The sequence below is a fragment of the Plectrocnemia conspersa genome, unplaced genomic scaffold (genome assembly GCF_051122295.1).
Source record: "Plectrocnemia conspersa isolate PC_06_02 unplaced genomic scaffold, ASM5112229v1 ptg000003l, whole genome shotgun sequence".
Lineage (NCBI taxonomy): Eukaryota > Metazoa > Arthropoda > Insecta > Trichoptera > Polycentropodidae > Plectrocnemia > Plectrocnemia conspersa.
This window is the reverse complement of record NW_028277167.1, coordinates 20,122,513-20,366,305: the sequence shown is the minus strand read 5'-3', so window position 1 is coordinate 20,366,305 and position 243,793 is coordinate 20,122,513. Positions and strand designations below refer to the sequence as shown.

At 30.6% G+C, this 243,793-nt stretch overlaps 2 protein-coding genes and 1 long non-coding RNA gene across 5 annotated transcripts; 2 read left to right on the top strand and 1 right to left on the bottom strand.

The window, feature by feature from the left end:
• The first annotated feature begins 772 nt into the window (after positions 1–772).
• LOC148236892 (paired box protein Pax-6-like) lies at positions 773–94,618 on the top strand. 3 transcript variants are annotated; one of them, XM_088183060.1, is made up of 9 exons: positions 773–1,049; positions 30,779–31,034; positions 34,632–34,812; positions 51,278–51,506; positions 74,166–74,315; positions 77,391–77,473; positions 82,557–82,771; positions 84,829–85,007; positions 93,134–94,618. In XM_088183060.1, exons 1-9 carry the CDS (start codon positions 1,022–1,024, stop codon positions 93,220–93,222), a joined length of 1,410 nt encoding a protein of 469 aa, XP_088039186.1. In that variant the 5' UTR covers positions 773–1,021; the 3' UTR covers positions 93,223–94,618. The 3 variants fall into 3 exon arrangements, with proteins under 3 accessions (XP_088039186.1, XP_088039184.1, XP_088039185.1); XM_088183058.1 differs by having other exon boundaries at positions 895–1,049; positions 84,808–85,007; positions 93,134–94,552; XM_088183059.1 differs by lacking the exon at positions 773–1,049 and adding an exon at positions 14,975–15,118 and having other exon boundaries at positions 84,808–85,007; positions 93,134–94,552.
• Positions 93,004–96,047, bottom strand: LOC148236891 (uncharacterized). Its single transcript, XR_015809115.1, has 3 exons — positions 95,626–96,047; positions 95,118–95,383; positions 93,004–95,021 (listed from the first exon to the last, which is right to left on the bottom strand). It is a non-coding gene; the product is annotated as an uncharacterized LOC148236891 (long non-coding RNA).
• Positions 96,048–98,359: 2,312 nt separating this feature from the next.
• On the top strand, positions 98,360–182,497 carry LOC148236890 (uncharacterized). Its single transcript, XM_088183621.1, has 19 exons — positions 98,360–98,529; positions 106,392–106,472; positions 106,548–106,704; positions 110,178–110,323; positions 110,400–110,516; positions 118,118–118,344; positions 118,398–118,602; positions 118,964–121,157; positions 124,353–124,511; positions 124,573–125,052; positions 130,642–130,774; positions 170,135–170,424; positions 172,583–172,831; positions 173,229–173,457; positions 173,526–173,728; positions 178,784–179,119; positions 181,510–181,668; positions 181,748–181,882; positions 181,950–182,497. The coding sequence occupies exons 1-19, from the start codon at positions 98,426–98,428 to the stop codon at positions 182,337–182,339; spliced, it is 5,994 nt and encodes a 1,997-aa protein (XP_088039747.1). The 5' UTR covers positions 98,360–98,425; the 3' UTR covers positions 182,340–182,497.
• Positions 182,498–243,793: the final 61,296 nt, after the last annotated feature.

The window sequence follows — 243,793 nt, the reverse complement described above, 5'->3', positions numbered from 1 at the left end:
CCCTGAAAAGTCAAGACTAAAAAGAGCACGCCAAGTTCAATAAAATGGCAAGATTCAAATTTGTATTCTTACTACCAAATATTCATTTTGCAAATAACCAGAAATGTTAACAAATAACTAAGTTTTTTACACCACGATAACGCACCGGCTCAAATTCGTGAATTTATTGACCAAAAATGACACAGTCGTGATGGCGCAGCTACCATATCCAGCAGATATACCCCCTGTGATATTTTCATGTTTCCGCAAATTATGAAGAAATGTTTTACGACTGTACCAAATAATGCATTCCAAAAATGTTTGCCGGATAGGAAAAAACGCTGGCGTAAGTGACTTATATGTGACGAGTTTATTATTTTATTTTATTTGAAAAAAATATTTAAAAAAAAGAAATGTTTTATATCATTTTAAATGGGGGAGTATGTACAAGCACTGATTTGTAACAAACATTAAATATGTATCATATAAAACCAGCGTTATTGTTATTTGCGAAATTCCATAACGCAATAACCGCCGCGTCCGGAAAACGCACGTGAAGTAGAAGAAGAAGAAGAAGCAAGCGAAAAAAGACAATAATAAAACGCAGAGCGTATAGGCCGCCGCGGCAAACATCACACGCACAGCAGCTACGGGGAGGGCGAGCGAGCCGGAGCGGAGTGGGGGCGCCCGCCGTTCGGGGTGGGGGTCCGGTGGGCGGAGCGGCCGCCTGGGCCTGCCCTCGCCGCGTTCACCAGAGCATCTCAAACGCGCGTCCGTGGACCGACGCTCGCTAGTCGCTCACCGGCGTCTCGCGGCTCAACATCACGCGCCCACTCTGTTTTCGTTATTTCGGCTGCAAAACGTCAACGCGAACGAATATCCCGTGCTATGTCAGCCAAATGACTATATAGGATAAGCAGATTGACACACTCACTGACTATGCCGTCAGTGAAACGATCTTAGTGCGCGTTTCGATATAAAAGAAAAAAAAACAACTTGTGCGAACGGACGTTTATGTCACTCGTGTGCCTTCGCTAGAGGCATGTTGCAACTCATCGATCGCAGTAAAGGTGAGTAGGCTTTATTGAAAGCCCACTTTTGCTTCTTGTGATATATAGTGATAATAATAATGATGATATCATGCATGACTATAATCGAAATAAACATACAAATATAATTTAAAATGGGTCGCTTAGTGGCAGTGAATAAAATGAGATCAAGTGAATATTAGTGAATAAATAATTCAAATATTTTTAAATATCGCATATTACAAATAGTTCAAACAAAAATCATAAAATTATTTGATTATGAATTGTGTTGTTAATTTAAAAGTAGACCGTAAATTTGCTTTGTAATATTTTATTGTAAGAATGTGATATATTAAAATATATTTTTGTGCAATTGGCGCAAAATCAATTAATCAAGATTGCGCTTTTTAAAAAAAATCATTTGTATCATTGCAATAGGGTTTAAATTGCAAAATTTAGTGAGAAAACAATTATTTAAATGTAATGCATTTAATAGTATCCATTACTATGTTTTATATTGCAAATATATATAAATCTAATTAATAAAGATTACGCTATTATTTTTAAAATCAATTGTATAATAAAAACATAGTTAAATTACAAAAATTAATTATTTATATGTGACACATTTAAAAGTAGCCATAAATATTTTTTACATAACAAATTGCTCAAAATCTAATTAACAAAGATCACACTATTATTTAGAAAATAATTTGTAGGATAAAAATATTATCCAAATGTAAATGTAACGCACTTAAAAGTTTGGATAAATAGGTTTTACAATACAAATAGCTCAAAATGAAGTTAATAAAGATGACGCTATTATTTTGAAAATAATTTGTATGATTAAAACTGAGATGCAAAAGTTCGTGAAAAAATAATTATTTTAATGAAACGCATTTAAAAGTAGCTATAAATATGATTAAAGTGCAAATAGTTCAAAATCTAATTAATAAAACGTACACTATTATTTAAAAAAAAAACTTGTATGATAAAAACCGATTTAAATATAATTAAAATTGCAAAAGTTAGTGAAAAATTATTTAATAAAATGTAACGCATTTAAAAGTAGCCATAAACATGTTTTGCAATGCATATAGCTTAAGATGTAATCAAATAAGATTAAACTATTAATTTGTACAATTAAAACAATACAAATTTCAAATTTGTGAAAAAATAATAATTTGAATGAAACGCATTTAAAAAAAGCTATAAATATGATTCAAAGTGCAAATAACTCAAAATCTAATTAATAAAACATACGCTATTATTTAGAAAATAATTTAAATGATTATTACTGAAAGTAAATATTATTCAAATTGAAAAAGTCAGTAAAGAAATAATTATTAAAATGTAACGCATTTAAAAGTAGCTATAAATATGTTTTGCAATGCAAATAGCTTAAAATGTAATCAATTAAGATGACGTTATTATTTTGAAAATAATTTATTTTATTAAAACTGAGATGAAATATAGTCCAATTTGCAAAAGTTTGTAAAAAAATAATTATATAAATGTGACGCATTTAAAGGTAGCAATAAATATGTTTCAAAGTGCAAATAGCTCAAGATCTATTTAATAAAGATTACGCTATTATTTAAAAGATAACTTGAATATTAAAAGTGAAGGTGAAATATAGTCTCAATTGCAAAAATTAGTGAAAAATATATATTTAAATTTTCCGTATTTTGAAATAGCCATTAATATATATTACAGCGCTAATAGATTTATATTTAATTAATAAAGATTATAATATTATGTAGAAAATAATTTGTATGATAAGAACCGAAATGAAATATTATCCAAATTGAAAAAATAGTGATAAAATAATTATTTAAATATGATACATTTAAAAGTTGCTATAAAAAGTTTTATAGTACAAATAGCTCAGAATGTGATAAACAAAGATGACGCTATTATTTTAAAAATATTTTTTATAGTTAAAACTAAGATGAAATATAATCAAAATTGCAAAAGTAAGTAAAAAAATAATTATTTAAATGTGATGCTTTTAAATGTAGTCATACGTTGAAAATCATATTGAAACTGATTATTAAAAAAAAATATTTATAGCATGAAAATTAAAAATTGTAATTTTATAATATACCCGTATTATGCAAATAACAAGTATTAGTACTAACTGTCTCAGTACTACTTTTTAAATATAGCTTTGAGAATAAACACACATCTTAATGACTAAAATTAATTTGCTAAAAATGTAAATATTAATTTTCGAGGTTAGGCTTTTAAAAGTAGCACATAAGTATTATTTACAAATTTTTGAGTGAATTTGGATTAAAAATATAATATTAAAACAATATGTCACGTGTTTAGTGAAACTTATCATTTTATCAATTTCTTCCAAATTGCTTTTAAAAAATATTTTTATTTCATTGCAAATATATAAATATTTTTACTTTAAAAAAAATATTTGTTCACTTAAAGTTCATTTATTTTACATGATATAGGCTTGTTTTGAAAATGTATTGACATGATATATTTAATCATATAAATCTCCATTTAGGCACAAAAATACTTGATCTCATATTCTCAACATTTATATTATAAAACCCTATCAATTTTCATAGTAAGCTACTTTGCCGCTAAGCGTCTTATTTAAGAATAAATAATACAAATAGTGATTTGAGAATAAACACAAAAAAACGCGTATCTCGCGAGTCTTAAAATTAAAAGCGTGTCCACTGTCAAGGGTGTCTTTTTTCGGGTTAGCGTTTCGCTCTTAAAGGACAAAGGGCCTCTGTAACATGTAACAAAATAAAATATCTTATTTCACCTTACTAGGAATTCTTATTTATAAAAAAAGGAGTAAGATTCTCTTTGTTGGCGCACACCGACGCTTTTTATTATTAGTATATTAAATACAAAATAGAAAAAAAAATCACTTCAACCCTTCGTCAAACAAATATTAAAACATTAGATATCACATAATCCTTATTATGATTCGGTGCGTTTAAATATTTATATAGATATGGAATAAAATAATAATGTATTGGGAATGCCGACGGGTTTATTTTTTCGAGTAGTTAAAGTAGTATAATAAATATTCGAGTGTTTTCTTAGGGTGCAATCTATTGATTGAATGGCGAATAAAGACGCGGAGTTATTGGCGATTGGGGAGAAGAAATAAATAAATAGTAACAATGAGCTTTTACACGCTGGACCTATTTGTTAACACTAGTCGGCACTTCAGTGACTTTTGCAATACAACAATGAAACGGTGTCGCTATTCATTTTTATATTATGGGTGTCAATGGTGTTCAACACCTTAGAGCGACAATCGATGTGAATGCGATTTTTTTCGATCGTCATTATTGTTATTGTGACTATTATCAAGTTAAAAATGTGTCAAGAAATCAATAAATTAGGCTTTGTCAATAAGCGTATGGGGAGCTATTTTTATATTGTATAAAAAAGGACACTTATGATTTGTGCAACATGAAAAATTATTATACAAATTACTATTGAATCTATAAGTATTTTTGCTATTTCACAAAAATTATTATAAGAATCTTTTATGTAGTAATCAATTAATATTTTTTAATAGTATTGATATATTTATTTATAGATATCGTATTAATTATATTAATTAATATATTTATAAAAAATAAATATTTTGATATTAAATAAAATTTATTGTTATAATAAAAATAAATAAATAAAGTGCATCTATTTATGTAATATTAATAGTTAATCTTCACCATAAATATATATTTTTAAAACTATTTTTATTTACATAAGACTGATAATTTTCGATTACTGTTGCTTTATTTTTTTATAATTTATAATAACAATTATTTTTATTGCCTTTTTATATATTAAATATATTTTTTAATATATAAGTTGTAGCTTATTGATTAATACGCATCATTGCGCTTTTAAATATTATAAATCAGAATAATAAGTTAGTAAATAAATGTAATATTTAGTATTTTACCATATACATATATATAAATTTAATCTCAACTTCAAATCTTCTTCTATCTACTGATATTTTCCATAATTGAAATGCACAAGTCACAACTGATTCTTTCTTCACAATTATATGTTATTATAACATTCAATCGATGGCTTTTCCGAAATAGCCGACAAACAAACCCAACTCGAAAGCTCGCATTGAATCGCGACAATGGACCCAGACGGGTGTCAAATATTTTTCGCTTACCGAAATTCATCAAACGAGCGCTCATACTCACAAACACAGATGAGAATCATTGACACGGTTATTTTAGTCAATAGACTACATGGCGTTTGTCCGATAACATACCGTAGTAATGTATCGATTTGTACACCGAGAATTATATTGCGAAAAATTGGGAATCGGTCGTGTCGTGACAAATTAGGACTGACGGACTGCAAAATTTTTATAGACGTCCATATTAACGTTTAGACATTAATATTTGCGCAATTTATATTTATTTTCATATGAACGTTATTAATTAAAACTGACTATTATATGGAATGCTGAATTTGATTTAAATATAGATAAAGTTTCTGGTACACAATAATTACAAGTCTAAGATAAAACCTGTATGTGACAGGACAGAAGCGATTGTTAGGTAAAGTTGCAGTAAATTGCTCAATTCTTAGTAAAGCATAAAGAAAATATTATAATTATAAACTTTTAGTTTCAAGTGTTATTTAAAAAATAAATAAATAAAAATCTAATAATATATGTTTTATATATATAGCTAGCTTTTATTTAATTGATGCTAATAATAATATATTATATGCTTTTTCGTATCTAAAAGTAAAGAGAAAGCTTATCAAAAGTTATTATGGAATAATGTTCTTAAGAATTATTCATCGTTTATCATGTCAAACTTGTATTTGCCATTATTTTGCTGATCAATAAGCTTTTCTATGAAGCAGATCTTAAGACAAAACTATAGTTATCTTTGAATAGATGTATATATAATATTTAAATTATACTTTTAATTAATTACAATAAATGTATTCACATAAAATTTATACATTCACACGGTAGTAATTTTTTTAAGGAGTCCTTTGAGAAGTTTTCTTTAGCTGCAAGCATGTAGTCAACGTTTTTACTTCGTGAAAATATACAGTCGCACTGTAGAGCATATATAAAAAAGGATATAGCTACAAAGTAAAGTACGAACGGTATTTTGAGCGAACGAATATATACTTGCTGTTGTATAAACGTATATACAGGGTGTAGTTGTGTAATCCTTGAGTAGTGTATAAGTCGGCAACAAGCGTCGGTACAAACGACGCCACCGGCGTCCTGCCCCCTGGGCTCTCTGTCCTTTGTAAGGAGAATCGAGCTTTTGATAAGGCTTTTAAGATGTATATACCAGTCTGCGCAACCAGACGGGCTACTGTTGTTATTTTTGTAATCGGTTATAATTCGATATAAATATTTCAAGTTAAATAAATTTCAATATTTTTCCTTTTGGCTGAGCTTTTAAAGCACCTAATAAAATATGAATACATAAATAAATTTATAGTATACATCATAAATTCATTATATATAAATAGTCATACAATAGTCCACTGCTTAAAGAAACATCTTAAATACAACGAAAAGCTCACTTTCTCTATTTAAAATAAAGCTTAAAACTCATTTAACTTAATTTAATATTCATTTTAAACATAGGTGTAAGCATTTATTTATAATTATTTGCTAAAACACTTGATCTAATTTATGGGTTCATTGATATAATCCTTTTTTTTAATTTAGCTTCAATGTAATTACAAAAAAAATATTACCACTATTAAACAAGCGTTGTTTCCTTAGAGATAATCTAAATTTAGATGTACTTTAAGTAATATAATAATGCAGTTTCTAAGATATAGTAAACTTAATAAATTCATAAGTTTTATTTAACATTTAAATTTAATATTATAATTAGATGAAACTATATGTGCTGTAATATTTTTATCATATCTGATTTTTCGAATCCATTGATTTTAAGAATAGCTTTTCTGAATCACAGGTTTTTAAAGATTACTTGATGATTATTTTTTAATGTTCATTGTATAAACAATCTATTATATATAACAACTCTGATATGTTGTTTTAAGAAAGTCTATTTTAATATGATTAAAGTTATTTTGTGCCACATTTGTTGTAAGCCATATTTTATAATGTTTCCTTTTTATTTGAAGTTAAACTATATAATATGATTATACTGTAGCATATATAATATACAATTTCAATGTAACAGTTTTTTCATCGTACTAAGAATACATTCGGCATAGAAAAAATACGATTTTGATCACATGTCAAGTGTCTCTTTGAGTTCCTTTTGGACTTGTCCGTCACCGCAGCAGCGTCAATTATTATTATTATTATTCGCTTTTATCCGTCGGCTCCTTTCCAGCACTTCTGCACCTGTAGTGCGCGTCGTTTGCTCTGTGACTGATTAATTAAAGCGGCGCTTGTGAGCACCTAATAGCCATGGAAAATAAAAGAGGCAATGTTAGTCGTCGGTTGAAAAGTTATATAAAAGTAAACCCATTCATCGGTGCAAAGGGAATTGTGGTTGAGCCCTGGCACTCGACGCACCCTTCGACTGTCACATTGCGCCGACACTTTGAAGAAGTATAAGAAAAAAATATTTTTGATTTAAATTAATATTGAAACGTTATTTTTAATTAAGTATGTGTATTACATATAAATTTTAGTATTTATTTATGATCTGGAAACATAGTTTACAACTAAGAAAATAGTCCCATTTTGAAACAGTAAATGAATCGTCAATAACAAAAATCTTTGTGACTTACTTTGCATTAAAATAAAAGATCTTTAATCTCATCATTTTTATTAGGTCATAAATTAATATTTTGTTAGTTACGTTTTTTATACATAAAAAAATATTGTAGATGTCAGATTATCATATCATATGTATCAGATTAATAAAAGTAAAATTACATTATTTAATAATTTTAAGACCAGTACTAATTAGTAGGTCTGGTGAAATATTTATATATATTCTAATAGAACAACAGTTTTCTAAAACATCTTAAAAATTTACAATTTCTTAGCTTATAAATGAAAATGATAGGTGATAGTAACCTGAAAAAATAAATCTATAGTGATTACCTACTTATTTAAATAGAGCCCAACGTTGTATTGTTTCAGTATGGGGCAATACAAATATTACTCGCTTAATCGAAACGAAAAACCCGTTCGAGCATAAACACCATCTTGGTATAATATTTTTCAAGACCTCAATAAGAAAAATAAAAAAACTGTTACAAAAACGTCGCCAAAGGTCTTCGAGGAATCGACGCACGCGTTCTCTCTATAAATATTTTTTATTATACTAAAAAAAATCGTCGCACTAAAAGGGACATTTCTACTCGAGTGTCACTTTGAAAAAAAATCGTAAACGAAAATTTTCTTTTCATATCTTTTTGACGAGCGAAAGAATGTGCGCACATGTAAAGGTTATATTTATGCATATGTGTATATATGTGTGTGTGTGTTTGCACCCCTGTCGGGGGTAAGAATCAAACGTCAAAGGGGGTGAAGAGTTCATGGATTGGTGGAGGAATTCTGAGTCCTCGGCGATAGATCTTTTTTGCGTATACCTTGTTGCTATTGAAAGTTTCGCGAAAAGGGCTGAATCGAAGTACAATTTGCCAAGTCGGCATAATACTTTGAGCCGTCAAAGTGAAAGTAGCGACCGATACCGATACTTTATAATGAAATCTTAACAATGAATAATTTGCGAATCTGGGAGGTCTAAGTTGAATTATTTTCGATCGAGTCGCGGTCAATTTCTCGAACCATTTGCCAAAGTTTTTTGTCGTTGTTTTGATATCCACTCCGTGACCTCAAGACGCTGCTGCTGCTACTACTTTATTCAATTTATCAAGCGAAATGAAAAAAATGTGTTTTATTTCAGTTGGGTATAACGAGCCGAGCAACGCATCTTGAACCTAGCGACCTTTTGACAAGTTGCTTGAGTTTTTGAGCGATCCCTCCGTGAAACTTTTCCGGCGCTTCTCAAATAATATATAAAAATATAAATTAAATTATTTAATATTCACATTCACTACCACTAAATAGAACACAATTTTTTAAACACAATTTTATATTTAAAAACACGCAAAAGAAAATATCTAGAAGCTTTAGTCACATTGTTATATTATAAATATATTCTAATAATAGTAACTATTTTTTTATTCTATATTTATATTTATATTAAATACTATGTAGAACTAGATGGTCATTAAAGATAATAAAAAGTGATCAACTTTGACGATAAAACATTATACGGTTCACAAAATATTGCTGACGGTTTTGCGTAATATTTTCGTTCTGTTTACGAGGAATATTTTTCGCCTTCTGCTCAGTCGCTTCCTTCTTCTTGTTCTTGGTCTTCAAAGAAACGGCTATAACAAATTGGAAACAGGACGTTCTTCTGGACCTGACTTGATTCCTAAATTTTTTTTGAAGGGTTGCGAAGTCAGTCTCGTTGCTCCTCTAAAACGTATTTTTGATCTAATTCTCAAGAAATCATGATTTCCTGATCTATGGAAATGCACAAAAATCACCCCTATTCATAAAAAGTTTTTATTAAAAAAAAATCGGTTGCTCGGATGATTTAACTCGGTTATTCTCAAGTTATTTAAGCGATCGTAAACTGTTTGTAACCTATGGCGGCCGATTGTCAAAAGCATATTTCACCCTTTTGGGGTTTTCTCAAGGGTCCAACCCGGGCCCTCTGCTCTTTATGTTATTCATTAAAGACATAAATACGGCAGTTACAAATTCTTGTTTTCTTCTGTACGCATATGATTTAAAATTGTATAAATACAATCGATCTGTTGCAGACTTCTCTCTACACAGTAATTTAGACCGTTAACCGTCTGCCCTTTAGTGTCGGAAAGTGCCATACTGTCATTTTAATAAGATAAAAATATAAAAAAAAACTTTGAGATTATTGAAAAAACGAGGTTTAAGTTCGCAGATAGACAAATCTTAAGGCGTAACTCTGCGGAAAGACCCCATTGATTTTTGTAATCTGACAATTTCTACGCAGATCGGTTTCATCTTATCTGATTTTTAGTGTAGTGCATAGATAAGGCTAATTAGAGTAGTTGAGAACATGTTATTTATAAAGCTTCTAAGAAAGCATGCATATTTTCAAACATCTGTCACGAACCCACTTTTGTAAAACATTTAAAAATATTCTTACAAATTTAATTTTGAACAAAAAAAGACTCGATAAATCATTTTCTTCAAAAAATAATTCTCAAGTGGTAAACACAATTAACTAAGAAGTAAAACACTAGACTAGAATCTTTCTATGAATTGTTGTCAGATTTTATAAATTATAAATCATTACAGCCCAATTTATTTTAATTGTTCATTCATTAGATTAAAAAAATTTAGAAGAACCTAATGGATGATGATCGATCATCTATAATTATATTGTGATCACTAATACTGTTTCTTAGACGTAATAGAAATTAAAAAACAACGGAGAACATATGAGATTCAAAACTAGGTATTTTAGGTATTAATATATGCTTAATCTAATTATTTTACAGATTTATGTAACATAACATTTTTCTCCTACTGAATTATTTTTTATTGTTGTGAAACATTTGTATCTACATACCTAATTTTAAAAACAAATTTGGTGCAAAAACAACTTATTTTTCTCATAAAATATAATATATATTTGGTTCACATAGAAAAGTTCAATATTATTTCATTACTAGAACTATTTCTTCTAGTTGTTTTCGAGCAATATGTGTTTATGTGAAAAAGCTTAAGAAATTTATTTCATTTTCTTTTTCCTTTCACTCTATCAAACATTTCAAGAACCATTTGTTATAATAATATGTGTATAAATGTATGTACATTTGTGAGTGTATGGAATATTGCCTATACATATTATGTATAAAGACTATCAAAACTCATTGCTTAAATTTATAATTAATAAATAGCTCGTTTGATTAGACAATTTGCAATAAATTAATAAATTGTATTGGTTTTCAACAATTTTTCAATTATATATAAAAACAATAAGCAGAAAAAGTACGTTAATTAGTAATAGCATTCGTATGCTTCTGTTAGTTAAATAGCACAATAAACTTATTAATATTTTTTAAACCTTTTTTATGTGTAGGTTATAACCATTAATTCACAATTAACATCTTTCAATATAAGCTAAATATTATTTATTTGCTTTTTTCATATGCTTCATGTTAACATAAAATAATGCAAATTTAATTAAAGGATTTTTTAAATACAAATATATAGTGACATGTTTATTTAATTTAAAGTTATAAATCAGCTAATTAATATATAATTATATTGTTAACTCAAAGCGGTTAACGGTCACGCGAGTTAATACTTTCATTTTCTTACCTTGATAACTGGTACGGGCACCACAAACCTGATATTCCACACCATATAAATATCAAAATTACTTTTCTCTTTATAAGCTCAAATTATCACATACAACGAATACTTTTATTTTCTTATCAACATTACCAACGTTGATTTTTTTTCGCACAGAAAAAACAACCATATACACCACCACCAGTCCAAAGACTTATTGCCCTTGTGACGGCTGGTCACGATAATCCATTACGTTGAATTTGTTAGCGTTCGACGGATGTACAGTTACGTATTGTTTGTTTGATTTTGTCGTTAGACTGTCTTTGTCAGCCGCTGATTGGGCGTGATGAATGATGCCACCGCAAGCGCGTGAGAGCCACCATCCAAGAAGTGACCCCTGGTTCTCAACATGGGGCAGACTCGGTACGGTGTTCTGCGGTGACGTATGATTTATTTAGATTTGATGAAAATCAATCACTTGAGATGTAGTTTTTTGTCTGGCCGCGCATTGGAATCGCCTCCGTGTGGAATTGTATCATTTTCGGTGAATGATTCACACACTCGTGTTGCAACTTAATCAGGAGACTATCCATATACATTTTTTTTATGTCAATAATCAATACTAAAATTTTAATGTAAGCCATATTTTTTATATTTATATATATATACTATTATTTGGTGGCATAGTGCATTTTCGTGTTACATATAATCTGTATTTACTTTTGAGTATGTTAAAAAATTAATTAAAAAATAAATTGATCCCGAAATAAATTGTTTCTAAACTTTGTATCTCTCATTTCAACTATTACATCGCATATTTTCACACCACTTTAAAATCTAATCACACGTTTGCGCCACTAACAAAATCCGTGTTTTGGGGCAAATCGCGGGTTAGTCGGCCGCTATTAACAGCGTTTGCCATTGTAAACGCTCCCTAATTAAGGCAAATGAGAGAGAGTTCAAACAACTATCCACCGACCATATAATTAAGCTCGCGTGAGTCCCGGGACGGTTTCAAAGTCATATCGCACAACAACCGATGACTTGCAATTTCGCCCCTCAAAGAGCTTCGAAGGCTTTGTTGGCGCTTTTTTCTAGACGGCGGAACCGACTACCGATTGTCGATCGGGATAAAGCGAATAACTGGCATTCATACCGGATCTTTGGACCGATATCGGCCCAATTAACCGACTATCTGAGATGCGATCGGACCGCGGCTCCGTAGGTGGCGGGCAGGGGTCGCGCGTTTTGGTCGGCGAACTGCGAGTGGTCCGATTATCTCCGCGATTGTCCCGTTAACCTTTTCACTAATACTATTGTACGTATATTATTGTGCTAAATTATTTTTGTGATAAAGGGGAGAAGGGATGTCTTCAATGGTTCAAAAAGTTATAAAAAATCATGGGAAATATAATAGTAAATTTGTTAGCACATGTTAAAAAATATTAACAACTTAAAAATATTTATTTTTAACATATAGAACTTTTATATACAATATATAAGATGAGCGTTAAAAAGTTTCACAATTTTAACTCAAGAGCATGAAAAGGCTTTTTTGTAAATTTCAGTTTCTTGCAAACTTATTTCAAGTCACAGATTTAATTTATATAGCTCTTTGTTTATCAATATTTTTACTTTTAAAAATACTTGCTTTAGGTAAATTTTGTTAGAAATACTATCTTTTTATTTACGGTGTACTTAGTATGTATATTAGTATATATTATCAATGATTTAGTACCGAATGTTTTAAATAACAAATTTGTTACTTTCCGGTAGATGTACCGAAAAGTAAAAAAGATGTATAATATATAAACATTTTTGTAATTTTAATTTCATTTATATTCAATTAGATGAACCTAACATGAGGAATTGTGTCAGTAAAACCTACTAAAAAAATATATTAAAATTCATTAGTTCCGTTTAAAGCAGTATAATATAGCAGAATATTTAAAATAGCTGTTCTAATAAAAATAATATAAATTATTAGTTAGTAATCTATGCAGTTAATATTTTATATAATTAAAGTAGATTAATAACCATGTTACAGTTAATGTGTATTAGTTGTAAAAAAATATTTTATTATATGCTGTTCTTGACTGTCATTTGACAGGCGAAAAAAGTGTAAAGTAGTTTTCAACTGACAGTTGTAAACGCCAATTGTTAAATTTTGCGAATTTCGTTCCAAAAAATAGTTGTCAATGGCAAAATGTTCTGAGCGTGCGAGTACTGGAATAGTGAAATTTTAAACCAATTTTTTGATACATTTTAACTGGCCTAGTTAGTAAAATTATGTTTACACAAGTAAAAATATAATTTTACTGAAAAATACAGATTCACTGTAACGGTTGCTAAACATCCATTTGCTGTTCAAACCTGAACGACTTAATCAAATTTAACTTGACCAAATTAAAGTTTTTGAACTCTTACTAAATAAAGTTGGGTTCGATTACTTCGTTTAGATTAGGTTTGGACTTAATCAAAAAATGGACCTTTTGCAATTGTCAAATTGAGTTTCATATACGACATCTTAGAGTACAATAGATTTATTTAAATTTTACATTCCTTAGTAGAAATATATTTTGACCGAAGAAAACCGGTGAAAAAATAAATATATATTTTCTCTGTTTAGTGAAATCATATTCGGATATGATTTTATTGAAACAGTGAAAACATATTTATATACACACTCACTGTAAATTCTATATGTCAAAAGTTATTTCTATTTTTATATTATTTCATTCAAAAAATATGTTTTTTTTTTGTTGTATTTTTGAAGACTATTATGCGAATAATAATATGATAATTTAATATTTTATGCAGAAGCTTATTATTCTTGTATAAATTTTTAATTTTATTTTTTTAATTTATTTAACTGTTTTATTATATCAATGCTACACATGTTTTATTTTTGATATGCCTTTTCTACTAAAAACTGCTATGAGCCTAAATTAAATATAATACAAACTATACTTGTTACATTTAAAACAAAATAAAGTTTCATGCCTTAAAGTTTTATATTTCTGGTATATACCTACTATATTAATAAGGCTTGTTATTAAATGAAATTTAAAGAAATTAGGTTACATGTTTATATATTATATTATTTGATAATCAGTTTATATAGATATTTTCTATCACATAAAACTATTGCACAAAATAATGCTACAATAAATCATTGAACAATTTTTTGCTTTCGAAAGTAGTAGCCGAGAATCGATATAAATCATAATCAATGAAGACACGAGAATATATTTCAATTTAAAAATTCAAATCGATTCTCAACATTTCTTCAAAGCACCTGTGACTATTGTGTAACATAATATTTATATATAAATTCTATATAAAAAATATTATTCTCTTTTTGTTGCAGGTGCGGTTAACTCCGTGCGTACAACATAATAAAAACGCCGAACTTTTATTACAATTAAAATCAATTTAACGAAAAATAAATGTGATAATATTATTCAAATAATTAAAAAAGTGATAATTAGATTATAAATTGATATAAAACTAAGATAAAATTTGTGCAATTTCGGTCGATCGGCTTATAAGTAGTCCTGGGTTTGTCCTTCGCGTCGTTAGTTTTTGGTCCGGTCTGGTGTCCAGGGGTCCGAACCTCAGGGTCATTGGCGAGCAGGGGCGCTTGGCGCCCCCTGTCTGTGAGCCGCGCCCCCCGCAGCCACGCTCCTGGGCGGCGGCCTTGTGGGGGCGCCCCCGCGGGACCCCACCGCTCACGGGGACGCCTTCTGGAAGATGCCCCATAAAGGTATTGACGATAATTCATGCTTTAAATGCGCTTTTTGATAAACATTAGGTATGAGTGTAAGTAATAAATGAAAAGGTTAATAATAAATAAAAGTCTTTAAATATTTAATTAAATAATGTAGTTGCCTATTTAATCTTAAACGAAACATTACATCAAACTGTTGAGTTTAGCTAATATTTAAATAATTTATTCAAATTTTTCTGCAGTTTATGTTTCTTAAATTAAAATACATTTTTCTTAGCCAATACCTAATTTTAAAAACCAAAATAAATATTATAAAAATCGACACTGTTTTTAAAATACCAAAAAAGGTATTGGTAAGATGTCAAATATGATAGATGAAGCAATATTTCATAGCTATACTTGTTCAACATTTAGAAGATCAATCGTTCGATACATCAATAAATTTATTGATGTATCGCATGCTTTCGATAGAGTAGGACATAAAGGCTACTGCAAAATAAAACTGCCAATTGCTCGAGTCGTATTTTGGACGATTCAATCTTTTGTATTAGGAACTCCTTATTTATTCAGTTCTATCAAGAGTATCACAAGGTAACGTCTTTGGATCTATTTTACGTCTACTAACAACAAAAGAAACACTCATCGGAACATTTTCTGAAGATATTGGAGTAGTTATGGCATAAATTGAATCACTTACAACATACACTTATAAAAATTACCCAATGGGCAATATTTTGGAAAATAATAGCAACCTTTACTCTTTCTTTACGGTGTACAAATTTTTCAAGCAGAATAAGCAAAATATTTCGTATTAATTCAAGATTAATCTGGAAATATTATGTTAGAACAAAACGTATTCAATTTTTAAGTAAAACTATTTTATATGTTTTTTATATTGCTGCCATGTTCTGTCTATACCTATTAACTATTAACATGTGTATATTTTAATGCTACCCAATTTAATAATCAAACATGTGTTGATTTTAAAAGCTGTTATTAAAAGAGTTTTAAGTGGATATTTTTTTGGTTTTTGCATGGATTTTATGCTGGTTTTTTCCATTGCCATAAATATACATATTATATATTTCAGGGTTTCCCAAACTTTTTCAGCGACGGAACACTTGGCAAATCCGAAAATTTTGGCGGAAATTTTTAGGCTGGGTAATTCATAATAAAATAAAACATGTTATTAAAGAAATGTTATTAAATTTATTTAATAAACATAAAAATACAAATAAAGAAAACTCCTAATGACTGATGATTTTGGGTTCTTAAATAACATTTTTTTTATATCAGGCACAATTAGTTGTATTTTCATATCTGCCGTGGCGTGGAGTCTATTTCTGTATTTTGTTTTTGTTGCAATATACTTAAAAAATCCCACTTCGCATAAATACGTCGTGGAAAACGGAAGTAAACAAACCAGAGCTTGTTTTGACACCTTGGGAAACTCTTCAGTCAGACTCGCCCAGAAATCATTTAATGGCTGATATTTTTGTTTCAAATCAGAGTCATTAACTAAATTTTCATAATCCCTTAAGACCACTGGTTTTACTGTCACAGAAAATGGATTCCGAACCCAGGAATCGTCCTTACTAGTTTTCGAAAAATATTCCGAAAGAGTTATTTTCAAGTAATATAGGTGTTCTAAAAATACTTGTGAAACTTTTTTATCTACTTGAAAATTCAATTCATTTAAACATTCATATCCATGACAGGAATACAATCAAAGTTATTAGATTCAACCGATAAAATCTGAAATTGTAATTTTTTATCAAAAGATTCAATTTTATCTCTCATATTAAAAATTGTAATACTTTTTTCTTGTAATTATAAGTTAACATCATTTCACTTTGTAAAAATATCCGCCAGATATGCAGATGTATCAACCAAGAAGGATTTGTTAAAAAATGTATAAAATGATGTTGTAAATTATTTTGTGCTTTCAAGAAGACTAATAATTCATTTCGAAGTTCATAAAGTTTTAATTGTGCTTACATACTTCAGTATGTAATAAAAGTGCTTCATGTTCACTACCCATTTCATCGCACAAAATTTTAAATAATCTGGATTGAAGTGGTCTAGATTTTACATAGTTTATCATTTTCACGGCTACTTCATAATATTTTTTAAATTTGTGGAAATTTTTTTAGTCAACAGTGCATGCCTATGCAAAATACAGTGACCGCTATTAGCATATCTAGTCACATAAATAAACTTCGTATAACAAGCACTAATATCGTGTGATTAATTAACAAAAAAAAAATTGTTTAAATAGGATCAAATTTTAAAACTAAAAAAAACAACACCGACTTATAAAACTTTTCCCTCCAGATTTTATACACATCAATGTTGAATATTTAACACATATTTTCAAGCTTTTTTATCAGATTTATGAACAATTTTTATGTATTAGCAAGACTAACAATTTTTTTAATCTACTCTAAATTTTTGTGAAATATCTATTTAGGCTCCGCGGAACACCTATTTTGGATCCGCGGAACACCAGTGTTCCGCGGAACATAGTTTGGGAAACCATGATATATTTAATTGATTGTCGATACTTAAAATATTAAAAATCTCACATTAGTTGTTCTTGTATCAGTTCATATATATATTTAAAATAAAAGTTTATAGCATATATATATATATATATATATTTGCTAGTGCAAAGACCTTGAAAAAGCGTCTTGTCCCCTTCAAAAACATCGTATATCAAGAGCAATGAGCATCAGTGTCCATCGTCGAGTCCAAATAGTTTGGCAAAAGGGAACTTGGTCCACGGTTGACTTTTCATTCTGGTAGAGAGGCGTGATTTAGGCGCCGCATTCACCTCCGGGCGAAAGTACCGGCGCCGAGTTGGGTTTAAGTTTAAACCGCGTTTGAAACTAAGTTCAGGGCTGCCAAGAAGCCGGTTACTTGGCAACTAACTGCCGGAAGAGTTGGCTAATGTGTCCGTGCCTAACAGGGCTGAAGCATTATGCAATCAGTGTGCTTGGTGAAAATTCCGCGTCAGCTAAGAGCACAAAGGGTTAACGCTGTGTATTTCTGTATATGCGTACTTGACTATTGTTTTGACTCGATTACGATAAATGTTAACAGATCATTAATCACACCTTGAGTCAATCTTTACATTTAAATCTCTCTTGGATGTGTAATATTTCTTCAGGCATTTTTGCAATTAAAATTCTTTAGCAATATTTTATTGTTTACATATTAATTTAAGTATCACTCTGTAGAAAGACTTGGAAGTGAATTAGAATATAAATAATTACATTTGTTAAGGAAATTTTAACACATATGTGTGATAACTATTATTATTTCAAAAACATATATATATATTATAATATTATAACACACAATTCCTCACCTATTCTATCTCGAAGTTATTAAAAGATATTTTTTTATCTACCTTCATAACTTACTTTTTTTATTATAGAATTTTTTATTTAGTTTTTAAGTCTATAAATGATATAAATTTTATTTTATTCAGCGATTTACTTATTGTAACTTCAATTGTCATTTTTGTGAGCCGATGAACAAGTTTTTTGATTCTCACATCATTCCGTAACTTAATCTCATTGTAATCATTTCATAAAAATCAGATTTGGATATTTTTTGACATTGTTAATTAGTCCATTGATCGTTTAACGCTTATTTTTTTTCATGTTTTTCTTTTTTTTACCATAAAAGTCACTTTTTCCGATTTTAAACTTACAAGTTCATTAAGCTTTATATCTTTAGATATCTCATATAGTAAAATGTCTTTTAATTATTTTTCTCTTGTAATTAATTGCTTATTCTTGATTAGAGAAAAACTTCTATAGTTTAAAATGCTATCATGTAAATTATTGATACCTAAGCTATATTTTTTTCATGTCTACAGTTATCTTTGCCCTCCTCTACTGAAGAAGTCGTAATTATCTTAAAGTCGGTTGGGTGGATAGTCTGCCGAGTTTGGAGTTGTGTGTACAAAGAGGGCGTCTGTATTTATCCGCGAACAAGCGAGAGATGGCGCCGGGGTCCAGGGGGTGGTTTTCTTTGTTGACTTTGCGGGCTCTGGGCTCCAGCGATCGGGACCTTGTGTGCTTAAGCTCCGGACCCTTAACCCCGGGGCAGTTGCGGCGACTTGCTTTGTTGTACCTATTCAAATTTTCGGCCGAATTTCCAAGATTTAGACGAAACTTTACAGCAAAGGTAACATTAAAGATTACCTACGAGATTAAATTTAAATTTGATTCTTGCGTTAAACTCTAGGTAAAAACACCATGTGTTTCATACCAGATATATGGACGCAAACACGCTCGTGTGGATACAAACAGCAGTTTTGCGGATTAATCTCGGTTTTGCGCAAACCGCGGTTCATCCCCGGTAAACTTGATTATGACGACATGCGACCGAATAGGTTTCAATTCAATTTTATACATGTTATCAACGCATTCTATAATGGAATTTATACTTTACCACTTAAACTTCGGAACCTTATCTGTTGATGCTAATCTGTTTTACGGAGGACAACTAAATGCTTAAGTCTTTCATAATTCTATATTCCACTGAATTTGAGTCTAAAACAATTAATACCCTCGCTAATCGGCTCAAGTCGAGTGCTTTTTTTTCGTCGAACCCTCTGGAGATTTTGCGTAATTTTTTTTATAAATCACATATCTTTACGGCATTGTTAATTATCAAAATTAATATTAAATATTCTGAGAATTTTCAGATAACAGTCTTAAGAGGTGCACAATAAAGGAACAGGTAGAGCGGATTAAGGGGATTTGCATACAGATCGCGTTATGCAGAGTCGAAACTATTGAAAAGAAAAATCTCCATTAAAGTGGAGATCTTAATCTTCTTAGATGCTGTGGTTAACAATCTTTGAATGCATTTACACACATGTATATGTGTGGCAATTTTTTTCGTACCTCTTAGTCAAATATTTAAATAATTTACCCATACATTAAATTCTTTTTACTGCATATACTTTTATAGAAAATATATATTATATTAAATTGAATTCGAGTCATTTTAATTACAAAAATAACTAATTACTCAAAATAAAATATTTAATATTAAATAAAATTAAGTTTATATTTTGTTAATTTATTAGCTTTAAGCTTTACAGAAAGGACATATACTGTTTTATATATGTAATAGTAAGAACTTATATTTATAGATGATTTTCTTCTCATGTTATTTTCACTTATAAAATATTTAGAAAGTGCCTCAATGATAAGCTAAATGTAGCTCATAAGAGAACTATGCATAGCTAGATTAAAATATGTATTATATTATGAACATATGCCATGATTTTATTATTTCATTAAAATTGTTTGACAAACGCTGCTCATCGCAACATAATGCAGCATAATATGATACAATTTGATACATTACTTGCTAGGGGTGTAAAAAGCATTCAGCTATTGGACGGTTAAGCGAGTCCAGGTGTCGGATGATTCCTGTAGGGTTCATCCTTTTTCTACCCCATATGTCCTATGTTGGCATAGTACAGAGGCCATTATGGCTGCATTTACAGGGGGAAATGAAATTCCATTGGCAGATTCACGCACTAGATTTATTGCGGCTGTATTAAACGTATCTGTGTCTTTAATCTGGGGCCGGGATTTAACCAGGGGCGGGTTTTGGACTGAATGGCGATTGGTTCGATCAGATCATATCTGATCATTCTGCGACAGCGGTTAAATCGTCAGATGATGTATGCGAGCAATTTGCAAGCTGTGCAAGTTGAATGTCTAACTGTAAATATTATTTATATACAGTTTAAACAGCCTGCGATAATCTTTACAAATTTAGAAATACCGAAAGTTAATACTAACCAACATATGTTGATCTTCTGAATATGTTATAAAAAACATTTTATTATATAAAAAGCACATCAACAATAACCTTATGCTTACAAGAATCTGATTGGAACTCTCAGTAAAAAGTTGGATGTATTTAAAAGGAATAGCAATTTTACATTAACTAAGGGAGGCATTAATTTTAGCTTCTAACAAGTTGCCCTTCAACCAAAAATATCGCAGTTTTTCGATTGTTAATGACTAAATCATAACAGAACTAGCTTAAATAAAATATATAGGTAATTTTGTAGATTATGTTTTTTAACATAGTTTTAATACCATATATGTTTGTATGATTTATGAATATTATATTTAATAAAATAAGAACTTATGTTACATATTTTTTTTGTATTTTGGAATTTATATTAATTTTCCCAAGTTACTTGTTAAATATTTTCCTTTATCTTTTATTATTATGTTGTTGATAAATCAACGTTGCGTTTGCTTATCTTTAAATTGAATATCAATCTAAGCATATATTATAGTGTTTAAGGCAACTTTTAAAATTCCTTGTGTGTGGTGAGGTGGGCGTTAAAAGTATTTGTCGAGCAATTAAATTAGAAGCACAATTAATATGCAGATTTATCGTCAAGTGGCTGGCACTGCACTCGTCGCCGTAAGCCACACCAGTTGCATTGTGGTGAAAAATCACAAAGGAAGTCCTCGGCGGTTCAAAGGCGCTGGGGGCGTAGGGCTGCGCCCCTTTTCAAGGAACCTGCCCGACTGTGACGGCATTAATTGGTTCGCATTAATTGACAAAACTTAATGCTCTCGTGGGCACGTCGACATTTCGGCGCATACTACACACACTAATTAACGGATATACAGTGTGATAAAAAAATGTTGTGCCGATCGCAATCCGTGACAAAAAGTTACTATGAAAAGCGAATTTTTTATTTATTTTTAAATGAAATAATTAATAATATTCATTTAAATGTAGGAAATTATGATATAAGACATGGATTGGCGCATTTAAAAGTAGCACTTAGAATTAACTTTATCGTGGTATTGGGTTATGTTGAGATTTATGATTTTTTTGTAATATGGTTTGCTGTATAATTTATTTAATTTAATTATATTAAATTAAATATACTATTTTTTGATCGATATCCTCGATATTAAACAAAGTGATAAAATGATAGCAAAGATCATAGGTAGTTTAGTTTAAATTGACTAGCATTATATTTAGGTCAGTTGCTTAATATTCCTAGTATGTTTAAATCATTCTGATAAACATAAACTGAAAATCTAAATAAACTTTTTTGAAAATAAAAACAATGCTGCAAAATAACTAAATTAAGAAATTAAACGTAGATTAACTGATACAATTTTTGTTTAAAAATAAATCGGTGAGATCTTACCATTATCAAATTCCTAAGAATTAAATTAGAGTAAGACAATTTACACGCAAATCTTTATTATTGATTAAATGTATTTATCGGGTCAGTGATTTTATCTGCTTTTGATAATATTTTAAATAGAGGGGAAAATTTAAAAAAAAATTAAATGATCAGTTTAGATGCTAAGAAAATATTTGAAGGTCTGTTTTTATATTAATTTTTATATTTTCAAATTAATTGGTGGTTATATTTATTTTTATTGAATTTTGATATTTTAACAAAGAACTTTGCGGTAGTGTCTTTTCTCGAGAAATATTTCACGAAAATGTAAAATGAGGATTTCTTATTTCTCGATATTTTTTTAATATTTCTCAGGAAGTAAAATGTTTTTCTTTTAAAAAAGAAATTTATACAAATATTTAAAAATGGTTTTAAACCGCATAGACAATTAGACCATTAAATTCTCAGCTGCATTCAGATCAGATAATACGAGAAGGAGCAAATATTTACAAATATAACTAATGACAATATAAGTTATATGACCGACTTTATAAATTATGTAAAGCAAACATGTAGTTTTAACTTTCTTGAACATTTGCCGGTTAACAAAAAATTAGAAATGTGAGGATTAATAATTAAAAATGATTATATCAATAAGTCTTTACTAAGGATTTGTTCGTCAGTTATGTAAATGGTAATTTTATATATATCATTTGATTAGATATTGTTATTTTTTGCAAAATACAAGGAAAAATATTATGTGATTTAAAGTAACCGACAATTTACCATTCATTAAATATTTAAGTTAGAATTAAAATATTTTTTACATAAGAATTTGAAATAAAAAAAAATGTGATAATAATGTTTATATTTTAATTAATATCTATATTATCAATTAAATTCATAAATATTACATATATTTTGTTATAAATTTCTCAATTTTCAAGAAATAGAAAACATTGAGAAATATGAAACACTAGTTGCTACTATATTCGTATATATTCTATCATATATTAATATAGATTTAATATAATAAATTTAGTGTTAGTATTGTTGATATGACCGATAAATAGCTGCAATCAGAGCTCCAATTTTGATCGTTTACGTCAGAGTAGCTAACCATTTATAAATATTATCTGACTGTTTCATCCCAGAGTTACTGATTATTTTATTTATTGACATAATTAATTAAATTTATTAAATAAAAAAGTGCTATTAAAAGTATCTAAATTAAAAAATTTATAATTTTTAAATTACTACTAAAATATACCAAAACTTTAAACTGTACGAACTTATTGATTTTTATTAATTTTCTTTAACATAAATTTGATCAACTTTAATATAACTTAACTTTTGCTTAATCCTTATTTTATTATTATTTTATAAGATATATGAGTAACGAAATAGATTGAAGTTAAATTTACTGATAAAATTTTTAAATATAAAAATTGATTGGAAAAAAAATAGTTTGATTTAATTATTTGTATGATATTAAAAAAATATTAATTCATGTTAAATAAGTCATTAAAAGTTTACTAATACTTTTAAATAATATATAATTTTGATTTAAATATATAAAACTAAAAAAAAACTGAATTTCACTCTTTATTAATTATTCTTACGCTTCAAAACACACAGCAACGAGTAGTAAGTTAAATAAACGCGAATAAAATCAACATCCCGATTTCCTAACCACCGTGTAGCAGCGAGCCGCGCATTGTTAGCATAACGGCGCGGAAAAATAATGGAAAATTTTCCCCAACAACATTTTATTTGCGGACGGTTGACGCGAAAACTTCACACCTGAATCGCTGCCATTAAAAATCGCACTTGCACCCACAACGCGAGCCGCCGTTTGTTTTTTGATTGGGGGCGCGAAATTAATAAACGGCGAGCAATAAAAAAAATATATACTACACCTCTAACGAATATCGGTCCAATTTTGCTGATAATTTCCGAGCGAATCGTTAGCGTTAACTAACGATGTTTGAACGCGTTTTTTCCTCACAAATATATCTATGAATGTATGTTTTAAAAAGGGACTCTTTCCTCCAGGGGGTGTCTTTATGCGTGTTCCTCTGAGGGCGAGGGTGGTAACAGATGCCGCCAACTACCCGCCTACTATTTATTGGTGCATTTAATTGCTTGCTCGTCGTCCATCTAGATAATATTGCGGGTAAAAAGAGGCATTCAGAGGGTTGGACCGGTACAACAAAGCAAACGACCCTCTTTTTATTGTAGGCCAAACCGATTCTCGTCATGTGCGGTTAAGCACAATGCAGAGAAAATTTACTCGCGCCGAGATTATAATAATTGAGTGTTAAATATTCGATGTTCGAGCTGGGAGCGATTGCAGTTTAATTTGGTTTAGTGCGTATGAAATGTCAGGATTTAAAAAATGAAATCATATTACGCAATTATTTACTAAAATTGAGCTATTATTGTATAGAAATAACATTCAATTTAGCATCAACAAATAGAATCAAACATCATTTATAACCGAAAAATAGATTAAATTACAATTATATTTAAATAACCCCAAATGCAACTCTTAATCCTCAATTAAAGTTTTCTTTCTTTAAATCATTTTTCTACCCTTATAATATAATCATTAATTTAATAATACAATAGCTTCTCAAACAACCCTTAAAAATATTAATAGCAACCGAATCGATAATTGAGAGTTTCATATAAATACTTTCACGGACATTGAATGTTGCGTCGTGTTTACTCATTTTAATTACAAAGGGTAATATTTCTTTTAATAGCGCTGACGCTTGACAGTTCGATATGTTTTGTTCAGGATCTTTTGCAAAAATAAAAGTGTAAGATCAATATAACTACTTTTAAATTAAAAATGATCGCAATATTTCATACATAGTTTTAATTAGATTTCTCTTTTTAAGAGAGAAAATGTTTAAGAAAGTAAATAAATGCCAATAAATAAAAATCTCACATCTTCAACATAAAAAGTAGTTATTATAAAAGGTTAAAAAAAAATTGATACCTTCATTACATTGTAAAATAACAAAATATCCACCCATGCTAAAAATTGGTTAGCTCTAAATATTTTTTCCCATCCAATAAATATAATATAAAAAAGTAAAACCAAAAAATTGTTGTATTATTTAACTTTAATTAAATTAAAGAACACCGTTTTTGTCCTTCTTTTAAACCTAATAATTTTGAAATTAGACAATTTATATTTTAATCTAACTCATTTATATAAATTAAACTATAATATATTGTATAAAAATGTATAATATTTCGTAAAAAATAATATAGACCAAAAATCTGAGATTTTTCCTTTTAATACATAAAATCATCAAATTAAAATTAGATAAATGCCAATAAATTAATTTTATATATTAACATCTGCTCTGAAAATAAAAAGCAATTATTATAAAAGCTTTTCAATCAAATTTGACAGCTACATTTTAACAAAAAGCAATACTGCAAAATATTAAAAACGAAAATTCCACTTTTTTATGTCAAAAAATAGATAAACTGAAAATATTTTTTTTGTGTAAGAAATATAAGATGGACAAGTTAAAGCAAAAAGATGTTTAATTACTATTACTCAATTTTAAATAATTTAAAAATACACAGTTTTTCGTTCTTACTGTAAACTTGATAATTTATATTTTAATCTAGGTCATTTGTTGTATACAAACGAATCTATAGGAAATATATAAAAAAGATGTATATTATTTTGTAAAAAATAAGATAAAACCAAAAAATACATTTATAAAAACGAATATATATTTTTATTTATAATATAGTTTACACATACATCTTTTGTAATATATTATAAAAAAGTGTATCATGTTGTTCCATAACTTTTTGTGTTTTTGAGGTCGAAGTTAAATAAGTCAAAAAATAAAACGTTTAATTCTTCCAATCAATTATATTTTCTCTATCCTCTACAACTTTTTACATAGTAATCAATTTTTTGACCTTGAAAGTAGTGGTATTTAAATGTAAATTTTATATTATTTCCAACACCATAGATCGAATTTTAATTTTTTAATATTATTATACTAATTTAAATGTTAAAAGTATTTGAATAATAAATTCACTTAATATAATACGCAATAATTCTACATATAATAAAACCCAGTATATTATCTTGTAACAATAGTTCTAAGAAAACATTATAATAATTTTATAGCTAAAAATATTTAAATCCAAATATTTTTTATACTTATAATACAGTTCATCCCCTCATAACCTACTTATTTATGTAAGTTTTATTATAATGACACTCATAAATTGTTTTCAAACGATTATATTATGCTGCAAACATTTTCTTGTGCCAAACCTCACACATCCTTATGACGTTCCTTTGCCGCATAACCCTCCAAACTTACCATAATATATTCAGAACATATATGATGTTATTACCCGTCTTTAATAATGCGTCGTTCAGTCTTTTATACAAATCTATGTCTCTTTATAATTGTTTGTACATTAGGGAAAAATGGTGCAAAAGAGCTGACCGCTCGTTGTCATACAAAGGCTGCAATTATTTTAATCCGTCTTTGTCGTCGTTCCGATAGAAAGGTTTCAATGGGACACGGTGATTAGTCGATTCATATGGCGGTCTTTGGACAACCGGTCATTGGAGGAATGCAATTAGCCGCATTGATAAAAAAGCTCCCCTTGTGCTCTATAACGAAGTGCGCCATCAAAGCTTTCCCGACGGACTCGGCCCATTGCGCTGGCTTACAAGCTTAAAAAAGCTCAACTTTTCCGCAAGCTCTATCTGGATCGCTAGTTTGTCGTGTAAATTTTCCGGGTAAAAATTTCAAGGTCATTTTACTGTTGTTTTTGCTATACTTATTTTATGTAAAAACTTAAATTATGAAAGTTCTTTTATTTGCTTTGTATCCTTACAAATAAAACTTTCAGGTTTTATTTATTAACAATTCTATACAGAAGCTCTTATTAATTGTCACTTTTAAGCTTTCTTTCTATGCTTATACATCTCTAATGTATCTTGCTGAAATTAACATATTTATTATACTCTAGGGTTTTGTGTGGAGCACTATATAATACCACTACTTTTTTCTTACTGCGTTGATGTGAACGCAGCATTATGTTTCACTGATATTTTTCTTACAATTTTTATCGCATCTCACAAACGATCCTTCATATTTTCCTTGTCAGCTTTTTGACCCTTTTTCTTGGCTACTATCGAGCACGAATGCCCGGCGATTACGTCACTTTGTCACCGGGCAAAGTTGGCAGTTGGCAGCATCTCCGGCACATCCCGGAGGGCTTATCTGCGGGCCTCGCGATTTACATAAGCGTCGTGTGCGGCGGCAAGTTGTGCATTAAAACTAAGCGCGTGACCGGACTGAGAACAACCGCTACTTACCGCGCGCTTACCATAGACGACGCCAAACGACCTCTTAGCAAAGCGAGCGGAACTGCACCGGCAAGTAGCATGTTAAGCTCCGACGCTTTAGACGTGTTTCAGCTGGTATTTTGAACTTTACTTTAATACATTTTATATATTACCTAACATAAATACAATATCCTTATTTGAAAAATACTACCGTGCTGTATTTAATTGCAGCTACATACGCTGCGGCGCGCTCTATAGATAATGGTGCTCTCGTCGTTTTTTATATGAGAGATTTAAATCTAGCTTTTATATCCGACTTTTACAGTATTTTTATTCGTGTCTTTTAACACTTGCCAATTGACCATATTTTGAATACTTGACGAGAAATATTGCGACGTAAAACTGTCTATGAGAGAAGTGTCGATCTAGATATATTTTTTTATATGTAACGTTTATTTAAATATCTTTACAGACATACTAATAATATAAATATTATACATGTTACTGGTGCATTGTTTACAATGTGACGAAAAATAAAAACGTTTGTGATTATAGCTTAAGGGAAAAAATTAAGAACCTCTTATAATTTAAGCGAAATAAAGAGTAAAATAATTAAGTGATAATTTGTGTATATTTCATTGGAGAACTGAAATTATTGATATATTATCTTCAACCTTTAAAGCAATATGTGTTTTGCCATTTCATGCTTGTATTTAAATTAAGGGTTGTTTTTATCGTAGTCACCGACACACGAGATTAGTATGGTTTCGCGAAATATTTCTATAATATTTTCTGGTATGAAAATGACAGTGTTCTTTAATTGTTGGTATTTAAAGGCTTATATGATTTTTTAAATATTAGTTTGAAAGATGTATTATATATTATTTTTATAACTTTGATTCGAATGACTTGAAATTTACAAAAAATAATATTACTGGTGTTACTCCAATCTAATTAATTGTTTATAGATTAAAATTTATTTTTTTATAGTTAGCGCGCTTTTTCTATACATCGGTCTAAGAGCCACAATGGCGGCAAGTCCTTTAGGACAAAGTTCCAAAATATTTTTATTAAATATAAGGCCTAGATATTTAACGCTTGTTTTCCATTTTACGTTATTGCCCTCTTTACTTAAAATAAACAATGGCAGAGTCTACGTTTTGTGAAAATAATTGATTATTTTTTAATTCGGTTCACATTCATATTCGACCTCTCAAAATATTTATTTAAGTTTTCATTTTTATGATACATGAAAACTTTTAGGAAAAGCAAGATCATATATATTATTTAGAAAGGCTCATTTAAATGTTGTTCACGTTGAAATATTTAATTGTCGTTCTAAATTTCTGAAATATAGAAGAAAAAAATGTATATAATTATCGTCATCTATACAATGCATAATTTGATAAATCTAAAAATTACATAAATTTTAATTCCTAGCAATCTTCACTGTAAAAAAACTTGATTCGTGGCGTTCTTTTTCTCAATGTCGGGAGATTTCAGATTGTGAATGCAATAAATGTCACACATGTCTGTCAGTGTTAACATCCCGGGAAAGCTCCCTCTGTAGGTGGGTAGGCGTGAAAGCTCCTAAAAGGCCACTTGAAACGTATTGCACGTGGGCACACTCTACACGTGTATAGCTATGGCAATAACGTACATACACGTATACTTATAATGTTAAGAATAAAGTTAAATACAAATGTATTGCATTTAACGACGTTCTATGGAAATGTGAAAATAATTTTAATCAATTTATCTTTCAAAGAAAATTGTTGAGGGATGCAATTCGTTTGAGTTAAAATATGGATTATAGGCAAAAACATTTTAAATTAAATTTCAGATTGATATTATTAAATAAAAATAGATTATGTAAATGTATTTAGATGTCTTAATTAAAATTGAATTAGGCGTTTTGTATGTGATTTGTAATTAGCGTATGAATTTTAATACTATGAAGTATCAATTTAATTTAAAGTATCGAATAGGCGTCTATGATTTTATTAGTGTTTTTTTAATGATTATATAAAAAAAATCTATTAGCTGTACGAAAATTAAATTTTGTTTAAGCAGAATAATTACAATACATCGCTGGTTTTAACTGAATCATTCGATTTTTAGCACATTTTATATGTATAAGCTGAGTTATACGCTATAAATTAATAATAATATATTTTTATTATTGTTATAGTAGTATATAGTATTTAAATTATATTCAATTGCTGCTATTTAAATTTCGTTAAAAAAATAAAGAAAATGTTTTATTGTTATAGTCGGTTTTATCACATAACATTTTTATCCCACAAAGATTAAATTAATCAAAATGTAAATATATTTGATTGTTAAAATTATTTTCTTCTAGCACTATATTCGATTAATGATAAAATCGACTGTATTAATAAAAATATATATTTATACAAATAAGTAAGGAAAAGTTAATGATTTGAATTCAACACATGATTTTACTTTGAAATCAGGTATTAAAAAGTGTCATTTAGTTTAATTAGAGCAAAATAATGCATCACACTTCAACTCAAATATATATATTCTATCAAAATAGTTACAGGACTAGAGAATAATTAAGATTAACATTTTATTAAGAAAGATTTTCTTCACACCTTTAAATTAATTTAATATATTATTAACAATCATAATTACTGTATTTAAAAAAATCAAATGCACATTGTAGTTTTCTATAATCAGTAAAATTAAACTACTAATCATTTCTTATAATAATATTTAAAGGTGCAAAAATTACTAAAATCAGCGTGATTTTACATATAAATCTTTGTGGAAAAATCTTGTTGAAGAGTGTCAATCTAGCATTTTTTTAATTAGATATTTTATAGCAGTTGATTAAAAAATATAAATATTGAATCATTAACGTTTATCGAATTTATGTTATTGAATCTAATATAATAGAGACGCCTATTGTTTTTATTTATTTTTATGAATCATAAGTCTAATTTCATAGTGTATAATTCGTACATTAGTTTATACATTACATGACAAACAATGAAGGAACAATAACACTAATTTGATAAATTTTAATTAAAAAATAATTTAAATTATGTTTTAAAAACCATGGTTTGTTCCGTCACCGGTTTGCCTTGAGCGCGAATGATCGCGCCGCATGTGTTGGTTGCAGTCGGCCCACAATGGTGCCCCATGGTTGCAGAAGACGAGCTGATGCACAGCATGGGCGGCGGGGGCGGCCTATTCGGCTGCTCGGCTGCCGGACACAGCGGCATCAACCAGCTGGGAGGAGTGTACGTCAACGGGCGGCCGCTGCCCGACTCCACAAGGCAGAAGATCGTCGAGCTGGCGCATTCGGGAGCGAGGCCCTGCGACATCTCCAGGATACTGCAAGTCTCCAACGGCTGTGTCTCCAAGATTCTCGGCAGGTAAATTTGATATCGCTCTTAATTTTAAGCAGTTTGGTCTCAATCGAGATTTGGACAATAGTACGATTGCAACCTCACGTTCACCTCGCCGGATAAACTTTTCAATAAATATTGACATAGATCTTAGGCAAATTCTATGTTTGCCTGTGTCGTGCTTTTACTGCAATTATGATCAATTTATCTATGCTCAAGAATTATATTAAATGTCCTCTTCTCAGTTATTTGACACTAATTTTTAAACGATATTTCTCTCCTCTCGTAATCTTATCGACAAATAGTCTCTATATACAGTTAATTTAATTTGAAATTAAAATAGCTAAAAGTGATTTGTAAAATTATATATTTACATAAAATATTGTTTATAAACAAGCATCTGGTATATCGAAACTCTGGTTATCCTTAGAATATATTACTAGCTATGCTCACTCTTAATGACCATCCTAAAATTATAGGCGCACTTCTCCCAGTTAAAAATGTTTGTTTTATTAAATGCCATCCGTTTCAAATTTTGCTCAGTTGCACTTTAAGACCTTGAAAAAAGTCCACTGTCTCGCATACATCTTATCCTCCCCTAGTTGGATAAAATTTGCAACACCGTTTTTTCATATCTCGAAATATTAAAATCGCATTAACGTTGAGTAAGATAATATTTGTGTACTTTTTCTGAAGAATCACCTTCCGATCTGTTAATGTAAATATAATGTAATTTCGAACACAGATTTCTAAATCACATGATATTGTGATTCAGCCTATGTCAGATTTATTATGTCGTAGGTTTTCTGCATTAAGTCATTAAAGTAGCAATATGCTTGTTATTACACAAATATTTTTTAATACTATATCACATTGTCTCATTTTTATGTTGCAATAAAAAATTGAATCCATTTAATTTCAAACAAATTTAAAAACCACTGACTTATGTCATATATTATGTATCATAGATTTACTGCATTAATTCATGAAGTAGTAATATGGTTTATATTTTTAATTAATTTTAAATTTAAAGCCATATAATTTTTAACACAGATTTTAAAATCACATGATATCAGTCGTATGCAAGAGGTATGACTTATGTCAGATTTATTTTATCGGAGGCTTACTGTAAGTCATTAAGTACCAATATGGTTTATATTTTTTAAATAATTTAAATAATATAATATTAAAGCTTATTACCTCTTGCTTATGTTGCATTTATAATTTACAGCAATGTAATTTAAAAATTGAATGTTTGCTGCATTATGGTCTTTTAAGATGTATGGCCGTATTGGTACGGCCATAAACTCCACGCGTTTTCTTGATATTTTAACATGCTACGATTGTAATGGATTTAAAAATACAACACAAATATCTATTAATAACAGATAGAAATTATTAAAAACTTAAATTAATTTTTCGTATAGAAAAAATACGTAAAATATTCATAATTATCTGAAATATTAATTTAAAAAATACACAAATTAAAATCAGCGGTTCACAATATTTCATTGAGGGAAAATATATATTTTTCTAGTTGTATACTCTTATCAATACATTTTAATTTTTTTTTTACTTATACTCACACTTAGGATGTATGTATAAGTTTAAAAATTAATTCAGTAATCAAAAGGCTAAGTTTTAAACTAAAAAGATAATTGAAAGTACTCGTTTTTTAATTAGTGTTTCTTGCAGAAAGTCAATTGATAATTACAGTAATTATGTCAAAATCATATAAGTTTGTTTTAAATTATTTAAAACATTGGTATTGTAGTTTTACTTTGCTTAATCTATATTTTTTGTATTTCTTACTCGATTTTTATATTATATAGTATTTTTTTGATCACAACCGATAATAAATTCATAAAAAATCAAGCGGTATGCTTCTGTTTAATTATTGTTTGCTAGCATTCAACAGGTAGGCAATCGATTATTCCCGGTCAAAATACACTAAACAATGTGCAGCAGCCGCTGGGGTGCAAAAAAGAGCCAAAAAAATACACAACTAAAAAAAATAACCTGAGAAAGAACTGCCAAACAAGGATCGGTATTTAATGTGTGATTGTTGGGTAGGAGTCCCGCTGGGAATTGACATTTTGGGGCCGGAACGTCGGGGTTTTGATGTGTGTCAAAAGTCTCATGCTTTAATACAGATTTGAATATGAATAAATAATAATAAAATAAAAATGTTTGGGCTTTTCTGCATTAATTTTCGGACACTCGTGTAAAAATCAATCTGAAACGTACAGAAAATCTGTTGATACAATCCACAGAGCGTGATTCCGATCCGAAAAGATCAGATTTAATTAATTAGCTTTAAATTTCGTGCTCATGGAGCGAATCGAAAATAAAGAGTAGGATTTATTTAAAACGAATTGAAAATTTCATTTTATAAAACATCGCGACCGACTTTTAACGAAAAGGTAAACACCGTCTGCTTGGCGGCAGTTCTGGGACCCAGCAGGTGACCCCTAATGACCTCACCCCTCTGAGGTCTCCCGCCGAGAGGAACTTAACCGGCTCTTCAATTGCCGTACGAATATTTTGACTTCCAATTAGTCGGAAGTCTTGAGAAAATGATAAATCGACTCTATTGTGAAACGACCACCATTGTGCCAAGCACACGTGAGTCGTGCGAATATTTTTTTATTTTTTTATGAACCCCCGCTTTATAATATGTGTCTGATGAATTTCTTATAAAATTAATTAAAGACGATAAATATCAATTCAACCATTAGTATAAATCACATTAATGTAATAAATTCTGTAAAAATTAGCTTTTATTCTGATTCGACAATAAGAGCTTTTGCGAGTTTAATAATTAACCTTTAAAATTATTATAAAATGTACTTATTTTATTTTTTAACAAATCAAAACCTAACTTTTAAAATATTTATAATTAAGAATACCGCAGTTAGTTTTGAATACTATGATAAGATTTAAATATTAATATTGGCTTAATTTTACGTAAATAGAAATTAAAGCACTTTATAAAAATATTGAATATTTTAAAATATATAGATCGGCTGTACTTGTTAATAAAATAGATATAAAAAGATTGCGTCATATAATATAAAGCAATAGTAAATCGAGAAGTGTGCGAAATATTTAATATATAAAAATTCCATGAATAGATGATATATTATATGATAAAGGTTTTAAAAGTAAATGTCACGTTAAAATCTTGACACTATAAATTTTATTTTTCATTTTTTAAGAATGTATCTCGTTATTTATTTTTATCTTATATTGAGATTTCACTCATCAAAAACACTCGATACGCCTGAATATTCCCAGTAAATGGTTTAATTGTAATATATATAGTAATAGAAAATCGGCACAAAGGGAGCATTAAACGAATTCGCCCCCCGATCAAGGTGTACCTTCGGCGAGATGCCAAGATTGACGAGTTTTTTCCCAAGGACCCCTGCGGCTATTGCTGTTTGACACCGGAACAATGCCCCAAATGGGTACTTAATACAGTTGGCGCATTACAATACCTAAAGGGCGAACACATATCGAACAACCCATTGTTGTTACAGAAAGAAAGAGAAAATCTTAATGCGATGATTTTAGCGCGCCGCAAAATGTTCGATGGTATTTTAATTATTTCGTGTATTTCAGGTATTACGAAACAGGGTCGATCAAACCGAGAGCGATAGGCGGATCAAAGCCGAGGGTGGCCACAACTCCTGTCGTCAACAAAATAGCTGATTATAAAAGGGAATGTCCGAGTATCTTCGCCTGGGAAATTAGAGATCGCCTCCTCAGCGAAGCGGTGTGCAATAATGACAACATACCAAGCGTGAGTACCATTGTTTATTTTATAATTAATATATGTATACACAAATACAAATATACAAAAAACAAATTCCAATTCTGGAAAGACTTAATTCGATTTTTAAATTTGAAGATTAGAATTAGATAGTAGATTTTACGACCTTAATCTAATTCTGTATAAAATCCTTACAAACAAAAAGTGTCCATTCAAGTCACTAGTTTTGCTCAAAGATTTGGTTTAATATATAAATATATTTTACTGCAAACTATCTGTAATTATTAATCATTTTTTTATTTTACATATATAAATACATTTATTATACATTGTAGAAAAATTACCTCTTTTATTAATCGTAAAAGATACAATTTACTATATTAAAAATACGAATAACAGTAATACTAGAAATAGTTCATTATTGTTGATGTATTACAATACATAGTTTTATAAAATATGTTGGTTCAAACTGCAATACAAACCGATTATTTAATATAACTACACCTCACAGTATTCGACTATATTAACAGTAAGTATTAAAATAGTACATAGTGTAATTTAAAAAGTAGGTTCAAACTACAATATAATTTTTTTTAATGTAACTAAGCCTCACAGTTATCATTAAAATATAAAATCGACTATCAAATTTAATAACAGTAATTATTAAAATAGTTATCTCAATAATACATGAGCATATTTTTTGTATCGAATAAAAAAAATAAAGAGTATATTTTTATTAGAAATATTAAATTGATTATAAATAAACAAATTTAATAACAGTAATATTAAAAATGGTTATCTTAAAATAGTCTAATTTTTTCAAATAATTAAAATATAAAAGAGTCAATATTTTTATATATTTACTACACTACTTATTTTGATTTTAAAAGTAGATTCAAACTAAACTATAAACATAATAACTCTTCACAGTAATCGTTAAAATTTAAAAACCTAAGCTTAATTTTTGTATCAAATCAAAACAAAAGAGCTTATTTTTTAACAATAACAGTAACTTCAATCTACAATAAAAACAATAATTCTAAAAATGGTTAAATCTAAATATTAAGCTTAATTTTTGTATCGAATTAAAGTGCCTTTTTTTGAAATTTATAATACTAAATATTTAAATTTAAACATTATATTTAATATAACTACGCCTCACAGTAATCGATATTAAACATAATAACGTTAACTTAACTTAACGTTAACAAATATAGTAACGATAAAAATTGTTGTTTCGAAAGAATTTGCGCCTTATTTATATAACATTTTTTATATGTATTACAATACATGGCTCAAATTAAAATATCTGTTCTAAGTATTATATGATATGATACAAACAGACTGATTTAAATACACTTGTTTATTTGTGACTCTGGAGAATAATATTGTTGTATTTTTATAATACAGATAGTATATAATATAATATTATATATAAATATACTATTTATAAATATTCATATATTACACATTACAAATACATTGCATATTTATATTTTTTAAATGATAATTAAATAAATTTAACCTAATATTCATACAAAACTTTTTGTATATAAATGTGAGTTTCTTTTATTATTCTTAAAAATAGTTTATAAGTCAAAAAATCAAAACGTACAGTATTTAAAGTAGAAGAAGTGAAATTGTCTGTATAAAAATCATCACAAAAAAGCTTAGTATTTTTTTAATTACGATCAATCTATTGATGCTTTTAAAGAACAATAAAAATAATCATTACTTTTTTACCAATTTATATTTAACATAGTACTCAATTATAATTTTACTTACATATAATAGACAATGTCACAGTGAAATAATAATTTTTTTTAAAATGGTTTAAACCTTTATTATTTTTTGTATACATATATAATATTGTTGTATCTCATGAAATCCGACATAGATCTAATATAGATATATATTTATGTATTAAATATTTTAATGTTTATGCATATATATAATTTAGCAAATGAATTTTAAAGCATATAAAATTATTTTTATGTATTGTAACGTACTGGCTGATTTTGAAAACTAAAACAATATTATAATATTTTAAAAATTACATAAATATTATTGAGCATTGTCCTAATATTTAGAATTATTATTAATTATGTGTTGCTAATTAAAATTTAATTTTCATCCATTGTAAATATTGTAAACTTTTATTTAATATCAGCAGTAATTATAACCTAATTTTTCTTTCCAACTATACCACACAATGATTTTATATTATTCGATAAAAAATTATATTACTACAAATATGGTTTTTGCTATTAAATTTAATAAAAATAACATACAATTTTCTAGTTGAATTTGCAAATAATTTGATAATTTCATGGTTAGGTTTCCTAAAAATTGGATTTATTAAATCCATATTGACGTCACCAAACATGTCAACGTTGATCCCGAGAGTTAATAAAATATTTTCATACAGCTCACAGTTTGTATGCGAAAAGCATTATTCGCCATAAGGCACTCGAGAGTCGAACAATGGACACGGAGGCAATGGGGGCAACTCTCGAGGAAAAAATCTCGATTATTGCCATTGACAAGATTGCAAAAATATTTACCCTGGCCATTGTCGCAAAATAAACAGGACACTTGATAGCAATAACGCTAAACAAATTGCTGTTTCCCCATCTGCACAATGGGATGGTACCCGGGGTTTCTGCTATAGCTATAGAATGAGCTCAGATCCGAGTGTTCGATAGTTGTTGTACGAAGGGCGAATAATGGAATTTTTCTTTATATTGACATAAGCACCGGTCGACGGGTAATAAGGAGTGCCACCGCTCCTTATAAAACTGGGATTTCTGCACTATTATATTGGCAAAATTATATTTGAAATTCTTTCGCTTTGAGCGTAAGAATTGTATATTGCATCGTATTGATGTCAATATTATATGAACAGGGCAAACAAACATTTTTAATTTATCTAAAAAAAATATTATTAAACAATTATAGTTATTTATAAAAATATTACAAAAAGTTTCTTTCATTCAATTCTCACAAAGATTACATATAACTATCTAGAACAACATCTACTGAAATCTAATAGTTAAGAGATCGATATTATAAATGATTTACTCGTGTTATATCCACTTCAATGATAGATTTTTAATCATGTTTGAAACGAGGTTACACTATTTTTTTGTTGTCGTATGGCACAATGAGTGAAATCCCCGAAATCGTAATTTCGCAAGAATAAAATAAATTGGCAAACACAATGCGAGGGTAGGCGCTTTGTTAGGTAAGACGGCGAATCACAAAAAGGATCGGACAAGTATCGATTTCCTGTTAATAGAAAAATATATCGCATCTCGGGGATTGAAAAGGAAATTGTCTTTCGCCGCGCAGAAAAGATTTTGCTCTCTCTCGGCCGCAATATCGGGATATCTAATACAATAACTAAATATTATTTGCCCCTCCCGAAGACGACAAGACGATAAAGCAGGGCACCCTTGAGTGAAAATATGAAAAGGGATAAGGGCGAGGGTGTGAAGTGGCCGCCTTGATGATAAAAAATGTATACCGTAACATATGCTTGAATGCAATGAAATCGTTTAATATGAATAAAAAATAAGTATGATAAATTTGTATCATATTTCTAAATCTAAATTAAATATAATTAAATTACAATGGTTAATTACAGAGAGTAAAAATAATGTTTTAATGCGTATTTTTTAATTTAGAAATTAATCATATGTAGTTTTTCTTTGTTTTACAATAATAAGCAGTTATTATTATAATATACAGTTATAACTTATCGTTTTTTTAATATTTGTCTCAGTAAAATTGTTCATAATTTAATATTATTAAATATCACTTAATTTTGGGCTTTAAATTATAGTTAAGAATTTTTATTCTATATAAAGATTAAAATTATTTATTTAAAAATCATTACAATAAATTGCTATATTTTTATTATTATAACACTAAAGATATTTTGTTATTATTGCTATTGTAATAAGTTTTAATGTTTGCCGCGTAATATAGTTTAATTTTATATTAATAATTATATATTTAATATAAGACCAGTGGTCCCAATTTAAACCCCTATGGTACACCGTTACATATTATTTTCTCTTTTAAAAACGCATAATGTTTTTCAACTTTTTGCTTTATTTTTTTAAAATAATTAATAAACCATCTTAAAACTATTTCACTTATACCGACATTCTCTAATTTCTTCAATATTATTATTCTGTCTATTGTTTTGAAAGCACTCTTAAAATCCAAGAAACTGCTCCAATGAATATGTTTGTATCCTTGGCTAAGCCAATAATAATAAACTACAGTATCAGTAAAATGTTTTTCTATCAAAAATTGTATCAGTAAAATCTACATACAGCATACATCGATTAAGAAATCTATATAGATTACATTTTTGTAGAGATATCTATATTATACATATAAAAAATATCTTAAAACATAGAATGAAAAATTTAGCTATAAATTTTAATACATGTATTACTATTTATAATGATTTATTGTGGAAATACAATTATAATTTAAAATTAATCTGCTAAAAAATACTAGAAAAATAGTATAAAAATCATGGTTTTTAAATAAAACTTTTTTTTATTGTTGTTTCGCGATATTAAAAATTATTATTTATTTATTTATTCTATGAATATCACACAATGAGTAATTTTACGATTGCGACAAACTGCGTTTTATTATGTATAATTATTTTAATAAATTTGTAACGTGTTTGCCGTTCATTACAATTTTCTTTTATATTTCCAAACAACAGAACGATGGAATGAGGCTTGATTATGTATTATTTGAAAAGTATTTAATATCATATTTATTTCTCACTCGCACCCTTTAAAACTGGATATTCGATCGAGAGATAGACGTATTTTTCAGCGCGCTTCGGTGGGCCGTCTTACATTCGGACGACATCAATAAAAAAGCTATTTACAGATATACATCTATTTCTATCCATTTCCATTAGAATGTCAGAGGCACGAGGGAGATGGCAGTATCATGTATTTGCATCGCGTGTGTGTGCATTGAAAAGGTCTTGATAATGTCTGTCCATTACAGTGATGCAAAACATTTTGATAAAATAATTTCTTAACTTAAAAAAATATATGAAAACTAATTGAGACTAAAAATATTTTAAGTATTTTGCAAATAAAATAAATTAAAAAAAACATTCAGATGAAAAGCTTCTCTTCTCTGGCATTCATCTTCGTTTCATCGTCGTTGATAAATTGCGATAGTCGCAATGATTATCTACCGACCGACTCCCCATTCAATTTGAGAGAAAAAGACCCTCCACACTTTCACTTTGACATATCTCTTCCCAAAAAAATCCTCCTCGTAGTTCTATTTACTCTCCGCCTCTACGCACAATTGTGGAGGCTGCCGATGAAATTGGGAGGGGGGGGGTCAGTGATAGACAATTACGAGACGCGGTCTACTATCTAAAGTATGCTTCATTAAAATTTGGGTTTATAAACAGCAATTTAATAAAATTGAATACAAATCATTCGTTTAAAATAGGCACAAAGTTAATTTTTAAATTTCATTGTGGTAGTATAATATAAAATAAATAATCTTAGCACTTTTTTACAATTATTTTTATTTTTTTATAGCAATAATGGTTCATTAAATATCTTAAAAATAAATCTTGTTTTATAGCTTGATATTTAAATGGCTGCAGTGTCCATTTCAATAGTGCTATGACCTTGAATTATACATTTATGAAAATATATTAAAATGAAGATAATAGAAGTTATGACTATTAATCAGAAAGACTTGGTTTCGAATCCCATATGGACCTTAGGGTTTTTCAATTACTATCGTATCTGGGAGATCGGAATTAGTGATTATTATATAAGTATAATTCCAATCGATCATCACAGATTAGGTTTACCTAGATTTTTTTTAATCTTACTAATAAATATATTGATAAATAATTAAAATCGAGCTAAATTGTAGTAATTGAAAATTCTTTAATAATGAGCTACTTAAGCTCATAGTAATTACTTACTTATTCAACAACAAAAAAAGCTTTAAATTAATAATAAAAAATATATAAATAACGATAGTTTTTTAACATAAAACTTGCTTGTATATCTTAACCAAATCCATCTGTTATTATTATTTTTAAATATAGTTTTAAGTAAATATTTAATAGCAAGATATATACTAGTATAACTGAAATACATTAAATTACTATTTTGTGAGCTTTTCAAAGCATATGTATTACAATGTTGAAAAATAGATATAATAAAGTTGTATATATATGGTGTTTTTATATAATCGATAGGCGCATCGAAAAAATATCAGCTAAAGAAATAACACGCGTTTGCCCTTTCTACAAACATGCGTATTTAATGTTATTATATATTTTCATCTGAATTGAGTCATCAAAAAGCGTTTGCATACACAAATTTGTTCTGGAAATATTTGCTGTGGATCATTTTATCTTAGTATATTTTTTGTATATTTTTAAATATACATAAATTTTCTGATGTCCACTTTGTAAATCAAAGTGATAGTATCGATTCGGCAATCAGACTCCGCTCCGACATTTGATTCCCCTGTATCGGGGTGTACCTGCCTCTATTGTGTGTGACATGTCGTTGACAGGGAGTGCTTGAACCCTAAATTTATAGTGTTCATTATTAGCCCGCGGTATATACCCATTCAGTTCCGGTATTGATGTTGCGAATATACTCGTCTCGTGAGGCCACTCGTACCCCTATTGTGACCGGAATCGACAGCTTCCGCAAAAGAGACTTTAATACCACATTCAATGCTACTCAGCAAAATAGTAATAGAGAGATTAAATTTTCAATATATATACCAGTTACAAGACGCTAGATAATAAAAATTTAACAGCTGTTTATTGTTGTATTTTTTTAGTAAACGAATTGAGTATCCAATGGCTTAACATGGATCTGGAAGCCCCAGGAGTGCCAGCAAGTAGCCACATCGATTAAACCACAGGGTATACAATGTTGAACACCCCTGACCGCTATTCTGCATAATTATCCCAACCATCGATTCTCATCGTTAAACAAAACTTGTAAACACTCGACGCGAACAATAATAAATCGCAACCCTCTCTCACTTTTCAACAAGTCGGCAAAATAAAGTATCATAATCTGTCATACTCGACCATATGGAAGGGGTGGCGTGCGACGTGAGTTGGGAATCATATTAAGAAAACATGAGGACACAAATGGGTTTATTAACATCAATGACACACAATTTGCCGGCAAAAGTAAACATGTGCTCTGCAGAGGAGGTAAACACTCCGCATGACTGAGGGGGTTGCTCTCGTGGGGGAAGCGCTTAGAGGACCGAAGCTCATTAAACACAAAGTGATATGTGGATACACTGAAAGTGTCAATAATAAAGGTTATTAAGAGTTAATATTGTTTTACTCTACATAAAAAAATATAATACAGAAAGCATTTTTATTTGTAAAATAATTAATAAGTAAATGCTCGTTCCTGAGATGTTGTTCCATGTGAATCAATTCTTGATATACTATCACCAACTCAAAAACATATAGAATATATGTTTATTGAAGTATTGGATTAAATTATTAAAATATAAGACCTTTATCTATTATCTTCCACATACGCTCAAAATATTAAATTTATTCTCAGTTTATGAAAAGAAAAGATAATATATATATTGCTCATACAACTATGCACCTTTTAATAATATCAATTTACTTTCATTGCCCAAGGGTTGAAAGTTCACTGTTGTGCTATTGTCTCAAATGAATGAGAGTTAACATGTTGAAAAAACTCCACCTAAGACTAATGGTCTTACAGGGGGAGAGATGGGAACGGGAGAAAGAGAGTTCTTTTCATTTGGACCGATTCATGGTCGATTGATTCTTGATCTACGCGGTTCTGCGTAGTTAGTCCCTGGGACTGCGGGGTCACAAAAGACCCCCAAGGGAGGACCTGCCGTGCGAGCAATGTGCAACCGTAAAACCAGTGTTTCATAGAGTGCCACAATAAACATAAAGCTCACTTTAATGATGGGACATTTTTTTGGACGTTCGCCAAGTTTACTTTGATGTTTGACAGTAACAACGAAAAGTATCATTTTAAGGAGCAGTTAACTTGCGTCAATCAGATATTAAATGAATAAAATTTACAGTATATGTATTTTTATCAGATGATAATAATATTTATATATGAATAAGCGAGTATATATTTTACCGTAGTGCACTTTATGCCCTTCATTTTCATAAGTAAACATTAAACAATCGTTTTTTTTTCGTATAAGTAAACATTTTTCATAATGAAATCGCCCAACGTGCGAGTAAGGCAAATAGCTCCGAAGACTATACAGTCTTTATTCACAAAACTCACCAAAGCGTGCACTGCGATTGCGTAGACACGCCGGGGGTGGAAAAACCACCCCTCTCGCATCGAATAGGTCTTAAATCACCTAAAATTCTCCACCATATAGTTCGTCCACTTTCAGAGTGTAGCCTGGTTCGGGTTCGGTCATACGTGAAATGCCCTGCATGTGCGTACCGGGGGAAAACGAGTTTTTTATACCTCTCCTTTTATTAAAAATAAATAAAATAAAACTCCCTATAGCTATAATATATGGATAGTATAGAAGTGCATTTGTTTGCCCAACTTGTGCCGAAGGTGGCTGTCAGTACCAAAAGACTGCCACTTTTGCATCGAGCAGCTGGAACGCATCCAGAATATTTAATGCAAAGTCGTATTGCTACTTGCCCATTGGAGTGTACAAGCTCAAAAATAAATTAATTTACTATTTGTAGTTTGAAACTGTCATTTAAGATGTATAAAAGATACATTTTTTATTAGTATATCAAATAAATAAAATATGTTATAATACTTTATATGATTATTAGTATTATCGTAGTTACATATAATGTATTAAGCTAAAAACATAATAAGCTTTAACTGTTGGAATTTGATTCTACTGCTCGTTTAAAACATATTAAAATGGACTAATATAAGTTCAACATTTTAGCAAACCAGTCTAATAAAACATATTCTCATTTTTTTATCAAATGCTTAATAACCGTTATAATTAATTTTATAATTCAATAAAAAGTCAGGTTTTTTTATAAAAGGTTTAAATGTATTTATAATTTTTTTCTGCAAAAAAACAGCATGTGTAGTCAGGGCCGCCGAGAGAGAACCCGGACCCTGGGAAAACAATGATTCCGGGCCTCATGACAACAGTGTCATTTTAACATCGTAATATAATTTCTTAAATAAATAACAATCTTTTTTTGCTACAAATATATATATATATATATATAAATTAGCCACCGTTGCAACATATTTTCTGAAATCATATTTTATGCGAAATATTTTAATTAGGCAATAAAAACTATTAAAAATATCATACTCATGCTATTTACCTGATAATTAGTCGAGTTTTGTTCATAAATGTAGGTTGTACCATTTTACGAGGTAAATATTTAAGTTAGTCGAATTAGTTTTTTTTAAATTGCAAGATTTATTCACGACTGTGCAATTCTCTTAAACCAGTATCACACTGCAGATCAATAATCTCAAGTTGTAGCTCCGCCGGTACGCTATCAATATCTATTGAAATTGAATCGCGTACTATTGCCACTTGTCTAAATTTTTCGGAAGTTGCTAAATCTTCGTAAGATATCGTCACTAAAGCGTTGATAATTTCACCATATTTTTTAATTTTCATAATGTAAAAATATTGATTATTATACAAATATATTTCCAATAGAACATCACAGATTGTTTTTTTCTAGATGTTTCTAAGTCCAGTGTAGAATATTATTATACATAATAAAAAACTAAAATTGAGCTTAACTTGATTTGCGTTAACACAGTCAGTTCGAGAGCTATCCATTTCATCATTGTTCATAATCGATAAAGATACGGCAAGTTTGGGTTTACGCCTATTAGCTTTAAAGCACACGATACGGATATTAGTTTAATATACTTATCATTACTCCGATTGATTGTAAACGTAAACCCAAACTTGCCATTTCTTTCTCAATTATGAATAATTATGAAATGGATAGCTCTTGAACCGACTATGTTAACGCAAATATAGTATAGGTCGTTTATAGTGACATATATTGCTTGCAAGCTAAAAGATTAGTTTATAATTATTTAAATTGTTGTTATTAATTTACAGACTGAATTTAAAAATTTTTGTATAAAATTTAAAATTTAAAAATGTCATAAATTAAAGTACTGTTTTTTAAAAAACAATAGTTATTTCCAAACATAGTAATTTAAAAAAAAGCAAACTTCATAATGATCCTAATTTATTGTGCAATTTAGAAAGTTCATCAAATTTGTCAAATAATTTGTTCAAAATGTATAAAACAATTCTCACTAAGCGGCATAGGTAGCAATGTATATTTTTTAATATGTACAATTCATAAATCTGTCACTATTTATTAATGTTAAAGAGCCGTAGATTAGAGGCTGTATTAAATTAAGACGATTTTCGCGCTTGCTCGCTGCCAGATACTTCTAGTTATGCTACTAGATATGTCTGAAAGATATGCTTATTATTATTATTATTGTTTTATAAAGGTCAAATATTGAAGATCTTTCTTTGTATACGAATCATATTAAAACGTGAATAGTTAAGTAAAATCTTGTGACCAGAGAGACTGAGCAAAGGAAGCGATCACGTGAAAAGATTTAAACGTCTCTGCGTCCCCTAGAGGCGCTTCCCCATTATGTAGCTTTTGTATTATAGGAAATTTAAAAATCAAAAAGGCTTTCGCGTGAATTGGCGTGAAACTCAATTAGGTGCCCGCTGACTCGCGAACCGATGGGCCGGAATCATCGGCCGACGGGTAAATTTTAAATTATCCCTGGTTTGGCCTGACGTGATCGGGCGGCCTGATGAGGTGGCCGATTATGACGCTTCGTCAGATTAACAACCCGACAATGGGCAAGGAGAGCGTTACGCGAAACGTAACCGTATATACTACGGACACCGCGAATCGATTTTCACGCTCCGACGCCGGCGTCGAGGATCCGCGAATGAGACCTTCGCGGATAAAGGATAACTCGCGCAGAATACGGTACGGCTACGAAGTTCCGCAAGGAGCGATATTAGGACCATTTATATATATATATATATATATATATATATATATATATATATATATATAATCTTCATAGGTGATATAAACAAAACTATTGTTTGATTACACGTTTTGTTATATACTCACAATCTTAGACGTAAATATCAAAAAATAAATTATATATGTAAAGAGTATTTTTTGTGACATTTTTACATATTTATATAATATGACAGAGGAACGTATTCGACAGTTAGTTAATTTAAACGCATACCTCGCCTGCGAGGTATGTGTTTAAAATAATTGTTAGCGCCAAATGCGATCTTCATCACACCCCATGCCTTTATGATTGCAACGGCCCCCCATCCGACGGTCGCATCCCAAATTAAAATGTAAATCCGCATTGCGGTTAGAAAATTCATTCAGATTTCCCGCCAAATAATAGGGAAAAAACTCGGGGGGAGATGCAAAAAGTAAACGGGGGGGACAGAGAGAGAGAATGGAAAAAATGCGAATATTTTAATTTTCAAATTTGGAACGATTCAAACCCGTTCATCCGTATCACTGGTTCTTATTTTGGAGTCCCATTGTTGGACATGCACACAAACACACACACACATACGAGTGTGTGCCAACTTTTCAATTACACACTCGCTTTGGGATCCACAATCAAAACGTTGTTGTGGCAGATGAAATGTTTACGAATTCATTGTGAAAGATCTGATGATGTTACTCCATCAGATTATATTTAATTTTTAATTTAAAATAATTGAAGATCACTGTTTCTATTTATACCAAATTTATTTAAATATATAACTTGTAATACACACAATAATTTATAATTAATTATAAAGATGTCACCGAATCCTTGATTGAAAAGTCTAGTGGTTTAATACTTACTTTTAATTATTCATTATGTCTGATTTACATACCCAGTTAGTCTTATAAATAGTATATGTTTATATTTAATTTGTGACATAAGAGATCAATCATCGTTGAAATATAGCTTACAGTTCTTTAATTATAAAGTTTAAGTTAGAGCTATAAACTTACAAATGATAAGTACATAATTTAAAAATTGACTACTATTTTTATTAATTATATAAAAAAATATAGTAATAACTATATTTGAAAAGTACAAAAACAAATATACTGTAGTAGAATCATTACGTAATCTATATCAAATATATCAAGGTCTCGGCCACGTTTCATTAGAAAACTTTTATATTTTTTTATGAAGGAAAAGCATGATATAACTTATAAAAATATACTTTTAAATGTTTACTACAAATCAAATTGCTTTTTCTTTCTAATTACATTTTGATTATAAAAAATAACACGCACAAATCTATATAGCTAAATGTAAGTATATTAACCCATTTATCGTAAATAATATATTTGGCTCATGATCATATTTTATTAATTTTTGAGCAATACAAATATCTTTGTTTAAGAAGCACACTGAGCTTAGACTATAATCAATTCAGATATAATAACCAAAATAAATAAAAAATATGAACAATACATATGTACAATCAATATTTATTTTTTTAATAAATCTTCTGTTGTAACCTGACAGGCGTAAACCCAATGCGTTACAATGAGCAAATCTGTACCAACTGAGTAAGTCAATCAGACATAATGAATAACTACAAGTAAGTATTAACCAATAGACTGAAAATCTGAGAATCGATGACGTCTATATTATTAATTATACATTAATATGTGCTATACAATAGATGTTTTATTAAAATATAATTATTTTATTATTTTCACTAATATGTATAAAATATATATTTATAATCTGTGTGTGTTTTTATATGCATATAATGCTATAAATATCTTACGATTGCAATTAAATTGATTTTTTATATAAAAATATGCCTGTTAAAAAAGTTGAGAACCGCAGATTTTCCAACAGAATACGCATTATAGACGCGTGCTATTTAATCCACCGTGGTAAAGCAGGCGCCATTATTTGAAAATGGAATGTGAAATTGGCAGTTGAATTTGTTACGATCATCTTCCTGCCATGTTTTTCAACTCAGTTATAATTAACCAGCGGCACGCGTTCCGTATAAATAAAAAAATATTATAGAATATTTTTTCATCAAAGCATGTGTTCACATAACTTTTTTTGCATAAAGATAAACTCGAAGCGGTAACTTTGTTAGTCCACTGAAGAAGCCAACAATGGGACCCATCCATAGACGGAGACTCCATTCATAACATAACAAATACCATATTTTCGTTATAATAAAAGTGAAATGTGGTCATCGGAGCGTGTTCTCTATTATTGGATTATTTCGAGAGCAGATTTTACTAGTGTCCGAATATCAAAACCAATTTCAATAGATGTACTCATACTGTCAATAAATCCACATATACAATTTTTACTTCTAAATATGTCGTATTACAATGCGCTATCAAATGATTAAATCTTATATAAAATATAAAGATGATGGATTGCCTCCTTGATACGTCATGATTTAAAACTAACTAATAAATTATATCACTGAGTTATCGTTCACATTTTTATTATATAGTAAATCATGCTATAAAAACATATTATGCAATAGGTCTATTCGAAAAGTTTTTATTGTCATTTTAATATCCCGAACATAATAATGTTTTGCAAAATAGAAATCCAGACACAACACCTGGTTTATATCCCTATTGGGCGTATTGGTGATAAATTTTGATATTTTTTTCTGCAACTTAATAAACACTTCTTTTCGACACATTGACATGTTTTTATAGAATATGCTATCATCAATTCAATAAAATCGGAATGTTTGATTTTTTTGTTATTTTTATATTATTTTATAAATGTGTTAGAATCGTTTGGGTATACGAAGGGTTAAAAATGATTCGCTACAATAATGCTCCATCAGGCCTAAAGAGATATAGTCATAATCTTCCATTAGTGAAACATTAGGATTAAAGCGAAAAGCCTATTAGCTGCCGGCGTGCCGCTGGATTCGTATAGCAATGTGTACGCATATAACCATTTCGAATAATACCCGGGACAAGAGTCCTTGAAATTTCTATAAACAACTCTAGAACGAGTGTTTCAGATTCACGTTTTGCTGAAGATTACTCTCTCGCTTACTTAGTGCTTATACTACACCTGATGTGGCATACATCTATGAGTATCAATTTAACTATTAAGAGACAAGCATAGGTGGCAAAAACTAAATACAGAACTCAGAGGCGTTGGCATATTATAGGATTAAAAAAAGGATATGAAATTCCACTATTTTAAGATGCAATAAAAATAAATTTAAAAGACCTGGATTTGAATGCCATATGGACCCTTGTGTTTTTCTAATTTTATTGTGTCTTAATGATCGTAATTTGTGATTATTATTTATATAATAATAACTGTAATCGATCATCACATATTCAATTTTTCCAGACTTTTCTATTTTTAGGTAGAAAATCGTAATAAATAATTAAAAAATAAAATCGAGATAGGTCGTGCATAGTGACAATTTTAAACTTAAATTATAATTCATATACAATTTAATAATATATATATATATCGCTGATTTAAATGTACTGATTTTAGTCTGGTATTTTATTACTTAGTAATTGTTGATTGTGTTGGGCTAACGCCCATCATGTTATGTTGCAGCAAAATATTTACAATAAAAAAATTGTGCAAAAATAAATATTATACTTATTAACAAATTTTATTAAAAAAAATGGATTTTAGAGTTGGAGAATAATTATGACGTGGATATTGATTTTTACATCTGGTATTATAATATCCAAATGTAAAAATTAATTACAACTCATAAACTTGTATGTTTTTAATTAGTTAGTTAGTGTGTTACAAATGAGTTAAAAAATACAAATAAAAAGATCAATTGAAAATGTGCTAATTGATTTAAATCTACGATAATAAATATTTTTATGTTGTGGAATAAAAAATTCGTTAAAATTGCTGATTGGCAACATCAAAGTCTGTCCAAAAAGTACTTAAGCAGAAAAATTCTAAATTTTTAACTGTGGAATAAATGTTGAAATTTTTATTTAAAAATAATATGTAATTATCTTAATAAAAATCACTTCATAAATTCATTCTAAACAAATATAAAAAATATTTTAAATAAATGGTAATATTGTAAAGATATTCTTAAAAATAGTTTATCGAAAAGTATGACAGCATAACAAATTATATTTATTGTTCCTCCAAGAATAACTTCATTTTATAATCTGATTATAATTACCAGACTTTCCCTTAAAAATGTAATGTTGCCAAACTTGACGTTTTTTCGTTTTGTTTTAAATATACTAATATTAACTATTTATTCTTTAGAAATAAAACTATTATTTAAGATCTATGTTACTATGAAGCATTTGGGACGAATGAAATATTATTTTGTATAGAATGTGATTAAATTTTGTTTTAATAGTTTTATCTATATAAGATTTACATTACTGTTTATTTATTATAGTTGAAGTATTTTGCTAATGTAGAAGTCTATGACAAATTTTAAACTTATCTAATTTATTGACAGTAAAAGCTTTTTCCTTCTACGAAAAAATATTACTGCGTCGCTTTTAATAAAATTTGCAGTGACTTCCGAACCATCGAACCATCTTTTAATAATTTAAATTGTATTTAAAGTTTATCTACCACTTGATGGAAATTTTTATAGAAACATAAAATCGCTGTTTTATCAGTGAATAGAGCAGTTATACATATTGTTTATGTGTGATTTAATTGGGAAGTCGCTCGTAAATGTTGTATATAGGAAGTGTCCTAAACTTGAACATTAGGTAAATTAGTAATTTTTATATTTGATATTAAAATTAAAAAACGAGATTATTTTTTTAAGCAAAATTACTAAAAAAAATATATATTTACCTGGAAGTCATACAGAACCAAAAGCTGTAACGTCAATATATAGGTTATTTCATAGATTATGTTTTTTTTATAATTATATATTATCTATACTTGTAATGCGTGATTTATATTTGAATTAAAATTCTGATTTATCATCTTTAACTATATATTCTTAATCTCACGAATATCTATAGATAAATTTTTAGGCGATATATATTGAATACAACTATACACATAATACATATTCTTCGAATTGTTACTAGATGGCATATAATGTTCCAATAAAAAGACTATTCTTTCTTTTCTTCGTAATAGACAATTGAAAATTCATTATGTGGTAATAAATTCCCAAGTAAGCTTACTGCGTAGCTGTTACTGCTACATAGTCGATTTACCATTTAAGAAAATCACGTTACCTTAAGAAATATGAATAATTTTATTTAGTTTTAGATAATGAAAAGCAATAAATCAGAGTGATACTGTGTTGATTATGTAGTATATAAAATTTATAATAAAATTAGAAATAGTTATATATTTTTTATGTATATTTTATGTGTATTAAAAATATCTTCCGCCATCCCCAGGTATCATCAATAAACCGCGTATTAAGGAATTTGGCGTCACAAAAGGAGCAGCAGGCCAGCTCTGGGGGCGAAAGCGTCTACGACAAGCTGAGGATGTTCAACGGGCAAGCTGGGGGTTGGGCGTGGTATGGGGGTGCGCCCCCAGCGGCTCATCTCGCCCTTCCTCCGGCGCCGCAGCCCCCGGCCCCCCTGGCGGCGCCGCCCCCGCGGGAAGACCTCCACAAAAGAGGTAAAGGAACCAAATTACAATTATTTATCAAAAAATATGTATTTAATATAATTTTATTTATGGCATAATTTAAATTTAATAGACGATATACTTTCGGAAGAAACATATATTTATAATAATTTAATTATTTTTCAACATAATAAAATGAGAACTTATGCCAAGATAAAAAATGTTGAATAAGTATTAATTTATTCTTAGAATGGTGCAATTTATATCGTTATTTTTATAAAAAAGTGATAAAAGCTTATTGCAAAAGTTTAAGTCGTAGGAGAAAAAGTTATTTTTTGCATTTTATTAAATATTTATAACAGAAAATAAAATTATACAAAGTTAAAATGTTTTTAAAGATATCTACTACCATTATTCGTATCCGTATTACTATAAAAACACTATCAATCCTATCGTAACATACTTATTCATTCGTATATATTATAAGACAATATACATACAAATCTGAAATCTGAAAATATTATTAATATTTTAATTGTATAAGTCAAATTAAAATTAAGGTATACTTACAATTTCCAAGATTATCTTTAATGTATATGTGCCAGATATTTTAATGTTAAATTATTTACATTTCTTTCTCTTGCTTAACACCTTTTTTTTAATTTTACATATCTTGAGTATTTACATATCTTGAGTTAAACATAAAAATATATTATAGTTAAAAAATAAAGAATAAATGCAATTAATATTTGTATAACGTAATAGTGGTAAAAAATATAAATGCTTTTAATATTTTTAATTAAATATTTTCGTGAAAGTTTTAAATTTGCATATACTAGTTCGAGTGATTTAAAATTTATTATTAATCCCATAGTAATTTAAAATTCATTAAAAATACAAAAATGCAAAAAAAAATTATATGTTCAATTATTTATATTAATAAAAATAACTTGAGAAATATACTTAACATTAGTAAAAGCCATTATATTGAAGTTTTACATAATTTGAATACCATACTGTCTGATTTTATAAAATACAACAATATTATTCTCAATTATCAAATTCGGTGTAGTTGATTTTAAAATATATTTAAAAAAAAACAAATCATTATTTAGCAATTAATACACTTCTACGATTTTATAGGTAATAAGTTTGTAATTAAATTATTAATTAACAATGATTTTAATGAATAAATACTATTTATAAAAATAGATGCGTTCTAGTGATTCCCAGAAAATCCCGGGAATCTATGCTTTTGTTATCTTATCGGTAAAATCATAGGAAAAAACCTTATTGCTTTGTCTTAATATGTACAATAAGAATTTTATTTTATGATCGACCTCCAAGCCCAAATTGACTAGTAATAATACCATAGCAACCCTTGGATATTTTTAACTACCTCCTTAAAGGCTTTTGGATTAATTTTATGATTGTTTCTAAGATCACGTTTATATTTTACTGTGTGGTTAATAGTAATATAATTAAATATATATTTATGTAGTTCTTTTCTATCTTGGTAGTTTATACAGTGATTCTAAAGTCCGAAATTTTGCTAATAGGTAAAAATCGTATTTTAAAGTATACTAGATCTTTATTTTAATGTTTAATTATTTACATTTCTTTTAAATCTTTTCTAGCGTAGATATTATTTTTTTTTAATTTTACATATCTTTTTGTTGTTTCCATATAAACATATTGTAGCTAAAAATAAAGAAGAAATTAAATTATTAGTTGAATAACGTAATAGTGTTAAAAGTATAAATCATTTTTTAAAACTTTTAAATTTACATATACTAGTTAACGAAAAAATATTTTTGATAAATGACAGTATGTATGTGAAAAAGTTTACATATAAGTTATGCAAAAAACAATTAAAAACATTTTTTTTATATTTCTTTATTATTTATAACAACTAGAAAAATTTCAATTTTAATTATATATTCAATATAGCCATTGTAAAATTATATTTAAAAACTATTATCTTTACTTTACAAAAAAAGATTTTAGAAAAATTTATGTTCTTAGAGATAAATCAAATATATTTCTAACTTTCGTAGTAAATATTCTTGGCGTTGAAAATACTCCCTTGCTTTCCGTTGATGTTGACTTAATTGTGAGCAAAGATTTATATAAATGATTTAGATTGTGCGCTCGTTCTTCGGTTGGTTGCAAATCTTAAAATTCTGGTGGTTCAATAATTGTTTGTTTAATCCAATTCTCAACGTTATAATAATGAAATCGTAATATGTATTTCCTTCATGACTTTAGTATCCGATTCAGAACTATCTAAATTGGAATAAAGTTGTTGTAATGAGTCTTCCTCGTTATTCATACTTACATCTACAACATATTTTTTTATAATGAAATGTGCTACAATTAATTGTGTTTAAAATAATGACTATTCCTTAACATTTTTTATACACCGGATTCTCTGGTAATAGAAGTAAGGAATGAAGGACTCCAGCATTTTCTTGAATAACCAATAAAATTTCAATAATCATCGTTTATTTATTTTTATTCTTATAGTTCATTTTTTCAGCGGTTTTTAAATATACAATTTCTAAAAAAGCTTTTCGTATATTTTTAAAATATATAAAAAATGTTTAATTTATAAAAAAAAAATCCTATGCCATCATTTTAGTGTTTAGATATGGAGAAATATTATATTTTTATTGAAATATTATGAGCTCATAACTCACATACAAAGAGAATTTGGATACTCCATTCCGACATAAAATTAACCATGAGAGACGCGTTCATTGTGAATTGAAACAGTTTGAAATAAAAATGTGATTCTTAAAATAAACACATGTCTGTATTTAAATTTATTAGTCAAGATCATTACCTTCAATACCTTCGCAACCAACCTCGTTCTATTGAGCAATAAAATGGATAACTGTTAGTTTCTTGTTTGTCGATTAAATGAATAAAATTAATTTTCTGAAACTGGCATCATCTCTTTAATCGACTTTTATATTGATAAGCAGACATTCATTGTATGTTTCAAATAGCAATGCAAATAATAGCCAATCAGAAAGCTATAGAAATTTTATTTTAATTGAATAATGCATATGAAACATCTTACATGAATAGAAGCAGCTCCTCGTAACTATCGTTAAGACAACTTTAAATCTAGTGAGCTAGCTTAATGGCTCGTATCGGATATTGAAGTAAAAATTTTTTTTAAATATATAAGATAAAGTATCAGAAATGTAAAAAGTAGATTTACAACACAATAGCGTCTGTTTATGTACCAAAACGTTAACCAGCTTATTCGACAACAAACCTCACATCCACTACATATACAGAATCAACCGTCGAAAGTAGACAAACAGACAACATCACAACCGCCGTGTTATCCATCGGCTCGGGGCAATTTTCAGAGGCGTCGGAATAGTTGGCAAGCGGCACACGTTGGCGAAGGCTTTTACGCCACTTGGTGAGCCGCCACACGAACCTCGGACCTGAAAGAGCGAGCGAAGCGATCACGTGCGGGACCCCGGCTGAGCAAATATGGAGAAAACAGATTCTTTCGATGGACCGACAGACACGCGCTGAATAACGAACTGGGAACACCTAATAAGGACGCCCGAATACGTGGTGTGTAAAAGTGTAGTAAATGTTACGAATGAGGTTGTATTGCGTGGGTGCAGTGATTTTCATTCATGTCGGGTTGTGAAAGGCTAAATTAAAGCGAACAATGATGAAAATAGATGTGAGGTTCGCTCGAGGATATTATTACGTATACAAATATGTAGAATATACGCTTATGCGAAAATAAATCGTAGTAGAATTTCATATGCTAGGGTAAAATTTGGAAGTTAAATATAAATCGAATAAAATTATGGGTGCGGTTATGTTATACAATTATGTAGGTAGAGCGTATATGCAAAGTTAAACTATAAATAGATTTGTATGACTATCAGATAAATTAATTTTAGAATAGTTCTATAAAGTATTATTAAAATTGTTTTAAATAAAACATTTTCATATAAAAAGGTCAGGGGAAAAATGAAATAAGTTACATATTACTAACTGTTCGTGAGGGTGTTTTAAACCATGCCATTGTATCATTTCCGTAGTATATAACTAATATTACCTGTAGTATATAACTAATATTACATTTGAAACAAAACCAGCGTTAGCCCAAAGCACTGCAGCATATAACAATACTTTAGAGAAACAATGAAATACTGGAAATTTGAGACAAGTTTTAAGGGTTAATTGGTAATTATTCATAATATAAATTAAAAGCATATTTTTATTTGTTTACTAGTAAAGTTAAATTGTTACGAGTATAATTTATAAAGTACAAAGTTCAGATTCTTAACATTAATTTATGTAGGCGGTTTAAAAACAGTTTTTTTTTAAGATTGATTAAATTTAATGTTAGAACGTTACATAAAACTAAACATATATACACATAAGTTAAACACGCGATTATATCTTTCTGAATTAATTACCGAAGTAGCTGAAAGTTTGTTTTGCTGATAAATTACGGCAAACAAACCATTACACGGGTGATATGAAATACGATATAACGATAGTCCTACTCGTTCGGCAAAGGGACCGATTTATCACCGGAGTTTTATTTAAGCGTCGTTATAAATAATAATAAATGGCCGTAAAATTAACAATGTGCGTCGATTTATGAATGCCGAGGGTCGCCATATAAATTATCTCCGGCCTAGCATTAGCGATTTCCAAATCCATTTTCATGCGATGTGGGGGTGAGGCGGTGTGGCCATTTCTATTCAAATGGCGGCCTGTTTGTTTATCGCTAGTGCTAACACATCCCGAAAGATAAAATTTTCTTCCTCCTCCATTATCTCACTCGACTTTTCATCCACTTATTATTCTCTCCACAATTTCCCGGCGTTTCCTCCTCCGGAGCCGGGAATAAATCGGATTCTTCAGATTCGTGTTGTTTCGCCGCTCGGTCGGGAAAATACTTGGAAATGTCTCGCGCACGCGTCTCCTTCCCTTTGGGGGATGAAAGAAAATTTCCACGACAAACACATACCTTGTGAACATGTTTAATACATACGTTCGTGTGTGGGAATGTACCTACTGGAGCTGCATATCGAAACATCCAAGTTTGAGCATTAAGTGTCGTATTTTTTTTTTGGAATATTTACATATATAGTAGTTCCATATGTACACGTCTTTAAAAATATATATTAAAATCATTAATGAATAAATTTATCTATTTTTACTTCCAATCTATTTAGAGATTTATTATAATAATGTAAAAGAATTTTTATTATCTTTAAATTAGAATACAAATGTTATATGATAATAAAATTTACATATTTATTTACCAGAGTATAATTTAGAAAATACCAACTTTAATAAGCTCTTATTGTTATTTTAGAAAAATCGTAGGCAAACTTATGTTGTTTTATTTGAAAGAAATATTTTATTTGAAATAGAGAAATATAGACTCAAGGCAATGTCGATATTTTTTATTTAAATTAAATCCATTGTGACCTAACAGGTTACCCCAATGCGTCACACTGGTAAAAAATTATACATAGTATTATTACAATACATAAAAAAATGTAATAAAAGATAAAAAATAATACATAGTAAGCAATAAAAAATCATAATCTAAAAAAAATAAATGATACAAACCAGACCAGCTTCTCGTAACTGACATAAAACGTATTAATGAGCCGGATAGCAACAGCCATAGACAAGTGTTGACGACTTGGCTTTAACGAGCAACAAAAAAGGACGCGATCGCGATTCTCGAAGACGTTCCAGAACCCAAAACTGATTATCGAGAATAGTTTGTCAGCAAAACCCTTCAGCGGTTTGAAAAAATGCTTAGCGACATGCAACTCTCTGCTCAGAACTCAATGAATCATATCCCGACGCTCCTAAAATAAAGGTGCTGGAAAACAAGAACAAATAATAACCAAATATCTTTTTATTAAGGTATCTCAATAATTTTTTTGATTAAAAGAGAAAATATGATTATTCAGGGATTATAATTTATAGATCCCGATTCAAAATATTATGAAAAAAATGTCACGAATAACTAACGGATCATCAAAGTGAATTGCGTTGCTCATCACAAAACCAAAAATCTTGAAAGATTTTTGCAGTAGTCGTTTACGTGTAGAGAGAATCTCCACTTGCTCTCAAAAGTAATTCCAAAAACTTTCCTCATTATTTTTAGAATTTAATACGTCTATTTCCACGTTATGAAGAATTTTTCTATTAATACTTTACTTTTAGCCAAGATTGATCAAGAAATTGATCAAGTAATGATTTTGAGTAGACTAAAATGCTAAAGCCATTTCATTGATTACAGAATTCTCTAAAAAATACAATTATACGACCGTCGTTCGTTTTTAATATACTTTAATTCGGATGGAAAGATGCATTATCTTTTAACAATATTGTTTTCTGTGGAAAAACTTTATTTTTTAAATCATGTTTGATTTTTAAAACCCGCTTTTAAAGAAATCTACAAAAATCTTTTTATTTTGATTTGTTTTTCGGTTACATATGTATCATATATTTTTTTCATAAATTGCGCCCTTACGCTTTTTGTGGGGGCCGCTCGAAAAAATTGAGTATAAGGATAAACGAACAAACTAGCTAAATGACAATCATCCGTGAGATTAGGAAAATCTGAAAAACCCTAATCTATGATGATCTATCTGAACTATTATTGAAATAATCACTACTTTTCTTCCAGACACAAGGAGGATTAAAAAAGGTCCAAATGAACTATTTTTTACTTATGACTTGGGGAAGCGCAACACACATATGTATTTATGTATTTACATATAAGAAAAATCAAAAAATACATTTTCTTCACATAAAAGAGTACAAACACAGAGAGCGAGCGCGTCTGCTACAAACCGAATCGATTTGCGTGTTTGCGTTGTGCCGCGAATGAGCGCCGCTGATACGGAGGCTTTGCAGGCACCCCTTATCAGATTTTCTCTGTTCGGAGAAAAAGATTTTCCTTCTCCCCGGCTGGCAAGGAATTAAATTTGCGTCGTTGTGCAGACTCGAAAACGTGCGTGCGAACCCAAAGTGTACACTGCCTCCATCTGCGGCCAAAGCGGCTTACGACGACACCCTTTTGTGTGCTCACAGACGTCGATACTTCGATCTCATCCACATATTTATAATAAATTTGTCAGCCAAATACGTTTGAATAGTATAAACGTTTAATATTATGGGCAAAAACGTCGACACGGTATGTGGAACGCTTTGATTAAGAAATATACAAGCGCCATCATCAACCCCTTTCTGAATAAAATTTTGTGGAACAGTGAAACCAGATTCCAGATTCATCAGATGAGAATAAAAAATAGAAAATATTTAAATAAAATTATACGAACCGGACCAGCTCCTCGTAGATGACATTAAGCATATCAATGTGCAATGCAAGCGTTTTAAGTAGCCGAATGACTACAACCATAGGCGAGTCTGCTAGTACGGACGTCATGGCTCTAATGGGCATCAAAAGAGGAAGCGATCTTGATCGTGAACCCAAGACTGGAATTCTCCGAGAATAGTTTGCTTGTTGACAACTCCTCGATAATTTTCTACTAGTACTACATAGTGAATCGTATTCAAACGCTTTTAAAAGAAGCTGTTTTGATACAAAACAGATAATAAGTAAATATTCTCTAAATAAAAGAATCAAGATCATTTTCCGAACTTTTACGATTAAGAGTATATGATTATTCGGGAATTCCAAATTATAGATCCCGATTCAATAATACTATCATAGAGGACGCGAATAACTGACGAATCATCAAAGTGAATGAGTTCCTCATTACAAAACTGAGTATCATGAAAAATGTGTCGCAGATGTCGTTTATATGTAGAGAGAAACTCTCTTTGCTCTCAAAAGTGATTTCTAAGATCTTTAGTGTATGCTTCTCTTGCCAAAATATTTCCACTGAAATCGTAGGAATAATCTGATATCGAATGAGATCGAGAAAATAACAGAGAATAGAACTTTCAGACACTAAAGGGCAAACAGTTGATGGAAGCCCATTTCTATAGGGAATCTGTAGATAGAAGGAGTTCGCAACAGATCGAATGCATTTACACTATTATAAATCATCTGTATACATAAAAAAAATTGAATTTGTAACTGCTGTATTTATCATTCATAAATAACATTAAGAGCAGATGGCTAAGGTTGAACCCTTAAGGAACCCTTAAAAGGGATTATTAAAAAATATTCCTCATTCGTTAGATAATGTATGATTTAAGAAACGCATTTTTTCAAAATAACTATTTAAAAAAGTACATTCAAAAGTGCGAAATATTGAAGTTGCCTATCTTCAGCTATTATAATTATTTTGGCATGGTATTTTAAGTTTTAGGTTAGAAATTCCATGGGATTCTCAACCTAGGTATTTAACGCATTTACTCGATTCTAAAATATAAACTCTCAAATAAAGCGTTTGACATAGCACATCCATATTTTATTTAACGTAAGCTCTTATCACAGTAATAAATTTTCTTACGTACGCAAACGATAGTTAACGTAAAATTTTACGACGATGTCTCTTTTGGAATGCCTTAATACGCACTAGAATGCTGCAAGAACTCCGTTTATATCTCAGGATACTATTATACACAAACACACCCTTATACATATACATATAGAGAACGTTAGGTCCCACGAGGGATGTCCCGACGCCTGTTTCCATGGCAACAGTGATCTGTCAGGTGAGTATCGGCCTTTAAATCGCGTGCGTGAATAAATACGCATTCGGGACAATAAAAAATTAAAATATCCGATGCTCAAGAATATACACATACATACATGCCCAAGTATACACAGCGTTGGGGTGAAATTTTTTTGGTGGGCCGTTTACTTTTGCGTGTAAATAATGTATGCAAACTGTAAAAACATTTTCGCGTGTAATTTCTATTTATTCTTCCTAACCACCCTACCGCGGCCCTCCCCTCCCCTTACCCCGCCACCCCCAGAGAGCAGGGGTATATATTTACATTTTTCGCTTCGGCCTTGTGTGCCCAACAATGGATTGGAAATTGTTGGAAGGGGATCAAACAGTGTTATAGCGTGGCGGGAAATGAATACATTAAAAGGAATTAAGAGAGACTTGTTTTATTGGATATCGAAATTTTTGGTTTATTTATAATCCATTAGTTTAAAAAATAATTAATTTAAATATTATAATATACATAGAAAAAAAAAACTCTTTAATTAAGATACTTTCATAAAATATGTCTAATAGTGTATCAAAAATAATTAAAGGATAACTCTGATTTTAGTATTAATGTTAATTTTATAGAAACAGAAAACAGTATAAAGTTGAACAAAAAAGAGGTAATGAAAAACGCTTTAACCGATTTGAAACAAAAGCTTTTTACGATTTGATTCACTGCCATTTACTCTCGTGTTCTAAATCGTTTCAAATTGTTTGCGGAAGGTTTAAATCGATGAAGTTGTATGAACAAAAAGGACCCTCCATCACTCGAGAACCCATTGTTGCCGATCCATTCACACAAAATTTTGACTTCGTAATCAACGCTGTTGACGTATATATGTACGTATTGGATATACATACATGCTGTATTAAATCTTATTAAAATTATTTAATATCAACTTGAAAGCCTTTCAGCATCCACTAAATCTTTATGGCTGAATTTTCATACGTTGTGCAAACAGCTCAATCGTTAAGTGATTGAATTGGCCAGGTTCCGAGTAGAATCCTAACGAGTAACCTACGGATTAATGCAGCTCGCGCACTTGCTTTTGAAACTGTTTGAATAAAGTAGAAAACTATATTTAAAGTCTGAATATCCGATAAGTTCAATATAAAATGCGATTAGTTCTACATATCTTAATTTTTTTATAAAAAATATATGCGCGAAAGTTTTACAAATATAAATAAGGAATAAAACAATTTATAATTTGCTATACTATAATTAAGTACAAACTACTTATTAATACACGTAGTTTGTAATTACATGCTTACATTGTAGCTCTTTTATTTTGCAAAAGTTAATGTATAACATGCAATAGCATAATTCACTGATTTTGACACTTCACAAATATTCAGCGATCTTCTTGGTTAAAAATTAATTCTGTTGAAATTAAATAAATCGAGTATTTTTTATCTGATCTTTAAGTTCCATCTAGAGTCTCCAATTACTCGAACCATCAACTACTCGAGTATCGAATATTAACATTTTAAAATACTCGAGTACTCGAGTACTTACGAGTATTTACTAAATGTACCAAAATAGCTATTATTCAAATTCGTGCACATATAAATAAATAAATAAAATACTTAGTATGTTTATTTTTACAATTATTTTAACTTCACGAACATACTTTTTAAAAACAATAATGCAAAAAGTGTCTCGAATTTAATATTACTGCTAACCTTTGGTTTTATTATTCCTGTTATGGAAAAAACCCTTTCCGTTGCTGTTGATGTTGGTCTTATTGTCATTAACGCGTTGGATAAGGCTTCTAATTTATATCTGTTCGCTTTTTATAGATATAAAATTTTTTGAACTCTCTTTTTATGTTCTCTTCTTTCATTCCCTTCTCTGCTTTTCTCTTATTTCCTTCGACTATTGACAAAATAGTATTTTGTAATTCTTCTTGAATAGATTTTTTTTTTCTTAACAATATACAATATTCTACTCCTTCTGATTATTGCGAAGAATTTAAATCTATATCCTTCGAAGATGTATTTGGGTGAATCCCTTTCACTCTAGAGCTAAACGGTTTGCAAAGATCTGACTACTTTAAATGCCTTTAAAACATACAATTGTTTTGATATATATTTTAAGCTGAGGGATCAGTATAAACAATTGACAACACTTTACGCTACAACTGCATAGTCATAAAACCAAAGAAATTTTTTTGTTGATATTTCATATTGTTCATTGCCATAAATTAGATAAGTCGGGACTGTCGAACAGAAAACACAAAAGAAATTTCTCCGTCGTACCCACTAACATAGCCGACGACCGGAACTATGCAACTATGGAACTATGAAAAAATTATACCTGATAGTAACCGCTCTAACTCGGGACTTCGGGCATAAACGCCAAATAAAAGCAAGACGTTAACCTTTACCGGACCGAGTTAAAGTTATTTTTGTTTCTGAAATATTTAAAAAAAATTTAATTTCGAGTATTAATCGAGTAATTTTCAAAATACTCGATTATCAAGTACTTGAAAAATAGACAAAAATACTCGAGTATCGAGTACTCGATTACTCGAATTGGAGACTCTAGTTCCATCACAACTTTATTGCTCATTTCCATTAAATACAAAATTCTTCCAGAAACAGATTTAGCCCTTTGGTAATTTTTAATAGTTCACTAATAAAATTGTCAACTTCTTAAGTTCGCATTCATTTTTGATCATATCTAAATATACAGCAATGGTTAAAAATTGATTCTGTTTCTTATTTTATTGCTGTTTTTTTATAAAAAGGGTTTTCTTTTCTTTGGTCCTTAAGTTTCATCAGAACTTCGTTGTTCATTTTTATTAAAAACGAAATCCTCTTTTTTTAGATTCAGATTCAGTGTTTTGATAATTTCGACTAGTTTTCTAATAACATCGTCAATTTCTTTAGTTTTTATCTATTCTTGAGCATATTTAAATTTACAGCAATCTTCTTGGTTAAAATTTGCTTCTGCTGCTAATTTTATTGCAGTTTTTTTCTAAAAAAGAGTCTTATTTTCCCTGGTCATCAAACTTCATGACTCATTTCTATTTAAAACGAAATCCTCTTTTTTAGATGATTTGCTTCTTTGGTGATTTAAACTCGTTCGCTATTAACAATGTCAACTTCTTCAGTTTGCATCCACTCTGAATAATATTTAAATATAAAGCGATCTTTTTGGTTAAAAAAATATTCTGTTGCTCATTTTTTTATGTTTTTCTTAAAAAGGCAAAGAAATTAATTATCTGCTCTCTGATTCTCAAGTCTCATTACAACTTCGTTGCTTATTTCTATTAAAAACAAAATCCTTTTCTTTCAGATTTAGATTAAAAATCAGTTCTGTGGTCATTTTGACTAGTTTTTTAATAACATAGTCAACTTTTTCAGTTTTTATCTATTCTTGATCACATTTGAATTTACAGCCATCTTCATGGATAATTTTTTTCTGTTTCTCATTTTCTTGCAGCTATTCTTAAAAAGACTTTTCTGTTATCTGAACCTCAAACTCAATCATTTCAATTAGCTTGTTTCTTCAATTTGCATTCATTCTTGATCATATTTAAACAAACAACGATCTACTTTTTTATTTTCTAAAAAAATATATTTTTTTCGCTAGTCCTTCACTTTCATAAAAACTTCGTTGCTGATTTCTATTAAAAACTAAATCTTATTTTACTAAATTCAGGTTCAGTTCTTTGGTTATTTTGCCTATTTCGCTAATAGCATCATCAACCACTTCAGTTTACATACTATTTCTGAACAACTGAGGAGTGAGTTTATTTTATACGTTACTCAAAGCAGCATCGTATATATTTTACCAGCTTTATAAATGTTATTTTCTGTTCATCGATAGAACTGCTTACCTACTAGGTACATGTGGTCCGTAGATAATACTTTTTTTATTGTATATATTATACATTTATTCATTGTTTGAATAATGAAGATTGTATTAGAATAAAGTAATTTTATTTGCACGTGCTTTCATTATAATTACATGGCGGTACGTTATTAACTAACAATAAAATATTTTATGCTATGTTATTAGTTTTGCAATATTTTTTTACCTTCCGCATAAAATTATGACGAAACCAGTCCTCAACTTTTTTTTAGTGAGCCATATAAGAGTTTTGAAAATATTATTTAATGAAAAAATATTTTATTTTGCGATCCCCAAAAGTATTTTATATGTACAGCCTATTTTTAGATACTAGCATTTTCTTTGCTGACATATAAAAATGTAAAAATCACTTTATTTCTATATATAACGCCTGGATTCAAGTTCATCGAAGGCGATTCTTAAATTCAGTGTATAATTGTATAATTAACTATGTTTTTCTGGAGTTAATTTTGCTGTTGATTCAATGACATTTTAGTAACTAATAATCTGTTAACCATAAAACAATCAATTGTGATATTGAGTCATTTTAATGAATAAAAAAATCAATGTCTATGAAAAAAACATTATTTAAATATTAAGAGAATCGATCTGTACCAATAAAAAAAAATAAAACAGGTACCCAAAATAACATTTATGAGTACATTTAGTGTCCGTTAATACTTAATTTTCCAGTAGCGAAATATCATAAATTTGCGTGTGGAAATTTAACTTTCTCAACTTCGCTTGCAACAGTTTAGATCTCTAATATATTCCAAAATAAAATAATAGATCTAATCAGCATTGTGCCACAAACGGAAAACATTTGCTTTTGACGCACTATATAGAGAAGCAAAGATAGGGTTGAGCCTATATCGGTTGAGTGCCGGTGGGCAGAATCAACCCACAAGTGGGTGGCCATATTCTATTTATAAGCGCCGATGGCAGCGCTCCAAACGTGCTCATTTCCATATTTGTTGATAAAGCCTTCCACGCTGACGTGGAAACGTAACACGCCAGATTACGCGTGATTTTCATTCGCTTTTCCACGTGTCTGCATATTATTTATTATGTGTCGACATTATTCACAACTGCAAGGGAATACGTAATGACCCTGCAACCAGAACACGTGTTATAGCCGACAACAAGGTGATCGCAAAGTATATTTACGTGATAAAATAAAAATTAACACATAATTAACAGTAGATAAGGACAACGTCTTGACAGTTCTGCATTTCTCCTACAATACATAGGTAGTAACTTTAATCAAACATTTAATTATAATAAATAAATAACATAAGCATTTTTTCTTATTGTGAATTTTTAATAGGTAGAGAGTTATGATAAAGAAACGATTGAAAGACCTTTGAATGAACTCATTGAAGTTATTGAAGAAAATGACATTTTGATAGGCATTTAATTTTATGGTTTCAGGAAGTTTTATTTATAAAACTATTATAAAAAGAGCATCAAGGATTATAAGTCGATCATAAAGTATAATATAACGTTTTAATATTTTCTGGACCTTATAGAAAATGTTGTCAAGATTTCCCCCTATAGGAAAAAAAGCTCTTTCAACCAACAATCAATCGAACTTTTATTATTAAAATCGCATCTGTCTAGATGTAAAGATATCCACAATTACCAGATGAAAACCCTGATCGTTCGCTAATAGTAGCACTCGAACAACGCTTTGTGCACAATGAACGCATGCCATTCATAACGCACGTTCACTGTTTCAATTATTTCACTAAATTGCCCATTCTGTGCACGCGCTGTAACCGATAACCACTTCAGTGTGCGAGTACTCGGTTTTTAATTTGAAACACTTGAAAAGTCGAATCGTTTTGGCACCGGTGGGGTCGCATGTGTGCCTCCACTCAACTATTACATTTGAATATATGCCAAATTTAGCTAGTATTGAGTTCAATTCCCGCATCGGAATCTAATCTTGATTTATAATAAAAATTGCAAGCTACTATCTAGTGATTATACAATTGTTTAAACGCATATTTAGTCTCATAATATGCTGAATATTCAATCTTAAGCTTAATATTGATTACGGTTCGTATTTGCCTAGCTTTAGCCACCATTGTTTATTATCCAATCACACGGGCATATTCGTATGTATACCTATAGCACCGATCCTCTCTGGAGCTATGATCTGATCCTGGTCGTGGGTTGTATGTATTATATATACGTATGTGTCTGGCAGAGGGTACATTCCGGGGAATGCCCCACTAATGTATTGTCTACAGTGCGGTCAGTTTCCCGGTCTAGGTGTGCTGTTGGCAATTAGGTCCCAAGACACCGACCGCCCCTGGGGTCTGCAGCGGCGATAATGACCGGTGGGCACTGGCCGACGACATTTAATTGAGATTAGCGACGTGACTTTGTTCGAAATTAATCAATAAGACCGACCCTTACCTGCCCGGATGTCCCGAACGTGTTTGTCTTGCTTTATAAACACAAACAACAAACTATTGATAGCCTTTGCTGATATATTTTATATTTTATCTAAAGATAACTTTTTAATTAGAAAACACATTAAGTATGAAGCTACAGCATTCTGCTTAAAAATCTATAATAAATGCAGAAAATTCGTCAAAAACAATTGGTTGAAAAATTGCATTATAAATTATGAAAAATAAAGAAAAAAACACTAAAGATTGACGGAATGCAGCATCAGTATTCTTTTTTTCATTTAATATATCAGTTCCTGATTTATTATATCAGTATCTAATTGCAATCTAAATAACAAAAAGAGTCGTTCTGGTAAACCTTCCCCGTTATTGACATATATTTTTAGGAGCAATTTCGAAAATAATTTTCATTAGAAACATAGTCGGACTTTTGTATTAAATATATTAAAACAATAAGCTGTTTTTTTTTCTTTCTTCAATTTTTAGTTTCAGCTATGAAAACATTTTTAATGATAAAATTCTATTAATTTCAGATAAGTTTTTCAGTAGAAAATCAAAAAAAATCGGATAACGAAATGACACAAAACCCGGGAATTCCCGGATTGCCTCGACACATAATAACTTCGCGATAGTAATATTTTTTCGTTTTTTTTTCAACTTGCACATTTATTAAGCTCTTTTCAGTTTTTTTAGCTATTTTAAATGTTTGATTTTTAACGAATAACTTTTATGCAAGCTCTAGAACTGTTATCAGATCTAAGTAGATTAAGCTCCAACATTATTTGAATTTCATCTCGGTTATTATAATTAATAAATATTGAAAATATAAGAGCATCAGATGTTTATCATATTTTTATCATAATAACAAACTATATGGTTTAATTATATAATATAAAACATTATTATTCTCACATGTCATTATCTATTAAAATATTTTAAAATTTGGTTTTTAATAAAACATTAAATATCAGTTCATAAATATTTGGAATTATATTAAATTATTTGATATTCAATCAACTTGTAGTTACGTACTCTTCATTGGTTTTTGATGAATATAACAGATACTATATACACATATTTATTGAATATAAAACCATATCTAATCCTACCTTTTTGGCAATTATCCGATGATTCAACATTTGTTTTACATTAATACAGATTCATTAAGTAAAAAAATAATTTTTAAATTTGATAATTCTGAGTAATACAATCTATTAAAAAATGTATTTTAAATTTGTCAGAATTTGCTTAGGCATTCTTTTATACAGGAATTAAAATAAACTCTCTTTTATCAATAAAAGTTTTTCAGTTTCGCAGTAATTTATATAGGACAATAAAAAGCGGGTGCGATATAACACATAAGAACTTGCATATCAATAAAAAAATATATGATATGTCGATAAAGTTTGTGGACTACAGTTTTATATTATATTATAAAGTTGAGTTAATCATTTTGTAATAATATTTAAATAGGGGTGCACAAGTGAGGCATATAAAGCACTGCATTAAATCGAATTTCTTTGTATTCAAAGCGCGCATTTAACAGTTGTATCGTTAGTACTCTTTCGCCCCTTGGCAAGAGAAAAGTAATCCTCGAACTTAAATAAGGGCGCGTGTTGCATTACACGAAATTCTTCTGTGTGCCAAACATGTAAGGCTATTTTCATGCCCTCACCGTTCGGACAGAAAACAAACGCACAGAGAGAGCCAACCCTCGTTCGTCCCCTCGCCCGTTTACCAGAAGGGGACTAGTGGAAAAGCGCCATTCATTCGCCGCGCTTTACCACCGAAGGCATTGGTAGACAGGAAAGAAATGCCGATGGAAATTCCTGCCCCTTGCAAATCGTTCTTGGCAACTCGAACGCCGGGGGTGAGAATGGGCGTAGGATTCGCACACAGGGGTTGCACTGCGCATGTCCCCTGCAAAGCCTCCTCATTACATTATGTAATATTTCCCCAACCCTACCGTCATGGGGTAGAATTCGTTAGGTGGATGAAAATATTGTAGGTACGCAGGGGGTGGCGATGGCATGTAAGGCTCTCGGGGGTGGGTGTGTATGCCAGACACCCTCGGAGGCCGCGCACGAAAACAAAGGACTGTTTGTGGCATGCTTTTGTATTCGATGAAATTTATAATGACGTTGAAAAATATATCGTTCGTGTGATATCTGGTTTTGATACAATTTGTGTGTTTCGCAATCCAAATTTCAATCTCGTCCAATGTCGTGTACAGCGCGTTTGAACGTGTTCCAAACGCGTAACTATTATGAATACATTTTTTTTATTTAGGTAAATACCGGAAGCATTGCCTTACAGCTTAATTATGCCCATTAATCATTAAGAAAATTTTCATTCCATATAAAATATAGAATTAGATAAAACATGATTTCTTGGCAATTAGGTGTTGATCCGTTGATACCTATTTTATGTATTTAATCTGCTAAGCTAAAAAAACCTAAGCGAATCTTCTGCCCTATTTATAAATGAAAATATTTTATTACCAGTTGAAAGATGCTGTATTTAGACCTTACCATTACGAAATAGGCGTACTATATTTTAATTTGTTTAGTAATAATATGTCTAAATTTCCATGCAATAGTTAGTTAAATTTGATTTAAATATAGAATTTAATTTAGTTCTCAATTTAGACCACCTATTTTTTTTTTAGTATACGATTGCTCAAATTGAACAAGACAAATGTTCGAACTTTTCATTTTATGACCTGATAACTACATTTTAAAAGCATGTATCGTATTTTTAATTGGTAAAATTAAAATCCGTAGTTTTTACCATCAATCGTACTTAACGGTGCAATGTTTACAATATTAATTTATTTAACTTTAAATTAAATTTAATTAGTGGCATAATAGGTTGCCCCAACGCGTCACAATGGTAAAAAACAATACATAGTATTATTATAATAAAAGTAAGATAAAAAAGAATGCATAGAAAGAAAGAAAAAAAATCATATATAATATTAAAATTAAATTATTCGAACTGAACCAGCTCCTCGTTGCCGACATTAAACATATCAATATGCAACGCTAGCATATGATGGCAATAGCCATTTGCGTAATGCATAATGCAGTCGCCTACTCAAGAGTTCTTTGAGCATCTCAATCAAGTTATATATATACCATGTAATAAATATATATCTGATATGTTAAAAGTACTGAATATGTAAATTATGCCTGTATTAATTATTATGTATATTTTGACACTTTTCTCGTATTAATTATAAATAAAAATATAATTTATCTAATTCTAAATATTAATGAACTTCTAAAATTTAGGTTAAATTTGATAAAATGTATATAGAGCAATTATTAATATGGTTACTTCAAGGCGATATTCCAATTATTTTAAGAAGTTTACCAGAATATTCACTGTTCTGTTATGATTTATTAGTATTTGTTTTATTTTACTTTATATGTATATATATATATATGTATAAGCACACAGCAATATTGCATATCTCGTAGTATCAGAAGTCTTCAAATTTAATGTACAAAAAATAATAATCATTTAAACAAATATAAAAAATCATACTAATGTTGTTTAGTGTCACATATTTGATTTACCTTTATATTGTACAAGAGATGTGTACTCTTCAAGGCTTCAAAAAATGAAATTAATTTGCAATACATAAAAATAAAGAGGCAAAGCAGCGTTTTTCCTGTATTTGTCTTAACAAAAACTCGGTTCTTTTGTGATCTAATATAATATTGCAGGAAGGCGATCTTATAACCTTCGCCAAACAAGAAAGAGCGCTGCGCCCCCGCGAGCGACCCTAGCGCTAAAGGGCAAAAGGGAGGAAAATAAAAGTTGAAATGAAAAATAAAAAAAAAACGGAAAAGAAAAAGAAGGAACGACGAAGAAAGGGAAAAAAAGAGGCGCGCGAAAGGGACGCGCTAGCCGCGCATGAACAAGAGGAAAGGAGCCGCGGCGGAATGAAATAAAATGAAATAGAGAAAAAAATTGTGGAAAAAATAGCACAAAGGGAAGCTTGGTGGAGATAAAACGAAATTGGAGTTATCGGAGCGTGCACAACAGTTGTCGGACGGGCGTGGGTTGGGTCGTGTGTAACGAAAAGGGCCCCGGCCATTTTTCCGCAAGATTTTTCCGAAACAGAAAATCTTACTGTCTCGCATGACGACGACAACAACTCTCTATCTCCCTTGCTCTCTTCCCTTATTCGTACGCTGATTAAAAACGAACTGCATCGAGGGATGACGGACCCTATTCGAGCCATACACAAACCCTTTGGATGACTTCAAAGACCGGTCATGGCCAGGGCGCATCCACAAATATGCGCTCCAGAATTACAATAATTGAAACCTTTATTACTAAATTTTTTGGTAACACACAAATTATTGCGTGTTACTGAATTAATTTAAAAAATTTATAATATTAAAAATAATGATAAATGGTTAGTGGTTACATTATTTATCAACACCAATTTTTCCCAAATAATATTTCATCTGACATATCTGAATAAATAAACATCATTATTTTATCTAGATAGAAAAACACAAGATTTTTATGTAGACTTTGTGATTGAACTCACTGTTTTACATCAAAGATAAAATAACTTGATTTATATGTACATATATCACACGCATATTTCAACTTAATCATTATTTTTTCAATGCGATTCTATTTATAAAAATATTTTATGAAATTCATCGTTGTTTCCATAATCTTTTGCATTATTGCAATACTATTTTTATTATTTATATAAATACGCTTTAAATTTGTGATGTTTTAATATTTAAACAATTAAGTATTAGTAGCGATTGTTTGAGAATTATTACTCGAAAAAAAATTTGCCGATTTATTGAAAAATTTCATAGAGCCTTTTTATATAAAAAATTTAATTTGTACAAATATATTTAAATGTTTTAAAACCGCTGCACAAGAAAGAGTGGGTTCCTGCCAGATGTTTGAAACATAAATGCTTTCTTGGAAGCATCGGCATATTACGATGTATGAAGAATTGGAACGAATTTTTTTTTACCGAAAATTTACTAATAAAAATAAATTAATAGACAAGTATTATTAATTTTATATATTTTTATATTATTTATCAAAATCTAAATCTCATAAGTATAAAATATCGAGAAAACAAACTGCGCAGCTAGTTGATGCATCTATATAACCAAAAAGAACTGTCAATGAAAATCTTAATTTATAATAAATTATGATGTGAACTATATAAGTTATTTTCTTTTGCTAACATATGCATTTATGTTTATGGTCATTTTTTTATAGCTGGATTTGACGATTAGCTAAATACATTATTTTATTGCAAACTAATCTTGATCACGATTTTTTGCTACAATGACTACAATAATTTTTAAAAAATACGTGTTTATAGAGATGTTGCTTAACTGCTTACGAAGAATGCATACAAATAAATACTTCTGATTTAGAAAAATAAATAATGTTTACCAAATTTTAGACCATTTTTAATCTAAAATGGTAACTAGATGCTTATTTTAATTAAATTACGAAATATTACTTCAAAAAAAATTTAATGTTAAAACGAAAATAAATTAAGCTTTGACAGTATTGTCCCATCAATTTAGTTTTATACACTTGGTGAACATTTACTAAATTCTGTATAATCATAGTTTTAAAAAGACAGGCATAATTAAAACAAAAGTTATTAAGCTTTGCTAAGCTATTAAGCTTAGCAAAGCTTTACCTTTCTTTCCAATCTATAATGATTTGTTACTCACAAGTTTTTAAATATTTATTTTCAATTTTAGACTACAATTCTAGGGGTTCAGACTTTAATAACATATTTTTAAATAAACACATGATATTCTATATGATCTAGCCAGTTAATTAATCATCACGATATTCATCCGTGAGATTTGAAAAATCCAGGTAAACCTAATCTATGATAATCGATCAAAAGTATAATTATATAATAATCACTTAATACGATCTTCCAGATGTGATACAAATTTAAAAACACTAAGGTCTATAGTCAGCTACTTAAACCACTAGTCATACTGAATTTTATGATGATGAAAACGTGAACCATAAAAATATATATAAAAAAAAAAAATCAATGCATATAAATTGAGTTAAGAAATAAATGCATATAAGTTGAGTAAAAAAAAATGCAAACACATTTTTCAGTCAAAATAAAATTTTATATATTCTATGTAATAACTATTATTTTTTTACAACCGATCACTGAAAATACCTCAAAAATACCTATACTTTTTGCTGAAAAATTATGAACGTAAATAAACTGGTGTTTTTTACTATAAAAAGAACTGAGGGTCTTACTATTACAATATATTAATAAATTAAGATAAACCACGTATAATTTTGTCTTTTCTATATTCTAAGTTAAAAAATATGCAGGTTGACATGTAAGTTTATCGATACTATAATAGCACGGTACACAATATGTAACATTATGGATCACTACTAGATATTTATTTACCTTCCGTTGCAACATAACAGCGCCCAATGCATTACAATGGAGTACACACAAATCTACAGACAGCAGACTGAAATCACTATTTTATATATAAACTATTATTACAGCTTACATTGAATATATGTCACTATGCACATTCCAGCTCAATCATTCTTCAAATACTTATCATGATATTCATCCGCGAGATCACAAAAAATAGGATTACCTTATCTGTGATGATCAATCAGAATTATAATTGTATATTTATCACTAATTTTCATCTTCCAGAAACGATATAAATTAAAAAAACACTAGTCTTCATATAGATTTGAGTCCATCTTTCAGTCACTGGCTTATACCACGGGTTTATCGTAATGGTATTTTAAATTGATGTATTTATCTAAAGCAATATATATTATATTTCTAAATCAATGTGTGTTTATTTTATATTGGAGATATGTACATAGACTTAAGGCTATAAATTATTATTTAAAAGCCTGTCTATTTAATACATCTAAATATATTATTTATAAAAACATGCTACACTAAACATACTTACACATGTCACCGACGCACGAATTATACTAATTTATCTCTTCGGGGGATGTCAGATCAATCATTTAATACCAAGGGTAGGTACAATTACATTTAGGGTAGCACGCGCCGGGGAGGTTTGTCCATTGATTTTAATACAATATATTAGACCAATTCCGTTTACCGTCACTAAGTACGTTTATGTATTTAATACATCATTTAATCTGATGTATCTTCACCCCCCATATGAAATAAATACTTTTAAGTTATTTATCTAATTAAATATTAAATTATACATACATTGGTTGCTCTATTTCAGATATTATATATTGTATTTAATTATATATACATTGTGTTCATTCATGTCCTGGCATCTCCTCACTGCGCCAGTCAGTGCAAAACTAATGAATAATCCAATTTGTCTAGGCAAACGAAATTGTAGCATATCTGCTCTAAAGTGGATTAGAGACCGAGTTTTATTGCGCGGCGATCATTTGTTGCACAAAAGTTGCATTATTAAATTAGCAACGGGGGGATTTTCATTAGCAGTATCCAGGGGACAATCGGTATAACCCTCCCGGAGGATAGCATTTGTCGCGGACAAGAATCGTTTATATGGTCGGACGCTATTGATGTATGAACGGGGTGGTTCGAATCCGCCCTAATTGCGCCCCTAGCTGCCAAATTAGATCAATTTGAAATTTTAATCAATTTAATTTTTTTTTTTCTTATTTTTTACAGACCACCTTCATTCTGAGACCGGTTCGGATGGAAATAGCGAGCACGCATCGTCCGGAGATGAAGACTCGCAAATGAGGCTTAGGCTAAAAAGAAAATTGCAAAGGAATAGGACTTCATTCACGAATGAACAAATTGATAGCCTTGAAAAGGGTAAATAATATTTTTTTAATTATTAAATTCAAAATATTTTTGGAATGCGTTACGTGTGTGGGTTGTAAAGCGCGAGCGATAAATGTCGCTAACGTCTGCGCACGCTTGATCGCATTGATGCCTCGCGATGTCTTATTTATTTAAATTAATTTAATTAATTTACATTAAGTGAAATTAAAAACTACAATATATAAGTTATTGATAACAGAAATTTAAAAACTATATAATAAATAAAATATTAGTTATAAATATAATAATAAATATATTTATTTTATTTGCACAGAATTAAATGCACTTTTATCGATATTTAAATTTTCTGAAAAAACTTCGAATAACTAGACAAAATTATCTAATATTGAAAATAGTGATCATATCAGTCAACTTGATCTTCAGTGCAATTTTTATATATATACATAAATGATATTCCGTATGAACTGAAGTAGCTTATTATTCGATTTTTTTAATACCTATTATGTTCGACTTATCTCGATTTAAATCATTACGATATATTTCCATAATATTAGAAAAATCTGTGATGATTAATCAGAGTTATGATTATACAGTAATCACAAAATCCGATCTCCCAGAGATTTACATGGGATTCGAACTCAGATTTTTCAGTTAATAGACACTGACTTACACCGCTAATCTTTCGTGCCGGTTATCATAAAATCATTTGAATTGCAATTCAAATTAAAAAATATTAAAATTGCAAATTAAATTTAATATAATAATATTTTCTAATATTAAAATTGTATATGATAGCTTTCGAATAGATATAATTAAAATAAAATAACAATTTTATTGATAATAACTAAATAGTTTAATTGTGTGCTAAAGATATGTGCATTTAAGTAAATATTTCGTTACATAAAACAAATTCTTCATATGTAAATAATAATAAGGTAAATCTTCGAATTTTTTCTTCGGAAAAAGATTCGTTTCAGAGTTATTCATGTGGTGTTCACTGTCCTAACGAATCATTATTTACGCTTAATCTGTTCTACAATAATAATCAAATAATTCGTTTTATGGAACAATTATTTTATATATTGCTCATTTATATCATCCTCAATTTATTTATATGAAACTAAAGTGACCATGTGTAATTTATTTATTATATTTTTTATACATATATGGTATTCTTTATGAGCCGTAATAAAATATTTAAAAAAATCAACTAATACGTGAAACCCATCTTAAATAAAATTAATCATCACCATATTTATATGTGAGATTAAGATAATATAGGATTGATCGGAATTATAATTATATAAGTATCACTGATCCAATTTGACCTTCACGAGACATTCTTATATTCTTCTCGAGTAAATATTTGTTTATAAGACTAAGTTTATTATGTTTTTACAAAACACAATTTAGCAGCTCATCTAGAATATTTATTGTTCTTATTAAATAAAATCTATTTTAATAATATGAACTAAAAATGTGTATTTTGGAGCTCATAGAAATCATTTGTTACGTTTCTGAACATAGATAAAATTATTTGTGTATTTATGACCGAAAGTTGTAACGCATTGGGCTTACGCCTGTAAGGTTAGAACGGAAGATTAAATAATTTTTAAAAACAAGCCTTTAAAAATCCATAATTTTAAGCCTATTTCAAAATATATTAATTATGCATAACAACAAATTTGAATTAGACAGCTTTTCCACGCAAGAATCGCAGTCAGGTCTGTAGGCCTCATACGTCTGAGCGGCGTCTGCGATTCCGCACCCGCTAGAACGAGACGCCCTCTTCCGGTGGTAATGGAGGCTAATCCGGGGGCGCCTTTGTGCCGCTGGCGTCTAGCAGACACGCCATGGCTAAAGACCGTGCAAATCTTAGCGTTGTCTACGGGCGTCCATTGTAGCCACGCTAATGAATCGAAAATTGATTTAAAACCACTTAACGCGACGCCACTGCGCTCGGCGCGCGGCGATGCGGGTAAGGAACCGCACACACGTTAGGCGTTCGATAAGAATATAATGCATTCATTTTTTATTTGTCACATATAGGGATTCCAATCCCGGGCCAAAATTTTGATCCCGGGATTTCGGTATTGCAATTAGTCGATCCCGGGATCCCGGGACCAGTCCCGGGATAATTTTCATGTTATTTTATCGATAAAAATAATTTAAAATGAATAATACAATATATTTTTACATCTGTTTTTTATAACGTACAATGTATAAAGTACGTATAATTTTAGTCTTGGACTTAAAATAGAAAATAATTTAATAAAAATAAAAAAGGGAAGGTCTTATATATTTATTTGAGAAGAAAAAAATGAACTTTTGACAATGTATGTACATACTATGTACATTCATAGACACAATTAATTGAAAACATTATTTTGAATAAAACTCACGAAGTAACATCAAAGCATCAAGTGTTTTATCATTTAGCCTTGATCTGATTTTGGTTCCTAAGCAGGCTGCTGCTGAAAAAGCACGTTCAGACTCACAGCCTCAAAGATTCACAGATGACACGTGCAACTTGCGCAAGTTTGTACACGAAATATAACGATGTTGTCAATAATAATTCGATTGTGCTTGATAAATCAACCAATCCGAAAAATTCGGGATTATGTTTTATAATCCCGGGACTCATCGGGTATTGAAAATCGTCCGGGATCCCGGGATCCCGGGATTCGGGATCCCGGGATTGGAATCCCTAGTCACATATAACTGTGTTTTTGTGTTTCTCGTGTACAATAATTTGTTTAAATGTTATTATTATTGGTAGAAGGCTTTCGTTACAAATAAAAGCTAAGTATGGAAATAGTTTACATCTGTTTTAATAGCTATATACTATTACTATTTCTATACTTTAAATACGTGTACTCATACTTACATATAAATATAATTCGTAATATTATCATAAAGCAAAATAATATATTAATTAATGTTTAATTAGATTTCTACAACTGGATGTATGTTTCAAATTGCTTTGATTATAAGCAATTTGAAACATAGTCAAAAGTAAAAAGTCAATGAAAACCGATTTATTTTATATATAGTATAATATTGTTTTAACATATAATGTTATTTAACATTGAAATATTTGTGCAGAGTTCGAGAGGACGCATTATCCGGACGTGTTCGCGCGGGAGAGACTGGCCGAGAAGATTGGATTACCCGAGGCACGTATCCAGGTAAACCCTTATGAACACACACACCCACGGGAGAGGGTAAAAGCTTGAAAATTTTCACAAAACATCTTCAACTTATCTGGTACGTATTGAGCATAGGATTCCAGTAAGCTGTGCCATTTTTGGGTCACGCTCGTAAAAAAGTCGATAACATCAACCCCTAGAGGTATGTATAAGAAATATTATATAATGTCTCTGAGTTTGTACCAAATCTACTCTGCGGGTAAGTATGTATATTTAATTAAAATTTATTTTGGAAGCGTATTACTTTTATTAAGTATTTTTCCGAGCCGTTTTCCATTGAAAGCGTACCTGAAAAATTTCACTTAAGGTCAAACTTTTTGCTCGTCGACTTATAACATCGTTAGAGTTTTTCTTCCGAGAAACTTTTCACGGTGTCATTTCTGTCTTGAAAAAGGTCGCGCGCAAAAAAATCTACTCTGACAAAATGAAAATTTGCGTCGGACGCATTAGAAATATTCGGACTAGCAGCAGTACAATTTAGTACAGAGGTATGCGCTAGCAACGTTCACGTGAAAAGTGAGGATAAAAAGAATACAGCCGCAAGCATGAAAGGGATGTGCTTTTTGCTGAAAAATATAATACCCAGCGGTGAATAGAATCAAACCAAGGAAGCGGAAACCGTTTTAATGTAATGAGAAACTAACAAAACAAAACTTACCTCGCATGCAGCTCGAATAAAGCGAGGAGATAGATGGAGAAAAAAATGGCGCAGGGAAAAGCTGAAAAACAGCTCATCCCCATAACGAAATCACGGTCTGGTAAAGTTATTCATAAAATATAAGCGCATAAAAGTACCGAGCGCGCAGTTAGGGGTTTCGAAATATATGTATATCTATAAGCATAGTCTTTAATTTTTAGTTCTTTGACTTAAGAGTGGTAAAAGTCGGTTTCTTTTGCTTTAACTGTCCCACCCTATCGCGCGAGTTTAAATTATATTCCGCTAAAACATTTGTACAGACACTTTCAAAAGCATACATTATGAGTTCATCCCTCTCTCTTATGAAGGCTTTAATGGCGGTTTCTAAACATGCAGTATTACGCATTAAATATCTGCTCTTAAGCAAACGCTTCGCATTCAACCCAAAGTCAACATTATAGACCCCTCAAACGAATTCACGGTGGGTTGAAAGAGGGGTATCTCTTCATACTCAAAGCACATTGAAATTAATTTACTTTGCTACGATGATGGAAAATATTTTTTTATTACAATATTAACATAAAATTTAATGAAAACTTATGTAATACATACATATTTTAGAAATTGTATGCATAAGAGGACTTAACGCCGGTCGTAGTAAATAATGCGTAATGTCGAACGTATACGGGGTTTGTGTGTTTCGTTTACGCGCCATTAGCGGCGCGCGATGTATAGCTCTAGACATGGAACTTGTCCTATTGCAATAGTGTGAGTAAATATGTATACTAATCTGCACTGATTGGACCCTGTAAAATAATTTTTGACGTAAAGACTTTTTAGTGGACGGCGATAACATAGGGATGGTTTAGGATCAAGCGGTAGCGGCGAAATACTTTCCCTATCGCTCGCTCGCGTGTTAAGTGACTAGAGTGAGTGAGAGATAAGGCATTCGGACCGTATCCCCTTATCGCTCACACACTCTCGTCACTTAACACGCAAGCGAGCGAAAGGGAATGTATCTCACCATACGCGCCTGTTGGTGTTAGGTAGAATGGGTGTGAGTCAATAGGCAATTGGCACAGAGCAAAGCTGTCGTCTGTTGAGTACACGGTGTTTATCAAGTATTGAGATGTCGGAATACAGCAAATTAGGGCAAGGAAGAGCATTATCGGGACAAACTAAAGAAATGGCTTTAAACGTATATACATATTTTAAAAAGATGGACGATACTAGCAAATCGGTAATTATTGATAAAATGACAATAGATTCAGTAAAAAAACTAGTGGAAGAAAAAATAAATATCATAACTGCCAACGAATGGAGTAATGTCTGCCGAAATGCAACTCAAGGTTGTCATTCACGTATTTAATACATTTTAAAATCGTCATAATTTCTAAAGTATTTAATATAATTTAATAAAATTTTTAATTCTAAATTCCCCATATACATACCAAGTTTACAAATTCTAAAGATCCATGGAAGAACCATTGATATTAGCTTAGTAAAACTATCACAATGCGACAAGTAAGACAAAAAAAATCCCTTCCGCCAGCCACATGTCAATAAACCATCCCTATCCAGGTATAAAAAATGCTTTGAACATAATTGCAACAAAAAAACAGTCCATTGAAAATCTGACATAAATACGATCTGTTTCATTTAATATTTAAAAATAAATGCTACAAAAAAATAATATTAGAAAATAAATTAATAACAAAATGTAAGACATTCATCAAACACCCTGTGACTCACACACACGCAATCGGACAAGTTCTGAGTCTAGAGCTCTACGCGTTAAATTTATTTATTTGAAAGCAAATAATAATAAATTTGTTTTGCAAAAGCGCTAAACTAAATAATTGAAATGGTGCTCGCATCGCATGTAAATTTCAGCTCAAAAATTCTTAGAAGGACTGACAAACTTTCATTACTTACATTCTATTGTTAAAATATGCGACTTTTAATTGAGCTCTCTATTAATATCTTTGTATGTGCCTTTAAAATAATTACATATTATATACTTACATTTTTTATTAATTATAATTTCAATATTAAAATAGGTTTAGTTAAGTTCAAATTTTAATGCCTAAAAATATTTTTGTCTGCCTAATGTCATATTCATGTAATTAATTGTCATTAAAATACTTTAATGTTACCTACTTATAAAAAAATATGGCAAATCCAATTTTTAAAAATATCCTTAGCCTTCATGACCGATAGTAGTTATTTTTATTTATCCGAAAATTCGAATATATTTGTAAATTTATAAAAAATCGATAACAATAATAAATATAGGTTCATATACATATATGTTATAAAAAAGGCAATAAAAAGTATTAAGAGTATTTATTAATAAACTTTAAATTACTTTAAACTATACCAGTTACCGATAAGACAAAAAAGAATTAGCATTATTTGTATTGACTAGTCGTAGAAAAAGTCCACAGCTGCATAATATTAAATCAAAAATTAAATTATTATTTGATGGCAGAATGCAATTTTTTCAGTTATTTTCTCAGAAACTGTTATCATTAAAAGAACACGCAAATTTTTGTGGCACAGTACGATTTTTTAATATGTGTTTTGAGATGTCATTTTGTAAATACATTTATCGTCGAATAATTTTAGAAAAGCTGCTTATTCATTTCATAAAATAACAATTTTAAGAATGGTATAGCGTAGTCTGTAACGTCTAAGACTAGTAGCTCTGTAACTAACTAGTAACTTTATTTATAAAAATGCGCTAATATTAAAAAAAATCGGCTCCAGCTGTAGTGACATCTATTGATTATAAATTGTATAGCACATAATAATTTATAATTAATAATATAAATGTCACCGATTCCCAGACTTTTAGTCTAGAGGTTAATACTTTTTTGTATGTATAATTGACTTACTCAGTTGGTACAGATTTGTCCGTTGTAACGCATTAGGCTTACACATGTCAGATTACAACGGAAGATTTAATAAAAATAAATAATGTTGCTATAATTTTTGGAATATATATTTCCATATTAAATTGGGCTTTAAATCTGGGACTAGCGCCACCAGCTAGTAGTAGCTCGCAATCTTTGGCGATTTAAAAAAAATAAATTTTAAAATAATTTAATAATTCCCTTTAATCGACGCCCTAGCATTGGGTAGGTACCGTGCGTCGGGACGCATGTTCCCGTGGAGCGTTATTGATCTTGCCGGTTGTGCCGACAGACGGAAAACAACTGATGGTTCGTCCTTTTTACATCGCCCTTCCCGATCATCTCGCCGCTACGCCGTAGACGCTTCGCACAGTGAGCGCCGTAGACGTCTAACAAAATCGCACAACTCTACAAAATTTATTATAATCAATCTGACGACGTGTGCATGAGTTATACGCTCAGTTTTGGCCCGGAAAAACTGGAGACGCCATATTAATTTCGGCCATAAATCATGGACAAACTTTTTCTTTCTCCCCTTCCGGTCGCCAGTCGGCCTGACCCGGCTTCGGAAAAGTGCGTCGGGAAAATATGAAAATGGCGGAGGGTCCGAGCGTCGCGGCATTATGGGCCGTTTCCGGCCGGAACCGGAAGCACGTCCACGCCCTCTGTCATCGACCGCCCCAAACACGAGCCTCCTTCCGCTCCGGCCATTGTTGTTGACAAACCGTCCTTCATAATGTCAACGATTTTTTTCTCTCTCTTACCATGTCTTGCACATATTTTACTCCGACGCTCCATTTCGTTGACCCTTTTGTTGTGACGCCATTACTCATAAGGCTGCGTCGTTAATCTTGGCGGATTTACATGAGAGTATTTTTTTTCATCGTTCAGCGTCCAGTTATTATTATTCATATGGCGATGCGACCATTTTTCAAATCAAATTTCCCTCTTGCGAGATTCACGGGTCACTAATTTGTATTGTGACAATGATAAAGTAAGATTGCATGCAATGTTTGCTATCTATAAAATATATAAAAGCGAGAAAAGTTTCGCAAAACTAAAACCCCTCTTCGGCGTCTGATAATATATAAAATTTTATTACGGCCTCGATCGACTCACTTTGACGTTTTTATTTAGATTTATCGTATATTAACCAAGCATACATATACTACGCTCAATTGGTGAACTTGACTATTATTACAAAAAAAGTAAAGCATTAAAATATATTCATACATTCATATATAAAAAAACCGCAAACCATTAACTTGCCAACCTCTCAGGATAGACAAAAAAACTGTCTGGTAAAGTAGTCCAGATAAACTTTAAATGAAAAATCAACAAATAAATATCAAAACAGACTTTATAAAATTCGTCGAATGACGCGTGAGAATAATATTGTTGTATATTATAAAATCTGCAACGCAAATTTTCATTTTGATCAGTCTCGGCCGATTGATTCGAAAATCGATCGTTAAATACTGATGATAATTGTTTTTTCTTGTGTCCTCAGGTGTGGTTCAGCAACCGTCGGGCTAAGTGGCGTCGAGAGGAGAAACTGAGGACGCAGAGGCGCGGCGGCGCCGGTGGTGGCAGTGGCGCGGCCGAACAGGGCGGCGGGAGCCCCCCGGCGCCTCCGCCCCCGCCGAGGCTCAACCTCAACGCGGGCTTCAACTCGATGTACCCCTCCATACCACAGCCCATCGCCACCATGGCCGACTCCTACAGGTGAGAGACTAACTTATGCGACCGTGTCGTTCAAGCGTTCAAGGTTACGAGGCTGCGACACTCCCTGTGCAAGTTTAGTCTTCAAGCTTTCGTGTTATGTGGTTTCAAGTTTTTTTAAATAAATTAGAAAACTTTTGTTTGGTCATTAAGGGTTAGCATCCCCAAACTATGTAAAAGCTCGGTTATGTAGGCATAGCTATGAATGACATTATACCTTTTGACTTCATGCTTTTGTTTAATCAAAAGTCCAATGATTACTAATTCGCCCACGAGAGGAATAAAAATAGTACAACTTCAATTATTCTATTTAAATTCATATATGGCTATCTTTTACATTATCACGGTAATAGTGTTCACCCACTTATACATGAAACTTACAATTTACAAATCTTCTCCGCTCATCTTCAAAAGTGCTTACTGAATTTATAGCAGCATACATATTTATTTCTGATTGAATGTACGGTAAATTTTCTAAATACATAAATGCGCAGGGTTTTTTTTATAATATTTACCATTACATTTTTAAAAATGCTCACTTCTTAGAAGTGCAAAATTTACGTCAAAATCAATCAAATCTAAGCAGCGGAAACGCTTGGTGTCCAACTTTATTAAAACCCCATTTTTTAATAATTTATTTTCATCTGCTAGCATACGTGTTTTGAATGCTTTGCTCGTGCCACTGAAACATATTATTGACGACCAAAAAAGCATTCATCTCTCAAGACAATTCCTGTCACATTGAGTTATTTATAGTTATATCGAAAGCGCGACGATTTGGAAATTGTATTTCTTTGAAGTGAAAAAGCAAATCAATGAGACTTTGGGATAAACACATTTTCGCCTTGAAAAGTTGCCTCAATTGCATATGCGTGTAGTGCTTTTATAACCAGTTAATTCAAGTTTGTCCTATGTTATTTAGCTTGAATTAATGCAATCAAAGAATTCAACTCGATATACAATATCGACAGAGTAAAATTATCTAGCTAGAATTGACAAATACACTTAATTGACTTTTGTTGCCGTAAAAAATTACGTGCGTTTGGAAAGCCTTTTACTTTATCGTTATAACTTGAATAATATGAATTTGTAGCAGGATTTTTGCCACAAGTCTTTAGTAAGATAGACAGAATGTCAATCATACATAGTATAGAATATTTGTTGGAAATACTATTTTTCATATAATATTATTAAATTTTGCTAGCTAGACATATTATGGCGATTCATAATTTTAAATATTTAAATTATTACTTTATTATTTAAAACATTGCAATTTATTTTTGGAAGAGTATCATAACAATAATATACGATGCTTATTTTGCCGTTAAAATTATACTCAATTATATAAATAAATACATATTTGGGATATTATTGCCACGTAAATTACTTATTACATATATTTTTGTTCAACGTGAATCTTAATTACCGTTTACCATAAAGATGCAACGGCATAAGGCAAAGATCTTTTTCACCGTTTCAATTTGCATAGAATACCCGCCGTTCCCCGACAATAAAAAGTAAAAGAAGAAAATTCCTTTTGTAAAAGTCGATTCGCTGAATTGTTCGGCGTATGGAGCGGTCCTTAAACATTCCCCAAGTCCGGGCGAACTAAGGCAAGATTAATTAAATAATTGACTAATGGTCCGGAAAACGGAGAGGAAGTTGTTTTAGTTACCTGAGCGAGAGGGAGAAAAAGGGGAAAAATGAGAAAGAAAGCGCGAGCTGGATAAGGACGGTAGCTACCATAAAACAATGAAGACAACTTTCAAACACATTACGACCGTTTTCATTGCCGTGTAAATACACGAATGGAAGACAAGTTGAAAAATAATCCTACTATAATTTGAGAGTGGAAGTTAGACTTTTTTTCCTAAATGGCAACATTATACATAATTTATTAGCTATACTGAGATTAAATATATCGGGAGTCGCATGACCTCTTATAATTTCTGTGAAATATTCTACTTTTGCTATTTATTTTTAAAACTTGTTTGAATAGTAACAGAGCTCTTATTTGCCTGTTCAATTATTAATATAAGTGTGTATGCTTTTGCTTGCAGCTCTATGTCAGGTGGGTTGAGCTCTAGCTGTTTACAGCAGAGGGACGGAGGATACCCTTACATGTTTCCGGACGCCCTTCATCCCTTGGGAGGATACGGCCCTAGAACGCCAGCACATCAGCAGCCTTTGAATCCTCATGCTTCCTATGGATCAGGCACCACATCGTCAGCGAGTACCGGTAAGGAAAACATATTGTAAACACTACTAATACATATAGATACTGGAAATACAATAAATGACAAATTCCACAAATATAGAAATTCATCTTTATTTTTACAAAATATAATAAATTACATTTTTCTGACTAGTATTTTTTTCTCGAAAAATCAGCTGATTTATAAAAAATTTTCATAGAGACTTCTTCGTACGAATTTTTTAAAATGTTTTACATCTGCTGAATTTTTTTATGTATACAACTGCACAAGAAAAGCTGCGTCCCTGCAAGACGTTTAAAAATATGCATGCTTTCTTAAAATATTTTAATAGAGGTCGGAAGTATCTGAACAACATAAAATTGTTTACGATTTTCTCAATTACTCTAATCGACTTATCTTTGTTTTGGTAAACTAAGAACTACAATAACAAGCAAAAAAAACCGACAGATTACAAAAATGTAAGGGAACTTTCCACAAAGCTACTCCATGAAATTTGCCTGCCGGTGAATTTAAATCTCGTTTTAAAAATAATCGAAAGTAGTTTTTCATCTTTATCTTGCTATAAATATCAAAAATGTAAAGTAGCAACAGTTGTTATTGACAACTCTCTCTACGATTCAGGTATAACTACGGAAGCCAGAAATTTCTTCGCAACTCGATCAATTGAAGTAGATCGATCCGTTCTGATCCTTTCATTATTCGCGTCCATTTTAACAAATCATCGTGTATTATCTTAAACTATGATCAAGATCTCTGTTCATCAATATTATAAAGATATCTACAATAAATTATTAGTCTCAGACAATTTGGCCTAACATATGCGATTTTTTTTTTTTTTTTTGAAAAAGTGATTATTTAGATTTTTTAAATAAGTTATGCTATACACATGTATGTGTTTAAAGAATTTGAGGTAATAAAAGCAATCATATTTAGCTATTATTATAAAACAAATTTTTCATTTTTATTTACTTAGAAAAATAAAAGATAAATTTGATGTAAAAAAACACCCGACCATACATTTTTAGTTTATAGCAGAAAAGAAAATATATTGCATTATTTTCCAATGAAAATTTTTTTTTTAAAAAAACGCAAATTTTTCATATGTTTTTTTATTTAAATATAATTATCGAGACTCACTTATTGCTAATATTTAACACCCATGTTTAGTGAAGCAAATTCCGTAGACTATTTGGGTAAAAATATGTTTGAATGGAGACAAAAATGTACAAATAGTATAAAGAATTTTGTGTATACAATACCTACTCAATACACTACTTGTTTTCATTATCATAAAAAAGGGCCGGCAGGCCGCAACGGCGCGGTCATTTCTCCGTTGCATTACATAATTATTGGGAATTACTAGGTAACGTTAGACTTGCCCGAGATAAAGCAAATGTATTTCTTTTATTTTGACACGTCGCGCATATCGTACAAGAAAATCGATTTAAAAAAAATATTTTTGCTACTACCGGTATTTCTTTTTTTAATTACAAGTAGTACCAAATGTTAATTTTTACCCCAATACTGGTATTATAAATGTCAATAACAGATTTTTCTGCATTAAATTTTTTATATTTTTAACAAGATAAAGATTGAAAACCACTTCGAATTACTGAAAAAACGAAATTTAAGTTCACCGACAGGTAAATTTAATGGCGTAATCTGTGTAAAACCCCGATATATTTTTGCAATCTGCTGATTCCCATGCAGAACCGTTTCTTCTGATCCTATTATTAATGTTCTTTTTTGCCATTCAAATACTTCCTAATAAAAGGTTCCAAGAAAACATTCATATTTTCAAACATCTGGCGTGGACCCACTTTTTCTGAAGACTTAGTTGTAAAACATTTAAAAATATTAAAACTAATTTGATTTAAAAAAATAAATAAGAATTATGGATTTAGTATTTTTCTCGAGAAATTCTCGATAATAAGCATTAAACTAGTTTTAATTTTAGTATAAAAATATATTTAATATCTAGCTATATATTACATTTGCACACACATCCGCGTGTATTGTAAAGTCGCTTTTGCGTTAATGTATTCAGAGAGAGAGATTGAAAACGGTGACCGCGCGCCGTGTGGAAATTCAGAGCACACATGAAATATTTTTTCTCCGTGGCAAATGGGAAATGTCACTTCCATGCCTATTTTTCACAGCCGCGCCACTTCCTCCCCACGCCAGCGAATTGAAATAATAAAAAACGAGTTCGTACGAAAAATAATCTCGTCCTGTTTTGGCGCGTTGACCGGGAACAATCTCATTTTCCAGACTACGTGATCGCGTGACTGGAAAACTGCTGACTCTTTTTTGAGGTGGAATACTTGTTCTGTCATATTTGCAATTAGTTATGATTTTTTAATAATATGAATAACCTGTATATGTGCATAAAATATGCCTTCATTATCATTAGCTATACACCCTTGGTGAACCTTAGCCTTTCCACTTTGATCTGTCTATACGAGGGGATTTCAAAGAGTTAGTTGAACTTAATAGAAAGGTAATGATAAGGGTAGTATTTTATTTATTTCTTCACGTAATTACTCTTTTCAAAACATTTTACCTAAATATGTTTGAGTACTATTATGTATGTGTTTTTGTATGTATGATTTGTTAATCTCTTGAAAATATAATTATTCTTTGGCTATTTACTTATTAGTCTAGAAACAAATAGAAGTTTAAGTCGGTTAAATTTAATGAATTGAAAGCCAAAAGAATATATTTTAGTGATCGTTTGTATCGATGAATAAGCCGAAATTTCTAGTCTTTTTCAATAATGTCAGTTTGTAACTTGTTAAAAAAGGCATGTTGCGTATTATTTATTTTCAAACTAATCCATTTTTTTGGTCCACTGATTTTACTGTGATTGGTAATGACTAATAAGTAATCAAAACTTGACACAAACAATTCTTTATTACGCTACATCAAAATTTCGTGCGCATATTAGGTCTAATGTTTACTTAAAATTGAATAAACACAACACAATTTCACGAAACTTCAATCGCGGATCACTCAAAATTTCTGCATTAACTGATTGATGTTTCGCCTTTTCTTAATCATTCAGCAGTTTAATATCATTCACGTCATTCAAAAATAAAAATTTAATGTTCACATAATGCTTCAATTGATCTATTTTAAAAAATATCAAAAATAAACCAAAATTGCCACTACATAAAAAAATACGTTTAACTTTCCAAAAGTCTATATGTCACTTCAACGAACTTTTTTGAACCCTCTCGTAGCTTACGTGTATAGCTGACTTGGGTCATCCGATTTTTCTTCGCCCGTCGATTTCGTCTATGTAGCTTTTTCGGGTTGATCTATCCACTTCTATACATTACACGTGACTAGTTATTATATGCTGGATGATATTTAGGTTTCCAAATAGGTGACATAGTAATTTTTTGTATTAAATTTTCTAACGTAAAAATGTTTTCTATATCAATATTTATCTTATCCTCTTTAACATTCTCGATGTTGAATATTTTATTAAACCGAAAAGTATGTAAAATATTTGCTTATTTTATTTTAAATGCCATTACATTTCTTGGTAAATAAATCAGTAAATATAATAATAACATTACTTAATGCATACTACTACAATATTTTTTCTTAAGAGTCAGTGAACAAATACAAATGTCAGCATAAGTCTCGTGATCACTTAGAACAATGCTGAATTAAATAAAACAGATAAAACATTTTATTTTAAATAAATAAAACACATCGAGCAAAGCAAGGATTATAATAAATAAATCATTTATAACTATAACAATAACTTTGTTATAATCTAACTTAGGTAAAAAAATTGAAAACCAGTTTTAAATTGATTCTCTGTCCAATTTTAGTGATAATCATGACTTTTTATATTTAAAATCTCACAACGATTTTTGTGTTTTAAAAATAATATTTTCGACAACCGTACCTTTAGAGAAAGAAATCAATACTTTCCTGTATACTTACACGTACCGGGACATCTTTCGCGGCGTTCGACTAGTTACAGGGCAGAGATTTAAGAGCACGTGAAGATCACTTGTTGAACGATAAAATTGCGCATTGACTACAAATTATCATACTCTTTGAACAATCAGCAGAGAATATAATAACTTAAACTGTACCTATTGCTTTAAACTTATTTGTAAATTATATTTTCTTCCTTCTTATTTAACGTTGAAGCAGTCTCCTCGAACTTCCTGAGCCAGGATTTTATTAAATTAACACTCAGATATAAATTTACACTGTGTAATCAGTAGTAAGTGCGAAACAGACGCCGAACAATCACATTAAAATCGCTGTTTTTGTAAAACTATTTTACGCAGAACGTCCGTTGCTCCCCCGTGAAGCAATTCATTGCGACTAAATTTCCAAGGACTAAACATCCGCGCGCCACTCCTTCGCGCGGTTCCCGCTCAGAAACGATTTAAAAAAAGCAAAAATAAGCTTATTTAACGTGAACTTACAACTGTTTCGTTTACAATAATAATACCAGTACATATATTGAAATATCTTTGGGTTCAAAACAACCCTGTATCTTTCTCGTGGTAATTCTTAAAAACCTATTAGTACGTAAGAGTGCTGATAATAGTAATTCCGAATCACTTTGGAAAAAATTTCATTACCTGAGAAATTGAACAATTAATTAGTGAAGTATCTAAAAAGTTGCACTACGGTGCTCAATATTTATTTGTATTTTAAAAAAAATTGCAATTTATTATATTTACAATTTTTACGATCAATTTCTTTCTCGCCCTAATCAGAAAAAAAACTTTTTTTTAAATAATCATTTATTTTTTATTAGTTTTAACGATTTTTTTGCAACAACAAAATCAGTTACTGTCAAACTGTGGATCGCATATGTATAAAATAAAAACAATTTATGTTTAAAAAAGGTTGGGAGTCATTTAGAACGGGTTAAATACTAGCGACAAAACTTTCAAAGAGCATTAAGATAAGTTAGGGACTGATGAATGTGCTTAAGAAGGCCGTCAGATGGTGTCGGAATGTTAGTAATAAAAACATACTTCAAATATTTTTATTATCCAAGATACAAAAGAGCTCGATTATTTTGAACTATTCTATGATATTTGTGACAACTTTAGCTTAATGGCCTAATAAATACGTTACAATAGTAAGAGCAAAATAGTATGAACATTTTCTTTTAAAAAATAATTTATTGAGACAAATGCACGATAAATTAAACCCTGCATTTTTTAATGAAGCTTAATCCCATTATTTTGTTATTTTAATAATATTTACATATAATAAAACTGTTTTAAAAGTCAGTGTAGCTTTTTATAATTTTAATTGGGAGAGGAATTTTATGTTTGAAAATTCCTGCACAAAGGTATAAGCTATTAAAAAGATATTTATATATTTCGTTTCATGATTTACAATTTCACGGAACCAGACAGTTCTCAAAGAATACAAAATAAATATTCTGAAGTAAAACGTATGATGTTTTCGACGATAGCTACTAGGAGCTGGTTCAATTATTGTGGTTTTATACACATCTTTCTTAGATGTCCGCCAATAATATATATTCTTATTTTTTAATAAATTTTAAGCAATGTTTTTTGTATATAATATAATACATACACTTTACACATATATTATGAATAAATGTATTTATTAGTAAAATCTGAAAGATGAGTCGTTATTTTAACAAGAACTGAGAGCCACTGATTCAAGTGTATCGTAAATGCATACATAAGTTTTCAAACATTGTTTAACCTCAACCCTCAATGACCATAAAGGTAATATGACCCATTTGTCGAGAACCATTGAAATATTAGATTTTCAAAACAGCTTTTCAAGCGTGGAAAATCTGCTTATCGTTATAATATGTAATGCTACCTCAGATTATAATTTATTTAATACTACTTAAGAATAATACGCTATTTTTGGAATAAAATTAAAAATAAAATAATAATAATAATTCGGCACCCTTCAGCGCCGTTATTTTTGAATAAAATTAAAGGAACAATGCAAATTCATCCACGAAAGGGTGTTAACGTCACCGTTGTCCGAAACAAAAACGTGAACGCCATATTTTTTTCAGTCTCGCATCCCACACTTGAGCAAGGGTGGGGGGTTGGGTGGCGCGCGCGTATTTCAATTAATCTTGCCGGAAAAAAGCGTCACGCATGAAAATTAATTTTCCCCTTGCGGTTTTTTATTGTTTTAATATGGAAATCTGGAAAATGTTTTCGCGTTCGAAACATAAATTAAGCGACGCCTTTTCATTCCACACACATACACGCAATAATAATAATAATACAAAATAAGGACGTGTATCATCACGCCTCGCGCCCCCGGCGAGGATTAACTGTCACACGTTGCCGCCCGCTTTTGTGTATGCAAATTTCGCTTTATTATTATGTACATTAATTTAATTCGGATTTTTACGGTGAAAAAATCGGGCGCGCACGTCGGCAAAATAAGGCTCTTCGTTTTGTGTGCGTACGGTAAAAATAAACAGGCTTTAGAAGCCGACAATGGCGCTTTGGAAACGAATTATTTTTTTTGTTAGTTTTCCATTAATTTTCCCTTTTTTATAAAATAAATTGTCGATTAGATTAGGTGTAGGCGACATTCCTTTAATTTTATTTACAGCGGTTAATAAAATTAAATGTATTTTTTTAGATAGTTATATTGTTTCGAACGGCAATGCACTTTTTTATATATGTTTATTTTCATATTTTAGATAGAATTCATAGCTTCTAACAATATTTTTCTTTACAATTTATATATTTTAGTATTATATCATTTAAATGGGAAAACCTTTCAGAATTTGAATAAGAATAAACTATACAAATAGAACCACTGAAATGTTGCTTCTGCCTTTAAAGCAATACATATGCTTCAGCATGATTGTCTTTTAAATTATTAGCGCAGCTTTATTTTGGTAGACTTGCAGCTTAGAAAAAATACTTTATGAATTACTTTCTGCAACGAATATTTTTCTGAAGATTCACATTAGATTAATGCACAAACAATTCGTTTTATTGAACAAAGTATTTATTTAAATGCACATATCTTTCAAAAAAGAATTCCCTGTTAAATAGCATTCTTTTCTAATGCATCATACTGTCCTATATATAAACAAAATTAATTTGTATACTCAAATATTTAAAAAAAAACATGATAAATGTTATCAGTGTATACTTAAAAGTACAATTTATAACGAATTACATTTTAATTTTTAATTGTTGCTATTTCATAGAACGCACGACTTTTTGTCAATGATGATAAATCATTTGTCTTTAAAGTGAGAATATTAAGAATCATTAACGAGTGGTGGGAGTATAGGAGATCAAGCCTCAGGTGTTAAATTTGCCTACTTTAATTTTAGTGATATTTCCAATTTCTTCTAGTATACTTTAAATTTAAACAGTAGTGTCTGTAAGGAGGGTGAAATTAAATTTATTTTTACAAAAATATTTTAACTTTTATTTACTTTTGTTGCAATAATAATAATTATCATGCAATAAATAATATTAAATTATTATTAATTAACTATAAATTACCGACAACGATGATATATTACCTAGTTATAGATAATCATAACATTTCACTAAAATGATCAAATGAATCTGCCTTAATTGTTTATCTTAAAATCATTTAAGTATATAATAAACGATAATGCTCAGTTTATTTTAAGAATAAATGGTCAATCGCTTTTTGACGAACAGTAACTTTATTATTACTTACAATACTATTATTTTTTGTATAACTATGCGATTTTTCTATAAATATATTTGATATTCCTTTCATTTAATATCTAGAAATGTATATTAATTATTTTAAAATACCAACGTTCAGTAAAATATAACAAACCATTAAATTGAAAAACATAACATTTAATATAAAAAGCAGACCGTTTAATATAACTACTGTTCATTTAACAAATGGCCCTTTATTAAAACTACTTGACGGTTAAATTAAATTACTGACCGAAATCGAATAAAATTACTGAGCCAATAAAATAAATAAATAGTATGTCAAATCAATGCTTCTGTATTCGTGCAGTTCAATAGTATTTATTCAATAAACCGTTTATAGTATATCCAGTTATAAATATTAAATCCAATATTTTTACAACGCTTTTTGTCTCTGAAATTTTATAAGAAATCATTCCTTTTCTCATCTACAGGTGTCATCTCAGCAGGTGTATCGGTTCCTGTCCAAATCCCGTCTCAAGGACCAGACCTCACGTCAAATTACTGGCCGAGACTCCAGTGATCTCAGCTTTTCGGGTTTCCTCACAGGCTACTAATGCCTCAGGACAACCCGACCGGCCACGACTCGGCACCCGGAGAAATCGCACACAACTACTCCCTGAGCAGCGACACCATACCGCATCCGCTCGCAATGAACATGAGCGCGTCCACAACCGCAGACGCGATGGCACAAAATGTCTGAAAAGTTAAACATGAAAAAAACGAGAGCTTTGTTCTATTAAATTAAGAAACGTGCTTCAAAACAAGTGTGATTGTTAACTATATAAAAAGTATACAGAACGGCGATACAAAAAAAACATTGAAACAAATTTTCATCGATTGAATTGTGAATATTATAATAATATAAGATTTTAACGTTTGTTTAGATGCATTCGGTGATATTTAATTTTGTGTGAAAAAAGTGTTAGATAACAAATTGTGCCAAATATTGTCGATTGGATAACACATTTTAATTTAATTACGAAATGTACAGATAAAGTCAGTCTTACAATACAAACACCACAATGTGTTATACAATTAAATATTGGTATTGTAATATATTAGGTAATTGTGCGAATCGAATATTTTTAATATAATAATGAGGTATGAGACATGTACAAATTATATATAACTGAACGTTAAAATTAATAAATAAATAAATGATAAAAAACAGATATAAATTATATATTGTTCTAAAAACATCTTTTATAAAAACTTTGCAGTATTAAAAATATCATTTGAATAGATCTGCCGTCACATACCTTCCACTAATAATAAATCACAAAATAATTTGTACATTTGCTTCCACGTTAAATCATATTGTCATTTGCACAAAGAAAGGTTCACATTACACATTTCAATACTCATTTAGCAGATCACTCTTAGTTATAATAATTTACAATTTTGTTGTTAGTCATTTTTTAACGTTGCCATCTCAGAACGAATAGGTACAAACTGAATATATTTTAAATAAGTATCGCATAAAATATACAATAATCTGATTTTAGTACATAGTGAAAAAGAATCAAAGCCAAAACTGTTCATCTGTAAAATACATATAATTTAAATGTTGTGATCGATGTAAATTTAATTTGATATATTAATTAATCCCGATCTAAATTGCTGTGATTATTATTTAATGCGAATAGTGGTCTCGAAATGATTCTAACGCAAATTATCATTAGTAGTTATGGACATGTACGAAAGATTTAAAACGGTCACATTGTTTTAATACAAAAAATACATGCATATTTTTCACGACTACCTGTTTTATTGAATCGGAATTGATTTGTAAAAAAGAAATAATTTTAATAATTCCAAATAAAAAAAATGTTACTATATGTATTAATTCCATGTGTAATACTATATTAAGCGATATCATAAGTTATTAATAAAAATAAAGAAATATTATTGATTCATCATATTGTTTCATTACTTGCTGTGTAATTATGCAAATTTTCAATTTCATCGCCGCATCGAGTTATTGTGGTAAAAATAATATTTTCACACATGAATGGCATTACACATGTCAGTCCAGAGGGGGTAACACTTGCCATTCATGTGCATCGGGGCAAATTTAAACCCCCCTTTTTCTATTGCACAAAGGGGATTAAATAAGTACATCGTATATATATATATAATATATATTTCCCTTCCCACTTGAGCATTGAATAGCATAACATTTCTGCACAATACGTTTAGTATGGGCGGTGAATACTTTTAATCTTGTTTCGACATCGGTGAAATATGCAATGCTAATCAACTTATATGATTATAAATGAGATGTACTCCTTTAACACATTTCAGTACATCGGCTCAGTCCTAAAATTATAATAACAAAAATATTAATCATTTTTAATGGTAATTCTGAGAAAGTAATGTAATTGTTATGGTGGAAGTATGCATAATTAGTAATACATTCTTAGAACAACTAGAGTTCCTTCCATCAATTCCTCTTAAAATTCATTAGGGTGAATTTTTTAGATTATTATTGTACTATAGTCTCCGTACTCCAGTGTAGTAAATATATTTTCCTAGATACTTGACATGATTATTTAATGTTCTTCAGTTTTCATCATCCAGTTATTAATGCATTATTATAGAATATGATCCGTTAGGGTAAAAAAATCAGGTCCTATAAAATCCGTTATTATTATTTTATTTCACATATAGAGATACAGCATCTGAAAAAGATTTAAGAACACAATTTTAAGTAATAATACTTTAGAAGAAAATATCCTAAGCTGATCTAAAAAATTAGGTATATTTCGTTTGATTTTTTTTTATTTAAAATATCGAATCATTTTGCTCTAGAAATAATATTAACGGTAAATCAATTTAACTAATAAAGTTGTTAATATTTTTCTGATTATATTTTCAGAAAAGATCGAAATAATAGCATATGTTTTTAAAATAATTATTATACTCATAATAAAAATATAGGGCTATTGACGAATGTCTAAATATCTCGTAACTATGTTTGTCAATAAACATGTTTTTGCCTTTGTATCTTCATATCCTAAGTGAAATATAATAGAGGTTAGTATTAGCATATTTTAATCATGGTTAGAGAAAGTGCGTTGAAATTGTACAGTAATCGGTAGCATTTTAATCGAAATATTTGTAAATGTGAGGTTATGTTGAATTTGTACTTTTGTCCATAATGATAAGAATAACAATGTATAATAAATATGATAAGGTAAGTATAAATAGCTATAATGAATCGCTATAGATCGCATGAAGTGTATAATGATGGGGGAATGACACAATGAACGCGACAAACGATACGCCACAGAACAGCTGTGCGCTAGGCGTCAACGTAATGAGAGTGCTGCCAGCGTAGAAAACATCACCCGCATAAAATTCACATTTACTATTTAAAACAAATTAACTTGATTTAAAATTTTATTATTAAAAAAAATACACTTTCTCACTTTCTTTTATAATTTTATTTAAAAATAAATTATATATACGAATAAATAAATATCTTACATTTTCAGCACTTTTATGCAAGCTTTTCGTTGGATTTATGATTTTAAAACCACTACTTTATGTATTGCCATAAAATAAAGAAACATCCGATTAAGCAATTTCTGGGGAATTTGATGGATACTGAAAAACTTCCCAATCTCTCCAATGAATTTTCTTGTGAGGTTTTCAACGCGCCGATATGGTCGATTTTGATAAATTGTAAGAGATCTTTTCTTTTTAGTTTCTAGTATACTACTATTTCCATACCCCACCAAACATTTCACTGTTTTGCGAGAAAAAAAATTGTTTGACGCTCAAATTAGCTTGCTGATCTTTATTTACCCATTTTTTATTTTTTCGTGTTCATATCCAGGTATCATTTTTCATCATATGTAACGATAAACACTTTCACTGCTATGCTGTTTTTTAAAATTTTAGCATGCATAAATAAAATTATAATCACAAATTATGTATAAAAATGTTTCATTCCATTTACGTATTGCCTCAATAGTAAATTTTAAAATAATTTATGTTTTCAAGCATTCAAACGTCAACAACGAGTGTCGTTAGCATTTATTTGCTGCTAACATTAACAGCGATATATTATCAGTTAGCAATCAAAGAAAAATAGTCAATGCTGAGCGATACTAATCCGATTTAATTACAAAATAAAATTATGTTAATTTTAAAGTTTTTTTTAAAAAAGAAGGCATTTATAACAACACTCGCATTTTAGTATACATCGTTTAATGAAAAAAATGCTTGTTGGCAAGTTCGAATTTTCGTGTTTTTTTATCCGCGATTTTATTTATTACCAATTTTTTATACACATACTTGTCAAGATACAATTTTATTCTAACAAAAATCAAACAAACTTAAAGCGGGCAACTGAATATAAAAAAATAATTAATTGTTTTGTTTTTTTTTTTAATAAAAATCATTTTTCATTAAATCAATATTTTTTAATTTAATGAATATTCCAACTCCAAATTAGCTGTAATTTTTATAATATAATGCCTATAATTTATTCCGGTAAATCAAGTTTTTATTCAAGATATTTATAAATTCATTTACTTTTTATTTGAAAATTAACTGCATCGGGTGGCTTTCTTAACTTTAAAAGTAAGCAGCTAAGAATAAATTGAAAATCTCTTAATAATAAAAAATATGTCACGCTATAATCAAATGTATGCCGTTTGACTGTAGCTTAGTAAAAAAATTGGTCGACAGTGTAAAAGTGTAAAAGTATTCATACTCTAGATCAGGGGCTCCCAACTTTTTTGTATCCTAGAGCGCATTTTACAATATCGGTAGGGCGGCGGGCACCACCTGACTCGTCAAAGATTCCTTTTTTGCCACTTACAGGACCTATAATCGGAAAAAAGTTGGCGATCTCGGCTGATTTCAGTTGTAGTTTCGGTTCGGACAACTTTGAGAGAGTGTAGTAGAGGCATAACAAATAATTAAAGATAATTAAAATTTTTAATTAGTGTTTGTGAAAAAAAATCTATTGCGGTCGAATAGTGGCGGGCACACACAAATCGGTCCGCGGGCGCCATGGCGCCCGCGGCACGGGGTTGGGAACCCCTGCTCTAGATACTAAATATTTACAATAGATACGCGTAGATAGTAGATACATTAAATCCCATTATCGTAATTTAAACGAAGTTATGTCTTTGTCTCCCGATTTTAACCTATAAGCGATGTGAAACAAATATTCTTGTTTCCCGCATACTAGGTTGTGAGTAAAAATTAAAAATAATTACATTATCATTGATTTAGCCCATTGAAAATCAACCGATAAAAATTTTATTATATATGTTTACATAATTGTAAAAAAATAATAAAAAAAAATATTGCAAAATTGTTTTTCTTTGTTGATAGTAAGAAAGTAAATTATTTTGTAGGATTTCTAAAATGTATCAATATTTTATTTTGCCATAATAATACAAGTTGGAATTTTGAACTACTGGTAAAATGTAGAAGAGCAGACATATAAAAAAGGCAAAGTCTAAAATTTTATACGAATAAAGTCGTCTCGACTTAAATTGTTGCGTTGCTCAAATTTATTTGTGTGTAAATATTTATTTGATTTTTAAATAGCGTTTCAGGTGTGTTCGCGAACATTCGCGCTCGCGTTTTCGTAGGTGTGGGTGTGGCAGCTCGTGTGCGCGCGCTGCGTTGGCAGCAGTGCGCGAAATGGCGGCGCCGATCGATGTCGGTGTCGGCGCCGAGGGGCGCTAAACGCGAGTCCGATGGGGCGCGAGGCCGAGCTGCTGGAGGCTGCCCGCGCCGGCCACTACCACCTGGCCGAGAAGATCCTTGCGCACAGAGCGAAGCTCTCAGGCCCTTTGGCCAGGTATGTACTGTATCATTATCTCTACTTTTTCACCTCGCCTTCATCTTTCTTTCTTCACGTTTCTCCATATGCTAAATAATACACCAGAATTCATCAATTTGACCGTTAATTTTAGACCGTCGCGTCCTTATCGTCCTTATCTATGAGCGAAAACACACCTTCGTTTTGACATATCCACCTTTTTACGTTCGCAGCCAACTTCGCGTCGCGCGTATTGACCACGTTCGTCTGGTCCTAATGTTTATTTTTGTGACCCACATTTTTAAATAAAAAATAATTATATCAAATGTTACTAAACAAAACATCAAAACAACTAATGTACATATTTCAAAATCATATATATTACTATTCGTATTGCAATTCACGCCCTTATGCACCATAGACATAAGGTTCATTTTTGTACGAAGCAAACTTGAGCTTTCTCTAAATCTAAACGTTTCACGTCAGGTCCTAATGTTTATTTTTGTGACCCACTTATTTTCAATTGAAAATGAAAAAATGAAAATGTTTTAATCTGTATCCCAATTAACGCCTTTATACACCTTCGATGCAAGGTTCATCACTCGAAACATTTCACGTCCGTTGAATATTCACTTGGATAAAAAACGATCATTTTTTAATGCTAATTTTATTGTTTATTGTTATATACTTGGTATACAACGTATTTTTTGCGGTCGTATTCGCGGAAACGTGAGTTAAATATTTGGTGAAGTCAAATATACGAGGAAAATTGACATGTATATTTTAAAATATGTGAGCGGATTGGAGTATTAAGATAAGCTTTAATAGTTTTTATTGTGTGATACCGATTATAAAAAAACGCCCACCCGTATTCACGAGATCGGCCCTCAATGTTTGCTCGAAACAAAACAGCTGATCGATATTGTAATCAGCTGTCAAAAGAAATAACCACTTATTTTGGTCGTAATTAGTTGCGTTTCATGTTTTTATTCCAGCATTTTATTTATAATCGTTTTTATATTCAACCTTTGGCAAAAATATGTTTTACATTTTGATTTATTTTTGTTTTTATTTTATACAATAGCCGATTTTATTACGACTAATTACAACCAGGAGATGAAAGTGGAAAAAAATGTCTTGGAAGGTTTTTTTTATTAAAAATTAAATCAGCCGTGATGAACAAATCGATCGAACATTTCACGCCTGCACCACTTCGCATTTCAAAATGGAATAAATACCAAGATCTTTTATGAACTTCACAAAAAATATCAATAATTATTTTGGAATTCAAAATCATGTTAATTGACTTTCTTGTCGAAAGTGAGCTAAATTTATTAAACTATGTTTAGTGTGCTTTCAAATTTGTATGAAGGACATGATACTCGTACTTATCTATAGCAGCCAAATATATTATTTACGACAAGTAGTAATTATTTATATGCGAGGTAAGAACAATTATTTTGTAACAATCGATCGAACGTCTTCACGTTTGCACCACTTCGTGTTTCAAAACAAAGTAAATACGAAAATGTATCATGAACTGTTACTACAATTTAGTTTAAAAGATTATGCAAATATGGTTTAATTAGCAATAAACCATGCTTAAGGTAATTGTCTTTTACAAAATGATCATATTTGTTATGGTAGTGTTGTAAACAATCTATTGCTGCATTATTTATTTTGTACCTGGAAATAATAAATACACTTCGAGTCTTTATTTAGCCAAATATGTCACAAATATGGTATTAACTAATATATATTTTGAAACGATCTCCTTATTTGTGTCTCTAGATCAGTGGTTCTTAACCTTTTCAAAGTCACGGTGCACTTTTGATCATGGGAAAAAGTGGCGGTGCACCAGAATTAAAAGGTCGAAAAAAATATGCGGACATAATTTTTATTACATATTTAAAAAAAATAATAGTTACATACAAAATTACATACAAATTTTTTACATATTTTTTAAAATTAAATAAAAAAGTTAAGTATTGAAAATAAATTTAGTTAGTTAAGTTTGCCCTAGAACCAATTTTTAAAAACGTGTTTTATTAAAAATATTTGTATTAATATTTAAAGGTGCTCTTTGTGTGGCAAATCTAAGTGGTGCATTTTCCCCCCTTTGCTTACCCAAAATGACGTTCCTGCTTAACATAATGGAATTTATATGATTGATCAAAAATTAATTAATGTGATACCTGAGCTTGTTGGCTTTTGCAGATATCAGAAGATTAGGTCGAATATTTTATGTAGTTACCCTGAATTCTTCGTTTAAATTTTTTTCTGTCTTTCTCGTTTTTTAGTTTTCATATTAGTTGTTGTTGAGAAACCAAGCTCACACAAATATGATGATGAAAACTGTAACAAAATTTTCAATGCCTTCATGTAAAGAACTGAATATTCCTCTTGGACAGTAATCCAAAAATTCTTTATAGTTATTTCTGAAAATTTAATTTTTAGAGTACGATTAGTCGACAATGAGACTAATTTGATGATTTCGTATCCGGTCATAATTTTCTACATTTAAGAATGAAAAATAATGTGTAATCTTTTCTTCCAATAAAGTAAAATGTTCTATTATTGCGGAAATAACTCCCTTGGGGATGTTTTCGTTAAGTGAAGGAAACATATCTACTTTTTTTTCTATTATTCGATTTTTCGAAAGAGTTATTTTTTTCCTAAATCCTGTCAATTTGTCAATGGATGTCATGAGTTTTTCATTTTTTCCTTGAATGCTTGTGTTAACGTTACTTAAGTAATTAAAAATATCTGCTAAATATGCCACTTTAGCATACCAATCATTATTCTGAAGACATTTTACAAAGTCATCTATACCTTTATTTCGAAAAAAAGATTACCAATTCATTCTTAAGTTCTATGAATCGGCATAAAACTTTACCCTTAGATAACCACCTGACTTCAGTGTGAAAAAGCAAACACTCGTACATAGCTTCCATATAAATGCAAAGTTTTTTAAACATACGTGTTGATTTTATAAAATTCCCTATATTTACAACTTGATCTAGTACAGGTTTTAGTGCTGCTGGTAATGTTTCCAAACTAAAGATTCTCTATGTAAAAAACAGTGCGTAAATATAATATTAGGTTTTCTTGTCTTTGCAATGGTTACTAATCCTTTAAATGAGCCTACCATTGAAGGAGCACCATCCATACAATTTCCTACACATAACTCCCATGATATTTTAAATTGTTCTAAATATGAATAAATAAGATCAAACACATCTTGTCCTGTCGTATGCTCGGTAAGTTCTTTGCAGCATAGATATTGCTTCACTATTTTGTTTTTATTTATGAAACGAACGAATCCTAGTATTTGTGCCTTACCACTAATGTCAGTAGATTCGTCGACTTGTAAAACAAAATATCGCTTGAAAAGTTTATCGTTAACTGTTTTCTCAGTATCATCCAACATATTTAATTATTATTTTTTATTGTATCGTTTGAAAGAAGAATTTTCATAATTTCTTTTTTGCTTCATCACCAAACATAATTTTTCCTATTTCACAATATGCAGGTAAAATTAGAGACTCTGCTTATAGTATGTGGTTTTAATTGTACAGCAATCAATTCAGCAATCTTTTATAAAGCCAGTTGTGCCTTATCGGAAATTTTAACAGTTTTTTCAAAATATTTTGCATGCTTAACAATCTTTTGAAGTAATCTTTACTTTTTGATGCAAGATCGGCGTTCTTCGTAGTGAAGTGGCGATTTAACTTGTCAGTATACATCGCGCTATTGGACAGTTTTTCTCCACATACAACACATAGTGGAATGTGATATCCTTCCTCAGTGATGCTAGTAAAACTGAATCGTAAATATTCTTCAGAATACTGTCCATTATTTTTTTTTATTTTACTGGATATATTTTCTTTTGTATGAGACGTATGATGTCTAGTAACATCGTCACTACTTCTTCCACTTGTACTCCCAGTGTCATTAATATTTTGGTCTGATTCACAATTTCGTTTGGTAATAAATTTATCCATTGTGGGGTATCACGACTATAATAAAATACAAATTGATTGAAACATTAAGATTTTACTATTTAGCGGATTTTTTGTTTTTACCAATTTTCTCGCGGTGCACTTGCAATAAGCTCGCGGTGCACTGGTGCACCGCGGTGCACCGGTTAAGAACCACTGCTCTAGATGATAAACATATTTCGAGTCCCTTTTTTATTACTTAACATCTCGTTACCATATGTCAATCTTCCTTCGCACATTCGTCAATCCCTAACCTATCGCAAATAAGTCGCCGTATTCGATGCGTCAAAACAATATAAAACCTATATAATTTACTAGCGAAAAGAATATATTTTTTTAAAATACGGAGAACACAACATAGAACGGTTGTAACGAAAAAATAAAACTATAATAAAAATAATTAGAATCGATATAAGAAGATGATCATTTTGTAAAAAAAATCAGCGATTTTCATTGTCAGTGACCATTGCCTGAAATACCTGGGTATGAATCTCATATGGATCTTATTGTTTTTCGATGTATATCGTTTCTGGTTGCTTGGAATTAATTATTATTAAATATTTATAATTCCGGTCGATCATCACAGATTAGGTTTTCTTGATTTTCCTAATGTCACGGATGAATGATTAATTAAAATCGAGCTAAGTCGTATATATTATGTATTAGACATTCTAATAATGAGCTACTTAACATATATGTATGTATAAATGATATGACTAAATTATAATAACATTGATTATAAAAAACGAGATAATTTTGGGAAAATGTTGCAGTCGAAACCAGCGTTTTTTTTTTATATAAATCGAGTTATCTTATTTGGCAGAACTCGTATTTTACAGTATAATTAACGATGTTACGAAAATGGAAATTGAACTTATAATTAGTATGCTAATTCACAATTTAATTAATGATGTTATGAAAACGAAAATTATGCATATAATAATAATTTTGTTTATTTACGATTTTATTATCATTTTCTTATCAATTGACAAAAAACGAATCATTTACGATTGTTTAACGATTTAATGATAGTGATTATTCATATCAATTGGCAAACTTGTTTCAATGTATGACTATTAATTTTTTAATCAGTACGATAAAAAAAAATTTGTTCGCGAGTAAAATATTGAATGTGTTTGTATTATTTATTTTTTCTGTTAAAGTTGACATTACCTGTTACATTTATTTAATAATGAATTATTTACTATAATGAATTATTTAATTTAATAATTATTTAATTTAATAATTAATTATTTAAAATAATTAATTATTTACAAGAAAGCTGTAAGGGTACTAGGGAATGGGTTGATAATTTTTTTCGTTATACTATTGTAGAAAATCCTGTTAAAAACGATAATCAGACAACAGAACACTTGACTAGGACCTCAAAAAACCGTCCAAAAAATGTTTTTTTTAAGGGCTGTATATGAACATTTTGAACTTGTTCAAATTGTGTATTATTTGTTAGTGTCAGTTCCCTTGCAGCAATGGTAAAATTTATTTATTATAAGGTTACATATAATATATATATTTTTTCATATTATTTATTTCGGAAATGTATATTATTGGAGTGTACTAGTTTCCTATTTTGTCTTTACGCAAAAAAGTAGTATTGCTGGATTGGTTAAATTTTAGGATAAGAAGTCTTATACGAACGTGGAATTCCGACATTCATCTGCGAAATTAAGAAAATTTACGTACCTAGTCCTAAAACGAGGTGGTTTATCTGAATTATATAAATTAATTATTATTATTATTATGATTTGCTCCGTATCAAGATCTAACCTTCATGGCGAGGCGTAGATAGAATTCCGAATGAGATGTGGATTTCAGGCGTTGATGTGGGTTGAAGCACAATTTTCTGACTTAATAATTATTAACGTAAAGGGCTTTCAACGAGTCTATTTTTTATTTAATGTTAATGATATATGTTTTTTAAAAGTATTTCTGTATTATACACTTAGACCTCGCTATACATATGCACGTACTATTAACATATTATGGTTTTTAGGTGTTTAGTTACTTGTTATCCCTCTGGTAACAAAGCTTGAAAGTTCCCAACCCATTAACGCGAGCGATGTGCGAATTATTAATTAGCAAATTCGATAGAATTAAAAGCGTCTCATACACACACCTTTATTTCGCGTGCGATAACGGCGAAAAGTACATACCGCGAATATATTATTATTACACGGAGCAGCCGTCGTCCACTTTGCTGAAATTGCGCCATAATTCAACCGTTTTCGACGCGAGCAAATGGATCAATTTACTGACCGAGCGAGGCGAGTCAGTGACGAATCTTTCCGAGTTATCTCCAGTTACTGGATAGCGTACATGCGATTCGAAACCTCCGGTAATCCCTTCGCTTTTGGGTCATGCACGTATAGTCCTCGTTATTTAGAAAATAATATTTTTGCACACCAACAAAGAGAAATATATGATATTGATAGTTGGAGAAATTTACGTAATGGGTAACAGCACTCAAGATTACGAATTAAATATGTCATTTTTTATATCTTCTTCGTTGTTTCCCAAAGTATTGATGTTTTTATTATTATTAATTTTTTTAATGTAACCTCTGGTTCTGTGTTTGTGTGTCGATCTTGCAGAAAAGTTGTACATATAGTCGAATATGATAGAAACGTTATTGGTTGAAGTTACGTAGAAGTGGCAGGGGTAGGAATCATACTCACGTGCAAAAGTCGCATGGGATGTAATGCTTAAGACCCAATCCTAAAATTCATTTTAATGGTTTATAATAGATAATATTTCTAAATTTAACAATATATTAAGCCTCTTGCCATATTGAGTGGTTAAAGGTTGGCTTGTGTCTAAGATGGTAATAGTCTTGGATTCCATACATAATCACCAGACATAAATTTTATAAAATATTGTGGTGTATGTTGAAGAATAATAATTTATCGTATTCTAGCCAAAAAGGCTATACTTAATACCAAAATATTAAAAAAACCTTAATCTTTTTTTAATTATTTTTGTATTGATGTAACGCATTTATCTTGCGCACTATTTTCCCCAAAGATTTATGTACTAATTGTACATACGCATATCATATAGAATGGGAATGTATAAAAGTAGATAATATGTGATGAGTTCGTTGAATAGATAGATAGCCCAAGACAGAGGATGTAAATAATATTTCTCATAAACAAATAAATTACAAGAATTGAAACAATGAATTTGTACAGGAAAATCATTTAAATTTTATTTTGTGTGGTCCTTTAAGTTCCGTTTAGATTACCAACATTCGCGTTTCATATGCGTCATGTGTGTGCAAAGTTCAAAACTTGCCGTGAAAGTGGAATTCCTGCAATGCATGTTTAATTACCTCAAGAATTTAGTGATTTGTCTCAGTTTCTGTTAACACAATCGTGCGAATACTTCCTTTTAATTAGCAAATCGGAATATAACTTATTCAATGGTTCGAGATAAAGATGTTTACAACTTGATTTCTGATATTAATGGCATTAGTAAATACATTACAGCAAGTCAGACATAACATTACGAAGTAGTTTTCAACATACCTCATATGAGAAACAGGAGCCAACCGATGCCAATTATAAGCTCAGACGTGATTTTATTTACTTTCATAGTCATGTTCGTGTTATCTAGATTTGTATTGCTGCATGAACAGACGTTCAGCTTATCAGCAGACGGCAGGTTTAGAGGAGAATTGAATTAATACTATTGCAATATGATCGATTGTCGCTTGCAGTCTAGTTGAGACTACTTTTTGATATCTTATTTTGCATCCAATCTGATTGAGGTTTTCCCCAGGTGTGTATATATAAAAAGAGAAAGATCGTTAGTCATGGCAAATATCCTGATCTTTCATTTTCATTATCACGTGACAGTTGAGCTAAATCGTTATCATTTTTGCAGTTTGAGGCGTGGACCCGGCGCCAATGTGCAAGACAGCAGTGGTTACACACCGTTGCATCACGCCGCCCTAAATGGACACAAGTGAGCACACTCGCATAAATTTCATTAAGGTCAATTTTTGGAGAGAGAAAATACGACTAATTAACCGTTTTACAGGGATATAGTACAGTTGTTGTTGTCGTACGACGCCTCGCCCAACATCCTAGACACCAAAGGTTCGTCGCCCCTACACCTGGCCGCGTGGGCTGGACACACGGGCATCGTGAAGCTCCTTTTGACGCACGGGCCCGCTCTGACCAACGTTAATTTGACGGTAAGATTTATTATTCATTTTCATTTAAATTTTTGGATTCTCATGCGGCGACCTCACGACCACCTCTGTCGTCAGAATTCTTAACTTTTAAATTTATCATACGTATTATTTGTGCTGGAGTTTTATTTAAGGGTTAAATTTATGATTACACGAGATTAGTCAGTTAGTGTGGTCTTGCGAAATATTTTTATAGTATTTTCTGGTATGAAAATGTTCGCTTGTTTGTATTTGAAGGTTGATATGAAGTTTTTTGTTAGTATATAAATGTGTATTATATATCATTTTTAATGACTTGTAGTTTTGAAAAAAAAAACAGTATTACTGGTGTAACTCCACACCGGACAGGCATATACAATTGTTTGTATATCAAGATTTATTTTTATGTAATAAGCCTGCTCATATTATTAAATATTGGTCTACGGCCCGTTATGGCTGCAAGCCCTTTAGAGAAAAATCCATAATGTGTGTATTAAATTTAAGCTTGGAATCCAGGTATTAGCCTAGGTATTTAACGCTAGGTTTCCATTTTACATTACTGCACTGTTTACTTTATAGTTTAAAGTTGGTCTATGTACCGCAAATATAATTGACTGCTTTATTCTGGTTGATTTTAATTTTCCACTTCTCGAAATATTTATTCAAGTTTTTAAAAGATTTCTGTAATTTATTCGCGATTGATTTAAAACCGTAAGCGTTTGTTAAAATAACTATCGTCAGCGTACATAGATAAACACGTACTTTTTTTAATTTTTGGATATTGTTAGTATTCAAGATTTAGAGAAACGGCGTTAGCAAACTTCCCCGAGGAAATCCAGCTGGAATTTTTACGCGGTGTTGAGTGATGTGACTTTTGCGGAAGTCAAACTGTTTGTTAATAATAACTTTATTTCTTAGGGATTCTTTTAAACGTATGTCTTTTTTTAAATATTTTATGAAATGACGATAGTTAATCAAAATTGTAGAATCGTTATCGGATAGATTTTAGCGGTTTTCCAAATGGTTGGGAATTACCCAAAAAAAACGTTAAGTAATATTTAATTCAGTGGGTTGAGAGAAACGGCGGATACTGCGATCTTTGCTGTTCTGAAGTTGAGTCGATCTCCTTTTGTCCAGATTGGAGAGTTCTTGAAGATCAGATGCTCCAAATGACAGTTCAATGTTGAATGTCTCAGAGAAGTTTTAAGACGAAGTGTCTGAGAGGAAGTAATTGCTGGTTTCCCTCGTTTCTGTAATTATATCCATTGTTTCCTCCAATGAAAATTTTGTTGTCCTGATTGACAGAAGGGTGGCAAGTTTTTTTTAAAACAAATAGCTGATAAACAAATTACAAATGGCAGTTTTAAGGTTAAGCCTGAATGCACGCGTTATCTTTTTTCAATCCTTTCTGATTTATTGCGTGTACCTTGTGATTAAAGCTGTTAAAAGGTTTCCCACGCTAGTGTCCCATTTTACGAAGAAACCTATTTTTCCTAGACAATTAAATTTTTTTATCACGTGCCGAATTAGCCTTTTTCATGATTAAATAGCATTAATTAATCCCTATAATTGTGAATAGGAGAGTGGTTCAATTGATGAACTCGACAGATTATATATTAGGGAAATTATCTCAGGTAACATGTCCGCATTAACATATGAAGTTGCGAAGTTTTAACTTAATCTCCCTCCCCTATATCTAACGTCTCAATTAATTTATTAATTTATAAATATATGCGCAGGTCTACCAGTTAAAAATGTTTAGTTTCATCTTTCCCTTTTGATAAACTTCCTCGTGTATTCAATGGAAAAATATCCATATTCTTTAAATAAAAAACTTTAAATTTCTAATAATAACGGAAATTTTGTGGATTAAAAAGAAATACAATATAACATTAATCGACGTTGAACGGTAAATAATTTACCAAAACCTATCTTCATAATTATCTCGTCGAGATTAATAATCAATAACGCTCTAATGGATTTGAGAATAATTAAAAAATAAACAGTGATGGTGTAATCATTGTGGCATTCTAGAGTATATAAAGTACTATTTAAAATCTCGTTACGTCATCGGAAAACCTGAAATTGATAAATGTATTTGTTAACTTTATCAAAAGTCTTCTAGAAATCTATTCGATGTTAACATATTGGTAATAAGCATTCGATTTTATACGAGTACTTTTTATTTATTTGAAAAAATGCTATAATAAATTAGGTAGTGAAATTTTTGCTTCTTTTCAAAGAAAATCGTAGGACGCGCAATGAGAAAATGTTCATGATTGTTTATTTGTTTTCATTCATTAGGACACGGTTTCAGAGCACGTTATTTAGGGACGTTATTGTTGGCGGAGTGAGTTTTGGTGTCGGCAAATTTCTGGCTGACCCACTAAGGGTCTTTTGTTTTGCTTGACGACCCAAGATCAACTATCCGGTGTGACTCACAACTGTTGCTTGCACCTGAGTTTCTCGGAAGCACTCTGAAACGCATGAAAAGCCAAATATTTTAATTTTCTGATTTCTTATTTATTTCGAAAAACAGTTTTAATGTGATTCCAAAAAACGTTCTTGTTTTGTGAACAGTCGCCATAGGATTTTTTTTTGTGTATATTTTTGTTTCTCTTACATCGCTGAATGGCTGCCGATAATAGCCGGCGGTAGTTCTTTTCAATTTTGTTCATGATCATAATTACAAGTTTTAATTCTGAACAATATATTACGCATACAAATTACCATTAATAATATTAATGCCTTTTAATTGAAAATAATGTGATTATATATTGGTCCTTTTAAATATTTTATTCAACTATAAGTTAACTTTCAAATCTTTTCACAACAATTTCGGATAATATTTAATCATAAATTTGTCAGTTTTATTGTCGACCACCTAATGGTATTATCTAATATACTTTTGTATATAAAACGCTGTTCGATCTTTATATCTTAGACTACATATATTTATTACACAGAAAGTGCAGCATTGACGAATTTTATAGCCATCGCTGAATAGGCAATCCGACAGATAGGTCGTAATACGAAACTGACGTGGTGCTATTTTTTTTCGTAACCAGGAACGTCTTCATAATAAATTTAAATAATCAGACAGTAATGCTCTATCGTAAAATAACCTAATAACCATAAAGGAGACTCGGGCCACGGTTACTTACATTTGTATGTAGATACTGCTACGGTTACCTGGGTACCGTATCTCGATAGATTCAGATTGTGCACAGAATACGTGCATAAGTGCACAGATTCCGGGTACGTGAGATATTCTCGGATGTTATAGCATCGATTGTATTACACGGCCTTTGGATAGCATACATAATTATTACTTTATTAATACACGTGTATATAAAAAAAATTGGTATTTTTTTATATAGGAATGCGTTCCGGCATCTACATTCCAATAAATCGTGAGCTTTTGATGGACCCTGACTGAAAATAGATCAGGGCTTTTACTTCTGGTGATTAAATATATTTTTTCTGTTTCAAATCAGACCAGAGATAATGAGTCGGCTCTGCATTGCGCTGCTCAATATGGTCATACAGCCGTGGTTTCCATGTTATTACAACATGGAGCTGATCCTAACGTCAGGAGCGTCAGGGACGAGACCGCCCTAGATTTGGCATCACAATATGGAAGGTACGCTTCTAAATAGAAATATATTTTCGTCAATTTTTAAACTTCTCATCATGTTGTTTTTTTTTTGCTTTATTAGATTGGAGACTGTTGAGTTGTTGGTGAGGACGCATCCTGAGTTGCTGGAGCCTTACCGTTATTCCAGGGGCATGTTCAATCACACGCCGCTTCACAGAGCCAGCAAAAATGGACACAAGTAAGTCAGATATCCAATTATCGCATAATATTATTTTGATAGAACCAAGCTGGTTAAAATCGCGTGTGAACACAAAACTGAGGAGCAAATTAGGCATTGTGTTCTAATGGTATTGAGCAACGATACGAGCTTTAAGTGCTAAGTATGATTTTTATGCGCATTTATCTGGCAACTGTTGCAATAGAACAATAGTTTCGCGTATCCTTAGTGTCATTGTGTATTATTTCGAGTCTTATACCCGCACTTCACTCTCCGAAAGTTGTCCTAGTGGAAGTTCGACCGAAGTCGGTCAAGGTCGCAGTTTTTCGAATAGCGTTCGCACACACAGCCGGGAATTTCATACGCGTGCACGCTTCTCAACCTCGCGTATTATAACTACGTGCGTGTTTTAAACACAAAAAAAATTAAAGCCAAATGGAGAAAAAGGAGATGGTGGATGATTGCAATGCACCGGAATAGATCAATGTTAGTAAATAAGACATTTTATGTTGAATCGAGGCTTCACTGTCACTAATAAATAATAAACAGGAAACGTTCAAGTGTGCAACTAATGAATAATTTCTATTATTTTTTAAGGAAAAGTATGGAAAGTCAATTTGCTGAATTGAGATTTTATATACAATATATAGCTTAGGTCTTTCTCTTTATGATACATGCAAAATTGACTGCGGATTTTTGCGGTTTTTAACACATTGCATACCTTAAAAATGTATTATTCTTAAAAATGGGACGGGGCTTAGTCGCGAAAGTTACGACCTAAAAATTTGTTCAGAATCACCAAATATACACATATTTAAAAAAAAACCGATACCGGGTATGATAAAATGCTAGTCAAATACTTTTTCTTAATATAAAACAGCAAATTTGTGACATATACAATTTTTTTTTTTACGCTACGCGGCTAAATTTTTTTATTACGCTACGCACGGCCGTTAAACACGGAATTCCTCTTCCTCGGGCCTACAATTAAAGAAATGTTAACGTCAAATTTAAAATACAGTTTTGTAATGATTGTAATTTTTTAATAATATGGTTACCGTGGTAAAATCAGTAAACGTCAAATTGTGGATCGCGTACTAATGAAATAAAATAAAAATTTGTTTGGAATGACTAAATATATACATATTTAAAAAAACGATACCGAGTATGATAAAATGCTAGTCAAATACTTTTTCCTAATAAAAAACAGCAAATTTGTGACATATACAATTTTTTTTTTTACGCTACGCGGCGAAATTCGCACGACCGTTCAACACGGAATTCCTATTCCTCGGGCCTACAATTAAAGAAATACTTTAAATAATTGTATTTTTTAGCACTTATAATATTATATATTTGACTAAGAGCACTTATGGAATCAACTAAAGTGGAGAAATAATTTTGGCCGTCCAGATCGGGCAAAAATACCAAACAGTGGCGCGATCGTGAAGACGCCTATATTAAAATTGAATCGTTCTATCTCAGTTTGCGATAAACCATCTCTATCTCTCTCTCTCGTCACGCGAGAGAGCGAAAGGGAAAGTATCTCGCCGCTCGCGCTCGAAGCGTTTTCGGGTATGACTTTCGGAAAGCGAGGGAATTTTCGGAGGCGACGAAGTCGGCGGCCTCGACCAAATTTACCCCCAGTTTACCTCCCGTTCGCGGTGACCTCGGAGAACTTGCGAGAGATTTTAGCGCGGGGACAACCGAGCTCGACCGAAGTAAGCCCGAATTTTCACATTATATTTCCCGTCCTTGGCCAACTGTCGCCTACTTTCGGAGAGTGAAGTGGAAGCATTATCGTTTGCATGCATAAGTAATTTGTTCGCTTTGTGAATATTTAGGCCTTTGGACATTGCCTAAAAATAGAGAATTGGTGTTGTCCGTTGTGGAATATTTTGCTTTAAATTTGTTTTTAATAAGTGTGTCGAAAGATTCACTAGATAACCACACTAAGTTAGGCTACTAAACATAAGGCATGCGGAATATTGAATATATTCGTCTTTATTTTTCGTACCATAAACGTAAAATTCAGCTTTATTTTTACTATAATATCTGCCTGTAATTGGATGGTGGACTGGTCATAAATTTTACTTTTTCGTTCAAGTGTTTTATTACATATTTTGTGAAATTTATTTTTTGTTACTTTAAATAGACCATTATCAAAATCACTAGTCTCAGATTATAGTAAAAACAACACCATATCGAGTTCGCCGTTTCATATATTATGACGATAGATATCTAATAACCATATTTTCAAAATAATCGAAATATGTATGGAAATTCAATAAAAAATATGTTCTAAGCTAATAATGATAAAAACATAAATACTTGATTATTTGTCTAGTTATTAAAGTTAAAGCGAATTTATTTTGCAATCATGTTATAAAGCCGGTTAAAAATATATTTCTATATAAGTTTTTTATAGTCGAAAAACTGTTACGTTCTTGCAACATTAATCATACCAGCAATCGTTCTTAACTAAAATAACCTAGATGAGAGATGATCATCCGTTAAATTGGTCAAAAGCCCAGTTAGTAACTCATAAGTTCAAATACAAAATCACCAGAAATTTACATATTTATTTATTTATTATTTATTTTATTAATTTATTTAGCTTAATAGCTAATCTTTACATCTAACAAATTTAGTAAACATATATAAAAATATATAAAAAATACATAACAGAAAGAAAAAATAAAAATATACAATAATAAAGTCTTAATATTATAATTTATTTCTATATTTACGAAGGTGTTTTTTTATTCCATTTATGAAACCCGTTATATTTTTGCTGTTTCGGATTTCTCTTGGAAGACTATTATATAAATCAAAACCTCCGTACATAATTCCCCTAGCCGTACTCGTTTTCTTATACTTAATTATCTTTAAATTTTCTTTATTTCTAGTATTATATTTATGTACATCTTTATTTCTTATTAAATACTTATTAAAATATTCTGGTAACATATTATTTTCTAACTTATATATAAATACTAAAACATTCATACTCAATATTTCTTGAACATTCAACCATTCTAATCTATCAATCATACTTTTACAATTAGTTAATCTATTTTTATTTAAGATTACTCTCATTGCCCTATTTTGTAATTTTTGCAACATTTGTTTATCTAATTTATTTAACATATTTAATAGTGTTGCACAATAATTAAAATGGGGCAATATTATACTATTGTAAATTATTTTTTTTGTTTTTACACTTAATATATTTCTTAATCTAGATAATAAACCTATTTTTCTACTAATTTTTTTAATATGTAATTACAATGTTCTTTAAAATTTAATTTTGTATCGACAATTACTCCTAAATATTTTATATTATCCACTATTTCTATACTAGAGTTATTTATTACTATTTTGGTACTATTATCTAACACATTTTTATAATTAATAAACATATATTTAGTTTTATTCTCATTTAATTTAAGTACATTATTCTTTAACCATATTTCTAATATACTTAATTCATTATTTAAATTATTTACAATTTCTTTAATGTTATCACCTATGCAATACATTAATGTGTCATCCGCAAATAGATGAATTTTGCATTTTTTCACGTTACTAACTATATCATTAATATACAAAACAAATAACAATGGTCCCAATTTAGACCCTTGTGGTACTCCATAAGACACTAATTTCTCTTCAGAATACACATTATTTATTTTAACTTTTTGTTTTCTTTTATATAAGTAATTATTTTTTACTTATATAAAAGAAAAATATTATACATACATAGGTATTTTTGGAATACATGTACATCAAAGTTTCTAAACTAAATTCAGGTGTACAAATGATTTTTCGTCGTGATAAAAAAAAATGTTTTTACTGCATAGTTTCACGCGGAACTAACTATTTTCCGTTTCCTGTTGATGCTTGAGTATATTGAGAGTATCAATCTTCATCTCTAGAAATAACCTTGTCAAGAATTACTAGCGCATATTTTATAGTAATCTGTGCTAATTGAACTGAAATTTTAATTCAAGGCTGTGTATCGTCTTTCGAGTTTATTTTTTGTCCGAGGTCACGTCTGTGATGCGTTTACGGGCGGGCGTATATGATAGGCAGTATTTCAATTCTAAATCATTGTTATTAATCCAGCGAGCTGCTCGCCTCTCGCGCGAATTATTATCCCCAGCATCTGCTGCTGCGGTCCGGCCGAGCGAGATCTGTTGTTATAATCGGTTCAATTCAATACCGTGTGTATTGACCCGTTGACCCGTCACGGCCTCACCTGCGGGCGTTTCGACCGTTATTACCATTGCAGATTTAATTACAGTCCAGTCTTTGTCGACGCGTATGCAAATGACTCCAGGCTAAACCAATCTAACTGCACAATTATTGTTATATACTACACTTGCTCACAGCGTCTGGAAGATTTCGCTCATCTGGGCCGCTATTTCCTAGTTAGCGTAACTGGGACGACGATCCGGATAGATATTTTTCTCTTCTCGACGATGGACACTTCCGTTCTATACATTATGTACATAATGCTTCCTCCACACTCTCTGGAAGTAGGCCATGGTTGGGCAAGGACGGAAAATATAATGTGTTAATTCGGGGCTACTAACTGCCCGCTCTAATGTCTCGGCGACCTCGACCGTATTCGGTAGACCTTTGGTTCGGTAACTTCCAGAGAGTGTAGAGGAAGCATTACAGTGGTCTCCAAAGTGAGTACACGAGTACACACTTTTAAATATTTTTCATTAAACACTACATAAATTAGGATTTCGTAGCAATTAATTGTATGTAAATATGTATGCGTATATGTTACAGCGAAGTTGTATAACAAGTGAAAATATATTTTAACCTGCATTTCAGTGCAATCGTATCGGATTACATTTCCACCAGTGGATATTTTTACTAGTGAAAATATAATTTCATAGGAAAATTGACAGGCGTAAAATGTTCACTTTTGTGCTTTTCTTGCTTTTAAAGAAACATGTTTATTTCGTTTAAAATATTTTTAAAATATTCAATCTGAATTATTGAAGTCAACTAATTATCAAAATAGTGATTATTTTCTATAAAATGTTTTTTATTTTATTTTTCCAAGAAAGAACTATTAACCTTACTTATAGATCACCACTACCCTGATCAATTTTGTCTCAAAAAATGGTTGTAGGGTCACCTGTTAAGGCCAAAATGTTCAAACCCAAACTTAACATAAACGAATTAACCAAACCCAACATGCCCTAATGAAAGTTCTAAAACTAAGTATAGCTTTATAATTTCCATTAAATCAAGTTGGGTTTAGTTAACTCGTTTAGATTAGGTTTGGGTTTGAACAGCAAATAGACATTTCACAACTGTCAAATTGAGTTTCAAAGATAGATAGTACGGCGACACATTTTCTATTAAGGCCAAAACATTCCGAGCGTGCGTGCAACATTACAGTTTCACTGATATTGCCTAGTGAAATTATATTTCTACAAGTAAAAATACTATTTTCTGAAAAATACACATTTACTGTAACATACAATATGAAGAAATCCATCAATAAATGTTTCATCAAGAAATTACAAAATATATTGATATTATGATTTCCTTAAACATTTTTGAAAAAATGTAATGATTTAAAATAGTAAAAAAGAAAGGTGAGTGTTTATGATCATTACTAAATTGCGTGCGACAGGTGGGCGGAATATTGCTCACGTGGATATCACAAGGCAATGTATCACATAAAAATTGGTCACAAATGGATCGCTCACAAGGTTTATTACTCATACGAATATTGCTCACACGATTTAATGAGAGGTCAGTTTTTTAAAAAAAAATTAATTTCAGTACACGTTCATTACGTACAAATTATTGAGACATTCATGAAGGGTTGACGAATTTTAGAAATTTTAATTACAAAAAAGCTACAAAAATTATTAAATAATTTAGGATTTGTTTTTGATTGAATTATTTCCAGCTATTTAAAATATTTTGGATTGTATATGTCTATGGATACGTTTTTTATATATTATTTTGTATGTATATATTTTATTTTAAAATAATTTAATATATGTATTTACAATTTTTTTTCTTTACGATATCTTGAAACGTTTGCTCTTATAGCTTATATACGCTGGCCGAGATATGGGAGTTGGTTTTGCTATTCCTACTCTCGACCCCTGAGCCAATGTGATGATTTAGGGAGTAGAAACAGATTGTTATTGTCTGTCACCTTTCTATAATAACACAATTTGAACAGCTATAGATTCTGCAACGTTGTCACAGGACACTTGCAAATTCTACCGATTGTGAGCTCTTTTTAATATAATTCAGCATTTCTTTGTATTTGTAAAACACCAAATGGCCATTTCTTTATATTTTATCTATTTGGGGGCGTATTTAACTAATGCTTTTCAATGAGGACGGAATAGCCCAGTCTGAAACTGTGATATGGGTATTCCGTCGTCATTTAAATGAGGAGTTCCTCATATTTCACAGCAGTATTTCATTGGTCCGCTTACGCCGGGCAAAGTTGTCAAATACGTTTTAACTTCTTTATTGTTATTCTGACATTCGCAGCGCACGGACGTCTTAAAAATGGTTATCGCTATACATACGTAAATGTTAACGATTCATAAATTATTGCTTTTGATAGCTTATAACATTCACTATTTCAAGATAAAAAAATATAGTAACATTTATAATTTCTCTAATTTTTTTTTAAATACAGAAAGGAGTAATAAGTATATCGAACGTATAGCCGCATGTTTTATTTTAGAGCAAATTGGTGGGGCGCGCACCCAAAGTTGCCATCTCTTTTTTACTTATAAATAATGACGAAATTGATAGACCTCAAAGTGACCCTGTTAAAAGAAACGGATTATAGTAACTCTGAGGTTGCAGGTTCAAGTCCCGGCAGCGGCATTCGAATTTTTATTTATATTATGAAATGCGCTATTATAAAAAAAAATTAAATTATATTTCACATAATAATCTATGATTATAATGTAGATGTCACTGATTCCCATACTTTTAGTCTGGTGGTGTTAATACTTACTTGTAGGTATTCATTATATCTGATTGGCATGTCATGTTACAAAGGAAGATTTAAAAATAAATAAATAAAAATAGCAATATCCAATAGACAGTCGTGAGGAATTGCTCGGCAAGTCGCGAATACTAATAACAATTTGATTTGTTAACGCTTTTATTGCGAATAGTTAAGTTCTTGCTCAACGGATGGCCCTGACAAATAATATTTCGTCATATTATAGAAGTTTGTGTTGCTTATTTCACATATTTTTCATAATACTATTTACATAAATATATAATTATCTAGATATTTATACTTATACGATATATTTATTTTTCTATTTTTGAAAACGTGATCAAAAAAGTTTTAGGGATCACTGGTATATTATTATATTATTCATCCCGCTCCTATGTGTGTACTATATGCGTACCAAAGGGTTAGTTTATAGAGGTCGAATTCCTGTTATGAAAATATTTTGCCTGCGGTCGTTTAGTTTGCGTCGTGTAATATTTACACAGCCGTAGGATGGGTCGTAGTCGTGTTTGGTACACCGATCACGCGACACTATTCTTATCTCTACGGCGTTCGATAACTATTTATTTACTATATATTTTTTTGACAGGGCCGTGGTCGTGGTGCTATTGAAAGCCGGTCATAACGTCAACGCTTGCACTGCCTCCGGAACGGCTCTTCACGAAGCGGCATTGTGCGGAAAACTCAACGTAGCTCATGCGCTTCTGACGCGAGGGGCCGATCCTCGCGTTCGAGATCGTGCCGGCGACACCGTGCTCGATGCCTTAGCTAGGTTCCCCGCTCATGTCACGCACGAGATCGTCACGCTAATCAACAGTGAGTCTCAAAATTCCCACGCTCATCTAGACGAGATTTATTGTCTCGCTCAGCGTCTCTTCCGATTCCAGAGTTCCGACTGCAGAACGGCTTCGAGAGCGACCAAGAAGACCTCCCCAGGATACCCGTTCAGCAGCACGACGGCCTGAACAGTCCCTACGACAACGTGCACCCCTCCAACCACGCCAACAACCGCCACGTGTGGGAGAGGCGAGAAGAAGACGAGCGGAGGGTTTCGGGCACCTCGGCCATATCCATGTAATTCCATCCAGCGTTTAATTAACCGCGAAAGAGTGTCGCACCGTGCGTTAATTGCTGTCGGTCGCGCTTCCGTTTCGCGTTTGAAGCTGTGTTAATTAAAGAAGACTTTGAGCGCCGCAAGATGACAAACTTGCGAATAAAAGTTTACGCAAGAGCCGCGATGTCATAATTCTCGCCTAACGAGCGCGGGGTGGATGTCAAAGGGTTAACGCTTGCATCTTCTCGTTTTAATCTCGGCTCTTAATTGCTGCCACCTTAATATTAATCCGACTACGTGTCTAACGGCCGCGCTTACGTAAACTTTGACGTCGTTGCAGCTTTATTTTATTGCGTTTTATTCATGTTGATTCGCTTACAGGAATCCCCAATTAAGCCTCATCCCTGGGTCTCCCAAACAATTTACCAAGCCCAGACCTTCTAGTTACATGCTTTTGCTTGCTTCCAAATGCTTTGGTATCAAATCGAAACATAAATCCATCGCCGATTATGGGACGTCTACGCCGTTTTATGGCAGAAAGATAACCGATTCGAATGAATCAGATAATGCCGCTGGCACGACAGCGGGGCTAAGCAAATTTTTCGGGAAAAGCCGCCAAAAGCAAGACGCATTTGAAAAGGACGGCAAAAGAATAGTGAAACATAGGAAAAGGCGCGTTTCTAAAATAACTCATTCTCTTCCAGATATATTCGAGGATTCTGAATCTACATCGCTCAGTTCGAACTCATTCAACTCGATCGTGTCAATATCGAATTCGATATACATCGCATCTGAATTGAATAGAAATAGTAAATCTCCGGAAGAATCTGAAGTTGTCAAAACGTCTCAAAGCGAACAGTGTCTAGTTAGTGCCGTTAATCGTTTGGCTTTGGAACAGTCGACGTCGAACAATCAAAATATTGAAAAGAACCCTGCTTTGCGTCTCTCCCAATCCATAAGAACGCTAAGAAATTGGACGTCGGGAAATGCCTACAAAAATACCGAGCCGGTGTATGTCGAGGAGAATTTCACGTCAACGGTCGTAAACAGCAATAATACAACGCCGAACAATCTAAGCTATGCCCATTTGGATTTTTCGTTGGAAATGTCAAAAAAATGTCAAGTCGCAATAGACGACTCCGATTACGAACCGTACGATTTTAAAGCCAACGTTAAAACGCGCGAGGACAATGTTTTCAAACCGATCGAAGTCTGCAACGCGGGTAATTTAATGAAGGAAGACAATGTAAACGACCGTAAAGATATTTTTACCGAGGAAAACGAGATAAAACCGACGCCGGCCCCGCGTAAAATAAATATCGGATTTGACGACACAGACTCGGTCACAAGTAGCACGACACGCTCCTGCAGTTTCAAGGTAGAAGATATGGGATCGGAATGCGACTCTTGGGCGCTCGAGTCTCTCCCTTCGGACATGGAAACGTACGAGGAGCTATCGAAAATTTATTCCAACATGACCAACACGAGCGGAGCTTCTGTTCGCTCCGGTTTCGAATCGGCCAACTACAATTCTATCAATAGTTACGTTACAGAGAGCGATCGATCCAGAATAAGCGAGAGAGTTTATCTGCCGATGGACGGCATTTTATTATTCTCCAAAGATTATATACAGTCTCAGCCGATGATAAGTCGGGCGGCGGCTGTTTCTACTCTCCGTCAGGTGCGAGACGAAGACGATCCCGTTTACCAAAACGTGGTGCTTGCGCAAGATATAACTAGTGGCGAAATCAAATCGCCTATGTGCGAACCGCTGCCGACGAGTAATCTATATCACAGCAGAGGAAGCGGGGACTGCATCTACGAAAGTCCATTCAAGAACGATTATATTTACGTTCTCAATCGAGACTCGCGTTGTAACTTCGACGTTTATCCGTTTCTCAGAGTACCTCGCAATACAGTACTATCCGCCGATTTCGATTCTAGGAATATATGTTTTTGCGGCGGGCGCGAAGAAAATGTTTACGCCAACGTGGACAGCGAAATGTTCACGTGCTCTGACGCCGAATGCAAGCTCCACAACGCGAAGTGTAAAATGCTGAAAGTGAAATATTCACCGCTCACTCAGTCCGTATCATTTCCCGACATGTATTGCATTTCAGACGCCCATAAAATCAGACACGACTCGCTTCCATCAGCATTTGTGCCGTGCAACAAGCGCGAATCGTCAGCATCATCCCTCAGTTTCCATTCATTGTCCGATGACTATTCATACGTTGAAATGAAACCTAGAAATGTTTCGCCCGTGTGTTGTCCTTTGCTTGAGGGTGGTCGGTCATTGTGTGTTCGCAGCGGGTCGGATGGCGGTCACTATCCTTACTCCAAATCCTCGGCGATGGAGGGTAGCTATCACTCGGAGGAGCTATCCTCGAGCTATCAGTCGGGCAAGAACAGGGAGCCGGACCAGCTGAGCATTTCGTCCACCACGTCCAGCACCGGAGGTCCGAGTCCGAGGGAGCGCCAGCGGTGCGGCACCAACGAGTCCTCGGTGAGCGGACAGGGGATCTACATGTCTGGGTATCACGCGCACAGTCCAGGCTCCAACACCAAAGTTTCGGTGAGTTAAATAAATTATGTTAATATTTTTAGCGTAACTCCGATTGGGAATATCTGGTCTAAGATTCATTACATAAAACTTAATGTCCTCAAAAGCGTTAAACTATTAAACCTGATAAAACATATGCTTAGAGTAGGGCTTATACAAATTCAACTAAGACAATTATAGCGCTTTTGACACAAATTCAATATTTTTACTTAAATAGATGTTCCAATTATTAGGTAATCTCGAAATAAATGTCAATTTTAATGAAACAAAAAAATTACTTAAATGTTTTTTTTATTTTATTTCAGTGATTTAAACTATTTTTTTTAAAGATATAACCTTTTCCTACCTCTCGGTTATTTTTTAATTCCATTAGCATAACGTGCAGGAGGCTTTGATTCAAATTATTCAGATAGCCCCCTTTTTAGATCGTCTGCATTTAAGTATTTTGTCCGTTTAGAAAGTGTTGCATCGGTCGAAATAAATGGTGGTCAGAAGGAGCAAGGTCTGGATAATAAAACGGATGATATAAAACCTTCCATATAAATTCCTTCATTTCACCAAGAATCAATTTCGCCACATAGACTTTTTTCTTCCTCAATTCCTGATCATAATATAAACTTCCTATTGTAATACACTTTCCTACCATACACACAAAATAACTTTTTTTAAAGTGAGTTGGGCTTCGTGGTAGTTTTTGCTACTTGACTTGCCTACTGTCTTCTACGACGACTGTTATCAAATGATCTAGAAATGGCGATTCTACTGATAAATAGTTTAAGTAAGATTTGCTTCCATTCCTGCAGCCTGGACATCATCGTGTGTGTTTGCTGGTCTCCTATGCCTTAATTTCTCGTTCGAAATTGTTTAAACCATCTTTGACATTTACGAATATCTAATGAATCACCTACTACTTCATTTTTTGTGCCTGTAGTCGCCGATTTTTTAAGAAATTCAAATAACATGAAATTTTTTCTACAATTTTTTTTAATATCGCAATGTATCTTGATGTGCATCAACACAGAAATAATAAAAATACGTACTCATGTATCAATTGTTAAAACTTAAATTTAAAAAATCGACATTCGTTTCGGGATTACTTATTTATATACGACATCTATAAAGTTGCATCATCGAGGTAAATAGCTCGAGGATGAGTTTCCAGAAAATCACTATAAAATATTAAGTTAATCAAGTATATAAAACTTTGATGTAAACCGAGTGTACATGTCATATTAGTACGTAAATAAAATTATCATATTATGGATAATCCTCCACGTTACACTTTCATATTAAATTATACAATTACAATGAGAAAATAATTATCGAACACCAAAATCAGGTATTAAATCACCTATACAGTTAAACGTGTTGTCTGTCAGATTTTTTGTTTTACAAGAGAGTGATATTTGTATACGAGGTTTTCAATTTAATTTCTCAATGTTTTTATAATAATTGCTATGTCCAATGTATTTACTCGTTTTCAGCATTTACGTCACAATAATTGTATCGACTTTGACTATTATTATAATTATTATTTCGTAATAATATTCGTGTATTTCCAATTTTAAATCATTCATTTTTACATGTACACCAATTGTACATCACCGGAGGAAGCGGTAATTTTGCACCGTAAGGGAAAGGTTGTTGAAATTTAACAGCACGTTCGACAATATGAATATTTCTTATATTTTACTAGTGAATTTAAAAACTTTACAATTACATAATAGTTGAATGAGTGTCATAGTATCGTTCACTTTTTTATTGTATTTTACATGCAAATCGTAATACGTAATATTTTTCTCACTGATGTACAACTTGAACTTTAATTTTGAACACGCGGAATTTTATCAGGCCCGAAACTGTCTTGCTTCGACTGTTCCACTTTATGTTAATGAATCTCCCCCATCCGCCCCTGATTTTTTTAACAGTATCACCTTTACGTTTTTGGCGATATTTACGCGTCATAATTTCCGAGCGTTCCCCCCAAAAATAGTGTTTATGTAGCCAACGACCGGGTTTGGCGCGGCACCAAGCCGATTATGACGTCGGATAACCCACGCTACAGTTGAGAAAAACAGTTTAGTACTAACGCATTGCCTATATTATTTTAGACCACTCCTCAGTTCGAGACTCGCGATCCGAGAAGCGGGACTCTTCGTCTTTCGCGGCGTGCGTGCTAAACTATAGTCCTACTATAAATTTGTATATATCAACATAGTTGTGTGTTGTCATGCTGTAGTGTGTTCAGTGATAATAATTGAGCTCAACAATAGCAGGCATCGGGTTAGTTTCCACGGTGTTGATATTGCACAATGCTGCACGATCTTAATTGGTTCTTTCTTGGTATTCTTCGGAAAACGGAAGAATACAATCGCGGGAAATGCAATTGAAATTTAACTGTTTTACAAAATTAAAAACAATTTATTTAACTGTAAAACTATTTGAAAATATAATAAAATATCGATATGTTGATTTAATAATAGTCATAAAAGGCGTCGAGAGAATTTTATTTGCATGGAAGTGTATATTGAAACGATATTAAGGATCTTAGGATCTAATAGATAGTTTTAAACTACAAAGTTAAACATGTAACGCGTCCTTTTTTATCTGTGTTTCTCTGTTTTATCTCTTAAAATATACGAAGTTAAGAAAAGCAGTAACTTTTTCACGTGTTAATTTTTTATTTCGATACAAAAATTATAAAATTGGTCTCAAATCGGAATGAAATATTATTAATTCCTACAAAATATAAAGGCATCAAGAATATTTGCATTTTAACAGATTCTACTCAACTCCTCAATATTCAAAAACCTTCATTGAAATAAACATTGAAATTATAAATCTAACCAGTGCTTCCCGATTTGTTAATAATAAGTTATATAAAGAACTTCGTTTATTATTATTTTCCGGTGTCACTAAACCGATAAAATGGCTCTAGATTTTTTACGCGTTTCTACATCGTTAATCAAATTTTAATGGCATATCCTCAGTTCGCTTTCTGTACCTATATGTAATAGCTTATGTAACCGATGCCATTAAATTGTAAATAAAACGTTAATTAACGCCAAAGCCATTAGTGTCTAAATTTACCTTTTAACTCATCGTCATTTCGATTTTCGTCGCTCCTTCGCCGCGATCCACTTCTATACACACATTTTGACGTCACTTTTTTTATTGATTTTTTTCTCTTTTTCTGGAATTTTGCAGCCAACGCCCCCGAAGAAGCCGCCCCGCCGTAACTTGTCGGTGTCACCAACCCATTTACTACCCCCGGGCATCGTTGCAGACAGCATAGCGTCTGCAGAACGCTCACATCACTTAGTCAGAACCGGGCAGACCAGGAGTCAGGACGATCTGGATGATTTGGTATGTATTTACATTATATTTTTAGAAATATTTATTTTATATTAACGATTTATTTTTGAAGGGTCCTGGAAGCAAACATTCCGGATTGCGGCACGGTCGATCCGTAGACCAGTACGTGGAGAACAAATCTCCGAGAACGAAGCCAGTGCCTCAACCCAGGCCTTCGCTGGCACACCTCCAATCCAGGCGCGACCAGCCCGTCGCCATTTCCGCCATGTACGAAAACGTGGTGATCAAAGAACAGAACCCTCGCAGAAAGTTACGAAGGAATCACCAGTACGAAAACTCTGGTCCTAAGGAGAATCAAAAGTATTCCTCACAAGAGCGATCGTCTCTGGAGAGTCTTTTAGACGATGTCAGTTCGTATCATACCGGCACTCCGAGTGATGGTGAAAACGTCGGTTATAGGAATGACAGATCAGCTCAACTAACACCCTTATCACCGACTCATTATAACCAGCCACCAACCCCTGATCATCCACCACCATCGGCCAAGCAAGCCGAAATGAGCATCCACGAGAGGATAAGACCACTAAGCCAGGTCAGTACGTAACGCCAGTCGAACGCTTGGTGCTTGAGCCAACCTGCTCATGGAAAGCTCTGTTGTGTTTTTTTTTAAACATGTGATGGTCTGACAGACATGAATGCATCGAATGCGCAGTAAATAAAATAATAATAAAAAATAGATGTAACTTATGTTATTTTTTTACATTCACACAAGTGCATTATTGACTCATTCCAATTATTGTTAGAATGTTTATAAGAGTATTATTACTTGTTAAAAATCATAATTATAGCTCACAAGCATTTTAATTGTATATTTTTGTAATTATTAATTTATAAATGTAATTATTTTTTTCAAAAAAAAATCCCACCAAATATAGAGAAACTATTATTATTTGTAAATTTTGTAATGTACATATTTAAACTATTTGCACATTTATAGTATATGTAGCACATTATAAATATTTTTGTATATATTTTTCATATGAACCTCTTCATTTGTACACATAAAATTTGAATTTTGATCTCAAAATTGATGTATTTTTTAATTACACATATCTACTTATTTTCTTTCAAATTTTGTTTATGATTGTGGCATTTTAATGCTTGCATAGCAGATTTTTCCTAAAAATTGTTATAAATTTTTCAATTGAAAAATCTGCAGTTAGCATGATTTATATTATTGTTTGATCTTGTAGTCTGCATATACTACTTAATATTTAATTTATTGTTTTCTATGTATTTACACGCATGTTATTTTGCATTGAGTCAACCTAAAATGCATAACTTATCCTATTCTATTTGATTTTTAAAAATGTTTTATTTTTTTGTGTATTATATTTTATTTTATAAAATAGTTACCAGTACTTGCATCATTAAATTTGTTTAAAAATTTCGATAATGTTTTTATTTTATTTTCTTCTTTATTTTTATATTGGTACTTTATTGTTAGACAGTATGTAATATATTCACAATTATTTTTTTATTAAATTTAAATTAATTATTGAATTATATGTTTGTTAAAAAACTATACAGTCTAATAATGAAGTACCTTATTTATCAATGTACATATAAATATATATATATATATCCCTAGACCTCTCTCTTATATTCCGTGAATTGCCTCTATTATATTCCATTAAATATGTTTTATATTTTTAATAGAGATCTGAATTTAATAACTTCTCCTAAGTGTGGCGCAAAAGTCGTGAAAGTGTTAAATAATTATTACTTTTCCAATATTCTTTCAAAATAATGAAATTATTTTTAACTACCTCGCATAAATTGATAGCCATTTTTTCAGCCTCACAAAGTTAGATTCATTTATGTATGTCAGAATATTTGGTGGTAATGGTCGTATCTCAATTCAAATATTATTTTTCAGCTGTTTAATAATTCTACGTTTGTTTATATAATAAACAGTTTTTCTAATATTAAATAAAATAATCCAGCAAACGAGAAAGACAGGAGTAGTAAACCACCTTCCACCATACGTACCTGGCCATTGAGGCGCTTTGCGTGAACAGATTAGCTCGACTTCCTACCTGGTCTATCGATTCAATTGCGGTAGGTGAAATTAAAGCGTCTTTTGGCATTGCTTTTGCCTAAAAACCCTTCAAAGTACAATGGTGGCTCAAACAGTGTAAGCAATGAACCCGTCCTATTGGAACCACATTTATAGTGTCAGCAAAAGCTGGTCATTAAATGTTTCGCCCATGTCGCAATAACGCTCAGCGACTGTTCTAGAGAGTGTGACTTTTCTGTGACTTTTCCCCTCCTGTATTATAATTGTATGCCTTAAATCAGTCTTAACAAACAAAAAGCTGATTTAAGGCATACAATTAGTAAAGAATGACATACAAAAGCAACATTTGTATGTCATTCGCTTTTCACAAAAGGTGCTTTTTAATTCCCGCGTAGCTTTTTGTGGCGTGTGTCAGTCATAAATATAATTACGAAATCTTAACGAGTAATCCAGATTTTATATGAGCTATACAAACTAATAGTGAATCAAATGTAAGGGTCAGATTAGCGGACTGAAATGAAAATATTTGCAGTATAATTTAGGTTATGGCATTACACCATGTTTTTTCTCAAATCAGTGGACAAAACCTAATGCACGCAGTATTTACGTGATCGCTGAAAATAGTGCTAACTAAGAACAAAGAGAATAATTTAGACAGTAATTTAAAATGATTGAAATTATAAAAAACACGTTGTCAGGCAAGGCTTATAATAAATAAAACATAACTACAATAATAGTGAAAAAGGAAACATGACAATACACCGAGAAAAAAAATTGTCCTGTGTCTTTACATATGCCGGTTTCTCTCCCACAGCAACCGACCAATCACAGGGCCGAAATTTAAGGCACTTGATGATCATGCGCTTTTCAATATTATTGGAAACTGAGTAGACACGTGTTTGACTTTTTACAAAAAATAAATTGAGTTGAACGCGCAGCGAGAATTTTTTGAATTTTTAATGTAATTATATATGAATTCGGGCGGACGACAGAATAACAATTTAGTGTTAGACTTGTCTATTATTTATACCGTGCATTTTGGCTGTGAGTATCGATGGTTTATCTTAACCCTACTTTATAACGCGTTGACTTGAGTTTTATTTTCGGTAACCACCAATTGGATTAACCAATCGTTTTTAATTAATCTCAATGTGCGAACTCTATCTACCAGTGGCCTTCGTTAGTCATTGGCGTCCATCAAGTGCGATTAATTCGTCCAATTTACACAAACGATGACATATTTTAGATACCGAAATAGAACTCATCCTTACTGCATTCAAAATCATATTTACATTATAATTATTGATTTATTCAATTCCCATGCGGTTTTGTGAGTGTTAATGATATTTTTTACCGAGCGATTAGTCACATTTTCTTTGGCCACATTTCAGTTATATCTTATCGCTCGAGAGAGCCGCACATGCTTTGTGCGAAAATAAATTTCTCGTGCCAATATTAAAGTGTCAACAATAATAATAATAATTCATTAAAAAAGGTGTTAAAACGATTATGAAGTGTTTTAAATAAACGTGTTTTGCAAGGTGTGATTTAGGTAATTATGCAAATTGTGTGTTTGAGTGACTGAATATGTTGACGATCACTGACGCCAAGTGTCGGCATGTGCATATTGCATGTTTTTTTATTATCATCACAATTTAATGGCGCCTGGCGTGTTTTCGAATGCATTACGGCTAGGGAGTAAAATTTATTTACAGTACCGCATTGGATGATGATTTTAAAATATTATTTGAATTATTTCATACTAAACTGATCCTAATTATTAATATATATTGTATATAGTACACAAATTCTACTTGAGTTCATGAATGAATGAAATAACAGTGATTTGTCATCGTTGAGCTTCTTGGAAATACTCGATCAAAAGGCAAACATTAATCAGAGTGTGACGTCACGATGTAATGTTTGTAACCGTATTTAGTAAGGAGATGTGACGTCACATTGCCATACAAGAACTTACTGATACAAAATTGATCTTTACTATAGTAAGATATGAAACAAATATCGATTACAATTTACAATAAGATTTTTACTTCAAATAAATAATAGCTAATAGTTATTTTTTATTCCGATAATTTTCTGAAAACACTGATTTTTTTAAATTGCAATTCAAATCTTCCACTGTACCTTGGCATATGTTGGCCTTATGTCTTACAGCGGGTTAACATAAGCCACACCTACAAGTAAGTGTAACCCTTTGTATAATATACGGGTCAGATTTCGAATTTGTAATAATTTCGTCAACATAACGACTAGAATTTTAATGGAATTAACCCATTTTCAAATATATAAAAATAGGGATAAAACCTTCTTATACTAAAAATGTGCCATTTTATTATCTCTGTGTGGATGTTATACGAATTAAAACAATAAAAAAATCATTAAAATCGGAATAGAGTAGTCCATACGGTCTTGACTGGTAACCCAGAGGTCTCGGGTACGAGCCACAACAGAAAACTTAAATTTTTATTTATAAAATGCATCTCAAGCTAAAAAGTGAAATAATTTCAATATATTATAATACACGTAATATTTTATATTTAATTATATATATGTCACTGATTCCCAAACTGAAAACTTACTTGCAGGTAATCCTTATGTTTGATTGGCTTACCCAGTTGACACAGATTTACTCCATTGTAACGCATTTGGCTTACGTCTGTCAAGCTATAACGAAAGAGAAAAGTTGAGTAAATATTAACGACAACAGATAAGCATAAATGAACGAAAACTTCGCAGTACAAAAATGTTTCGTCCACATCTCCCGCTTTTAACCGATAAGTGTTAATAACAGCGGGAGTCTCCCGCATACAGTGTTAAGATATCCTACTAAAATCAAAGCCTTGAATTCGATTACTACATGTTATTAATTGTTAACTATTATTATAGCTAATAATATGGCTGGGGTCGGTTTTTATTTATAGCGTACTACAATAAATACAAAATTAAAATTCATGATTTTGGATTATTTTATCTGGTTCCCATGATAGATTTGGATCGATTTTATGCGTTTTATAGCAAAATTTTGTGTTTTTAACAATAAAAATAATGTTTTTTTATAGTTTTTTTTTGTAAACTAGTAATATGCTTAGTAAGTTTGAATTTTTATTATTTTTACAGATAATTGTGGCTGATTATTTCACTAAGATTAAACTTGATTACACTCATCCCTCGATTATCGCGGTAGATACGTTCCAGGAAATATGGCATAAATCGAGGCAAAGAACGAAATTTGCAATAAAACGATCAAATAGTATTCACGTGTACTTTTTAGCGTTTATTTAATTTATAAAGTAAACGAGAAAAATCTTCAGCGACACGCTTGCATACCAAAAAGCAATTCAGGACACACTGCATAGGCAGTGGGAGAGGTTCCAGATACAATATGTGGAAGTTAGCCATTAACCCATGCATTTGTACGTCATCGCGCTACACGTGAAAACCAAATATGTTTGTTTTAAAGTATTTCAAAAAAACGTAAAAATGAAACTGCGTAAAATGAGTACTGCGTAAATCGATGGATAAGTGTACAATTATTTGCCACAATGCTTTAATAACTATATTTGCATAAAAAATAAAAACTGTCCATAGTTGTTTCTCAGAATATTAATTTTATTTCTTCCATGATAGCCTTATATTGTACTAGTAAAAAAATAAATATAAATTAAATTACATTATTTTTAACCCTAAAATATGCGTGAATATACTGATCACGCGAAAATGCGTGAACGGACCGTAACGTGTTGATACAAAAATCTCAAGCATTCGCTTAATTATAACTCATCCAATACGCCACTGAGAAATTAAATTTTCTTTATTCAATCCCTGTCATGTTTTCGTTGATGTAAAAAATATTCACATACATTTGTAACGTTTTATATACAGCGGCGCTAGTACGTGTCACTTTAATTAATTTCGATTTTAATTACGCGTGGGATTCAGACATGTGGTTTTTCATTTGCGCTATGAAGAAGAAGACTTTCATGCGAAAGCCCACGTCCATTTGGGCTGACAGATTTATGCCGCTGGCATAAAGGCAGCAAATGAATCTGATGCTATTGTGTATTTCTCGTTGGCATTTAGGAGTACAAAAGGATGTCCAGAGACATGGAGACCGAGATCGACCCGAGACTCTTGGCCAGGTCTTCTTCGCCGGCCAGCAGTGCCAGCACTGATCACTGCGTGGAAGAATACGTGGCAGAAGTGCCATTCGCTGGTAAGTCATTTTATATTTATTATAACAGTGGTTTTCCGTTGTCTTTTATGCAATGAAATACTGTATTAGAATATTTAAGATAATATTATTAAGTTGAACAATGAATCGTTCTTGTCAATATATTGAATAAGCAAACGCACTCAGAAAATTGCGAGCAGTTATTTTAATTTATTGATTTATTTAAAACAAGCACGTTTTATTAAATTTGTTTTATATACTTGTATTTACAACTCATTATATTTAGCTCACTTACCCATTTTAAAACATTTAAGTATTTTTGGAATAAATTGGTAAATATTTACAAAATTTGGAAACTATTTTCAATACTTTATGTATTAATCAAACACGAAAAAGAGAAGAGGAAAATGCACATATTCTTAGCGTGTATATATTGCTACTACCGGTTTCACCAAATCTAGACATTGTATTGGTTACCAACTTTTGACCAAATTAATTCAAGTTTAACCCAGATGGTAGTCACGTATTGGTTTCTCGTCTTCTACAGGTAGATATATTCAAATATAGATCATTGTAACCTGTGTAGACTTTTAATATACATATTGTTTGACTACGATTAAGGATAATTGTGAGGATGATTTATTGATATTATTACGATTTACAGATAATCATATTCTTGTTAGTGGTAATAGTCAGGATTATGAACTCGTAAGTTTGATTATATAATACAGCAAGGTCCAGGTTCAACACTCGTTGGAGTATTTCCACTTTTTTTATTTCACCGCAGACAAAATTGCATCGGGTTAAAGCACTCCCGAGTGAGGTCGGAGCTTGGGCTCGGGGCTATATTTTTTTGCATACCCTTAAAAAATGGTAGTCGAAGCGCGTTTGATTTATGTCCTAAAAAACCAACCCAGCGATAACGCATTGATTTGTTGCGAATTAACGCGGCGCAGTATCATCATTGTTGTTAAAAATTTAAAACGCCGTTCATAAGCTCGGAGCGATAACCTATAATTTAACGCCGTTGCGGAAAATTTCGACCCACGCGAAAAAGCCCCAAAAAGGCGTTGCGAATCATCTCTATATCGATATATTAGACCTTCGCGTTCATATTAATAACGTATGATCAAAAAGTTGTGAGTGTATAGAATTGCTAGCATGTAGCCATAATTGATTATTAGATCATTTTGGTTATAAGATAATTATTGGTTGTTGATATTGACATGCTTTAAAAAATATAGTTGAACATATTAATAAATGTTCAACTATATTTTTAATCTAATAATAACTTAAAAACTTTTTTTCAAATAATAAATATAAGAAGTTTTTTCTGTTTTGTTGAAAAAATATGCAATTAATAAAAATGTTATATTTGCATTAGGTGCGTACGGGAGATACATTCCCTTTCGCTCGCTCGCGTGCTAAGTGACGAAAGTGAGTGAGAAGTGGGCGTGCGGAACGCATGTAACGCACGCCCTTATCTCTTTTGTATATAACATTATTTTGTCTCTGTTAGCTAATTTGGTATAAATTTTCTGGAATTGAAAAAACATACTTTTCTAAAAATAAGAGAAAGTAAAATTTGACAGTTAAAAAAATATTATACGTATTTTATTTCTGCTAGCACGGTAAAGATTTTAAGCGAAATTAACAAACACACTACTAAAACTTTATATTTCTGTCCAGATAATATTATTTGTATGAGATTTTAAATGAGTATCATTTTATTTCATTTGAGTTAAAATATTACTTAATAATAAAGAGGCATAGTATTTTTTTTAAATACGTTTAAGAATATATTCGTTCGTACATATTTTGCATTCTAAAATATTTAACATGCCATCTTCATACTCAAATATTTGTACGACACATGTTCTTGTGATAAAAATGTCAAAGGACACTGGAAGACCAGTTATACTTGTATTCTTAATGTTTTTTTTATATATGCATATTTAAATTTATTTTTCCATGCATTGGTATTTTCCCATGTGCTTAAAAACTGTTAATTGTTTACCTATTATATTTTTTCTTCTTTCTTATATGCCGAATATGTAACTTGTTTTGTGGCAGTATTAGTTTCCATGTCGCAGCGACCCAACGCGACTTGTGGCTTCTTTGAATCTTTAAAATGAAGTAATTAGACATTCTAGATTTATTTGCTTTTTTGAAATATTTAATCAGGTTCTTTCACTTACAGCGCTTTTTAATGATTATTTACTATTGATCAGTCTTGTGAGATTGAAGCTGATATGAAATGATAATATCTGCGAAGGAATTTAACCCATACCAGAAACAAATCGTATCGTAACAGTTTATATGATAATTTGTGATTGATTTAATTTGTGTATGAATACCATAGAATTTAATTATTATAAACCATAGTTAAAGTTAGGGTGCAATTTAGTATTTGTCTTTCCAATAATATAATTTATAATGATCGCTCCAGAAGTTTTTCGATCGCACATTCGTAATATCGAAACTGGATTTTAAACGCAACCTTACACGTCTTCCAAGAAGGTCGCGTCGTACGAAACGTTGATTATGAACCCGAGCGAATTTGTCAGCGATTTTTTTAAAACCATAAAAGGAAAGCGCGTACGCCACAAAACGCATTTCAATCTCAGCTGAAAGCCATAAAAAAAGCTCTCGCGTGGCTATGACACGCGAGTTTTTCACCATGATGCCGTTTGTACCTATATTTGCCTCGAATATTGAATCCCTCATGTGTCCAGCGCTGCGTAAGCTGAAAGCATGACTGGTCTGGCTTGACACGCTTCACCGGTCATCATGGCTGGACCGTAAAAAATAGCGCTGCGATTTCCCGGGATGCAAAAAAAAATGCTTTTTAAATATTGGCCTTGTTGGGTGGATGTAGGCGAGTATTCCGCGTTCGAAAAGTCATAATGAAAAGGGTTGTAAAAAATTAATATCGAAAAATCAAACACACGTTTTCTACGTTTGAGGCATATGGGATACGAAAATGTTTCATGTGAGAATTTAAAATTATTTAAATGGTTGAAAATATAATTACTACTATGAATGTTTATAGTTTTATTATATATAAAATACAACAATATTTTAATTATTATACAATGATATCAAAATAGAAAGCCACACATTGTAACACAATACCTGGTGCTAGCTTTGCTATTTAACTTTTATTTTTTAACTTGAACACGTGATATCATTTTAATAAGGAAAATGTGAAATCATTGCAATGTAATGTATTATAATGAGTAATGACCTCACGGTTTAATGAAATTTGTAGTAAAATTACTTTAAAAATGCGGTTTAACTTAATCATTTTACATTAGCATTCTTATGGGGGGTATAATTTAAATAATTTCGAATCTTTGAATAAATTATTAACTGGGCAAATTTAAAAAATATTGTAGATGAGTTTTACTAAAACGTAACTATTAGGTTTTTAGGATTTAGGTACAAGTACTATTAATAATATATTAAGTTGCATATACAAACCACAATTAATTTTAATTTAATTTGTTACCTTTTACAACATAAATAACGTACAGATAAATACAAACCATATAACCACAATATTTTTTAACGTTTAATTATTTATTTGTCATATACATATATGACAAATAAATAATTAAACGGTGTGATTAAAATATATTAATAACTTAATGCGGTTTAGTACTACCTTTTTTCTTTCAAGGGTGCTGTCACCTTTTATAAATATCGGTGTTTTGTTCTTGTCACTTAATTTTATAATGTGTGATTTATATTTAAATTTTTTTTTGTGAAAATTAAGATTTTGAGACCCTTTTTAATGATTACTATTTTAGAGATAATAGATTTTCATAGCATCATCCGAATTATTGGAGCAATAATTTAAGTTAGCTAATGTAATGCCACCAAAGTAACTAATAGTATCAGTAAGAATCTCTAATTTTAAAAGGAAGTATTTAATGGTAATATATTAAAGAAAAATATTCAATCAACAAGCGAGCTTCGGCCGATATTTGTATATTATTTTAAAAGGAAAATGTAGATTCTGTTGCAAGATCGAACGATAGTTTAAACGGTAACCGTGACATCCTACCGATACGCTAGTATAGCTACATAACTCGTATTATATCAAACCAACGAATAGTAAGTTTTTTATATTCAAATTTAAAAAGTAATACTCGAAAATATTGTTGGGACTATGCTTATCATGATTATGAAGTTCTAAACCGGGGCAGCTAAAAAAGTCACCTCAAGACATTTTCGTCAATAATGTTTAGTGGGAGCTAAACAAAATGTCATCTCGGAAATTTTTGTTCGTAAGCTTTTGCGTACTCTTTCTCTGAACTTCAATCAACCGGGATCCTGGAAGGCGATTTCAATTCCGGGACAATACCGGTCAATCCGGAAGTGTTGGCAACCCTAGTTGAAACCCATATTAATAATTTGTTGTATTTTATAAAAGGTTATTATTATCTACTATCAATATATTTTTTTAATTTTTAATAAACGTATGTATATTAAAATAATGATTAAATTGATTAAGCTTACTTGTAAATCATTAATAAAATACTTTAAAGTGATATCCATTAACCTGTGTGTTCCTAGACTTTATATTGGTGCTAATAAAACACAGAATAATCCAGAATCAAATGAAATTGTCCGAGAATACCAGGACACGTAGCTAGTACTGAACCACCCACAGTTAGACATCCATAACACAGTTAACTAAGCGATTGAGAAAATTGTAACGCAATTTTCGTTTATCTTAATAATTTATGTAGTCGTCCCATAATTGATAATCGGCTAGTATCTCCAGTACGACATAATCTAATCTATAATATCAATATAATTTATTAAATCAGATTATAATGTATGTATACTTTATTTTACTCCTATTTATAGTTAAACCAAAACTCGATTAATTCGCATGCGAACTGGAATATTCTTGTTATATATATTATATGAATTCAATTTCGAATACAATGCAAGTCTCCTTTATTTTGAAATCTGGAACGAAGTCCCTCTTATTTGATTTTCTGTTCCAGATTTTGGCTCCGATCCAACGTTGAGCTGGTCGTGGATTGTTTTCAGGTTGGCTACATTTAGACCTGTTTTTAACTTGTACAAGAACAGAAATATCCGATCTGCTACGGCACCAATTAAAATTCAATTCCAGCATTTAACTTTCAAGCTTTTAAAAAATCTCCATTGCCTTGTTATCTCATTTCAAACGACGGATGTATCCTATTAATGACAAGAACTTCAGACATGTTAGAATTTAAAATAAAATCAATATCTTGTTAGGAAACTATGTAGCTCGCCGCAAAGAAGTCAGATCAAAGCTCACGCTTATGAAGCTCATAAATATTATGGTTATCGATGAGTGTTCGTTTGAGTACTTATGCCTAATTATTTTTAAACATCCAAGCATAGACTAACGGTCTAAAACAAGATTATTTGTGTACATTAAATACGGAAGAACTGCACCTGAATTTTTTACCTAAAATCACAACAAAGCATCTCTCGCGTGGATGGGATGTTTAAACAGTACTCCTGACCACACGCATGTCATATTCGGAAAAAAATATAACCCAGCTGTGTAAATACACTACCTCACTCTAAAAGTTTGTGTCAACATATAGTTTTCATTTTTCGTTGTTCTGGCATAAATTGGTTGTTTATTTCTAATCACACTGTGTTACGGGCTGGGCACGTCTCGTACGAATTGTTCCCATTCAATGCTAATAGGAAACGCTATATAACGCGTTGGTCCATTCTGCTATTATTATTTATGTACAATTTATCGGCACGAGCTGTGAATAATTAACAGCTCGTTGCGCAACGGCGACTTATTACAATGGTAAAAGAAGTACGTGAAAGAATTGATTTTGGCTTAAATTTTGTTGTAGTAGGAAAAATATAAGTTGAAAGTCATTAACCTAGTATTTATGTCTATGAAACCCTAAAAATGTAAGAGGCTTTTTACTATTTTTATAATATTTTTGGTTCTGTTTTTGTTTTTTCTTCTTCTTCTTGTAAATTGATAGTCCGTCGCTTCCTAAATGATGTTCCGCAGAAACTAAAAGCAATAAAGATAGCTGTATGGCTGTAAAGTGAAGTTGTTTCGCATCACAATGTGCTGTTCTTAGTCAATATAAAGCAATAGCACCTAATAAATAGTATTGATATTGGTTTATGGCGCTTTTAACACTTAATAAGGTCTATTTCAAGAAAAGCCTTACATATTAAAAAATATCACTTGATCTCGCTAGACAAATACTATCAAAAATATTTTTGGGTTTCTATTATATTGTATAAAATATAAAAAAAAGGTTCTTAATGATTTTGAGGCCAAATAAATCTGACTTTGCAGTCAAATAGCTGGTAAAAGTTTATTTTATAAACATACATACATAAATTACCACATATGTATACAGAGAAATTAAAATGCCGCTATCAGGTTGTGGAGTTTAAATGGCAGATGATGGAAGTCAAAGAAAGTCGGTTTAAGCTGGCGTGTCAAGTTGTATTATTGTCTGTTGTGATTTCAGTAGAACAGCTAGGATCTGTCGTGATGTTTTCTTGATGTTCTCTAGATGATCCGCTGTTGTCTTTCGTGTCGATGAGTCTCATAGTTCAACTCTGCTGTTGTGACTTCGTGGCGTTTTTTCTCCCATGTGACCAAGTGTCACATCTTTTATAATTCTGGTTCGAGACAGATCTGTCAAATCGTAAAAGATGTTTGCGAGGTAATTACATCATTTTGTACACAGCTCCGAATGTGCGCCTTTAAAGAAACGCTCCAGATGGTCACTCTGGCGATCGATAACCAGGCGTCGAAGAACAATAGTAATGTGCGCAGGGTAGAATACATTGTCTAGCGCGTGTCCTTTTCAAACAAAAAGTAGTTTTTCTGTTGTACTTATAGGTTATTAACGTCTTGAGACGATCCGTGCAATAGTATCAATTATTAAATAAATTATTTGGCCACGAAATCTCTCTTTCATTGTGTTATGAATATACTGTCTGTAGCCGTACTTTCAAAACGGGTTCATATTTTTTTCGTTTCTTTCAATGGCCGTTAGGGTCTTTAATTTGTAACAAGTTGTGCAGGTTATTGAAACACACACAGCTCCATGAGTAAATTTTTTTGAAAAATGTTTAAATAAGTTAGCCATATATGTAGGTCTTATTTGTTACTCTAATAAACAATCTCGTCTTAAAACGTGTCAGACAAAATTAAATATGCTTGCGCTTTCTTGATCAAATGCATGTTATTGTAGTTTCGGTGGTGCAAAATTATTTAATAGTATAATGCTGTGGTATCCACTCAACAAGATAAGTTGTTATTATGTGCTACGGAGTAAACACAATCAACACGAAATTAAAGTTTGTAAATCAATGACTTTATTGATTATAAACCATTTTTAGAGCTTGAAATAAATAGATTTTTTCAGATTATTTTTGTCGAACTGATACGTACTCTCGTCGTGGTCGCTTTCGCCACTGCTACGTTAGGCAGTGTTGTTAGCGTATCACTTAGCTCGAAGCTAACCAAATAAATCGACCCCCACATATATATCCATGAGATTAGGACAATTTAATATTTGATGAATGCTCGGAATTATATTTAAATAATATTCACTAATTCCGATTTCCCAGATACGATTTAAATTGGAAAACACTGGAGCTTATATGGAATTCGAAACAGGTCTTTCGGTTATTAGGCATCGACTTATTTATCGTGTTTAAAAATAAAAGGTTGCTTTGACCTATAAGTTCGCAGCAGAGAATCCTATAAAATAGCATATCGAGTTTTATTTAGAAAGTCAAACAGGAACACAATTATAATAGATTATCCTCACAATTACTTATTACTTAATCTATTCCAATTTTTATATGAATAAATGTTTGTATTCATAAACTAAGCTTCCTGTCTCTCCATTATAAACCTTTTACGAGCATTTATTATATTCTAATTAAGCGTTTTTACTACAAAAGGCCAGACAACAATGCCAGCTACGTCATGGCATTTTGATTTACTTCTCAGATCTCGTCTCGAGATTGTGGCCTCTTCCTTTGTGTCGTACTTCGAGTCTCACTTTTGACCCCCTCGTATCCTAACTACCGTCTTTGGTCCTTAACACCACATAAATCACTTCGGTGCAAAACACTTCCATGGTATTTGATTATTAATAAATCATAATTGACGTGTATTAAATGATTGTTTATGGTGAGGTGAACTTGTGTTTGAAAGGTTTAAAAATAATTCCTTTGTAAATGTTGCTATTTGAAATATGTGCGAGATTTTTATTCTGAATTGTAACAGCTGAATTCCATACGAATGGTAAAGAATGCTTGTGAGGATTTTTTAACACAAACATTTGAAAAAGGTAGTGAAATGCTTGACAAAGCATTTTAGTTATTTGCGAGTTTTGAGGTGTTTCAGATTTAACGAATTTTTGTGCGATTTATGTGCTAGGTGAGTAAAATTATTGGATTCCCTGAATAAAAAATGTTTGATCTTGGATGTCAGATAATAGGATAGGGACGTAATTTCAGTGGTTCAAATGAGCTATCATGTTTTCCGTATATACATCTCTGCTTACGATGATCTAATTCGATCAGGAACGCTTTACCTGTTGTGTGTGCACATGAGACGAGGGACATGTTTAATTTTAGAATCGACGATATCGTAAATTGGTTGAATAATTCAAGTTCAACGTTTGTGTTTATGTAACGTGCCAGTGGCGGCACGTGAGACGCCTCGGGCGACCAGCTTCGTGGCTTAAACTCGGTTTCGGCGGATTTAGCCGTTTGTGGGTCAGGCCTAATCGAATTAGGGCCCGCAAGCCAAACGCGGTCCTTTGTCGTTTCTTAGGATGCTTCAATGGCAGCATTGTAATTAAATTAAATGCTTTATAAAATTACTGAAATCTTACAAAACCCTTCAAATTTTGTATACCTCTGGTAGATGTGCGAAAAATGCATGTAGATATTTTTGATTTTAGTAGAAATAATCTCGGGTTAGTGCGGTAAAATATTACTTGACGTGATTTTGCAAGTAAATTGTAAGTTCAGCGATAGTGTTCGAATGAGAGACGAAATTTAAATGGTCATTTTTTAGAATACGGCTATCTTTAAAACTGTACGTTCTTTCATTATTTCTGATGTTGGTATTCTATTGTACATAGTTCCTTTTGCTAATGCCGCTAAAACGGCGTTGTTTTTGAAAAAACAAAAATCTGCAACAAGACTATTATGGTTTCAACATATTTGTATGAAATATGTGTGTAAATATTATGTAAAAAAGGACATCAAAAAGGACGCATTCGGAAATATTGTCATGGTAGTTAGTTTTTTAATTGATATATAACTGAAAAATTCTCACAATGCGACAAAATTAACTTCGACAATCAGTAAAGCTGCAGTTTTTCTGAAATATTGAATAAGTAAAATTTGTCGATTGTTAAGAAAGCTGTACAATAAATTTGAACGTAGAATTCTGATTAAGTGCTAAAGAGAACTGGGAACAATCGTGTATTCAGGCTAATGACTTAAGTAGGAGATAAATATTTTGTAGCCTTCCTACTACGATGAACACGGCATTTATTTTAAGACTTTTAAAAAGTGAAATTAGAGAAAATGTAATACGAAAAAAGCGCAAACAATTCTTACTTAAAAAAGTAATAAAATCGTGCCGATCATAATGTGAACGATCGGTTAAAAGCCATTAACTGCAACGCAATTTTAAAGAAGGCGGCCTTTCATTACTACTTAGCCCTTTGAACGCGGAAAGCGACTAAAGTCGCCCTATTGATTTTTTTTATCTCTTTACGCAAAAATCAGTATAAAAAATGCTTTTCAAGAAAAAACTTTTTTTTGTGAATAAACATAAAATATCATTTTAAATGAATAAAAATTAAAAAATCAGAACATTTAAACACAGTATTAAGGTAAAATTTGCATTTTTCAAAAAAAAACACAATAAAATATTATTTTTGATAACGCGTTCAAAGGGTTAATGGCTTATCTTTTGAATAGAATAATTTTAGTTCGTTTGAAACTTCTTTGATACTTCCAATGGCTGTAATCATGTTTAAAATTGTCGGTTTTTGGTAGTTTTTGGAAAATCTATGCATAATTATTTTCTTTTAGAAAATGGTGTAATTACACATTAGTGCTTTATGCAATTATTTTAGTTCGTTCCGTTACGGGTCCTTGATTCTATTCCTATATCCCTTGACCAGTCACTACTAAAAATGTAATTTAGTGCCGAATACATAAACTTATTTATTTCGTGTCTATATACCACTTTTCCATACACCCTATACATATCAAAAAATCTAGCATAGAAGACAAATAAAAAGTAAAATCTAAAATAATAGCATATCTCGAAGATAAGGTTTCAATTCTAAAAATAGCGCAAATATTGGGGTTTAGTGGTTCTGCTATTCGAAAATTTATTAAAAAATATCGTGAAACAAGGATTCTAGACATTAAAATTAGTTGCTAATAGTTGTAATAAAAATCATTATAACTTAAGGAAAAATTACAGAAACCTAATACAAAGTAAAATATAAAAAATGTAGTAAAATATGTATTTTATGATGCTGTTGTAATTTAGTTATAACCTAGATTTTTATCTGTATTTATAAAAAATATTTGAAACTTCTAATAACTGAAGATTAGTAAATTATTTTGCAGAGAATATGCATTTACTTTTTTTAAATATGGCGGAAGAAGCATTTGGATAATCTGAGCTGGGCACTAAAAAAGATCCTCTAAAAAAATATTTGTTACCTGTTCTGACTATAAAAAGGTCATTCAAAACAAATTTTGATATAAAAAGTTAGCGTAATTTAGACAAGGGACCAAAATTCCGAACGGATTTGGTGTCTGGCAACCTATGTATTATATATATTATACATATGACCTATATTGATACGATACAATGAAATCGAATCGGATATTTTAATTTTAAGAAATAACCACTGCATAAATATATTTAGTAACACAATACAATTTAGTAATACAATACGACTATTGTATGGTTAAAAAAATATTATCACACAAAAATCATTTCCTTTTAAGTTATCTTAATTTTTAGTTATGCATATCTAGAAACAAGATAATGTTTGCGTTAATTTAACAATCTATATTATTATCTCTTTACAAACCTAAGCTTTGTGAGCCCCTTTAAGTTAAACGACCGTTTTATTATATCTCTCATCAATTGAGATAAAAGCCTAACTGGTCGTCGTTATCTCATATCTGCGCAAATAGGTTTATCCGTTTTGTTATTGTCGATTGTCTCATTTTTCCCAAATAAAAATTCAACAAAAACGCTATACAAACTCGCAGGTCTGTGTTTCGGATGTTTGATCTGTATCACGCACACAATACGAGTTCATCAGCATAATCTCAACAGGAAAAAGTTTCGTAAAAAAGATTCGTTCAGGCAGAACACTACATGAAAGCAATAGTACTTTGGCAGCTTGGCTAAGACTGGATTAGTCAGTCAGGACATGAAAGAGTCAGGCGTAATGAATGCAACGTCTGCTCGTAACTTATGAGCCCGGTAATATCATAGGACACAGGGTTGGCTAACCATAATTGCCCTTGAGGGTTTTTTAATTGATCATAAATATGCTCAAACGGTTGTGCATTGTTGAAATATAAATCATTTTTTAACATTATTTGAACCTTCAAGTGAACGGCCACCCGGAATATGAATTGAAACATATATTATAATATATTCAGTCACAATTATAGCGACAAAAAAATATCGCCTAATATTAATTCTTTTAGTTCACAATTAAAAGTAATGTTCATTATATTACTAGTAAGTTTGACCTCTGTTCTGAATGGATTCATTTTAAGTGACTCTTTCCTGTTCCCATGTGTTTGATATGCATTATACTGCAGGGATTCAATGCCAGTGTTTGTCTATTTTTAATATATAGTATTATATTAAATAATTATTATTTCATATTCCATTATTAGACATATTAGTAATGACTTTCACTTTCCTAAAAAAATAAATTTAAGTTATAAATAAATAAAATAAAATTACACAAAAGCATACAATTGCATTGCTTTTTATAAGTCAAAGAAAGTAAAAAAATATACTTAAAATTGGTTTATTGTTGGAATAATAACTAATGCACATATACACAATTATTGACATAAGAAAAAATTCAGGCAAACATATTCGGTTGCATTCTTAACATTTGCAGCATTTGGCGATTTACGTAAAAAAATAGTTGGAAATCAAACATAATATTTTTGAAACTGATCTGCGTTTCGTTTCCAATTCTTTTACCCCTGATTACAAAAACATATTATTTTGCACACGTATGTAAATTGTTTGTTGTAATTTCTTACGTAAAATTATATATTATTAAAAACCAATCATAATAAAAAAATATTTATTTTTTTAATAGTGAAGTGACTTTTGCCCTTCTTTGGAAATATTTAATTCGTATAAATCGAAGTAGCTTATAGTTAGTCAAAAGTGAATTAACTGCAATTTTTATATTTATTTTAATTATCAGCGGTCATTTAAATAAATTAATAATTATTACATTGCAAATTCACCTGTACAATTTGACATGGCAAATACATTAAAATAGGTAACAAGTACTTAAAAATTGTGTGTTTGATTTCAACTTAATAAAAATAATATAGAAAAAAAACTTAAGATAGTTTTGTGTCCCTGGGTAATAGGCACATTTCGAGTCCCTTGTTATTACTTATTATCACATCCCGTCACCATCTATTGGCCTTCTTACATATGCTTATCAATTCCTAACTTACCTTAAACGTATTATGAAGTTTTGCTGCTAATATTTGGTCTCTCTCGTTTTTATGATTTATTTATTGATTATTGTTAAATAATAATGATTATTTTATTAAATAATATATCGTACTGTAATTAATATAATAAACACCCAAATCCGCATATAACGAATTAAATTAATCACAAGTTAAATAATACACAATTTAATATAATATATAATAATGTGTGCTATTTTTTATTACAAATATGACCATTGTGACTTTACATGTTTTCCCAATGCGTCATGATAGCTATATACAAACAATACTTTCACTATTAAATATTTTTAAATAAAATTAAAATAATTATGACGCACACTCATTTTTCCGGCTCTTCATTGTTGTCGTAAGCTCCTTGAGAAGTTCGATGGCTTCTGCAAAAGATGCGTTATCGAGCGCTGAGGTCTTGGTTAATATGGATATAGTAATGGACGCGATCGCGACTCACTAGGGCACTCTATAGCTCACAGCTGAAAACTATGCTTTGTGTCCTACGCTACGCCGATAATGCAATGAATCCCAACGCTCTTAGTTAGAAGGATACAAATACGGATAAGACATGTACTTATTCTTGTAAAGATATCTTTGAATTCCCTTCAACATGTAGTATTTCGCTTTTTTGGGATTTCAGACAATAGAGCCGTTTGAATTTAACCAAAAAAAATGTAAACTCAACACAAAATATGTGCTTTTCCATATTATATTGATCAGTATTTAATGCTCTGCAGTTCATAGAGAACGTTTATGTAAAATTTATTTATTGATTATTTAAAATAAAATGTTTATATATCTCTACATATTAATGTATGTATATTAATAATAAATTACTTAAAAACACAATATGCTTCAAAATCGAACTAGTGGATGACTATTTTTATAATGTACAACAATATTTTAGTTTTAAATAATTATGCAACAATTCCATAATTATGATCTATTAGTTTTAAAAATATTTTTAAACTCAAAATTTACACTTAAAAAGCATATTTTATTATTAAAACTTCTTAGGCATTAAACTATTAATATAGTGGGTTTTTCGCGAGAAAGATATGGCGAGAAAATTCCTTTCCGAGTGTAATACATATAGAATTTTTTGTTTATTTGATTTTTGTGTACTATAAATTGACGAAAATACACTACTGTAATTAAAGAATTTCAATATACTCCAAAAACTTACTAATTGCGACAGCAATGGCTCCTGAACTCTGACTTTTTGTATGATATTTCAAGATGCCTACCATTTAACCATGCTGCTGCATATGAATATTATAAAATACAATCACGTTCTTGTGATTCGATTCCGAAAAATCAATACACACGATTAAAATGATAATTTTAATTACTATTCAAATTCAAACTGCGTTTCTTGCATAATGCATAAAGCGTCAGCGATTCTCAAAACAATATTTTACGTGACTCGTCGATTTCCTCAAAAAATAAAAATAATTTAATCAGTTGTGGATATCGCTAGCGACTGCCTTAAAAACTTGCTGGGTCACCAAGATACTTGGTTTTCAAATTTTGGGTCTTTGGTAAAAAAGTTTGGATATCGTTGATTTAAACCACTATTATTAATGAAAGTATCATCGGATCTCTTGAGCGGACACAAAGGCGTCTTTTTGAAGAAAGTGTTGAGCCGAGTCACACGATACTTTTATGAACTCTCATCATTTCATCTCGAAGGACCCACCGCAAGCGACCACAACGCAGAAGTATCGGTTACGCCGACAAAAAAGGTTGACTGCCGCTGGCTGGCTGGCTCACGTGAAGCTTCGCTCACGCCTGAGCGAACCTCAGTATTATCTGGTCAGCTGGTTGTGCTGCACGCGGAGGTTGGTGTTGACGTCTTCGGACGTCGAAGATCGTTGACATTCAGAACGAACAGTAGTGATCAAGTGAACCGTCTGCCAAATCTCGTGATAGATCAAAATACCATCTTCATCAGTGGTGAACATGAATTTTATGTCGCGATATTGACATTCCCGCCAACGAAAGCGACCCTTCCCGTGTAATTCTCGATTATTGAATAAGACTTTACAACAATGGTATTCAATAACGATCCTTTGAACCTACTGTTGTAAACGCACCATCAGCACAGGTCAATAGTTCAAATTCTTCCACATTCAGTACCACGCTGTATTGTAGACCGAAAATAGTTTTCCATAACATGTACTTCGTGACGATCGAGTTATTATTTGACATAAATGCACATGATCTTTGTGTGCTCTAATGTCTTTAGCAGATCGTGTGCTAATTTACAAGTGTTTCTAATACATATTTGGCATGTTCTCGTTTCTTGGACGTCAAATCGATTGTTATTTATCTCATCTCAAAGGCCTTGTATGTAGACTTCATGCTCATGTTTATAATCATACTTTAATACATATGTATATTTTTATATTATAAGCAAGCGTTCTGAGAATAATTTCTTGGACAATGTTTGAGTCAAAAGATAAAAGTACCTGCTGTGCCCAAGGATTATGCACCGGTGCGTTTATTTACCTGTAGATTGAAAGATTGAAAGTGGCGGGCGGATACAATTTCTAAAGAAATTGTTTTTCTGGCGTTTCTCAAACTGTGTGAATTTTCAATTGCTAATTATCGGGCGATATACATTCGTATATTAAGATACGATTTATGCATATTGAATGCTTCCGGTTTCTATGTAAATTTTTGAAAGTCAATCTTTCTTTGTTTCCATTGTTTATTTTGAGAAGCTTTGAATACACTGCAGTTTCTATTCTATTGTATTGTTGTTTCAATATTACTATTGTGATCTGTTGATATTTCTGACAACCTCAGCACGGTCGAAATATACTGTTGTGTTAAATGACAACACTCACAGATTGTTATTATAATTTCACTACGCAATAAAAAAGAATAAAGCTAGCATTATCTTGAGGTACTCATATCATATATTTATTGAATATATCTGTCGTAACTGTGAGTTTAATATATATTAAATAAAATAAGTATTTATTTCAAAGCTGATTTCTTACTCACAACTTTTATGAATAGATTGCCGAAAATAAAATAAAAAAGCTAACGTGATAGACCGAAAGAGACTAATACCTGAAAGACATGGGTTCGAATCCCATATGTACTTTACTAGGAGATCGGAATCAGTGATTATAATATAATTATAATTTCGATCAATTAACACAGATTATGTTTTCCTAGCTTTTTCTTATCTCACGTATTTACTTGTCTTACTACATAATTGTTCAATTTAAAGGGCGAATTTAAAACTGTGATTTATTTGGATCTTTGAAATACAGTAATAGATAGATATTTTAAATGTATTTGCTTTCTTCCAATCTGTTCGCTAATAAATAATTTTAGATATCTTGTAAATTTTTTCTCATTTACAAAGTTTTTTCGTGATTATTTTCTATTTTGGAGATGATAACTATCATTATTTACTTATGATATTCAAATAGTTGAAAATAACGTATGTTTTGAAATACTATTAATGCCCGAAAGACATAGGTTCTAATCCAAAATGGACCTTGATTATTTTATTTTCAATCGCATCTGGAAAATCGGAATTAGTGGTTATTTTATAAATATATTTTCGATCGATAACAGCATATTATTTTATTTTTTAGTTTTTCCTAATCTCACAGATTTATTTTCTGATTAGTAATTAAAATAAAGTGGTGCGTAGTGACATATATATTTATTATAAGCTGTAATTATAGTTATCACAACTTACTTATAGGTGTTGTTATGTTTACACCGTTGTAACGCATTGGGCTAACGTCTGTCATATTAAAATTAAAGATTTACAATCAATACATCATAGTTATTATTGTATTATTAGGTATTTTTTTGTAAATGCAGGGTAGTTTAATCATAAGAAGATTTTTAGATACATTACTCTTGATTTATACGATTCTCATTACCACGGTTCCAAAATATCTTGAAATGTACTCCTATCTCGTTTCATTGTATACTGTTCATTTTATCTCCAAGAATCCGAGTTTATCACGGTCGCAGCGTCGCGATGGTTATTTGTCTCCTATCTCACGACAGTCAATCCTGTCGCTTGACAGCTTCCGTTTCGTATCTCAACTATGGCCGCGTTATCCTGAGCATGTTCAAAAATACACTTGGTGTGTTTTAATTAGCGATTCGGTTTCGTCACCGGGTGAGCGGTTAAACCACGTGGTGCTGTTGTTGCACGTGCAATATAACCCAACCAGTTTCGAGAAGATTGATTGTGCAGCATCCCGCGAGATTAATCGAGAATCGCTTCTTGGCGTTTCCCAACGAGACGTGATTCAATTCGTCACGCTTCCACAAAATGCGTCACAATTTCCAAGAAGACCGAATGTGAAACGCTTTATCAAGCTAGATGATCCTTGAGATAAAACGTGTTCGTTCGTTGCACTTTTTTGTATGCACCATTTGAACCTTGAACTCTGTTACGGATTTGGGACTTGACTTCCTGTCCCAGCCATATGGTTCGACTCTCATCCCCCGTTTTGCTAAAATTACATGAAACAACAGCTAAGTAAATAATTTTAACCATAACATTGTATTGACGTTAACACGTTTTTTTTATATTAAATTCATAAATGCTTATCATGTTTGTTTGGATCGATAAAGATAAACTATCAAAATATCGCTAGTTAGCCTTGATGTTGATAAACATACACATACGTATATGTTTTATTAAACTAGCTATTAAAACAGCAGATTTAACAGAAAAACTAGCGGTACCTGATTTGCCGTGAAGTGATACCCAATCTTTTGAAATAAATGCAAATTTATGATACATATTTGAACCCATACAATTATTTAATATTATCATATCAGCCTGGTGTTATTGCATTTATTGCTTCCTCATAGTTATTGATTAGTCAGGTCATAATAAAAAAAATACTCTTTTTAAAGTGAATTTATACTTACGTATATATTAGATGAATGATTGAGAAGCATTGGTATGGCAATTTTCTGGTTTTAGCAATGCCAGGAAGTGGAAGAGATTAGCGATGATTCTAATTTATTTTTTATATTAGCGAAGGGTCGTTTTCGCATCATCAATGAGTGTCTCTCAAACTGTATTATAATATAAAAACCATTTGTGTTTTATTATTATAATGTTTACCGGTTTTATATTATTTTATCTGATGAGCAGGTTTTGTGACTCGATTTTAAAATTAGTGTCAAAAGTGAAAATGTGCTATCATACATTCGAAGTGTTCTAAAGTGGGTTTGATTCGATATACACAAAATTTTGGAAATGGCTCCAGAGCACGGAACACAAATGGGTGAGTATCTTTTTTATAATGTAATTTATCCTAAAGTCTTGTTCCTTGAAAGAGGATATGACACCTTCGAATGAACGACAGCTTTGTTATTCAAATGCATCTAATTTAAAACCAACCGAAACTTTATATATGTATGTATGTATATAACCGGATTGGTTTTGTGCTTCTACAAATCAACGTTAACGGACGGCCCGTCACTATGCATTATTCAAAACTGCATTTCGTGTTTTACTATTTGGAGTTTTTACACAAGGCGACTTTGAGAGATTTAGTGACTTGGCCCAACACGCAATGGTACAGTTGAAACCCTTGTACATAACAGATATCGATTGTGGGAGTTTATTTATTTGGTGTTGATTAAGCGTGAGGTTTTATCGTTTGGATTGGTTCTAAACGGTTAAATTCTTAGTATTGAATTGTTATTGCCAAATTCTGATTGCATATTGAAAATGGCTACAACAGTTAGTAAAGCGTGATAGATAACGATAGCTATGTATGTATGTATCTATATATAAATAAACAGCAGTTTTGTCAAGTAGTAATCTTAAGTACTATCCAACTTTGATAGTCGATATTTTCCCTAGATATTTAAAAAAAATTCAAGATAATAAATCTCCTATTAAATTTATAGAATTTTTAAATTTAGTGACTGTGTTTTTATTGATTGAAATTATATTCTAAATATCGCTTGGTTTAAGTGAACTGTCCCTATCTACCGATACCACGCTACCTCCTTTAGTTTATGCGAGTACGGCGACCAAACACATTATCGTAGTCAAAACATATGGTTCTAATTTATTATATTTCTGAAGTAGTATTACTCAATAATTCTTTGAGCTAACATCTCATATGTAACAGCAGTACGTTTATAACAATAATAATATATGTGAATTAACTCATTATTAGAGAATTTTTATACCAAATTTGATTTTAACTAAGCATCACGTTATTCATGAATAATATTAAGAAAAGATCGATTGAAATTATAATTATATATTTCGACGAAGTTTGTCATGGGTTATAAGTTTAAAATATCATACCTCGATTGCTCAGATATTTCAACTCTATTATTGGATTGCAGATCGTTACTTATGATTTCATCCATTCGGGGGTACTCTTCTCGTTATTAATTAAAAATTAAAGTCTTCATTCGATCTGTCGAAAACTTTTTCTCTATGCAGAGTGATTCTCTATGAAGATGGGTTTTCGTAAACTGTCATCTAGTGTCGGAAAATGCATTTTCCGATCTCGTTCACCATCAAAATATGCTAAAGATATAAGTGGAAACATTTTTAATAGAGAAACTTCCACTTAATATCATGGAATCACTTTTGAGAGCAAGTAGAGTACACGTCTCTAAACAAATCTTCCAAGAACGCATTTCACTTTGACGATACATCAGTTATTCGTGCCCTTTATTGCACTTTAGTTCATAACATTTAATTTTGGGGATCTAAGTACTTCCTCTCGTACGAAAATGCTTAGAAAAGGCCATTTAGATATCTTTATAAGAGGATATTTGGTAATTATCCAGTCTTGTATTCCAGCGCCCTTTTTAAAGAGCTTTGGTGTACGATTCGTTTTTACTAATAAATGGCGCTTTTGACAATTAAACTATTATCGAGGAATTCTAGTTTTAGATTCCAGAACGTCTTCGAGAATCACGATCGCGTCCTCTTTTTATTGACGTTAGAGCCAAGACGTCTGACTCGTTAACTCGGCTATGACTGTCGCTATCCAGCCAGTATTGCACATTGAACTGCATATATTCATTCCAATATTTTATGACTTTATATTCTATGCACTATTATGCACAACAGCTAAAGAATTTGGCGAATTAATAATTTTTGAAAAATAATTGTCAAGTGAAACAGTTAGTGGAAAAATTGCTTAATCGTAATGAAATAAAATAACAAAGTAGCTACTAAAAAAATAAATTAGCCATAAAAACGAAGAGAGACTGAATTATTCAGTTGCAAAATCATACCTTGAATTTGCAAAAGTCTATTACTGTTATAAAATATAATAACTGGTTATCCTAACGAAATTGTATTTATTATTTATTAAATATGATTGTTTTTTAACAACAATTTTAATTACTAAACCTGTTTTGTTGATACAAAAAAAAACTCAAGCAAAAACTATAACATTTTATAATATTCTAAATTATGTTTTTTTCACATACCCAACCATAATAATCATCATCATTCATATATATTATTCATTAGATCTGCTGACGATCGTCAGAACTATAATTCCTTCGTATAAAACATATTTTAATAGAAACTTTTTCACATAAAAAAATAAACGCACAAAAGAATCGATTCACCACATTGATTGCTTGCATTGTGCGAAACGAATATAAAATTGGTTTCACATGCACCGTTTCCATTAGTGTTTATACAGCCGCTTTGTTAGTTTTGCAAATGTTTGAGATTCTCTTGCGGTCAAATTGCGCTGAATGGACCGTGTCTTGATTAAATGCGTAATTACATCCACATTTTTTCAATTGCGACATATATGTCTTAAATTCGATCCGCCGCAACAGTATGATTGATTATCAAAGTTTTGACGTTGATAAATATACGCACATTTGTTACGAAAGATTACGGTAGTACCTAGTATTAATTTCGTCGGTATCCTGTGAGTCAAGATGATCAGTATGTGTCAATGTCAGCTTCACCCGACCTTTCTTGCCCTCAAGTGGCCGTTGCTCAACAAACAGATCACGGTTTTGGAGATTACGTACATTGCGCCATTGTACGTCGAATTTATTTTTGGCTCTCGAGGGGAGTATGTGTCCTATACTAATGGGATCAGTGATTTTTTCCCTTCATTAGCTAGGCCTAGGATCACGTTCGGGCCACAAATTGTTGACAAAGTCAACAGTGTTCGGATCCTGCGACCTAGGATGTGATCCTTTTTGCCTGTCTTTGATCTCAGACTGTGTGTAACTGTTGACGTGTTAAATGGCGTCGCGTTTATCCCACGTTGAAGATTGATGACCCTTTTTCAAGCTCCAAAGACAAAGTCTTTTACGTATTGGTAGACACACTGTGGGATTTCGTAACTTGGGTTTTTCACTTAGATTTATGCGCTCTCAACTGATGTACGATTATTATGTGTGTGGCGTTTTCACTTTACGCGTTCGATTCCGGGTATCGGCTTGTCTGCGTGGATTAAGTGGAAAGTTTGAGGTTGATGGGTTGCGAAAGATTGAGGAATACTTTTTTTAATTAAAAATATTCGTGGGTAAAACATCAGCGGTAAAGTATCACTCAACTGACAGGTCAGGTAGTACCCTCCCGTCATTTTCGCTGATGCTAGTTCACGGGACGGGTAAAATCTACCATCTTTGACATGTGATGCTAAACGACGGTCTATGTAATATATATCCGCAAAAACTAAAGCATATTATATTGCCATCTATTAAATTAATATATGTACCATATTAAAAAAATATTACCATTATATTATTTATTTCCCTTGAGTAGAGATCAAAGCTTTTTTATACATAAACGAATGACAAGTACACGTATTTTTTCCTCCTTTTTTAAATTGATTTGTTTATATAAGCGGCTGACAAAGTCTAAATTAATGATATTAAATTTCATTGTAAATATATTTTTAAATAAACGTAAAATACGGTTTAGATGTAAATTGATTAGGTTTTAATTTTATTTTTATGCAATTTTAATATCAAAACTATTAATTAAATAACTTTAACCGATGTACCAATAAGTCGAAACTATTGATCATTTTTTTATTTTGTCTTTCAATTCTATTGCCCAATTTTAACTTTGCATTGCGCAAAATTCACGCAAAACTGCCCGTTTTCATACATCAGGCGGCGATTAAGCGATTCATTTTTAGATCATAATATAAACTTCTCTTATTTAGTGTGTAATGATGATATGTTATGTGATATAACATATCATTATTGCACACTAAATACGGTTTATGTGGTATAAAATATGTTAGTAATCTATACATTTTTCAATTATATACATATATGATTGGAAAATTCTTAAAATCATGCATTATTTTTTTAATTGAAGGAAAATATACGAGAGATTTATAGTTTTAGGGTTTTTTTGGAATTAATTGATTTTCGTAGGGACGCGAATTCTCATGCCTGCTCTTTTCGGCACCCAGCGCTCGCATAGATTTTGATATCTTAATTTTTTTGTTAACCGTTTTATTAAGAGCTACTTATTCATATAGTTAATTGACGGTAAACAATTTTTTTTTAAATCTCATCAGTGATTCTTAATATTTTACTTTTCATCTTCGTCCCTTAAATTTATTTAATCACATTTTGCCTATTCATAATATCATTGCCATAAACAGAAACAAGTTGCCGATGAATTTCAGCAGCAGTTTCTCCTTTCGCACAGAAGAATCGGATGACTGAACGAACTTCGCTCTTGACGGAATTAAGAAATGACGAAGCCATTTTAAACACACTGCGATCACAAGGTAAAAAGAGATGAAAAGATTAGTTACACTTTTTAAATATTTTGATTTCACTTTATTCAATTATATTATTTATATATACGCATCTCGTACCTCTCTCTTTTCTGTTGTAACATGTTTAGCCATTACTATAAGTTAAACACAATAAACACCTAAAATTAAGTAGTGAGACACAAGACTGAAATCAAATCAGTGATATATATTTTATAATTATAAACTATTATTACAGCTTACAATTAATAGATGCACAACTTAGCACGATTTTAGATTTTAATTATTCATGACGATATTCATCCGTAAGATAAGGAAAATCTAAGAAAATCTAACATATTAGTCACTAACGTATACCACTGATATATTGTGCTGGGTTTTTTATATGTGGCAACACATTGGAGAGAAGTGCGAGAGAAAGAGAACACTTTGATTTTGCGAGTAATCACACGCTTTTTATATACTTTCTTAGTTTGCTTCTTGCCATTTTAGTTTACCCGGTTCAATTCTGGCAAATGTAACGTACATATTTATTAGGAAAAGGAGCAGACGTGAACGTCACGGTCTTTATTAAAACAGGTTTGCTGTGTTACAATATGGTCAATTCCATAACAAATATTTATAGGAAAAATGTTGTTGAGACTTCTTAACCTTTTGGTTGCTGAACTTCAATAATTCGGCTTTTGCCACTGTGGTACAAAATATCAGATTCAACGTCATTAAAAACATGTTTTATGAATTGTAGGTTATTTGGTTAATGATAATATATTTTTTCCGAAGAATTTTTGATTTTGAAGCCGAAGAAGTGCGACTTTGCAGTCAAAAAGATGCCAAAAAAACTAGTAACAGATTATTCTATAAACATATACATATAAAGTAACCACATATATAAAAAAAGTAAACGCTGCTATAACACTGGAGTTAAAATGAGTCTGTTGGCATATCAAGTTGTATTATTGTCGGCTGTGATTTCGATAAAGCAGCTGAGATCTGCCGTAATATGTTCTCATGATGCTCTCAGAATGGTCCGCTGATGTCTCTCGTGTTTCTGCTGTTGTAATTCCTTAGCATTTCTCCTGATATGACTAAGTGTCATTTCTTTTATAACGCTAGATCAAGACAACTCTAACAAATTGTAAATATTTCCATATTCACTCGAAATGTGTTCAAATGGCAACTTCGAAGAACAATAGGAATGTGAGTAGGGTAGAATGTCCTTTTCAAACAGAGTAGTTTTTCGTCGTTTTAACGTTTCCGAACAAATGTGCTGTTAGGTGGTCTGTGCAATATTTTTAATAAATAACGCAATTATTTGGTCACATTTTTTTTAATTTTTGTTTATTACATAATTAAATTTGGTCACATGTTCTCTCTTCCATTGTTATGTAAACCCTCTTTGACGCGAGTTGATTTATTTTATTTTAGTTTGTTTGAATGGTCGTTAAAGTTACTTCTAAATGATTACAAATTATGCAGGTGGTTGAAACCCCCACACATTTTTTTTTATTATGTAATACATCGATTTTCCCAACAATCCCAAAACGCTTGGCAAACAAAGGGTTAAATTTAAAAGTAGTACGATATCATGATTCATCAAATCATTACAAATTACTATATTTCTATTATATTATTTATTTGTATTGTATTGATACATTTATACTTGCATTACTCAGTTTTTAAATAGACTTTGTTTTTCACAATCTATATTTACGACACATTAACATTAAAGATTAAATAATAATCTCTTGATAGTATTTCAATATTCTATACCAGAAACTCACAGCTTAATAATAAATATTGTCTGAACATGTACGATTAAAATATGAGCAAAAATGTTAAGAATCGTAAATATGATAAATACAAAGTTCAAACACATTAACGTTTTATTTTAGCATTGAACACAAAAATGATAAAATATGCTTATTCACAATTCATATAAATAAAATATTTTGCTAAATTCAGCAAGAAGTTAATAAAAAGGCATTCATTGCGAAATTAAAAACCTTGTAGTATAAATTTGCAAAGAAAATAAAAAGGTCATATTAATCAATATTATTTCTGTTTTATTGTTATAATAATAACCATAAATAAGTGAATTGATTCACAATTTTCCTATACATACTTTCGAATGTTTCTTTTTATTTTTTATTTATACATCATGTGCGTAACATCTACATACATGTCTTTTTAAGATACGGATGCTGCTGAGTGATACAAGCAACCACGTGCTGAACATCTTGTAGTACAACCACACAATCAGCTACTATTTTTTTACTACACAAGAAACATTCTTCTCCGTCATACGATATTGAAACGAACTGTTTGTTTTTCATTGAAATAATATTTGAACGATAAATAGTTGGATAAATTATTCAGATGTAGCCGCGGGGTATCTATAAAATGTATATATTAAAATTGAGGTGTCCTCAATTGGAGTAGTATAATTTCTTAATCTCCGCTCTTGAGGGTTTAGCGTCTTTGTTCGAAGATTCTTAATGCCCACGCTAATACTATATTTAGTAAGGATGACGTATTATTTTTTAAAAAGGGTCAAAAACCCTCACGGTTACGAATAGGAATCTATGTATCCAGAGTTGGTATTCAGGAAGCGCACATACAGTTAGCCGGTTGCCAAATCCTTTGATGAAAATTTATAACCTTGTCACGATTGATCAACACCCGAATAATTTATCGTGAATGTTTATAAACAAACAATAAAGACACCTGGGTGTTGAATCTCACATTCGTTGGGCTTTATGCCTCCATATATCTGTTTAATAGTGACTGTGTTTAAAGACTACTAAAATATTGATGCTCGCTCTTGTGGTTTCTCTCTTGGGTAAACAATGCTCTGGCACGCGGTTAAGTATTAATATTCAATGGTCTTTACGTGACGCTTTTTTTCGAATTCGTTATTGAATACTTCTTTCTTTTCTTCTTGTAACATTGAACTCTGTAATCATATGCGCAACAGGGTGTGTAGTAAATCGATTGCCACACGACGTTAGCGTGTCGTAAATATTACATTGAAATGCGTTTCGAAAGGTAAATACGAGCAGGGAACGTAAAATGATACACATTTGTGACAGGAATAATTGCCTGCTTGCTATGTAGACAGAGATCGTTGGCGCTTACAGTTAAATAGCCTACACAAGATAACCAGAGAAATTATATATATGGATTTAACGACAAATAATTTATGCGGTTATGAAATTTCTAAACAAGATCTTAAACATAAAATATAATTTCCTTTTTGCAATAAAAATTTATTCTGTAATCAACAATCGTTTAAACATATTATGTACTACTATTCTAATAGTAACAATTAAAGGTATTCTAATTCCAAATCAATAATTACACAACTAATGTAAAACATATACAGAAAGTATATAAAAATCTTATCCGGTATTTACATATTTATTTTTAAATATGTTACAATATAATTTATTTATACTAGTATAAATAAAATTTCACTAACTCAGTCAGTTAAAATGATTTGCAATTTCACTGCTCAGGATCAGTAAAACAGTATTTGTTCATAAACGAATGGCCTGATTCGCGTATTTCCACATGATCAGATATTCACAGATTTGTGACGTAAAATCGTTTAAAATTTAATATTAATCAAAAACTATAATTAGTTTTAGAACTTCTGTTTGGTCAAGTTGGGTTTGGTAAATTCGTTTAGGTTAGGTTTGGGTTTAAACATCAAATGAATGTTTTGCTACTGGCAAATTGAGGTTCATAGAAATTTTAGAGCGGCATATAATTTTACTATCGCTTGTCAGTTAAATTATACGTTCGCTAGTATAAATATATATTTTCGCTACTAGAAATAATCTAGCGGAAAAAATGTATTCAGAACCAAAAACTAATATAAAAAATGGTGAAATATATTCGGAGCTGGAAATAAATAGAACCTAAACGAATTAACTTAATGCAAAGTTCAAAAACTTAATTAGCTTAAGAACTTTCATTAGGCAAAGTTGGGTTTGGTTAATTCGTATATATTATGTTTAATCAGTAAATGGATGTTTCGCATCTCTCAAATAGAGTTTCATAGACATTTATATTTTCGCTAATAAAAATAAATTTAAATCTGTTGGTGAAATTGTATTGGGATATGATTTCACTAAAACGCCAGGGAAAATATAACTGGTAATACTCATTCACTGTGATATATGTGAGAGATCAATCCTAATTTCATATTCTTCAATGATTCTATGAACGAATACGATATAGTATAGAATATATAATAACATTGTAAATGGTATATTTTCTTAAGAAACTTGATATCAATTACTATTAAATGATCAACACCAGTTATTAAATAACATAATATTCATCCTATTGGTTTCAAATTCCATGGTTTAATCGTCCATATCAGGTTTTAAACGTTCACGTTTTCATTGAAGAGCTCCATTTGTATGCACTAAAAAGCAGTGGTTTTATAAATTTAACCCATTCAAAAGATCGCCTATTCATTTGAATACCAGATTGAATGCAATCAAATGGACCGGAGAATGAGTTGATAGCAACGATGCAGTCACCTGCTCGACGGAATTCTTTTAACACTGAAATTAGATTGGAAACGGAAGCATTTTTACATGCAGTGATTCAAGATAAGCATCCTGTTAATTCATCACACTCGCGTGTATATATTTTTATATACATACACATGCACTTTTCCTTTATCAAAAGTAATCTTAAAACTAGTTTGCATACGAATACATTTTAAAACTATAATACATAGTGATTCGTAATAGATCTTTCACCTTTTTTATACGCTTACAGTTAAAAATTAACTTGACGATAACAATCAGAAGTCGCGCACTGATGGCAAATGTGCGATAGCCCAATCGTGAAATTACTGCGTTGATACAACAGTTGTGCTATTTTTCTGTTTAAAATGCGTTGAAGACTGTTAATCGCATGTTATTAAACAAACTCCTGAGTCGAATCACTTTAATGTGTTTTTCGAGGTGGTCGGTTTTAATTTTAACGGAAGAAGTCAGTTGGCATTATTGTACCAAAAATGTTCTTCCCACCTGCATTTCGAGAATTGTAGGTGTACAAAGGACTGAGAGAGAGAAGAGATGAGGATGTTTTATGGCGTACTAAATTTTAATCCTCCGAATGTAATCTCGGGAGAGTGAGGTTCTTGGCCCCTTTTTTACGTGTTATATGGAGATTTAACCGAGGTCTCAGTGGACAAATGTCAGTAACGGTTCTTTGGACAATTCTAAAAGATACTGCATCCCTATAAATACAATACGTGTATAGTCACTTGAGCTATAAATTAATTATATTATTTTTAAATAATCAGAAATATATATTTTTTAATTAGATCTGATCTACTATTTATTAGGTCCCTAAATCTTGTCATAGTCATAGATAATACATATAATTTGTCATGGTGAATGATTTGTATAATATGTACATGTGTACATTTGTGTACTACATATTTAATTTTGACTCATAGTCATGCACACATAAATAACACGTGCGCTTAAAAACGCATGTATTCTTATAGCAAAAATCAAAGTTCGAATGTGTCATTGTCTTTTTTACATAATAAAATGTTGTCGCCAATAAATATTGCATAGTTATAAAATTTAATCAAAATATGTCTTATTGAATTTTTCTAATTTGAACTTAAAAATGTGCCATTATGAGTTAATTTATTTTACCTCGTATGCTAAATTGTTAGAATCTATGTAATTCATAACTAATAAATGTCGGATCAGCATTCGAAAAAATAGCAAAATAATATATCGCGTAGAAAGTAAACATTAAAATTTATTAAATACCTTAGGCAATGTCAGAATAAATTATTTTTATGAGTAACTTAATTTACATGACCGCTAGGTGTATTTGGTACCTTTATTTATTGGCAATTATTGCCACTCTTACTCAACCAAGGTTGATTTACTGATTTATTTATTTACTTATACTAATCTAGGGTATCGGTTAAAATATTGATTTATGAATATGTATTACTTTACATATAGTTATATAGAGTTAATGGAAATCACATTATTAACATGGTCAGGAAACAGCCCAATTGAAAATTTATAGGCAATAATAAAAGAACAATTTAGAAAAAAACGATTAAAAAATTTAGCCGAGCTGAAAAAACATATTATGGAAGTGTGGAAAAAGGAGATCGATCTTAAAATAATTAAAAATCTGTATTTATCGATGCTAGGCAGAATAGAGAATTTATTAGAAATCAAGGTGAAATTACGTCAAAATAATTCTGATAAGATGCTATAAAAGTGTTTTATTTAAAAGCTTTTAATTTTTATAATTAATAAATAAATGTCCTCCATATTGCTTTTTATGAATAGAACCATAAAAAAGGTCGCGCGCACGTGTTGAGTTGGAGGCTCGCCATTGTGCATTCGCTTGGACGACGAAAAAATACACTTTTCCCAGAATTGACGCAATTATACATTCCTAATTTTACAATACCCGTATTTTTTTTTAACATTATTTAATTTGTATAAGTATTATTACCTATTATAAATTCTAAAACTTTATAATTTTATATTATTCTTGGTCGTATTTTTTTTTGATTTTGATGCCTAAGGGGTGTAACTTTGCAACCAAATAGACGCCAGAAAGGCTGGTAATAGTTTATTTTATAAACATTTATGAATTTCCATGTGTATAGAAAAATTAATATACCGGTATTTGGCGGTGGAGTTGATATGGCAGGTCATGTAAGTCAGAGTTTTCTCTGGTGTTTCGAGTTGTATTATTTGCACTGCGATTTCTGTGGATTCTCGTGATCTTGTAACCCCGTAACGTCCTTTTCAGTGTGAGAAAGTATCACCTCTTTTATAATGCCAGATCGATACTGCTCTAGCGAATCGCAGATGAGGACGTTTGCGAGCCAATTGCATCGCTTCTTAGACACACCATGCAAATGTGCTCACGCCTTAATAGAAACTTAATTCACTCCGGCGATCGGTAAACAAAGAGTCGAAGAACAATAGTAGTGTGTGCAGGGTAGAATATATTGTCTAGTGTGTGCGTCCTTTCATGATAAAAAGTAGTACTTTTACTTATGGGTGATTAACGTCTCGAGACGGATGTGCTATTAGGTGATTAGTGCAATATTTTAAATTAATAACACAATTATTTGCTTATGAGATCTCTCTTCCATTGTTGTAAATATACTGTGTGGTTCTATTTTCTCTCTCTTTGTTTGTTCAAAATAATCGTAAGAATGACTTCAAAATTATAACAGATTATGCATTTGGCTGAAACCTCTCACACTTTATTTAAGTATTTATCCAAATTTCGTTAATTGCAGTAGAATATTTAAATTTTTATAAAAACTAAAAACAGAGCTAAAATACTAGGTAGTTATTTCTTGTTTTCGATGTACCGCTGTATTATCTATAGCCCAATCGTTCCCTTTTTCGTTTTGCAAAATTTATCTTTATATCTTTATTATTTATCGCCATAACAACTAATAGCCGATAAACAAAATAATGAAGAAAAACTTTGTAATTGACGAAATTCTATTATTACTCATATTTTCAAGTTAATATTGTGCAGACTTTACTAATGGCTGTTATTATTAGCTTTAAATTTGCCTTTATAACAAACGCTTTTCAATGATTGATAGAATGGTTTAGTCTAGAAGTCTTCAATCAGAGTTGTGTGAAAATCTTCTGAAAAATACCACATTTTGCAATGATAAAATGAATATACTTTTCAATAAAAAAATAGATTAAAAGTCGTTGACGAGCAACTGTTAATTTTAACAACCCTCTTCAATTGTCTTTTAAGTTTTTATTACTTAATTTTAAATGACATTGTTAGCTTATAGAATTTCAAAGGCTGCGATAAATGAAAGATTTCACTTTTCAGCAGTAATTTAATTAAACTGTACAATAGTGGGCAGTAAGAAAGGTCAGTCAGAATGATCAGACAACGAGGATGTCAGTGGCATGCCACGCACCGACAATCGGATACAATCGGCCACAATAGGACGTGCCGCCATGGACAATATCCACATTTGTCGAAAAAGTCAGGTCCGGATTTCACTTCCTGTCCGAGTCGAATGACAAGTGCACCACGGAATTAAGTGTGCCGGATGGGTGTTACCGATCAATTTATCGTCGACCATTGTTGTCGGTCGCAGAATAGAGTCATTAATGGGAACAAGTTGTTTTTGCGCCGGCAAACTCGAATGCGGCCCTGTGCGAGATGCGCGACAATTGAACCGCCAAGGTCGGCACGGATCGGTAAAATAATTTCGATGACAACTTTCAATGTACAGATCTATTTTTAAATCAATGCTTTACAGATAATTTAAACTTTTTTTACGTTAATGATTATAACTTTAATTTTAATGTTTTTAAACACGTATACAAAATGCTGGGGTTTTAATGTAAAATGCATGGCATTTCATGAACTAATTCATACTTTTAATTGTATGTCTGTAAGACATAGACTTCTAGCCCATAAGTAGCGGGTTCGAACCACGACAGCAGACTCGAATTTTTATTCATAAAAATGCACTATTATTAAAATTCGGTCTCAGCTATCTATATGCGTTAAAATACACATAATATTTAATATTTATTTATATACATAGATGTCATCAATTCCCAGACTGAAAAGTCTGTTGGTTAATATTTACTTTTAGGTATTCATTATGTCTCATCGACTTACCCAGTACATATTGATTTACCTCGTTGTAACGCATTGGGCTTACGCTTGTCAGGTTACAACGAAAAATTAAAAAAAAATATGGAAAGGTTACACATAATTTTTTTTGTATTGAAAGTAATTTTAATACATATTTTCCTTTTCATATCCTAACAGATATGATTCACAGAGATTCCGTAGAATTTTTTTTATTTGTAAACATTTTTACACGTTAAATTGTTTATCTTTACTTTTCGAACTTTAGTTTCTTGCTTGTGAACACGCTTGAAATGGTGTGCGAGATCGCACATTATTATGTGCAATAAAAAATATTATTCCTTGTATGTAATTAAATTCAATTGGTAATTATTAGTCTGAAATTGCGTGAGAACAATATTGTTGTATGTTCTAAAATCATTATGTTATACACATACGATACTTTCAATGTTAAAATATTTTTTTTTAATGTTTATGTTAAGATATATTTATAAAAAAATAGCGGCGAATACATTTAACAATAAAATGAACATTAAATTGCTTCATTAAATAAAGATATTGTCTAGTATCACTACAAGAACACACATTTTATTTTAATTATAAAACAGTCAAGTACTTAATCGTTTTTTACAAGTATCTAATCCTTTGTTACACATGTTCATATGTATTTACTTTTATGAAATATTTTATCTATATTTGTCGTTTGACGTAATACTACCAATCAATTTCTCAGTATTTGGTCTAGTCTCATACTCGCAGCGCTAGGTAGATCATTTCTTATTAAAACATCTAAAGTCCAATCATTGCCATTTCTACTGTACTAATAACGATACATTTGGAGATAGCGAATGGTAATAAATTGGTCGCCAACATTTGTAACAATCTTTATATGATGTTCTCTCCTTGAGCATTGTGGCGGCGGTGACGTCACCTCGTTGACAGATTTGTCATTCTGGATTTTATGGCTACACGGTGTTTGAAAACGCACTGACTCGTTTTTTACGCCCGGTTAATTATGGCTTTGATTGCGAGACGCTTCGCGAAATTTGATTTATATGCATATTATGAATTAAAAAAAATATTTGTTGTGAGCTATTATACAAAATAAAATTTACAGTCAATTTAACTATTAGTTGCTAGGTATTGTAATGAAAAATTATACATATCCGTTAAACCGATTCAACCAATTTTTCTACCGCTTTGCTACCACTCGTCAATTGTAATAGAGTGCTGGTATAGCTCACAAGTGTACAAGTTAGCAAACAAACACTCACAGTATATTGAAGTTAGTTTTAATTTACATATTTTGAGGCAATCATGTAAAAATCTAGATTCTTTCCATATCTGAAAATTTCTTTTGTGTCATATTGTTTGATTTAATATTCAACTTATGGTTTTGATGTACATATATAAAAAAACTAAGCTAATCTCACTTTAAATTTAAAACAAATTACAAGTAAACTAACATTTGAGTTAAACAAAATTATTATATTTATATATGCTAATATTTTTTTGTTTAATTATGATTTTGTAAATCAAAATAACATCCATTTACAGAAATGCTATTTTACCATTCATTTAAAAATTAACAAATCCCTTGTGTATTATAATTTAAAATTTTAGAGGTTGTCAATCGTCAAAAGTTTTTATAATATCACTCTGATTATGCTCAACAACTGAAATATGGTGATAATCTCTAGGAGTCTGTTTACTAACATCTAATGTGCTATTGTATTATTCATGGTTTCAATTTTCCTAGAATATGATTTTAGTGTAATAGCTTCGCTTATTTTAAAAAACGATCAATGATTAATTCAGCCAGAATACACCATACTGTCACTATTTTTTTTGTTTGAAAACTCGGTAGCTTCTTTGCTGTCTAATTAGTGTCCTGGTCTCTTCTGGTTGTTGTAGAGAATTCATATCTCATCGCAGGTAATGATTTTATTCAATAGCGGTTACCTATTATTATAACAAAAGAAAAACTTCGAAACGTTTGCGTTTTACCTTACGTTCATTTCGTGCGGTACCCATATTTTTTTCATCTTTTCTATGGCATCCAGATGTCATAAAATCGTTGCAATATTATTTTGTGTCCAAACATTTTTTTGGATTAGTTTTTACAGAGTTTCTCAATCATTTTTCATCAACAGCAGATAAATGTCTTTCATGGGGCTCATTTTTAAATTTAATATCGCAAGTAAGAAATTTATCCACAGTAACCACTTTAACAACACGTTAATTGATATTTCTTTACATATAAATTTAAACTACAAAAAATGAAATGAAAATGAAAATCTGCTACTTGATACAAAACATTTTAATATGTTGTTGTGTTCAAACTTAACTGCGGTTTTTGACACCCATTTATGTATGTATATATTTGTGAAAAACCACAACAGTGGTTCACTATCGTAAAATATATAGTTGATATTTGAGAAAGCATTAATTACACTCGTTTATCTATCTTTCTTTTAATATTAAACTGTTTTGAAATCAACAAATAAATATAAAACTAGCAATAGTTTACTTATTATCTGTATCACCCAAGATAAGTTTAAGTTTCGTTAAAAATAATTGTATCGATATGTGCATTTAACTCATACGCGCACATAAAGAAGACAGCCATAATAATTCGCTCTTAAATTGGCGCCAGTTCGATTTATTTCCGTATTGGAGCATATTTACTAAATTTATCATATCGATGTTAGAAAGAATTATAATACAATATAAAAAGCAATAAATCAAAATAATTGCGGATGTACAAACATTTAACTTCCTTATGTATATATAATAGAAAGAAGAGAAATATATGTGGCCATAAAAATTGCAAATAATATTTATAACATCTCTTGTATAATTGGATAATATAAGGCATCAAATATTAACCCTTTGATTGCCGAAATTTGATATATTGACTTTTTCTACTTAAGCGAAAATTGCTGGATCTGACGTCATAAGTAAAGAAAGAGTGTGATTAATTTTTGACGGGCTATAGAGTATTACATTTGTATGTATATTGTACATACATGGTTATTTTAATGTCATTTGTATTAAAAATAAGCTTTTTAAATCAATGGTTCCAAAGTTTGAAATATACGTTATATTTGTGTACTCTTTTTTCTGAGAAACCACTTTCCTGTCTATGTAAAATATGTAATTATAACAAAATTGTATCTCTTAATTCGCTCAACGCCGGAATTGTTATAGTCTTAAAATGATTATTAAATCTGCATAAAAGAGTTGTTGAATTTAAATGCTTTTGAGAACTTTGATCCTTTGAATTCCATTGTGAATGTTTCTAATGAACTATTTCTCGACAATCTTGCTTTGAATACTATTGCATAATGTTTTACGTCAATACAAGGTGCATTCATTATCTCTTTTGATTGAGTATCACACCTGTTTGCTTTACTACGTCCTTCGAATCGATTATTAATTATTCAATTAACTGCGCATGTTCAAAAAATTCCTTTCGCACAGCACCTCCATAAATTATTACAAATCGACAATAAGAAGAGTCAAAATCCGGTTTTCGTTACGTGACGCGAATCCGTTTAACGTCTATTTGTACGCATTACTATCGCGTGTAATTAACGAAAACGGTTGATTAACGATCGTATTAATTTGTATCTGTCCAGTTGTTAAGCAACTTTGTGACCGCACTGTGGAATTCATTGCGAGCGCATTCGATCGGAATCGAACAAGCATCAGAGTTAGTTTTGTCTCGTTTGTACGACCGATCGCATACTAAATTCATTTTTAATATATTTCATATTCGTCTATGTGTGTAATATAAATTATATTATAATACAACAACAAAAGATAACAACATTTTAACTGCGATAAACCGCTTAACTAATGAGGTATTTCGAATTATCAGCAGTCGAATGGACGCACGTAAACACACTGGTTGATTTTAAAATTGTGTAATACATAAAGGACAAGAACATTGTGCAAAAGAGTTGAATCATCCATAAAATGCATTCTTGTAAAAACTTTATGACTAAAATTCTCGGAGACTCAGATAAGATGCTCATAGTTAATCCCGAAAAGAATAGTAATGAACTTCAGTGTGAACGTGACATTTGTCGGACGACAACGTTTGTCGAATGACAATATTCGAACGCCGAAATTGACGTTATCTTATCAGTGTTTGCGATTTTTCGCCAGTGATACTTTCAAATGAATTCATGGGCAATTGCAGTTCTTTTCAACACTGTGAGTATTACACACATGACACAAGTTGTAGTCATCTTTAGGTAAAGAAATGTGTGCCATTTCCTAGAGCAGCATCGTTTAAATATTACGTCACTTTAATAATGCAATATTTTCCCTATTAACCGCCCAATATTGCTTTTGCGGTTTGTTTTATAATTTCATAAGATGACCGCAATTGAATCCGGTTAAATTTTTATTCAAGTTAATTTCGATAAATCTAAGAAGAGAACGTTTGTGTGATTAGTAAGTCATTATTGACCTATATAAAGTTCAATATGATCTACAGTTTTAGTAAAATTATAGTAAAAAAATTCATTTTTATCTCATACATAATATTAAAACTACGAGTTATTGTACTTTTCAAATATATTTTCAAGATAATAATAACTGCATTCAATATCCACCAATGTCACGTTAACTGATAAAATATTTACTGTCTTTCGAAGGCCATTAAAAAAACGTGCAAGTGTTAATAAGTTTTATTGACATTGTATTATTAAGTTTAAGCTACACCTCATGTGTTTTTTACTTCAATAAATGTTTAGTGTATTAAAATAATGAGTTTGCTTAAAAATGAACCCTGTTATATTAGATTAAGTAAAATAATGTGTCATTCAGGGTATAGATTTCGTGGTCTAAAGGGAGTGCTGGAATTTCATTTATTACTACCTTCTTTGCTTATTAATACCACACCCAAAAATCAATGATTAGGTAGATTCAATGGAATTTTGTATTTATGTATGTGCTTTTGGGTCACCAATTATAAAAAATAAGAACTGAGAGCTAACATACATGGAATCACTCATACTGACATGAAAAGGATGTTAAGCCATATATTTATTTACTGTACGTCTTTCGTTGTAATATGACATGCGTTACAACCGTGTAAACACAATCAACAACTACAATAAATATTGACTATTATTACGGTTTACAATTAATATATGTTACTATATATAACCTAGCTCGTTTAGATTTTTATTATTCATCATTAAAATTAGAAAAACCTAATCTGTGTTCGGATATCAGTAACTAAGTTTTCCATTGGTCTATCGTAGTGGTTACCTAAAAACATGTACATATGTTACTCAATTGTAATATCCCAGTCTCTTCGAAAACCTTGATATCAAACTACAAATACGTATACATCGTATGTATTCTAAATTTTACTCTAATGACCACTCAGAAATAATGATGTATCTCAATTGTCATTTTATTGTGACAATTTAATTGTATCCGTTTAGAGGCAATTGTTCGTTTCGAACGCATTTACTTTATAAACCGCAAATATGCACTGTATAATAAATGCATATGCACTCGTACGTAATTGTTCTGAAATTGCTTCAAAACAGTCCATTGTTGTAGTACTCAAATCGCCCAAGGTTAATTTAGCCCGTTTGACGCCCATCGATTCGTTTTACATCTCCATAAGCATAACAATACTAAAGACAATGGATTGGCATTCTGGGAAAACGTAAACCATCAAAGGAATTCGATGCAGATTGCTTTTTTAACCTTATCTTTGTTCGATTCTAGAGCTTAAACTAGTAAAATTGTTTGGGATGCAGTAAAACTAAAAGATATTAACATATTATAATTATATTTAATATTAATTTGCATTTAAATTAGATAGAATCATAAAAGCAATATCCATACAATGCTTTCAAATTGTTGCGATTACCGTCAATGAATAAAATAACAACGACATTAACATTTAAACTGTCCGTTCAACTCATTCAGTTAAAATCGAACAACTGTGATTAAATCGCAATTATTAAACACGCAACGCGTATTTCAATTATTTTTTTATGAAATATAATCTATGTAACAATTTAATGTCTCGAATATAATCTTCATAAAAAAATCTATGCTTTTTTATATATATAATAGGGATAATATTCAAGGCTTATCGTGTCAAAATTACGTTAATTACTACTTTGTTAAACAATTCCGCACAATTCGTTTTAATGTTTGTATGGGAACAAAGTTTCAGTATCGCGTTATAATAACAGTCGTAAAAAATCTGACAGTTCCCACGTATCGCCAACGTATTAGGCCAAACCAGTGTGTATTAAAAAATAAACAAATAAAAAAGCCTAACGTATATGGGTCGACCTATCCGCCTTCGCAATTACTGCGATTTATACAAGTGTACATTATATACATAATTATTATTACAATATCGAGGCTGATGGTATTGTTCTGATTTTACACATTTATCAATTAGTGTGTAGTTTTACGATGACATAATTTTAAATTTATGGTGATTAGAGTTTTACGAGTTTTGTTGTTTTTTTTTTATATTACAGGCGTATAACTAGATGTGTGTCAATTTGCATATTTTTAGCTGCTCTATAATTATCTGTTTTTTCCTCTAAATCACTCATCTAAATTTATTTGGTGCGAACGTGTAATTTGCCTTTTGAATAGCAAATTTTTAATTTGATTTTAATTGAAAATATAATTTAATCATTAGTAAAATAATTGATATTTTAATTGTAGAAAAAAATACATTTTTAACTTAACACTCTTGGAAGTAGTTTTTAAAAAAAAGTTATTTATAATAAATTTTAATCTCTATTATAAACATTTTTTACCTTTCTTTTTCTTTTTTCTATAAGATTTTTTTACGAAATAATATTTTTTTTTATTTTAATCTATTTTATATTATTTTTAACCTACTTTTTTCTTATGATTTTTTAACAAAGTTTCTACAAATTTATTATTTTTTAAATAGCCGTAATTTTGAAATAAAAATTATGGATTAAGCTGACTAACAAACTTAGCCGGGATATTTACAAGAACTAGTTTTAAACCAAGTTTCATGATAGTATGATTAAAAACAAAGACAGTTATCGTATCAATTTTTGTTATATTCCACATAAACTACATTTTTTTTTATTTTTCATTATAGTTCAATTTCTAATTTTAATCGTATTTTACTTTTTAACTTTTTTCTAAATTTTTTTTGACAGAGCTACAATTTTTTATATATTTAAAAAAATGGCGGATTAAACTATATACATATAACGTCAATCAACTCATTCTAAAAATAGATAAGATTTTCAGAATAAGTTTTATGATGTTATATTAACACTAAGACAGTTATCGCTTGCTCCTCAAAATCAAAAACCCATAAATGACAAAAATGTAAAAAAATAACCTTTTTTTATTTAGTTAATTTATATTTTTAAACGTTTTTTACCTCATTACATTTTCTCTAATATTGTTTAAGTTTGAGTTTTAAAGTGGGTTTTTTAATTTAATTTTTTGAATAGTGGCTGGCGAATTTAAATGAGGTTTGGTATTTTACTTTATAAATACATAACACATATTAGTGAAATCTATATAAATGTGTGATTTTTACGGGTGTATTTAAAAGTATTCCTACAATTAAAATTAATTGTTATTTTTTATATATTCTTTATTGTATAACATTTGATTAGGATGTCAACTATTGACACATCATAATCTTCCACAAAATACCATTATGTATTAAAGTAGCTTTTTAAAAATACATTCTTCAAAGGTCGCATTTAAATTAGCTTTCCTTAGAAGCGTATTTTTGGACTTTGCGTTTGTCATTGTACGCTCAGAGTTCTTTCAGCACAAAAAGTCTTTTCATCAATCTGTCCGGTGATCTTTTATTTATTTTTTATGTACATTTTTATTCCTCTCTACGTGTTTGTCGCGCGAACAATAAGCACTTTTAAGAACCTGAGTGCGGTCGTTCAGGTGAAGTGTTTGTCTCTTGGGAAATCGTGGACTTTTGTTTAGAGAAGCACTGCTAACTGTAGTACGCATACAACATTAGGCAATAAAGCGCACTGTAACAATGAACGTTTCAAAACGCTTCACCAGCTCAATGGGGATCAACGATCTTCGATTCAATGCCTCTTTGATTTGCAGCCAAGTGATGAAATTGGTTGATTTGAATCTCTTTTTGTTGTTGTTGCAGGTCTCTTCAAGGGATCCACGACCACTTTGGACGGCATCGGCGTCAGGCCGGTGCCGGCTGAGAGACCCAAATCTTTGCGCAAGTTGAAGACTGTTTATGACAACGGGGCGCAGGGTTTAGGTTCCGGGGTCGTCGCTAGAAAAGACATACAACCAGGGACCAGAATAGATCCGGACGTGGACCCTTGGCAGTACAGGCAAAATGAAGAGAAAGAACAGATCATCAGTAATCCTCCTTCGGTAACGAGCATTGATAAACCACTCTCGTTATTGAGTCCATTTGATGAACAGGTATGTATATATATTAAGCATATACATGAAATTGATATTTTATAGTGCATTATTAAAACAATTGAAATAAATATGCAATTTAAAAAAAAACAATTTCATGACAATTTAATATTAGGTTGATGCAGAAATTTTAACGTATTTCTTTAAGAATTAATTTTTTATTTTTTTTTTGTCACAAAGCACGCTCCATAACACTTTTTAATTGCAGAAATTCCCAAAATCACTCATTTCTTTAGTTACCATTATGAAACTGTTGACTTTCTCAATGACTGGTATTGAATTTTATTTTTTAAATAAATATGGATAACCTTTAATTTTAAGTTTGTTTTAAAATAATATTTTTTGGCATACGTATTTATACTTGCTGCAATCCATTGCTGATAGCCCACATAAACAGTATCTAAATGAGTCTTTTCGGCAGCGGAAATAATTAAAATTAAACTTCCACGTATTAACGTCTTCATAACTTAACAAATATATTTGAATAATCGAATGTTTTTCATTTACTATTCGATATTCGAAAAGCTAAAAATAACAAATATGTATTTGGAAAATCTAGATACAATTTACTTTCGTGTTTAATTCTTCCTACTTTTATTAATGGTTTAGTTTGATTACGATACATATAAACAATACTTCTATATAAAGCATAAACAATACGTTTATTTAAATTCGTCATAAAAACTACAATAGTCACACAATCTAAAAATAAAAACTGAAGAACAACAATAATAATCTAATCCTTAATAGATTATTTAACTATAGATAAAATATATAAATGGTTGAAGTTATGTTGGTTTTGCAATGCATGGTAAACAAATACACGGATTTTCTAATATTTCTTTAGTAGGTCAGTAGAATTTCATGGTACAGCTGTTTGTGCTCTTTAAAGATCATTTAAGTTTTAAATTTTATTTTATTTCTTAGTACTTTTACTCTAGATGTCTTTATAGATTATTATTCTACCTCAGCTGTCCAAATTTGTTTTGCTTATCTGCAGTGTCAAATTTTGAGCATCATATTAAAAGTAGCCGTCCAATTTTTTTTCAATATTTATCTAAAACATGTTTTTAATGCAATGACTGTAATAAAATAATTTATAAGTTAAAAGGACCTGTATAGTTAATTTAAAAATAATTGTAAAATATTGATAGATCTGTTCTCAGATTTTAAATTCAAACTCACTACATAATGTTGTTTTTGCTGTAAATTAGGAGAAGAATAGTTAGATTTTACAATTCGGCACAATAGGCTAATTAAGTTTTTACATTGAAATTATATTTTTGTTAGTGTTAATTTGTTGTAGAATACCAATCTTATTATGTCATTAATTAATTCAAAAAGTAATCGCATTTTGTGTTAAACTTAATCGAAAGCACTGATCCATCAAATTTAATTGATGAGAAATCTAAACGCCGTACCTTTAAAACCATTCCATTGTGATCCATATGCTTTATTACGTATAATTGGTTGACTATTTTATTGTACATCTTTATAGTGTTTTAATGCAGTGTGACATTAATTATAATAAGTTTTGCTCTTATATCACACATAATATTAATAAAAAAAACTAAAAATTTAAAATTGATTTTAGATCATAAACTCTTTTAATGTTTTTTTAACAAGTAAATTTTATTACAGTTTATTTTAAACATCAATGTAAAAAGTGCTCGTATTTTGTTTTGAACTTAATCAAATGTATTGATTCATTGAATTTTTAGAAGGCAATTAATGAGAAACCAAAACGCCATACCATTTAAACACCACGAATGATTGGTTGGCTATTATGGTATACATTTTAACGCAGTAGAACATTAATTATGAACTTCAACATGCTATAATATATTTTCAAAGGCCACACAGTCCTTGGTTTTGCAGTCAGTGAAAAATCTATAAATCTGAATTTTTATACAACTATGAAAACGTCCTGTTATTAATTGTTTTTAATAAATTCATAATGTAAAACATTCACAGAAGGCAAAAAATATCTTCTTACCATTTGCTGCATAGATTTAATTTATTAAAAGTGATAAGAAAGCGCCCTATAGTATAAAAACATGTTATACATGTTAATGTGTTAGCGTCATAAAAATACGTGATAATTATTGCATCAACCTATTACATCAATAGCATACATAATACTTATATTAATTTACAGGAGGAATGGAATAAGATAAACGAAATCATGGCGTCGTTCGGCTCTAAGTTGGTCAGAGAGAGCGTTTTCGCAGAAGAATTAGAACAAGAATTCAAGTCTAGACTAGGCGCTAGGTTTAGTTGCTCAGAGACTTCGTTAAGTCCTTGTCTTCCTGCTGGACCTTCAATCCTGAGTTGGCTTGCGAGTTTGGGTTTGCAGCACTTGGAGTCGAATTTCGTCAACAATGGATACGATCATTTAGATTTCATTGTAAGTTAATTTTACTCGATTATCCTTTATCAAAGTGGGCGTTGAACGATACTAAATTTGGTTTTAAATTTCATATCTGAGGATTCAGTTCTGTGACCTCGTTTAAACATTCGAGGTTATCGTCACACTATTATTACCATTTAATCATTTACGCATTTCTAATAAAGACCATTACGAATGCGCCTTGTAACACTAAGATAACAAAGTTCGCTCAAAACCTAGTTATTTCGTGTTATTGTAAATTCGGCTTTCGTTCAGAATAGACATGTATTCTTTCGTAAGGTTCAAATATAATTCGTTCAAGAAAGCGGTTTCAAGGACTACCAAATCATGCGTGGTATGATTATAGAATCGATCTTTGCAGTTCAAGGCCTATATTGTGAGTTTATTGTTTTAGAACGGCGTTATAGAAGATAACGATTTAGCCGAGATGGCAATAGAAGAACCGGAGAAAACTAAAGTTTTAGAGTCTTGCAAATCGTTACCGTTGAAAATCGATGAAATAGTATCGGTTACAACAGGAAATAATCATAATAACAATATAAATAACCATAGCAATAATAACAATAGCGATAAGGAAAGCGAAGAAGATCCGGAGGCTGTAAATAAATGGTTAACATCAATAGGTAAGACGGATAATTTAAAATATTTTTTTTGTGGTTTAAGTTTCCTAATGGAATTTTCGTGTTCATAGGTTTGGAATGTTATCAAGATACGTTTAGAAGACATTTGTATACGGACATGGAAAGGGTACGTAGGATATGGGAAGTGGAGCTGACTGCTGTTTTAGAAATACAAAAAGTTGGACATAGAAGAAGGATATTGGCGTCTGTCGCAGGGAGACAAAATGGACCAATCAATAATATAGAAGATATTAAAGCTGATCTCAATACTTTGGTATGTATTTGTTTTTGTATATTTTTTAATATAATGCCATGCTATGTAATATCAAAAAGAGTTCATTGCATTCAGATTCAGACACACTTACTTATATATAAAACATCATAGATTATAATCCATAAAACTATTTTTAACACAATTAACTATAAGTACAGCATTTACATTGCTGCGAGATCAGATTTTTATTTAGGATTTGGCATGTAAAACAAGTTTATATAATTACATGTTCACATTAAAGCAGCTTCATTGAAATAATATCTGTCGCTGTAGTCTTTAGAATTTAAATATCAGACTACTATTTGGTTAACAGTAAAATCGATAATATCTAATAAAGATTACCAAATTCTTTTACATTGCTTATATAGTACATTTTCAGTGGTTGTCAAACTATAACAAACAACCTAGACATCTTCGGATATTTTTTTATATTTAATCTCTTGCATATTATTTGTAAAACTGTTTGCAACAGCCTTACTTTTATGCAATACCTAATACGAATATCTAATTTAAGTTATAAGTTGGGAATTCTGGTTTCATTTCTCGAATAATAAAAATTCTCATTTAAAAATTAGATTTTTTCAAGAATTAATAAATATTTTAATTAATTAAAATATATGTAATAAATAGTATGTGATTATCAAGCGCGTACGGTGAGATATATTCCCTTTCGCTCGCTCGGGTGTTGAGTGACGAGAGTGAGTGAGAGATAAGGGCGTGCGTTACATCCGTTCCGCACGGCCACTTCATCGGCCACGCATCTTAAAAATGATAATTCTCGATTTGTCATTTTTCTCGAAAAATATTTTCGTAAGAAAGTATCCATTGACCTCAATTTCTTCTTCTACTTTCGCTCTTCTTCTGCCAGCACATAAAAATGTCTTGAATGTATCAGCTCGTGACATTGCGACATAATATTGATCATAAGAAAAAAACATAGTAATTTCTGACACATTGAGCGAGTTTTTTGTCACTGAATAATTATTATGGCGTATTGGAAATTTAAGTGGTTTAAACTAAAAAAGTAAATTAATATGAGTACGTAAAGAAACACATGATTCTCTATAAATGTGCCAGTTATGATTGTTTTCTTAATCTTAAATATGTGTCGAATGTGTCGAACAACTAACTGCTTTCCAATGCATAGTTTCGATGAATTCAAACTCTTTGTCATCATAATAGGGCTACCACCTTTGAGAAATATATGTATAATTATGTATAAATCAGTAAAATGATCCATTTAATCTTATATTGCTCTTTTTTTGAGCCACTCGTTCCCAAAAAATATTTATCAACACCAAAATAATAAGAAATATGTGTTTAAAATGTCGATCCCTCACTATCGTGAGGTATCGCAGCTAGCGAGTGTGTGCATACCGGACGCTCAATATTTTGGGTTTTAAACTTTATTTTGAAGCTCTTCTCAATATATTGAATTATAAATGATTATGCTAATTTCTCAATAATAATTATCTTGCACAATCCGATTCAATATATCACCGTTGACGTATGTACATAGATGCATTCTTAACTTAGCAATTATCTTCTCCCCTGACAAACCCGCCCCGCTGCACTACAGATTAATCCGCCCATAACTTTGTCGATGGTAATTAGCGATGTTGGTTAGTGAATTACGTCAAGTGGCGGCGCACAAAGCGAGTCGTACCAGTGCAATAATAATTAACGTCGCCGGCGTGCTTTTTTGCGGCTTTTCACACGTGCAAAGTGGAGCGTCATTCATTGACGATGAAATAACTAGCGGTGACGTCGCACACTTGGTCGCCTTTTGTTTTCAAAAGCGTCATCGTTATTGAAATCGTGATACGTTCCACCTCTGGAAGCTTTGCATGCATGCCGCAAATTTGTCACACTCGATAATTAGGCACGATGCTACGACTCTGCCTGTGCCAATGCCTATCGCGGAACGAAGCCGGTGGAATATGTTCAAAATTACTTTTTCATTTGCCAATTTGTGTGATTAGCGTTGGTTTGGTGTTTTTGAAACCTGAAAAAATTAGACAAATGACAAAATAAATCGAGTTACCATGAAAAATTAATTTGTGCATACCCATAACACCAATATCATACGAGGTATATTCGGAGTCTAGAAAATGTTTTTAAAGCGTTTAATTTTAGAGCTAATTTATAATACGGGTACTATAAACATTGATGCATTTAGTGAGCCACGAAACTAATCTATTAACGTCATAGACGTATCGCGTTTGCTCTAATTTTCAGCATCTAACGCGTGCAAAGTTTTCGATCTTACGACACTTTTATAATGTTAATCGATCCTTAAATGCCTATCAAAACGATATCGTCTTCTTATAGTTTTGGTTCATTACCATAAACAGAAACAAGTTGACAATTAATTTCAACATCTGTTTCTTTTTTACACAAAAACGGATCAAAGATCGATATTTAAATCATCCCTTATATATCTTATTTTTTATTCTTTAATTGTTTTGTGATGCAATAGTTTCTCGCTGGTTTGCCCGAACGCGAGTATCACTCGCGACAGCCCTGGTAGGAGGTCTTGCCTAGCCTCAATCCACGCAGCGTAGTGAAGTGAAATGACAACTCTAGCATAAACATGTTTCTAAACGAGTAAAAAAATGCTTCTAGATTTAATATTTTGTTTAACCTGAAAATCAAAGCCGTGATTTTTTTAATGGTCTTTGCATTTGGGCTGCTATTCTAATTTTCCTGACTATTGGGACTATCCTAAAAACTTTATCTTTATCCATGAAAATTGGTCATCTGTGTTACAAATATGTCACCATGAATCGTGAAAATATGCGTTTTTATTAGTCTTTTCCATTAAGAATCTCTGTTGTTTTAAAGTCCTGTCAACACACTGCCTTATATATTGTATAATATTAATGTTACATATATAAAAATAATTATATTATTTGTTTTTATATTGATTGTAAATATATACCGCCAGATTTTATTAAATATAACAATATTTTTAAGTAGTTCGAATAGTAGTTAATTATTATTTATCTTGAATAAATAAGTACTATGAATTAAAAGCGAACCAACCTGAAATCAACAAAATGTTAGTTTTATGTTTTTATTTAGAATATAATATATTGTATCGAAAAAAGTATCAAAGCATATCTAATTGAAACTTATTATTAATGAAATATACAAAATTACATTACCTAACAAATTACAAATATCACATCTGTTATGTAGATATATGTTACAGTGAATGTGTATTTTTAGTGTGCACATTTTCACTAGTATAAATATAGTTTCACCAACGGTTTCAGTAAATTCATATCCGAACACATTTTTATAGGCTATGTAATTCTATTAGCAAAGATAAATTTTTACTGACGGTGCTAGCGAAATTATATGCTGCTCTATGAAACTCAATTTGATAGTTGCGAAACGTCCATTTGCTGTTCAACCCCAAACTAATGAAAGTGTAAAAATATATAGTTAGATCTAGATTTAGTTAGGTTTGGGTTTGAATAGTTAATGGACGTTTCACAAATGTAACATAAGCGTGTATTTTTCAGTGAATTCTTTTTTTACTAGTATAAATTTTATCTCACTATTGCTTCATTGATATCATATCCGAGTACATTTTTATCGATAGAAATACATATATTTCTATTAGTGATAATATAATTTATCTGATAGGCACTAGTGGAATTATATGCAGCTTTAAAATGTCTATGAAACTCAATTTGACAGTTGCAAAACGTACATTTTCTGTTCAAACCCAAACTAACTTAAACGAATTAATGAATGCTTAAAAATTAAAATTTGGTTAAGAAATTTCTTATGTCAAGTAAGGTTAGGTTTGGGTTTGAACAGCTGATGGACGTTTCGCAATTGTTACAGTGAATGTATTTATTTCACTAGACAATGTCAGTGAAACTGTATTGTTATTTACTATTTTTTTATACAAAATGTGATTGGGGCACAGGATTTAATAATTGAGAAAAGTACCACTTATATCGCTTTTTACACTTTTTACGCATATCAAATAACAGATATATCACTTGTCAGATAAATTATATTTTCACTAGTAGAAATATATATCTATCGGTGAAAATATATTCTGATATGATTTTACTGTAATTGAAATGCCAATTAAAATATGTCGTCATTGGTATTATACATTACCTGTAACATATTTATCATAAAATGTTCTAAATAGTTAATTTAAATACATATTTAAGAAATATTTATTAACAACTAACTTAACAAATATTAAAACGCAATTACACAAAAAGTAAAAAAAAAACATAATATTAGATATATTTATATATTATATATAGATAGAATTAAATATAAGCTGCATACTTCCAGCACTTGAATTACTCGTTTCCTTTCGAAAAAATGGTTTTGAAATTCTCGTAATAGTCATGTACTTGCATAATAAATTTAGTTAATGCTAGATTGAGTTCAAATACCGTCTGAGTGAATATTTTTTTAAAACGGTCCAATATACTGTTATTTAAAGACAATTTGTATTTTTGAAGTTGTTCGCAGAAAAATAGTTATTCTTTCGTAGCACTTAATTTTAATGTACAATATATATTATATAAGGAAAATCTTAATAGATATTTAGGGTTCATTTGTGCGTATTTTGCTGAGGTATGCAATGGAAAGCAGTTGAATATGCATATTTGAAATTTATCAAAGTGATAAATATAAATTTATTTTCCTCATGGTACAAAAAGCTCGCACAACACACGTGGGGGTAGTTGAATTTCAGCTTTCATTTCGCAACTTTTAATAGACACTCGTCATTCCGAGCGCCACTGCACATGGGGGATGCACTCTATATGCGAAATGAAAAATGCAACAGCGCGTCGCGAGCTTTCATGCCACAAAATAGGCTTTTCTACCGTCGTAGAAAAAGGGAGCTTTCACGTTGGAAAACGCTCGAGAGGCGTCTTTTTGTGCGCGACTCTAGCTTTGTCGAGGGTTTCGAGTGCTAATGAAAAAAGAAAAATAGGCACGCGCGAGTTGATCATCCACTTCTTCATTCTTTATAATTGTATGATATATAATATGCCCCTTTCACAACAGGAGAGGAACATACAAACGCTGAAGGCTGAAATCAAAGAGAAGCTACCAGACACGCCAAAGGCCACCAACTACGTAAACCACAGTCAGAACGAGGGCAAGAATCAAACGGTACCTGTGCCTCCCACAACGAATCTGACTACGCCGGCTCCCGGCGGGGAGACTTTGAAAAGGAGTCACAAAAAGAATCGTCCTCCGCCTCCTCCTCCTCTGACTCGTCCTGATCTCGAAATCAGGGCTCCTTCAGCGCTGCTGGTTGGAGTACCTGAAACTTTGCGCACTCAGTGGAGACACGCTCCACTGGTCCTGGTGACGGGATCAGTCATGTACGTTGCTAATGTGAGTATATATTTATATTATTATTAAGTATTTTAAGAAGACGTCTACTGTAATTGGCACACAATTTACTATCAACTTCAATTTTTTTAAATACAAAAAAAAAAATGTTAATTAATAATACATTAATTACGCATCTGTTAATTTCATTGTGATTCTTTTCTTATTAATTATTATAGCTATTATCTTTATGACTTACAAAGATAATATCGTAAAATAATCGACTATTTAAGTAAGCAAAGTTTTAACGAAAAAACAGTGTTGTTTTTTAATTAAATTCAAAGTTTTAATAAGTAAAAATCAAAATATTTTTTGCGCGATCAAATAATCTGTACTTTGAGTAAAATAACGTAACTTTAGTCTTAGAACTCAATCAACTTCAGCGCATTGATATTTTCGAGGAAAATAGCGATAAAAATAATATACATAACCCACTTCGTTTAATTATTTGTTGAGACCTTAACATTTAAACTTCTTTTAGCACAACCAATATTAGTTTTAGAGAAAATGTTTAAAATACTTCATTCTTGTTGCACGGATAAATAAGCAAACTAGTTAACTTCACGAAAAATTTATCTTTACAAAGCAAATTAAACATATTATTATATTTGAGAAAAGTTTTGGAAATAATAAAAAAATAAATGTTTTTTCACAAGCAACAAATTTTCGTTTAATGGCCAAATAAGCTGCATCATTTTAATATTTTTTTTTCGAAGAAAAAGCCTTGAAATTTTTTGTTTACAAAATATTAGTTTACAAAAAAAATATCTAAATTACTCAATAATATTCACATAAGATTAATTGGGCAAGTTAAGCGCATTAATATGTTTGAGTGAATTTTGACGAAATAAGCAGCATCATTTTCTTTAAAAAGGATTTGACTTGATTTAATTTTTAGGCTTGTTTATTTTATCACAAGACTATTTAGTTTATAATTGACATTTGTACAACAATTTGATATACATGCCCGTGTCTGAAAATTCAGTCGTCTCCAAGACGGTTGAACACCAACGTTGACGTGAAGAGAGAAGCGGTTGCTTTTTTAATATTCTCCGCCTATGTTGATGATTGGCGTCGCTCCACATGCTTTCGAGTTTATACGAGCTCTTGTTTGTCTAAGTTGGAAGTTTTTGATATAATTATCAGAGTTTCAAACGGAAGTTATAGATTTAGGTGCTGTGTATCTGTTATTTATATACTTTGTCAGCCTGGGGGAGGTTTCGTGATTGCTCACTTCTCACTGCTACTCAGGGCTATAATTGGATTTGTTCATTTCCATCACTTTTATATTGCCGATCAATAAATATTTTGAACAAGTTTCTGTCCATACAATTAGCCAATCACTTAAAATTTATTACTAATAGTCGTTAAATGCACATTGCAATTGTCGTACAATGATCTAGAAATGCGTCTGCTGTGTCATAAAATTTATGGCGCTTTTAATGCGTAAGAACTTTGGTTCAATTTCATTGATAGCTTTGGTTAAATATTCAATAAAAGCATTGTATTTTTTTTTGATAAATATAATCTTACAATCAAATTAACAACATTATTTTTTTCAGAAAAAAAAGGTTTTTTTTGGGCGACTAAATATGTTAAATAAAACATAAAAATAATGTAGTACAATATAATGTTGATTTGTTATTATTAGATAACGAACATTACATCCGTTGAAAAATAAATAGAATTATAACTAAGTAGACAATAAACAATGTATGTAACTTATGGGTTAATCTAACCGAGAATATAGTTATAATATTCTTTGGTTGCCGAGCTTTTTGATCATAGTATGTAAATATCGATGTTTTACATAATAATAAAAAAATATGTTTGAACAATGTTAATATCCTACATTTTATTAAAAATGTAACTGATTGTTTATGATATATTATGATGACATCAGATTCAATATTTTTCGCCTAAGTAGCAAAAGCCAAATTATCAAATTTCAGCAATCAAAGGGTTAAAAGTTCACCTGCTTGGAGAAATACTAGTGAACATGTTAGCACGCTTCGGTTAAGATGACGCGATGACACATATGCGTATAACTATTTATATGTATAATATTTAAAGTATTAAATCTACTTTTTATGTGTACTATTATTTTTTTTAAGTATTGATTATTTATGCTGTCCGTTTCTTGCTCTAGACGTCTAGACTTGACATATATTTGCCTTTTTTCTGCATCTTTATATTCCTAGAATTGTAAAATAAATATTTTTCTTGCAAACGTAGTAAAACTATGTTAATATAATATAAAATATTTGTCTATAAAATGTCGATATAAAAATGCAGATCTCACGCAATAATTAAAGCAGCGTTATATTGTTCTTATTTGATTTTTATCATTATTTAGAATATTTAATTAATTTAAAAAATGGTTGTTATTACAGTACCTAGGATCTACGATAATAAAAGAATTAAGAGGCAAAGAATCGACGCAAAAATCGATCCAAAAATTGAAAAAGTCAACGAACGAACCGCGAGCGTTGCCCGATATTATTTTATCCATATCTTATAGGGGTGTCAAGTTCCTAAATACAATAACTAGGGTATGTATTATAAATTGTATGGTTTAAAAAAATATACATGTATTTTATATAATATAATTATATTTAATCAAAATTTTAGGATCTAGTTTGCGAGCACGAAATTCGCAACATTCACCTGGCTTGCCAAGACGCAGACGATCTCACGCATTTCGCATACATTACCAAAGACGTATCAAAGACTCATTACTGTCATGTTTTTTGTGTCGCAACTATGGTACGTATTCCATTGTATTTTTTGCCATTATCTATTTTTCTATTATTCATAATAATTTAATTTTCAGGACCAAGCGACGGAGGTGATTCTCACGCTCGGCCAAGCGTTCGAAGTGGCTTATCAGATGGCGTTGAGAGATTCGGCCATGAAGAGCGCCAACAATACCCTTCAACCATCTCAAGTCCGTTCTCAATCATCCAACCAGATATCTCAGCAGGCCAAGACTCCGACCCACGAGAAGCCGGTACCAAACAATGCCAAAGACAGACCAAACCAGGTCCACGGGAGATCTCACTCGGTAACTGAGATCAAGTTGAACGGACATCAGTTGAAAGTGGCACCTATCTCGGTGTCGATATCCAACGAAGACTTCCAAGCGTCCAGAAACGGCGATGTTCAAAAGAGTCCAAGGACGCCGTCTGGAAAGGCGCCAATAGCTCTGGCGGAAGAACTATGAAAAATCGTGATTCAATAGATAGTACAGCGCTTCAAAATCGTTTTCTTTTTACATTAATCGCCGATTTTATATACGTATACATGTAAAATAACTAGAGACGGGCAAATTGCAAAGACACGCACATGTCAGTCTCTAATAATAACAGATGCACAAAACTGTTTTTGTAGTTTCGTATTTTTGACAATCTTTATACACACATTTATAGCGGGTTTATACAGATTAATTGGTAACGGTTATTATAATGTACACTTATACAATCTTCTATTTGAATCGTTGTTTAATATAAGGGAGCTTATTAATATTGGATGCTCATTGACATCCGACTTCCGTAATTTTTTCTATAATGTATGAATTATATTATTATAAGAGAAAAATATTAGAACCTTATACTATAACAACGTTGAAATTTTAAAGCTTTTCAAAAGTGCATATTTGCAAGGAATTTTTAATTTAAATCTATTCTATAATAATAAATAATATATATATATACAAATAACGTTAATTGGAATATTCTATATGATTAAAAATTAAAATTTAATGACCCAATATGATCGTATGTTATTATAGTGATTTTTAATGTTTTTATAAAATATCAAACAATACCGTCTTAATGCAATATTATATAAAAAATATGCTTTTTTGGAAGGACTGTATTTTTTTTATACGCACTAAGTTTAGATAATTTTTATATATCAATTATTTTAGGCAACTATCTTATTGTATATGTAAGTTAATTTATATTTTAATTTAAAATTTTAAACAAGCCTACTCCAATATGTTAATTTATATGACAAGGTTCGTGATTTAAGGTTACTAGTCCATTATTAATTTATATCATTATTTAATTTGTTATACTTTTCGCGTTTGTTGCAATTTTGAAGAACAAAACCATAAAAAAATCGCACAAATAGTTTTGATTGTCAAAAAAAATTGGTGTGCCAATAAGTTTTGCCAAAAATTAACAAAAAACGATATGTTTATATCGAAAAAAATTAAGCGTTGTGATTTCACGTGACATAAAAAAGTTTAGGTGAAATAAAAATAATTTTGAGATGAATAAAAAAATTGCACGACTGATTACTTTTTCACATTAGTTTGTAAATCGCTTTATTGTTATAATGCATTTAAACCTTTCGTGATATGATATAAAACGAAATATTCAATACAACCAATTAAACCAAATAAAACAGGGTTTACCTAAATCCCTTTACACTTATGATTGACTCGTCGATTAATAAAACCGCGAAATCACTCATATACCTTAATCAAATCACTGCCGATTCTTAATGTACGTGTAAATATCTAAATAGACGCGTTAATAATAGATTTTGTATTATATACTCAAATATTTAGATAAATTTTATTATTGATTTATCACATTGTGATCTGGTATTATTTTTCGTTTGAGAAATTTTATACATATATGCGTTGAAATGGCACTTTTTGATACATATGATATTCGTAGAATACGTGTTATAATTATTATTAATAAAATTTGAGAGAGCGATTGGAAAAGATTATGAATATATGTACAAGATAAGGGTGTATAATTCGATTTTATGAATATACGAAAAAAGGCATAAGTTGTTTTTCATACTTAGGCTTGTAAGTTGAACTGACCTCAAAATGCATAATTATTCGTTAGATATAAATGGAAAATATTTATATGTATAAATAGAAAAATAGGCTTTCCTCGCGTGAAAGAGTATATAAATCAATAAAATATTGTATTGCAAGGAAAACGACATAGAGCCATTTGTCTACCACTGGCTAGGCTCTTCATGCATATATTCAATAGGTAGACATTGTGACTATTAGGTGATAATTATTTATTTCCTTTTTGCATATCCAGAATGTACCTATTAAAATATATAAATTTAAAGTTATAGCAACAGAAATATATTGTCATTTATGATATAAAAATATATATACATATATATTGAAACGTGTGATGTAATTTATTGATCAGAATCGAACACCATTTTATTTCTCGATGATATGTGATGTTTTCAAAGTATTAGATCTTTTTAAAATAATTTTATTGCATTGATGGAAGAAGAGTATATTTATATTTATTATTCACATGTGAGAATTTTTTTCTAGTTCATAGAAGAAGACAGAATGCTATGAATATCCTTAGGCAAATGGTGCAGATATATAAAATAATTTTTATCATGAAAAAAGGCTCAAAGCCTCACATGTTCGCTTTTAAAATATTGTTTTTGTAGATGTGCGACGTTTGATATGTATATTCATATTATTATATATTGAGGCTTTTATGTATTGTTTTCGGGTCAGCATTTACTAAGAATTGAAAATTCACTTTGTTTTGCATGTGCATATTGATTTGCCGGCGACTGACCCAAAAATAATTGATTGTTCAATGTTACGTTGCTTATTATGTAATAAGGAGATTGTTCCAGGTTTTACGAACCCTGATAATGCTCATTTGTTTTGTACGATGTACCGAACGGAGAGGAAATTATGTAAATAAATAAACGATAATAAAAAAAATGAAAATGTTATTAAACGAAAGTTTGAGTTTCATTACTATATATATGACCTCTTTCCCGGAAGTTGTCGTCTTGTGTCCGTGGAGTGGCCGCCCTGTGGAAATCTGCACCCCTAAAACGATCGCATGCTGTTTCGCAAATAAGCTCCGGTTCCACCCCCCTATTTGCCGTGAGTGTTTCGGGGGATGGATGAATTGAAAGAGACTACACGTCCCTCGTTCGACCCCTAATTAATTATATGGGGATGATTATCCAAATTGGACCCTTCACTTTTGAGGAAGATAAAAATGTTTGATACGGGACAAGTGGTGCTATCTGTACGCGGACCCTCGCAATATTACACGACGGTTGAATATTGCCCACTTTTGTCCAACTATCAATTGACATTATGCAATCGAAAAATACACATACCATTAAACATTTTATTTTATTAAATTTTACAACAAACACCAAAAACAAGTTTAAATTCATAATATATATATAAAAATATATTTATTTTTTTATTTACTTACGCTTAGCAAAATAATATTATATTATATATTTTAATTTTAAAATAGGAAGATCTTTTAAAATTAAAATTTATAAGAAAATATTTTATAAAGAAATTTTATTTTTCACGCCATTTTAAATGCATATGTATATGTACATATATAAAGTCAGTTTTATACGAATTCGTAGTTTAATTCATCGTGACTCTTTCGATCACTTTTATATGTTATTGAAGTTACAGTACATCCATGAAGTTATATGTTATTGAAGTTGCAGTACATCCAAATTTGCGATAACGTGCTTTTCCATCAAAGGGATTAAAAAAATAGCGCAGTTTTATAATCCAACCTCTTTACTGTTTCATCGATGAAGTAGACGCCTTTCATTCCGGAATATAAGAAGCACCTCCAAAGCACGGTGGCTGGAATTAAATTTAAACCCATATACTTTTGATAAACGAATTTATTTGCTCTATATCGATATGCAACTGCATACATTTCCTTTCTTAAGCTTATCCACATTTACTTATTTATAAAATGTTTGTAGTGAGGGGATTTTAATTGCTTGTATCATTTGTTACAATTCGGAGGTCATTCAAACAATCATTTAAGCAAATAAAAAGAGAAATCAAAGATAGACTACAGTAAGCTGGAAGAGAGATTTCGTGAACACAAATGAAGAGCGTTAATAATTGGGAATGTTGCACGGACCAGTTAATAGTAAGCATCGCAGAAAAAAATACTCTTTATGTAAAAAAGACGCTGCGCATATTACTATTGTATTTCGAGTCTTTGGTTACCGATCGACGGAGTAAGCATCTTGATTGTATATCCTAAGGCGTTAACACATTTAAAGGGTGTGTTTAGGAAGCGATGCATATTGCTCGTAAAAATCCTTATTTTCAATACCTCAGAGTTGTCTCGAACGAACATTATAAAAGATATGACACTTGGTCACATTGAGAAAGAGGGCAGAGGAGACTCAATACGAGAGACATACATAATTTTTTACAAAATCTGAGTTTTAATTAGGTTAGTAATTACTCAAAAACACACCCCTAAATTAATGATAAAATGTTCCGAGAAATCTTACCAAGGATTACGGATAATTGCTGTGTTTTTATAAACATACAAAAACTATGAAATAATAAACACTACATTTAAATATCGCTTCTATTAATATATTTAATGATTATTAATTTAAATAATCCATCATAAATTAAAAAATATGGTATATTTGGTATAAACATAAAAAAATAATGTAAATATACATAACATTTTTGTTCTGTTGGATTCTGAAAAAATGGATCTGATTGATTTCCACTGAAATTGGGAAAAGTAAAAAGTTATATTTATGAACTTTTTCACTGTGACTGTTTTAACAGGATTATTTTGTTAGTCCAACATTTTTACAATAAGCAAACTTTTATGTGTTTTCAATATATACAGAAAAACGCGTCCAATATCTATTCGATCGAACCGAATAGTACCGTGTGTGTATGTGCCGTGAGTCACATTTAAATATGAAAAGTTATCGTGGGTTCGGTTCGAAAATAATTGGTTGTGTTGGGATGCAGCAGCAGAGGGCCGCCAGACGCGTTAGCCACACTCGAGTGGTCACCACCCTTGCTGCTAAGGCGAATCGTATTATATATTATATGGCGTGGGGCTCCGTTATGGACGCTTACCCTTATTTTGGATGCTGTGGATGTAGAAATCTAAGCAGATGGATCCGTCCGCCGGCGCGGAGGGAAAACGGGGGAAAGCGTCGGAAAAATCGGAGTCGACGCTAAGATCGAAACCGTGTTATAAGTAATATCTGTGGAAATGTATAAGAACCGAATTACTGAAATGTATTTTATTTCGTTGAAAAGTTTCAAGCTCGCTTATAAAAGCTATATAAAAACAGTAGCAAATCACCTTCAAACATTCAATTTTTTTATACAGCAGTAAAAGTAAGGAGTCAAATATGACATGAACTTGATTTCAACATCTTAAGAATAATGATTATCTCGAAATAAAATCACAATATATTGAAGTAATACGCTTATATGTATGTACATAAATATATAATACATAACTACTACTCTAATAGAGTGTTTTGATGAACCATCGCGATTATATTGCTGGTCAATGTAAATGTGAGATCAATATGTACATTTTAATATGGTAATTATAAGCTTATCAATTAACACTCAAGCTCATACTTATGGGCTTAAATTTTAACTGATTAACTCTATAATTGTTGTGTTTATAGGAATTAAAAAACACTGTTCAAGTACGTCTAGATGTATTTGTAATGATTAACTGTTTTGCTTAAAAACTATAATATTGGAATAGAAAGGGTTATTGTACAGATTTTACAATAATTATTTAGCTTCTTTAGTCTATTAAGAAGCAATTGATTTTTAAAAAATCACTTGTCTTGTATTGATATGTAGTCCAAAAATGGTACACAAAATAAATGTATTACTTCATAATAACATATAGAGCATATTTATTTATTGTTTTACGTGTTTTTGCAGTAATTTTTATAATAATATTCTATCTACTCTGATAAGCTGCAAATAAAGTTGTTTATAAAAATAGCAAGTCTAAAAAAGAATGGTAGTAATTTATATATATTTCGTCTTTAAAAGTCCACCTTTTTTTGTAAGCTTCGTTAGCTAAGCTGTGTATAATTTTTAGGTTTATAAAGATAGTTTAGATTTAATTATTATAAAATTAAAGTTTTTTATTTATTATTATAGCAATAAAAATTAAAATAATATTTTATTGCTTCCTACACTTTTTTATTGTACATTAAAATAATGCATATAATATAAATACAAATAAAACTATTTGTATAATATAAAAAAATAAAATGCATATATAAAACTATTATTTTTAATTGCTTCGGATACATTCATGTTTTGAATGATCGTAAAATTTTAACTATCGCATTAAAATAGAGCGTTCTTCTTAAGATTTAGTACATAATAAATATATTTTATATTTGTCACAAATAATTTATACGCATTGTGTGTTCTTTGTTTGATAAAGATTTAGTAGAAGTATGTTTCGCAAAATATCGATATACAAGTCAGCAACTATTTCGTACTGTAAGGTGTTAATAATAATATACCACTTCACATCTGAGCTGAGCATACTCCAACGTATAATGCCGCTCCCACTTCCATTAATTAAATTCTGTCATCAAGTGTAAAGCAATTATGTTTGTTCTATTAAAACTCGGAAAGTAACATTTGCGAAGTGGTGACTGTTTGCCAAACAATATAACGACGTTTCTTGGAACTGAATCTTAAACTGCTTTCCAGCATTTCTTTTTCGAGAAAGATATAATAACATGATTAAAGACACGATAAAATATATATACATCTTAAGTTTATTACAAGTGCTTCAAAAAAAAAAAAAAAACACATTATTTTATCAGGTGCCAGAGCTCTATGCATGAATTCTCATTTCTCAAAAATTTTCTTAGAAACTTTTTTTGTTATAAATTAAATTTGTATGAATATTTTTGCATGTTTTACAACTGCAGTTTTTTATACTGCTGCATAAAAAAGGGCGGGTCCGTGCAAGTTATTTGAAAATATGCATGTTTTTTTCATGAAGCTTTTATAGAGATCTTAGGTATTTTAAAGTTAAAAATTGTTTACGATTTTATAATAATCAGCCTTATATTTTCTTTGATAATCAAAGAACTACAATAATGATGGGTTTAAAAAAATTGACAGATTGCAAAAATGTATGGGGGCTTTCACAGATTTACGCCATAAAATTTGCCTGTCGGTAAACTTAAATCTCGTTCATTTAATAAAAGCATCACCAGTTATAAACAAGTTAGAGTTTTCTCTAAAATTCAGATATAAATACGGGAACCTAAAATTTATCGATGTAGGTCGATCCGTCTAGGTCCTTAGATTATTTGCGTCAATTATAACAAGTCATCATCCATTTGTATTTTATTTTCTTCAACGAACATCCATTTCAGTTAAAAAAATATAAATAAAAAAACAATAATATACTAGATCATTATAATCACATACAATAGATTACATATATTTTTTTATATATGAAAATTTCTCGAAAATTCTTGAAAAAAATCGATAGGTGAAAATGAAAATTCCCATTTATCGAAAAATGAAAAACAGAGTTCATTCCACATCCATTTTTACATTACATCGTACCTATCGCCGAATACATCTTGTGTTTGGTAAGCTCGTTGAGAAGTTGGATGGTTTGTGCAAGAGGAGCGCATTCAAGCGCTTACGTCTTGGCTGCAACGGGCAAGGATATGGGACGCGATCGTGGCTCTCTATGCCACTCTAAAACTCATCGCCGAACATTGGTGGGTTGTTGACACCGTTCCTTAGCTACTTTAAAAAGTATTTTATTTGCCAAACACTACTCCGAGAATGCAATGAATTGTATCTCAATACTCCTAGCAAAAGCATATTAGGGTAAAAATACGGATAAGACACGTAGATCTCAGAAATTTTCTTTGTAGTACTTTATTTACTTGGATTCCAGACAATAGAACCATATTCAAAGACACTACGAAGTGTTCCGCATAACAAAGCCGAGTATCTTCGACGCATTATTACACAATTAACGCATAATGGGCATTCAACATGCAACAGTAACTAACTATTGTTTTCTTTATGTTTATCATGTCAAATCGTCTCATTATTAGGTACCTTAATTTTGAGGTCAGTGATCGATCCTTTGCATTGAGTTTATATATTTATGAGTTTTTATAATGAACAGATCGATGATTGCTTTTGTCTAGAACCTTATATATTGAAGCTTCCTAAATCCAAACTAGTACGTCTTACAAACTTCACGCTAAGCTTAAACAATCAATCTCCGACTGAATGTGCATATTGTTTTATTGACAATAGTATTTACTAATAAAAGGATTTTAAAATAATTTGATGGTTAAGCAAATGCGATTTACTATATTGAAAAAAATAGAAATACTGCACCCCTATATAATCGCAACAGTTTAATTATCACATAACAATATCAACACATACACACGCATATAAAGCGATTATGATTCATATTTGTCGTCGATCTGCGTTCAAGTGCATCAAGTGGTGCACATACTTGGGAGGCAAACGAGCGAAAATTGCTATTTACACTTAAGCGTGCATACACATGACATCAAACTGTTACACAACACGATTGGTTTTCGAGAGCACTCACATTCCGGAACGCGTTCACCACATGTCGTGATCCCATTTCGAGATTGTTTAAACATTTTATCGGCTAGGTGGAAAACGAATTTTTCAGCGGTCGGCGTCGGTGGCATCAATCTGCTAATAGGAAATTTGCTTGTGAAATGAACTGAGAATATATTATCACCAGATGGCTTGATGGGAAATTGAAGTTCCGTAACCGGCACACATGTGCGCCATTTTCCGGGAAAACGGAGGCGGGGTGTAGCGCAGGGAGTGTGTAATAAACGCGGCGAGAGCGGAGAATTTTCCGAGAATTTTCACATATTTACATTCGAAGGTATTGTATCAGATTATTTGATATTTTAAATAAACATATATTAAATCAAATTATTGTTAATAAGTAATATATTTTATTTTATATTAGATTTGTTTTTATATGATAAAATATATTGAATTACATTTTTAAGTACTAGATATAATATGGATGGTTATATAACAACATTTTTGCAAATTATTCACAAATATAATAATAATATTGCAAAAAATATTACATTCGTTTTTAATCAGATTATTTTGATATTTTTTATTAATATTTATCGCCAGATTTTTATTCTTAAAAAATATGTTCATGTTTGTATGTCGAACATGTAAATTTGTTCTGCTTTTTCAATTGTGATATAAAATAATAGTTTTCTATATACTTAGTCTAATATAAGAGTCTTGTAAATCTTTAGTTTAATACAATAAATGTCAAACCTCGCACTCAAAGTCATATTTTCACAACACTCGTGATTTATGTCTATGAAAGCCTTTAGGGAGCGTTGTTAAAGTCGCATTAGAAAAGTCACCTTTTGATAAATGATCACCGCTCGTATAAGAGCCGGTAGTTAAATATAACGTTTAACATTTTTAAGTGCTTAAATTTGCTTCGTCACTCTGCGAAAACTATTAATTCGAAAGAGAATCGAAGGGTTGGCCGCCCCAGAACCAGCTAGAGCGCTTCTACCACGCCTAAGTGTTCTCCAACTAAAATATTTGCTAACACGTTTATAATTCGATTTGTATGCAAATTTTCTTATTTCGCCGTCCGATGGAAGCTGATGATAAAACACGACAAGAAGGGGTGAGAAAGTTTTTGGAAAGATGTCAAAGATTTCGCTGAAAATCACGCGAGAATCTCAATTAAGAAATTTAATTGAGTTAAGAAAAATTTCACCAGTCACTTTTTATCATAAGAAATAATAATAATAAAGTATGAATTGTCAAAATAGCATTGTATCGAAAATTTATTAAGAAAAGCTCCATTGTACAGATATCCTCCGCTTCTTGCGAGGAGGCTTAAATCTTCTCAGCTTTTCATCGCTTACCACAAACGTCGCACAATGCGAAATGAAATCTGAAATATATCCTTTTGTTGTCCATAAAGTACGATAAGGGTAAAAACGTTGACTTCGAGATTTGTACGTAAGCTTTCGTAACGTGACAAAAATGTTATATAAGCGATATTTTATTAAAATTAAATAAATTTAATACTTTTCTTTATGGTATGTATATAATACGTATACGAACGTGTGCTTTTGAGTCACGTTTTTTCGGTAGCTTTTATCAGCTTTTAATCTCGAACATAAGGAGGAAGAAAAAATAATTTACATTCTGTCAGTCAATGTCGAAAGGCAGCACTTTGTTTTCTTGTCATTCAATCACAAACTGTCCGAAACTTGAGGGAGAAAAAATTGCGAACAATCACGATGTTTTTTTTATTTTATTTTACAAAATAAATATATACATATAGTACATATTTTTATAACTTAGTTTAATAATTTAACTTTCTCGCTTTAATTGCGATTAATATTAAAATAACTGCTTAATGCAAAATTAGACCTATCTATCTTGTTTTCGAGTAAAATACTTTCACATTTTTTAATTCTCCCCATTTAATGTTATCAGCCCTCTTGGCAGCAGAAAAACATAGTGATTGATGAAAGCCAAACTTCGAGGGGGATGTGTCTTTGATTTAAGTAGTTTATCTTAAATAAAAAAATAATCGATATACTTATGTTAACATTCGTTAATGATATGTAATTTAGTTTTTTTAATTTATTAAAACACTACAAAGGAAAAGTGGCGACGGAGACATCTATGGCTGAATAGATATATTAAATTATTAATATTATTTATAGTCATTAAAGTGTCTCATTTCAAATTCACTAGTAATTTTATTTATATTTTTATAATTTATTCCATATTAAAAACTATTTTTTAAGCAATATAACAAAACTACTTTTTTCCCACTACAACCAATTAAGTAAAAATTCTCATGAGCCTTAGATTATGTAAAAAAAAATAGATCAATTAAAAAAATCATATACAGTTACTATTACTTGCAAAGTTTTTTAGCAACAATAAGTATTTGTTTATTAATTTAAAACATTTTTATTTAAAATACGCGTGACGTGACAAAATAGATTACTCAGTATCAGTCGTTGTAAAGTTGTGCTTACAATGTGTGCTTAATATATCTGTATTAATTTTAATTTCGTCAAGCGCAGGGTTCAGTGTTAAAAGAAAAAGTGTTGAACTTCATCGATCTTATTTATAGCAATGAAATTAAGTACATAAAAATTTAAAGTAATTTATAATAAAAAATGTCGTATTTTTCCTTGAAAAATACGAAAAAAATCATTTTGACAGGTGTTTCTAAATCGACTTTATTAGCAATATCCTGAACTGTTTTTATGAATCATTTGAGAATCTTCGCTTATGGGGTGCTAAAAAAATAGCAGGCGAAAAACTGAAAAAAATTTAATTAATACGCTTTTTACTGAAACTGTAATTATCTTACGATATTTCATTGATTGGCTCAATGTACTATCAAATCATTAATTGAAACACAGACTGCCTTATATGAATTATTAGGGTGGATGCAACTTGAAAAAACTTTCAACAATATGTAATATAAATACCTCAATGATCTACACTTAATTAATAATGTACAATTACTTAATCCTCCTGCATGATTTTACCTAGAGAACGTCCAAACCAGGGTGTATAATCAGAGCACAATATAGACGATCATAATTGTACAAGAGGAGACAATGGGCCCAATCTATCCGAGGCAATCGCATCCAATTCCTCCTCGGGTCCGACCCAGCATCCCCTTCTCTCCGCATCTCGGGGGTCGGCTAACTGCCTCCCAGGCATCCGCTGTTCTCATTTTATTCCCGGCCTCTATCTTGATTTTTTGCCCGCAAAACGGAAGGATTCCCTTGCACGCTAAATTAACCTTTCTCAAATTACGCCATCGCTACATTCTATGTTTACATACGACGAAATTTTTATATGTACTCCAACTTATTGTGCTCGCTTTTCGTGGTCGTTATTCAAATTGCGCCTGACTTTATTCAGAACGAGGGATGATAATAAAAAATATCTGTGTAATATTCATCAGTGTAATGCTTTGCTTTTTCAGTGTAATAAGCAATCATTTTGCCATTAGGATATATATTAATAAATTAAATATGAATGCATTCCATTCATAAGCTGTGTTACATATTGAATTAATTCGACTATTATGGGATTAAAAGTATAATATTATTTATTTTTCTATGGAATTCAAAACTTTCAGTTAAAAAAATATCACATTTGGATAAAAAATATCCAAAAATAGGATTAATTGTTTAAGTGAAATGTAAATGCTATTTAATAGTAGAGCAATTTTTCACGAAAAGTTGTTAAATAATTTATTGTTATAAACCTCTTACTAAAAACTCTGTCTTAAGTCTTTAATGGTCGAATATTCATGGAGAATATTCGACCATATGGATTTAGTCTATTCATTAAATGCTTTTGGATTATTCATTCGCATTAAACTATCTACTTATTCGAATACATTAAATCATTATAAACAACATAAACATGCTAACCTGAGACTACATGCAATATTTCAGTTATCACTGCTCTAAATCTACATACACATTTATCTTTCGTGTACACACTTGTTACACTGAAAATATTGTTTCTCTTTTGGTTGTCGCAGCAAATCCGTGCGGCAAAAGCACAATCAGTGATATTTACAGTCGACTTCTTCGGTTTGCCAGTGTCGGAGGTGTCAACGAGACCTGGTTGCTCAAGATAACCGACAAATCCCTTAACTCCACCCTTTGCACGGAGCGTGAAGCGTCAGTAATTTGGCGTTTGCACCCCCGCGCACCCTTTGGCATTCGCAACCGGCGACCGCGCCATTTTGTAAATATGAAAACGCGCGGAAATTCTTGAGCGACTCGAGAATTTAATCATTTTATCCCACCGAACGTCTTACGCCCCCATTCTTGTATAAATCTTACGTGTATATATAATATGTACATATACAATTTAATATATTTAAATACAATTTAAATTATACTAGCATAATATTAAAATATCGTTGCCATCGGAAAAATAATATTTTAGTGACTTTTCATACATTTTATTTACTTGGTAATATAAATGTTATTAAATAATAACAATAAGCCTTTCCATCCAAATATTCATCGATTATGACCAAATCCTCAACTCCAGATGTCGAAAATCAACACCAAACTTGAACAAATCCTTCACCGCGTTAAACTGTCGGTTGTAAACATTTTTCTTATCTGCGTTTTCTTGTCCTTCTTCGAAAGAAATGTTTTAATTTTTGGCAAAAACTTTCTTTTTTACTTCACCAATCTTTATAAATTAGAAGATTTGCTTATTTTTTTTTTAAACACCACGCATTCCTTGACCCAATGTTAATTAAATGCATTTATACAGTTAAAAAATCAATTGCTTGCTCAAGTAGCCCTTTCTCTTGATTAGTGTAATTTTAAAAGCCAACATGATGTAATAAAGAACTAAATGTAACCGGTCGAGTATCACAAATTTACAAAAAAAAATAGAAGCAGAAACACATATTTCAATGGTTCCAGTTCTCTAGAGAAATATATTATAAGTAGTTCTTAACCATTTTTTATTCAAAGATTGTTATTTATTATTGTGCTAAATTTTACTACAACTGAATTAATTATTTTAAATTAAAACAGTTCTATGTATTTTATTTATTTAATCACGGGTTTATCGTTTTTGAACTGAAAAAACGAGTGTTGTTAAATAAGGTAATGAAACTTAACTAAGGATATCTGTAATTGAAACTAGTGAAAATTTTTTAAGCGATCAATCTAGTCGATTAAAATAGTTCGTCTAATTGTATTTAAAGATCTTCGAATAATAAATCAGAGGAACGTCTATAAAAAGGTGATTCTGAAGTAATTATTTGATTCTTGTTGCATGATTAAACATATTTTTATAATAATTTATGAAGAAACAGCGTGATTGCAATACCGATATTACCGAGAGCGAATCAGGGCCCTGGGAAAACAATGATTCCGGGCCTCATGACAAAAATGACATTTTATTTATTTTTTAACATTGTTATATAATTTATTGAATAAATAATAATAGGTACAAGCTAACTTTTTCTATGCTATTAATAAATATAAAAATTAGCCACGGTTGCGACAAATTTTCTGAAACCATATATAATGCGAAATATTTTAATTAGGCATTAAGAATTATTAAAAATATCAAATCATAATATTTACTTGATAATTATTCGTGTTTCTTTGCTGTTCAGTGTTGCCATATAGTAAATTTCTGGTTAAGGTCAAAAGCAATAGAATCCTGCCATCGCGGTGAAAACGCTCAAGCGTTTATATTAGGACTTTTTATAACAATATTACGAGTGAGAAGTTACCGATCGTTCCCACTGCAACAGCACCGACACATTTTAATATGCGTACGTTTTATTAGTTAAAAGCGATATCTCCATAGCTTAGAAGCATAAAATAATGCTTATTGTTATTTGTTATACTATAATATTTACATGAAGATTCATAGCTTAAATTTAATATATGTTACTTTAAGCATGAGTAGAAATAAATAAGTTTACGAGTGATGTTTAGAGATAATTTGATCAATAAGATTTAGTTGGAATTGCAAAAAAATCTACAAGCCACAAATTTGTAGTAAACGTTGAAAGAAATAATAATATTCTATATATAGAAACAATAATTGCCTGGTTATTCGAATTTTTGTGTTGCTAATCAATAAATATGGTGAACATACGAGTGGTATTCAGATTATTTTTTTGGCATTTTTTTTATTACCAATTAATTAAAATAATAATAATAATAATGCCAATATCATCATTTAGCATATCAGTTTTTTTCTCGGTAATACTGGTATTAAAAATCCCGGTAGTATTGCAATCCTTAAATACTACCTTTTGCACCTCACTAGCAGAATATTTATCCTTCCTAAAAGTGAAAATTTCAGAATAATATGCCTTTAAGAAGTAGGTAGTATATACATATGTATATCTATACTATTCAATCAAAAGCATTCTTTGGAATATTGAGATTATTTTAAATACATGTCAAACGATGAAAAATATTTTTTTGGTTAATTCTAAAACAATTTTCGATTACTACTAATTTTATTGTATATTCATATTTCAATAAATGCTTAATTTTCTTTAATTTATTACTAACAAAAAAATACAATATTAGTACGTGTATTTTTTTGAGCTTTTATAATCAGTAGGTCAAAATACAAACGTAAAAGGTTAAACTTTACTATAATTATAACTCCATACCATAGCTCATTATGACCTGAACAATATTCTCACCATAGCAGCAATTTAAGATTTCCACCTCTACCAAACTGACTGTAACTCACCTTTAAACGACTTTCAAGACATTAATTCAGATTCCAGCCTCGTTTTGGCATACGACCCACAGACGAAAGTCTGTTTCTCTTCGTCACCTCGCTCATAAGGTGGCGGCATCGTGCGGCGCGCTGCAGAAGCACACAGGCTGGCAGGAAGGGAGCGAGGAGCCCACTAACCCGTGAACTAAAGTTTTCCTCACGGTTAACTGGTCCACGAAATTCGGGTTTTCAGGCATGGAACGTTTCAGCGGCCCCGCTGGTCTCCGGACCGGTTTACATTTGGTTGGATGGACGATGAATGCTCTCTCATGCAGCTGCTCTTCGTTGGAATCAGACCTATATAAGGCAAGAGGATATCACTTGCCTGGGTCAGTTCTGGTCTGATCATGGACAGTGTCGCGTCTTCGAAGGTCAAACTGCATAAGACTGAATCAATTCACTGAGTCGTTAGACTCGCTCCACTGAGCATCGTAGTGATAATAGTGCTGTTTCAAGTGTGCGAAGATGGATCTAATATACGTCCAACAATCATCAGTGATTTTTCAAGTTCATCAGCCTCATTAATACGGATCTGATTGATGTTAATTTGCGACGAAGGTATCTATGCAAATGCTCAAGACGTTCTCGCTGATTAAGACTCGTGGTGTTTACAGTGACTTTGAAGATTATCCGGCGAACGGGCAACGTAAATACGGCTACGTTACTAGCGCCAAGGCCTTTATATATGTGCACCATAAATCCGGTCTCTGTTACTTCCGGTGCAGCGCACGCGTGACACCTAGCGGCGGATAAGGAAACCGTATCTGAATCCCGGACTGAATCGTTTCACCAATTATGCACTGAGTTATATGTACCACCCCTGAATATTTTAAGTCCAGCCCTGTCTGCGGAATACACCGCAGAGGTTTGCATTACTATATAGTAGGATAACATTAATAATAATTAAATTTATTTGAAAATTATTTTTGTTGTAACTATAGCAATAATTTTTTTACATAACTGATGAACTTAATTTATTATTAAGTGGTGTAGTTTGGTTATTACTACAAACTAGAACCGACTATATTAATGTTTAAGTTTGTGTCTGGTATAGAGTAATCAATTGCTTAGTATGTGCAAACTTTCGAGTTCAAACCCCGTGGAGACTAAAATAATAAAATACGGATGTATGTGACACAGATAGATAGATATCATATTTAAGTGAAATTTGATCGATACAGCATACTCTTAAGTATTTCATTTACGCTTGTAATATACATATAATTTTTTTAGTATATCATATTTAATTATTTTTAATAAAATCTGGATATATGCGTTTAGAGAATTACTGTGTTAATACATATTATTATATATAGAGTATATTGTAGCGATTAAGACAATACTATTTTCAATTATTTTTGAAATATAATGCCAGATAAAATTAAACCATCTGCATCTTCAGATCTGATATATTTTATTTATTGATGCTCTGTATGAAAACCTCATTATGCATAATTTTTAATTATTATTTAAATCCAGGTTGCTAGAGACATCTGTCGATTTGATTAAACTGTATATTAATGTTATTGAATTTTATAAAAAATTCTGGATACTTACCGATTTTTTTCATTGTAACGTACTTGTTTTATGTATTATAAAAAATATTTTTATCAATATAATAAATAATATAATGCTATTGTAATTAGCATTTAGCTCCCCCACACATCCAGGCCTGCTGAAAGGGGGAGGGACTATTTCCCGGGGCCCGTTCTCCTTGAGAATATTTGTATAAAAAATTGAAAAACAACCTCAAATAATAAATATGAACTAAACTACAGTTGTTCGAGATGTATGTACTGATGTATTTCAAGTAAAAGTTCCTTCAGCTCTTTTTATACATACGATAAATAAAAGAAGCGGAACATTGCCTTCAAAAACACCCATTTTCTAGGCAGTACTTTTACAATAAACATTATTATTCAAAGGAACAGATTGTAGTTTTTTGACGCGGCTCCGATTGTGTTAAAATTTGCTTGCAAATTATTGTTGACTTCATGGCTTTTTGATCGTTAAAAAATATTAGGAAATATTCAAAGAATGTAAATTAGTAGCAGTAAATATAGGTATTTGATCTGAATTTTCAAATCGAATACCTAAAGAAATCTACAATAGAATCAGCTAAATAAATTTAATGTTTTTATAGATTGTATTATTAGTAATTTAACAACTGGATTTAATGCAGCAAAATAAATAAATAATACATTCAGTTTCACGTGGTTATTTATAAAAGAAAATTTAGAAATAATAGTCTCGAATCAATCCAGAAAATATTATTTACAATATGTCATATCAGTAAAATCATATTGAAATACATTTTCACTAGTAGATATATATTTTTAACAGTGAAAATATAAATTATCTGGCAGCTGCTTTAAACTTGTATATATATATTGAAATATATATTTACGTACTTATCATTATTTATTTACATTTGATGTATAAATGTTACAGTGAATGTGTATTTTTTGGTAAAGTTATATTTTCATTAGTAAAGTCCAAATACATTTTCACCATTAGATATATGTTTCTAATAGCGAAAATATAATTTAATTGATAGGCGCTAATATGCTGCTCTAAAATGTCTTTGAAGCTCAATTACACAGTTGCAAAACGTCCATTTACCGTTTAAACCCAAACCTAACATAATAATAGTTCTCAAAGTAATTATAGTATTTTATTAGGTCAAGTCCAAAATACAAACTAAGGCAACTTTTCTCTCACAGAAAAATAAGCGAAAGAATAAGTACAGACAGACATCGCATCTCACATATTGCTTCATAGTTTGTCTGCATTTCGATATTACACTATGATTTAAAAATATGATAGCTATCCTTACCGATATTGGTATGGACTTCTAATATAAGAATTATTATATTATGCAATAGTAATTTACAGCTATTATTTATATTATGCAATAGTAATTTACAGAAAGTTTTTCTTGTATATTGGTTTAGCTTGAGATAGCTATAAAATATAACATATGTCATCCTTAACTAAAAACAACAATATATGAAAAACTTTTATGTTTTTTCCCCTCTATATATACTATAACGAATAGCTATTTATTATTATCTGTGAAAGCCTTGCATAATAATAATGCAAATTCGCTTTTAAATACAATGGCAAAATAATGCAAATTCTTCGACGTTCATTTGGAAAACGCTGGTCTGTGAAAATAGTTACCAAGAACGAGACAATTGTATCCGCCAAGATTTAACATGACAGAACAATGAAGGAGGAACCCTTTGTGCTGCAAGAAAAGGGACTTAAATAATATTGAATCTGCGGATTCTCTCGGCATTGTTTCAAGATTTTGCAGGAAATTAGATTTAAATCGCTTACATACTGCTGCAGAGAGCGAGTGAAATTTTGACTGGATGGATTAATTATAAAATAAAATAAAAACGTCGCGGTCTGGTCTAGTAGGGGGTGCACCTGTTTTAATTTCGCTAAACTCTTATGAATATATATCTTATATATAATATATACTCGGTGCTCTGTGTAGCATAAATGAGAACACTGGTGCGACGCTCGAAGGGGCAGATGGAGGAAAAACGAGCTAAAAAATGTATGGTGAAAAAAGAGGAGATGCAGAAAACAGAAATGGCGAGATTATCAGTCTGCCCTATCCTACGGGAAGACAAGCCGGTGGGAGATTTGGGGTTGGAGATGTCGGTGGGGTGGTCCGACGGGTGGAGAGATTTCGACAGTGGCGACAGGAAGTCGAAGTAATATTAAACTACAATTTAAGAAAGTTCTGCGCCGTACTACTACTACCTAGGTCGACAACGTTGCAAAAGTTTTCACAATTGAATTTATTACGCGATTGGTGGTGGTATAAAAAGCAATTTGGACAGAATTTATTCGAATCCAGACAAAACCTGTAAGGGGACCGGAAAGTAATAACTTTTTATTTTGCACAGCAACACATATTTATTAATAATCATTTTAATGTATACTCTTTATGGATTTGATTTACAAATGTATTTTTTCTAAACAAATATCAATTTATATTTAAATGAATATTAAACTAAAGCAAAAAAATGACCTAAACTAAGAAAACAGTGACTATTTTTAGTATATAATTTCACTCAAAAAGTTTTTTTATACAAATAACTAGTTAATGTTGTCTTGATTTATTATTAAAAAAAATATCATTTGCGATATACTTTTTTTAGAATTATTTACATATGCCAACAGATCTAGTAGTGTTTTAAATGATCTAATTGTGGCATTGCGACATAAAATTGACTGAATGAATGAGTGAAGCATTTATTTCTTAAAACATTTCTTATCATAATAAGTGATTGTTTTTGTGGCTTATTTATTGTCATAGCAATACCAATGTGAAATGTAAAATGAAGCCACACATGTATGAGAAATGGTAATAAATAATAAAAATAAAGTGCTTATTTGTATCAATACAAATTAATTAAATATGTAATTATTTATTATATTTTTTGCTTAATGAAAATGCCTTAATAAAGATAAATTTGTAAAAATATTTACTAATATTCGTACAAATTTAATTTTTACAAAATAAGTATCTATGAAATATCTCATTCTCTAAAAAAGCATTTTTTTTTGAAAAAAAACCCTAAATACACTAAAAAGAGTTTGTTAGAAGTTTTTTATTATATATAAGTGAAATTTTTGGCATGTCTCAGCTCAATTAATTTTATAAAAATTTGATTTTCAGTCCGTAATGAAGTGATTGTTTGTTCGTATGTTTAAATGTTTTACACTCACTGCATTGTGCCTATACCGCTTCATAAAAAAGGATGGGTCCGTACAAGATGTCCGAAAATAAACATGCTTTCTTTCAGAAGTCAGAATTATTTGTATGCCAAAAAAATGTTAACGGTTATCTCAACTACTCTAATCGGCCTTCTCTTTGCTTTGGTAATGTGAGAACTACACTATTAATCAGATAAGAATGTATGTAAATATGTAAATAATTATCCACTTTAACAAGTCATCATCCAATAGTTTTTTATCTTCAACGATCACCCGGTTCTCTATTATTATAATTATAAATTATATATTACAATTTTTTATGAGAATTCTTGAAAAAATATATTTCAAAAATATGTGACTCACGTATAAAACGGATCTCAAATTCTCTCGTGAATCATACGAAATCTTTTTTCGGGCCACATATAATATATTTTACTCATTTACTTGTGGCCACTATACTCTTTTTTCGGTCCGATTGTTTGACATGTATGTTTTACATTAACTCAAATTTTTAATCCGATTTTCTCCGTAAGTATATTGAATGTGCTTTAGACCTTTCTTGTAATTTATTTTTGATTTATTTCTAAAATATTATCGTAAAAAATAGTTATTATTATACGTAGGCGAATCGGATATGGCAAGTAGGTACGTTTTTGGTCCTCACAATGCATATTCCGTTGGCGATATTTTCTGCGCCGCTGGCGCCACCCAGCGATCTATTAGAAAAGTTCATCCGAGCGTGCTGGGCCCACGTGGAGCGCCAGGAACCTTTTTGTATTATTGCAGCCAGCGACCGCCGGTTATAAATTCCCGCTACCAATCTTGGAATGCCCAGATTTTACCTTGATTTATCTGAGCCGAGCCCGAATTCCACGATTTGCGGCTAAAGTCGGCGCGGTCGATATTTTTGTGCAAAAATGTTATCTCTAATGCGGAATAGAAAAGCTTTTGCACTAACATATACATATATGTATATTTAAAAAATAAGAAATTGGTTATAAATATAATATATATTTTTTCTTTCCTTGTCCTTCATTATTTAAAAAGGATCGTGACTCTCAATTACTTGACTGGATATCATGACGATTTTCTCCAACAAAAAACATTACTTGATAATTTATTTATTTTTAATATTATTAGAGACAGATATAATAAATATAGAATAACTTATGTCTAGTAAAAACTGCTTTTTAATTACATAAATCCACAGTTAGTTATTCTTTTAAGTATACTGTCTATATTTAGCTGTAAGAAAATTTGTTAAAAACTTCTTATTGACAATGTTATCATTATTTTTTCTAATCCTTCCGATATTTCTGTTAGTCAGTAGCTTATATTAGAGCAGAGGTTGACAATTTTTTTTTGTAAAGAGCCAGATCGTTACTATTTTAGGTTTGGCTGGCCAAGAAACAAAATTAAAGTAAGCTTAAAAAACGTCTGTTCATCTAAATTTTCAAACGCAGTGTTAGTTTTATATATGGGTACTGTTTTCTATGTACTTTAAAGTTATATACTTATGTTAAGATATTATCTGCAGAAGAGGCAAGTTTTCAAAGCCATTTAATATTCGGTTTTTTCGTTAAGAAAAATTTTAATCACTCCTCTTATTGCAAAAAAATCTTAAGAAAAACTATAGTTTGACTGAGCCATTGAACTGCTGTATGTAAGAACAAGTAAGAATATTCGACTTCCAGTTCTGATAAAAAAGAGTCATGAAACTGATGACAGTTAAGTTCACGAGAGCGAATAAAGTTCATCGCTGATACAATTGATTCTATAACATCCGATAAATTGAGATGTTTCCCACAAAGTATCTGCTTATGAATCATACAATGAATAATCAATGGCATTTTCACAACTCTCATATTGTTTTTAACTAAGCCTTTATTCATTCTGCGTATATTTTTAACATTATCAAACGTGATACATTTTAATCGATATTATTTCAGAATATACTTTGAACGATTTATTAAAAATATTTTAGTCTGTATTTCTTCCATTTAGACTATTCAAAAAAGTTTGTAACATAGCATTTAAGGTTTTTTAACCTTAAGGGTGTGGACTTCGCAGGCAAAAAGACGCCGGTGGAGCTGGTAATAATTTATTAGTTAAATTTACATATTGAAATAAACTATGATGGGCGAGATTGTCATTCAACTCATTATTTTGTGCATTTTCAAAACCTATTATATAACCTCATACTAAAATTAAAATCATTAGTTATACCGTTAATAATTTCAGTAGGTATAAATATCGCAGTTATTACGCAACAATTATTTAAAAATATTTCATAATTTGATATAAAATTTTTATATTATTATTATTTATTTATTTTATTAATTTATTTTACATCTAACAAATTTAGTAAAGATATATAAAAATATATAAAAAATACATAACAGAAAGAAAAAATAAAAATATACAATAATAAAGTCTTAATATTATAATTTATTTCTATATGTACGAAGGTGTTTTTTTATTCTATTTATGAAACCCGTTATATTTTTGCTGTTTCGGATTTCTCTTGGAAGACTATTATATAAATCAAAACCTCCGTACATAATTCCCCTAGCCGTACTCGTTTTCTTATACTTAATTATCTTTAAATTTTCTCTATTTCTAGTATTATATTTATGTACATCTTTATTTCTTATTAAATACTTATTAAAATATTTTGGTAACATATTATTTTCTAACTTATATATAAATACTAAAACATTCATACTCAATATTTCTTGAACATTTAATTAATCAATTAAATGTTCAAGAAATATTGACAATTAGTTAATCAATTTTTATTTAAGATTACTCTCATTGCCCTATTTTGTAATTTTTGCAACATTTGTTTATCTAATTTATTTAACATATTTAATAGTGTTGCACAATAATTAAAATGGGGCAATATTATACTATTGTAAATTATTTTTTTTGTATTTATACTTAATATATTTCTTAATCTAGATAATAAACCTATTTTTCTACTAACTTTTTTAATATGTAATTACAATGTTCTTTAAAATTTAATTTTGTATCAACAATTACTCCTAAATATTTTATATTATCTACTATTTCTATACTAGAGTTATTTATTACTATTTTGCTACTATTATCTAACATATTTTTATAATTAATAAACATACATTTAGTTTTATTCTCATTTAATTTAAGTACATTATTCTTTAACTATATTTCTAATATACTTAATTCATTATTTAAATTATTTACAATTTCTTTAATGTTATCACCTACGCAATACATTAATGTGTCATCCGCAAATAGATGAATTTTACATTTTTTCACGTTATTAACTATATCATTAATATACAAAACAAATAACAATGGTCCCAATTTAGACCCTTGTGGTACTTCATAAGACACTAATTTCTCTTCAGAATATACATTATTTATTTTAACTTTTTGTTTTCTTTTATATAAGTAATTATTAAACCATCTTAAAACTATATCACTTATACCTATACTCTCCAATTTCTTTAACATTATTTTTCTGTCTATTGTTATGGGCATATTATTTTTAAAATAAAATATATTTGATCGTATTCGTATCGGGAAGCACGCGTACCTTTAAACTAGGCAACAATTATATGCTTAAAATTTACATGTGCCGTCTATCGTCGTCTATTCTGTATAAAACATATTTTTAGAGTAAATCATTTATGACTTTCGAGTTTTAATCCTCTCATGTCACATTTTGTCTACTTCACATATGTACATTTGACACATACACGGGGTCATATATCTGACGACAGTAAAGTTGAAGTGCTTCCCCGCTTTCCCGGCGGTGTGAGGCGCATGTCTGCAAGTGCTCACACATGTGCGAATGATTGTGATTTTCACGGGCCGGTGGAGGTTCGCCGGCCCTAATATGTTTTCATAGATAATGATGTTTGCCGAGTGCAGGGACTGACTGCATATGCGAGCACTGCCAGGCGCACCCTGATTCGATCATAGCGCCAAGGGAGCGGAAATGTCCGAGCAAATATTCATTTGCCATGGACATGGCATACGTGCTAGTAGCGACTTTGCAAACACCGCGTTATGAATTTTCATGTTTTTTTCCACCTATTCTCTATATATGTATGTGTTTTTCAATTTTGCATTTTTGAGTTTTTTAGAGCAATTTCCCGGCTCGGACGCCTGACAGGGAGGCTGCTGCACTGGACCGAAAGGGCGTCGGTTTTAGGTCGTTGCTGTGATGGACGTTTTTTTATATACACTGATATTACTTAGCTTTGGGAAATGGGAGGTTTTTTAAATCACGTCTTTTATTGCTCTCATTTCTTTGTTTCACACGATCAAGTCGAATACTACGCAGCGGTGGTCAAGACAAGATCCAAAGATGATGATCCCAACATCGGATTTATTTCGAATAAAATTTGAAAAAATCATAAAATTAAACAATTGGTATATTTGAGTAATACAGGTAGTCGGTTTTCTATCATTATACCCGAGTGCTGAAAACCATTAAAACGATCCTCTTCATAGAATTAGGCATTAGCGAAAGTGCATTTTTGGTAAAACCTACGATGTGAATGGTTCATTTTTTATCATTATGGATCATGAAACACGTGCATCATATTATCTCAAATATCATTACTGTATAAGTACATGATGAACTTTCGTATTTATTTTTCATTTTAACGGCGTCTGTCTATCTTATATTTTGCTATATATATGTGTGTCATTTGTTAAATAATGAGACACTTCTCAAAAATAAATCGTCTTTGAGTTAAAATAAAATTCACTGCGTCTCATTATTTTATGTAAACTACATACAATAAAAATACAAGAATTTACTTAAAAAAAATAAATCATATTTGTCAAAAACCAAGCGTTCAATTAAAACATATTTTATTTTACTGAAAAAAAATTCGTCTACGGCGCATTTTTTTAATATAATGTAAAAAAAACATTTTATTTTATATATAAATCTACAAACATACTAAGTTTTGCTCCAATCTGTTAAAAGCTAAAATGACGTCCCTTATTAAAAAGTATGTAAAATATTAAAATAACCATTTTTCTTTTGCCGCCCTCACTAATCTGTAATTCGCACAGAATTGTGTTATGCGTATTTTATTCAATTAAAAAAGTATTACGTTTGTAAAAGTAATTTATGATTAAATAAAATAATTAATATTAACAAAGAATTATATTTTAATTAAATAATATTTCAAAGGCAATGTATTATTTTTAAATTAAATATTATTTTAAAGGGAGAAAAAAATTACGAATATATTCGAATATTCCAATTGAAAGCTCTAGTTCTAATGCCATATGAACCTTATCATTTTTTTAATTTTTATCGATTTTTGGATTAGGTTAGGTTTTCTTAGATTTTCTCACACTTTTAATCTCCTATTTATAGATATGAAATATCTAACGTGATAAATATTTTAAATTAAATCTAGCTAGGTTGTGTTTATTGTCATTTATTGATTATAAGGTGTAATAATATTTTTAAATTAATAAAATATATGTCACTGATTTACATACTTAGTCAGGTGTCTCACTACTTTGTTGTTGTTAATTTGTTAATTGTACTACGCATTGCTCTAACGTCTGTTATATTGCACCATAAGATTAACAATAAATAAACACATTAAGTAAGATCTGCTTTTAAATTTACCTTAAGCTTTCATTGTACTATTATAGAGGTAATGAATTTATTTATTTAATAACTGTTTAATATTTATCGTTGCACCTTGATAGGCTTTAGTCCAATACAATAAAAATTTAGTGAGTAAGTAAGTAAGTAGTGAAACACCAAACTGTAAATCAGTGATTAATTATAAGCTAAAATTACAGCTTATAATCAAGAGCTGTCACTATGCACGAGCTAGCTCGACCTAGTTCTAATTATCGCGGATTAGGAAAATCTAGGAAAAGTTGTAAGTAGTGAGACAAAAGATCAGTCTGTAAATCAGTGCTATCTATTTATGAATTATTACAATATTTATCTATTCTTGTATTTACAATAAATAAATTTCAGATCTTAGACTTTGAAATATGATATATTGGATAGTTTTTGCGCTATAGTAGATACATTTGCAAAGCGTTAAAACATAATTTTCATTTATTATTTGGTATATTTTTAAATTTAAGAGTTAAAAAATCTATTATTCAAAAAATTATTTTAACAAAAATAATTAAATTTTATATGTTAAAAAAATATAGAAAATTGTAATTTTAGATTATAAAATGTTTTTATATTATCATAACTTATAAAAGCCTAAACAGTTTTAAACAATGCCACATCTGGGATCACTAATTGCTACTTCGGGTATTCTTCGAGGTTTTAATTTCGGTTCATTATAGTTAATTATTTTTATTAACTCCTTGAACCCTGAACTACTATGTACTTTTTGACAAAGAAAGAATATTTTACTAAAAAAAGCAATTTTAATATAAAAATTTTTTTTTAGTTTTTAACAGTTTTCAGATTCAACTTGAATGCAAAAGAAAATATAACACCTAGCATATTTTGCTCATGTACACGATATTCTTACATATTGGAAAATTAAATCATTTGCTAAGTATACACCCAGATTTTTCCTTGCAGGCTGGAAAACTATGGGTTTCAAAGGGTTAATGATATTTATAAAGTTACCAACAATACAAAATTCTTACATCTTAGCCTCAAATCATTACTATTATACGGATGATTAAAAAATCAGATGGCTGTGCTATTGGAGAGTTATCCAATACTTCTGTCCTTTAATTTTTTTATACATACCTGATATTCTCTATGAGCTTAAATAGCTCATTATTAGAATTTTTTTAATACCTTATATTAACGATTTAGTTTGAAATCAATTAATCTTCACGATATTCACCCGTAAGATTAAAAGCATCTAGGAATACCTAATCTGTGATAATCAATCGGAATTATACTTATTTAATAATCACTGATAGAAAATTAAAAAAACATTTGGGTTCATATTGGATTTGCACCTAAGTTTTTCCGGTAGTAGTCACTGACTTAAACTACTCATCTTATCATACTGGTTCTTGTGCGTGGTAATTCATACAATATTAGGGAAAGCAAGCGGATTGTGTAGTTTTCTTACCAGCAGCTTGAAACATAGCTTTGTTAAGTATACTTGTTGATGCGACTCAATGAAATCATATTCCAGTACATATTGTAAACATTTTGATGGATAAAAATGGATATTTATATTACTTCGTGTATAGGTATCCGAAAAAAATGTGGACTTTTTCTATTAGAAGTTACTAGACCAGAAAAGCTTGCTTAAGAGTACTGCGCACTCGATAATACACAATGCATACAGTGCCCTCGAGCTCCTTAGCAAGATAAATTTCAATGTTTTAGAGACTGCATTGCATACGTTTTATATATTCTATATCTATATTCAAATAGGTTACCACTTATATACGATAAAGCATATTGGTAAAAATTAAGCTATGTTTTTATTATAGAATGGTAATCTATTAGGGAATGATTTTCAACATTGAAGTTATTCACAACCCGCAATGTAATATATTTAAAAAGTACTTAAAGGTAATTTTTTTGCCACAAGAAATATGGCAAATTAAAATTCTCATTTTTCATAATTTTCAGAAGTTCAGAAAATAGTTTTTTTTTTGTTAAATATATTAGCAATTAGCTTGTATCAGCTGTAAAGATATTTTACTTTTACATAGTTTTTTTTTCAACATTGTTAGTATAATTATAATTTCGCAATAATACATTACTAAGCATTCCATTATGTCGCAAAAACAATTATAATAATACATATTTACTCTATGAATACATATGCGCCGCTTTGGTGCCGCGGCTGAATATTAAATTGCGAAAGCTACGCCGTAGCAAACATAAAGTCACGTACGTAGCGCGGCGTAGCCCAGGTACGGCAGGCGGCGGCAATTACGCCCGAGTATTTTCCAAGTATAATTAACTCTGACCACCGGGTACAATGCGAGGCGGTCCAGTTACATCTCCGCTTTGCTAAATTAATTACATGTGACACACGCGCTACAAGTCATGTGCAACGCCATGTGTGACCGCGCGTCGCGTCGTCGACATGTCATAAATTCAATTTGCGTTACACGGATCGCTTTGCTGGAGCGTGACGCGATTACTGAGTATGGTGGAAATTTAAGAAAAAAATGGCGTAATATATATTTTTTGATGGTCGCGACCCGGCGGTTGTGTGCCGCTGGAGTAATTACCATGCGTTGATGTGATGGCGTCATTCAAAGAAGATGTTAGGGCAGTCGAGCGTGGACCGACCTGCTTTAACCGAGGTTCACGGTTCATATCCCGTTCGGCTGAAGGCATTCAGGACCAGTTTCCTGGTTTTAGAGACTTTAGGTATTGGTGAATCGATTTAGCTGATTCGAGTATGTATTGCGATTTTAGATGCAACTCACCTCAAATATTGTAATATATAATAAGATCGATTACGTAATATGAACGTGAACGTATGTAAGTAATATGTTATTGTAAGAAAGATTTTTTTACAATAAATAACAAATAAATAATAGGCTTTGTCAACAATTTTGAATAAAAATATCTTTTAATGGCACAGATTCGCCAGATACAACTATTATGTTGAACATTCCCATGTGTTATTTTAAATAACGTAAAAGTATACCGATAACAAATGTTAAATACAATAGTCATCAAGTCATCTACATATTCACCATTATAAAACTGCAACTTTTTCTATTGAAATTAAATAATAATATAATTATAGCCTAATCATTAATACACTAACTTTTTATTGTAAATTACTATATAACGATATTTTACTCCTTACAATCGAACATCGCAAAAATAGCAAGTTTTAATCATAAAACTGCGTCTCGCAAAATTTTTACAGCTCCATTGTTACTTTAAGTAACACTTAAAAATGTCTAAATTCATTATTTTGTTGGCGAGCTGACACTGATGCCACATATTTTATTGCCATTTCTTTATAGCGCTGATGTACTGAACTGAAGAATTTATCTCATTGGATAATAATAGAACAATAAAAAAATAGTTATTTTAGGATTTTGACATCTGAAATTTCAGTGCTTGCTATATGTTAATTTAATATAAATGATATACATAGTCAATTTAAGAGTTAACTGTAGATAATATTAGAAAAAAAATTTTAAGTCAATACCATCAGAGACATTTTCAAAAAAAAATATTTTTTTTGAAGCTTGTTGTTTAATAAGATAATTAATAAATAAATTTCTCTATATTTAATAATGTGCATCTCGTATCAGATTTATGCAGGTCCGCACCCGCAAACCGATTTGCATTCAACCTGTGCCGTCTTTTCGTTGCGAACCCAACAATGGGCGAAATCGGCAGATTTGATTTGAACACATCCGTGAGAGGGTTGTTCGGTGGCTTTGGCCATTATAGCTTCGAATCGTGCCGCTATTGACGAATATATACATACACACAGAGAGGCCTCGTAGAGGTACTACGAGTCTACGAATAGATGCGGAGATGCAGCCACACACACACACACACAGAGGGGAAATTCCATTCGGAGCCAGCGCTGTGGAAGCATTTCCAAACCAGCGCATTGCATTGGATTGCATGGAAATGCCTACGCCTTTATGTGTGTGCGCTACGGCTGCGTAGCAATATGCATTCCGACAGCCTCTACGCCGCTTGCCTCTCTGCACAGGGCACTGCATTTACCTTGATAACTTGGCTGTGGTACGTGACGTCTGCATAGAACAACCCACCGAAATGGGGTTGTCGCAACGAGACGTGCCGGATTACATTGGCGAAATGCGATTTGGGCTTAAATCTCGTGGCTTAAGGGATATGGAAAGATTTTATAATTGAAATCGTGTATGAATCATATTAAATTTATCGATTAAATATATTATTATAGATGTTTGTGTAATTCGTAATAGACGTTTATGTAATATGACATGACTGATAATTCTAGAAATAAATACAATCATTGTTTAATGATTTATCTAGTATTTTTCAATAATTTATCTGTGAACATTCAAGATCTATCCGTATAAATCATAGATCTTAAGAATTTGTGTATCATATTTTATGATTTCAAAATAATATGTATTGGCTATACTACTTCAATCTTTAGAAAGCCTATTACTTTATATATTTATATAATATTTTTTTGATGTAATTGTATGCTTTTTTTATTGTAATATTAATACATTTGTTCGGCAGAAATCTCATTAAAAAATGTAATGCATCTATTTTTTACATTAAATATATTTGCTATAGCAAATACCCAAAATACTCAATGAAAGAAAATTATTTACTTAACACAAAACTTTCTCTTTTAAATAATAGTTATATTTTGCCTTAAAATTTCATTTCAAAATTACTCTGCAATCGTTACATTTTTCTCGGCAATAAAATTAAAAAAAATTGCCTACATTGCCAACATGATATAAAATGAAATTTCGCCAACATCGCCTAAATCATTTTATTATTCGTAACATTAAGTATTTTTTTCATAACTGATATAAAAAATATGTGTTTTTTAATTTATGTAATACAAAATTATACTAATGTTAGGTAACATAAATAGATTAATAATTATAATAATAATAATTGCAATTTATCCCTATAAGTTTGCATAACACACTGCGTTGCGATTTTCAATTTTGAGAACGTCCTTATGAATCTGCTTCAAAGTATATACGCATAAATAATTATTTGGAGCAATGAATATTGTTATTGAGATATATGTGTCAATAAATCTGTATGTTTATATTTAATTTAATTAATTATCATATTATTAACTGTTTTGCATCACAATTGGATAAGGTGTACCTGCATATTGTAGGCCGTACGGGTAAGTGATGAAGAGCCGGACCACCGTCCCTCTATTAATATACTGCAGGACACAATCCAATCATAATCTATAGATTGCGTTTCAAAGATTGGCTCGAGAACACGTACAATAGCAATATCAATTATATAATAAATAAAACATTATCAATAAAATAATCTCATTAAATTAAAGTCGTAAATCGTATAGTTAAAACTTTATAATTTAAACATTTTTTTAAAATATATTTTAACGCTACAGTGATACTATTTATTTGGTATAAAGTTAATAATATGTTCTCATACTTTAAAGTAGTTTTATTAAGTTTTTCCTCAGTGAAATGTGGTCAAGCCCCTATGTGACCACAACTCGCGCTGGCTTGCATTCATATTATCCTGAGTAATTCCATACGTGGCTATCGAAGCCTGACTAAAGTGGATGCTCTACAGCCCTACGCGGAACCTCCACCTACGCCACATAAATTTTTCCACAATAATCTTTCACTATATTGTTTCTTTGATGTAAAATCAACGGGTTGACCACGCGCAACCGATGCGTAAACTATAAATTGGACCCGGTCGCTTCTCAATAAATTTCACTCTGACCCCAATTCAATTTTATTTAATCAAATCTATCAAAGTGAAGCTTCTTTATTTTATTTTGTGCGTATCGAATGTGTTTTGGTGTCATCGATGCTTTTTTCGTAAGTGTCTATTTATCAAAGGATAAAATATATCGGCGTGAAGGATGTGTGTTATTTTTTTCGCACACTCTCCAGTTCGAACACCATATTTTTACTGGATTCAGTAATGCGTCATCTCACCCCCTTATCTGTCAGTTTTTCTATCGCCCCTCACCTCGCGTTAACAATGCTCCCGACATTGAAGCCAACCCTTACGCCATAAAATATGCAAATGATGGCGATTTGCATAATATTTTCTAGACGTCTTCGCCGAAGTCAGGTGTTGACTAACTTTTATAAAGTCGCACAATTTTGCTAGAATAAATCTAATATATTAGAGCAATATATCAAGAAAATGGTTAAAACTTAACAGTTAATAGAAAAATATCAAACACATTACTCATTTCAGTGACAATCAATAAAATGATACTAATATATAATAATATTGCCTAAAAATAATACAAACGGAATTTAAGTAGAAAAATATTTTTTTAATTAAAAGAAGTTGAGGCATATGTAGAAAACTTAAATAAATAGCTTAAGAAGTGAAAAATTAAAATAATCAAAATAAAACTGCAAAATTATTATATTTACAAAACGTAAACAAGCTTTGCTATCATCTCTCTAAGATGAAAAGGGTAGTACTGAAGCATATAAGTGTCTTTAAATACCTGGAGTTCAAGCAAAAAGTCAACACTCGTTATAAAGGGCTTGCTACCATTGCGGCCTTTATATCGATATTAATTAGAAAGAGCGCGCTTATCACAAAAAAATCTTTATATATACAAACAATGTATCAGACCCATCTTAATATATACTTGATCGTAAATAGTACTTAACACCGGTAATACGGATTATTCTAAATTTCTAAGGTTATCCAAAATTTAACTATAAAAATAATATATATATAATGCACATTTTCATGCTAATCTTAAAAGCCTTCAAAGAACATTTTATTTTTTAAGACAAAAAATACCATAAAAATATTTCGCATAATCAAACTAATGCACTAGTAGAACAAAATTTCAAAGTACACATTACTTTAGAGGCAGAAGTATACATTTATATGGTTTAAGATCATATACAGAATAAACTTGAGTTATCACGTCAACCATTGTTTTTTCTTTCACTTATAATCTAAAAAGTGTCTTTCCTCTTTAATTGTAACTATCAAAGTTTTTCATTATATTTTAGCAAATATCAATATTGTGAACATAAAATGTTAAGTATATTATAATATGTTTGTAAAATTAATTATCGTATTGAAATAAACGTTTTATATATAAAAAAGTACAGTCGTTTTTTTCAACTTTATGCGAAAAATAATATTATGTTTTGATGTTTTTTTATGGAATATTTTAATTATATGTATAATTACATACTGCGGTGATTCATTTATAATAAAGTATATACGCAGATTAATTAGCTTGATGTAAGTTAATCTCTTTCAATATTCGCTCTTAAGATTAGTGAAGTTTTTGATATTACCATTATATAATTAATCGAAATTGTAATTTAATGACTAACCGATGAACAGTTTTAGATTCATATTTAAGTAAAAGTTTTTAAACGTATTACAAAAACAGTTTTCATTGCATAATGGTTTTCTGTATACGATATTGATTTTATCCCATCTCTGCTATTAATTGTTTATCGTTCTTAATTATAGATAATTTTGCAGGCAATCTTCGCACGTTATTTTCTTAAAGAATAAGTTTTCTTACAAAAGAAAAACTCATGTTTGTATTACGAAAGATGTGTGTAAACCACTGGAGAAGAATCTCACAAGAAGGGATGAGCAACCCCCTCCATTTTGCCCGGTGGGCGTGTCTTTCTATTCGCTCGGACGCACATTGGCTGACGAAACCACGCCCACATGGAAATACTGTGTCACTTTCATATCTGCTCTATTTGGATATAAATATATCACGTTTACATTATATATGAACATATTCTAAAATAATAAAAAAAATATATAAATATATATTAGCATGAAAATATTTCGTTTACTTTTTATATTTTTAATAACGAAAAAATAATATTCAGTAAATATTATAAAGGTATTTTTTCTATAAGATTGAGCACGTCGTACAATATTCGAGCCTAATATTTGAAAATACCTGATAGGGTTGTAAGAGGTTTCATTCCATACGCACGTGCCAGATATTCCCAATCCATTGTCACCATCAAATACCCTACATTTTCCACACGAGCGCACTCCAACGCAATTTTCCGATAAACACGACATTTGCATTAATCAAAAACATGCATTTCTGTTTTAGATGTAGCACGTGCAGACGCGATACATCTCTGGTACCACTTGCAGCCACCGACAGCAAGTCAAAGGGCAATCAGTCAAAGGGGAACGAAAACCGACGAAAATACACAATAATACCGACCACCCTCGTGCAAATACATACCGAGCAGAGACGGGGTTAGCTTTCACCTGTGCACGTGCTGGAAAAAAATGTAACAACCCTTTGTGAGGCAATAGATTGGCTTTAGACGCCCTTTCCAGCCACGCGGCAAATCGCTGACCTGTTAGGTAACTATGCCTATTAAAATCAGATAAAATTAGTGAGTTAATAATTATTTTATTAAATATTAATATTAAATAGAAACATGTGTAATTCTCGCGTAAATGACTTATCTTTATATGTTGTAGAAGCGGGTTTTCTTAGGTGCTCGCTAAATCTGATAAAGAAGATTCAAATTGGATTTTTAAGCGTTTCTGGGGGTTGTTCGGGAAGATTCTGCAAAGCTTTGTGAGTCAGTGCATCGGGAGGGTGCGAATGTGTGGATATGGTTTTTCAAGGGGCGCCCTCTATCGGAAATACAATGTAATAATATGAGAATATTGACAGTGTGGCTCAAAAGATTTATTATTTTATACTATATATTAAATATTTTTTAAACGTGTGACCAAACAAACTTAGTACTCAAAATATGATAATTTTATTAACATAATATGTAAAGTAAAGATACATATTTCATTTATAATTAGTTTATCTATACCATCTTGAAAAAATTAAAATTAAGAAAATTTTATCGAAAAATTAACATAAAAGAGCTTTAGTTTATAAAGAAATAGAAAATTTGCTTCTAAATGAAGTTAATGAATAAAAAAAACATTTAAAAAGCTGCTGGAGTGCTATCTTAATATTATATTTTTTCTCTTTAAAAGTCCACATAATGGTAATTTTCTTAAATTACTTAAACTGGTAAATAAATATGATCCTATAATAGTGGAGCATATTTTTAAAGTTCGAGCTGTATAACAAGACAACAGGAGAATGCGGGTTCATTATTTTTTAACGAGTATTCTCGTATCGTATTAAACTTTTTTATAATGCGGATTGTATGTTAAAAACACGACTATTGAGAAAGTAAAGAATTATTAAAGAAATTATTGACATGGAATTTCTAAGCCGAACACAGCGATTGTGCTTCAAATTTAATAAAATTTGTCTATGAGTGAAGCACGAGATGAAAGAATATGTAGTGTTTTTAAAATAGTTCAAAATTTTCTACAATTGACAATGAGTCAAAAGCAACTAACTAAACTGGAATGACTATTCTGAATTTTCTAATGGAAAAGTGCGCAAACTTCTGTGAAATAATTAAATGTTTAATTACAATGTCTTTGTCACATTTTTAAAAAAAATTGAAGAGCCTCTAAAATATTAGTTGCTCTGGGCTTTGCATTTTTTTGAAAATCCCTGAATGAATCACTGTAAAATACATTTTTTTAAAAAAGCGCTATGGTTTTTATAAGCTTCGAACCCAGGTCTTTCGGTTATTAGTCACGGTCTTATACTAGTGCTCTTCAAAGATTTAAGCTTTTAAGCTAAAAAGTTATTTCGAAAAAAAAGTATGTATTTCGTAGCCAGTGGGAATTCTTATTTTCACTTTTTGAATTTTTCTAAAAATACTAATGGGAATACGTTTTCTAAATATTATTTGCAAATTTTGTCTAGCTTCATTCATGCGATTGTCGAAAACGTAAATATATACTTTATCAGCTGAACACAAGATAAGATTTTAAATGGTGGATGTAGCATTGTTTCAACTAAGGATTTTAACGATTTATTTCAGTTCTACAGGCGCTTTTAAATACACTATAATACATTTATATTTTAAAGGAAATTGTATTTCATCCCTTATTTTACATATTCTCACGATGCCGAATAGATGTAAAATTTTTAGAGGTATTTGACAATTATTTATTTGTTCCCAATATATGGCTGATAAAATTGTATTTAAATATCTCGATCTACATGGAAAATGCAATGAAGTATTTATTTTTAGTTCAAGATACATCATATATATTATAGTATAACTTACGATGATGAACAAAAAAATATGGATGTTTTAACTTGTTTTGCAATAAAATATTTATTTTTGTAATATGTAAATAAAGAAAATCAACCAGAAACTATTTTAACAAGTATCAATAGAAAATATAGAACCCAGTTTTTTCCAATAATTTCAACGTTTTTTTAATTATTATCTCTTAATTTAAACATATATTATTGACTCATTAGCATTATAAATTAAAGTAATTAAAAAACAAGTTTTACCTAAAAGGGTTGATTAGGTAGTATTTAAAATAAAATAGTACAGTATTCAAAATAAAATATACACTTTACTTAGGAACAAAAACTTTGTGTTTAATCAAGAAAAATGTTTTGAAACTTTTTTTTGCTCTTAATTATTTTTAAAGTCGTTAGTATCTATATAAATCTATAAATTATTTACATAAAAAATGTCAAACTATTATTTAGTAATTTATAAAGTACCATAGCAAAAAAGCAGTCTGTAAAAATAAAATTATATAATTTACAAAGTACAAAATTAATAAAACTGAGAAATAATTTAAGTGCTGAATTTAATTTGTCGGTATTTAAGTTTGATTTAAGGCAAATATTTTATTAAACTGTCAATATCCACTTTGTAAAATGTAATAATAGTTAATGGCAAGTTATTATAGTATGTGCACAAATTTGTGCGTTTTATCAATTTAAATTTATAAAAAAAACACACAAAATTAACTGCTCATATACTTTATGGTATAAATTTAGCTCGTTAATTAAAGCTGTCATTTACATCATAATAAGTAAAAATATATATTCTCCTCACCATCTTCTTTGCGTTTTAAAGTAATAAATACATTACGCTTTTTATTTTTATAACGTACATTCCTAACTTATCTTAAAAGTCATTCAAAGATATATCTCCAATATTTAGTACTAAATTTATCTAGATTTATTTAAAGTAGTTACATTTGTGCACAAGTGTATCGAGGCATATGTTTATATTAAAGTTCAATTTAATAAATAAAAATATACGCTATCAAAATATTTCGTTTTATTTCATCTCAACTTTCTAAAATTGCTGTGTCAAAGTTTCTCAAGGCCATCCCCGAACTTATCTTCCTAATCCACCCCCTTCTCATCTGCCTCCTTTCTCTCATATTAGATAATTTTGACACATGCTGTTGCACAAGTCCAAAAAGGCTCACTCACACACACATCACGCATAGGGTGCCTAGAGAGGATTTCACACTGACTTGCCTAACTTCTCACGCGTTCATAACGCGACACAGGGCGCGTTCGAATTCCGCACACCTACCACCCCATCGTGGGGCGACAGACCAAACTACCACTTGTAGCGACACGCTATATACCAGACACGTCACAAGTCATGGCTAAAAATTAAACCGATTCAATACGCTACAAGCACGGATCGCAAGGACCGTTTTGCTGTGAAGTGATAGAGAACATCACCATAATGTCTAATTCGGCGTGATGCTCACTTATTAGCATCGAATGAGTCATATTGTAGTCGCCAAGACAACACGATGATCCTTGAGAATTATTGAGACTAATTAAATGAGTAATTTTTAAATAAAATAAAATATCATTTAATGTGAAGGAAAGAGTTCTAGACGGAGACAGGACGTTTGCCAGGACGTTCATATGAGACAATTCCAGGATGTTTGCTCTTGCGAGTGGCTGGCGGCGACCTCAAGACAAGTTTAAGTTTATATGAGATCTTGGGGCGTGTGTAAACCACAATATATACGATATATGTACATGCATTAAAGTTTCTTATACAACGGTTTAAATTAAATATTTAAGAATCAAGGTGTGGGGTATTTTTAATATTTCAAAATGCGTTACTATAGAGGGAAGCATCTAAACTTATTAGGTTTTAATTAAATTGTTGAATAGCACATTAATTAAATATACTTATATAATATAGTAAAATGTTTATTTGAAATGAAAACTTAACATTTTTTATGATTATGTTACTGGTGGTCCTTAAAATTTTTAAGCAAGCGGCCTCTGAAATATATTTTATAGCAGGTGAAATAAATTACTTTCGTAGTCAAACATGGCAGATGATTAGGTGCATTATCAACTAACAATAATATATTAAACAGTAGGTTATTATATTTGTATAATTTCTCTTATGCATTAAATGATGACGAAGTCAGTCTTTGCGTTTGATCTATTATGTATAAAATAGGTAGCAATGTTTATAATATATCTATTAAGTCTCTTGAATTTTCGCTGTGGTGTATTAAAAGTAGTTTTATTTTGTAATCTCTGGAAATATTTTCACCAAGTAGAAGTCTATAATATAAGCCTATCCTTAGATACTCTAAAACCTCTTTTTTTCAAGCTTTGCTATGGTGTCAGAAACTCTAAATACTATTTTATGTAATTACATGTGCAACAAACAAATACTAAGTCATACGAAACATCGAGATTTTTTACAATGAATTAAGGTAAGCACATTTTTTTTTATTTATGACAGTAATTGAAATTTAAAAACAATATCGATAATAGTCGAAAAATAACCAATTGATAAATAAATGTTAAATAACTTATTAATTGTATATATTTAATCTGAAAAAATAGTATCATTGTATTATTAGAAAAATAGAGTTATTGAAGTTTAACATTATTTACACAATAGTACAGATCTTTTTCTATGTGATCTATAATTTATTGCATAAATTTTTTTAGATATTCATGGAGGGTCCCCACATTAATTAATTCAACTTCTACAATGAATACAAAACATAAAAAGGTCACAGTACTTAATTCCGCCTAAAATTCACAATCTTCTTTTTTACACAATGTGAATAATGCGCGCGTCTAATTTATTTATTATTTATCCCAAGTCGTTGTCTTCTCTCCCTTCGCTCCTTCGTTCAGCGAAAGCTGGGGATATTAAAAATCGGGGATTGGATGGGGACAACGGGATAGATCGTCCCCGGGATTAAAAATCAACCACGCGAGAAAACATCCCTGAATGTACGAACGTAGGCTCGATGCGACCCTGGTGGGTGGGCGCAAAAAAGAATGTGTGGTCTATGGACCACTATCGGGGTTTACTAGAGAGCAATTTGTTTTCAGCCCAATAGATGGGTAAGGTTTGAACTTTATGTGTTTAATTAAAAATGTGGGTTAAGTAATTTAAACGTGGCTTTTAACGTTCAAGCGAATTTTAAAGCACTTAATATAAGTATTAGCAAATTTTTGACGCAACATTTTAATCCGCTTTGACTTGACTTATCATGTCATATGCGTGTGCAATTTTTTGACGGCGGATTTTACGCAAGAGCGGATACATCATTGATAGAATTATTCAATTATCAGTCGATACGCACACAGGCGTGACAATCAGTGATACAAATTTGAATTTATGCGAGTATGTTTGAGCAAAATGTTAGCATATCCCTTGCGTCACTAATGGCGAATGCGGGATTAACTTAAGTCCTGTGTAATCCAGTTATTCGCAACGCATGCTGCACCACACAATTTCATACTAGCAATATCAATAATATTTTTTAAATCAATGGAATATAATTGAATGCTAAAATATAATTTAATTAATATATTTACATACAATGGATTCAAGTTGTATACCTATGTAATCAATGGAATCGCAAATGGGACTTAGCTCCATGACATAAAAAAATACTTTAAAATAAAAAGTTTGGCACGTATTCCATTTTATATCGTAGTATCATTTGTTAGAATTTGCACACGAAGATTTGTATTCTCCCCAAAATAGGGTTGGGCCACCTCACCGTGTCGCTAATTAGAAAACTTGATGTAAAAGCTCCTTAACAGGATTAGCCACTCGTACAGCGATGGCCTTTATTACATTTTCTCATTTCATAGACTTGCTTTGTTAACGACATTACATCGCAAAAGCGGCAAGAGGTCAGGACTCTTGTTGTTTGAACAGACGACTCTCGTCATATGAATGTATCTGCATACATAAAATACGAGCTGGGTATAATTTAATTTTATGCTCTGCATTAATTGAGACGTTTCGGATTAAATGAAATTATATACTGTTATACTTTGTATATGTGTGTGTGGATGGTAAAGTGGTGAGCTTTCTATTAAAGCGACCCTTCTTTTCCTATACAATAATTACCGACAATAGCCATGAAATCAATGGCTGACAATAGAAAATAGATAATGTCGAAGAAAAGCGGGAAATCCTGTTCTTATAATGGGAGCCGGAAGAAAACTGGGGGAGGGACGTTATGCCGGATGCAGCGAGGAAAACAATGAGATGATATTGAAAGGAGGGATAGTGATACACTCGATGGGGGACTCGTGGCTATATTTAATAGATGTTATATTATTATGGTGATAATAATAATAATTTGACGCGTGCATAAAGCAATATCTGATAACAATTAATTAATATCCTTTAATTTTTTTTAACATAAATGTGTTTAGTGAAATTGTGTCTTTACATATGTACTCACATACATCAAGAACTTTGAAGTCTTCTTTATGATTGAATATTTTTTTTAAATTTATGCCATATAGTGAGATATTACCGGATTGATCAGAGAGCATCACGAGAACAAGACAGAAACAATTCTACCCACTAGCAAAGACTGACGTCCAAGTGTCGTATTCGTGTTTCGACACTATTTATATACATAGTGTGGTAAATTATACATATTCAATAAATTATTATCAATTTTTCCGAAATCTATTTGCCTGCAAAGTCACACCCTTTCAATCTTAATACCCAAATGTGGTGACTCCGACGCGATAAAAAAAGCAAAAGTGGTGACTCCGACGTGATTTAAAACACAAAAATATATATTTTATTTTAAAATGAAATCTATTTATTATTAATAAATATAGTAATATTAATATCAGTGCTATAAATATTTTTCATATTTTTTTTTCTATTTCTCAAAGAGTCAATTAAGTCGTTCAAGAATATTTTCATTATAATCAGATTGAATTGTAAAAGTCCCTTTGTAAGTATCACAAATATATTTAATTTATTACCACTCATATTCCATATGAATTTATTAGTACCATTTCATATGGCAATAATAATCATCGCTCTTGTCTCCTACCATTGCGTTAGCATATTTTAGTGCGAAAACACATACGAGCATTAGCACTACGAGTAAACATTTTTCCATAGCTGCGACAACAAAGCGTGTTGGGGTGACATAATTTAAAACGTCATATTTCATTGTTATACACCCCGGATAACAACAATCAACGGCGTCATTGTCGCCCTTTCGGGGGCGAAGCGAAAGAGTGTGTTCATTCCTTGCGCAAATATAAATATTTATTATGGGCACTCGGCGACATTTGTCAATTTGAATGACAATGAATGACTGCTGCAACGGCTCCGTTCATGTTTTACATTGTGCTGTGCAAATAAATCGTTTTAATTTGCCTCTATTATATTTTGATAGATCTCTTTAACGGTTAGTCATGAAGCACTAAATTACTAATAGAGAATTTTCAATACCTAGTTCATTTTAAATTAACCCAAATATAAGTAATTCAAACACTACAACTTAATCGTGTTGTTAGATTAGTACAATAATTCTGAATATTAATTGATTTCTATGTATTAAAGAGTGACTTTAAACCAGAAAATTAAAGATTCATATCTCAGTAAAAATGCAAATTAAATAGTTTAATTAAGTTATGTAAAAACATCCGAATGAAACAATTTTTTATTAACAATAAAATCTCGATAATGACGACGATAAAGCCATCATGTGTCGCAATTCCCACCCATGTTAATCCGGTCCATTGTCGAACAAGCCCTTCGGCGACACCGATACGTATCCCTTACGCCCAAAATAATAATTCATATTTCATTACAGGGCTCGAAGGCATTATGGCGGAGTGTGCGCGCGTTTTTAACACCCCCGTTTAAATCGTTTGCCACTTTATTTTTATACACCCACCCCAACCCCCGGACGGCGGACAAAGGGCCCGCTTTATTAGCGCAAAGCCGAATATGAATTTATGATTCGTTATTCCGTTTTAATGAAGTGGTTGACGGCTCTTTTTTTCCTGTCCCGTTTTTCAACACCGAATCAATTTGCATCGATGGAAAAAATAACACGTTAACGTGTAACGTAACGTTGATTGCGTTAATTTACCGCTTGGTGCGGACGGACGCATAAATTATTACGGATAAAGGGTTGTTTTCATGGTTTTTATTGCAGTTTATGCATACATAAGTGTTCTGATACTGTCGTGGTTTAATGCGATGCTTTTTATGGTACAATGAAAAATTAAGCCAAAAATGATTGTATAATAATTAACTAAAATACCGATTTCACTATTTTTTTTACAAATATGACAGTATGCATATTGGATAAATTAAAAACTAATTTAGTAGTATTCTAAAATCGTTTTTGTTTATGTAAAATTTTAGGTTTATACACGCCTTTAATATTTGTTAATTTATAAAAATAAATATATAAAAATTCAGGATATTAACTCGCAGCTGACAATCATGCTGGATTGCTATATTTTAAACACACTATTTATAAAGTTGGATTAGATTAGAGTTGACATTGCTTTAAAAACAATAAAAGACTAATGTTCTTAAAAAGTAATTCTAATTTTAAAATACTATTTAAAAATAGTTTTTGGAATTCTAAAATGTTTCCCAATTAAAATATTATTTAAAACCCTCAATATATATTTGTGATATCAAAGCATTTTAATGACTAGATGAAAGAAGCATTCGAAGTGTTAAAGTGAAAATCTATCATGGTATTGTATAAGAAAATATGTACGAATCCATTAAATTAAATTAAATTAAATTAAATAAAATCCATATATATGTTTTACATATCTGAAAGCCATATATGCTTTTTAGATCTCTTAGTCTAAAACTTGTTTAAATAAATAATATTTTTTTATATTTCGATGTAGTAAAATTTTAAATAGCAACCCCGCCGTGACTGCAACAAAACGGGGATATAAAACGCCCATTGGTTACGCACTCGTTGCCGTTTTTCGCACGCGATTTTGCTCCTATACAAAAACGCCCCTGTATAATATTTTTAAAAGAAAAATGTGAATAAGACAAACGATGACGGCGCAACAATGCACTTTTTGATATAATTCGTCACGTGCATGGAGACACGGTGTCAAATCGATTATATCGGATACTTGAATCAGACATCATTAAATTGGCTGTAATTTATTATACAGAGGATCATAAAGATTATAAAGAATCAGTCAAAAAACTTTTTGATTAAAGTAAAATAAATGTCTTTAAAACATATTAAATATTGTCTTATTGTATAATATTTAAAATTTTGACAAGATATTTTTTCTTTCTTCACATTAAAAAAATTCTTTTTTATTTCCATGTTATAATTAAATATCGATAAAGCTCATTTTTTAGACATTGCTTTTCTTGAAATATCTCTCTTTAATACTTTATGCGCAAACAAAAATTGCACACACGAAAATTCCAGACAGGGAAACTTCTGTGCAGAATAATGTATTTATATAATATTATTAAATTAAAATAATATTAACATCTGTTTTATCGACATTTATGAATTTATAAATATTATTTTTTATACTTATCAGAATACTTGTTTGAAATATTTGTTGTGCGCAATTTTTTTAGCGCAATTTTTACCAAACCGTTGTAAATATCCATATTTTTTATTTAACTTAAATTTAAATTTTTTATTATTCCCTATTTTCAGTCACACTTTTTTTTTCTTTGTACGAGTTCAAACTGAAACACAACGTTGCGCATGCTACAATAAATATCAATTTTGGATTTAGTGAGAGTACTATTAGTCAGAGAACTTTGAGGTTCTGGTTTGAGAAATTTCGTAATGGTGATATTTTTTTTTAAAAACAGGGCTTTGAACTGGAACTGAACCTAAAACCAAAAAACCGAAAAAACCGTTTTTTTTCGGAACAAAAACAGGAGTCAAAAAAATTGATAAATATTTAGAAGAAATTATAATTTTTAAAGAAAGCAATTTCAATTACAAATCATCTAGTGAAACATAAGATTTCAAACATAAGATGACAAGGTAGTCGATATAGAGGACTTTTTAGAAATAAAAATTTGCAACAGAGACACATAGATTTCCTATTTCTACAGATGTGAACATTGAATTCATATTAAATAATTTTAACCATGTACAAAGATTAAACCAAAAAAAAAACATATTGTAGAATTTTGCGAGGAAAATAAAAATACATCTTTATTTATACATAATCGCAATGGTGGTCTTAGGAGCTCTAGCAACACAAGTTAGTTAGTACTCTGGGTTAAAGTTTATTTTGCGAATCAATCGAAACATTTTAAATGAAAATAAATTAATAATTAGAAGAAACTTTAATATTTTTTAATAATAAATAAATATTGTACCTAAGAATATACGAATTTGCTTTTTTTACATATGTTTCGTTGAATAAATCAAATATTATATTACTTATCGTTTTAATTATTATAATTATATGTTCTAATTATTATAATGGTTAATTACTTACTAATTATTATTTTTTATGTTATATTCTTGTATTAATTAATATAGTTTTCTTATAAACAATAGAAGAAAGAAAATGTTTTAAAATATGGTGGAAAATATTTTTTTAATACAAATAAAAACATTTAAAAAATAAATACTTGGAGCTGAATCAAAAACCGTAGCGAAAAAATGCTTTGTTTAAAAATGCACTCTGCAGAAGTTGACGAAGAAAACTTGAGTATAACATTGATTAAGCTTAGCAAAAAACAAATGTTTGGACACTCGTTGCAGACTATAAGCTTTCTTCAGTAACTGCTTACGATAACAGGATGCCGTGAAAAAGGTAAATAAATAAATGGACAAATGTTTACCGCACGAACTGATCTAAAATCATAATCAACCATGTTTTGAAGTATTAGAATTATTATTATTTATTATTTGTTTTTTAGGGAAATTAAAATCATATATAGAAAATCAACCATAATACATTTGATGTTTTTAAACAGATTTGGAACGATATTTCTTTATTTTAATGTGAGATCTAGTACTTATTACTATTTTAAAATTAAATGAATTTTCATTCCTCACACCCTACAGACTTTTCCTTTACATATATGATCTTTTTTAATAACAAGTGATATCAGAAAAGCCTTAGTTGACTTTTAAAGATACTGTTTTAGTATCTTCAAAGTTGACTTAAATTTATGTTGTAATGTATCTATGTATAATGACTGTTTAATAATATACAAGTACCGTGTTTGCATTAAATTTATAGCTTTGGAGTCTATAAGTATGTATATATTTTTTTATGTACCCCCACTTGGACGTTGATCTCTTTTGGAGATACAAAGGGTATCCTCATTGGCCGTGATTGCCGGACGGTATCAAATGCGGTATCGCGTGTCCTTAATGGTGTCCGTGGGGGTTGGGTGGGTCGCGTGGCTCCGGCGCCAATGGTGCGCGACTAATGGCCGATTAAAACCCACTTTGGGTAATAAAAGACACGGCTCCGGGCAACGACTGATCGATTTATCACTTCTGGACGCGGACAGCGGAAAAAAGGAAGCACCAGAGTAAACGATGTTAAAAGGACGGCCACAATTTATTGGTGTCATTGCGGGCGACGCTCCATTTGGTCTGATCACCGGGCTGGAGATGACAATGGAACAAAAAAAATTGTACACACGACATTACATAATGTTTATACTTTTTAATCAGTACGAGAGATTAGACTATACTATGAATTGGTAATCAATTGAAATAAAGTGATTTTCCATCAACATTCTAAGCAAAGCTATCATTGCTCCTACATCTAGTCACGGACTAATACTTCAGGGGGAACTTAAAACTTTCAAATGTATAAATGAATCATTATTTGTAATTTTTTGTAGTTTATTATCTATTTTTGTTGCTGCTATCAAAAAATAACCAAGAAATTTGATGAGATAAAAGATAATATGACAAAAAGACAGCATGAGTGCATGAATGGAAATTGCTTTTTTACTGTCGATTTTAATGATAAAATTAATTATTTCTGTTTTCACCTTTTTGATTCCGATTTCTCTCTCAATATAAATAATCTTAATTAATTACCCTTTTAATTAAGTGATGCGATAATATAAAAACATTTGTATTAACTTATTTCGTATATATCTGACGTAAATAATTTGTTTTGTAAGCAACATGTCGTGTTAATAACACATCAGCGTTTAAGCGAAACTCTTGAGAAGCAATAATACAATAAGCGAAACAAGATCATTGAGTAATCCCTTGATAACTTCCAGGAGACACACACGTATAAACAAGATCAAATTAAAAGGAACAGGATGAGCCGAAGGCGCTTACGCTGTTTTAGTAGCGAGTTATGCAGCAGTTTGTAGCGTACGTGGCAATATTAGAAATTTGATTATTCTCGCGGAATCAAATGCCTGCCTGCGCCGGTGGTATGTCGCGCGGAAAATTGTCGCCGATGAGAGCAATTATTGCGAACGAAGCTCCGCGGAAAATTTGCCACACGTGGAAATGGCGCTGAGTCTCCGATCGCTCGCGTGGTGGATGGGGGAGGTGGCTGGAAACCGCTGTCATGTCTGTTTCGTACACGTGTACCGAACGACGTCAAGGTAGCATATTCCGTTTGATGTGTACATACAGATAGGTTCGAACATCTGAACATACAAAATCATTAATATGCATGTATAGCTGTAGCATAAGCTGCATACATATGTTTAACACGAATCACCAGATGCAGATTTATGTCAATCTATAATATAATAATAACACTATCAGAAGATTTTTTGTAATTACTATTCTTTTCATATCCGATTCAAGAAACCTCTATCAAAAATCTAGGGACTGATTTTTGATCAAATCAAATTTGAATTGCTAACTTGACGGCCAGCTACACTAATGTGATTAATCTTGACTCTTCCGCATTTGACTCTGCCGCCCGACACTGACACCTGATTTATACCTATATAAAAGTATACATTTATTGAATATTCAATAAAAATATATAAGTAAATATTTTATTATGTGGTGCCTCTGGTAAGATTTTCGTCGTGCACGATGTATAAATATCGAATCAAACAGTAAATCCCTACGCTCAAGGGGTCCGAACCGCGGAATAATTCTTCTCGGGGATTTTTCCTGTTCAGTTTTAACGGCATTGACCGCTCGTATGTAACAAGCATCCGAGGATTTATGCCGTAATATATGGCCGTTGTTACTCAGTACCCAGGAACATTGAAAATCGTCCCTACCATAAACATTTTACGCTTCGAAAAATCGAAAAAAAATTGAAAATAAAAAAGGGATGTAAAAGGGTAGCGGGATCTACCCCGTACCCGTGTCACTGCGTTATATATGTTGTACTACTATGGGGGTGCGTAAGGGGATCGAACCTGTGAGCGCTCGACGTCTTATCTGAAATTGTATGTGAAACACATAAATGCAATAAATTCAAGCTACATGATACTAACTTATGTGGCTGTGGGGAGCAAGTAAAATAAGTATTTTTTCTCAGATATTATTTGACTAGTTGTTTCACCTGGTTTTCCTCAATTTTATTTAATATACTGTTGTCATTATAAACTTTAATTAATTAATTTTATGAATTGTCTAGTATATAATAATGTTATTTTTTTTGTTTTTACTGGTTTCACTCTGCTCAGTATTGGAAGCCAAGATCATTTTCCCCATAAAAATGATTCCGAGATCTAAATTTTGTAGCGTTCTTGATTATGGCTCTATTGTCTGAAATCTAAGTGATTTGAAATACTTATTGTTGTTAGAGATAATTAAAAAAAATATCTTAGATATCTCTACGAGAGTACGGGACGTATCCGTATTTGTATCCCAGTGCCTATTTTTCATGTGAATGTTGAGATCCAATTCATTGCATTCTCGGTGTAGCGTTTTTCAACTTACTAAGATGCGATATTGACAACCCGGCAATGCTTGGCAACTTTCGGCTGCGATATTTAGAGTGCCCCCAGAGAATCGCGATCGCGTCCCTTATTCTTTACCGTTGAGGCCAGGACTTGAGGCTTCTCCTCTTGCACGAGCTATTCAGCTTTATATGTGTTTTTGCTATAGCTACGAGGAGCTGGAAAAAATATATTTTAGATTAAATATATTTTTTATTATAAATAATGCAATCATGATTTATAATAAAAAATAAAATATTAAATAAAATAAAATTTAAATATAGTGTTATACTAAATGATAAAAACGGTTTAAATTACTTTACTTAAGATCGCAAAAGTAGTTAGTTTTCTGATCCAAGTATATTTTTCTTTAAATAAAATCATGAAATATTAATATATTTCTATAATTAAAAACGTATTTCTTATGCTAGTTATTGATTTTGATAATCAATTTATTGTGGTAAATTTTTACTTGTTAAAAAATTAACGATGATAACATTATGGTAGTACTTAATTTTTCTGTATTTATTATTGCTGTCTTCCTACATTATATATTTAAATTAAATCATCGTTGTTTTATAACATAATAATCTTTTATGAATATACTATTAAAATATTTGTAACATACACATGTGTTTTTACATAGAAATATTAATTTTGTTAATAAATTTAGCCTAAATAGCATTAAACATATATATTTATATTTTTGCGTTTACTATATTAACAATCACTTTGATTACGATGGTAACAACAACAAAATGGTTATATGTTATATAGAACTAATCAGTTGGGAATATAAAGCTTTTAGTTTAGTTTAAAACAACTGCACTTAGGGTAAAATAAAAAAATATATTACACATATCATTACATTTTCGCATCGCTCACTCTTACGACGCTCGTACATATAATATTTCTATCGTTTTAGATATTTTTATCTTTCCGTTACACGCAGTCTATACCGCGTGTGTTTTCTATGGTAATGCGGATAAAATATGAACATTTATACATTATCCCACACACCGTATAATGGAGGCCATATACAACCCCGCATGAAAAGAATACGCCACAACAGAATCGGACTGGGCACCTCTGCGCCCTTTATTTCATTAACGGAACACAATGCATTATGTGGTGGAAAATTAAATTAAAATAAAAAAAGTTTCGTACGAATTAATTGCTGCGACCTTTGACCGCAGAGACCAGATTGAAATAAAAATGGGAACCTTTTGGGGACGCTCTGAAAGCGCTCCGGGGGGTCACTTAATGTTCAGGTTTCATTGGAATGAATGTGGATTTTATTGTATATATCGTTTGTGTGTACGTCCCTTTGTAGTTAATACAGTTTTTGGAATGAATGTATAATTTGATAATCTTGGTGGTACGCATGAAAGGTTGCCGTAACGCATTGTAGAAGTTGTTACCCAAGGGACTGCATTCGATTCCTAAATCAAAGCTAAACGAATTTAATAAATATGACTTTATATATTTAAAAATATTCTTTAAAACTGATTACTCTAATAATTGAAACTTATGAAATGAAGATTTTTAGAACTCTAATATATAGCATACTCATAACGCAGAATCTTATCATTTTATTGGAAGTACAGCAGCATATAGCATTATAAAACATGTTCAAAATATATATGGGGTTACTATATATTATGCCACATATAAAATATTAATCTCAGTGAGAGTTAATTTGATTTTTATTTGATCTCATTATATGAAACGTGGGGTAGGACCACCCCATGGCATTCGTTGGGTACTATATAAATTAGTACACAAACACACACACCAAGCTGTATTTAAATATTCGTGTTTTATTGGCAAAATTCAAAGAACTCGTCGTTCCCTCGAAACAAAAACAGCAATCAGATTTCCTTTAATGGCATTCACCATCGGCCCAAATTGAATCAAACTCCAGAATGGAATTATATTGCAATCTGAGCAATGGAATTATCGTTGCGGTCTGTTATTTGCGGGGTCGGCCCTTGTATTTACAACCTGACCTAAATGGGTAGCCGAGGGTGGAATCACTCGGGATACACCCTGTATCACGTAGTAGTTTTTATTGAAATAGTAATATGGCATATATAAATACTTTCAAAATAGCGTTGATTTGAATTGAATAAAAATAAACCACATAGTATTTAGATATGAATCATAGTTTACGTCCATAAAGACTGATTTTAATAGTTTTTTACAACACAAATCCGTCTTGCAGATCAGATTAAACTAAACCATACAGGCACTTCTTCTTTTTGTCAAGATGATAAGTATATATTTAATAAATTCACACTTGAAATAAATTAATTTTGTTAATAGTATGTACATATGTTTAGCCAAGCTTCGACTGCGGTTTCCAAGTTTAGTACACCGTGGGTCGCGTATTGACGTCGCAAGTCAACCGTGCTGGTAATTGGATTCCGATAAATCACGACGATTTGTTATAATTGAATATTGTGGATGTTCCGCGGCGGGGGGTGGTTCGCGGGACCACCCCCTGCAGATCGTCGCACGCATCGATTCCTCGACAAATTGTTTTATAACCTGATTACGCTTTGCGCAACGTTGGATATTGCCATTTGTGAATAATGCACAACTCCTTCAACTTCGTAGCATCTGTACCGCGAATCCATTTGCATATTGATACGGAAGTATTGCACGAAAAACGCAATTAAAACTCGTAAAACTCATCAAAAAAATTGTCGTAAATTTGTATAGGTTTTAATTAAATATAATTTTAAATTTAAGCCTCCCAATTCACGATAAAGTATTTTAATAATTAATTTATCGTGATTTCTTCAATTTTTTCAGTTGAATTACACTTAAAATATGTGTACCATTTCATATGAATTTTATCTGTTTTATGTAGTTATCGCCGAAAACATCATTGTGTTTGGCTTGCTCGTTGGAAACATGCTTACCCCCATTGTAACGCATTAGGCTTACGCCTTTCAGATCACAATGAATGATATAAAAATTTAAACTAAAAATTAAAATATATTTTTTTGTTAAGCTAAAAAACAGCCATTTTTTAATTTTAACAATATATAGATTAAATATTTTTATATTAATTAATTATGGTTGTTTACAACTAATTGATTTCAAAGTTGGGTTAAAGATATTTTTGCTAATTTTTTAATGATTATAAAAACGTAATATTTTAAATATCACATATATTTTTAAAGTAAATATTGTACATAAAAGTAAAACATTTGAAAACAATGTATACTTAAAAATATGTATTACACTTAAAAATAAAATCATGATATATAATTTGGTAGTTAAACTGCTGATGAACATATGCTTGCTGGGTGCGGAGTAGCACAAAAAACGGTAAAAATAATATATGATAATTTTTCTTATACTACCCTTTAAAAATAAATCTTTACATTTTATTGCAACCTATTAAAGAACACAGCTATAATGATACTCAAAATAATATAAAATTTAAGTATAAAATAAAATGACATAATAAATCTTGCTTTAAAGACATAAATCAACATTTTAATAGCTTAAATGGTTATTGATTTGATATGTATATTATAATAATGTATTTTTTATTAATTTAACTTTTATTTTGGTCAACAATAAAATAGCGATTTTTTTATTAACATTAAATTTATAGTCATAAAACGCTAAAAAAATTGAAGTTTTTTAGAAATTATACAAGGTTAATAATGTTGTTAAAAAATTACAATGTACAAAAATGTATTATCGCTATTGAAATGATGTTTTATATTTAGGTTACGCAAATATGCTTTATATTCTGAATAGTGCCGCAATATAAATATCAAGTTAATCTATGAAATCAGATCAATAATCTATACCCAACATACTATATTGGTATCAAAATGAACACTTAATGTTTTTGTAATCTAAGATAAAATTGTATAATTATATATTTTAATACATCGCAAAGTTTGATATTCGCTTTCCAAACAAACACGAGTAATATTAAAATATGTTTATGTGAAATGATTTGAATTTGACTATTCTGCGAGTTCGCCACTCCCGTTCACAAAGATCTGCTTTACGGATGGAGGTTTTATGTTTATAATAATACATTTCAGCATCCAATTTTTTGCTTTAACATCCGTCAAAATTAATTGCAAATCGGTAAAAAGCGAACGCTGTGTGTGAATAAAGAGGAACGATGCGTCCAAAAGGAGATAACCGGCGGTCCCTAGTGGAGCCACGTGCCGATTGTTTCGGGATTAAGTTGTCACAACCAGCCCCTGGGGGGTCCGCGAGCGGGTCTTTTAATTATAATGTAAAAATTTAGGGTCAGTATCAACACGCACGCGAAAAACTAGATAACGATCTCGACGTCATTTGCACATCTTCGCGATCAGCAGATCTCTGGCACATGTCAATCAATGGATTGGATCGAAATTTTTTGAGGGTTTTAAATTATTATATCTGTATGTTTAAATAAATAAAAAATTAAAGTAATATATGTATTTGATAATATGTGGAATACTGTTGAGAATTTGTAGGTCATTAGGAAAATAAATTTTGTTGACAAAGGGGTAAAGTAAAAATCATTGTTGATGCCATTTCACATGACACAACAGTATAATGGCGTTATTAAAATAATAATTTGACATGTCAATTGCAATGAAATATTGTAATGCGATATTATGATTTTGCGCAATCGAGCTGATGACACTTTGAAAACCGGCATAAATTTTATTTTTAAATATTGTTTTTAATTTGATTAAATTCAGCTTGGTATACTTATATGACTAAAATCTATCTACGTTTATGTATTTTATAAATATTATTTTACTTGAATAGACTTGATAGATTTCATAGTAGGCTTATATATTAATATACTTAAAACGATCTCAAAACAAGTATACGTTAAATGAATACTTAAACATTTGCAAATTTATCTGTATTTTTAAGATTTATAAATTTTTGATTTTTTTTTATATTCAATATATTTTAATATTAAAACTACATATGGTTAATTTATTTTATATCGGCCTGCATCTCATAAAATGTTAGTAATTATCAAAGGGTTTGTTTTTATATTAAATGATTAGTTACATTTTCAGTAAAAGTTTATATTTTAATATATAACTATATGCAATAAAATGACTTTGTAAAGTTGTTTTAGGCAAAAAACAAACACGTATGTACAGTCCTTTTGTATGTGTGTATCTAAGAAATATTTTTTGTATTGACGATATGACAGGTTAATATCCGAAATCAGAGCTTTATTAACGGTTTATGACATATACAATTAATAAATGTCTTAATAATATTATTTCTCGAGTATGTATTTTAATAAATATTTTTTATCAGAAAGAAAAAAAATAAGCCGGCATTGAGCCTGTGAACATAGCAATCTTTATTTGTTGATCACATCTGAAATTTACTATTCTGTTCCATGAAAGCCGTCGCCAAAAAGTCGTAATAAATTTTTATTTAACATTTGATTATCGGTGTTTATAGACATTATCTAGTTAAAAATGTTATAAGAATAATTATAATACCAACAGAGGATGTTTTGAAAAACTGATAAGACATTTTCTTATTAAGTAAAAATATCGATTTATTGGATTAAATTTAAGTTAATTGCTACATTGAACTCGGTACTTAAAAATTCAAATGTGTACCTTATTTTTTTATATAATATTAAAAATATTTTTTTGTCCGGAAAATTCAGTGTCCGGAAGGATCGTGTCCGCTAAATTCGTGCCCGGAATAATCATCGAACCATAAATACTACTTTTCCATTTACTTAAAATTAATATTTACGCCGGTTTGTCGGTTCGAAAAACGGTTATCCACCAACCGACCGGTCCTGCGAAATCTGTCACCGTCTTTATTGGTCACGTGCGCGTGCGCATGCGCAAAAAAGTCATAACGCGCCGGCCACGTGACCGGAACGTGCGCCGGACGGCGTTCGCCCGCCGACACTTCGACCATTATGCGAATATTTTTTATCCGCCCTCAAATAAAAATAATGTAGTAATAGTATGTAACAAAGTCGTCATTTTTCGCGCGACCATCAAGCTTTTTATCGTTCCATTGTCGCCGCGCAGAGCTTTTATTGTTGTCGCATTATATAATTCATAATATGACATGGAACATTGCCGTTTATGATATTATATGTTGTATATTATGATGAGAAAGCTGTTATGATTAAACGTTATTTATATTGAATAATTGTCATACTAATATTAGATAAATCTAAATGAAAGTATCAAGAATCAACCTAAGTTTAATAATTAAAATATATATCTTATGTACGATTATTTTTGTTACCATGTTATGACGAACGGCAAAAAGACACTAGATAAACATAAATGCATATCATATTTTATTGACCGATGTTGCCGCCTAATTGAGGAAGTCGAAGGTGTCAGGACGCATCCGTTGGCGTCGGCGTATCGACATCAACTGCTTGAAGGTGGTGTAGCTGAAGGTTTTAAGCTAAAAGTGATGGACTATAGTTGGAAAAGTAGACATTAAACTAAATTAGCGTATGGTCGTAGGTTCAAGGAATAATATCCGCTGAATTTTTGGGTGGATTTGTGAGCGATTAATCACTGGCCACTTTGCGTCTGCCTTATGGTTCTTTAATGAACTTATAAATTAATTTTGAACGCTTCAGACTATATTACCTTTTATAAGGCCATGGACTTAAATGAATATTTATATGAAAAGACTATATAAACGACATTAGGTAACATATTTTGGATTTATATAAGAAGTTCATAAACTAGGGTAAATTTGCAATAAAAAATATTCATTAAAAAAATATCATAAAACACTTTATTATCTAGAACCTTTGAATTAAGAAAGAAACATAACTTAACTCGGGTGCCGTGTCACATTTAAAAATATCCATAATTTTGTGATATTTGTGGATATAGTGAAAAAGGCTTATATTTTTTATATATTTATTTATTAATAAAGCGAAAAAAGCCTTCATTAAATTAAACGCCGAGAAAAGGGTATTATAAAAATGTAAGTAAAGCCATCGCTAGATTTTTCAGTGTGTCCGGTAATCCTTGTAAGCTTAAGTTTAGTTCATTCATATGAACAGAAAGATCTGTAAAAAACAGCAATATGTTGATCCACTTATGATCATTAAGTTTGCCAGATTTTAGTCCTCAAAATATACATTAATTTCTTCAAAGCACTTAACAAATCGCTCAAGTACTTTTTATCGAGTTTGCCATTTTACATGATTAAACATCAGCAGTGCACTGTAGACTGTAGGTTGAATCAACTTACTGTAAAAGTTTGAAAATTTCTCTCTTGTGAAGGTCTCAAGCAGCAATTAAATTCACTATATTTGTTACAACTGATACTAAATAATTTAATTGTGTGAATTTTACCTTGGCATACAATACTTCCTGAATAATGCAATGAAACAAATTTACATTTATTTAAAAATGATGTATATAAATAAAGTATAGAGGCAATTTTATACCAAATTAATTAAAATCCATTATTCACGGTGAACCAAATCATCCCTTATATTTTATATGTATATACATTGTACATAAATGAACCCATTTTCTGGATAATTAGTTCCGGTTCTGATTGAGACGTCCCAGTAATCCTTGGCCACGTGTTTATTTAATCCGCGACCAATTGTGCTGAATAAAGAACCGACGTCGACGATTTTACGGTTAGAGAAAATAGGGTCATACATTTTTTTATAGATTCTATACAAACATACAATAAATACATTTCTGTGATTCTGTTCGGTTCCGTGTTTGAACAAGACCTATCGCCGTTGCAATTAGGGCAGCGCGCGACGTAAAAACTAACCTTTTGTCACAGCCCTAAAGTCGGGGTCGCTTTGGGGTGGTTTGGTCAATAGTAATTGGACGTGAATGTAAACAATGTTATATTTTGTCTAATATTTATTTTAATTTTGGCTCGAAGAAAATAATGTAATCAGTGAGCTATGCGACGCATCCAGAAAACGCGTGGCTACATATAAAACTTGCACATCAAAGGAGCTTTTGATCACTGATTGTCACCCCTAAGTGGGAATGGTATTCCAATCAAAGGAAACAATGCGAAACAAAGGCAATAACCGTTTAAGGGTGGAGATGGGGTGGAATGGCGCTGTATCGGATCAATTTAGACGATATTTGTTAATCATCTGTGAATTATTATCCCTGGCTTATTTTGTGTGATATGAAAGTAATAATATTAATTAAAGATACGATGATAATTTAATTTTAATTCAAAAAAATACAGACATTTTAAATATATTTATATACATCTAGTACATTTAACATGTTATTGCAATAAGTAGATTATTAAAATATAAAATATTACCATTAAAAAAATTTTATTGGTACTTTTTTATATAAGAGAGTAATAAACTTTTTTTTTAATATAGCTATTTTATTATAATATATCATTTTATTGCTTAGGTTTCTATCATATTACTAACATAAATATCAAATTTATAAATAAAATATTTTTTATTGTATAAAAATATTATTTTAAATTTTGTTATAAGCTGCAATAAAAAAAATTAATAATATGGAATAAAATGTTGGAGGTTACACTTTGAAGAAAAGTAACAAAAAATTCTTTACAATTGTGAGATCAAGATCATCGTGAACAACAGTTTACCTTAGTTTATCATGATGGTCAAAAAACAACTCAGTAAGAAAGAAAAAATTATAAAATATAAAATTTTTTTTTTTATAAAATTAAGTTTGTCGTTTTGTAAATATTCCGTTTTTTTAGTTGATTTAATTTTACACCTCTTAAAGTAAAATAAAAACAATTTTAAACATGTTGGTCTAAATAAAAATAATATAATTATTATATAGGTGTATAGGTCTATATTCAAGAATTATATATCTAAGTCAGGGGTCGGCAACCTTTTGAGACGGAAGAGCCAAAAGTTACAATTTACAAAATTTCCCAGTTTTTAAAGAGCCACTAACATTTTTATTTCAATATTATGGTATTTGATTAGGATTAGGTATATAAATTTGAATTTTGATTTAAAATAATAGCTTTAAATATGAAATAATATTTATTTGCGCATGGAACTGGAGAGCCGCATCTTGACGTCAAAAGAGCCGCATGCGACTCGCGAGCCGCAGGTTGCCGACCCCTGATCTAAGTAATATCTTTACAATTCAATCTGTATTTTTAAGGGCAAGAAAATTTTTAATTTGTGTAAATTTAAAATTATAATGGGTTTTGTTTAACACCAATATGTTAAAATCTAAAGGTGCAAACTCATTTTTTATGTATATAAAAAATTAATTATCTTAGAGTAAATTATTTTGTAATATTCAGAAAATATGATTTAGTGTTTAATTTCTTTAGAAATAATATTGTAGAGACATCTGTGATTGGAATTTATAACAATTTTATTATAAATTATTATAGCTACATGATAAACAGTAAGTTGTTATTATTATTTACCTAATTAAATGCTTTTGCATATTAAAACTAATTTAATATAAAATAATGAACAATAATATTAGAGATAAATTGCAGGGCCTATATTTATATTGTCGGTAATTTTGTTTCATTTTAAACGGTCAGTACATTAGTGGTCATATGTTAATCGGTTAGTAGGTCAATGGTAAGTGTCAATTTTTATGTATTGAATGGTCGTTTAAATATTAACAGTTGTTTGAATATAACTATTGAACCTATTTATATAATATCGGTAGCATCAAAATGGTCTAAGGCATGCTGAAGGAATAGAAAAAAATGTAAGCAATTATTAAAATTTTGCAATAAATTAAATGATAAGTTTTGAATAATAAATACTCGGTAACTTTTAAATAAAACTGTCAGTTATGGTAAATAATGTAAGTCAGTTAATAATTAAAAACGACCAGTATATTAATATAAACGGCCAGTAAATTTTTGACTTAAGAGATTTCAAACAACCAGTTTAATATATGAATCTTCATTAATTTACTAAAACAAATCTATATGTCTCAAAATATAATTATTTATTTAAAAATTATTAAATAATGTTCAATAAAAATATTTTATTTCAAACTAGTTGTAAACATTAACGTGTATATATTTATTTATATTGAATTATAAATTTTTATCTATAAATGTAGTATACATACTTATGTACAAAAAGACAGCATTCCAAACATATCACCATGTGCGGTCGCCCATCCAAAAGTCCCAGTTGTTAAAATGTGACAATGCCTTTCTACATGGCTACTCTGGTCACAAAACGCCCACCGCCGGACACAAAACGCCCAAAGTTCTCATGAGAAATGCTTAACGACTCGGTGAGCTAATAAGACATCGATTACAAGTACAGCGGGCGGCGTTCGGTCAAAGGGGGCCATTGTTTGGACAGGTCGCAAAAGGTGCCGAGCCCTACATAATTGGCAGGTATTTACGGACGTGTGCAAATACGTGATGGGCCGAGAACATCTTAATGGAGTCTGCGGGGGCTGTAGCCACTTGATTGGCCTCTAAGAAATTTCTCGATCAACAATATATATTGAGAAAGGAACCAATGAAAGGACATCGAGAATATAGAGCGTAATATATATCTAATATATTTGCAGATTGATACCTACTTAATCAGTGCAAAATCACTCTCGAGTGCAAAGGGTTCAGAAAATATAAAAATCTCGGCAAGTGTCAACAAAAACAACAATCATATAAAATACGTGCAAACCTAAGTTATTCTTAAATGGCAATTTTTTTATTTTTCATTAGGTAGAATAAAGCAATATGAAGATCCAGAGGCAAAAACAGCTTAACTAGTTTTCACTAAAATTTTGCTTTTTAAAATGATCACATTCTCATTGCTCAAAAAATAATTATACATCATACAAGAGAGTGAAAGTCATGCTAACTGCTCTTTTTGGTAGCCATGTTAATTACATATACCGTCTAAAAAAATACCAATAGATTCGCGCGTGTTATATTTTATAATCTAAACGTACTTCAGAATGATAAAACAAATATGTTTCCTTCATATAAGTGGGAATAAAAGTTGAAGTGGGTAGATTTGTGATTTAAAAATTGCTTCCAAACATGTTTCATTACTGAATTCATTTAACAATTTGAAAATAGCATAAATACACCACTGGTTTTGCGTCGACATTAAAGTGCAAGCATGCGCCAAAATGCGACACAATGCAATCAAACACATTTGCCATTAACCATTGTGCATTCTAAACGCGTCTATTTGTTGTGAATGCGTTTCGGGTCAGTCTATTGAGCTTTCAAAGCTTCGAGTGCCGCCGAAGCTGGACTTGGTACACAATGCGACTGGACCAAGTGAAGGCGACATTGTAGAAGATTTCCATGCAATAATACCGCATTTTACATTTGATGTCGCCGCCAAAGGTGTCCGATGAGAAGATTCGGTAGCTGTATCGATTACACGCCCCTTTGTTGCCTTTTTTGTATATAATTTCATATATTCATGAATAAAACTCAAACTCAGTAAATAAAATATATTTAATATTGTTTTACAAATATAGTATTAAATAAATTAAGAGTATAGCGATGTACTATATGCTCTTTTTGATTGCTTGTTAATAAATAAACTTTTCAATAAACATAAAAAGATAATATTTGGAAAAATATTATAAGTGGCAGGGTGAGATATTACTTTTAAAATGTTGTTAACAGATCTAGAATTATACATGCAAACAAGTTCTATAATACATCTATTAACTCTAGAAAACGTACCAAAACAATATACTAGATTTTATACAAAAAAATATATATTTTGACAAAAATATTATTTATGTACATACAAATATAAACTAAAACTATTATTAAATATAAAATTTTTTTTTTTTTATATAAAATATATTAATTTATTTTCAGATTAAAAATCATTATACAATATACGCAGTTTTGCATTAATTAGAGATACAAAATAACATGAATATAAATTAAAAAATATTTCACTGACTACTGAGTTTAATTTTATCGGTTTTAGACCATCAAATAAAATTGAATTTTTTTACTTTAATAGTAACTTCAAATAGTGTATTTATTTATTTTTTATATTTTCATTACTATTTTGTCCAATATATTCATTATCAGAATCTGTTACGATTTAATTATTTAAATACATGAATATTCTAGACTTCTTTGTTAAAATATTTCGCAGATTGTAGAAAAAAATCGTAGCATACTTTATCTCAGAAGCTTCATGAATTTATGCTCAGCATCCAAAATTTAAAAAAATAAGTTTTAGTTAATTATACTTATACTCAAGGTCATTTCAAGTCGAAATGTTTTTTAGTTAAAATATTAAGTTTAGTGTTTTTAAAAAATGTTTTAAAAACAACAAACCCAAATTGTATTATTTTATATTAATCTCCTTTAAAAATACGATAATCTGAAATTAAATATTAGATAAATATGACTAATGCTATAAATGAACCAAACTTATAATTCTTATGAAATTAATAATAACAGTATAACAACCAGTTTTTTAAATGTAATGATTACTTTTCGAGTTTTATAAATTTAATCAAAAAACACGATGGAATCTGGTTTATAAAATCTGACAGACTGTTTAATACTATTGTAAAGATTAGAAAATACATTTTTGTATTATTTTCTATTTTTTTTATTCTAAATATTTGCAACGGATTGCAACAATATATTTTAAGCTAGTCTGTTTTTAGTATTATCTTTAAAATAACCACACAAAAATGTATAGAAGCCGTTTGAATAGTGACTTTAACTGAATTTTGTACAAATCTAGACTAAATGTCTGCTTTTTTTATACATACAATTTTTGAATGAGTAGATAAGATATTAACACTTTATATCGTTTCAAACAGCTAAAGATATATTATTTCTATTAGTAACTCTCTAATAAATTTATCAAATAGCTGCCATATTTTTCTCGACTATTGCTAATTTCTTACTATTTAATAAAACATATCAAAATAAAAATGTTTAACCTTAATAATAACAAAATGTTAAACATTTATTATTTATTTAAAGTTATGTAACATATTTACAATACTTCTCTCGTCTAGTAACTATGTATTATATATAAAATATTACATTATTTTTCATTACATATTATTTTTATGTATTAATCTTGATAACAATGGCTTTGAAGGGATAGAAGAAGCCACAATCGCGTTTCATTTCGAGATATGCATCTGAATAAAGATATACATGTACATATATAAAAAAAAACATTAAGCATCGTCGAATCAATTTTCTTTACTTTCAATATTATCTTCATCAAAAAGACCTCGAATTCTTAAAATATTATATTTGTTTGTAATAATTGTAAGAAAAAATTAAAATTGTTTATTAACGTTATTAAATATATATTAAGTTATTAAACATACTAATAAAGATTTTTGACCAGCACGATAGATTAGTGGTATAATCGAAGACTTAATACCTGAAAGACATAGGTTTGAATCCAATGTTTTTTAATTTTTGTCATTTTTGAGAGGTGAGAGTTAATGATTACAATTTTAATTTACCTTGATTTTATGGACGAAAATCGCGACGAAAAATTGATTGTAAGCAGTAATAATAGTTAAATATATGTTACTAATTTATATACTGATTTCAATCTGTTTCAATACTTACGTGATTGTGTTAACTTGTCTCGAAAATATTTGATATTTAAAAAAAAGTGATTATAATAAATAATACACTATATTATTGAATATATCATTATATTATTGATGAACAGTGAACTGGATGATCATTAAAAATAACAAAATTCGATAGGATGATGATTTGTTGTAATGGACGCGAATAACCGAAGGATGATAACGAATCAATTTTCTTCGATTTTTACAGTCAAAATACGAAGAAACTTCAGGCTCCTATTTTTATACTCGAATTACAAAGCAAATTGTCGATAACAGCTGTTTTTACACTACATTTTTCATATTTCGAATCAGATTAAGATAAAAAATCTCTTAGGATTATTGAAATAACGAGAATTGGGTTCGGCTAGAGCTAAATTTCATGTCGAGACTCTGTGGAATCCTCCAAACATTTCTGTAATCTGCCGATTTTCA

Coding starts and splice junctions, on each gene's coding strand:
- LOC148236892 (XM_088183058.1), top strand. CDS start 1,022: ATGTTGCAACTCATCGATCGCAGTAAAG. Junction 51,507..74,165: donor GGAAGACCTCCACAAAAGAG/GTAAAGGAACCA, acceptor TATTTTTTACAG/ACCACCTTCATTCTGAGACC. Junction 82,772..84,807: donor ACCATGGCCGACTCCTACAG/GTGAGAGACTAA, acceptor TATTAATATAAG/TGTGTATGCTTTTGCTTGCA.
- LOC148236890 (XM_088183621.1), top strand. CDS start 98,426: ATGGGGCGCGAGGCCGAGCTGCTGGAGGCTGCCCGCGCCGGCCACTAC. Junction 110,324..110,399: donor TTGGCATCACAATATGGAAG/GTACGCTTCTAA, acceptor TTGCTTTATTAG/ATTGGAGACTGTTGAGTTGT. Junction 110,517..118,117: donor GCCAGCAAAAATGGACACAA/GTAAGTCAGATA, acceptor TTTTTTTGACAG/GGCCGTGGTCGTGGTGCTAT.